At 37.5% G+C, this 288,358-nt stretch overlaps 1 protein-coding gene and 2 long non-coding RNA genes across 4 annotated transcripts; 2 read left to right on the forward strand and 1 right to left on the reverse strand.

Annotated features, from left to right (window-relative positions):
- Positions 1-22,071: 22,071 nt before the first annotated feature.
- On the reverse strand, positions 22,072-75,089 carry EMC2 (ER membrane protein complex subunit 2). The gene is made up of 12 exons (XM_027561313.1): positions 74,984-75,089; positions 68,017-68,130; positions 67,437-67,501; positions 63,207-63,292; positions 55,598-55,655; positions 43,763-43,848; positions 43,553-43,612; positions 37,605-37,686; positions 36,712-36,822; positions 34,581-34,685; positions 25,144-25,231; positions 22,072-22,243 (listed from the first exon to the last, which is right to left on the reverse strand). Exons 1-11 carry the CDS (start codon positions 75,021-75,023, stop codon positions 25,145-25,147), a joined length of 894 nt encoding a protein of 297 aa, XP_027417114.1. The 5' UTR covers positions 75,024-75,089; the 3' UTR covers positions 22,072-22,243; position 25,144.
- A 100-nt stretch (positions 75,090-75,189) lies between these two features.
- Positions 75,190-204,972, forward strand: LOC113904330. Of its 2 annotated transcripts, XR_003514487.1 has the most exons (4): positions 75,190-75,276; positions 88,135-88,367; positions 198,274-198,351; positions 204,935-204,972. It is a non-coding gene; the product is annotated as an uncharacterized LOC113904330 (long non-coding RNA). The 2 variants fall into 2 exon arrangements; XR_003514486.1 differs by lacking the exon at positions 204,935-204,972 and having other exon boundaries at positions 198,274-198,929.
- Positions 204,973-205,080: 108 nt separating this feature from the next.
- LOC113904331 lies at positions 205,081-205,728 on the forward strand. The gene is made up of 2 exons (XR_003514488.1): positions 205,081-205,121; positions 205,591-205,728. It is a non-coding gene; the product is annotated as an uncharacterized LOC113904331 (long non-coding RNA).
- The last annotated feature ends 82,630 nt before the right edge of the window (positions 205,729-288,358 follow it).

Below are 288,358 nucleotides of genomic sequence, written 5' to 3' on the forward strand. Positions count from 1 at the left end.
ACTCCCGGAGTTTACTCAAACTCATGTCCATCAAGTCGGTGATGCCATCCAGCCATCTCATCCTCTGTCGTCCCCTTCTCCTCCTGCCCCCAATTCCTCTCAGCATCAGGGTCTTTTCCAATGAGTCAACTCTTCACATGAGGTGGCCAAAGTACTGGAGTTTCAGCTTTAGCATCAGTCCTTCCAATGAACACCCGGGACTGACCTTTACGATGGACTGGTTGGATCTCCTTGCAGTCCAAAGGGCTCGCAAGAGTCTTCTCCAACACCACAGTTCAAAAGCAGCAATTCTTCAGTGCTCCACTTTCTTCACAGTCCAACTTTCACATACATACATGACCACTGGAAAAACCAGTCTTGACTATTTGGACCTTTATTGGCAAAGTAATGTCTCTGCTTTTGAATATGCTATCTAGGTTGGTCATAACTTTCCTTCCAAGGAGTAAGCATCTTTTAATTTCATGGCTGCAGTCACCATCTGCAGTGATTTTGGAGCACAAAAAATTAAAGTCTGACACTGTCTCCACTGTTTCCCCATCTATTTCCCATGAAGTGATGGGACTGGATGCCATGATCTTCATTTTCTGAATGTTGAGCTTTAAGCCAACTTTTTCACTCTCCTCTTTCACGTTCATCAAGAGGCTCTTTAGTTCCTCTTCACTTTCTGCCATAAGGGTGGTGTCATCTGCATATCTGAGGTTATTGACATTTCTCCTGGAAATCTTGATTCCGGTTTGTGCTTCATCCAGTCCAGCGTTTCTCATGATGTAGTCTGCATATAAGTTATATAAGCAGGGTGACAATATACAGCCTTGACGTACTCCTTTTCCTATTGGGAACCAGTCTGTTGTTCCATGTCCAGTTCTAACTGTTGCTTCCTGACCTGCATATAGGTTTCTCAAGAGGCAGATCAGGTTGTCTGGTATTCCCATCTCTTTCAGAACTTTCCACAGTTTATTGTGATCCACACAGTCAAAGGCTTTGGCATAGTCAAGAAAGCAGAAATAGATGTTTTTCTGGAACTCTCTTCTTTTTCCATGATCCAGCGGATGTTGGCAATTTGGTCTCTGGTTCCTCTGCCTTTTCTAAAACCAGCTTCAACATCTAGAAGTTCACGGTTCACATATTGCTGAAGCCTGGCTTGGAGAATTTTGAGTAATACTTTACTAGCATGTGAGATGAGTGCAATTGTGTGGTAGTTTGAGCATTCTTTGGCATTGCCTTTCTTTGGGATGGAATGAAAACTGACCTTTTCCCGTCCTGTGGCCACTGCTGAGTTTTCCAGATTTGTTGTTATGTTGAATGCAGCACTTTCACAACATCATCTTTCAGGATTTGAAATAGCTCAACTGGAATTCCATGACCTCCACTAGCTTTGTTCGTAGTGATGCTTTCTAAGGCCTACTTGATTTCGCATTCCAGGATGTCTGGCTCTAGGTGAGTGATCACACCATCGTGATTATCTGGGTTGTGAAGATATTTTTTGTACAGTTCTTCTGTGTATTCTTGCCATCTCTTCTTAATATCTTCTGCTTCTGTTAGGTCCATACCATTTGTCCTTTATCAAACCCATCTTTGCATGAAATGTTCCCTTGGTATCTCTAATTTTCTTGAAGAGATCTCTAGTCTTTCCCATTCTGTTGTTTTCCTCTATTTCTTTGCACTGATCACTGAGGAAGCTTTCTTATCTCTCCTTGCTATTCTATGGAACTCTGCATTCCGGTGCTTATATCTTTCTGTTTCTCCTTTGCTTTTCACTTCTCTTTTCACAGCTATTTGTAAGGCCTCCTCAGACAGCCATTTTGCTTTTTTGCATTTCTTTTTCTTGGGGATGGTCTTGATCCCTGTCTCCTGTACAATGTCAGGAACCTCTGTCCATAGTTCATCAGGCACTCTATCAGATCTAGTCCCTTAAATCAATTTCTCACTTCCACTGTATAATCATAAGGGATTTGATTTAGGTCATACCTGAATGGTCTAGTGGTTTTCCCTACTTTCTTCAATTTAAGTCTGAATTTGGCAATAAGGAGTTCATGATCTGAGCCACAATCAGCTCCTGGTCTTGTTTTTGCTGACTGTACAGAGCTTCTCCACCTTTGGCTGCAAAGAATACAATAAATCTGATTTTGGTGTTGACCATCTGGTGATGTCCATGTGGAGTCTTCTCTTGTGCTCTTGGAAAAGGGTGTTTGCTATGACCTGTGTGTTCTCTTGGCAAAACTCTATTAGCCTTTGCCCTGCTTCATTCTGTACTCCAAGGCCAAATTTGCCTATTACTCTAGGTGTTTCTTGAATTCCTACTTTTGCATTCCAGTCCCCTATAATGAAAAGGACATCTTTTTTGGGTGTTAGTTCTAAAAGGCCTTGTAGGTCTTCATAGAACTGTTCAACTTCAGCTTCTTCAGTGTTAGTGGTTGGGGCATAGGCTTGGATTACCTGAGGAGATATCCCTCGTCCAAGGTAATGAGCAGTGGCTGCGCTTTGCTGGAGCAGCCCATGAAAAGATACCCCACATCCAAGGTAAGAGAAACCCAAGTAAGATGGTAGGGGTTGCAAGAGGGCAGACACACTGAAACCATAATCACAGAAAACTAGCCAATCTGATCACATGGACTACAGCCTTGTCTAACTCAATGAAACTAAGCCATGCCATGTGGGGCCACCCCAGACAGACAGGTCATGTTGGATAGGTCTGACAGAATGTGCTCCACTGGAGAAGGGAATGGCAAACTACTTCAGTATTCTTGCCTCGAGAACCCCATGAACAGTATGAAAAGGCAAAACGATAGGATACTGAAAGAGGAACTCCCCAGATCGGTAAGTGCCCAATATGCTACTGGAGATCAGTGGAGAAATAACTCCAAAAAGAAGGAAGGGATGGAGCCAAAGCAAAAACAATACACAGTTGTGGATGTGACTGGTGATAGAAGCATGGTATGATGCTGTAAAGAGCAATACTGCATAGGAACCTGGAATGTTAGGTCCATGAATCAAGGCAAATTGGAAGTGGTCAAACAAGAGATGGCAAGAGTGAACGTCGACATTCTAGGAATCAGCGAACTAAAATGGACTGGAATGGGTGAATTTAACTCAGATGACCATTATATCTACTACTCTGGGCAGGAATCCCTTAGAAGAAATTGAGTAGCCATCATGGTCAACAAAAGAGTCTGAAATGCAGTACTTGGATGCAATCTCAAAAATGACAGAATGATCTCTGTTTATTTCCAAGGCAAACCATTCTCATCCCTTTAATCCTTACCATAGTTTCATTTTTTCTTACTTGAGCTAATCTGGCTACCTCCTTTTTCCACCAGCTCAAGGCTGTTTCAAGTACAACTACAGTGCCAATAAATAATGTTACTTCAATGTGGACAGTACTCTAGTAGACTCCCACCATTTACAATGGAATGGTGAAACAATTTTCCAGTGGGGAAACAATGGAATGGAAAAACAATTTTCCAATGCAGAAACAATGGAAACAGTGACAGACTATTTTCTTGGGCTCCAAAATCACAGTGGATGATGACCACAGCCATGAAATTAAAAGATGCTTCTTCCTTGGAAGGAAGCTATGACAAACCTAGACAGAGTATTAAAAAGCAGAGAAATTACTTCGTCAAAAAAGGTCTGTATAGTCAAAGATATGGTTTCTCCAGTAGTCATGTATGGATATGAGAGCTGGACAATAAAGCAAGGCCAAGTGCTGAAGAATTGATGCCTTTGAACTGTGGTGCTGGAGAAGACTCTTGAGAGTCCCTTGGACAGCAAGGAGATCAAACCAGTCAATCCTAAAGGAAATCAACTCTGAATATTCACTAGAAGGACTGATGCTGAAGCTAAAGCTCCAATATTTTGGCCACCTGATGCGAAGAGCCTACTCTTTGGAAAAGATCCTGATGCTGGGAAAGACTGAAGGCAGGAGGAGATGGGCATGACAGAGGATGAGATGGTTGGATGTCATCACTGACTCAATGGACATGAGTTTGAGCAAACTCCTGGAGATAGTGAAGGACAGGGAAGACTGCTGTGCTGCAGTTCATGAGGTCACAGTGTCGGATATGACTTAGTGACTGAACAACACCATCACCTTCTACATTTACTTCCATGCTCCAAAGTATGACATACAAAGCTCTCGTTAATCAAGGTACTTGCTGTTTCTCCTTCTTATGGTGGAAAGCTAATTCTACCACAGTCTACTTTTTATTCAGTAAGTATCTGTTGAATTTTATTTTTCCAAGTATCTCCTTTAAATTACCTGTTGTGTAATTTGCCCAATTTTCACTGATTTTTTAAATTCATAAATGTGTATTAATAAATGTTTTTTCTTCACCTATTGAAAAACACTTATCAGCATTAGTACATTTTTATATAATAAATTCTTTAAAATTTAAGTCATCATCAATTTAAAATAAGCTAGAATTTCTGTGATCCCCCAATTTTATCTAAACTTGTGGGTTTTGCTGGTAATACTGACTCACAATGGCTACCATAGGAAGAGACAGAGTAAAGGAGAGATACAGTCTTCTCATATTCCAGAAGTGGGCTCCATTGATTCATATACCTTATCACCTATTTTTGCTTTTCAACATTCATATTATGTTTATTTACCACCATCTTTAAATCATCAGTCTTTTTGCGGATCACTCTTTGGAGTGCCATCACCCTTTGGATCTTCAGTATCCACCAGACTGTTTTTGACCTATAATCCACATCAGTCATGCATTGCAAGATCTTAGCCTGGTGCCTACTGTAGGCAAAATTCTACGCTAAGCCTAAGGGATGTGCTGTATGCCGTGCTAAGTTACTTCTGTCATGTCCGACTCTGTGACCCCATGGACTGTAGCCTGCCAGGTTCCTCTGTCCAAGGGATTCTTCAGGTTAGAATACTGGAGTGGTTGCCAAGCCCTCCTCCAGGGGATCTTCCCAACCCAAGGATTGAATCCACGTCTCTTACATCTCCTGCATTGGCAGACAGGTTCTTTACCACTTGCACCATCTGGTAAGCCCAAGCCTAAGGGATACCAGGAAAAAGAAAGATATCACACTAATAGCATAAATAAGTCTTGTGTTGACACAGAAAACAAGTTCCCTCAATTCCACAGAATGTGCCTCTTCTGGATGTAGACCCAGGCCTTCAAGGCCTCTGCCAAGTCCAGTCACTTTTCTGAGATCTCTTTTTGGCTGACCTCTCTGCCACATCTAGTGCAGAGCAATTTCTTATTAAAACCCTTCTTTCAATTTTTATTATACCATTCTCTTCTGATTCTCTTCTGACATCTCTGAACTAGAGAGATGGAATGCAGAAGAGGAAAAAGCATGAGCTTTATTACCGATCTTGCTTTGAATCATCATTGCTCTACCATTTACTGGTTAACTGTGGGCAAATTATTTATCTTTCTGAATTGTAACTTTCTCATTTAAATTAGGTTAGGATTACTGTGAGTATGAAATGAGATAGTATGTAATATCATTCTTTCAATGGTTATTCCTCTGTAATTGTTGTATTTCCTTAGTTCTCCATCTTTTACTAGTTTTTCTTCTCCATACCCCAAATTTTAGTAAGCTTTAAACTTCAGTCCCTAACCTTCTCTTCTTTCTAAATTCTCTCTTTTCCTTAAGAATTACATAGAAGCCTATGCCTATATCAATTTCTGTTTGGTCATTCCCAAATAGTAATCTTCATGGGTTCATAAAGGACTTTTAAGGAATCATGATATTAAAGTTAACAATGTTATCTGTTTCAGTATCTACTTTTTAATATGCTAATAACTTTTTAAAAATATCCATCAAAAATGAAATCTGGAGAGCCTGGGAGTGCAAGTGCTGTAAAAATGTACAGGGATTATCAGAAATCAGAGAAAGGGCCTCTATATAGACACTATCAGTTTACAACTCAGTAGAGCACTGTGGTCATCATGAAGGCATTAATCATTACTTAGTTTTAAATCATCAATTTTTGCTCCCTTATTACCTAATTTATACCCATAATCAGTCACTGGTTGAAGAAAAATAACATAAGAAATACTAAAATACACATTAATGAGATCAAATAATAATATATGTGTAAATTTGCCTCAAAATGATCTTCAGATCCATTAGTTCAATCCATCTGATCAAAATTCTTTAAAAGTGTATTCGTGGGACTTCCCTGGTGGTCCAGTGGTTGGGAATCTGCCTGCCAAAGCAGGGGACATGGACTCCATCCCTGGTCCAGGAGGATTCCTCATGCCATGGAGCAACCAGGCCCATGTACCACAACTACTGAGCCCATGCTCTAGAGCCCGTGAGCTGCAACTTACAGAGCCTACATGCTGGAGCCTACATGCTGCAACAACTGAAGCTCGCGCACTCCAAGGCCTGCCTGCTGCAACTGCTAAAGCCTGTGCACCTAGAGCTCATCCTCGCAACAAAAGAAGCCACTGCAATGAGAAGCCCCCACACGGCAAAGAGAATAGCCCCTGCTCCTCACAACTAGAGAAAGCCCATGCACAGCAATGAAGACCCAGCACAGCCAAAAAACAAATAATTTTTTTAAAAGTACATTCATTTCTTATACATGAAAAAGCACTGCTAGTAAAATTAATTATGGCGATGATTATATCCAATTTGGCTTTAATTTAACTGGGAATAAAAACAATTGACATATGCTACATTTGTGGAGATATACTAATAGGTCAACCTTTTCTCAAGTAATCTCAAGAATAAAATAATTATGAAAACTTTTCACAAAATCACTTTGTTACATGCCATAGGAAGTTTTTCAATTCTTGAGTTTGCAAAATCATATACTATTGTGAAAGAGATCATTCGTCTGAAAAGGTTAGGAAATAATTATCTATATCAGTATCAGTGGCCCCAAAGTGTATTCCTCAAAGAACTTGCATAGAATTTTTAAAATTTAAGAATAATGCCTTTAATGTTTTAGAAAAAAAAAATGATGCACATTTGGTTCAGGAAGAACACTGAAAATGACAAGAAGAAACTAGAACATCTACCTATATTCCAGCACCCAAAAATAATCATTGCCAACTTTGATTGAATATTCGTATAGGCAACCCACTCCAGTACCCTTGCCTGGAAAATCCCATGGATGGAGAAGCCTCGTAGGCTACAGTCCATGGGGTCGCAAAAAGTCGGACACAACTGAGCGGCTTCATTTCACTTCACTTCATAGATATGTACAATTTGCAAAAGAATACTTCAGATGAGCAAATATAAATAATTTCAGGAAAAAATGGGATAATCATGATTTAAAATTAAATTTAACATTTTTTTAAATGGAAGGCAATACTGAAATTCATTAAAGTTTCACCTTCACAGAAGATATGGTTACTAAATAAAAGATCTCTCTAAAGGTAAGAAAAAAAATATAAAAATCTTTGATGTCACTTTCAAAACTATGTGTTTTGCCTTTATACGGTCTCTTTACAATGAAAGATTAAATACATTATCACATTTTTCCTTGCACCTAGTCTCCACCCTACACTAATTTTTGTTGATTTTTCTCTTTAGACCATCAAAGCTTATGTTTATATTTTGTTTGTTTTTATTTTGTAACAATAAGTTGCCTTAGCTCTATATTTATTTTTAAGTAGAAGTAATGAAGATATTGCATCATAGATATTAAAAGATCAACTGAGGATTACATAGCAATTCCTTATAAATTGCAAACAGCTAGAGAAATATTGGTTCTAATATATTAATACTTCCCACCGTTCTTTCTGTATACTCACCTCTCTAAAACCTCATCGCAGCAAAAAAGACCTACTCAATGTGTCTCTAGAAGGTGGTTTCTCCTCTCTAACACTGATATATAAATTATTACCCCTATTATCCAATCGGAGAAAGCAATGGCACCCCACTCCAGTACTCTTGCCTGGAAAATCCTATGGACGGAGGAGCCTGGTAGGCTGCAGTCCATGGGGTCGCTAAGAGTCGGATACGACTGAGCAAATTCACTTTCACTTTTCACTTTCATGCACTGGAGAAGGAAATGGCAACCCACTCCAGTGTTCTTTCCTGGAGAATCCCAGGGACGGGGGAGCCTGGTGGGCTGCCCTCTATGGGGTCACACAGAGTCGGACATGACTGAAGCGACTTAGCAGTAGCAGCAGCAGCAGCATTACCCAATGCTCCATCTAAAACTATCCATTTTTCAGTATCAAGACCAAGTCTTTCTCTTGGCCTGAAGTTTTTACAGAATCTTCCAATCTGCAGTAACATCTTCATCTGAAGCTGTAGGGCACTAACATACTAAGTCATTAGGCAATAAGAATTACTCGCACATTGTTCTATTGGACAGTTATTTGCTGTTTACATGATAACATTTTCATTCTTATTCATTGGCTTTCAAATTGAGTTATAAATTCCTTGAAGGCAAGATCTAAATATTAGATTATTGTCTCCATTTTCCCTTTTGTTCTATATATACTGGTACCACAAATGAATCCATTTTATAAGCTTCCAGAAACCAGGGAATATAATTGTGTAACATAGCTGGGGTAAACATAAAGGTAAAAGTTAACTTAGTAGACATTTAACTAAACTATGCCTCAGGGACTGCCAGTGCTCAAAAAAAAAAAAAAAGAATTACTTAAAATGAACAAAATCTACAAATCTATAAATTATAATGAATACAATTACATATGTCAATACTAAGGAGTTAATTCTTGGTTCTTTATATTAAGAATCAATATTAAGAAGGTGTTTCTATGTTCTTAATATTAAAAAGGAACTTCTTGGGACATCTGAAGATAATCTTTATGAACTTCAAATATTACAGGCTCATGTGGTAGATATTTGGCTTCGGATAAATATATACTGACTTTAAAATGCAGTAGTTTTTTTTTTAAAAAGAAACCTTAGATATTAATGTTTACTTTTATTTTCTACTGTTTCTCTCATAAAAGTTGAGGGAAAATGTTTTTTAATTCCCTGATTTAAATTTTCACTTGTGTTAAGAAAAAGAAAGTTTACAAAATGATACTGATGATAATTTTCTTTGACCAGAAGAAAATAAGCATCATTCTTATAGCTGATTTCCCATATTAAAATTCTAATTGAAAAGTACATGTCAACAGATAAGACATAATATTTTGTTTTTTAACTTTTTGGTTTTACCATTATTATTCAAGTTTATTACAATGCAAATACAGTCAATTATAGGTAGAGTAACTATGGCACATAACTGCTGTTAAATTTGGTGTTCTTGGAATATATGGGTCCAAGTAACAAGAAGCTACGACTTCATTGCCAAGAAGTCAAGTTTAATTTGCTTTCTTTTTCCCTCCCTCTTCAACTGGCTGAAATACAAGTTCCACTGCAAATGCAACAACCAGCAAACATAGATGCCATCATAAATACATAATGCTGCCAAGTAGGAAACCCTACATTGACGAATAACAGAACTCCCCATAGCAACTGGAAGATATTCTGGGCAGCATATTTAAAGTCTTGAAGCTATATTATAAATAAGATACATGCGTCTCTTGTAACTAAAAAATGTTAGTTTAAAAAAAAAAAACCTGACATTTACGATAACTCAATGAGTAATTTTTCTGTCTGGTTCATTTTTTAGTGGGTTAAGAAATTTTATTAATATAAATCTTTCATTCTGAACTTCTGTAACCATAACTGCTATCAAGGAGACCCTGTGATGCCTTAAATAAAATTTGCCATACTCAATTAAAAAAAAAAAACAACAAAACCATGAAGAGTTTTCAAACTTTGCTAATCCAATTCTTAGTCTGATAACCTAATCAGACTGCTAAAGTTTAGCAACTGAATAGCTCTCCTCACTGATTTCAGTTAGCTTGGAGACAAAATGTGATAACAAAAACTGTTTATAAGAATCCACTGTGGCAATAATATGTGTCAGAAATACATAGGGAAATGATATTGAAAGTAAGACCTCTATTCTGCAGGAATTTTTCCTCTGGATAAGGGTAGAAATCACCTGTACAAGGACGCTAATAAATCAAAGCAATATTTCACTAGAAAATCAGATCCCTTGTGAGAAGTTACAAGAAACATCATTTGCCTACAACTGCTTCAAATTCTAAACTCCCTAAAGCAAAAATTCCAAGCACTATCTACCAACAGACACAAAAGTTAGAAGAGAAAATGATCTTTTAAAGTAGAAATAAGATGGAGTCTCAAGACCTCTCAAAATAGCTTTGGTTTCAAATCCAAAATACTTTGTACTCAATTTCATGAAATCTTCCCCCATCACATTCACTATGAAATGTCAGTGCTGAGGAGTGACATCATCAAGATAACAAATAAGACCTCAGAATCCATCTCCTCACAAAGATCAGCAATCAAACAGCTATCTGAATCATGGCTGAAGAACCAATAACCTTTGCAGCTGTAGAACATCCCCCACATTGCTCACCAAAGACCATATAATGACTGATATTATACTCCAGTTGTCCAAGTCACTGAGACAGTATTCCCTTCCCCAGGACCCAGAGCCACCACGTGCGTGCATACTTGGTGCCCTGAACCACTAGTCCTAGGGTCACAGAATAAAGTTAACTCTGGGAGAATTCAGAAGTGCACTAAAGAAATTTTAGCAACACGGTGGAACAAAACCCTGAGTACAGCCACACAAAAAGGAAAGGAAGAATAGCTCCATTTTGCCTCCCTCATTCCCCTGGGCTAGCACTGCTCCTTGCCAGGAAGGAATTCCCCAGCCAGAAAGAATTCCCCTCACTGGGAAAGACAGAACATCATCAGTTTCCCCAGCCTTTCAAGGCACTGCATGAAGAATCCACTTTGGTTTCAGCCCACCCAGAGACCGACAAAGCTGAGAATACAGATATGGCTAGGAATAAGGAAGAGGGCCAAGGCGACCAGCAGCAGCCACACAGGGCAAGTGACCATGGTTCCCAGTAATCTCCTCTAGAAGACCCTAGCAGATTTGGCCACTGAGGAAACAAGCACAAGCATAACAAAACCTCTTCGGATTTCACTTGGGTTAGCCCTACAGGTTTTCATGTTTACAGATGCCAAATGCCTGAGTATCTCTCCTCTGCCTTTCTTTCCTCCCTATCAGAGCCTGGGATCTGCACTGATACCCTGTCTCTGTGGCTGCATGAGTACAAACACCAGCCTAGACCTCTATGGCTAACCCCCATTGTCACGTGCATGCTTGGGGTTAGCTTCTGTGCACTTGCACCTTCTAGCCTGATTCTCGTCACCAACCTTTACTGCCATGCATGCACCCATGGCAAGACCCACAGTCACAGGAGTACATGCTGACAGCCAGGGTTCCACAACTGCCAGTTTGCCCAGTTGGCCGTGGCACTTGCTGCTTGCCCTGGCCCCACCACTACATGTGTGTCTGCAAGCAGCCCCTGTCATTATACAGGAACCTGCAGCTGGCCCCCAGACCCACATATCCTTGACTTCAGCCACCATCACTGTATGCCTTGGTCCCTAGTCACTTGACTTGGAAGCATGGCTGAAGAACCAATAATGTTTCCAGCTGTAGAACATTCCCCACATTGCTCACCAAAGACCACATAATGACTGATATTATAATCCAGCTCTTCAACTCATTGAGACAGTATTCCCTTCCCCAGAACCCACAGTCACCACATGCATGCATACTTGGTGTTCTGAACCCCTAGACCTAGGGTCACATCCTGTGCCAACATGCCCCATCACACAAGTGAAGGTCTTTTCTTGCTGAAGTCAGTCCATAAAGTCTGGAAGAGGTGACTTTTTCCTCAAATGTACAGACACCTATGCAAGGCTAGTGGCCTCATTAAGAATCAGCTAAACATGATACCACCAAAGAACACAATAATTTTCATTCAGTTCAATTCAGTCATTCAGTCGTGTCCAACTCTTTGAGACCCCATGAATCACAGCATGCCAGGCCTCCCTGTCCATCACCAACTCCTGGATTTTCATTAAATGATGCCAAAGAAATAGAGATCTAAGAATGACCTGATAAAAAATTCAAAATAATTATTATAAAGAATTTTCAGGCAGCTATTAGAGAACACAGATTAACAATTATTGAAGTCAGGGAAATAATATAAGAACAAAACAAGAAGTTCAACAAAGAGATAGAAAACATGAACAAAAAAGCAAAAGGGAAATTTTGGAACTGGAGAGTACAGTGACCACATTGAAAAAGCCAATAAAAGCTTCACAAACAGACTGCACAAAATAAGAAGAAAGAAACAGTGCGTCCAAAGACAGATCATTTGAAATGATCTAGTGAAAAAAGAAAAAAGAATGAAAAGGAATGAAGTAATCCTATGGGACTAATGACACACAATTAAGAGAAACAATCTATGTATAATTGAAGCCCCAGAAAGAGAAAAGAGGGAGAAAGGGGTAGAAAGTTCATTTAAAGAAACAATGTCTGAGAATTTTCTAAACCTGAAGAGAGATTTAGACATCCAAATTCATTAAGTTAACAGGTCACCCCAAAATTTCAATCCAAAACAACCTTCTCTAAAGCACACTATAATAAAACTGTCTAAAATCAAAGAGAGAATTTTTAAAGCAACCAGAAGAAAAAAAATTATTCCCATAAAAGGGAACCCTGATAAGGTTATCAGTGGACTTCTCAAAAGAAACCTTGGAGGATGGTAGAGAGTAAGATGACAAATGCAAAGTGCTGAAAGAAAAAAAACTGCCAACCACAAATACTTTACCTGGCAAAACTGTCCAGAAATGGAGCAACGTAGGCAACATAATAAAGGTGAGATAAACACTTTCCCAAAAAACAAAAGCTGAGGGAGTTGATCATCACTAGACATGCCTTACAAGAAATGCTGAAAGGAGTTCTTCAACCTGAAATGAAAAGATCCTAATTAGCAAGACAAAAACATGAAAATATATAACATATTGGTGATGCATATAGTATAGATTCAGAATACTCTAATACTATGATATGGTGTTGTGCCAACCATTTAACTCTACAATGAAAGTTAAAGGGAAAAATAGTAAACATAGCTATAGCTATTCCAATTTGTTAACAGATACACAATATAAAAAGATATAAATTGTGACATCAAAAAATAAAAATGTGGGGCAAGCAAAAAAAGGGTAGAGTTTTGTATACACTCCAAATTAAGTTGTTATCTACTTAAAATAGACTGCTATATCCATTACAAGGTTTTATGTAAGCCTCAGGATAAACGCAAAACAAAAAACAATGAGGGATACACACAACATAAAGAGAAAGGGATCAAAGTATTGCTGCTGTTCAATTGCTCAGTCATGTCCAACTCTTTGGGGCCCCATGGAATGCAGCATGCCAGGCTTCCATGTACTTCACCATCTCCCAGAGCTTGTCCATTATTGAGTCAGTGATGCCATCCAACCATCTTGTCCTCTGTCATCCCCTTCTCCTGCCTGAAGTCTTTCCTAGGATCAGGGTCTTTTCAGATGAGTCAGCTCTTTGCATCAGGTGACCAAAGTATTAGAGTTTCAGATTCAGCACCAGTCCTTCCAATGAATATTCAGGACTTATCTCCTTTAGGATTGACTGGTTGGATCTTCTCACAGTCCAAGTGACTCTCAAGAGTCTTCTCCAACACCACAGTTCTAAAGCATCAATTCTTTGGCACTCAGCTTTCTTTATAGTCCAACTCTCACATCCATACATGACCACTGGAAAACCCACAGCTTTGTCTAGATGGACCTTTGTCGGCAAAATAATGTCTCTGCTTTTTAATATGCTGTCTAGGTTGGTCATAGCTTTTCTTCTAAGGAGCAAGCGTCTGTTAATTTCATGGCGGCAATCACCATCTACACTGATTTTGGAGCCCCAAAAAATAAAGTCTCTCACTGTTTCCATTGCTTCTCCATCTATTTGCCATGAAATGATGGGACTGGTTGCCATATTCTTTGTTTTTTGAATGCTGAATTTTAAGCCAACTTTTTACTTTCCTCTTTCACTTTCATCAAGAGGCTCTTTAGTTCTTCTTCACTTTCTGCCATAAGGGTGGTGTCATCTGCACATCTGAAGTTATTGATATTTCTTCCAGCAATCTTGATTCCAACTTGTGCTTCATCCAGCCTGGAATTTTGCATGATGTACTCTGCATATAAGTTAAATAAGCAGGGTGACAATATACAGACTTGACACACTCCCTTCCCGATTTGGAACCTGTCTGTTGTTCCATGTCCGTTCTAACTGTTGCTTCTTAACCTGCATACAGGTTTCTCAGGAGACTAGTACTCCCATCTCTAAGAATTTTCCACCATTTGTAGTGATCCACACAGTCAAAGGCTTTGGCATAGTCAATAAAGCAGATGTTTTTCTGGAACTCTTTAGCTTTTTTGATGATCCAACGGATATTGGCAATTTGATCTCTGGTTCCTCTGCCTTTTCTAAATCCAGCTTCAACATCTGGAAGTTCACAGTTCATGTACTGTTGAAGCTTGGCTTGAAGAATTTTGAGCATTACTTTGCTAGCATGTGAGATAAGTGCAATTGTGTGATAATTTGAGCATTCTTTGGCATTGCCTTTCTTTGGGATTGGAATGAAAACTGACCTTTTCCAGTCCTGTGGCCACTGCTGAGTTTTCCAAATTTGCCGGCACATTGAGTGCAGCACTTTCAGTTTCATCTTTTAGGATTCGAAATAGCTCAACTGGAATTCCATTACTTCCACTAGCTTTGTTTGTAGTTATGCTTCCTAAGGCCCACTTGACTTTGCATTCCAAGATGTCTGGCTCTAGGTGAGTGACCACAACGTTGTGGTTATCTGGGCCATGAAGACCTTTTTTGCATAGTTCTTTTGTGTATTCTTGCCATCTCAACATCTTCTGCTTCTGTTAGGTCCATACCTTTTCTGGCCTTTATTGTGCCCATCTTTGCCTGAAATGTTCCCTTGGTATCTCTAATTTTCTTGAAGAGAGCTCTATTCTTTCCCATTCTATTGTTTTCCTTTATTTCTTTGTATTGATCATAGAGGAAGGCTTTCTTATCTCTCCTTGCTATTCTTTGGAACTCTGCATTCAGACAAGTACTTTTCTCTACTGCATACTTGTATAATGCTGTGAGAGTAAATCTTAAATGTTCTCACCACAACAAAAAAATACTAATTATAAGAGGTTAAGGATGTGTTATTTAACCTTATTGTGTTAAACAGTTTGTAATATATACATGTATCTAATTATTACATTGTATATCTTAAATTTACACAATGTTATATGTCAGTTATATTTTAACAAAGTTGGGGGGGCAGGAAGCAAAAAAAGAAATGTCAATGCTTTTTAACACTGCCTAGTTAAAAGAACCTACAGGCCTCTATATCTTATACAGTGTTTCCTCAATAAGATATTTAGATCTATGGATAAATCTAAAAAATGCTTTCATATTTTTTTCACCAAGAAAAAAAAGCATGTTTCATGTCTACCTGAAAAAACACAAGAGGCCAAATAAAATGCTCTTTTCTTTCACATTTTATCAGCATTTGAAAAATTTTACCTACGTGTATGTTTAAATCTCTAGCATCAGTCCTTACTCAATGTCTTCCACAATTATACTTAAAAATTCATTGAACACAAGATTAATGCTTATACTTATGTATATACCCAAACTCATTATTTATATTATTTCTCAAATACTTCCATAATTATTTCTGTTGGTAGTAGCATGTTAAGATTACCTAATGTAATTGGATCAGGTTTTAAAAACTGTAACTCCTAAACTTGATTTGTTAACCATCTCAACAGGGCACATTATGTAAACTGCTTAATATGGAACTACTGAAAAATAGTCAATTTTACAGAAAGCAATATTAAGACAGTTACATATCAAAACAGAGTATATGAAAAATTCCACAATTATAATATTTAGCTTGATTTTGATAAAAATGTGCCTACATTTTATTGTTTAAAATAATAAAACCAGTCTAGATGTTTTTACACTTTAAAAGTTATAAAATTTACTCTAGGTGGCGTACTTCTATAAGCGTGCAGCAAGAAAAGAATACAATTGAAAATCATTTTTTGGTATTTCTAATCAGTGACTGCTAAATTCAAAAACTAGTCTAGTGATATTTGATATTTGTTAGTAGAAAATTAAGTTTAAAGTTGCTTAGCTAAATTGGGATATAATTCATGACAGAAAATTTTGTATTATGATTCTCTTTAAACTGGTAAATATTTCCCTGTGTGAAAACTTTGGAGAAATCATATGCAGAAAAATGAAATATTTAGCAGTAAACACCTACATGGAAAAACAAACAATATTGTATTGAACTATTTTTTATGTATTTAAAACTTATTTTTTAAAACTTTCTCTCATTCTAATATTCATTATGATTGCATTTGTGCAAGCAGCAGAGTGCTGACTCTTGGGTGCCATTCGTGATGCAGCCACTTGTGATGTAAACATTTAGACTATATCTATTTCCCAACTGCCATTCGTTTTTATAAATCAGTGTATCTATCCTGTTACTTAAAGCTCATTAGCAAGATCATTTTCTTCATTTTTATCTGGAACCACAAAACTTTGACTTCCCTCACGAGAACTGTAGTCATAATTCCAGTATTTTTAATAAAGTCAGACTAGGGGAGGGACACTGGGGAATTATCAACCAATGGAGCTGTGTTGTCTCCAGTTCTCTCTGTCATACTGAGTATGACACATAGGCCAGTTTAGTGAAACTGGATCCAAAATCAGGTGTCATTTGAGGCCAACTCTTGAAATCACTCTATAGTTACCACTCTGGAGAGCTTCAAATCGATTTTAAATTGATGTGATATTTTGGTACACATTGTTATTACCTAGAGTTTTTAAAGCACATGCTTTTTGAGAAACCTCAACTCTCTTAGTCATTTATCTGACAAATCGTATTTTTACATAATTCTTATCCATGTCATGCAATATTTACGTTGCCTAAAAAGGAATTGAAATTGCAATTAAAGGAGATTCTTAGTAGTTTCTCTCTCCTTTGCTAGTCATAAACTCAGATTTCCTCAGTTATTATCTCTTTTCTATTTGGAAATGTTCATTACTATTTGGACATCTGCAAGTATGTATTTTCTTATTAAAGACTTATTCATCAAATTAGTCCAAGTTTGTTTTGGTGGCAGCATTTTGTTGAGGTAGAAGAATTTTTCCAGGGCTTAGACTTGAAAATGGTTTGTACATTCTTATTATGTTTGTATTTTTATATTAAATAGTAGAGATGCAAATTACCTTATTGGAATTCCATCATTTGTGGCTTAAATGGTTTGTTACAGTATGCTTCTAATTTAACTTGGGGCATCAAGATCTTTCTAATTAACTGTATTTTTACATTAAGAAACAATGAGTATAGAAGACTTGATTTATTCTTGCTTTCTACTGTGTCTACTGCAATGCAAAGCCCATACCTTCTACATCTCATTGTGATTATTACAATTGTGTGCAAAAAAAAATACAAATATATAAATGGAGAGAGATGTATACATGAACATCTGTGTCTATGTGTAGATTTCATGCTAAAAACTGTAATGCCAATAGTGGGCCAAAACAGATAAGAGTCTCAGATCTCATATAATTAAAGAACTACTGGGGGAGAAAATCACCTGAAAATATAATTAAAGTGACAAATGCTCCAAATATAAGGTATGTGATAATATAAAAGTATGACAAACCATTTTCTAGAAAGGCTCAACACTTGACATTTTAAAGTTGTTCAGCATAATCATCAGCACATAGAGTTATCAGTCCTATTTTAGCCAGTCTAATAGGTATTCTTTACAGCTGCAATTTGGACTTCCTTATTAATAGCTAATTACATTGAACATGAACATCTTTTCACCTACCACCATTACAGTAGTCTCTTCGTTGAGGTGTCTGTTCTTCTACCCATTTTCTAATTGGGATTCTTTTCTTACTATGAACTTCTGCTTTATTGACTATGCCAAAGCCTTTGATTGTGTGGACCACATCAAATTTTCCACCAATCTGGAAAATTCTTATAGACGGTAACACCAGACCACTTGACCTGCCTCTTGAGAAATCTGTATGCAGGTCAGGAAGCAACAGTTAGAACTGGACATGGAACAACAGACTGGTTCCAAATAGGAAAAGGAGTACATCAAGGCTGTATATTGTCACCCTGCTTATTTAACTTATATGCAGAGTACCTCATGAGAAACGCTGGGCTGGAAGAAGCACAAGCAGGAATCAAGATTGCCGGGAGAAATATCAATAACCTCAGATATGCAGATGACACTACCCTTATGGCAGAAAGCGAAGAAGAACTAAAGATCCTCTTGATGAAAGTGAAAGAGGAGAGTGAAAAACTCAACAATGGCTCAAAACTCAACATTCAGAAAACTGAGATCATGGCATCTGGTCCCATCATTTCATGGGAAATAGATGGGGAAACAGTGCAAACAGTGACAGACTCTATTTTCTTGGGCTCCAAAAATCACCGAAGATGGTGACTGCAGCCATGAAATTAAAAGACACTTGCTCCTTGGAAGAAAAGTAATAACCAACCTACACAGCATATTAAAAAGCAGAGACATTACTTTGCCGACAACCGTCCATCTAGTCAATGCTATGGGTTTTCCAGTAGTCATGTATGGATGTGAGACTTGGACATAAAGAAAGCTGAGTGCTGAAGAATTGATGCTTTTGAACTGTGGTGCTGGAGAAGACTCTTGAGAGTCCCTTGGACTGCAAGGAGATCCAATCAGTCCATCCTAAAGGAGATCAGTCCTGAATATTCATTGGAAGGACTGATGTTGAAGCTGAAACTCCAGTACTCTGGCCACCTGATGTGAAGAACTGACTCATCTGAAAAGCCCCTGATGCTAGGAAAGATTGAAGGCAGGAGAAGGGGACAACAGAGGATAAGATGGTTGAATGACATCACCAACTCAATGGAGAAGTTTGAGTAAACTCTGTGAGTTGGCTATGGACAGGGAGGCCTGGCATGCTGCAGTCCATGGAGTTGCAAGGAGTCGGACATAACTGAGCAACTGAACTGAACTGATTGAATTTTGAAAGTTCTTTAGATATTCTGGACACAAGTCATTTACTGAATATATCTACAAACATTTTCTGTCTGTGGCTTGTCTTTCCACTTAACAGGGTTCCTCTCAGAACAAAACATTTTTACTTTTTACAAGATCAATTTATTCATATTTTTCAAAAAGGATTATATCTAGCCACTTGAAGAATTCTGGCCTAACCTTGGGAGATCTAAGTTGAGGGATTTTTTTTTTTTTTTTTGCTATAAACTTCCAATTGTTCCAACACTATTTAAATTTTCCCAGCATAATTCCTCCTTAATTTGCCATACTGGTGTGTGTTTATTCTGGACTCCACATTTTCTTTCACTGCTGTGTGTGTCTATCCCTCTGGCTTTGCACACAATCAGTATCAATACTATACTCTTCTGATGGTGTGGTAGCTATATAATAAACCTTGATATTTTGCAGTCTGATTCCTTCATCTTAAAAATTGTGTAGGCTGTTCTTGTTTCTCTGCCTTTTCAAATAAATTTTAGAAAGTCTATCTATCTACAAAGAATTCTGGGATTTTGATCAGATCAGTCGCTCAGTTGTGTCCAACTCTTTGCGACCCCATGAATCGCAGCACGCCAGGCCTCCCTGTCCATCACCAACTCCCGGAGTTCACTCAGACTCATGTCCATCGAGTCAGTGATGCCATCCAGCCATCTCATCCTCTGTCGTCCCCTTCTCCTCTTGCCCCCAATCCCTCCCAGCATCAGAGTCTTTTCCCACAGATCATTTGAGGGACAGCTGACATCTTCACTATGTTGGAATATGGTACATCTCTCCATTTATTTAGCTCTTCTTTCATTAGCATTTATAGTTTTCAACAAACATATCTCATTTTCTTAAATTTATACTTAATATTGTATGTTTTTAGCAACTGTAAATGATGTCATTTATAGCATATAAAAATAAAAGTTTCATTGGCCTTGTATTATTTGGTGATCTTATTAAACTCATTTATTAGTTCCAGGATGTTCTTGGAGAGTTCCAGGGATTTTACATGTAGACCACTAGGTTATCTGTAAATCTGAGTTTTACTTCTTCCTTTCCAGGCTGTATACTTTTTATGCCCTTCTCTTACTGCACCAGCTAAGTCATCAAGTACTGTATCAAACAGACATGGTAAGTGCATATCCTTCTTATTTCCAAATTAATGTTTAGATTTCATTACATACCATGCTACATGCAAATTTTATACCTTTTTCATCATAAATGGGTATTTAATTCTGTCAAATGGTTTTTTTGTATCAATATAATCACATGGCTTTTATTTTCTTCTTAGTATGATAAATTACGTTAACAAATTTTCAAATAGTAAAGCAAGAGCCTTGCATATCTGGGATAAACCCCACTTTGTTGTGTTAAAAACTCAAATGTCTTTTCATGGTAAATGGATTACCAGACTGCGATGCATCTATACAATGAAATATTACTTAAAAATAAAAACTACTGAGACATACAGCACTGATAGAGCTAAGGGAAACATACCCAGTGAAAGAAGCCAGACTCAATATGTTACAAATTGTATGACTCCACTGACAAAACATTTTTACAGTGAGAAAATTATAGCAACAGAGAAAAACAATCAGTGGATAGTAGCTATTAGTGATAGATGAGGGTGTAGTATGTAACTATTAACAAGTAGCAAGGAGTTCCTTTGAGATATATATTCTATATCCTGATTGTGGTGATGGTAACATAAATCTACATATGAAACTACATAAAGAGGAAAAAAAAAAAGGTAAGCATGTAAAAATTATGAGATCTGAATAAAATCTGTACCTGAGTTAACAGCAGTGCTGCAATGTCAATTTCTGGGTTTGACAATCTACTAAGGTTACATAAGATAATAGGAAGAAGCTTACCGGTACACAGGAACTCTGTATTGTTTTTGCAACTTGCTGTGAGTTTTTTAAAGTATTTTAAAAGACATTATTTAAAAATATACAGTAAGAAAAAAAAAAAAGAGGGACATGACCTCTGAAAGATGAGTTCAGGGAAGGCTTTATTTCATACAGAGGGAACAAGTACCAAGTTTATGGAAGAAAGACGTGTAACAAGGCCATGGAATTTAAGTGTAACTAAATCCAGAAATAAAGGGGAAGAGGAAAGTAGTTTACAATTAAGAAAATCTGAATCTTCCTTCTTGGTTCTGATTTCACATAGAACGTCAAAGGTCACGTTTAAGGCATCAAATGGGAAATAACTGACGAGTTTTAAAGAGAGGAAGGGTAAAAAGTTATTATTAGTGATGTTTTGTCACATTTTAATTGTAGTGATGAACTGACTGGGGAAAGTGATGATGATATCTAGCTACTGTTGCAGTCCAGGAGTCAGATAATGGTAGCTTGGTCTAGGGTGCTCGTGGCAATAGAAATGGAGCAGAATGTATACACTTGAGATGAATCATAGAACATAAGAGGAATGGAACATGGCTATGATTTAAAAGACTGAAAATGTCCATTAGATTGGTGACATGGAACTAAACTATTTCAAAGGAACGATGTGGGGTGAAGGGGGGGAGTTGGGGGTGCCAGACTGGAGCAACTTAAGAATGGGAAAATAGACATGAGTTCAACAAGTGAGGAAATCTGGCAGAAAAAAAAAAAAAGAGAGAGAGAAAGGAGTAGTAGCTGCAAGTGAATTGTGGAAATGAAGGAAGATGTTTTAAAAAGTGGTAGAAAATTAAACATATTTTAGTGTTAATAGGAAAGAAACTAGCTGAAATAAAAAGAAAAAAGGTATAGTGAAGAAAAGAAAATAGTTAAAGGACAAATGTGAAGAAAAGAAATGAAGTTTTGGAGAAGTCAGGATGCTCTTGCAGCAAAAGAAAGGGTGGCAAATTCATGAAATTAAAGTATGGCTGAAATATAAAAAATGAGGAAGACAGTGGTGGGAAACAGCTCAAAAATGAGTAGGGCTACTTTCTTCTACTCTAGGAGGAAAAGAGGTGAAGTTGCACACAAGAATATCTGATACAGTTTATGATCTCTCTTTTTCTCTGTGAAATAGTAAGAGAGCTATGATAGCTAACTAGGGATACCTTAATAAAGTACACAGAGGACTGAGTGTCTTAAAAAAACAGAAATTTATTTCATCACAGTTCTAAAGGCCAGAAATCCAAGATCAGGGTATCAGCAGAGCTGGTTTCTTCTGAGGAAACACTCTTTGGCTTGTAGATGGACATCTTCTCTTCGTCTTTCCATGGTGCCTCCTCTGTATGTTTGTGTCCTAATCTCTCCTTATAAAGATATCAATCATATTGGATTAGGGCTCAGCAATATGACTCAATTTTACTTCATGACCACTTTAAAGACTCAATTTCCAAATAAAGTCACATTCAGAGGCACCAGGGATTAGAACTTCAAATATTAAATTGGGGTAGGGTGGGGAGAGACACAATTCAGCCTATAACAAGAGGTTACTTGCCAAGAATGAGAAGGGAGATAGGAGAAATTAGAAGTTCAAAGTGAGGAGGTTTGAAATAATTCTAAAACAGTTTAAAATACTTCTCACATTGACTATAAATGAATTATCTTTATTGGGTAATTTCCTTTACATTCAATTTTATCAAAAATGAAAGTCTGGCTTAATTATTCCATTAAAAAATTATTTCACAAGTCAGAAAATCTGAATTCTAGTCCTTTCTCAGCCACCAAGCAATGCCCCTTGGATACATCTGGCTCTCATCTTTATCAAAGAACAACCTATCACAGGCTAGACATATGCCTTGGAATATACTAGAAAGAGGATTGATTTGGGAACCCCTGACATCCTAATCCTATTTCCTGTTCTTTCACAGAAGAGCTTAATTTCTCAGAACCTTACTTCTTCATCCTAAAATCAAATACAACTAAATCTCTCTAATGTCCCTTCTAAATTCTACTACAGTTCTTTGAATGTAAGTGACGTTGCTTTGAGAATCAAGAGATTCTATAATTAAATGAAAAAAAATCTTTGAAATATGTGATTAAAAAATTGTATGCTTCTGGCATATTGAAACATTAATTCTCCATTTCAATTTTTTCTATATCTTCTTCTGTTCCCAAGTCAACGTTATTCTCATGATTAAAGATGTTCTAAATATGCCTTTTTCTCACCTCTGTTGGCTTAAATACTGGGTGTTGAGTTGGAACAAGATAGTACTTCTTTTGTTATATGTAATTATCTACCTAACTTTAAATCATTGAATTCTGAAATAGCATCCCTCACATGTCTAAAATAACAGTTCTGCATTTTAAAAAGAGCTTAATGGTGGATCATTAGTCAGAAATATATATGACTGAAGTAACAAAAAATACAAACAATGGCTTAATAATCAAGTTTATTTTTCTCATGTACTTAGCGCAGAAGCTGGCAATTACTCTTGTTGGTTCAGGTGTTCATCAATGCCATCAGGGACCCAGGGTCCCCATAATCTTTCTGTGGAACCATTTTTAGCTTTAATATTTCATATTTAATTAATTCTCATACTTGCGATTTCATGCTTGTAAGATTTGAAGTCTATAAATTATTACGTATTAACAATATACTTAACAAATTAAAAATTTCTGGAAAGAAGGTGTTAAAATTAGGAAAAAAGTGAAACTAAAGGCTGACAGTTATAAGGGGCACTAAATTATTTATTACACAAATACTGCTGAAGTATACAGTACTCTAGTGACTCACAGAAGGACATTAAAAGGAAAAAGGTAGTGGAATAATATGTGGGCACTATTTTCTTTATCTGAAATGGCTGATTATGTTGAAAATGGTGAATAAATTCATGGGCAAAATCAGTTTATCCTGTGATAACAAATATTAGTTAATAGAAAGTATCTTCATAAGGGAAGAGTTATTTCACATCTGCCCATTATCTATGGCAGAACAAAATGAAAAAAATACAAAATGAAAGAATTAGACTAGATGTGGAGAACAATTTGCTAACAGCTCAAAAAATTAAAATGCTGATACTGACAATAGTTCTCTTCCTTCAGACTTCTACTTTATCAATTCTTCTATGATCTCTATTTGCCCTACTGAGCACAATAGCAAGCATACCAGAGTTTCTGTATTACATTGGCAAGTGATTAAAAATTAAGTGTACTTATATATGTAATATTTTGCCTATTTTAAAAACTGATTTATATTAAGTGTTTGAACTTAAAAGTCTGAATAAAGTGTTTTAACTTTCAAGTTCTATTTTATTGCAAAACACACCAAATACTACTAACAGTAGTGTAATGATTGTTCAAAAAAGAAAAAAGAAAGAAATTGTAATTATAACTAAGGAGGTAATGAGACATAAGAATTATAAAATATTTGCTTCTACAAATAGTTTAGATTTTCTTATTTTTCCCTAAAGGAAAATAATTAAGTCACTGAAACTCCTTTCATCCCTATTATCTATGCTTTCTAAATAGCCCTCTAAATACTTTAGTGTTGAAAGTTGGATAAATATAACTTTCATAAGGGTTAAATTTGACTATCATAGCATACATGAACCTTAAACCATTTTATAGGTAAAAAATCTCAATTATGTCCCATAGCAAAATAAAATTTCATAAAATGATAATGCTGAACTTTGGAGAATGATATATTTTAACCAAGATCTATCAGAATAACATTATAGCATATAAAATAATAGCACACCGGAATGTAGAGCAAAATTCAACCTGACACTGTAAGAGAATGAAATAATTTACCAGAATTTTGCTTCTGTCAACTACATATGCTATGTATTTCCTACCACACACAAAAAAAGGAGTTAACTAGAAATTAAGCTTTAAAACAATAAATTCACTATTTGAATACAACAAAAAGAATCTAGAATTTTCATATGCAAGTTTAATAAATCATCAGTTTATTTAACAAGGTTATTTATATATCAGATTGTGGTTTAAGAGCAGTTATATATGTGTGATATGAAAAGAATGATGTCTGATCTGTATGAATCTTATTAAATCCCTTTTCCATGGGCTGTCCCCTTCTACCTGCTTAGTACTAAATGCCATTTCTAGGTTTATATAAACGCGATCTTTACAACTGCCTTCTTAACAGAAAGTCAATATACAAATAGCACTGGGCATCTAGCAAATAAGTCACAAACTAGTGAGCTCAATTTTGCAGTTGTGAAATGTAATGTGAAAGACTTTTTGAAACCTTAAGACTGGGTGATCTGCAGTGTTTCCAACATGTCTTCAACTGCCTTGAGAGAGTATTTGGTTTCCTTCTTACTTCGACCTGCAAACTAATTTTAAAAAAATGCAATTAGGCTTAATTACAGTGGCAGGTACAAAATCACAATCTTACTTTCAAATTGTTAATGAGAGTTAACATTATTTTTATCACTAGCACAAAATCAAGTATGTTCTTTTTCTTCAGTAAAAAATAAACCTGGGGTTTTAAGAACATTTTCATTAAGGAGTCATCTTCAACTGAACTACAAAAATTTCCCTGTAAAATTGACCAGTTTAAATGTTTAAGTAGTATGATAATCTATAAAAACATATATTTGATTTTCAAACTATCCTACCTTTTCAGACCAAAAAACCTTTATGAAAGAAAAAGCATAATTTAGAAACAAAATTGTATTTGTGCAGGAGTGTGGACCATTTCTACTTGTGTGACCTCTAATCAAATTTTTAATTTCAAATAAAGATAAAATATAAATGTAAAGTACTGTTATTTAACATTTTAAAGTTGTAAGATTTCTCTAAAATTTTTTACAGTTGGTTTCAATTTTTAAAAAATTTTCCAGTTTTATTAGTTGACTAGATAACGTCACATTTCTATAGTGAAAAGCTATCAAATAAAACTCTATGCTATATGTTGAAGTAATATAAACATGTTTTAAAGAATGCATTTCTAGCTTATTAAGTCTAATTTATTTCATAATACCAAACTGGGAATGGATTTTACAATGAGAACAAAACATAGGGTATTAAATACTATCTTTGAATATTCAAAAAAATTCATGACTTACTAAAATTCAATAAATACGTAATCAGTGGGGAAAATACAGTTGAATACCCCATGCTGATTTCAAAATGTGTTTTCTAACTACACTGACAATTCCCATCATTTATCATTTGACTTAACACTATACATTTACTAGATAAGCATGTTTCCTTGGAAAGGTAGGGGAAGATTTATTATATCTATATTACCTATTTTTCCTCTGGTTAAAGTACTGATCAACATTTTCTACTAGCAACGTATAATATTTTCAAGTTAACATCCAAGCACTCAGTATACTTTCAAGTGACTGATCTTTCCTTCAGATATCAATGCTGTCTTAAGTACTTAGTGCTTGATTTATGATGTGTTCCTTCTCTTTTGTAATTAACTTAATTTGGCAAACTTCATGTGACCTGTTGAGAAAGATTAAGTGATCAAGCACAGGTAACATCATAGAGGAAATAGGCTTCAGGAATTGCTAACCTGCCTCTGACCTCCTCGACTGCAGTTTAACATGATCATTCTCCTAGTTCCTAAACCACTAGTGTCTGTGGTTGAATACTGATTTGACAGAGTAACTATTAATAAAAGAGATTTCTAGAGGAAATGCCAGGGAAAGAAAAAAACTTCTCATAAGAGTCAAGATCACTTTGCCTTTTATAAGACATTACTAATTTAAGGAATTCAAATGCTGAATATACAGGTCATAATTAGAAACTATGGCAATACCACATTTAAAACTTTGCCCTTTCATAATTTCCCCTGGTGAGTAAAGGATGTGGAGTGTGCTTATTATTTCTATTACCCAGTTGATAGAGTCACTTTCACGAGGACTTACCAAGAACAGAAAGCCTTTTCTTTTACCACTGCCTACCCAAAGTAAACAAGAATGGTCCTAATCAGATATATAAAGGTCTAATTCTAAGAAAAAGCATTCTGGGGGAGGTACAAAATAGGACACTAATTTTTTAAAGGAAAATAAAAATGAAAAAATTATGTAGTGCTGAAGTCATACCAAGTACTTTAACATATAGCATTTTTTTTGGTTTGTACTTAAATGTAATAAAAATAATAATAAACACAAATTTGTGATTTTTAAAATTAGCTTATTTTAGAAAACCACCTACAAAGATTGTCTATCAATGCTACTGACTACTGCAATTCAGAATAAGCCAAACTGACTTATCTGTGTCAGAACAAATAAAAAGAAAGTTGGAAATATAAATCTATCACTTCAAATTTTACCTGACATGCAATTATTTTGTCTATTCTAGAATTATATGGCAATTTAACTGATTAAGCTGGAATCCTATTTTTCCCTCAAATCATGATTTAATTTTCTATTTCCCAAAAGGATAGTAACAGGATCACCTCAGTAATCATAAACTACATACGCACAGACAAATTTAACAGAGTACCAAAGAAGCATTTATCTGGAAAATTATTTTGAGTAGGTTAACATTAAAGTTTTTCATGAGCATTAATCAAACTTGCCTGCCCCTACTGAACATGCTAAACCAATTACCTAATTAAAGAACAAGTAGCAGCCATATTCTGTTTCATTAAGTAAAAACAAAGACAGAAAGGAGTTCTTAAGATCTCATTTTCTCTAATTTTTAAATGCCTAGAAAAACATTACAATAAGGAATACTTATTATATACTTTATACTTGTTTATATGCCTAGACACATCATAAAGTTCTCAATTAGATCCCAGAGATTTATATTACTAAAACATCAATCTCTGAAAGTCATATTGTAGTTTTCCACATTAATCACAAATTTTGCATTTTTTTCAGAGATTTTTAAATAAACTCTTTTTTTCATTGTTTCCTGATGGGTCTTAAAGAAAACTCACCAGAAAGGTCACTCAAATAATAAAAACTTATCAAATTCAAAGGTAAATGATTTCTCCATTGTGATAACTAGGATAAGCTGGGCTAACATTCACAAATTCACATAATTTGTGGAAAATAATATGGGTGAACAAAGTAGTAAGATAAATAAAATGGAGTAGTGGACAGATGAATCTCCAAAACATGGTGAGTGAAAAAAGCCAGGCATGAAATACATAACCAATGATCTCATTTATATATAAAGTTCTGTCAAATCAGTGCTATTCTGCAGTGTGGAATGGGGCTGACTGCAAGGTGGCAGAGGGGTACTTTCTTGGGTGATGGAAACTGTACACCTTGAATGGGGCAGTGGTGAGAGAGAAGTATAATTTGTCAAAACTCATCTGTACACTTAAAATGTCTTATTGTCTATAAATTATACCTCAATAAAGTAGCTAAAAAGAAAAAGGCAAAATAAAACAGAAAGATGGAACTATGAGTCATACAAAAGTGTAATAAATTTCCAAATGACCACATATTTTTCTTCTCATTGAGAGGTGAAATATTATATCCCCTGAATCTGGGTTGACCATGTGACTTCTTTTGCTCAAAGGAATATTAGCAATATGTGACACAGGCAGATTTCAAAATGCCCTTGTGCACTGGAGTTCACCTGTTCACTGCTCCAGGAACCCTGAAACTTATTCATGTGAGTAAGTCCAAGTTAGCTTGCAAAGTGAGAAATATTTAATACAAGGCCCAGCATTCCCAGCTGACAGAGACCAGCCACCAGATATTTAACTGAGGCCATCAACCAACCACTGGCATGGGGCAGGAAAAAAATAAAGCCCACTGGAGACTAGCAGAATTACTCAACTGAGCCCAAGCCTACATGACACCTACAGATATAAGCAAATAAGTCATTATTTTAAAACAATATGATAGCAAAGGGCAATGGATACAAATAGTTATGAAATCTGATTCACAGAAAGAAAACCAAAACCTACTGTAGAAAAAGCACAGAGATGAAAGCTTAAAAAGCACTGAAATATTTTACTCAAAACTCACTACTAGTATCTAGGGGCAAAATAAATTTTATACAGTAGGTGGTTCCTGCTGCTGCTGCTTAAGTTGCTTCAGTCGTGTCCGACTCTGTGCGACACCACAGACAGCAGCCCACCAGGCTCTGCCGTCCCTGGGATTCTCCAGGCAAGAACACTGGAGTGGGTTGCCATTTCCTTCTCCATTGCGTGAAAGTGAAAAGTGAAAGTGAAGTCGCTCAGTCGCGACCGACTAGTGGCGACCCCATGGACTGTAGCCCACCAGGCTCCTCCATCCATGGGATTTTCTAGGCAAGAGTACTGGAGTGGCTTGCCATTGTTGAGGGGTATTTTAGGCTGCTACACAGAAATCTGAGATTATCAACCGAGAGATGTTATCTTCCTGGAGTGGTATCCGAGATGACAGAAACTGATAAACAGTCTTTATACTATCCTTTCCTTAGACAAGAAAAAGCAATTTGGAAAGGAAAGATGTGTAAAACACCACTGGATATCATGGAGTTTAGTGCAAAAGTCAAAGACACGGAGAAAGACGGCGGAAAAATAAAACCCAAACAAAATGAAACTGTAAATTCGGTTACTATGGAGAGCTCTGGGCTTGAAACAGAAAACCAAGTGAAGGCAGGATGTCATCTTGCTCACATGAGAAAATAAACCAAAAGGGAATGGAAACAATAACTGCAGCTTCAGAAACATTTACACCTGATACTTCTCTATAAAGGCAGTAGTACATCGTGGCCATTATGAACATCAAATTTGGAGTCAGATTGTCTCAGTTTGCCTTAATTTCCTCATTTGTAAAATAGGAAAAGTACCTATCTTACAATAAACTTTCTGTTTACTGTTATGGTTGTTACTGTTAATGTAACTGAGATAAAGTGAACTTAGAGCATGCAATTAGTAAGCACAATACAGTGTGTGTAACTGTGATATGGTGAAACATATGTTTCAAATCCTTTAATACTTCGAAAACTTTTATCATGCCCATCTTGCAGATGAAAAGCTAGGCCCTGAGATGGCATGTAATTTGTCCAAGGCCACATAACTAATAAATGTCAGAGAAAAACTCTGAAGCCAGAAGATACAGATCTAGCATCTGTGTTCTCTCTCAACTATTATAAGGTACTAGCTTCAACAGAATGGGACTCAATGACAGAAAACAGAGATAAAAATACTGGAAAGCTGCATAGGAGGAAACTGACCCCAATTTTTACATCATATGTAAAAATCAATTCCAAAATGACTGTGGATCTTAATGTGAAAAGTAGGAGAAAAAAAACTCCAAAAACACACAGGATTATCTTTATGATCATTAGCAAATAATTTCTTAAACAGAATACAAAAAGCACAAACCATAAAGGAAATGATTATGTAGAAGATAATCTTCAGAACTTTTTTCATCAAAATCATTTGAGACTGACTGCAACAAAACAGTTAAAAAGATATGCTACATTTTCCAGTGGTCATGTATGGATGTGAGAGTTGGACTGTGAAGAAAGCAGAGCACCCAAGAATTGATGCTTTTGAACTGTGGTGTTGGAGAAGACTCTTGAGAGTCTCTTGGACTGCAAGGAGATCCAACCAGTCCTAAAGGAGATCAGTCCTGGGTGTTCTTTGGAAGGAATGATGCTAAAGCTGAAACTCCAGTACTTTGGCCACCTCATGCGAAGAGCTGATTCATTGGAAAAGATTCTGATGCTGGGAGGGATTGGGGGCAGGAGGAGAAGGGGACGACAGAGGATGAGATGGCTGGATGGCATCACCGATTCAACGCACATGAGTTTGGGTGAACTCCGGGAGTTGGTGATGGACAGGGAGGTCTGGCAAACTGCGATTCATAGGGTTGCAAAGAGTCGGACACAACCGCGTGACTGAACTGAACTGTTTGACACATATAAGGAACAAAAGGCCCATAAATCAAAACGCTAAAAAAAAACAAGATAAAAAATCATAACCCAATGGAAAACATAGACTTCATAAAAGAAGATATCCAAACAACCATAAAAATATGAAAAAGTATTCAACCTCACTGGTCATCAGGGAGATATGAAATAAGATCAAGATACCACTACACATACATCATAATGACTAATTACAAAACCTAACAGAAGGAAGTGTTGGTGAGAATGTGCAACTATGAGAACTCTCAAACACTGCTGATGGGACTATAAACAAGTAACCTGGAAAACAAGCTTTATCTACTTCATTTAGATATATGTACATCCTATGACCCAGTATTTCACTCAAAGGTATACACCCATCAGAAATACTTGTACATATACTCCAAGAGATTTGCACAGCAGTATCAGTGCAGTGTCATTCATAATAGCCCCAAACAAGAAATAATCCAAATGTCTATCAACAGCTGACTAAATACAGTATGGTCATACAATAAACTACAATGAAAATGAATGAACTACACACTTAAAATAAATCTCATAAATAGTGAAATAGGCCAGACAAAATACGTACACAGTGTCTGATTCCACAAAGTTCAAAAAAAGCCAAGACTATGGGATTAAAAATTCATACTTTTGAGAGGGACAGAAGTAGAATTTGAAAAAAGCTATCATAAAGGTTTGGGGTGATATAATGTTTCTATTTATTGTCTGGATACATTGACTTGTGTAATTCATCGGAATGTACCTTTGTGACTTGGGTTTTTTTTCCTACGTATGTTATAATTTAATAAAAATTTATTTTAGAAATATAGTCATACCATGTAAAAAAAAAAAGCACTGAGCAGCTAGTTGTTTCCCAAAAATATCTTAAAAACAATGATGTAGTTCGCATACTATTATTTTCATTTTATCCAAGTCTTATTTTTAAATCACAAACTACCCCTCCCTCCCTGCCTCATACTCCCCTGCCTAAGCCTACTCTGTGTGGAACCCCATTACAGATCTGAGCTATCTCAACCTCCATTTGAAGAAGCACAGCCTAGCTAATACTTATAAATATTCTGACTTGCAATATGCCAACAGTTTTATTATATATAATAAAACTATACAAAGGTGACTAAATAGTGTTATTGCAGGGCAATACATTGTTTTAAATTTAAATTTGTTTTTCCTGTGGTTATGTATGGATGTGAGAGTTAGACTGTGAAGAAGGCTGAGCACCGAAGAATCGATGCTTTTGAACTGTGGTGTTGGAGAAGACTCTTGAGAGTCCCTTGGACTGCAAGGAGATCCAACCAGTCCATTCTGAAGGAGATCAGCCCTGGGATTTCTTTGGAAGGAATGATGCTGAAGCTGAAACTCCAGTACTTTGGCCACCTCATGCGAAGAGTTGACTCATTGGAAAAGACTCTGATGCTGGGAGGGATTGGGGGCAGGAGGAGAAGGGGACGGCAGAGGATGAGATGGCTGGATGGCATCACTGACTCAATGGACGTGAGTCTGAGTGAACTCCGGGAGTTGGTGATGGACATGGAGGCCTGGCGTGCTGTGATTCACGGGGTCGCGAAGAGTCGGACATGACTGAGCGACTGAACTGAAATTGTTTTAAGTCTCCCCAATCAAGAGTACAAAAACAAAGAACACCAAAACTAAACCAAAATAACAAGAAACAATTCCAAAAAAGACATCTTTAAAAAAAAAAACATATATATATACACATATATATGTGTGTATATATATATAGCAATTCTTCAAAACCCTAAAAGGTTGTTATTAATATATTAATATTACTGATAGTAGTGGGACCTACAAAAGCTCAACAGCTATGTGGGAGGCACAAGAGGATGCAAAAGAGGACACCTTAGTATTCTATAAGCCACAGAAATGAAAAGAATATGAACTGCTGCTGCTGCTAAGTCACTTCAGTTATGTCCAATTCTGTGCAACCCCATAGACGGTAGCCCCCCAGGCTCCCCCATCCCTGGGATTCTCCAGGCAAGAACACTGGAGTGGGCTGCCATTTCCTTCTCCAATGCGTGAAAGTGAAGTTGCTCAGTCGTGTCCGACTCTTAGTGACCCCATGGACTGCAGTCCACCAGGCTCCTTGGTTCATGGGATTTTTCCAGGCAAGAGTACTGGAGTGGGTTGCCATTGCCTTCTCCAGAATATGAACTGATGAATCAGCAAATGGTTTGTAAAATCAGGACAGTCTCAAAGCCTCCAAATCAAAGTATAAAAAAACTGCATGCAAATATGACACTAAACAAATCTATCAATAATGGCCTAAGACCTCAAAGTCCCTGAAATATCCAGCAAACACCTTCTTCCGGAAGGTAAAAAACTTCATACTGAAGGAAAACTTCTGAAACTGAAACCAAATTGAACAGGTCAGAAACACTGAAGTTAAGAGGGAGAGATGATCCAGATAAGGGGAGAAGGGGAAGCTGGGAGGTAGTAACACTCAGGGGGAGCAAATCCCAGGAGAAACAACAACAAAATGTAACATTCAAAACTGAGAACAACACCTCAAAATTCAAGACCTGAAGACCAACAGGGGTAGAGAAAGGCTGAAGCCAGAAATATCATTATGAACCAGACCTAGTTCTAAGAAAGACTGGATGTATACAAAGGTCATATGTGAGTTCTCTGTTTCAAAGAGAAAGTATATAAAGACCAAGCTGGGAAAATTATCCTGTCCTATCTCCAACTCCCCTTACACCATATAAACAATCTCTTAATAGCCCAGAAAAACTATCTTATTTAAATGTAGAAAACAAAAAGAATATGAACTCTATAAAAAATTACTATGAAGAAAAAGAAGAGAATAAAACACGGGAAATGACAGAAATATTAAAAAAAAAAAAAAAAAAGAGGAATAATATAGGAAGTGGGAAAGGAGATCCAGTAAACTTATAATTGGAAACCTGAAAAAGAAAACTTAAGCAATCAAGCAAAATAATTCAAAATAATTATTCTAGAAAAGCAACTTTTCTCAAATTAAGAGGAATGAATCCAAATATTAAAAAGGTTTACAGTATATTTGGGGAAACTGACTCAAGAATAACCAACCAAACGTTATTACAGTAAAATTACTGGATTTTAAAGATAAAAAATTCCCTTCAAAAATCAGACGATAGGTTCAAGTCATCAGGATGGCATCAAACTTGCTTTGACAGCAATATTTTACCCTAAATAAATAAATAAAAACAGAACAACATGTTTAATACTTAGGTAAATGTATTTAATAGCCAAAGGATGTAAAGAAGTCAAACTGGCCTTCAAATATAGACTATAGATGGATAAAATATGAATATGCAAGATATAAGTACAAGTGTTTTTCCATGAATCCTTCCTGAAGAATCTCCTAGGGATGAGCTTCAGAAAACTAAGAAACGTGTGGAGACATTTCAGGTAAGATCTGACTGGAAGCAGAGTACATAAATTTTGTTATGTAGTCTTGTTAGTTTACTTTTAGGCTTTCCTTCCTCCGTTTTTATTATTTGAGTTATCTCTGATTATAAATTCACATACCCAATCTGCCTCTGAAATGCATCATGCAATTTATTTATCCTTTCTGGATTTTTTGAATTACTTTTTATCTGCCAAATGCAGAATTGCTGAGATGATAAGGCTCTTTATGGGATCATAACAGTAACAAACTCCTTTTGAGGAAAAAAATATGTGATCCTACCAGTTAATTTACATAGTTAAAACACATTTGCTAAAGACCCAAAAGTATAAAAGTTCAATGATAGATACCTGGCTTTATAGCTTATGGAAAAATAAACAACTAAGAAATACATTAACTGACCTATGGGATAATATAAAATTATTAGTACTAACCTGATAAGCTTTGTTTATTTGACTGGCTGCCCAACTAGCATATTTCATGTTGTCTTTTTTTGTTTTTGCACTTGCTTTTGGATTAGAAGCAATATGACTTGCAGACTAAAAGCAAACAAAAAAACATTAAAAACAATTTTATTCCTTTTATGTAGCCAAGACAATCAAAAGGTTGCAATGGGCTAATAATTAAGAGTTTTTTAAATTGTGTAGTTTTTAATGCAAAGTTGAATAAATTAGTGTTTACAAATGAAAACATATTTTCAAACAGAATAATCCAATGAACTGATAGCTTAAATAACATCTAAAATTATTTTATTAGTTATCTACCACCACTCTGGAAGGTAAAATTTCATTATCACTTAAATACTACAGGATTTTACTGTTATAATTTCTTATTACTGAATTACTTCAGTTTTTCTATTTCAGAATTATAGAATTACTATTAACATAAGGAACCTCAAAAACAATTTAATCCAACTTCCTACATTAACATGTGAAAAACAATGAAGTCCAAAAGGAGTAAACTGACTTAAAGTAAGTTAATAAAAGTCTTAGAAACAAAGAGATCATCACTTCCAACCTATTTCTGTTTTCACTATACCAACAGTTTCCAAACTGTGTTCCATAACCAATTAAACTCACCCTTTCCTTTTTAAAAACTGTATTTAAACAAAGGACTGGTACTTTGGGATCCATGAAAGAATCTGTAAAACCTCATAATCATATTCTAATTTTTAATTGTATGTATTTCTGGTAAGAGAAAGATTTAACTTTTATCTTATGCTTAAATATATCTTATGTCTTAAGAGGATCTGTTCATTGTGGTTTCTTTTAGACCTAGCCTATGCTATAAGCTTTTTCCTCCTGTCTTCTTCTCTGTCACTAAGGAATTTATATGCCAAAATCTGATTTTTAAACTTTTATGTCTTTAATGTTACCTTTTCGGTATGAATGTAAGCAAATGCAGTAGTTAAGAAAATGTCTCTGGAGTCAACTGCCTGAACTGGAATCCCAGCTCAATCTTTTAGTAGCTTGTGTTCAACCTTGGGCAAATTAATCAGAATGCTCTGTGTCTTAATTTCACTTTCCATGAAATGGTAATATTAATAATAATGTACCTTCTCAAATAGTTGATGTGAGAATTTAATAATTTACAATAAAAAACAGAGCTCATAACAGAGCCTGACACATAAAGTACTATGTACTTTTACTATTTAATAATTCATTACCTATTTTTTTAAATTAGCATTTAATGTATTTGGTAAAAATAGACATTGCTACCATATTGTATCTGCAAGCTACTATAACTGGCACTGGTAGCATCCAGAAGTAGTTTTTTTGAAAGTCCTTTTAACTGTTTTATAATTCTATTTTGCCATTTCTTTGCTGAAAATTATTTCATTTATGTTTCTTCCTGCCTCCATTTCTACAATCAATTCTTTTTCACTAGGCTTCAACAAAACATTCATCCAAAAGTCCATGAAAAGACTAAAATAAATTAAAATTTCAAAGAACTGGCCTATTAATGAAGTTTATTTTTATAGTCTTTCTGACTGTAGAAAGGAGCTCATTTTATTTAATTTTGAAGTTCAGTAAATTCTTCCTCTATTTCCCATAGCTATTGTTAATTGACTTTTTCTAAGCTCATCATTTGGCATACATAAACATAAGAAATGTTTAATTACATGCCTGCCATAAATAATTTCCAAACTGTTTGTCTATACCATAAAAAAAGTTTTAATTTGGCACTAGAAATTTTACTTCTAATATATCTTTTATTTAAAAATATATCAAACAATTATAATTTAAGAAAATTAATACAATGTTGGGCATAAACCCAAGAATAACAAAACAAGAAATACATAACACAGCTTTGTATCTGCTACTATTTAATTTTACAAAGGCAGATTTAAATTCTGATAAAAGACAATTTACAATGAAATGTCAAATAGCTAGGCTCTATTAACATTCAAAAATATAACTGCCTTATAACCTGTTGCTCATAATTAACAAGAGGAAAAACATATCAATTAAATACCAAAAAAAAAGGAGAAGTGATAAACTTGGACAGGTAATGGACTTAAAATGACATTTCATAAAATAACATTAAACATGTACCTCAACTCACCATGTAAAGTCCAAACAAAGCTCTCATATTTCTGTTGTTCAGTTTCAATGCCTGTGCAAAATACTTTCTTGAAAGTTCGAGATTTTCAAGTCCACCTTGGGTATATTTAACCTGTTAAAAATTACAGAGTGCTGAAATCTGTTTATTTTACTACTTTGAAATGTAGCATGCTTCATCATACCATAGACATTAGTAACTGAAACAGATATTTCTGTAAACAAATGCAAGCTGTTAAAAGAATTCATCTTAAAGTTGTAGAGCTAATCTAAATTTTAAGTAAAACCTACCTCCCAAAACCATTCTACGAACATCAAGATCACTGAGTAGTTTATAAAATTAAAAACTGTTGCCAATATAAAAAAGCCAGCCTTGCAAATGCTTTACAACTTTATATTTTCTATTACTATACTAGCATTATTAACCTAGCATTCATACTAACTTGTCCTTTCCTAGTTCCACTGACATTCCTTAACAATGAAGTCCTTTTAACCTTATAGGAGTCAACTGTATTGCTATTCTTAACAGTTAAGTTCCCAAAATAATGACTGTAATATAAATTTCCTAAAATATGGATGTAAAAGTCATAATCATTGTAAATGCCTTAAAAGCCATTAAATGGTGATAACTGTGACATAATTTGTAATTTGAAAAGAATATACTACACAATTAAAAAAGAATTTCACTATTTTAAATAAGGGCATTTAATTGAAAAAATCAGTATTTCCATTACAATATTAACAATTTAAAACTTTTACTTTCACAAATCAATTTTCATAATATGTCTTAAATATTTATATACTTGCTTGACATTAAGGACATATTCTTAGTTCCATAATAATATACAACACCAACAAAAATAAAATCACATACAACTAGGTTTTGGAAACACTTACTTCGGCATACTGCTGACAGTATAAGTGGTTGTAAGGATTAGTCATCATAAGCTCCTCTAAACAAAAGGCTGCTTTAGCATAGCTGAAAAACACCAATTTTAAAAGTCATAAATAGTATGTCAGTTTCACCTTAAAATGATTTTAAAACAATTTTAGTGATATTATCCAAATTAAGTTTTATTAATAAAGTACTTATCTTGAACTTGTAAATACAAATAATATCACTTTTTAAATTTTTTTAATATCACTTTTTTTTTTAATGAAATGGATAAACAGAAGCTTAAATCCTGAAGCAGTCTATGATCAAAAGACATTACATTTTAAAAACTGGGTCACTACAATGACATTCAAACATTATTAACAACATAGTCTTCAAGATCCTGGATCAGTTTATACATAAAATAAGTTTCAGACATCCACTGATAATTTAATATTCAAATAGCTAAAGTATGGTGAGGAAATAAACATTTTATTAGATATTCTCTATTCATTAAAAATCTTTCACAGACATTACCAACCTATTCAAGTCAGTGGTTTTGATATGCACTCTACTACTACTTAATCATGTGGCAGAGAAACAAAATCTTTACTAAAACACCTAAAGAAAAAATTGCCACAAAGAGCTCTGGAAAAATAGCTTTATCCTGGTGCTGCTGCTGCTGCTAAGTCGCTTCAGTCGTGTCTGACTCTGTGCAACCCCATAGATGGCAGCCCTCCAGGCTCCCCTGTCCCTGGGATTCTGCAGGCAAGAACACTGGAGTGGGTTGCTTTATCCTACATGACTATAATTTACCCTTTAATGTATTTTATATGTTTAGGTCATGTAAATATCCTTATTATTTAAAGGAAATGCTAAAGAACACAGGTATTATAAGATTTAGTCCCAGTGAGGAAGTGATGACATTGTAACAGATAAAAGGATACTAAAATTAATTTTGACATTTGTCAATATAAAAAGGTACCTATTTTACACTAATGTCTGATATACTCACTTTTCAAAATATGTAGGCTGTTTTTTCACATGTGCAAAACTAATAATAGCTAACTGTTTTTATGTGTTTATTATGTATCATGTACTTCTCTGGCTGTTACAAATATTAACTCATTTAATTCCACCAATACCTTAGGAAATAAGCAGAAAACCTATACTCTCAACTACTAAGCATACTGCCTATATGCACTACACACTACAATGAAAAATTGTGGTGGTAATGGTAGTTAAGAATATGTCAATGGTAACATAAAAAGGGATATAGCAATCAAACCCAAAGGGATAAAGGAACCAAAAACACCCTCCCCAAATGATCTCCCCAAATAATAGCATTTTAGATTTATTAAAGATCTTATTCAAAGATAATTCTCATGAAAGATCACATTGCTATTTAACCCTTTTCATTTTTATGCCCCAAATCTAGTATTAGTTCTTAATGTATGATAGCTATACAATCACTGAACAAACAACTGAATAAGCATCTAGAACAAAAGTATTGTGACTATCAATCTGATATTTATTCATCACTGTATAGAAGAGGAAGTCTACCTTAAACACTCAAGTTCATCAAAAAGATAATTCCCTTCTAAATGTGTTCCTTTAACTAGGGTACACCAAAAATTCATATTAACGCTAAGAACAAATGTTCTCAGAGACTTAAATGGTTGAGCAAAATTGTGACTCTTGATTCTTACATAGCATTAAGTAACATAAAATGGGTATACAGGAGTTTTTAATTAAAAAGTAATGCCAATATATTTTTGTTAAAAATTATTTAGTATTAACATCACATACAAGGAGGGGATACCTTCCCCCAGTTTTACAAAATGTAAAATCAAATAAATTTTGCAGATAAAGTATAGAATGAAATAAACTTAGAGCTGGAAGGAGCAAGAAATGGCCTAATCCAGTTTTTCTCAGGCAGCAGTGCCCAAGAGTACTAAGCCATAAGAAAGTGATTTAAGTGATGACTATTTTCAAAATTCTCCCAAGGATGGTATGTATCATCCAGATGGTATTGACCATCCCAAATACTTATATTAATTTATTATATACAACAATTCAATGAAATTAAGATTTAGAGAAGTAAAATAATGAGAATCCATTTAAAATAGAATAACCACTGTTATTACTACATTAGAGTCAGTAACTAAAGTGTTTGTGAAGTTCTATTCCACACAAAAGCATATGTATAGGCTACAGTATTTGCTCCTAGACTGCTTTATCAGTATTATGATTTTTTCCTTACAAGATCTTGATAATTCCCTTTGTTATAGAATCTTACAGTAAAGCTGGAGCTACAATAATGACATTCATAATTAACTTTTAAAAACTGCTCCTTGCTGATAGCCAGTTTTAACAACAAATCACATTAAAAAAAATTCAGTATCTTTGTTCAAAATACACAATTATGTTTATAATGTACTGTTGGGATTAAGGCAAAAATTATAACTAATTTTTTATATTTAGAAAAGTGTCTCAATATGATCAACCAGTGTGATATATACCAGTGGAATAACTGTATCTAGAATTTATAAATCAGAAGCAAATTTAAATAAAAGCAACTTAAAGATATTAAAAATGTACGTGGCAGAAATTTATATCCCCTTTTCTCTATAAAAACACTGAACAGACTGAGATTAACATCCTACTGTGGAAATCTTTTTTGAGTAAAAAAGTCTAGATCTAGATTAGCAATCTGCCTGTGATTTACTATAACTATTAATATGCAGAAAAGAATGTCAAAATGTTAAATGTATCAAGCAATTCCTAATTTGCTACATTTTTGCCACTGTGTGCACAAAACTGTGGTAAACTGATATCTGACAATAACTTACCACTTCTACCAAAAACATCCTACCTACCACAATGACTTGCTGAAACAAATTAAATGAATTAAGTGAACATTCTAATTTTCAAATAGCTTCAAAACATATTAACATATTTATTTTCACTCACCCTAAATCTAAAATTTTCCTTCTAAATGTTCAACTGGAAAAAATAAACAATCATTTTGTAAGTAACTAGCTTCAAGATCAAAAGGAGCTTTGTAACACAAGACAAAAGGATATGCAGAACATAATTATCATTTCCCATAAAAAGAAATTACTTTTCAGATGTTGTTCTGTCTTTGTATCTCTTGACTTCTGGTGATTCTTCCAAGATTCTATCCAACAATATCTCAATAAACTCTTTAGAGACCCAAAACAAAGCAAAACTGAATGTGGCTATTATAAGATGAAGCAAATAATAAATTTAGTGATAGGTTAAAAATACAGTATAACCTATTTAAGAACTATCAAAATATTTCAAATACATCCAAAAAAGTAAAACTGATAAAGAAGTAGAAAAAAAAAGAGAATATATTTATATGGTTCTTAGAGGATAGAAAACCTGAAAGCAATATAAATTGATGTATCTAGCCATCTAAAAATATAAAGTTTCTATAAGTTAAAAAAATTAGTATTAGCTCATATCATTTATATAAAGAGCTCCTAAAAAAAGTGTAACCAATTTTCAGCTATTAAAATCTGCAAAGATTAAAAAGAACAACAGTACCCACTGTTGTTATGGGGACACTCTAATAACTCTGCTGTGAGAGTAAATTAATACTACCTTTCTAGTGAACACCTAGGAACAATTTATCAAAATCACTAAAAAACGCATATATCATTTAATCAAGTAATTCTACTTTGAGGAATTTAGCCCAAGGAAACAACTAAAAATAAAGACAACCATTACATGTATGTATAACTGAATCACTATGCTATATAGCTGAAACTAACACTGTAAATCAACTACACTTCAATTAAAAACAAAACAATGCTGAGTTTCCAATTTATGAATTTGGTATTATTTATGTGCTCTTTAATTTTTTTAATTAATGTTTTGTAGTTTTCAGCACACAATTTACATTAAAAAAATATATATGTTTCAAAGTGTTTTATGCTATTATGAATGCTTTCTTTTAATTTAAAACTACAACTGTTTGTTGCCAGTATTTACAAATATGATTTTTATATAAGTGATATCTTATCTGCAGGTTTACTATACTCATTAGTTCTAGTGACTTTTTTGTAGACTCTGTAGAATTTTCTAAATTGCCAATCATGTAATCTATAAATAACATTTTACTTCTTAAAAACAAATAGAATAAAATGAAGATAGTACAGCATTACTATATTTTACTAGGAAATTAGGAATACCAGGGTTAATTAATAAGATGGAATAATATTAAAATCACATTGTAGAATATTTTCTCTGATAAGGAATTTTTGATAATATATAACTAAGTGAAAATTGTAAGCTACAAAAGATAATTGTTTCTATTTCAAGGGATATTGAAGGGAAAATATCAAATATAAACTGTAGTTAATTTAGGATGATGCAATTACACATGATTTTTGTCTTTGTCTTTATTCTTTATTGGGTTTTCCAAATTTTCTGTATTAGGTACTTCTTTAAAGAAAAAATTTCCTTGATGCTTTGAAATTTCTGTAAATGGTTTTAATCACAAAATCTTCAAAAGGCACAAAAATATAAATAACTACCATCTGCTTTAGGAACAGATTAAAACCACTGTTAATTTTTTTTTTTACTGCACTCCAAAAATTCAGTTCATGTTATTTAAATGGTTATATATCACCACTGACTCAATGGACATGAATTTGAGCAAACTCTGGGAAATAGTGGAGGACAGAGGAGCCTGGCATGATGCAGTCCATGGGGTCTCAAAAGAGTCAGACGTGACTTACCAACTGAACTTATCAACAATATAAATGTTGACGTTAAAACAATGAAAAGTAGAAACATGACCATTTAACCAAATACACTACCACTCTTATATATATAAGAGAAATCTAAGTACATTTACATGAATGATCATATAAACATCCCCATATGTATACTTAACATGATTCAGGAAATAACTTCCTATTAAAAAACAAAGAACATCTGATAGCTAGCATGTATAACAGAAATGAAAAATGGTTCCCAGAATACAGTACACATTCATTAAATGACAGCTATTACTTTTATTTTGGCTCCCACTTTTATTAGAATTATACGTATAACTACCTTAACTCTTCCTTTTATATACACATATAGCTCTGAACAAAGGCAACAGACAAGTGTCTTCATTTGATTTTATTTCCTGTGTCAGCTATTTTGTACTATGAGAATGAGGTTAAGTATTCTAAGTATTCATGCACAATAAGAATATGCGCATGAGAATCTGATTCTATTCTCTCAAAAGGGATGAAAGAAACAATCTGATATACTTCAGACTCAGAACTAAGGGGGGAAAAAAAAAAACCTGCCTCCAGATAGAGGTTAGCATTAATGCTGTGATATTAGAAAACTTGCACTAAGACTGGGCTAATCCTCTCACACTGGGATTTCCTCCTGTCACTGCAGCAATAAAAAAAAAGCTAACAAAAACATTAAATATCCAATAAGCAAGTTCCTACAACATTCAACATTCTTGATTATTCTTGGTTTTTTACCCAGGCAACAGAACGCTTCTACTTTGGAAGAGTTGATTCTCTTCATGCTAAGGCTAATAAATGCATACAATTGACAGAATTTTTAAACAGCAGGGAGTATAATACTCTTTGTATATAAGAACAATTTAAATTCTAAAAATTCACAATTTTCATTCACTATAAATAACCTTAGCTCAGCAAATACATGCCTTTCTAATTTCAAAGAATGCCATCTGGATTTAAAAGAAAACTTACTTCCCAAATAAAAATAATTTAGCAAAACACAACTGACCTACTTAAAACAATTCACATATTATAACCAACAAACTGTCAATTTGTTTTTTTATTTATTTTGTTAATTTGACACAATTCACATCTTCTCACCGATCCTTCGGAAACTACTATAACTCCTGAACTTACACAGTGATGAAAATTGCATTTCCTAGCAAAATTTTATGTGTTTAATGACTTACTCATGTTCATTGATATAAAGTTCTGCAAGTTCATGCCAGGCTTCTTGGTCTCCAACAAATCTGGTGAGAGTAAAGGGAAAAAAAAATAAATGTGTAGATATTCGGTAAATGAACAGCATGGAAGCAAAAAGGAAATCAAATGCAAATTCCATTTTAATTAAAAAAGATTTATCAGAATAACAAAACACAATCCTCTTGTAAGACACTCACTGTTCCAGATACTCATTCAGTTCCCGAATGGCCTCCACATTTTTCCCCTGGGCTTTTCGAATGGCAATCTTACGCTTTCTTGCAGCCTGTGGGTTGACATTAATAAAGGATTAGGCCTTCATGATTCCCTGGGTTTTTGTAAAGAAGGTAATTTGACTGTGCAAATTATTATCTCAATGCCAATGAAATTCCATTGTAGAACTACTGCTTAGTGGGAGTTTATAAACATACCCCATGACATCCCACTGGTGAGTTCAAACATTCCTCTAACAATCACATGTGCTTTACTTTTGATGTATACAATATATGCATCATTTCATTCAAATAAATAACCTTCCAGATTCTGATAATTACAAGCCAGCAGGGAATCTTAATCTTTATCCAGCCTAAAGTCCTTTACTCTGTCTCATTCATAAGATCTGTATCTTAAGAGATAGAGGGATAGTGGAGATTAGAAAATAATCTTACTGTGGCCACTTGAATGTCATTATACAAATATGGCCTCTAATAACTTTTTTCACAATTTTAAGAGAAAAATCTAGCTAAAAGTCTTTCAAAAAATAAAATGGGTTCTGAAAGAAATATTTTTTATAATACACCAAACATTTAAAACTTGCACCTTAAAGCTTTTCAAATATAAATAGAAAAATAAATGCCATTTATTTACACATTAATCAAACACATAATGAACATCTGTTGTTTGCCAGGTACTGTGCTAGACAGTGAAAATAAGAATAAAAAAAGGAACAGATAATTCCTTTTGGGAGTTAAGTCTGATAACAGAAAGATACATCAAATAAAAAGACAATGATAGAGGTACCTAGGATGTTGTGACAACATAGAAGAGATCCTAATATAGCCTGAGGGGAAGAGGTGGAAAGACACCAAAGAGGGTTCCAGATGTGATACCTGAACTGAAATACAAAATGCAAGTAGACATAAAGAAAGCAGAAGAGAAAACTATATGGAGGGAGGACATTGAATATTAGGAAGAACTCAGGAGCAAAGGCAGCATTGTGTATAATCAAGACTTTATGTTTGGGGCCACAGTGAACAATCAGAGACTGGAGGGTACTGTGTGAATTATTAAATTTACATCCCCTTTATCTCTGTTTAATGCAGAAGGCTAAAGAATAAAACACACTATAATTAGGGCTAAATTAGGCTTATTAATTATGAACATGACTGTCATTCTTTTAAATAACACACACTCCACAAGATACAGACAAGGAAAGTAAAATGAATGAAGCCTCCTTAGATCAAAAGAGCTATCTGTCCTGGGGTGGAAAGGTGGACTTTCTGAAAAACTGAAAGTAAAAAAACATCAGATAAAATTAATAAGAGACTTCCAATAAATAAAACCAAGAGCCATATTTATAATAATAGTGATAATAATATTTTGGTAATTAAAAAAACACATCTGTTAAAAATATATATCCTTGATTACACAGCTCATATTGAAGGCCTACCACAATGCCTGCCGCACAGTAAGCAATATTTTTTTAAATAATTTTACTATTTACAACAATGAAAGGACCATAATAAATACACTCAATTCATAAAGAATACAGAAGGAAAGTAAAAGTGAAGCTCTAAAAGTAACTTGCCCCAGTCCTTGGATCTTTGCCAATTAAAATGATTTTGAACAGACGCAGTGAAACCTGTTGAAAATACTGCATTCAAATTCCGTAAATAAGAGACAAAAAGTCAAACTACAAACATGAATAGGAACCAGTACTTCTATAGTCATAGTAAGAGATGTGGTATGAACTCTGTAATGGATACCATTATTCACAAATGAGTTTCATTTTTTAAAAAATACATCTAATACTAACTTTTTCTCAGTGATTTGACAACAGAATCATGTCTCTCCTGTTGAACACACACCAAAGTTTTAGGACAGCAGCATTTTGTCGAATACTGTTTACAAAGCATTACTAGTGTTTCATAGATAATTAATATTTTTAAATGCCTTTAAAACAAAATAAAAAACCCTTTCATAAACGGAAAACAGAGGTTTAAACAACCTAAATGCATCAAGAGAGGAAAGATGAGAAGTAGGGATCTCAAATTTCTCATTACCATTCTAGATTCATTGATTAGAGTTCCTGAAAAAAACTGAGATATTACAAATTAATTTGTTACTATTATTTTGAACAGATATTGGTAGTAGGTGGAATAATACAATTTTAAAATAATGTAAGACAAAAAAAATTGGTATTAACTTTTTAATAGTCTATTTTAAAAACTAAAGAGTTTTCCACCTTATAAACACCTCAGTGAAGTACAAGCAAAGATTTAAAATATAAGGTTTTATTAATCAATTTGGGAAACATGCTCCCAAATCTCTACTATATAAGCAATATATTGCTAAACCACTCTAAACCTAAAATACAGTATTCTATCTCCTAGTATTCTAAGGTTAAAAGCAAACTTTTAAGTAGTAACTATTCAACTATGTAAAATCAGTCTTCTTAAATGAAACTACACATGACAGTTTAAAGAAAAACCTACATGGCAATCAGCATCATACAGGCAACAATATATCATTAATTCACACACAATAGTCCTTCTACAGAAAAATAATATAACATTTTGGAAAACAAAAAACTTCACTTATCAAGATCATTTAAAAAGACTACTAAGCAGGGATTTCACTTCCAGCCAAGATGGAGTAACAGGGAGCAGTTTTATCCTCTTGCCTGAAAATGCCAACTGTAACTATATATAAATATATATGTAACAACTATTTTTAAGGCAGAGGACAAAAGGCAAAAAAAAAAAGAGAGAGAGATTCCTGACAGGCAGAAACGAACAAGGTGAGCCTTATTTTTATTGCCCTGGTTCAACTGCTTTGAGAGTTTCAAGGGTGCTGTGCAAGAAAAGAAAACCAGGTTGAGCCCAGACGAATCCATGAGTTCAGAAAGCACTCAAGAGTCCAAGAAGATCAACACGCTCGAGTTCATGGGGCAGAGTACAAGAAAAGAAAGAAAAATATATAAGACTCTAAAGAGATTTCCTTTGAATCTCAAGGGTTCCCCTTAAGTACTCAGTACTTATGTACTGATGGGCGCATGTTTACGAGAATACTGATCCCCTGGAGTAGTGATTAGTACTGATCAGTACTGATCAGTGCATGTGTACGAGGAAACTTCAAATGCCAAGAAAATATCTAAGAGAAACATTTAGTGGGAAAAGTGCCCCAGAGCTCACACAAGGCTGGGAACAGTGTCTTTCTACCAGCCAGACTGGAAAATGCCATGATTCCTGCTGCTGCTGCTGCTGTCACTTCAGTCGTGTCCGACTCTGTGTGACCCCACAGACGTCAGCCCATCAGGCTCTCCTGCCCCTGGGATTCTCCAGGCAAGAACACTGGAGTGGGTTGCCATTTCCTTCTCCAATGCATGAAAGTGAAAAAGTGAAAGTGAAGTCGCTCAGTCGTGTCCGACTCTTAGCGACCCCATGGACTGCAGCCTACCAGGCTCCTCCATCCATGGGATTTTCCAGGCAAGAGTACTGGAGTGGGGTGCCATTGCCTTCTCCGCCATGATTCCTAGGACAGTGGATAGAGTACTAAGATAGACCTATTGGGGAATAATTAGTCCCAGGATAAACAATGTTCTGGGCCTGTCTCACAAAGACCCAAAAGGATAAAATTGTTTGTAATTTAATTATGTACTACAAGAAACAATATTTACATATATTCATATATATATGAATATAAAAATCAGAAGGGGCAAAGAAAACTTTAGACGATGATTCTGTTCACTATCTTAATTGTGGTAATGGTTTCACAGGTGTATATAATTGTCAAAATTTATTAAATTATACACTTTAAATATGTGCAGTCTACTCTACATAAATTATATGCCAAAATAGTTTAAATAATAGCATTAGACTAAACACTGAGTCTTAAGTGCTTATCAATTTCCATTTATATTTCTTTCTCACATCTTATGAAATATGCCAATGTTTTGAATTCTTCTGAATTTCTTCTTTAGATCGATCTTTAAGTCAAAAATGAAAAGTGCTCCACATTTTACAAGATATTTTAATAATGGAGCCAGGATTTCTATTATAAAATATGAAACGCCAAAAAGTTCTTATGATCATAAATTTGTTACATACCTCTGTACCATTATCTACTATGCTGCTGCTGCTAAGTCTCTTCAGTTGTGTCCGACTCTGTGTGACCCCATGGACGGCAGCCCACCAGGCTCCCCCATCCCTGGGATTCTCCAGGAAAGAACACTGGAGTGGGTTGCCATTTCCTTCTCCAATGTATGAAAGTGAAAAGTGAAAGTGAAGTCGCTCAGTCGTGTCCGACTCTTCGCGACCCCATGTACTGAAGCCTACCAGGCTCCTCCGCCCATGGGATTTTCCAGGCAAGAGTACTGGACTGGGGTGCCATTGCCTTCTCCAATTATCTACTATAGTTAGCTATCAATTTTTTCCTGAAAGACATGTTACATCTTCAAAAAAAAAAAAAAATAGGCCACACAGGATGAGAACCTAGAAAAGGATTAAAGGACTAAGGTCTACCAGTAAGTACAATGCAGAGCAACCCCTTCCCCAGATGCTGAGACCCAGAAAGACCACTGGCTAACAGAGGGAAAGGAGAATTCCAGGTTCTTTTGCTTCCAAGGCTTATGCCATGACCCTGGGAAATATGGCCTTCTAAAAGCATCTTCAAGCTTGGCACAGAGGCAATTATATCTAATTCCAAAATAAGGGGCATGGCATAAGCCTTAGAGGCAGTGGTCTTTCTGGATCTCAACATCTGGGGTAGAGGGAGTTCTAGTTTGTAATTTACCAGTAAGCCACCTTAGATCCCCATAATCTCTAGCCTAAGACAGAACCGTCTCCAAATTACATAATTCATCTCTTTTAACCCCTTTCAAACCATCTCCCACATTACTGGCAGTTATCTTTAAAACAAAAAATCTGGTGGTACTTTGCCAATCAAATTTGACTTCACTCCCCATTTTCTAAGAATTAAAATTCTGTTATACTCAATATCATGTAATAACCTATAAAGGAATAATCTACAAAAAAACTCAACTTACTATTCTGATACCTGAAACAAAAAGAACATTGCAAATCAACCACAATTAAAACAAGAAGAAATCAAAAAGAGAAATAAAAACTTAATTGATAATGCAGAAAAAAAAATTCTTAAGTGTAACACCAGGTTGTTCACAAATGTTGAACTTCTTGTACTGCCAATCACTCAGGACAATGAGCCAACTAAAAGGTATAAAATATTGCCCCTTAAAGCCCTAGTCTTCCTCAGTGGTGAATCAGTGGTGAAGAAGGGGTAGGTTAAACTTATGCAGAGTGCTAGAACCATGCTGTCTTCAATAAGACTAGAAATGAAATTTCATGAAATAACTGCATTAAAGAAGGCAGTTCAAAAAGAGAAATAAAAATGGCCTTTTAAGCATATTAAAAGATACTCAGAATCTCTCATATGCAAATTATATATTTAACTAATTACACTGAAAGTGAAAGTGAAGACGCTCAGTCGTGTCCGATTCTTTGCGACCCCACAGACTGTAGCCCACCAGGCTCCCCAGTCCATGGAATTTTCCAGGCAAGAGTACTGAAGTGGGTTGCCATTTCCTTCTCCAGGGGATCTTCCCAACCCAGGATCGAACCCGGGTCTCCCGCACTGCAGGTAGACACTTTACTGTCTGAGCCACCATTGGCAAAAATTAAAAATGAAAAAAGGTGATAATACACCATGTGGGAGGATACTGGGAAAGAAGCACTCTCATATACCATGTAAGTGAGTATAGATAACTAAAAAGCTTTTGTGGAGGGAAATTAGGCAGTATCTGTTAACTTTTAAGATACATGGACCTCCTGACTCAGATTTCACTTCTAGGAATCTATTCTACAAATGACACGCACTTCAACACTGCTTCTGGGAGGAATGCATCAGATATCAAAGGGACTTAATTAGTTCAAGAAAGTTTTTCATCAAAATAAGGATTATACATCCTTATACTACAATGCTATGCAGCAACTTAAAGGATGAGATAAAGGATGTGCTAACATAGATGACTTAGGTAGAGTTTGGGGCTTCCCAGGGAGCTCGAGGATAAAGAATCCACCTACCAATGCAGGAGACCCAAGAGACACAGTTTAGCAGGGGTGGGAGGGAGGGAAGGGAAGGATTAAAAAAAAAAAAAAGAAGAAGAGACACAGGTTCAATCCCGGGTTGGGAAGATCCCCTGGAAAAGCAAAGGGCAACCCACTCTAATATTCTTGCCTGAAAAATGCTATGGACAGAGGAGTTGGACACAACTGAACACTTTTACGTAAAAGGTAGAGTATGTCACCATCTGCATTTCCAACCATTCTCCCTATTAAAAGGGACACACACACATACACACACATGCATACAGACCTATTTGTGTGTGCATGAGAAAAAATTTCTGGAAAAATTCTTAAGAAACATTTGCCTAAGTGAAGGAGGGCATGAGATCTGGGATCGGAGGACTTATTTTTCAACATATATGCTAGTATTGTTTGTAATTTTTAATATGCATACATATGACTTTTTTCAAAAGAGCGTTTCACAATTTTTAAAAAATAGATGAGATGACCCATTTTAGCAACCTCCCTAAATCTGAAACTTCCACTTCAATCACTTTTTTCTTTTCTCCCAAGGTAAGTCTTGTACTTTAATAACCCTAAGGCTTACTTGTTACATAATGGAATATGATGTCTTTCCCCAGCCCGTCATCTGTCTTAATTAAGCCATGCTCAACCATCAAGGCCTACAAGGCTCAGAAATACTGCAGCAAATCACCAAAGAATCAGGATTTAGTAAGTCTATTTCAAGGTCTATTATCTGTTAAGTATATCATGCTATCTCTCTAAACCAAAGTCAAGGATAATGTCTAAATCATCCTTCTGGTCTCTATACCAAGCACAAAGCAAGCACTCAACAAATATTTTTTGAAATAATAGTGAATGCATATGAGAGGGAAAGAGAGCTCCTTAAAACTTTAATGAATAACCTCATTTTTATACTGGATATCCAGGAATGCAGGAGCACAAGATCGATGAAAGAGTCATAAAGTCAGTGTTAAACAATCCAAAACCCTGCAGTATAAAAGCTTGAATTTTAACTATGGATATAACCATGAAACTTCTACACAGTAACATTACTGTTTCAGTTCAGTTTAGTCACTCAGTCGGATCTGACTCTTTGTGACCCCATGGACTGCAGCATGTTAGGCCTCCCTGTCCATAGTCAACTCCCGGATTTTACTCAAACTCATGTCCATTGAGTCGGTGATGTCATTCAGCCATCTCATCCTCTGTCGTCCCCTTCTCCTCCTACCTTCAATCTTTCCCAACATCAGGATCTTTTCAAATGAGTCAGTTCTTTGTATCAGGGGTCCAAAGTATTAGAGTTTCAGCTTCAGCATCAATCCTTCCAATGAATACTGGAATACTGGAATAAAGGAAATCAGTCCTGATTTTCAGGAAAAATCAGGAAAATCACCCTGATTTTCCTCGGATGGACTAGTTGGATCTCATTGCAGTCCAAGGGACTCTCAAGAGTCTTCTCCAATACCACAGTTCAAAAGCATCAATTCTGTAGGAGTTGCTTGTATATTTTTGAGATTAGTTGTCTTTCAGTTGCTTCATTTGCTATTATTTTCTCCCATTCTGAAGGCTGTCTTTTCACCTTGCTAATAGTTTCCTTTGATGTGCAGAAGCTTTTAAAGTTAATCAGGTCCCATTTGTTTATTTTTGATTTTATTTCCAATATTCTGGGAGGTGGGTCATAGAGGATCCTGCTGTGATGTATGTCAGAGAGTGTTTTGCCTATGTTCTCCTCTAGGAGTTTTATAGTTTCTGGTCTTATGTTTAGATCTTTAATCCATTTTGAGTTTATTTTTGTGTACGGTGTTAGAAAGTGGTCTAGTTTCATTCTTTTACAAGTGGTTGACCAGATTTCCCAGCACCACTTGTTAAAGAGATTGTCTTTAATCCATTGTATATTCTTGCCTCCTTTGTCAAAGATAAGGTGTCCATATGTGCGTGGATTTACCTCTGGGCTTTCTATTTTATTCCATTGATCTATATTTCTGTCTTTGTGCCAGTACCATACTGTCTTGATAACTGTGGCTTTGTAGTAGAGCCTGATTCATCGCAGCACTGTTTATAATAGCCAGGACATGGAAGCAACCTAGATGTCCATCAGCAGATGAATGGATAAAAAAGCTATGGTACATATACACAATGGAGTATTACTCAGCCATTAAAAAGAATACATTTGAATCAGTTCTAATGAGGTGGATGAAACTGGAGCCTATTATACACAGTGAAGTAAGCCAGAAGGAAAAACATAAATACAGTATACTAATGCATATATATGGAATTTAGAAAGATGGTAACAATAACCCGGTGTACGAGACAGCAAAAGAGACACTGATGTATATAACAGTCTTATGGACTCTGTGGGAGAGGGAGAGGGTAGGAAGATTTGGGAGAATGATATTGAAACATGTAAAATATCATGTAAGAAACGAGTTGCCAGTCCAGGTTCGATACACGATACTGGATGCTTGGGGCTAGTGCACTGGGACGACCCAGAGGGATGGTATGGGGAGGGAGGAGGGAGGAGGGTTCAGGATGGGGAACACATGTATACCTGTGGCAGATTCATTTTGATATTTGGCAAAACTAATACAATTATGTAAAGTTTAAAAATAAAATAAAATTAAAAAAAAAAAAAGCATCAATTCTTCGGCGCTCAGCTTTCTTTATAGTCCAACTCTCACATCCATACCTGACTACTGGAAAAACCAGAGCTTTGACTATACGGACCTTTGTCAGCAAAGTAATGTATCTGTGTTTTAATATGCTTTTTAGGTTGTTCATAACCTTTTTTCCAAGGAGCAAGAGTCTTTTAATTTCATGGCTGCAATCACCATCTGCAGTGATTTTGGAGCCCAAGAACATAAAGTCTGTCACTGTTTCCACTGTTTCCCCATCTATTTGTCATAAAGTGATGGAACCGGATACCATGATCTTAGTTTCCTAAATGCTGAGCTTTAAGCCAACTTTTTCACTCTCCACTTTCACTTTCATCAAGAGGATCTTTATTTCCTCTTCACTTTCTGCCATAAGGGTGGTGTCATCTGCATATCTGAGGTTACCGATATTTCTCCCAGCGTTGATTCCAGCTTGTGCTTCATCCAGCCCAGCTTTTCTCATGATGTACTTTGCGTATAAGTCAAATAAGCAGGGTGACAATATACAGCCTTGAAGTTTTCCTTTCCTTATCTTGAACCAGTCTGTTGTTCCATGTCCAGTTCTAACTGTTGCTTCCTGACCAGCATACAGGTTTCTCAAGAGGCAGGTCAGGTGGTCTGGTAGTCCCCTCTCCTTAAAAATTTTCCAGAGTTTGTTGTGATTCACACAGTCAAAGGCTTTGGCATAGTCAATAAAGCAGAAGTTGACGTTTTTCTGGAACTCTCTTGCTTTTTTGATGATCCAAGGGATGTTGGCAATTTGATCTCTGCTTCCTCTGCCTTTTCTAAATCCAGCTTCAACATCTGGAAGTTCACGGTTCACATACTGCTGAAGCCTGGCTTCAGAGAATTTTGAAGAGAATTTTGGAGAATTTTGAGCATTACTTTACTAGAGTGTGAGATGAGTGCAATTGTGTGGTAGTTTGAGCATTCTTTGGCATTGCCTTTCTTTAGGATTGGAATGAAAACGGACCTTTTCCATTCCTGTGGTCAATGCTGAGTTTTCCCAATTTGCTGGCATATTGAGTGCTGCACTTTCAGAGCTTCATCTTTTAGGATCTAAAATAGCTCCACTGGAATTCCATCACCTCCACTAGCTTTGTTTATAGTGATGCTTCCTAAGGCCCATTTGATTTCACATTCCAGGATGTCTGGCTCTAGGTGAGTGATCACACCATTGTGATTATCTGGGTTGTGAAGATCTTTTTTGTATAATTCTTCTGTGTATTCTTGCCACCTATTCTTAATATCTTCTGCTTCTGTTAGGTCCATACCGTTTCTGTCCTTTATTGTGCCAATCTTTGCATAAAAAAGTTCCCTTGGTATCTCTAATTTTCTTGAAGAGATCTCTAGTCTTTCCCATTCTGTTGTTTTCCTCTATTTCTTTGCATTGATCACTCAGGAAGGCTTTCTTATCTCTCCTTGCTATTCCTTGGAACTCTGCACTCAAATGGGTATATCTTTCCTTTTTTCCTTTGCCTTTTGCTTCTCTTCTATTCACAGATATTTGTAAGGCCTCCTCAGACAACCATTTTGCCTTTTTGCATTTCTTTTCCTTGGGGATGGTCTTGATCCCTGCCTCCTGTACAATGTCATGAACCTCCATCCATAGTTCTTCAGGCACTCTGTCTGTACTGTTTAATGTAAGTAAAGTCTTCCCCTACCAGACTTTATTAGTTCTAGGTCTTATATGGCTTTGTTTTTCTCCCTTAATGTCTACCACAGTGCTTTCTATGGATATGGTAACAGAAATACTGTCTTTATTTTTAGTAACACCAACCCTTTGGTGGCTCCTGACAGATATTCAAATAAATATTTCTAGAAGGACAGAAGGGACTGAGAGAAGATTAGATAAAAATAACATTTGATGAAAGAATAATACATCTAACAAAGCTGAATTCAGTCACTTTGTTCTAAAATGTTTACCTAACAACCAAATGATTTAGTTACTACCCCCTCAGATAATCTATGAGGGGAGCCAAGTCATAAAACATGGTAAGTACTACAAAGACAGGATAATATTTAGTTACATATTGTCTTAGACCCTGTAGTGAAGTAATTTCTTTAAAATATGTCCAACTTAAACTGACACAGAAATATTTGACTTCTAATTCTAAAAAATACATTACAAACTACCGATTTTTAAACTAGCATGAGAAAATTACATGAAACAAGTTTTTCAGAAATCTGGTATCATATTTTCAATATATGCCTGCAAAAAAAAAAATGAATACCTTTAAAACTGGTGAAATCTTACAGCTCAAATAAGTACATGAGAAAATCTTCAGGGAATGAAAAATGGTGCTTTTTATAAGGGATTATTTTATTAAAACAGAGAGCAACGTATTAGGATAAATAAAATTAAAAGATTATTAAATTTTTTCAATTTCAACTTTTTAGATATTTGGAATATCTAAATTAACTGCTTTTTAATAACACATAGGCTTGCAGCTGTCAAAACTTCTCTCTGAATTTCTATATTCTGAGAATCCTTACCATTTAAATATCTACATAACACCTAGGAAGTTACCAGAGAAAATTTCCCTAGGGTGGGATTATATTAAAAGAAATAATCTAAGCCATTATACCAATAAACTAAAATGTTCTCAATATTAAAAAAAAATTTTTTTCACCAGGATATTTTTATAACAGGTCATACTACCAAAAAGCCTTTCATTAATTAATTCCATACATTAATTACTGAGATGACATCTTTCATTCTTCAATAAGAGAACTAAAATATAACTACCCAAACAAGACAAGTTAGTATTTAATAAACTTGAAAATATTACAGAAACTATAAGTTCTGACAAGTGTTTGTTCTTATAAGCACATAAAATTTATTCTATCTAAATTTCAACTAGCTGCTTTCTAATAAGAGATCTTGTAAGTCAGATTTAACTGAAGAGTTAAAACCTACTTTTTTTCAAGTGACCCATCATGAGATATTTCAAATAACAAAATAAAATGTTTCCATGTGTATTTTTCCATTATTTCTAAAATAATTTCACTTCTTAACACAGAATTAACTGATCTTTAGGACAACCAGCTAACTTACAGTGTTAGTTGGGTCTTCTTGTAAAATTCGATCATATAGCTGAATAGCATCATCGTATCTATTTAAAAAGAAAAAGAAATATTAAGAATCATTACCTTAAAATTTAATGACAAATAGTAAATACAGAAAAGATTAACCTGGGAAGACTTTATATGTATTTACAATTACTACTAAGCATCTTCTGATCTTCACATAACAGTAAGTTTGATACAATGTCATTTTCTAAGCAAAAAAAAAAAAATCGTAAATAAAATATTTATAGAAAAACTTACTTCAAAAACATACTGATTCGACTTGGTCTAAATACAAAGGTAAAAACTACAGCTCAAAGAGATACCTCTGTGGTCCTAGTTACACCTAGAATTACAGCAAATAAATTATTTTTTAAGTTTAATTTTAACAAATATTTTCACAAGGAAATGATCTAAGTATTTTCTAAGTCATGTCTGATTCTTTCGTGACCCCATGGACTGTAGACTGCCAGGCTCCTCTGTCCATGGGATTTCCCAGTCAAGAATATTGGAGTGGGTTGCCATTTCCTTCTGCAGGGGATCTTCCCAACCCAAGGATCACACTAATGCTTCACAGGGGGATTCTTTACTACTGAGCCACCTGAGAAGCCCCAATCTAAGTGTTAATTCTCCTCTAATAAATATTTATGAGAGTTTTTCTTAGTTGAGCTGGTAAAGTTCAATTCATTAAGCACCTATTAAGGAATTCCCTGGTGGCTCAGTCGGTAAAGAATCTGCCTGCTGTGCAGAAGACCTGGGTTGGATCCCTGGGTGGGGAAGATCCCCTGGAGAAGGAAATGGCAACCCACTCTGGTCTTGCCTGGAAAATCCCACACACATGGACAGAGGAGCCCGGTGGGCTATAGCCAATGGGATCGCAAGATTGGACATGATTTAGTGACTAAACCAAGTATGTACACATAATATACTCTGCTGGGTTACAACCTCATATCAGTTCAGTTCAGTTCAGTCATTCAGTCATTTCCAACTCTTTGCGACCCCATGGGCTGCAGCATGCCAGACTTCCCTGTCCATCACCAACTCCTGAAGATTGATCAAACTCATGCCCATCAAGTCACTGATGCCATCCAACCATCTCATCCTCTGTTGTCCCCTTCTCCTGCCTTCAGTCTTTCCCAGGATCAGGGTCTTTTCCAATGAGTCAGTTCTTCACATTAGGTGGCCTAAGTATTGGAGCTTCAGCTTCAGCATCAGTCTTTCCAATGAATATTTAGGACTGATATCTTTTAAGATTGACTGGTTTGATCTCCTTGCAGTCTAGGGACTCTCAAGAGTCTTTTCCAACACCATAGTTCACAATCTCACATGGGAAACAAATTTATCAAATGAAAAAATAATCAAATATGACAGGATAAAACTAAGAAGCCAAGATTAACATTGTATGATAGTGAATGAAAAGGAGTGATACATCATATACCACATAAAGCACTTTATCTAACAATACACTCCTATATATGGTAATCTTATTTGGAGTACAAGGATATAGCTAAGTGATTCTGAAATTCCTTCTTAATCATATCCATAATCCCCAACTCCCTTCCAATCAATTTCTTCACTTCCAAATAGAGATCTTTAGAGAAAGCAAAAATCTATGTTTAAAAATTTTATAGCAGTGTTTATAAAACTAGGGACAGAAGATATACTCTTGTGATCTATTCTTAAGGTCTCTATGATAATTTTTTAAGTTTTTCTCTTAATGATACTCAAGACATAGAATATTCTATATCATCACATGACACGTCCTTTAATCGAACATTGCCCCACAATTTTAATGATCAAGCCTGTATTTGTCATTACAGTCATGCCAACAGATAAGAATATTTTAACTAATGGTAGCAGACTACTGAGAAAATTAAAAGCAGACTTAATTTGTAAATATGATTATACCATGCAAAGGCCAAACAGCATCACTACATCCTAAGTTAATCAGAGTTAGCAATAGCTTAGAAAAAGAATATCACTTTGGAAATCAAATACATGATAATATTTGATAATAGGTATGCTAGCCTCACAAGAATCTGCAACTACAGAAACAGAAAATAAAATCATTAAATAATAATAAAACAAAACAATAAAGTATATAAACAAGGGCAAAAATTAATGCTAAAAAGCACTGGTTCTCACAAGACAAAGTACATGAGAATCACCTGGGGATCTTTTCCCAGGTATATAACCTTTGGGAAACATACTGGAAATGACAGAGGAAAATAGGAAACCATTCATTTCATTAATACAATGATACTAATAATCTGAATTCTTAGGATTTTCTAGTCTTTTTGGTATTTTATTAGAAAACTTACATTGTCTTTACAGTTTGAAAACTATATACATAAGGCATTAAGATGTTCAAGCTGGTTTTAGAAAAGGCAGAGGAACCAGAGATCAAATTGCCAACAACTGCTGGATCATCGAAAAGCAAAAGAGTTCCAGAAAAACATCTATTTCTGCTTTCTTAACTATGCCAAAGCCTTTGACTGTGTGGATCACAAAAAACTGTGGAAAATTCTGAAAGAGATGGGAATACCAGACCACCTGACCTGCCTCTTGAGAAACCTGTATGCAGGTCAGCAAGCAACAGTTAGAACTGGACATGGAACAACAGACTGGTTCCAAACAGGAAAAGGAGTGCGTCAAGGCTGTATATTGTCACCCTGCTTATTTAACTTATATGCAGAGTGCATCATGAGAAACGCTGGACTGGATGAAGCACAAGCTGGAATCAAGATTGCCGGAAGAAATATCAATAACCTCAGATATGCAGATGACACCACCCTTATGGCAGAAAGTGAAGAGGAACTCAAAAGCCTCTTGATGAAAGTGAAAGAGGAGAGTGAAAAAGTTGGCTTAAAGCTCAACATTCAGAAAACGAAGATCATGGCATCTGGTCCCATCACTTCATGGGAAATAGATAGGGAAACAGTGGAAACAGTGTCAGACTTTATTTTTTTGGGCCCCAAAATCACTGCAGATGGTGACTGCAGCCATGAAATTAAAAGACACTTACTCCTTGGAAGAAAAGTTATGACCAACCTAGATAGCATATTCAAAAGCAGAGACATTACTTTGCCAACAAAGGTCCATCTAGTCAAGGATATGGTTTTTCCAGTGGTCACGTATGGATGTGAGAGTTGGACTGTGAAGAAGGCTGAGCGCCAAAGAATTGATGCTTTTGAACTGTGGTGTTGGAAAAGACTCTTGAGAGTCCCTTGGACTGCAAGGAGATCCAACCAGTCCATTCTGAAGGAGATCAGCCCTGGGATTTCTTTGGAGGGAATGATGCTAAAGCTGAAACTCCAGTACTTTGGCCACCTCATGTGAAGAGTTGACTCATTGGAAAAGACTTTGATGCTGGGAGGGATTGGGGGCAGGAGGAAAACGGGACGACAGAGGATGAGATGGCTGGATGGCACCACTGACTCGATGGGCATGAGTCTGAGTGAACTCCAGGAGTTGGTGATGGACAGGGAGGCCTGGCGTGCTGTGATTCATGGTGTTGCAAAGAGTTGGACATGACTGAGCGACTGAACTGAACTGAACCTGCAATACTATTTTATTTGATTCATCCATGCCCTTTGCTTAGAAGATCCAAAGATAGTAAAATACACATAGATAAAACAGATAAGCCAAAAGCAAAGGAATAAAAGGGTTAAGAAAAACTGTATCAATAAATCTTGCAAGAAAAAAATACAAGTGAAATACAAGTAAACCCTGTCTCACCTAAAGCACCAAGTTATAAAGGTAAGAAACAACAATCTGACTATAAAATGAATATAAAAACTTAAGAGACTCAGAACAGACAAAATAAGCTTTAAAAAAAAAAGGACAAAGTTGAAGGACACACTTTCCAATTTTAGAACTACTACAAAGCTACAATATAATTATTGGATTCAATACAGTGTGGTATATAATAAACATATATATTGATGGAACAGAACTCAAAGCCCAGAAATAAACAATCACATAATTAACACTCAACTGATGTAATTGCCCAAGACAATTCAATGGGGAATGTAGTTTTTTCTGGTGCTAGGACAACCAGATATCTACAAAAGAAAGAATAAAGTTGGCATCTGCTTCATATCATAAAAAATATTAACTCAAAATGTGTCAATGATCACAACGTAAAAACCCAAACTATAAAACACTTAGAAGAAAATAGGTATAATTTTTGTGACCTTGAATTAGACAATGGTTTCTAGAAATAACACCCAAATGATAAGCAACAAAAGAAAAAGTGAACTTAACTTTTAAAAAATCAAAACATTTTGTAATCAAAGGACATCACTGAACAAGTGACAGACAAGCCATGTAATGCAAGAAAATTTTTGCAAATCAAATATATGTGATAAAAGACCTGTATCTAGACTATATATAAAGAACTCTTACAACTAAATAATAAAAAGACATAAATTAATCCAATTTAAAAACAGAAAATGTGAACAGACATTTCTCCAAAGAACATATATAAATGTCCAACAACTGCATGAAAAGATACTCAGATTTCTGGTTCCTGGTCTGGCACATAAAGACTGGAAATCATCACTCCTATACTCACAAGAAAAAGCTAAACATAATAAACCAACTACTCTTAGATCCATCAGACAACTAAACTTACAGGGAAAGCCACTGCATCCACAACTGCCAGACAGGTGAAGACAATTAACGCTTATGCCATCAAAAGCTGTTACAACTAACAAATTCAGTGAAATTGCAGGATACAAAATCAATATACAAAAATCTGTTGTTTCAATACACTAATAATCTTATCGGAAAGAGAAATTAAGAAAACAATCCCATTTATAACTGCATAAAAATGAATAAAATACCTAGAAATAATTTAATCAGAATTGAAAGCCCTATATATTGCAAATTTAAGATACTGATGAAAGAAACTGATGCAAATAAATGAGGCACAAATAAATGAGATGATATCTCATGCTCAAGAATTGGAAAAATTAATATTGGTAAAATATCCACAGTACCCAAAGAAATCTATAGATTCTGTGCAATTCTTAAGATTCCAATGGCATTTCACAAAGAAATAGAACAAAACAATCCTAAAATTTGTATAGAATCACAAAAGATCTCAAATAGCCAAAGCAATCATGAGGAAGAAAAACAAAGATGAAGGGATCAAGCTCTCTGATTTCAGACTACATTACAAAACTATAGTAATCAAAACAATATGGTACTGACAAACAGACACATAGATCAATGGGACAGAACAGAGAGCCCACACATATATGGTCAATTAGTTTACAACAAAGGAGCTAAGAATATAAAATAGGAAAAAAACACTCTCTTCAATAAATGATGTTGGAAAACTAGACAGCTGAGTGAAACTGGATCTCTGTCTTTATACCACATAGAAAAACTCAAACTGGATTAAAGAGCTGAACAGAAGATCCAAAACCATAAACCCCCAGAAGAAAACATAAATAGTAAGCTCCCTGACATCAGTATTGGTGATTTTTTGAATTTTACACAAAAAGCAAAGTCAACAAAAGCAAAAATAAACAAGTGGGACTACATCAAACTAAAAAGCTTCTGCACAGCAAAGGAAAACATCGACACAATGAAAAGGCAACCTATGGAATGGGAGAAAACATTTGCAAATCATATCTAATAAGAGGTTAATCGCCAAAATATTATAAGAACTTATATAATTCAACAGCAAAAAAAAAACAAGCAATCTAAGTAAAAAGGAGCACAGGAATTGAATATACATTTTCCTAAAGAAGACACACAAATACATGAAAAGGTACTCAACATCAGTAATCAGGGAAGTGAAAATTAAAATCACAATGTTATATCATCTCATACCTGTTAGAATGACTATTATCAAAAAGACAAAACATACCAAGTCTTGGCAAGGATGTGGAAAAAAGGGAACTGGACTGTAGACGGAATGTAAATTGACACAGTCACTATGGAAAACAATATAAAGGTTCCTCAAAAAATTAACATAGAACTACCATTTGATAAAGTCAATTCCAATTTAGGGTATTCACTCAAAGGAAATAAAATCACTAACTTGAAAAGATATCTGAAGCCCCATGTTCACTGAAGCATTATTTACACTAGCCAAGGCATGGAAATAACAGAAGTGTTTATCAACAGATAAATAGATAAAGAAGTTTGACCCCTGAACAATACAGAGATCAGGAAAGCCTACATCACAGTTGAAATTCCATAAGTAATACATAATAACTTAAACGTAGGTTTAAAAACCAAATCTCCATCAGGTTGAAATTCCGTATATATATATAACTTAGAATAGGCCCTCCATATACTTGGTCCTTCCTTATTCAAGATTCTACATACAGATTCAACAACTACAGACTGTGCAGCACTGTAATATTTACTATCAATAAAAAATTATGTGTTAAGTGGATCCACATGATTCAAACCCATGCTGTTCAAAGATTAACTGTATATATTAATACAATATAATATTAGCCATAAAAAGGAAAGAAATTCTGCCATTTATGACAACCTGGATGAACCTTAAGGGCGTTATGCTAAGTGTAGTAAGTCAAACCAAGAAAGATACTGTGTGATCTCACCTACATATAGAATCAAAGAGAACATGAACTCATAGATACATAGAACAGATTAGTGGTTGTCAGAGGAGGGGATGGGGAGTGGGAGAAATGGGTGAAGGTGGTCAAAAGGTACAAACTTCCAGTTATAAAATAAATTAAGTCTGGGACATAATACAACATGGTTTATTATAGCTAACAATACTGTGTTGTATAATTAAAAGTTGCTAACAGAGTAAATCTTAAACATTCTTATAAGAAAATAAAAATTTATAACTATGATGATGGATGTTCAACTTATTATGGTAATCATTTCACAATATACATATACATTTATCAAATAATGATGCTATACACCTGAAACTAATATAATGTTATATATCAATTACGGGCTTCCCTGGTGACTCAGCAGGTAAAGAATCTGCCTGCAATGCGGGAGACCTGTGTTCCATCCCTGGGTTGGGAAGATCCCCTGGAGGAGGGCATGGCAACCCACTCCAGATTCAAACATGACTGAGCATATTTTCCCCTTAGTCTTAGTCCCTATATAAATTATATCTCAATTAAAAAAAAAAAAAAATATATATATATATATAATAGCTTCTATATTTTGAGTGCCTGTGAGGGTACTATACATATATCATTACTAATTCTCAAAACAACCCTGAAAAGCTGGTAATATTCTTGTTTTATAGAAGAATAAGACTGAAAAAACTTAAAGAAGTTAAATAATTTTCCAGGTCAATAGACAATAAATCCTTAGAAATAGGATATGAAGCCAGTTCTTACTCCAAAGCATGATCCCATTCCACAAGGCCAAAGATGATAAATGGATTCAAGTCATATGTCAAATTCTATCTAAGAGTAATAACTTGGAGGATTGATGCTGAGAAGTACTCTGACACTGTTCTGAAGCTGAGTAGCAAAAGATCTTGCATAATTAATGATGCTGCCACTGGTGCAGGAGGACCTAAATTTAAGACCCCATGTTTGCCATTTGAAAACAGGATCACACTATTTGTAAGATTCAGTTACCTCTCCATGGCTTCAAATCTCATGCCCGTTAGTCTCTTGACTCTGTGACTTCCAGGGAACTGTCTTCTCAACTCCTGAAGACAAAACTAAAAAAGAAAAAAATTATAAAAAGACTTGACGGACAGTAATTACACTACATATACTAAATGATCTACAAGGAATGCCTTTCATAGTCTTCAGTGTATCTTCTTAAATAATTTCATTACTGAGATCTAATGACATAAATGAAATTAATCAGTAATGAAAAATGGAGTGAAAGAACAACTGTGAATTTATAGTGAGGACAATAGTGAGTTCTCAGAAACTAGTCAAACTCTTAACTAAGAAAATGAGATTATGGGATCCACTAATAACTCTTTGAATACTATCATATCACTCCTCCTTAAAAACTGCTTCCATAATGAATCAAGCCCATCTTAACTAACTACAACAGTTTACTGGCCTTTTCTTCCTAACAACTGCATAAGCAGTCTCTAGATAAAGATTAAGCTCTTTGGTAGTACACTGAAGTCTCGATCAAATATTATTAACACTTTAATTTTGCCTTGTTCAAATAATATATTAATCAATCACCTTGTCACAATACTTGTCCTGATTTAAGGCCATAAAATACAGACACAGTATCAATGGAGTACCAATCTTCTTTTGGCAGATATTCATAATTCACCCATCAACTCAACTAAACAAATAATCAAATATTTATTGAGCATGAGGGATTATAAGAGTTTTAGAAATGTTAAGGATGATAAAAATGATCCTTTCTAGTGCCCCAAAACATGTGATTAAAAATGCATTTAACTAATGAACAGATTATTAATCATAAGAAAATAAGTTTTAATATTATTTGGCATATAGCTTCAAAGTCTGTGTCTGTAAACTCTATAATAAAAATATTCAAGTTAATTAAAACTGAAAATGATGTTCAATTAGTTCTCTAATATCATGCAAAACTCATAGTACTAGTTCAGTCAAGCTAACTGTGCTGAAATTCTGAACCATTAAAAAAATACTGTTACAAAAAAAGTTATCTACTCACTTGATCTCCTACTTTATCAAATGGCATTTTGCTATACAAAAAATAATTTCAAAATCTTCTGCAAAAAATAAGCTGCCACCTCTTTGGTATTCAAAAGACTATGCCTCATAGGTTTTAAAGGTAATACAAAGCTTTTGTGGAATATTTTTTATCATGGGCAACTCCACCAGAATAAATGTACTGCTAACATAAATTACAATGAAAAGGACAATGCCCATTAGACTTGTATATGTTATCCAGGTATTTCTACTCTCTGGTACTGTTTTTTTGTATTTCTTCTTGGCTTATGAGGAAGCAGCATGAAGGAGCACTAAAGAGGTCAGGATTACAAAACAGAAACCACTGCTTCCTGATTTATACAATCAATATAGTGATACTATGAAACAAGTCAAATTAAGAAATAATTATATAGATCAAATAAAGCATGCAAAATAAAAATAAAAATGATGTAAATCATTTAGAATAATGCCTAGCATATGAGTGTTTAAAAATATAGCTATTATTTTTCTTTAAAATTGATTAAAATTAAATTACAACTTACTTTCATAATGCATCAGGCCTCACTTAAATACCCCATGGAAAAGAAATGCAAAAAAGCAAAATGGCTGTCTGGGGAGGACTTACAAATAGCTGTGAAAAGAAGAGAAGCGAAAACCAAAGGAGAAAAGGAAAGATATAAACATCTGAATGCAGAGTTCCAAAGAATATCAAGAAGAGATAAGAAAGCCTTCTTCAGCGATCAATGCAAAGAAATAGAGGAAAACAACAGAATGGGAAAGACTAGAGAGCTCTTCAAGAAAATCAGAGATACCAAAGGAACATTTCATGCAAAGATGGGCTCGATAAAGGAGAGAAACGGTATGGACCTAACAGAAGCAGAAGATATTAAGAAGAGATGGCAAGAATACACAGAAGAATTGTACAAAAAAGATCTTCATGACCCAGATGATCACGATGGTGTGATCACTCACCTAGAGCCAGACATCCTGGAATGTGAAGTCAAGTGAGCCTTAGAAAGCATCACTACGAACAAAGCTAGTGGAGGTGAGAGAATTCCAGTTGAGCTATTCCAAATCCTGACAGATGATGCTGTGAAAGTGCTGCACACAATATGCCAGCAAATTTGGAAAACTCAGCAGTGGCCACAGGACTGGTAAAGGTCAGTTTTCATTCCAATCCCAAAGAAAGGTAATGCCAAAGAATGCTCAAACTACCGCACAATTGCACTCATCTCACACACTAGTAAAGTAATGCTCAAAATTCTCCAAGCCAGGCTTCAGCAATATGTGAACTGTGAACTTCCTGATGTTCAAGCTGGTTTTAGAAAAGGCAGAGGAACCAGAGATCAAACAGCCAACATCTGCTGGATCATGGAAAAAGCCAGAGAGTTCCAGAAAAGCATCTATTTCTGCTTTATTGCGTATGCCAAAGCCTTTGACTGTGTGGATCACAAAAAACTGTGGAAAATTCTGAAAGAGACGGGAATACCAGACCACCTGACCTGCGTCTTGAGAAATCTGTATGCAGGTCAGGAAGCAACAGTAAGAACTGGACATGGAACAGACTGGTTCCAAATAGGAAAAGGAGTACATCAAGGCTGTATATTGTCACTCTACTTATTTAACTTATATGCAGAGTACATCATGAGAAATGCTGGACTGGAATAAGCACAAGCTGAAATCAAGATTGCCGGGAGAAATATCAATCACCTCAGATATGCAGATGATACCACCCTTATGGCAGAAAGTGAAGAGGAACTAAAAAGCCTCTTGATGAAAGTGAAAGTGGAGAGTGAAAAAGTTGGCTTAAAGCTCAACGTTCAGAAAATGAAGATCATGGCATCCGGTCCCATCACTTCATGGGAAATAGATGGGGAAACAGTGGAAACAGTGTCAGACTTTATTTTTCTGGGCTCCAAAATCACTGCAGATGGTGACTGTAGCCATGAAATTAAAGACGCTTACTCCTTGGAAGGAAAGTTATGACCAACCTAGATAGCATATTCAAAAGCAGAGACTACTTTGCCAACAAAGGTTCATCTAGTCAAGGCTATGGTTTTTCTGTGGTCATGTATGGATGTGAGAGTTGGACTGTGAAGAAGGCTGAGCGCCAAAGAATTGATGCTTTTGAACTGTGGTGTTGGAGAATACTCTTGAGAATCCCTTGGACTGCAAGGAGATCCAACCAGTCCATTCTGAAGATCAGCCCTGGGATTTCTTTGGAAGGAATGATGCTAAAGCTGAAACTCCAGTACTTTGGCCACCGCATGTGAAGAGTTGACTCATTGGAAAAGACTCTGATGCTGGGAGGGATTGGGGGCAGGAGGAGAAGGGGATGACAGAGGATGAGATGGCTGGATGGCATCACTGACTCGATGGACGTGAGCCTGAGTGAACTCCGGGAGTTGGTGAAGGACAGGGAGGCCTGGCGTGCTGCGATTCATGGGGTCGCAAAGAGTCGGACACGACTGGTCGACTGATCTGATCTGATCTGATGAGTATTTTAAGTCATGTTCTGTACATGTTGCTGCTGCTGCTACTAAGTCGCTTCAGTCGTGTCTGACTCTGTGGACCCATAGATGGCAGCCCACCAGGCTTCCCGTCCTTGGGATTCTCCAGGCAAGAACATTGGAGTAGGTTGCCATATCCTTTTCCAATGCATGAAAGTGAAAAGTGTAAGTGAAGTCGCTCAGTTGTGTCCGACTCTAGTGACCCCATGGACTGCAGCCTACCAGGCTCCTCCATCCATGGGATTTTCAAGGCAAGAGTACTGGAGTGGGGTGCCATTGCCTTCTCCGTCTGTACATGTTAGGATTTTCTAATAATTTTAAGATATACATTTAAAATATCTCAAAACAACATTTAACGTTATATACAACATAAGCCATTTAACAACCCAAAAGACAAATCTGTTTTAAACTATATGTTTAACTCTATAATATAGTATAAACCACCTATTAAGTAAACTACCTTCACCAACTAATTTAACCTCTTCAGTGAAACTGGGATACTAAATATCTACTTTTCAGGATTGCTAAAAAGATATAAAAACATAATGTGTCCCAAAGTACCTAGTCCGTCCTACCAACTCAAGACTAGCACTAAAAAGCAGCTACAGAAAGCATTCACTACAAGCCACATACTGCTTATACATACTTTGTGAAGGAAATTAAATATAACATAAAATATACTCACCAATGCCAAGTCATCCCGACCATAGTCGAGGGCTGCAATCATCACCTGTTCATATATGATCCAAACTAAATACACAAACAGGAAAAAACTGAATTTAATATAAAAATCTCACAACAGAAATTAGATAATGAATTTTTCTTGCTTCTGATATTTTAAAGAACATTATTTACAACTGAAAAGTGATTTATTATATTACATCTGGAATTAAGGAAAAAGCATCCTGAAATTTTTAGCAATGCATAATATTTTAATATCTTACCAGGTTAAAAAAAAGTCATTATTTAATAACTTTCCTGTTTTAAAAGATTCATTGTGAAATACATTTTTGATCTGCCCAGGACTACAGCCTTGTGAGCTTTAAAACAAAAATGTCTATTTGATAGCTTCACTACTACCAATAATTATAAGTCCCTCTAAAAATAAAAGTTATCATTCAGACTTCCTGAGAAGTATTTTAAACATTAATAAATCATGGATTGATATTAAGGGCAGAAAAATCATAATGGCAGGATTAAAAAAAAAAACTAAACTGTAAATGAAACATGTGCTGAGCATGAACATAATAGATTTAAAAACTTACTATCATCTCCAAGCTTAGAAGCATATTCACTAATTAATTCCTCTCCAACTTCCACAATTTGCTCACTATTTCGTGAGTTTTCTTCTCTCCATTTTCTCATTTTATCTCGCATTTCTGAAAAAAATAAGCTTGCAATTATATATACAAATATTTGATTAATGTCAAACAAATTGACAAGATGAAATCAACTTTCACCTTGTGTAAAGAAAATACACTCACACTAATGTAAAATCTGTGGTGTCTCAAATTTCATAAAGTGGAAAATCAATTTAACAAGAGCAACAGATCCTTTAGAAGACTGAAAATGCAACTGATATTACAGCTATCTTTACTATATGGCATTGATCTGCTACAAAGATCCTCTATCCTTTCAGGCAACTATGGATCATGATTTTTTGAGGTTACAATGTTTGGAATTTGACAAAAGCTAAGGATTATTTTTTCAGAAAACTGAATAATATTACACACTGAACTCTCAAAAAATTCAAAGTGCTCCACTGACTCAAGAATATAAAATTTTCATAATAAGGGTATCATATTAGGCTATCAGCACTGAAGGAACATTTATCACAAAACTCCCTTAAAACATTACTACAACAGTCCATATAACATACAAAATACAAGTACATAAGGAAATCAACACAGAAAAATTAAGACAAAGGAAATTTTTGCTTATATATAAAGAATAAAACGAATAATAATAAAAATAAAAATATTTTTTTATAAAATATTTTTTTATAAAATTTTATAAAATTTTATAAAATTTTATAAAATTTTATAAAATTTTATAAAAAAATTTTTTATAAAATATTTTTATAAAAATAAAAAATTTTATAAAATTTTATAAAATTTTTTATATTTTTTTTTATATTTTTTTATATTTTTTTTATTTTATTTTTTATTTTATATTTTTTATATTTTTTTTATTTTATTTTTTTATATATTTATATATTTATATATATAAATTATATATTATATTTTTTATATATTATTATATTATATATAATTATATTATATTATATTATAATTATATTATTATTATTATATATTATTATATATTATATATTATTATATATTATTATATTATATATATATATAATATATATATATATTATAATATATATATATATTATTATAATATATATATATTATAATAATATATATATATATAATATATATATATATTATATATATATATAATATAATATATTATATATAATATATAATAATAATATTATATATATATAATTATATTATATTATAATTATATTATATTATAATTATATTATATATAATTATATTAATTATAAATTATATATTTATATTTTTTTTATTTTTTTATTTTATATTTTTTATATTTTTTTATAAAATTTTATAAAATTTTATAAAATTTTATAAAATTTTATAAAAAATTTTTTTATAAAATATTTTTATAAAAATAAAAAATTTTATAAATTTTTATAAATTTTATAAAATTTTATAAAATTTTATAAAATTTTATAAAATTTTATAAAATTTTATAAAAAATTTTTTTATAAAATATTTTTATAAAAATAAAAAAAAAATAAAAATAAAAATAAAAATAAAAAGAATAAATAATAAAACGAAAATGTAAAGTAAGGTCAAAGGCACTAGCAAACAATGAAAGTTGAGAGAACAACTTTGCATGTTATAATACGATAGGGAACTCTGGAATTTCAAAGAACAGCATTTTGATAAAAGCAAAATTATAACTGGGGGTGGGAGAGTACCTAATCAGAAAAAAAGATCCCTTTTTTATATAGTTAAGGTAGAATGAACTGTCCAATTCACCAGGTACATACATACTTTCTACTCTTACCTCTGAAAAATCTTACATATTCATATAAAGTTACCTTCTTCCTTCTACTGACACACATGTTGTATAGATTTAAATAGCTGATTTGAGTTGTTATTGAATGTTACTGAATACATGAGTTAAATTATCAATAACAATATGCTATTCTTCTAGAGAATAAATTAAAGAGAAACACGTGGGATTTTCACTACTTTTATATGTACAGTTCAAAGTCTACAAAAGAAAACACAAATAATCATAAGATGATAATAGACCCTACCTGAATTTACAAAAAAATGGTCTTATTAACAAGTGGAGACATTACTTTGCCAACAAAGGTCCCTCTAGTCAAAGCTATGGTTTTTCCAGTAGTCATGTATGGATGTGAGAGTTGGACTATAAAGAAAGCTGAGTGCCAAAGAATTGATGCTTTTGAACTGTGGTTTTGGAGAAGACTCTTGAGAGTCCCTTGCACTGCAAGGAGATCCAACCAGTCCATTCTAAAGGAAATCAGTCCTGTATATTCATTGGAAGGACTGATGCTGAAGCTAAAACTCCAATACTTTGGCCACCTGACGCAAAGAACCCATTCATTTGAAAAGACACTGATGCTGCGAAAGATTGAAGGCAGGAGGAAATGGGGACAACAGGAGATAGTTGGATGGCATCACCGACACGATGGACATGAGTTTGAGTGAACTCCGGGAGTTTGTGATGGACAGGGAGGCCTGGTGTGCTGCGATTCATGGGGTCGCAAAGAGTCGGACATGACTGAGCGACTGAACTGAACTGACTGAATGTGCTAAGGGACTGGGAAATTGCCCAACACACCTAGATTAGGGGGAGAGGGCAAAGGAAAGGAAAGCAGTTTCTACTGGACATTGCAAAATGGAGCTCAGGTTAATTCTTCATTTATATAACCCATTACAGGGGTGGGGAACATGTTTCTCTGTCAAAGACTTCTCCTAGAGACCCTGAGAAAAAAAAATCTGAAGCTTCAGTCACCAGAAGAGGAAAAATTAAGAGAGCAGGGTAAAATAGGGAAGAACAAACCTGACTCCATATTTGATCTGTTCCGTTTAGTTTAACCTTTGTATTCTATTGCTTTTTTTACAAGTTAAGAATGCTGCATAATGGGAACAGTGCCTGGCGCAAAGTACTGAAATATATGTTTAATATGTCATTTAGCATATAGACTAATACAGTAATTAGAGCTAGGTGTAGATGATTACCCACAGAAGACATTAAATCTTTTTCAAGCTCTTTGAAGCTGATGAAACCTCTGAACCAACTTTTTCCAGAAATATGTACATGTTTAAAAACATTCTTAGGAAAAAAAAAGAAAAAAAAAAAAAACATTCTTAGGGATGTTCAAGTGGGAGGGGCCATGGGTAAACCTATGGCTGTTTCATGTTGATATTTGGTAGAAACCAACCCTTCAATTAAAAACAAATACATTTAAAAAAATAAATAAAGAGAAAACACACACACACATTCAATTTTGCATATGATTTCAGGACATTCACAGACCACATAACATCTATGTCTGCATCAGTCAGGAGTCTATTGAACTCAGGATTCATCATCACCAATAACAAATTAATAAGAGGGCTAAGGAAAGGACTACTGAGGACATCAAAAATTAAGGAGCAAACGGATGTAGAGAATGCAGCAAAGTTCTGAAAAATAATAAGAGAGCCTAATGCTATTAAGAAACCAACAAAAGAATTGTTCAGAGGGAATGATCTGCAATGACAAATGTAATAGATGTACAAAACAGATACATTAGACTGGGCATTAGATCTCTCTAGAAATTTTACTGAACTAATAGAGTACTGAAACCAATTTGTGGTTGTTTGACTGAATAAAGAGAAGTAGAGACAGTGAGAATATACAACTAAAATCCCCTCATTTTCAATAAATTATTTTTTCAAATACTCATTCAATGCCAATTATAGGCCAGGCTTTGTGCTAGGCATCCTACCCATACTCTGCCCAAACCCCCTATTCTCAAGAGACCTGACTTGACTATACCCTCCTTCAACTCTCTTTCCCACCTGCAAATTCCTCTATATATTTAATAATAAACATCAGTAACTTTCAACTGGCTGAATAAATAAACCATATACCTACTTTTTTTTACAGAGCCCAATAAAGACTAAGAGTTTTAGTATATGTCTTTTATAAATATGTGATAAATTTTCCTATTACAAGAATCACACGAGTCTTTGAACTAACAATTTCCATTACTTAAATTAATGATGGTATTCAATGGAATTCTTAAAAGACACAGGTCAACTGACACTCCCTCCTGCAAAAAATTGAAACAAAAAACTATCCCTGAGGGTCCTCCCATCACCCTCTTGTTACCCTAAGTCTCTGAAAGAAAAATCTATAATATTCTTTTCCTATAAGTGCCCTAAAATACAATTTTAATTCTACTCATTAATTATAAATGAGCAAATGGTATACTGTTAAGTATACCATCTAAGATACTAAAAAAATCATTCCAACACTAAAAAAATTACTTTAGTCTTTCTTTGTGATGATTTGTTAACATTCTTATATATATGTATGTGTATATGTATAATTTAGCCACACCAGGTTAGTTGCATCATGCAGAATCTTCTTTTTTTTTAAGTTGAGTATGCAGGATCTTTGGGGCTTTTTTTTTTTTCTTTTGGTTGTGGCTTGTGGAATCTTTAGATGCAGCATGCTCACCCTTAGATGAGGCTCATCAATAGTTCCCTGATCAGAGATCAAATCTGGATCCATGGCATTGGGATCACAGAGTCTTAGCCACCAGACCACCAGGGAAGTCCCTAATGTTCATTTTTAATCCTACTAATAATTCATTTAGTCAACAGATTACTGAATTCCTCCAGTATGTCACCCTCTAGAACAAGAAAGGCCTGGGCCTTCTCTTCATTCTAGGAGAGACAAAATTTTTAAATGTAACACAATTGGTAAGTATTTCAATAGTATGAGGATACATAGTTAAAAGACCAAGGGTAAATTTTGTTGCTTTTTTGTTGTCTTTTTCTTTTAAACTTTGGTATGGGGATAGGAATGGGAGGGGATGGGGAGTGGGGGCGGGAAGGGGGGCGGGAAGGCTCTCTGAAGTATGAATGTGACTTTTGAGCAGAATTCTAAGAAATCAGATAGAGTATAATAGGTAGAGTATAAGACTAGAAGAAGGAGGTAAGAACACTTTGATCAGAAGGAATAGCTTATGTCCAGTCTTAAGACAAGAGGAGCATGGCACATAGGGAATTCAACAAAAGCCAGCATGGCCAGATCAAAGAGTAATGGGGGAGAATGGAGTGAAGTGAAGTGAAGTCGCTCAGTCGTGTCCGACTCTTTGCGACCCCATGCACTGTAGCCCACCAGGCTCCTCAGTCCATGGGATTTTCCAGGAATGAATACTGGAGTGGGTTGCCATTTCCTTCTGCAGGGGATCTTCCTGACCCAGGGATCAAACCTGGGTCTCCTGCACTGTAGGCAGACACTTTACCATCCGAGCTACCAGGGAACTGGGAGAGTAGCTTAAGATAAAGCTGGAGACACAGGCAGGAGCCAGATCATTTTTTTTTTATGTTATTTAATAGTTTAAAAGCACTTCAACATATTTTTTCCCTTTTGTTCCTCAACAAACCTGTGAAGTAATTATTTACTCATCTAAGTAATTATGTCACTCATCTTTACAATATCCAGAGTGTAAGGTCTAAGCTACTCAGTTAAATCACCTCGACTGCATCTACTCGTTTCCTATGTGTCTACACATGATATTATCATCTAGGAAATTTATGTTGAACATACCTTCAAAATAGCACTTTCAAAAAAACCATGAACTATTTGAAACATTTTTTAAAAGCATTAAAAATAATAGCCACATAGCTACTGAAAAGAATATATCCTGACACAGCCTTTTAAAACTACGTTTTTACAAGTCTATCTTTCTCCACCAGATTATGAGCTCCCTAAAGGTAGGGACTGTGTGTTACTTAATTTGGTATCGTCAAGATCTAGCACTAAGAACATAATACTTCAATAGATTGCCCAGTACAGGTAGGAACACAGTGGTTCACAGTATGCTAGAGGCCACAAAACCAATAATAAATCACTTAATTAGTTGCAGAATAAAGGAATTTTGCCATTTAACATTATTGTTCACAACTTTCAATATTCGAGAGATTTACTAGACACTGAACAACCAATACAACTCTCAGTCCACATGTCATTAGGCGTTAATAAAATATTTTAAATAAATAACATCATTGAAATATCCCAACAAACAAGCTACTGAAGTCTACTGTGAAACGCTGGATATATAAACTTCAATTACACAAATTCCATGCCTTAGAGAAACTCAAGGTTCTTTTCTTAAGCATGCACTCCTCCCACTCAAGATTTTAAGGGAAAATCTCTTTCAGAATTGGTTCAAAGTTTGACTGCTTCAAAATTTAAAGCCAACTCCACCTCATTAAACGAGAACTTATTTCACCTTCAGAAAAGGAATTACTGGCAGGGAATAAGAAGCAAGTTGGGTCGTGTGTGTAAATTCGTCTTGAGGGGAGTGGGACAGGGGATCATTTTAAAAGGGGGGAAATCAGAAACCCAGTTTTGAAGAGAGAAGGGAATGTAAACTGGCAGGGGAAATAATCAGATATGTTTACGGGTTTTCCAAACACTTTACTACACAGAGTTGTTACCCCTTACAGAGTATTTGAAGGACCTTTACAGGCCCTGGATTTCTCGGCTGTAAAGACGCTTCAGCGGGCAGCTATCCCGCCTCCTCCGCGCCGCCCAGCAGCCACAGGAAAAGTGTGACAGCCGCAGATCCCGGTTGCCTTATAGATGAAGCTGCCCTTGGCCGCTGGGTGGGCGCAGTGGTAGGCCGGTTGGTCAGTCAGTCAGTCTACCGACCCAAGCGGTGAGGACCACTGCAGACTCCAGTCAGAGGCCGAACCAAGGAAGGGGTCAGCCTCCACCTCCACCTCCACCTCAGCCAACTACCTCAGCTATCACCCCAGCTCGGCCGGACTAGAGCCGAAGAGAGAACGGAGAATCCAGGTCTCCGAGGGCAGCAGGTACTCCCGAACCGCCTCCTGCGGCTTTCGGTCTCTCCGCGGCCACCCCGCCCGCAGTTACCTTCCCAAGTGACGTCGTACAGCTCTGACACCTTCGCCATCTTCTCAGAACCTGGAGGTGGCTGGGTGAGGGGGCGGGGAGACGTGGTCACGCGACACGATACCAAGCAGTGGCGAATTACGACACCAGTTCTCATTGGCCGAGGGAGCGAAGGGGGCGGGATCCGTTGCGCACGTGCACGCGGCTCTAACTTAGGGCAGTCGGGGAACTGGGCGGAGCGAGCTGGGCGGCGCGCGGCGCGCTGGGACTGTGAGGACACCTCGGCGGAGCCGCTGGAGCCGGCTTGGCTTGAGGTGTGTGTTTTACCATGACTTAACAAAAGCTGGGTTGTTTTCTTGGTTTTTGTTTTTGTTTTGTTTTTTTTTATGTATGCCATCCCCGGTTTTTCATTTTTTTCTACATGGGTGCTTCATTCTCTGCTCACTCCCTAATCAGTACCTTATTCTCTTCATGACCTGCTGCAGTGCAGCATTCTGCTCGAATCTCTCATCTGTGCCCAACTTTACTCCTTCAGTGAAGGGATTTGCCTTCGATTTCTTTTTTAATGTTCGGCAAAACTGATCCACTTCAAAAAATGTTCTTTAAATCTGTTTGAGGAACTAAGCAGGGTTCTGTGTTTGTACATTATGCCCCTGTGGCCGAGGACTTAATGTTTACACGAAGGGCATCGTGCCGCGCTAAACCCTTAGTTAACGCTCCCCGTGCTTCACTGTCTGCTTGCCACTCTAGTTTTGAAACTCCATAGAAGCAGTCGATATAATGATTATAAGGAAATATGAATGAATATACAAATCAAATGAGACCTTCACAGCCCCTGCACTTCGCTCCTCCTCTTTAATCGCATGGGGGAACCTCCAGGCTAATTGATTTCAGGAAACCTTTGAACCTGGAGCCGGGGGCGGGGGGGGAGGGGGTGGGAAATGTCTGCATTGGAAGCAAAATAATTGAGGGTCATAAGCGTATATTTGGGCTTCCCTGGTGACTCAGACCGTTAAAGAGTTTGCGTGCAATGCAAGAGACCCGGGTTGCAACCCTGGGTCAGGAAGATCCCCTGGAGAAGGGAATAGCAACCCACTCCAGTATTCTCGCCTGGAGAAGCCCATGGACAGAGGAGACTGGCAGGCAACAGCAACCCACTCCAATATTCTCGCCTGGAGAAGCCCATGGACAGAGGAGACTGGCAGGCAACAGTCCGTGGGTTCGAAAAGAGTCAGACACGACTAAGTGACTAACACTTATGAGATAAGCATATGTTTAGTATTTGAACCAATGAAAACATAAAAATGTAAAGGGGAAATATGTAAAGAGAAGAAAGAAGGCTAGAAATCTCTGCATGAAAGATATAGTTGAAGGCCAGTGAAGAAGAAAGTCAAGATATGAGAAAAAAGGAAAACAGAGTCCTATCCCATATGCCAAAGGAATAGAGTTAAAAAAAAAAAAAAAAAAAACCAAAAAACTTGTCACTGGCACCTGCTCAAGGGAAGTTGCAAAAGGATAGAAAAGACTACTAAATTTATAAACTTGGTTTAAATTCTGAATGAGATTCACTCTCTGCAGACCAGATCTTTTAAAAAAGGCTTCATTCGAAAAATTAAGAAATTCCAGGCTCCATCATTTAGTAGCTGCTTGACTTTCAATGTATGTATTTTTGAATATGAGAGTTGCTCAGATATAAAGAGAGGCTACTCATCAATATAAAAAGAAAATATCTACTTGAGTTGTTATCAAAATTAAGAGATACTGCATGACACTCAGGGAAGTAACAGTCCTGTGGCTATAAATAGTATCTATATACTGATGCCCAAATGTACAAATCCAGCAGTCCTTACTTCTGCCCCGAAACCCAATTCTACTTTTTTGACATATCCACTTAGATAACTAGTATGTATCTCAAATTTAACATCTCCCAAACAGAAGTCTGTATTCCTGCCATCATGGGCCCCATCAGAATTGGTGAAACATCCACCTGGTGTGACAAACTAAAATTCTAGCAACCCCTTTATATCAAATCTGTTAGCAGATCCTGTATTGTATTTTTCCAAATCCATCTATTTTTTGTTTTTTGTCTCCACTGCTACTACCTTAATTGATGCTAAGATCATCTCTCACCTGAATGAGTGTCATAGTCTCCTAACCTCCTTAGCTTCATTCTTGCTGTATAAATCTATTTTCTATGCAGTAGTCCTCCTGGTCTTTTAAAAGAAAAACAAACAAACAAACAAAAACACAAAAAGTCCTTTGCTTACAGTTTTCAAATTGCTCCCCGCCAGCAACAAAAATATACTCTATAAACACTTTACCATGGTTTACAGGGTTTTACTCAATGCAGCTCCCTCCTACATCTCTTCCTTCATATCTTACTATTCTCTTTTCACTAGATCCCAACCATTTTCATCTATTTCTATTTCTCAAACATGTCAAATTCCTATCTGCTTTGGGTCTGGCATTTACCCAGAGGGCATGAAAGCCCAAGGAGTTGTCTTTGAATGACATACAGTGGGTATAACAAGACCCTGATGCTGGGAAAGATTGAAGGCAGGAGGAGAAGGGGATGACTGAGGATGAAATGGTTGGATGGCATCACCGACTTGATGGACATGAGTTTGAACAAGCTCCGGGAGTTGGTGATGGCCAGGGAAGCCTGGTGTGTTGCAGTCCATGCAAGTCACAAAGAGTCGAACATGACTGAGCAACTGAACTGATAAGTACATCTAATTGAGGGATAAATATTTTCCACTCCCTTTAACTAAATGCCCTTGTAGCCAGCTACTGATGTCTATCAGTCAATAAACTATGTGACATGAGGTTAAAAGAAATCAGTAGAGTTTTTGAGCTGTAAACTAGAATAATTTCATTTTAGATTTATAAGGAACGTGTGATTCTTTTGGAAACCATATGTCAAACATTTTTGCCTGGATCTTACATTAAGGAATACATTTTACATCACACAATATGCATATAGATATTTAAAACTGAAACAGCATTTGCACACTAGCTTTTTAATGTGTCTTGTCATATATTGGGGCTTCCCAGGTGGCTCAGTGGTTAAGAACCCGCCTGCCAATGCAGGAGACAAAAGAGACACTGGTTTGATACCTAGGTCGGGAAGATCCCCTGAAGGAGAGCATGACAATCCACTCCAGTATTCCTGCCTGGAGAATCCCATGGACAGAGGAGCTTGGCAGGCCACAGTCCATAGGGTCACAATGAGTTGGACACAGCTGAAGTAACTTCGTCTAGTCAGGGCTATGGTTTTTCCTGTGGTCATGTATAGATGTGAGAGTTGGACTGTGAAGAAGGCTGAGCGCCAAAGAATTGATGGTTTTGAACTGTGGTGTTGGAGAAGACTCTTGAGAGCCCCTTGGACTGCAAGGAGATCCAACCAGTCCATTCTGAAGGAGATCAGCCCTGGGATTTCTTTGGAAGGAATGATGCTAAAGCTGAAACTCCAGTACTTTGGGCACCTGATGCGAAGAGTTGACTCATTGGAAAAGACTCTGATGCTGGGAGGGATTGGGGGCAGGAGGAGAAGGGGATGACAGAGGATGAGATGTCTGGATGGTATCACTGACTCGATGGACGTGAGTCTGAGTGAACTCCGGGAGTTGGTGATGGACAGGGAGGCCTGGCGTGCTGCGATTCATGGGGTCGCAAAGAGTCAGACACTACTGAGCAACTGAACTGAACTGAACTGAAGAAACTTAGCACGAATGCAAGTCCTCTATATTTTCTATTCAAATTGAATAAATTCCATTTTATTTTGTAAAAATATTTGTTACGACCCAGTAATACGGTAAGGACCCATATTTTGAAAATCACTAATGGACATTGTTCATGTCTCTTAATCTGAGGTCCTGAAATTAAATTATTTGCTCAAGTTCTTGCTACTGCTGCTGCTGCTGCTAAGTCACTTCAGTGTGACCCCATAGACGGCAGCCCACCAGGCTCCACCATCCCTGGGATTCTCCAGGCAAGAACACTGGAGTGGGTTGCCATTTCCTTCTCCAAAGCATGAAAGTGAAAAGTGAAAGTGAAGTCGCTCAGTCGTGTCCGCTCTGTACCAGGCTCCTCCATCCACGGGATTCTCCAGGCAAGAGTACTGGAGTGGGGTGCCATTGCCTTCTCCCTAGTAAATAACAAAGATGAGAAATTCATAGGGAGGAGATGAGTTGTTTGGTTCATAGATGAAAGGTGAAATATTTACAGGAAAAAATGTTTGTCACCAGTAGTACTCTCTGAAGTGAAGAAAGTGACTTTTTATACTTTAGGACATCTCAGATGTCCAATAAAACTTGCTTTCCTCAGACATACTTGGGAGAGCACTGGCATGTCAGTAACAAAACTTCCATATTCTTTTTTAACATTTTATAGTGTAATTATAAAATAAATAAAAAGAAATATCTTCTATAGATAAAACCATAATCTTGGAAACATGAACATTAAGCATACTTTCTATACATCTACCTTTACAAATGTTTTCCAAGTTGTACTTTTCATCTTCCCATTCCTTTGAAAAAGTTTTCATTCATGCATATTAAAAATTTTAATCCAGTTTATCTGATTGAACAGCTGCCCTGTATTGGTAACAAATATCAGGAAACTATCCAAGCAGAAAAATATTAGATTATGCCATGTCCAACACCATATGAAGTACTGTTTCATTTAATGATTTCAACAGCAGAATAAAAAGGGACATGGATGTGATCTATTACATGCTTTTTAAGATATGAACCTATATATGATTTTCATTTTTTTCCTGCAAAATCATGTTTGAATAGTTAGAATATCAACACAATAGAATGAGTTAGGGTTAGAAAGGAATAACTTTGAATAAGCTCACATTTTCTTTGAGATAGGATAAGCTTTGATTATTTATCAAGCCAAATTGCCCCACAGAGTGCTTTAGAGGGCTTCTTTTTTATGGTCATGGTTTGCTTAATTAATGTTTTCAGACATTATGAAAGACTAAAGCAACTTCTTAAATTTAATAAGTTTTGTGACATTTATAAAATGTACATTAACAGGACAAAGCATAATACCATTGTAATTCATTTTTGCAGTATTCAACATAGTCATCAAATCTTTTATTTAGAATCTATTATCTGCTTTGTTCTGTCTTAATCAAAGTGAATTCAAATATTCTACATCATTTTGAAGCATAGTTTATAACCTCGATTTACTACTCTGACAGTTATCTATCAAAGTAAATTAGTCTTAATGCAACTCTCATATAAAATTTATTGTAGCTTTTAAATTCTGTTATTGTTTCTAATTAGTGAATAATAACCACAATCCCTTTATATTTAAGGAAAAATACTGCTTGTTTCATCTTGACACTAGATTCTTACTGTAACATGTTCATAGCTGGAAGAAAGTTTTCCGTAGAGTTTTATTTACCAAATCCAGATTACTATAGAGTTGTTTTAGGAACCTTCTGAACCTTGTTTTTTATTACATTTTTTGAAAGTTATGTAATTTAATACATTCCCACAAAACCCAAGAGCCTATGCCTTCTTTATTGGCACAACCACAGCATTTAGGCACCCCTGGTTTTTCCAAGTTTGCCATCATTTACAATATATATGCTTTAAAATTTTCCAGCCATTCATTTCACATATAATTACATTATTAAAACAAACAAACAAACAAACAAAGGAGAATCTCTGGGAAACATTTCCAGTGAAATCACTTTGGTCCTTTCACAGTAGAATTCACAGACTGATAATTACCCCTTTGTGCCGTGGTTGTAAGAATGAAGAGCAAAGCACATGCAGAAAGAGTACACACAGAATTTCTCCCACATGGGCAATAAATTAGAGCTATTTCTTTTTGAGATGTATAACTATACTTAAAAGTCCACTTTTTCAAACAATATTTATTTAATTTCCCCAAAGTGCATTTTCAGTTCTGCTATACACGTACATCTGTGCATATGTAACAGTTCTTTTGCAAAAATGTGTTTTTGTAAATATTCCTTTGGGTATCAAACATCTGGGAGTCTCTATGTACTATCACTGTGACCTGGGGGTCTCTGGAGCCCATCTAGACTCCACTTTCTACAATAGAACTATAACTGAATTCTTTACTTGAAAAATATTCTTGAGAGTATTTTTCACTAAACAAAAGTCACACAAAAATATACTGAATATTAACTTACACATTTTTATAGTAACATATCTTGTTGCAGATGTAATTTTCATTTTTCACCCTTCCCTCTCTTTGGTGGTTTGGTAGCATCACTTTAGCCACAAGTGGCTAAGTTATTTGCTCAAACCTGTATCTTACCCTTGCCACTAAGCCACAAGGTCATCTTTACTGGCCATCTTTTGCTTTTTAAGATCATGCTGACCAGTCTTGGCTAAAGTTGGCTTTTAACCACATTGGACATATTGTGGCCCTATTTCAGATCATAAATCATGTGCTTTTTTTTTTTTTCATATAGGAGGGTTTATTTAGTCAAATTCATGGATTTATGTAAGAAAGAGACTGGTTTCCTGGCAGAACATCTCTAAGAAAAATGACCACTCTAAATCCATTCCTCCAACCTGTCCAGTACCACCTCATTCCTGAGGAAACAGCATAATGTCAACTTTTTAAAACTTTATGTAACATAATTTTCTAAATTATACTTAAAATTTTTTATCTTAAAACTGTGAAGTAAGGAACAATATAGGTATGCTCCCAAAGCTGCCATTTAGTTCAGATTGTTCCCACCTGACTAGAAATTCTCTCAGCATTGTAATATTTAGCTTCCTCTGTTCCTCATGTTTCTATCATTATTTCTTTTGCATCTTTTAATAATCGGCTTGAACATTTGTCATGTGGGTGGGGTGGGAGCAGGGACAGGCAAAGCAGGAATGATTTCATCTGATGCAATTTTTCTAGCAATAGCAAGATTATGGAATATTAAATATAACCTCAATCTAATCATGAGAAAACATCAATCAAACCCAAACTGAGAGCCATTCTATAAAAATCACAGATAGTGCTCATCAGGGATTGGCAGTGGCATTACATATAGCTCTTCTGAACTTTTAGACAAATTATTGATTTTAAGCACTCACTGTTAGATTCTAATGTCATATACTTAGTGGAATTAAGGGTATAGATTTAGGTTTATGTAAGAGTACCCAAAGTAGTTTTATTTTTAGTTATAAATTGTATATACCATGCCATATAGGATGTGGAGCTCCTTTACATTCTAGGTAATAGCAGCAGATTCTTTGCTAACATACATGTACATCGCTCTTTTCTACAGAACTTGCTGAGTTTTTATCCCAGGTGGAGGTATATAAATTAAGTAATTTGAACAAGTTATTTTAACTTCATTGAACACTAGTTTCCTCATATGTTAAATGAGCATAATAATATTTGATAATGAATGAGGATTTTCCCTGATGGCTCAGTGATAAAGGAACCTCCTGCAGTGCAGGAGACCTGGCTTCAATCCCTGGGTTGGGAGGAAAAGGGAATGGCTACCTACTCCAATATTCTTGCCTGGAGAATCCCATGACAGAGGAGTGTGGAAGGCTGCAGTCCATGGGGTCGCAGAGTCAGACACTACTGAGTGACTAACACACACACAAGTAATAAAAAATTCTCATGCAACTCTAGCATATAATAATAGCCTAATAATACTCTTAGTGTTATATACAAGTCATTGAGTACTTATATATGAGGCACTATACATTTGTAGGTTGCTCTTTGTAGATTATTACATTTAATTCTTACAACAACCCCACATTACAGATGAAAGAACAGTCAGGGTAGGTTGAATAACTTCCCCAAACACTTCCTCCTTCACACAATAGGTTCTTAGTTATTAGTAGTTCTGTCATTTGGGGCCTCTGAGAAGCAGATGATGGCATGGGAATGCAAGAGATTTACTAGGGGAAACTGTGTAAAAGATAAAAGGGGGAGAAAACAAGATTGGGTATGGAATACTTTCAGATCATGATGCATATCTGATACCTGCCAAAGGAGAGTAGGAAGCAGAATTGGACAGAAAGTCTCAAAGAGTCTCATGATTTATGTCTGACTAAGTATCAGCCAACTCAATGAGAAAAGCTCCTGAGCAAAGATTACCCATTACAATAGTCTTATGGGGCTTCCCAGTGGTGCTAGTGGTAAAGAATCTGCCTACCAATGCAAGAGACACCCTGTATGCAAGACAGCAAAAGAAACACAGATGTATAGAACAGTCTTTTGGACTCTGTGGGAAGGGGATGGTTTGGGAGAATGGCATTGAAACATGTATATTATCATATGTGGAATGAATCGCCAGTCCAGGTTCAATGCATGAGACAGGGTGCTCGGGACTGGTGCACTGAGATGACCCTGAGGGATGGGATGGGGAGGGAGGTGGGATGAGATGGGGAGGGAGGTGGGATGAGATGGGGAGGGAGGTGGAAGGGGGGTTCAGGATGGGAACACATGTACACCCTTGGTGGATTCATGTCAATGTATGGCAAAACCAATACAATATTGTAAAGTAAAAAAAATAAATAATAAAAACAATAATTAAAAAAAAAATAAACTGATGAGATACCTTTGAAGAGATGCAGGTCAGTCCCTGGGTCAGGAAAATCCCCTGGAGGAGGGCATGGTAACCCACTCCAGTATTCTTGCCTGGAGAATCCCATGGACAGAGGAGCCTGGCAGACTACAGTCCATAGGGTTGTAAAGAGCTGGACATGACTAAAGCAACTTAGCACACATTAATTTACAGTGGGCAAAATAGCCAGGCCTTGGGACCCCTAAATGTTCAGTCATTGGCTGGAGGCTGCCTGGAAGGGCATTGCCTCAACTCAGAAGCTGAGATAAATCCTGAAGCCTTTGATAGCTAGAGGCTGCCAGCTCCCTACCCTCCTTGCAGCTGAATAGCAAGTTCTTTCTTGAAAATTCTAACTGCACCTCCATAACTGCCACAGTAACCATTATTATCCTTCTTCTTCCATTCTGGATGGAGCTTCCATTTTTGGTGAGAGGTAGGGGTGTGTGTTCACCTGTAGTAATCGCTAGACTCAGAAGCTACTTGACATACATAGCTCAGAAGCTGTTAAAAAGCTATTTGACATATGAAAATTTTATTTCAAGTCCACGAAATGTCTTTTACTAGTAATTTATTAATGGCTCAGCAATGGTTACCTTATGTTGAAGAAAAGACATGGTGAAATATATCCAACCCACAGAGGCTTGAAATTTTACTTGTTTTTTTTTATGATATGCAAATCAGGAATTATTCACTTTTTTATTGGGTTGGGAATTATTAATGCTGCTACCTTTGAGAAATTATCTAGAATTTCATATTTCTTTTTACTAAGATTCCAAATATATCCAAGTAACTCAGAATTTTTAAACATCTTCCCAAGAATAATAGTATAACTCTCAAAACTGGCAGCATTTCTAAAATTCTATAATTCAAGATCTCCATGAAATACTAGAAAATTCCAAAGACATTGACTGAAATCCTTTTTGATAATTCACTGGGTAACTGCCATACTATATCATTGATGATTGTTTGTTAATAAACTTAAGCAAGACTATAATTTCTCAGTACTTGTCCCCCAAACAGATAATTGATTACAGGTCTGAAATATGAATAGGGCATGATTCCAACAACCCTCACTGTCATGCCACTCTTCCTTCTGAATGCTGAGGCAGCCCTAGTTAGGATCTGCCTGGCTGCACAGGTGCCCTTCTAGGTAGAACATTACATGTGTTTCACATTCCAGGCTGCCAGAAGGACTGATAAAGTGAAATCACTACCTAATGGGAAGAGGCAGATTGCTTCCCAGATTCACATTCTGAATAGCAAAATTATTGAAGGATTTTACATTTTAAAGAAAGAAAGCAATAAAGGAGTGGTGAACAAAGGAGACTTTGTTAGTTATTTTCAGGGAACAGTTACATGGGACACAGTAGCCATAAATCTCAGTACAAAAATTCATGTGTGCAAGGACAAAATACCCATTCTTATAAAACTCAGTTTTTACTCTTGGAAAAAGAAAGAAATTTAATCTCAGGTTGGAGTTTGTCCTGCACTTCTCTGACTCTGACTCTGTCACTCAGTTAGGTCTGACTCTTCGCCACCCTTTGGACTGTAGCCCACCAGGTTCCTCTGTCCATGGTATTTTTCAGGAGAGGATACTGGAATGAATTGCCATTTCCTTCTGCAAGGGATCTTCCCTACCCCGGGATTGAACCTTCATTTCCTATGTCTCTTGCATTGCAGGCAGATTCTTTACCCGCTGAGCCATTGGAGAAGCCCTGCACTTTTGCCTCCTCCTTTTTCAAGGTTACTCTGACTCATATGAAAGTGATTTGCAAAATATTTAACAACCCATACAGCAAGGTCACCAACTGTGGTTCAGTTCAGTTCAGTTCAGTCGCTCAGTTATGTCCGACTCGTTGTGACCCCATGGACTGCAGCACACCAGGCCTCCCTGTCCATCACCAACTCCCAGAGTTCACTCAAACTCATGTCTGTCGTGTCGGCGATGCCATCCAACCATCTCATCCTCTGTTGTCCCCTTCTCCTCCCAACTTCAATCTTTCCTAGCATCAGGGTCTTTTCAAATGAGTCAGTTCTTCGCATCAGGTGGCCAAAGTATTGGAGTTTCAGCTTCAGCAGCAGTCCTTCCAATGAATATTCAGGACTGATTTCCTTTAGGATGGACTGGTTGATCTCCTTGCAGTCCAAGGGACTCTCAAGAGTCTTCTGCAACACCACAGTTCATAAGCATCAATTCTTCAGCCTTCAGCTTTCTTTATAGTCCAACTCTCATATCCATACACGACTACTAAAAAAACCATAGCCTTGACTAGATGGACCTTTGCTGACAAAGTAATGTCTCTGCTTTTTAATATGCTGTCTAGGTTGGTCATAACTTTCCAACTGTGGTAGGAGCCTTCAAGATGGCCCCCAATTATTTTTACTCCTGGTTAGTATACCCTGTGTAGTCTCTTCCGCAGTGATAGGGATGACCTGTGTCATCAGTTGGTTATTTCAGAGATGATAGAGTGTGACTTTGCAGGCTAAGTCATAAAAGACCTTGTAGCTTCTGCCTTGCTCTCTCTTAGGTCACTCATTATGGGTAAGGTGTATGCTGTGTCGCTGCAGACATTCGAGCAGCTTCACAGAGAGGTCCACATGGTAAGGAACCGAGGCCCCCTGCAACTTGCCAACCATATGAGTGACATACCTTAGGACTGGTCCTCCTGCCCCAGTCAAGACTGTAGACCCAGCTGACATAATAACTACAAACTCATGATATACTGTGAGCTAGAGCAGCTCAGCTAAGCTGCTTCCTAATTCCTGGCTCACAGAAACTCTAAGATAACAAATCATTATTATTGCTGTAAGCTGCCAATTTTTGGAGTACAGTGTGCTATGACGTGAGATAACTAATACATCAACCAGTTAGAAAGGATGCAGATGCCAGGTTTAGTGCTTATGAAGCATCCTGGAGGTTCCTCGGCCATCCCAGGCGAGTCCTTAGGGAGAATAAGTGATTCTGGGTGAACGACTATGAACAAAAACAAAGTACTTTGATAATTTATCAACCATTACAGCCATACAAGTTATATATGAGTCACGCTTATGTAGTCTCAAGGCATAGGGAAGTCTGCCTGGTTTTCCAGTTAGCAATACAGCCCTTGTTTCTCTCCACAAATGCCTGTGGTTCTCCTGACTACTTTTGGATCCCATGGCTAGATATATGGCTTCCTCCCCTGGAACCACCAAACTCTGCTTTAATCAGCTCCCCTCGAGTATTTTCTTCCTATCTACCACTCCTGCCCCAGCCCTGCAAGAGCAATATTTTAGTCTCAGGGGAAGTTCCCCCCACATCCCTAGTGCTCTGTTCCCTAAGGACTATCTTACTTGTGGTTTATCCAGAAGCACCTATATATATCCTCTTCAATGGGTTTTGAAAACCAAAGCCAGAAACTGAGGTTCCTGCTGTCCCAGTTTTCTCCCCAGACACTTTCTCCTTCTGAGAGAGGTTCAGGACCTATAGGAGAGTGAGAAAAGTTTCACTCTCAGAGACACAAACTCACAAACTCTCAGTGACAGAAACTGAGAAAAGAATAGCACTTCTTACCTCAAAAATGTCCCACTACCTTACCTCCAGAGAAGTTAATATCTGGCTGCTGAGGAACTGTGGTACTGACTTGGACATGATTATTTCAGCAAAGTTCAACAGATTCTAATTATAGCCATTTGCTTTAATTCCCTGGTGATAAAACAGCTCCTTGGTTTGCTTTTCCAGGTACCTAGATACCTTGAAGGAGATACTTTGCTCACAAAGTCAGTATGCACTATTCAGATTTTATATCTCTTTCCTAGAGAAATCCTTGCCTGACTTCTCCAGATCGGGAGTAGGTGCCCTGCTCATAGGCTCCGATATTCCTGGCACTTCTGTCTCCCTGAAAGCACTTATCGCACTCCCCTACAATCATTGCTTGTGTCTAAGCTCTGTTTGACATCTGTGTGTCATGTTCATGATCTGTCCCCAGAGACTCAATAAATATTTATGGAAAATAAGCTCTATTTAAAAAGTGCTCACCAATCTGGGGCTTTATAAACCAGTAAAATTTCAAGAGAAAACATAAGGGGACCAAAATATGTTTGACAACTTTTTATTTTACTGAGCACATTAAAAGTAACAACCATAATTTAGCTTCACATCAGTTCATCTTAAAATTGCTATTTTATTACTTAGGGAATATTAAGGATTCACTGAAGTAGTGTTGGAGAAGATTCTTTAGAGTCCCTTGGACTGCAAGGAGGTCCAACCAGTCCATTCTAAAGGAGATCAGTCTGGATGTTCTTTGGAAAGAATGATGCTGAAGCTGAAACTCCAGTACTTTGGCCACCTCATGTGAAGAGTTGACTCGTTGGAAAAGACTCTGATGCTGGGAGGGATTGGGGGCAGGAGGAGAAGGGGACGACAGAGGATGAGATGGCTGGATGGCATCACTGACTCGATGGATGTGAGTCTGAGTGAACTCCGGGAGTTGGTGATGGACAGGGAAGCCTGGCATGCTTCGATTCATGGGGTTGCAAAGAGTCAGACACGACTGAGCTGAACTGAACTGAACTGAAGAACAATTCTTGAAAAGGAGTAAACTTAATTTTTTTTTATCAGTGACAACTTCTATCTGAATGATATATACATCTGAGAACTGCTGCTGACTTCTTGAAGATCCCCTGGAGGAGGAAATAGCAACCCACTCCAGTATTCTTGCCTGGAAAATCCCGTGAACAGAGGAGCCTGGCGGGCTACAGTCCATAGGGTTGTGAAGAGTCAGACATGACTGAGCACTTTCACACACAGCACAGCTGGCTGACTTCTTAAATCTCTTCTCACTCTTAGATAAGGTAAGGCAGTTCAAAATGATAATTCCCCTGTTTTCAAAGTAACAACTTCTAGTTTTGTTTTTATTAAGAAGCACTCCCTAATGGCTGAAATTGTTTCTTATCCTTATTACCTATATCTTTGAAGGGGAAAAAAGTCATTGAGCATCTTGGCACATGATTCTCAGGTGGTACTCATTTCCGTCTTCAAGACTTTTTTACTCTTTCCCCATAATTCTCTGAAGAAGTGAACATATTAGCAAGTAAAAACTACTGTAATTTTGTTTATTTAAAAAAAAATATGTTTGGGGAAGGGTTGCTCCAGTCTGATCTAAGAAGAAAAAAAATATTATAGTTGAAGTATCACATGACACAAAACCTTTCTGGCAAATTTATTTTGGTTATAGCTCTTGCCTCATCAATTCAGCAAAATGCATTTTAGTTAAATTTTACAGTAAAGCAGAGCAAATGTATTACTAGTGTCTTATTTCACAAATCACAAAATTTCTTCATCTAATTGACAAAATAGTGAATATATAAAGAGCATTTTTATTGGAACAGGAGCAGAAGGTACTATTAGCTGTGTAAATAGATATGATAGCAACAGAAGGCAAAGACAATAAAGACAACACAGAAGCAGTGTTCCTATTTTAAGTTTCACTTATTTTGAGAACCCATGGGATAAACTACAGCAGGCTTTGGGAAAGCAGAGCCATTAAAATTAGGAGATGGAAAAGATTAAATCAATGATGATGTAATCTAGACCCTTGATGACACAGGAGACTCCCTTAAAGATCTCTCCTGCATGCTGTCTGTTGTAATGCTTCAAGCCAAGAGAAATTCCTGAGTCTGAATTCTGTGTTCACAAATCTGTGCTTTCTCTTTATTTTTATTTTAGTTTGTATCATAATTTCCTTGTTGTCCTTAGAAGAAAAAGAAAGGGGGACTTGATAATCTAGCTTTAGTCCATTTTTTTCTTACAATCTAAACTGAAAGCAAAAGCATGTTATTTTCTATTATAAAACAATTTTACAGATAAATTTTGCAGCTAAACTCCAGCCTCTCAATAAAATAGTAGATCAAACAATATCCATATGTAGTAATTAAAATTAGTAAACTCATGAATTATAGATCTCTGAACTCAGTAAACTCTCAAGAGGAATTATGATTTTTGTTTGTGTTTTCTGCCTCATTGGAATTCTTTGAAAATAAAAGACTCTAGTACATTTAACTCTGGCTTGAAATGTATAACATATTAAATGAAACTTGTGAAAGCTAATCTGTTTTAATGTATTGGTTGCCCCAGTTGTAATAGCACTACAATAATTTAAAGAATAAATTCCTTTTATAGCTAGAAATGGAATTTATGATTTTTACCCTTAATCTAGCCTGATTCAATATGAGTAGAGGACATAAGATGGATTTGCACTATACATTTAAAACAATGGAAAATACTCTTACAGGTGTTCATTTTGTTCATAGATAGCCAGTAAAAACTTAAACAATTAATTTTGAACAAGTTTCCCATTCAAAAAATGCTAGAAAATGAAAAACAAAATGATGTTGATATATTTTGAGAAGTGTTAATGATAACAGTTAAATATTTTTGAAATATCAGGAGCTAAGTTTGGCTTATCACTTATAAAGCTAGTTATAACTGGCAGCATAATATCAATGAGTAGATACTTCAGTGTCAACACAGACAAGATTATCAACCTGAGCTGCATGCTAAGCGCAATTAACTGAAAAACAAAAGTTCAACCAGAGTACACTGGTGTGATTTTAAGAGTTCTTTTCCAAAGTTTCAAATTACAGTCATGTAAGAGCAGTTATATGAAGTTAAGTTAGATAAGCAATTTTTTCTCATGTCAAAAGATTAAGAATGTTTTAATTTAAGGAAGAAAATTGTGTATTACTCAATAAAATATAAAACTCTTTTCTGGAATATTTAGGTGCTATAGCTTCTGAAACATATCTGAGTAGCAGTGTTTTTTATTTGTTTGCTTTTTATGAGTAATGGACATGTTTATTATTTTTATTGTGGTGATTTCACAAGTGTGAATGTCAAAACTATTCAAATGTTGCATTTTACCTGCATTCAGTTTATTGTATTACAAATGAATATCTCAATTAGGCTGGCTAAAAATGGAATAATCTAAGAACTACATGAAATTATTTTTATTCTCCTTGAGGACACATAGGTTTTTGAATAAATTATCACTAAAGAATAGACAGCCAAGTGAAATTGTAACCATACAAATAAAGATCTGAATATATATATATGACACAAATATAAGGACATGCCATGTTTCACAAGTACTTCCTCTCCAAAAAGAACTTTACTAAATAGTTTTTTTTTTTTTTTTTTGTAGTCAATCTACTAAAACACTAATATTCCTTGGAATCCTATAACTTTGACTTGATTTCTGTCTTTACCAATTATTAATAATATGACTTTGTGTAAGTCTTGATATCTCATTTGATAGAAAATAATAATACCTTAGAGATTATTTTAAAAATTAAGTGTGAAAATTGCTGTGAAAGCATAACACAATACCTGACACATGAGCAAAATAAATTTTAAGTGCTTAAAAATAATCACTGTAATGAAGTCATCATTTCATGGACTATTTCTGTTTTTTCCATTCATCATTCAGCTCTAGTACAGAATGATGTAGCAAGCTGTGTAATATTTCCTTAGTAACAGTTAAATAGAAGCCTGATGTAGACTTGAAAATAGTATCTTGGAAGAAGCTAAGGTAATTTGTATTTGTTACATTTTTATCTACACTTTACTAATCCATCCAGTTTAAATTTGTAAAATCATTAGACAGTTGTCTTGAATTTTTACTGAGATAGCCAAGAAGCCCAAATGGTTTCTTAAATTTATAAAATAAGCAACCACCTACTTGAAATCACCTTATCTAGGAAGATGTGGAAGGCAATGAGATTATAATGACATCGGTCTCACATCTCTTCCCACCATAGCCTAAAACTGCACCTCTTTAACCCATAAAAACACTGCTGATAAACCCTACTAACATACAGAATTTTTTCTGTCTCTCTTCTCTTTGGAATTTCTCCTTGATGTCCTTAGGGAAAAAAAGCTAAGACAGTACGATTTAACATAATTTTAATTTTGTTTTATTTTCTCCAGCTTTAAAAGGAAATGAAACCAATGATCAAGAAATGAACATATGAGATATTTTTATGGGGGCTCATATAATGCTGGGGGAAAGCAATGGCACCCCACTGCAGTACTCTTGCTTGGAAAATCCCATGGATGGAGGAGCCTGGTAGGCTGCTGTCCATGGGGTCGCTAAACAACTGAGCGACTTCGCCTTCACTTTTCACTTTCATGCTTTGGAGGAGGAAATGGCAACCCACTCCAGTGTTCTTGCCTGGAGAATCCCAGGGACAGCGGGGCCTGGTGGGCTGCCATCTATGGGGTCGCACAGAGTCGGACACGACTGAAGCAACTTAGCAGCAGCAGTAGCAGCATATAATGCTAATTCAAATAGCTTATGTTTTAAAACCCAATGTATTCCTTCTTGCCCATCACTCATCATCTTAACTCTGTTCCTTTTAACTTACCTACATAGAAATAAAATAGATGGGCATATAAGAATTAGTTTCCCCTAGTTAGAAACAAAATGTAATTTTTAATCCTTTGATAATAAACAAAGCAACAATAGACTGGACAGTAACTTTTGGAAAACTTTTCCTGTGACACAGAGTATATTCTCATACCACAGTCATAATGAAAATCCTCAAGTAACAACTGACATTGTAAGATAATCACATTAGCCTAAAATACTGGTCAATTGTGGGAATGTCTCTAAGACATTAGAGAAAATAGGAAAGATGTCTCTAAGAAAATAGGACTAAGAAGGTTTCCTTTAACTCCCCTAATTTAGAATTCTGATGTGCACGTGTGAAAAAAAAAAATTCAAGAATGAGACAAGAGACATATGTTTCTCTTTGCACCTTTCACACTTCACCATGTCATTCGGGATCCCTGTCAATCACTCCAGCTTACTGAATGTTTTATTTGGAGGAACTGGGCTCGGATGGAAAGAAGCCTTTTGAGTTCTTATCAAGAGAGCTGAACATCTACAAAGGACTAGGCAGGAGATAAGAGCTTAGAAGTCACTGTTTTTGAAAAATAAGGTAGTTTCTTGTTTCTATTTAAGACATGAATTTTTTAAACAAGATGGTAGTCCTGATATATTCATTATTTATAACATTTAGTTTATTATTTATTGATAAGTCAACAAAAGTATTTGTAACATCTAAATAATTTACTAATATCATCTTATTTGCTCCAGTTTATGAATCATAGGAAAGAGTACACACGTGTATTTTATTTAGCCTAAATAAAACAAATGCCAAATATTGTCTCCTTTAATACTGAAATATAAATTTCCTTTCATATTCTTTACCTCAGGGTGTTACCAGAGTCAGGATCCTAGAGTAAAGAATACTCAGGGAGATTATATCTTATATAAAAAACATAAAAGGAGTAAAAAGGATATTATCCTAGTTTTTTTTCTTGATTAAGAAAAACAGTAAAGAGGCTTGGAATATGCATCTGAGTTATTTCTGTCATTTGGATGGTACTGCAGCACACTGGAACTGCTTGAACTGCAGGCAAGATTTTTGGACTGAAAGGAGATATTCTAAAATCTAGAAAGTACTGTTTAATATGTATAGAAATAAAATATGTACAAAAAACAAAAAGGAGTTAACTTGCTTTTAAAATAATGAACTCATAAGTCAAATATAAAATATGAATCTAAGAAAAGTAATAGTAATAAATGGGCAAAAGCTTTTTTCTGTAAACAGTATATATTTTTACTTCTCTCTTGTTCCTATTTGTTGTTCCTATGAGTTGTTTGTATTCCTAAGGGCAACGCCTGCACTTGGTCAGTAGATTCCATGCCCTTTCTTCAACTCAGCCTATGATTCCAGCAATTCTTCCTTCTTCATCATTACTTCTCTATTTTTTTACGGCTATAAGTACAAAACATGTTGTAATTTCTCATGAGACTTTTGTAAACCTCTTTCCCTCTAATATCTGTTAATCAAGGATGCAAGTGACCTTCACCTTTCTAAGGTCAGTGGTTCATTTTCAGTCCGCATTTTACTTGAGCAGCATTTTAAACCATGGCTTCTGAAACTCACTCTTGGTTTTTCTCCTTCCCTACTGGCTTCTTCTTCTCAAATTCCTTTATTTGATCCTTCATATCTGTTTGACCTAGCAATGTTTGAATGCACCAAAGCTGAGTTATTGAACATTTTCTCTGTAATCTCATCCACATACATAGCTTTAGATGCCGTGTATCTGTTGGTGGCTTCTGTTTGTATCTCCCCTCCTGTATCTCCTCTCTGACTTCAGAGTCATATATCTAACTACCTACTTGACATCTTTAATAGCATGTCTGAAAATCATCTCATACTTGACATAATTAAAATTGAACTCCTGTTATTACTTTCTTCAATCTCCATCCAAGATAACATCTCCCATTATCTGTCCTTTCTCTAATAGCAACTTCATCCTTTCAGGTGTTCAAACCAAAAATTCTTATAGTCTTTCTTTAGTACCCCACATCCAACCTGTCAACAAATCTTGTTGGCTTTGCCTTTGAAATATATCTAGACTTTAACCATTTCTCACTACATCTATCTCTTACCTGGATTATTGCAACTTGCTCCTCACTGGTTCCTGCTTAACCCCCTGCTCTCTTGTAGTCAATATAAAATTTCAAATGGGCCTTTTAAAAGATAAATTGATCACATCATTTCTTTGCTCAAGCATCCTCCAACAGCTTCTGTATGATTATAAAGAGAAGGCCTTATAGCAAGCTGTTCTTCTAACACCTTTCTATTCTAATTGCTTAGTAATCTTCCATCCCTCTCCTCTAGCCCCAAAGGCCTTCTTAGTCTGGTCTCTTGTTCATGAAACCTGCTAGAAAATGATACCCCCTCAAGCTTTTGTACTTGCTTTTCATTCTGCCTAAAAAGATCTTCTCCCTGCATCCCCCCACCTTCCCACCATGTCTATATCCCCTTCACCCCTGCTTTTCCCAACCACTGTGTGGCTTGTCCCTTCAGTTTCAGGTCTTTGCTTCAATGTCACCTTCCTAGTGAGACCTTCCCCATGACCCTGTTATACAGAATACTGTACCTCTCCCTCCACCCGGCTCTAGATAATTAGTATACTTCTGCTCTTTATTCCATAGCACTTCTAATCATCCACTGTGGTGAATAGTTTTTCTTATTTAGTTCTGTATTCTCCGACACCCTTCACTAGAATATAAGCCCAGAAAGGAGGGATTATTGTCTATTTTGTTCATGCTTGTGTCCTCACATCTTGAAGAGTTCCTGGTAGGCCCTTAGTAGTTTTAAAATAAATCAATATACTCTTTATTTTTTCCTGTTCATGGCTAGATTTTAAATAACCATAATAGATGGGGAAACAGTGGAAACAGTGTCAGACTTTATTTTTGGGGGCTCCAAAATCACTGCAGATGGTGATTGCAGCCACGAAATTAAAAGACACTTACTCCTTGGAAGGAAAGTTATGACCAACCTAGGTAGCATATCCAAAAGAAGAGACATTACTTTGCCAACAAAGGTCCGTCTAGTCAAGGCTATGGTTTTTTCAGTGGTCATGAATGAATGTGAGAGTTGGACTATAAAGAAAGCTGAGCGCTGAAGAATTGATGCTTTTGAACTGTGGTGTTGGAGAAGACTCTTGAGAGTCCCTTGGACTGCAAGGAGATCCAACCAGTCCATTCTGAAGGAGATCAGTCCTGGGTGTTATTTGGAAGGAGTGATGCTAAAGCTGAAACTCCAGTACTTTGGCCACCTCATGTGAAGAGTTGACTCATTGGGAAAGACTCTGATACTGGGAGGGATTGGGGGTAGGAGGAGAAGGGGACAACAGAGGATGAGATGGCTGGATGGCATCACCGACTTGATGGACATGAGTTTGGGTGAACTCCAGGAGTTGGTGATGGACAGGGAGGCCTGGCGTGCTGCAATTCATGGGGTTGCAGAGTTGACATGACTGAGCAACTGAACTGAACTGAACTGAAGTGTACTTTTATTTTGATAAAATTATTTATTTGTATTTTTCTTTCTATTAGCCATAATCTAGTCATAGATTTTCTTTTTAATCTTAATAGATTTTCTTAAGGAGAACAAAATCATTTGGTCACTGTGGATGGTTATTGAAGCTCTTTGGACCTTAGTTTCTTTATCTATGATTGAATAAGTCAAAGTCAGGTTGTAAATCCAGCTTTCTTAAAAAATCAATATTCGATTTGTATATATCACAGCACTTGGAAGGTTCATATTTAGTTTTTTGTGCAATATACCTGAAAATCAGTCACTTTCACTAGGAATCGTTTTCCACAAAAGAAAAATTCCTTCAGTAGTTTGGAAGGGACAGAGGAGACTGAGGGAGTTCAGGCTGGATGTCTTTGTTTTGCTGGTAAACTAGGAGGTGAGATCTTCAACTGAAGATAAGAAGGGCAAGAATAGGAATGTGCATTTGGAAACAATGGAAAATATTTAAAATAATGAGTTGAACAGTAAGGTGGATAATTTACTGAGTTACTTCATTAAATGTATACAAATCCTTTTCAAGGGAAAATCTACTAAAATAGCAATATAAAATTATAGTAGTTCTTTATAAGAAAAAATACAAGTAAAATATTTTTAAAGATTTAATGAAATTGTACGTCTAAGTAACTTCGATAATACTAAAAAGTTTCATTTTTTTATTATTAAATATCTTCAAATTTTTGACATAGTTAGGTATCCAAAAATACAGATACTGAGATTTTAATCTTACAGAATCTTTCATATGTTTTGACCATTACAACTTTAGAAGGCATTTTACTTTCTGGTCTTTGGAAATGATTATAGTTTCTTGAAATTCTATTAAAAGAATTCTCTCATCTGCCTATTCCCCAAATCTGAAATTATGAACATTTAATTCTCTAGTATTCTAATTATTTCATTTGCTAAGCAGTTTTTGAGACTCTCTTGTCTTTTGCATACTGCAGGGAATTGTAGTAAGTAATAATGTGTAAATATTGTTTTGTGGATCATGCTAGTAATTTGAAAAGGATCTTTATTTGAGACTAAAATATTTTGTTAACAAAACCCCGAAAGAATCACTCCTTCAACTTCACTCTCAACATCCGCTGTCTTCAAATAATATCAAATCTATCAAATCTATCTTCTGGATACTTCTGTCTTGTCTTTTTGCCATGTCCATTACCATTAGCAAGTTCACTTCCCAGCTGTTTCCCACCTAAGATACCAAAAGGGCCTCCTAACTGGTTTCTCTGTTTTAGTCTTAACTTTCCAATCACCTGCACAGATGACTTGCCTATCTCCCACATTTATTTCTGAGCAACCTATGGGCAAGAATATGTCTTTGAACTCTGTATTCTCAACAGCTCTTGCAGTATCTAATAGCAAACATCATTTAAATCCAAAACACTTTTCTTCTGGGAACTATTCTATTTCATGTCTCTGAGGGTAGTACTCAAACACAGGAAGGTTTGAGTCTCTATTAGGATTTGAATCCTATTAGTCTCTCTAATGGAGAAGGCAATGGCACCCCCCTCCAGTGTTCTTGCCTGGAGAATCCCAGGGACAGGGGAGCCTGATGGGCTGCCGTCTATGGGGTCGCACAGAGTCGGACACGACTGAAGTGACTTAGCAGCAGCAGCAGCGGTGGCAGTCTCTTTAATAGAATGAAAGTAAAGTGAAAGTGAAAGTTGCTCAGTTATGTCCGACTCTTTGCAACCTCATGGACTATAGTATAGCCCATGGGTGGAGTGTACAGTCCATGGAATTCTCCAGCCCAGAATACTGGAGTGGGTAGCCTTTCCCTTCTCTGAGGCATCTTCCCAACCCAGGGATTGAACCCAGGTCTCCCACATTGCAGTCAGATATTTTACTAGCTGAGTCACAAAGGAAGCCACTCCAAGAATCTTCTCCAGGGGATCTTCCCAACCTAGGAATCGAACCGGGGTCTCCTGCATTGCAGAAGGATTCTTTACCAACTAAGCTGTGATGTTTTGTCTCTATTATGGCTATAGTCCTCAAAATTTCTTTTAAGAAAGTTTCCTTCATTTCTATAACTATAAAAATATATATTTATAAAACATAAGTATATTTAGACTATATAAATATATATCTCATATATACATTGTAGAACATAATAACAACTTCTATAGGATGAAAAAAGAAATGTTGCAAAATATTTTCAGTAAAAAATAATCTTAGAAAACTTAAAAGTTAAAAAATATGTAAACCAATTTCTTACTAAAGTAGGTCTGAGAGAGTTTTTGCTTGAGTTAAATTCATTAAGTTTTAATGTACTTGCAGTAAAATTTACCCTTTTTTAATGTATAATTCTGGAGAAGGCGATGGCACCCCACTCCAGTACTCTTGCCTGGAAAATCCCATGGATGGAGGAGCCTGGCAGGCTGCAGTCCATGGGGTCGCTAAGAGTCGGACACGACTGAGCGACTTCACTTTCCCTTTTCACTTTCATGCATTGGAGAAGGAAATGGCAACCCACTCCATTATTCTTGCCTGGAGAATCCCAGGGACAGGGGAGCCTGGTGGGCTGCCATCTATGGGGTTGCACAGAGTCGGACATGACTGAAGCGACTTAGCAGCAGCAGTAGCAATGTATAATTCTACAAGTTTTGACAAATGTATGCAGTTTCTAACCACTCTGTGGCAAGATATAGGAAATTTTCCAGGATACCTATCATCAAAGAGACCACAAATAACAAATGTTGCTGAGAAGAGGGAACCCTAGTACACAGTTTGTGGGACTGTAAATCGGTATAGCCATTATGGAAAATAGTATAGAGATTCCTCAAAAACTAAAACTAGAGCTACCATGTGATTCAGCAATTCCATTCTTAAGTATATATTCGAAGAAAATGAGAACAGTAACCTAAAAAGTACGTTGGCCAAAAAATTTGGGTTGGCCAAAAAGTTTGTTCAGGTTGGCCAGAAAGGTTTTTTTCATGTTGGAAAAACCCAAACAAACTTTTTGCCAACCCAATGCATGCACCCCAATATCCATAGCAGCATTATTTATAATACCCAAGATATAGAAAAACCTAAGTCTCCATTAACAGATGAATGGGTAAAGAAGATATGTGATACGTATACACACATACATATACACACATGGGAATATTACTCAACCATAATAAGGAATGAAGTTTACCATTTGCAACATTGATGGATCTGGGGAGTATTATGCTTAGTGAAATAAGTCAGGGAAAGACAAACGCTGTATGATATTGCTTAAATGTGACTTATAAAAAATAAACAGATGTAACAAAACAAATGAGCTTACACATACAGAGAACAAACTAGTAGCTACCAGTGGAAAGATGGAAAGGGGATTAAGAGGCACAAACTACCATGTATAAACTAAATAAGCTACAAGGATACATTGTATAGCACAAGGAATATAGCTGATATTTTATAACAGTTTTAAATGAAGTATAATCTATAAAAAATTTGTATCACTATGGTGTATACCTGAAGCTAATTTAGTATTGTAAATTAACTATACTTCAATTTAAAATTTTTTAAAGTTTTAGGGCATTTTTATAACTCCAAAAAGTTCTTCCATCTGTTTTTGCAGTCATTACCTTTCCCCCCAGCCCCAGCCCTTGGCAAACACTGCTCTGATTTCTGTCCCTAATTTTTCCCTTTTCAGAAAAGAACTTCTTATAACCAGACAGTTTGTAACTTTTTGTACCTGATTTCTTTTACCTAACTTAACTTTTTGAGATTCATCTTGATGTTGCATGTATCATTCATGTATTTAATTCTTTTTTACTGTTGAGTTAATTTAAATTGCATAAATTTATTTATTTATTATTATTATTTATAAACTTATTTATCCTTTCAGTGAGTGTGGCTTGTTTACAATTTTTATAGCATTAGGAATAACACTGCTCTGAATATTTGTGAATAGTCTTTGAGAGACATTGCTCTGTGATATGTTAACTGTTTGAAAGACTATATAGCCTTTTCAAGCAATTGAAAACAATTGAAAATTCAATTTCCCCACTGGATTTCCTTGGCACATTTGTCAAAATTCGACTATTCTGGAATTTGTTTATATGTTTATCTTAGGCCAGTGCAATACTGATTACTATTGTTTTATAGCTTTATAATCTTGAAATCAACTCATTTGAGTCCCAGGTTTTATTCTTTTCCAGAATGATTTTGGATATTCTGGATCCTTTGCATTTTTCATAACAATTTTTACATCAGCCTGTTAATTCTAAAGAAAAGTCTGTTGAGATTTGGTTCGAATTTTGTTTCATCTAGAAATAAACTTTGGGAAAACAGACATCTTAACAATATTGAGCTTCCAATCCATGAATTCTGGGTGTTCTTTAGCTTTTTAAATTAATGTCTTGTGGTTTATGTTTTTAAAAAATATATCCCAAAGTGTTTTATGTTTTTATGCTATTGTAAATGGTTTCTTTGAATTTAGAGTTGCAATTGCTTGTGGTTAGTATTTAGAAATATAGTATGGTATCTGCAGGTCTACTATACTTACTTATTAATTCTAGTGATGTTTTTGTAGACTTTGTAGGATTTTTCTAAGTTGGCAATCATGTCATCTATGAATAAAGAGTTTTACTTCTTTCTGATCTGTATTAATTATATTTATTTTTTGTTTTGTTTTGTTTCATTGGCTGGAATCTTGAGGAGAGTGTTGAACGGAAATAGTGAAGGGAACATCGTTACCTTGATGAATCATAATCTTAGAGAACATTCACTCTTTCACCATTAAATGTAATAGATAACTCTAGGTTTTTTGTAAATTCCCCTTATCAGTTTGAAGCAGTCTCCTTCCGTTCTTAGTTTGCTGAGAGATCTTATCATGACTGGATGTTGAATTTTGCCAAATTATTTTTCCATAGCTATTGAAAAGATCATATTGGTTTATTTTTTAGCCCATTAATCTTGTTAATTCTCATATCCTTTATAAGGTATGTTAAATCTACAAGAGGATCAACAATACGGATTTTGACCACAGAGCCTTCGTTTTCATTGAATACTTTTAAGAACTAATGATCTATAGAACATACTGGGAAATGCTCATATAGAAACTATATGTATAGCATGAACATAATCCTTTTTAGACCCATAGGATTATTAATAATAGGTAACCAAGATAATGTAGAGAATACACTTAGCTTAATGCCGAGCACATAAGTGCTCTAGAGATATTCAAACGTTAAAAACTAATTCAAATATTAAATTGAACATGAATTCTACATTTATTATATGCTTACTTTTTCGGAGTCACTGTTAGTGATATTACAAATATTAACATAAAAACTAGGATGACTTATTTAAAACATGACTAAGTTACTTTGACTTTCTCTTACCCAATAAGGAAAATGGTATATATTCTGTCAAAATTATAAAGAACAGTTGTTTTCACAGCTTAGATTCACCAGATTTTAACCTTACCCTGCAGAGAAGCCTGACTGAATTTAAAGGTATTCCTGAACACCAACACAGGTTGAAAATAGCTTTTATGAAATTCCTCCCATGTGTCTATCATTCACTTAAGAAGGTTTCAACTATATGGGAAGTCACAGAGAACAATACGAATTTTAAGGGTGACTTGTTCCAAAGAGAATGCAAACATTTCTATGGACTCATGGAAAGCAGGTTATAATTGTTGAAAACACATATACACACAAAAGTCAATGCGTATATCTTATTTTTGACTTGGAGAGTCCCAAACGTATTGTCTGTGCTAATGTTATATAATTTATTGATCAATCACAGACTGAGTTTTAATTTGCCTAGTGTGATAGGGCCTGTTCCTTTTAGTATAAAAATTCTCAGGAAAGGAGAACCAGACAATCGCAAGTCACAACTGTCCAATTGTCTTTCCTGTTACAAGTTTTGCTTTATAACTTGAATAATTATAAGGATTAGATGATTTGCTATCCCTGGGCTAATAGTTTCCTCACATTTCAGAACAGCAGTTTATAATGATGCTTATATGTTAGTTTGATATTGCGTGTTGTTAAAAGAGTCTGCAGGTCTAGACTGGAGTTTATTTTTTAAGTGAGTGGTAGTGATGTTCTGCAGAAAAGGCAATGGCACCCCACTCCAGTACTCTTGCCTGGAAAATCCCATGGATGGAGGAGCCTGGTAGGCTGCAGTCCATGGAGTCGCTGAGTCGGACACAACTGAGCGACTTCCCTTTCACTTTTCACTTTCATGCTTTGGAGAAGGAAATAGCAACCCACTCCATTATTCTTGCCTGGAGAATCCCAGGGACAGGGGAGCCTGGTGGGCTGCTGTCTATGGGGTTGCACAGAGTCGGACATGACTGAAGCGACGCAGCAGCAGCAGCAGCAGCAGTAATGTTCTGTATCCCAAACAGAAGGGCATGTGTTTCTATCTCTGAGCAGGAGTAATTGGGTACCAGGAAGGAGTCATACAGCCTTTGCTATTTGGAAGGGAGGGAGGAGAGTGTTTAGGAGGAAGATTCATCAGGCTTTCACCCCCTAGTCTGGGAATGCATAAGGAAAAGTTCATCTTGATTGCTAAACAGCCATGTAGTTGGTAGAATTCTGCCTCGGAGTGATCATAAAGGCCTGGAGACTAGCCTTAAAATTATGAAATCTAGGTTCAAGTCCTACTAATGCTACTTATTTTAGAAATTTTACTAATTTCTATGAGCTTTATCATTTGTAAAATTCTCATCTTCATCAATCTCAACTCATAGTTTTATGGTAAAACAATAATAGTGACCTGCAAAATATTTTATAAACTATAACTCACTATAATATTGCTACCTCTTGCTCAAATGCAAGAACTTTGAAATAATTGCTATGGTAATTTTTAATATTCAAAGAAAGGAAAAGGGGCAAATTGTTTTGTTTTTTTTTTTTAGTTTTTTTTAATCCATGATCTGTAACTGACTATAACCCTATTTCTTTGAAATATGTGTCAGTATTTTCTGAGTTACATAGTTGATGTTATGAATCTATAACTTCTAACATTGTTATTTTTATCCTTGTGGTTATTAACACTTATAACCTACCTCATATGTGCTGCTGCTGCTAAGTTGCTTCAGTCCTGTCCAACTCTGTGCAACCCCATAGATAGCAGCCCATCAGGCTCCCCCGTCCCTGGGATTCTCCAGGCAAGAACACTGGAGTGGGTTGCCATTTCCTTCTCCAATGCATGAAAGTGAAAAGTGAAAGGGAAGTCGCTCAGTCGTGTCCAACTCTTAGCGACCCCATGGACTGCAGCCCAACAAGCTCCTCTGTCCATGGGATTTTCCAGGCAAGAGTACTGGAGTGGGGTGCCATTGCCTTCTCCGAGCTCATATGTAAGTCTCCCCAATTCTTGAAAATATTTATTTAATGGCTTGTGATCATGATTTCAGTTAATTCTTTAAAAAACACAAGAAGAAAGAATTGGAATTGGTACATTAGAAACCTCTCATTTAGAAAAATATCTATTTTCTCATATATTTCAATGTCATCTTTGGTCTTTCATTCATTTGTAGCCACCTAAATGCAGGTCACAAATGAGTTTATCTAAAACAAATATTAAAAGTAATTATTAACACTTCAACCTAATCACAGCTATAGTTGTGATACTCTTTTTTATTTCTCACACAATATATTCAGTAAACATCTTTTTAAGTCTTTTATTTTTCTGTGTAATTATAGTGTATTTCTTCTGGCATCTTATTTGAATCCTAAGTATATCCTAATATACATTCAGCAATCTTTCAAAACATTATTCCCTATGGACGTCTTAGAGATAGAGCTTTTTGACTTGTTTTTAAATGTTAGTTTCCAAGTGCCAATATACTACTCTATGCCTGATTTCATTTATGAATATAAAATTCATAATTCTGTATTCATATGATTTCTAGGTAAATTCTTTTATAGTATTGCTATGTTTTTAAAGGTATGGTCATCAGAACATTTCCATTGACTTCATGAGCATTGATCCTTTTTACTAAATCAAGAACTCTTTAAGTAGGGTTCTCCTGTATTTGTAAATATTATCTTAAGCAGATACATTGCCAATCTCTTAAAATAGAGCACTACTTTTTGACTATCATGTTATAGTTATATATAGAATATAGTTATATATAGTATATATAGTATGCAGTTATATATAGTATATCATTATATACTGGCATACAAAATTTCATATTTTTATCGCATAGTCATGTGGATTTTAAAATTTAATTAATAAAATTTAATTAAATGAGAGTACTGATGTATATTAATGTTTTCGATAATTCATCTAATCAGTGAGATATTCTTAGACAAATGTTTTTGCTTTTATTATGCCTTATTAAAATGGTTAATGGTTACTATAAGACATATGCCAAAGGTTTCATCAACATTAATAAATATCTCACATAATTTCATTTCCTTTTGGTAAATGTGGCCACTCTTCTTTCACTCTATATAAGCTTTAAGTTCTTTTTCCTATTTCATCAACATTATGATCATAGTCAATTTCAGGATTCTTACATTTTTCCTCCATTCTTTCATTCTCCAAATAGAAATTCCAAGGTACAGAAAGTAGGTTTACTCTTAACTTTGTGCACTCAGAAAGAGACATTGGTCACAAATATTAAGCAATTTAATCAAAATCACTTCCCTGGTGGGTCAGACAGTTAAAAGCATCTGCCTGCAATGATGGAGACCTGGGTTCGATGCCTTGGTCAGGAAGATCCCCTGGAAAAGGCAATGGCACCCCACTCCAGTACTCTTGCCTGGAAAATCCCATGGACGAGGAGCCTGGTAGGCTACAGTCTGTGGGGTCACAAGAGTTGGACATGACTGAGCAACTTCACTTAATCAAAATCACCATGCATCACCAGTATAAGACATGTTATAGGTATTATACAGGCTTAGAAATTTTAAGTAATGACTAATATAGCTAATAAATAGCAGAATTGGTACCCAAATCCAGGTCATTAGACTCCTAGACCTAGGTTTGAAGTGTCCCCTTAACCTCTCGAAAAAGAACCTTTATTCTTTTTTCATCACTTATGTAATAATGTTCATTTGTAAATGTCAGAAATTAAAAAGGCAAGAAAAAGAAAATAAATAACAGTAAATCATAAGGATTGTTAATATCACAGTATAAAAAAGTGTGAAAGTGTTAGTCGTGTCCAAGTCTTAGCAACTCCATGGACTATAGACTGCCAGACTCCTTTGTCCATGGGATTTCCCAGGCAAGAATACTGGCATGGGTAGCCATTCCCTTCTCCAGGGGATCTTCCCAGTCCAGGGATTGAACCCAGGTAAAGCAGATTCTTTCCCATCTGGAAGTATATATCATGGTATATACTCTTCCTGATCTGAGCTGCCCAGCATGGTACCAACTATCCATTTGTGGTATTTAAAATTAAATAAAGTTAAAAATTCAATTCCTCGATTTGACTGGTTACACTTCAAGTTCTCATCAGTCACAAGCAGCCAGAGACTATTGTATTGGTCAGCAGAAATTCAAAACATTTTCTTCACCGTGGACCATTCATACACAGTGCTGTAAATGTAGACTTTTCTCATGCTTGACAAAGTACATGTACACACATGTACACAGAGGTATATGTTCACAAAGAAACTCCTGTTTTTAAAATGCAAATGGATCATACTATATATAATGTTTACAATCTGACTTTTTTCATCTAACACATATAAATATTTCCCATGTTAATACATGTAATATGCATAATAATTTTGAAGTATGAATTGTTTACTATAGCTATATGCCATAATTTTTTTAATCAAGTTCTTCTATTTTGTACTTTTAGATGATTAGCATGTTTTAATATGATATACGGTCTACAATGAACATTCATGTATATGCAGATTTATTGTTGTCACTCAGTTGCTAAGTCATGTCTGACTTGTTACAACCCCATGGACTACAGCTGGCCAGACTTCCCTGTTCTTCACTATCTCCTGGAGTTTGCTCAGCTTCATGTCCATTGAATCGATGATGCTATCTAACCATCTCATCCTCTACTGCCCCTTCTCCTCCTGCCTTGAATCTTTCCCAGAATCAAGGTCTTTTCTAATGAGCCGCCTCTTTACATCAGGTAGCCAAAGTATTGGAGCTTCAGCTTCAGCATGAGTCCTTCCAATGAATATTCAGAGTTGATTTTCTTTAGGATTGACTGGTTTGATCTGCTTGCTGTCCAAGGGATTCTCAAGAGTTTTCTCCAGCACCACAGTTCAAAGGCATCAATTCTTCAGCATTCAGCCTTCTTTATGGTCCAAGTCTAACATCCATACATGACTACTGGAAGAACCATAGCCTTGACTATACAGACCTTTGTCAGCAAAGTAATGTCTCTGCTTTTTAATACGCTGTCTAGGTTTGTCATAACTTCCCTTCCAAGGAGCAAGCGTTTTTTAATTTCATGACTGTAGTCACCATCAGCAGTGATTTTGGAACCCAAGTAAATTAAGTCTGTCACTTTTTCCACTTTTTCCCCTCTATTTGCCATGAGGTGATAAGACCAGATGCCATGATCTTAGTTTTTTGAACGTTGAGTTTTAAGCCAGCTTTTTCACTTTCCTCTTTCACCCTCATCAAGAGGCTCTTTAGTTCCTCTTCACTTTCTGCCATTAGAGTGGTATCATCTGTATATCTTAGGTTGTTGATATTTCTCCCAGCAATCTTGATTCCAGCTTGTGATTCTTCCAGTCCAGCATTTCACATGATGTACTCTGCATATACGTTAAATAAACAGGGTGACAATATACAGCCTTGTCATACTCCTTTCCCAGTTTTGAACCAGTCAGTTGTTCCATGTAAAGTTCTACTGTTGCTTCTTGACCCACGTATAGATTTCTCAGGAAACAGGTCAGGTGTCTGTATTCCCATCTGTTTAAGAATTTTCCACAGTTTGTTGTGATCCACACAGTCAAAGGCTTTAGCATAGTCAATGAAGCAGATGTTTTTCTAGAGTTGCCTTGCTTCTCCATGATCCAAGAAATGTTGGCAATTTGATCTCTGGTTCCTCTGCCTTTTCTAAACCCAGCTTGTATATCTGGAAGTTCTCGGTTCATGTACTGCTAAAGCCTAGCTTGAAGGAGTTTGAGCCTAACTTTATGCAACTTTACTCTTTTATATAATTATTTCTTTAGGATAAATATCTAGAAGGGGGAATTTTTAGATAGAAAAAATATGTAAAATTTAAAGCATTTGCTATGAAGACCAAAGTGACCTCCAGGGGGGAAAAAAATGTAGCTATATAAGTATTCCCTAGTAGTGTGAGAAGTCACCTGTTACTCCCTAGCCTTACTAACATAGCTTCTAGTTTGTTTTTTAAGTTCATGAAGACTTCATTTACCTCTTTTTGACCCATCAGTCTCCTCATAAGTTTTATATGTAAGAAGGAGGACACCACCTAAATAAGTTGCATGGAGAAAAGAGTATGAACTAATCTGGAAAAAGTTGAAATGAGTTTTTAAATATATATATATATATATATATATATATAATTATATAATCATGTGAATTAATAAAGTATATTAAATTATATATATATATAAATCCCCACACATGTTAACATTTGTAATTAGCAAAACTTTCACTTAATACTTTTTAATAGGCATGTTATTATTTTCTGCAAAACATCTTAATTATGACAAATTTGCCACTACACAAACAATTTTAAAACCACAATAATACATTCCAGGGTGTGTTATGCTGGGAAATTGCCATTCTGGGAAGAATGAAGTCACTTGGCCTTTAGGTTGGTGCGTCAGAATATGCTCAAGGAAAGTAATATTTAATGAGAAAGCATGTATTACAATAGTCACTTCACTGTAATTAATTAAATTTTAGCTCCAATAACACCTACTTATGGGGGATTTTACTAGTCATTAAATTTATTTTCTTTTAAAGTACCAAAACTTAAAAAAAAAAAAAATACCATAAGCTATAAAACAAACCAGAAACAAAGTTTTTTTTCCCCTAATTGTGGTAGAATCTGACCAGCTGGTTCCAGTTCCCATGCCTGGCAACTGATGATCTCTGCCCTCTGAGCTCATACATTCTCAGATTCTGTGTTTTATATCCATCCTATCATATGACCATAAGCAATACGACTTCAGTACATTACATTAGCTCAAATTAGTTTCTCAGATGATCTAATCATCACTCTAAAGCCCTGAGGGAATGGAATGCAAGACAGGTAAAGGTTGATGAGAAAATAGAGACGAAGGGCCATTAAAGGACAGACCTCTATAGCAGGAGTGGAGGTTATTGGGATGGAGAAGGAGGGGGGGGGTGGGTATCAAAAAACAAATAAACATTTCTACATTAAACTGGCCCACTTTGTGAAGATTCAGTTGAAAGCATTATAGTTTTGTTGACATTTAGTTTGGGAAGTTTTGGGGAGAAGGTAAGATTTAGGGGAGCTTTGATGCAGAAAAGAAACACCAAGGTGAGAAATAGAAAGTGTTTTATAAAGAAAGGAAAAAGATCCTAATTGATAAAATTACTTCGTTTGTTGATATGTTACTTTCTAGGACCAAAGGTGAAATTCAGCATTTTACCAAAATAGATTTGTTGTTCAGAGATTTAAGCTGAATCACTCTCCTTGGTGATTAGAAACTTAATCTCCAGAGTTGGTTTCTGATATATATATCAATAGCAATGTTAGACAAATTATAAAGGATTCCAGAAATGGTAGTTATTGATTCAACATGTATTTTTAAAAGCCTCTGTACAATAAATGATTAGTAGCTGTCTTGTAAGGTAGAAGGTATACATTACGCTTTAGGACACAGGTTTAAAATTTATCATTTCTTTGACTTATGGTGTATATTATTGGTCTCGTTCCATTTGTGCTAATCTGTTATCTAAGTATAACACATAAAGCAACCCTGGAAGGCTAACTAATTTTTCCATGTGCACTTAATTAGTGTGATTTGTAGAAGTTCCCACAGTGTATGTGATGTACTTTTAAGTCATGCAATCTCTCAGAGGGAAGGAGTCATGACAACATGCAATTGAGAATAATTGGAATATGATTTTGTGTTCTTATAATAATAACACCATTAAGTATATGATGAGGACATTAACATTAGATTCAGAATGTAAGAAGGGTATATTACCCTTCTCAGTAATAAATCACTTAGAGAAATTTTTAGTTTATAAAGTTTAATGCTTGAGAATAGCATATGAATTCTCCTCTTGAGCTCTTTTTCAAACATTTAAGGTAACAGTGTGCCTGATAAAGTTCTTTTGGGAAAATAAATTTTACCTATAATTTAAAATTCTACAAATCCATAATTTTATCTCAATATGTTTATGAAAAATTGCCCCTACAGAAACCTTTGTTTCTTTAGAAGGAATTGAAAGTAATTGAGAAAAATTTAACCCATCTTTATCTCCTTAACCAGTTTTGAATTGGCAGTTGATTTCCTCATGAGACTGAGTAATTTAAGTAGTTTTAAAGAACAAAAGTACAAGTACTTTTGTATGTATTATAGGAGAAGGGGTTAGAAATGGGATAGCCTTAAAATCTTCAGAGAGGGGAAGAGGCCTAAATAATTTTAAACAAAGAATGAGAGGTTGTTACCTAGATATTAATGAAAACAAGTGAATACTGAGTTTATTATGTGTTAGACACTGTTTTAAGTGCTGTATATGTTTTAACTGCGTTACTCCTCAAGAGTGAAATATTATCTTTATTTTACAGCAGAGAAACTAGGGCATGTGGCTCAAAGGCTCTCAACTGGTAGACAGGGAAGATAAAAGTCAATCCCAGAAAGTCTCTGAGTCTCTATTAGAGGTGGTGGTGGGGGGTTGGCCCCCACTTAATTCTGATTTATACTTTCCACAATTCTTCTTTTTCTACAGCAACAAATATTTTTCAATCTATAATATTTTACTTTAAAACTGTCATATATGGGTAAATTAAAACTCCTTCAAAACTTTAGGAAAATAAATTTTTCTCCTCAAAAACCTATTTTTTCTTATTTTTATTTTGAATTTTTAAAAATTTTACACAGTTTTAAAGGTAACTTTCCACTTACAGTTATTACAAAATATTGGCTATTTCCTGTGTTGCACAGTAGTACCTCCTTGAGCCTGTCTCACACCTAACAGTTTGTTCCTCCCACTTCCCACTTCTATGTCGTCCCTCCCCCACAATAAAAGAAAAAGTGAATGTGTTAGTCATGTCTGACCCTTTGCAACCTCATGGACTGTAGCCTGCCAGGTTCCTCTTTCCATGGGGTTTCCCAAGAAAGAATACTGGAGTGGGTAGCCATTCACCTCTCCAAGGGATCTTCCTGACCCAGGGATCAAACTCAGGTCTCTTGCATTCCAGGCAGATTCTTTATCATCTGAGGAACTACTAATTTGTTTTATGTATCTGCGAGTCTGCTTCCCTTTTGTTATATTCCTGTTTGTTGTACCTTTTTTCAATTCCAAATGTGGTATCATACAGTATTTGTTTTTCTCTGTCTGACTTATTTCACTTAGCATAATCCCCTCCAACTCCATCCATGTTGCTGCAAATGCCAAAATTTCATTCTTTTTTATGACTGAGTGTATTCCTCTGTGTGTGTATGTGTGTGTGTGTGTACACATATCTCTGTTCATCTTTTTTTTTTATATTATTTATATATTTTTGGCTTCACCGGGTCTTTGTTGTTATGAGGGCTTTCCTCTGTTGTGGCAAGTGGGGGCTGAACTCTAGCTGCAGTGCGCTGGCTTCTCAGCGCAGTGGCCTTTCTTGTTGCAGAGTATGGGCCCTGGGGCACATGGGCCTCAGTAGCTGCAGCATGTGCGCTTGATAGTTGCGGTCCCAGACTCTGTAGAGCACAGGCTCAATAGTTGTGGCGCACAGACTTTGTTGCTCAGTGGCATGTTGGATTGTCCCAGATCAGGGATTGAATGCATGTCTCCTGCTTTGGCAGGTTAATTCTTTATCAATGAGTCACCAGGGAAGCTTCTATCCATTCATCTTTTGATGGACACTTAGGTTGCTTCCATATCTTGGCTATTGTAAATAATACTGCTGTTAATATTGAGATGAATGTTATCTGTTTGAATTTTTGTTTTGTTCTGCTTTTTTTTTCAGCTATACACCCAGAAATGGAATTGCCAGATCATATAGTAGTTCCATTTTTAGTTTTTTGAGAAACTGTCATACTGCTTTCTACAGTGGCTGTACCAATTTACATTCCTACCAACAGTATAGGAGGGAGGGTTACCTTTTCTCCACATCCTGGCCAACATTTGTTATTTGTGTCCTTTTTGATAGCCATTTTGATAGATATGAGGTTTAATCTTATTGTGATTTTTATTTGCATTTTTCTCATGCTTAGTGATGTTGAGCATCTTTTCATATACCTGTTGGCCATCTGCATTTCCTCTTTGGAAAAATGTCTACTCAGTTCTTCTTCTCATTTTTTAATCAGATTGTTATTTTGATGCTGAGTTGTATGAGCTATTTATATATGTTGAATATTAGTCACTTATCAGTCACATAGTGAAAGTGTTAGTCATTCAGGCATGTCCAACTCTTTGCAATCCTATGGACTATAGCCCACCAGCTCCTCTGTCTATGGAATTCTTCAGGCAAGAATACTGAAGAATAGTGAAGTGAAGTTCAGTTCAGTTCAGTCGCTCAGTCATGTCTGACTCTTTGCAAACCCATGGACTGCAGCATGCCAGGCCTTCCTGTCCATCACCAACTCCCGGAGTTTACCCATACTCATGTCCATTGAGTTGGTGATGCCATCCAACCAGCTCATCTTCTGCCATACCCTTCTCCTCCTGCCTTCAATCTTTCCTACTGCAGATCTTTCCCACTCCAGTGGGTATCCATTCCCTTCTCCAGGGAATCTACCCGACCCAGAGATTGAACCTGGATCTCCTGCATTGCAGACAGATTCTTTACTGTCTGAGCCACCAGGGAAGCCCAAAAGTGTACCTGTCTTCTATATCATTTGCAAATATTCTCTCCCAATCAATAAGTTGTCTTTTTTAAAAACCCCTTTCTTTTAAAATCAAAAGGCTTTAGGACTTCCCTGGTAGTCCAGTGGTTGAGAATCTGCCTTCCAATGCAGGGCATGCAGGTTTGATCCCTAGTCAAGGAACTAGGATCCCACATACCTTGGGGAAACTAAGCCCACATGCCCCAGTGAATATCCCTAGTGATTCAACTAAGACCCCTCACAGCCAAATAAATAAATACCAAATGGCTTCATGTTTCCTAGCTGCTGTTGTTGAAGTCAGCAGAACCCTGACTCTATCTTTTTCTTACATTCACACAGTAGCAACCCTAATCCTTCCTTAGAGAATGGAGGACTCTGGCTGAAAAGGGAGTAGGACACAACTAGGAATGGTGGGAGAACAGAAGCATGTTTATAGAATTCAAAATATTTAAAAATGAAGATAGTTTCAGATGGTCATTAGCACTAAGATGAAAAAAAGGTAGGCAAGGAGAAAAGCAAATGGGAAAAGAGAAGGTTAGGAAGGTGGTCAAAGAAAGCCTCTAAGAGGGTGGTCTTTGCTCCTAGACCCAAGGTTGAAGGTAAGCAGCACAGGTGAAGAGCTACCGGAAAAGCAAAGCAGTCCAGGAGCTAGTGTAAAGGCCTATAAAGAGCTAAAGATTTAGTTCCTGCAAGGAAGAAAAAGAAAACCAGAATAACTATGAGTGATGAGAGAGGACATGAAGAATTAGAAATAAATCATCAGGCCTTTTAGACCATGGTAAAGAATTTGAATTTTAATCTAAAGAGAAATGAAAGCCACTGAAGAAATTTAGCCAGAAAATAAGTATGATCTCATTCACATTTTTTAAATGTAATCTGGTGGAGAATAGGTTCTAAAAATGGGCATGTAACATCTAAGTGGAGATGTAAAAGGTGGTTGGAGAGTGGGTGAGTGGTATGTGATTACGGAGGTAGGATTATCTAGGGGTAGAGCCTAGACTGAAAAGAAGACAATCCTGGACCAATTTCTGGAGCTATCTGAACTCAAGAGTTTGGGTAGAAAAGCAGAAGCTAGGGAGATCAAGCAAAACTTAGACTCTTTCTGGCCAGCCAAGACTTAATTGTCATAGAGCATGGAGTGTAGATGCCTATAACTTTTGAACTTTCATGCTCTTCTCGTCTGTTATTATTAAATGTGACTTTGCCAGTATTAGATTTTTGAGTTTGTGTTTTTTCTTATGAAAAACTGAACAAACGTGGATTGAATTGAATTAATGGTATTAGCAAGCAGATTTTGGCCAGTACGAATCAGTATATATTAAGGAATGCAATTATTAAGGATGTAGGGCTACAGTAAATATTCAGTGCCTTTTTCAGTGTCCAAATCTTGAACATGATGATTCTAACATTAAAGGCATACATTATATCAGGCAGAAGTTAATGAATTCAGTTATTCTTGGTGTCAAGTAATAATATTTTGTATCTTAGAAGATATAGACTATCCACAATATAACCACAGTCTTTCTAAAAAGACTGGGTAGTAAGCCTAGTTGTCCAATTAGCCCAGTCCACCCAAACTTTAACTTTTTCCTTCAAGCTATATTTTATTACTTTGAAAAAGTTTATTGTTTTAAAGTTAGTCTTAATGTGGGATAAACTGTATCACAGAAAACACAAGGACACAAATAGAAAAAGTAGTTTCGTTTGATACATTAATATCAGCATAGAAAAAGCAATATCCTGCCTCATTTTTTGAATTTCATTATCAAATTAAGCTGAATAAAAAGTTCCAAATTTTCTTCAGGCAACATTTTTTTGTTTTCTGAAGCAGCAGTTTTCACTTAATACAAAATAACTCTGTGGCAAATGCCCAGATTTTGTATTAGGACATGTAATTTTCCAGAAGACATGTCAAATCCTATTGCTGTCCCTTTAATATGGATTGATTGGATTCAGTGTCAGAGTTCTATTAAGAACATCTGAAATGAAGAATGCCTTGAAAAGTGGGTGCATCAGTGGTAACATTAATATTTTGTTTCAGGGAAGGGAGCGATTTTTGCTAAAGCTGCACATTTCTCTGGGCTTGAATGAATTAGATAGAATTTCAGACTGAGTGATGAAGTACAAACACTTGCATTCAGATTCTTTGTTATTTTACACATATATACATGGCTGTCAAGGGAGTTTCTGGTTCCTTGTGATATTCATTAGCTTTGGGGTCTCTTAAATCATCTAGCTGTAACCTAGAGCAATAGATGTATACATCCAATTCCAACACCTCCAGGTCATCCTACATCTCCCTTGGGTCACATCTGTCAGAGTTAGTCTGTGAGCCTTGTGAACCTGGAATCTTGTCTTCTTCAGGGCTGAATTAACAACTGTATTGTTTTTACTGTTCCTGATTACATTTTCATTTTATACTGGAAGATTCTTTCTCCTTTTTGTGTAAAGTTTTTCAAGACTAGATCCTAAATCTAAAACAACCCATAATATTTACCTTTTTAAGTCATAAACTAAATAAAATGACCACTGTATTTTGCCATAAGTTAAACTTGAATCAGATTTCTAGCTGCTGTGGTCACAGTTTATAACTATACTCATCTACAACTTAAAATTTCTTTATCTCTTCTCTTTTTCATTAGGATCAGATGAAGAAGTTGGTTTTCCATTTTTTAGACATGAAACATTGAGCCTAAAAAAAAATGTATCTGCCTCTGTGTTGCACTGCCTCTTTTTTTTTTTTTTTTCACCTACCAAATTTCTTATAAATACCATATCTTCCATAAGGAGATACAGTGTTTTCTATGGTGCTAGATTAATTATTTATTTAATATCAAGTATTTATTGAGCCTCTACTCTGCCAAACACTGCACTAGACCTTGGGGATTGTAAAGAGAACTGTTGACAGGTTAGATTGATCTCCTCTTGAATATTGTTAATTCATGAGGGAAACAGACAGATGGTCAATTACATTCTAGGTTGGTAAATGCTATGATAGTGGAAGTATAGGTTCTAGGCGAATATATGGAGTGAATTTTCTCTTTAACAATCTCTTCTCTCCTGTGGGATCATATTCCATCTGAATAATTCTGCTTAATTTTTTAAGGAACTTTCGATAGCTCTACTACATCATTTGCTAAATACCCACCATTTCTTTTCTATAATAACTTTGCTTTTATACATAAGTTTGCTTTCATTAGACCCCAACTTAGCATATCAGTCTTTTAAAGTCTCTTCTGTAAGCATACTGAGTTTTTCCATGTACAGATTCATTAATGTGGAACACTTTGCTCTGCACCAACTGCCAAGTGACTCAATGCTATTATTTTTCAAATGTCTTCATAAGGAGCTGATACTTTGATGAGTTTTTCTTTTGACTCTGAGCAGCCTTTTCCAAAATGCCATGAGAAAGCAGTGTTCCAGAGGTAAATGTAAATATCAGGCTCACCAAGGAATTACTCCACAGTTCTGAACCATTATGTCTGATGTTCCTCATTATGTACCATCAGTATATCCCAATTTGTAGCCCAGTAAGCAGAGGCACAATACTCATATTTATCCCTATGATCTCTTTATCTCAGAGCACTTGGGAAATGAATAGGTATTTAGGGTTATATTAAACTCCTTCAGGGTAACACCTGATATAGGTTCCAGACTATTTTTGCTAACGACATCATTACTTTTTCATATCATTACTTTCCTTTTTTAAGCTGCCATTTAACAAATCATTGTCTGTATCAAGTACTTTTATAAACATTGTCCTAGCAACCATGCTATTTAGGTATATTTGTATCCATATATTTTAGAAAAAGAAAGTGAGGTTAGATTGATTTATAACTTGTCATTCAGCTAGTAAGTGGCAGAGAGAAACCAAGCTGTGATTCCAGGTCCCTGGACTCTTTTGCAGTAGACCATACCACCTCCCTGCATTAAGTAATTTCAGATTTGCCCAGACCCTGAGACCACTGGAACCAAGGCTTGCAATAAATGTGTTATGTGTCCTCTTTCCCCAATGGCTGGGGTATTTAATTAACATTTTACCTACTTGAAGTCAGAATACCCAAAATGCAATCTGGGATACTTGTCCTGAGTATATTCTTTAACCTCCATCATGGATTTTAATGAATGACCCAGCCTGCCAGTCTTCTTTCTGGTCTTCTTCCCTTCATTGCCACCCACTTAGAACTACATATCTGTCTCTCACAATACTGACTACTGATTATATCAGCACATCCATGACACCAGCCACCATACCCCACCTTCAATATTAGGCTCACTGAATACCACTGAATCATACCCAAGCCCAAGTTGCCATGTTTAAGCTTAATTTAGTTCCATCAAATCTGCCTCTGTTAATGGGATTGAAATCTTGATTGCAATATGTTTCTTCTTGCACTGTGTCCAGAATTTGCAGAACGTAATCATAGTATTTGAGCCACACACATCTCAGAGTTTATTCTGTCTCACTCTTGATGCAGCCTCACCCTCTCCCCCCTCTCCCATTGCCCTTGTTTACTGCAGTCAACTACATGCCAGCTGGATATCAGTTTGAGAAACGAACTTCACCAAGACAGCTGTCAATACACTTGTACTAAATCAATGATGTCAGTAGTTAGGTTGGCATTGCTCTAATTTCAAATTGGCCTGAAAAATCTCATTCTTTCTCAAATTTTGCTCAAAGTGTCAAGTTTTCTATTTTTTTTCCTTCTTTTAACTATTACTCTCCATCAGAAATTGTCATATATTTTATTGACAATGTAGCTGTTTTTTTTTCCTCATAGAACTTGAATTTCTAAAGAGGAAGGGGAAGACAATACATAGCAACCACTATAATATCCATGTGATTTCATTTCCTAGCTACTCTCAGTTCTTGAAGAAAGTTTCAGTTTTACTGATGAGGCAATAAAGTTAAGGGAAAAAATGGGACTATACTAAATATGTCACTAAGAATTAGAGTTTCTCATATAAAATTCCCTTGCAGCCGCAGAAGGGCAGCCCCCTGCCCTGCTGCCCATGTTTTAGACCAGTGAATTATTGGTTTTCATAGTGAGCTGGAGTTCAGTGGGTCTGGACAGACTCTGCCAGCTGTGAGACAATGTTTAAGTTAAAATATCTGTCTTGGAGATTGGGAATGCTGAAACATAGGTAAAGAAAATAAATGTCTTGAGAGACATTCACTTATAGAGAGCATATTTGTCCCAGATGAATACCTTGCTAGCCTAGAGAAATCCAGAGATTAAACCTCTGAGGCAGCAGCTGAAGAATAGAGTAATGGAAGCGATGAAAGCAAAAGGGAGAAGGGAGAGGCATAATTGGGACACACAAGGCGTTGTGTGGGGTTTTGAGAGGAATCCCTAGGTAAGAAACCGCATAGTGGGCTCTGTTCATGTATTCAACATGTAATCATACCTATTACGTGCCAGGCACCTATGCTCAACAATAGGAACGTATGGAGAAGGCAATGGCACCCCACTCCAGTACTCTTGCCTGGAGAATCCCGTGGACGGAGGAGCCTGGTAGGCTGCAGTCCATGGGGTCGGAAAGAGTCGGATACAACTGAGCAACTTCACTTTCACTTTTCACTTTCATGCACTGGAGAAGGAAATGGCAACCCACTCCAGGGTTCTTGCCTGGAGAATACCAGGGATGGCGGAGCCTGGTGGGCTTCCATCTATGGGGTCACACAGAGTTGGACACGACTGAAGTGACTTAGCAGCAGCAGCAGCAGCAATAACTAGGACAGGAACATATGATATAGAAGGAAATAACACACTTTAAAGCGTATAGTATTTAGGGGTTATACAGTACAGTGGTCTTGCAAAGGAATAAGTGACTTTTTATTGGGGACATCACAGAAGAACATCTCCTGTGCTGACAGGTGACATTGTTGACTTCTGATCTGGTTGAATATCAACATATAAAAGATGGCAGAGGGGAAAGAAGGAAAAAATCCCAGGTCTGTGACAATTGCTTTGAGCTGCTAAATTTATAACTTTGGAACAACCTACCTCAAGAAATCTTAAAAACTGAAATAATAAGGCTGAGTTTACTGCCTAAATGAAGGACATATGGCAAAGAAAGGGGTTGAGGCTTAGTTATTGAACTGGTTGATGTATATGGTGGTGGTGGTTTAGTCACTAAGTCATGTCCAACTCTTGTGACCCCATGGACTGTAGCCTGACAGGCTCCTCTGTCCATGGGATTCTTCAGGCAAAAATACTGGAGTGCATTGCCATTTCCTTCTCCAGGGGATCTTCCTGACCCAGGAATTGAACCCAGGTCTCCTGCATTGCAGGTGGATTCTTTACTGATTGAGCTATGAGGAAGACTGATGTGCATGATAGATGATAACTTCTCAACTGTTTTATTACCTGTTCTCTTGATGATATTAATTAATGAATTCTACATGAATAGCACTTTGCCAACAAAGATCCTTAAAATCAAAGGCATGGTTTTTCCAGTAGGGATGTAAGAGTTGGTCCATAAAGAAGGCTATGTGCTGAAGAATTGATGATTTTAAATTGTGATGCTGGAGAAAATTCTTGAGAGTCCCTTGGACTGCAAGGAGCTCAAACCAGTCAGTCTTAAAGGAAATCAATACTGAATATTCATTGGAAGGACTGTTGTTGAAGCTAAAGCTCCAATACTTTGGCCACCTGATGTAAAGAGCCAACTCATTGGAAAAGACCCTGATGCTGGGAAAGATTGAAGGCAAATGGAAAAGGGGGTGGCAGATGGTGAGATGGTTAGATAGCATCACTGACTAAGTGGACATGAATCTGAGCAAACTCCAGGAGATAGTGAAGTACAGGGGAGCCTGGTGTGATATAATCCTTGGGGTTGCAAAGAGTTAAACACCACCTAGTTAGTGAACAACAACAAAAACATAAATAGACATAATAGAAATTTTTGCCTGACTTCAAATATTGATTGTCTTCTGATACTGCCCTCTCCCCATTTCTAGAGTTGTAACACAGGACAGAATGGCTTCCTAGATCACAATGAACTTAATATGTTGTTTGCACCTCTCTGTTGGCTTGGATTCTCTGGTTTCAGCCTCCACCCCAATCCTAGCTTCTTCTCCCATGCTAGTTTACATAGTTGAAGTCATAGCATAATTTACTCCAACTCTTACCCTGTGGAGATAAGTATGGATTTGGAGTAGGATGTGAAGTCTCCAGGGAGAGAATGTCACAATATTTTTAAAGTCTAGACTTTCTGAGTTCTGAAGGTAGAGTGTACAAGTTTTAGATTGTAAAGGGCTGGGATTCTAAACTTACTATCTTTTTTGACAACCATTATTTTTAGAAGTGAAATAAACTTGAATATTTGTGAGAAGAAGCCTGTAGATTGTAGAGGAATTTCTTGAAAGAAGACACTGAGAGGAAGGAGTCAACAGAACATGAAAGAAAGAGTCCCAAGAGTCATAAAGCAGGGACCCATATCCCTGCTTTATCAAGTCAAGAAAAGACCTAGACTTATGGGACAGTGGTAGAACCACTGTGAGGGGCATAGTTCTACTGCCAGGAAGCCATGTTATCCCCCAGAGAGCCTAGATTAGACTAGAACCTGAGGAACAGCTCACCTGGAAAGGCTGCCCATCCAGTAGAAATGCATTTGCTTAGCTTCCTAAATTCGGGGAATACACATTTTCAAACATGAACTGTGAACTTCCAGATGTTCAAGCTGGATTTAGAAAAAGCAGAGGAAGCAGAGATCAAATTGCCAACATCCACTGGATCATCAAAAAAGCAAGAGAGTTCCAGAAAAACATCTACTTCTGCTTTATTGACTATGCCAAAGCCTTTGACTGTGTGTATCACAACAAACTGTGGAAAATTCTGAAAGAGATAGGAAGATCAGACTACCTTACCTGCCTCCTGAGAAATACATATGCAGATCAAGAAACAACAGTTAGAACCGGACATGGAACAACAGACTGGTTCCAAATTGGGAAAGGAGTATGTCAAGGCTGTATATTGTCACCCTGCTTATGAAACTTATATGCAGAGTACATTATGTGAAATGCAGGGCTGGATGAAGCACAAGCTGGAATCAAGATTGCTGGGAGAAATATCAATTATCTCAGATATGCAGAGACATTAATTTACCAACAAAGGTCCATCTAGTCAAAGCTATGATTTTTCCAGTAGTCGTGTATGGATGTGAGAGTTGGACTATAAAGAAAGCTGAGCACCAAATAATTGATGCTTTTGAACTGTGGTGTTGAAGAAGACTCTTGAGAGTCCCTTGGACTGCAAGGAGATCAGACCAGTCAATCCTAAAGGAAATCAGTCCTGAATATTCATTGGAAGGACTGATGCTAAAGCTGAAACTCCAATACTTTGGCCACCTGATGCAAAGAACTGACTCATTTGAAAAGACCCTGATGCTGGGAAAGATTGAAGGCAGAAGATGGGGACAACAGAGGATAAGATGGTTGTATGACATCAGCGACATGATGGACATGAGTTTGAGGAAGCTCCGGGAGTTGGTGATGGACAGGGAAGCCTGGTGTGCTGCAGTCCATGGAGTCACAAAGAGTTGGACATGACTGAGTGACTGAACTGACTAACTGAGAAGTACACCTCAAGGCTCAGCAGTTCCTTGTTAGGTATATCATAAAGAAACTCTTTAATATGTACACAAGAGTGTTGCACAGGAATGTTCACAGCAAGATTGTCTGAAACAGAGGAAAATTGCAAATTACATAAATTTGAGCAATAGAAAAATGGATAAACTGAACTATACAGGCAGCCCTTTGTGTCCACAGAAGATTGAATATATTTGGGAAACTTTTTTTAGAAAGTTTCAAAAAGCAAAACTTGAATTTCTGGTGTGCTTGGGTTTTCCAGCTGGCTCAGTGGTAAAAAATCCACCTGCCAATGCAGGAGACATGGGTTCGATCCCTGGGTCAGAAAGATCCCTTAGAGAAATAAATGGCAACCCACTCTTGTATTCTTGCCTGGGAAATCCAATGGACAGAGGAGCCTGGCACGTTACAGTCTATGAGGTCACAAAAGTGTTGGACATGATTTTGCAACTAAACAATAGTAAGCAACCATTTACATTGTATTTACAGCTATTTACATGTATTTACATTGTATTAGCTATGACGAGCAATCTAGACTTGTCATGTTAGGTATGACAAGCAATCTAGACTCCCATAAAAGTACATGGGAGCGTGTAGTCTCAGGTTATATGCAAATATTATGACATTTTATATAAAGCACTTGAATATATTCAAATAGTGGCTATATACATAGTTGGATAAAGAGGATTGAAATTTGGAAGGATAAACAGAAAGCTTGAACTTATAATGTTTTACTTCTTTAAAAAAACTTAAGCAAAATAGGAAAATATTGCTTAAGCAAGCTAAGAGGTGGTTGTGTTCGGTGTAATATTTGTGAATGAAAAATGTTGCCTGCCTTATCAGTAAACAAATGATGTTGCAGTCATCAAGCTCATTATTGCCGCCCCCAACAGTGAGCCCTGAGGGAACGCATGTTGGAAACCAACAGGCTGCCCACTACCAAGCTCTCAGCCACTCAGCTACTCACAGTGGTACACCCTGATGGGCCTCAGTATACTGACTCTAGATACCTAAAGTGAAAGTGTGAAAGTCGCTCGGTTGTGTCCGATTCTTTGTGACCCCATGTACGATACAGTCCATGGAATTTTCTAGGCCAGAATACTGGAGTGGGAAGCCTTTCGCTTCTCCAGGGCATCTTCCCAAGCCAGGGATGAAACCCAAATCTTCTGCATTGCAGACAGATTCTTTACCAGCTGAGCCACAAGGGAAGCCCCTAGATACCTAAAGTTCATATCAAAGGAATAATTTCAATGAGCCCAGACTATTGCATCTTCCTGTACATGGAAAAGTGCTAAATTCATTAACTTGAGATACCTGGTTTTCTTTAATGGCTTTTTTTTTTTTTTTTTTTTTTTAGATGTTCCAACTACCTGGTCTTTGTTGCAAAAACCTCTGTATATCCTAACTCCTCCTTTACCTCTTTGGAGATGTCCCCAGCTGTCCTTCTTATATCTAAGAAGCTGCTTCCTGGGCTTGAAGTCCTCAGAAAGTCTGTCAAATGAAACATAATTCTCAATTTGTTGACATATTCCTAATTGTTCTTTATGCTTGTAATCTGTGTTTTAAAGGCATGTTCTTTATAGAAGTGGTTGATAATTCTAGTGGCAGTCAGGAGGTATGAATGCTAGAGGCCTTTCAGAGGGGCTCTGGCACTTAAGACTCATGACCCCTTCAAAGTGGGTGGCTGCTATCCAGCCCCAGTTATCTGTTGCCGAGTGGTAACTCAGACTTTGTGTTGCCATATCTAATTTTTCCAGAGACATCAATAATCTGAATTTTTTAATGTGAAATGTCTTGATATTTAAAAGTTGGCAACTAAATTCAAATTAACTAAACAAAGTAAAATGAAACACTATGAGGGTCCAAACCAAAGGGGAAAAATTGCCTGTGTATTGGATTCAGCCCCACAGGTTACTAGTCTGCCACCACCTCTGCTGTGGGCTCTTATATTGTAATCTATTTGTTTGGCAAACGTAGGCAAAATATTGTAAAATCTTTTATTGTGAAATATGTTATTCATGTGAGGAAGGTGAAAATGTTCCAGGGCTCTGTAGAAAATGTGTACTAACCAGACTCCCTGGATCCCTGCAGAGAGGACCTTTGGCTGTGCTAAGGGTGATTCTTAGCTTCTTGTACACTTTATAGTCTGCAAATCCTTCACTATGAGGACCTCAAAAGAGAAGCAAGATTTTTCCATTGATTCCAAGACTGTGTCAGCAAATGCCAGACCCAGCAGGCCCTTTCTATTGTATGTTAAGTCTCCAAACAGCTGTAAATAGTTTGTGCCAAGATCTCTAGGAGTATGACAAACAAATAGTATTTTACATACCCCAGGAGGCCAATTAAAGCTAGGAGACCAAAGATCACAATCTCTGAATAGTCACCACACCTCTCAGGGCTGATGGCCATGTTGCTGTTTTTTTTTTTTTTCCCTGATCTCTCCTCATCATATCCATAGGTTTTGGTTTAATTTTTAGCAGAGTGTTTTGAACTGGATATCATTTTAAAAGAAACTATTGCCTAGATGTCTAGTCCGTACATTTTCTTACCAACATGTTCTCATGTGAGTGAGTTATGTACCTTCTTCTTATAGATTACCCAGTCCATTGAAGAGTTGGATCAGTGTATTCTTTGGACGGAGGCTGCAGTTATTGAAACCTCCTCAAAAGTGCTGAAAAAACTTTGTTATAGAAAACATTTGTGAAGCCATTTATGGAGATAAATCATGCAACTTAATCCACCAGATAATCATTCCCTCTTAAAGGAACTTGATTCTGTTTCTGTATTGACAAGTCTCTAATATTTTTAAACTCTATCACAGTATTCTTGTCTTTAGATTCATATAGTAACATTTTGTAATGTAGTATTAGCTATATGGAGTTGCAACAGCCAAGTGAGTATAAAATGAACTAATGATTATATGATATTCTCATGCACATTTATATCACTGACAGATGCTATGGTACCTTAGAGACAATTGTTGTAAAGGGACATCCACGACAAATTGGGAGTGTGTTATACTAAAAGCAGGAGCGGGTAAAAGAAAATGAAGAATATTGATGTAGAATCCTGCCAAATGGAAAGTAATTACAAAACTAAGGATGAACCTAACAATGTTTAGTCTGTGAATAAAAGTTTTTATTTTTGGCTATTATACACAATGAAAGGTAATCAAATTCTTTGAATTTTTTAAAGAACTAAGTTCTCAAATTGACTACTTGCATTATTTCCAAATCAGTATAGTTTTTCATTCCTTTGTTTTATACACAATTTTTACCTACATTTTTATCAATTTAAACATTTTTTGCTGAGTAAGTCTCTTGGAGATCAGCTGGATGTAGAACTTCAAAAATGACAGAGTTGGAAGATATCTTACAGGATAAGAAAATTTTTTTCTCTCACATATATATGTTGTTAACTTAAAAAATCATCACAACCTAAGAGTTGAAAGTTATGTTTTATTTGGTGGGAATTTTTAGGACACCAGGCTAAGAGACAGCATCTCAAGTAGCCCTGAGTGAACTTTTCTGAAGAGATGGGGAAAGGAGTGAGGTTACATAGAAATTTACAACAAAAGGCAGGTAGTCTGAACATCAGTATGGGAAGATGCACGAGTCTAGGCTCACCGAAATCATTCCTTTTATATGCATCTCAGCTGTCTGGGGCCAGTATCATGTGTTTTTCACATCCTCCCCCACCTCCCCCTAGCTCCTCAGTGCTCACCATAGGGAGTGGCTTCAGCCTCATGGCTGCCAGATAGCAGGTATTGTTCTTCCTGGGCACCATCAGGGCTCAGAAATTCACATTTGAGGGGCTGGAATTGCTGGTGACTGTGACATCTTTGTTTACTGATATGACAGGATATACTCCATTTCTCAATGTAATTCATACTAGACAGGATTGTTGGCCAATCTATTTTTTAAAAACACAAACATAACAAACAAAAAATATCTGTATGTATGTTGAGAGACTGTGGAAAAAACATGGAATATAGTTAGGAGTGGAAACACTAACCTAGATCATTCAGGGAAAATAAACAAACCACCACTGAGGAAAAGGACCTATCAACACACATTAAATTCCCTTTATTCAGTTTTATAGACCTGTTCTTTGTTCTGTTGTTTAGAAGAAAAAACAATAAGTCCTCACCTCCTTTTGCTATTTTTTGAAATGATGAAGATTTATCAGACCGGTAATAATTCAGCTCTGTGTTGTTCAGTTCAGTTCAGTTCAGTTGCTCAGTCGTGTCTGACTCTTTGTGACCTCATGAATTGCAGCACGCCAGGCCTCCCTGTCCATCACCATCTCCCGGAGTTCACTCAAACTCACATCCATCGAGTCAGTGATGCCATCCAGCCATCTCATCCTCTGTCGTCCCCTTTTCCTCCTGCCCCCAATCCCTCCCAGCATCAGATTCTTTTCCAATGAGTCAACTCTTCACATGAGGTGGCCAAAGTACTGGAGTTTCAGCTTTAGCATCATTCCTTCCAAAGAACACCCAGGGCTGATCTCCTTTAGAATGGACTGTTTGGATCTCCTTGCAGTCCAAGGGACTCTCAGGAGTCTTCTCCAACACCACAGTTCAAAAGCTATGTTGTTAGTCAGGCCTTATCACAAAGGAGCCTTAAAAGGAAACTCAGCCACCCTCTTTTGCCTTGTTAATGCCTTTCACTCTTCTTCCTTGCAAACAGAACTACAATTTTGAGTAGCAGTCCCCTAGCACCAGGCCCAGGGGATAATTTCTTATTAGTCTCTACAAGGAATCTTATTCTTTATTGGCCTACAAGTGAGCATTGCAACCAGTTCAGGAAAATGAGACATAAAGAGAATCTCCTTGGGCAAAAATGAGTCTCTTTTCTGCCTGTCTTCTTCCTTGCTGCTTTAAATACTCTCATGTAATGCTATAGCCATGTGATTGTGGACAGAGTTGAGGGCACAGCAACCAAAAGAATTCCAGAAACATTGACTAGCATCCTGATATTGTTGAGCATCTGAGGGAACTGCCTAATCTCCAGATTTCTTATTAAGTGAGAAAACAAACTTCTGTGTGTTAGACCACTCTAACTTGGCATAAAACTTACAGCTAAAAGCATTTTAACTAATGCGTTCAGCATGAATAATTATGCTAAAAAAAAACAAAAAACCCAGAAACAATAAATAACAAATGTTGATTGAGTCATTATGTACTGAGCCCTATTTTTTCCATTCATATTTTCATTTATGCCTCACAATAATCCTATGAGGTTTACTGTCATTATCTTCATTTATCAATAGGGATGGTGAGATATGAAAAAATTCAAGATATGACTGGTAAGTGGTAGAATTAGGTGCTTATACTCCAGCAGTTTTGTTTTATGGGATTGCCATTTTGAGATTTTTATAGATCAGCTTTTTAAAAATTACCTGTATTTGAACTCAGGTAAAGAAAATGATTGTAGATGAAATTTGTCAAAAAAGAATGATCTCAGGTAATGAAATCTAGTGGAAGCATCACAATGTGTTCGGTAGTTGTTGCTCATTCCAGTCTGTGTTTGTTTTGAATTATTGCTGAAACGATGCTGTGATTGTACAGGTTTGGGACTTCATTGTTAATTTTTGGTATAATATTTAAGGCAATGGCACCCCACTCCAGTACTCTTGCCTGGAAAATCCCATGGACGGAGAAGCCTGGTAGGCTGCAGTCCATGGGGTCGCTGAGGGTCGGACACGACTGAGCGACTTCACTTTCACTTTTCATTTTCCTGCATTGGAGAAGAAAATGGCAACCCACTCCAGTGTTCTTCCCTGGAGAATCCCAGGGACCTGGGGAGCCTGATGGGCTGCCGTCTATGGGGTCGCACAGAGTCGGACACGACTGAAGTGACTTAGCAGCAGCAGCAGCCTTATATTCAGTAGCACTGTTAGGGGAAGCACAATGACTGAAACCGCCCACCCTGGCCAGGCACCATAGTAACCATTTGTATGAGTTGTTTTACGACAGGAGGTCCTGGTAAGGAACACAGAACTAATAAGCCACCACCAACCAGAAGAGTTCAAGAAAGGTAAAAGGAGATACCACATGTCCAACCACCTCCCAGAATCCTTCTCACTGGCATCCATATTGGCTGAACAAGGTGTGTACCACCAGGAAGGACTCTGTCATAATGATTGGCTAAAGACAACCTGGAAACTAATCCCATCACCATAAAACCCAAGACTGTGAGACGTGGCAGAGCAGTTCTCCTGGGTCCCCTTACCCTACTGCTGTCTGCCCGGGTGTCCTTTCCCAATAAAATCTCTTGCTTTGTCAGCACATGTGTCTCCTCGGACAATTCATTTCTGAGTGTTAGACAAGAGCCCAGTTTCAGACCCTGGAAGGGGTCCCCCTTCCTGCAACAACACTAAATCTTAGTAAAGCACAGATACATGGAAATCTTTCACACATTCAACATGTAAGCAAAAACAACTATTATTTTAACAAAAAATGATACCAGATTATCTCAAATACAAGTTAACGGGAGGACTGACAAAACAGACAAAACACTAAGTTAACTAACACTGATGTCCAATCAATGGATTTTTCTTTTGCTTGTAGCTAGCAAGCAGGAAGCAAGGAAACGTTGGTTTTTTCAATACCAAGCATATGAATAGCAGCCACCACCAATGGGGGCCACCACCAATGGGGAGTGGAGGGTGGAAATTGCATACTTGGGGAATAGAATTTAGTACCCAAACTGATTCTCTGTGTGCTTCCAATGGGTCTTATAAGAAACCCAAAATTTAAAGACATGATGCAAAACCACATATTGGGCAATCATTCATGCATAGTCTTTTGAATGCATCAGCAAATATATTTCTATCAGGAACATAAAATTTATAAACTGTAGTTTTCTTTTTTCTTTAATGGTTCATTTACTAAGTTCAATTTATTTTGGCTTTCCCTAGAGTATCTGCTTTTAAAATTCATAAAATTCCTGCCCCATTCTTGTGTTTAGACCTCATCAGTACTTTGATAATAAGATGGTGTATTTCCAGACTAGGTTTTATTTCATTTTGGCTTAAATATTTCCTCTTTATAGAACTGAGTTTATTAAAAATAATTTTTCTTTTATTAAAAGATCATGGGGAAAAAGAGAGAGAGGAAACAGTTTGAAGGGGATGTGTCCTTTTATAAAAATATTGATAAAACAGTCAAGCTCGAGCTTAACATTGACTGGAAAAAAAAACATACAATGTAAAAGCTGTGAGTTGAGTTTTATTCAGTGTCTTACTCAGGACCATATCACAGGAGATAGCTTCTCAGATTGTTCTGAAGAACTTGTCCAAAACGGTGCAGAAGAAGCCAGGATATTTATGTGATTTTGACTAAGGAGTGCATATAATCCAACATACATCTTTGTAGAAAGTTAGTGCTGGCCATGAGGAACAGATATCTCAGTTACTAATTTTACTGCTTTTCTGAGTATGGGAAGATGCAAGAATCTGAGTTCATAAAAAGTTTCCTGAAATATATATAATTATCCAGGGGCCTGTTTGTCTGTTTTGCCAAAGCTCAGAGGGGCCTTATCCTGTTCTTTGTCCTGAATTCAGTGAGTACAGTAGCCAGTACTGCTGCTGCTAAATCGCTTCAGTCATGTCCGACTCTAGTGTGACCCTATAGGTGACAGCCCACCAGGCTCTGCCGTCCCTAGGATTCTCCAGGCAAGAACACTGGAGTGGGCTGGCCAGTGACTTAATCCTTATAGAATAGGATGGTGAGTGACGTTCTCTGTTTTACATTAACTTCTTTTGGAATGTATATGAATTTTTTGAAAAATTTTAAAAACATCTTGGAGTACCAAAGCCACACTCATTAATATCTTAAAATGGAAGCTGTAATAATTCTAAGTATATGATCCAGTTTTTAAGTGAATTTATCTATTCAGAAGGGATATTGGCAATATTTGAAATAGGTCAGATTTGTCTTCTCTTTCCCTCTAAGGTTTGGATTTGTTGTAGTAAAATGGAAAGCCTATGGTTCTTTGGACAAGGTCCTTAACATATCTGAGTCTACTTTTCTCATTGAAAATAAAAAGGGGTCCTATAGTCTCAGAGATTTTGTGATAATTGTTTGAGATAATGTCATGAAGCAACGTTCTAAACTTTTTTTTTAATCCAATTACCCTATGTCATTAAAGCTTAGTTATCTTGTGTCCTTGTTAAAGGAGTCACTGTGACTAGTTATCTGTCATAGTTATTTGTATATTAAGTTATTCTAGCAAAAGGAAAGAAGAGCAGCTGATTTAAACCTGAAAAGCCCAAATTTTTGCCAGCCTTCTAGGGTAATCATAAATATTCTCAGCTCCCTCCTGTGTAGACACGAAATTGAGGCCCCTCCTCAATGTCCAGGTATTTCTAAGATGGTGTAGGCATGGGAGAGGCTTGTAGGATCTGATCATCTCTCACTCCCGGGCCCAATCTTTACTCACTGCCTTGCCTCTGTCACCTTCTTTTTTGGCCTGTGTATCCTCAGGCCCCTGTTCATTTCCCAAAGCTCAACTAACAAAGGACTTAGGTAAATAGCAGTTTGCTTAATTAAACAGAACATTTTGGGGAGGAGAAATATGCCCAACATAGAAAAGGAAAAATAAAAGTAATCATTAGACAACTGTTTTCAACTGTGCTGTCTCTCATCTTAGACTATTTCTCACTCTTTCTTCTCTTCTACTATACTCTTCTACTCCCGGTCCAGAATCCCCAAAACCTCCGGTCTGTACTCCTGTGCCCAACAGTTGAAAGTTTCTGTTAATACATTATGCAGAGCAATTTTTCTTCTTTTTATCCCCCTTTAATTTTCTCCTTCCAGACTATGCCTAAGGACCCTGCCTTCACTTTAAAATATTAAGATATTTTCCTAAATAGAAGAACAGTATAGAGAACTAAGCAGAAGCATTGAAATTAGAGTTTACCTTCAAAATGGCATAAAGCACTATGCAGATTGCTTCCATGGCTTATTACATTTAACCTTCACAACAGCCTGTGAGATGGGTACTATTATCCTAATTTTACAGAAGAGGAACCTGAGGTCAATTTTATATTTACTCACTTGTTTCTATTCTCTTAATATTTTTCCAAGGAAGAGAATTTTCTTACACAGGACATTTAATTTTTTTTAATTTAAGTGTAAATGATTGTGGGCACTCGGTTGCTTCACTTGTTGTCTCTTTGCGACCCCATGGACTGTAGTCCACCAGGTTCCTCTGTCCACAGGATTTTCCCAGCAAGAATCCTGGAGTAGATTGCCATACCCTCCTCCAAGGAATCTTTCCAGTGCAGGGATCAAACCCAGGTCTCCTGTGTCTCCTGAATTTACAGGCAGATTCTTTACTGCTGAGCCACGGGGAGGGCTTTTTGATCTAAAAACTTGAGCTGAGGTCCCAGCTAATAAAAAACAGAAAGAATCAGTCCCATTAATGGGAAATAATTGGAATAAAATTTTGGTGTGTGTACGTGTTTGGACTTTTTTGTATGTGTTTAGCTTTCTCTACTCTTCAATGATTTCACAGATATACTGTAGCCTTGGATAATATTTATCCCCCTTATATACTTGATCTTATCCCTCATTCTGCTTATTATTTTTATTCATTATAGTTTTTATTCAACTGTGGATTGCCACAGCTTTGGAGGAAATTTACTTCTCTGTTTTTGTATCTGACAAGGAATTCATGAGTCTTTGTCAAATATGCATAATTAGTTTATAATGGTACCAGCATTGTTACTTCTTTCTTGCTTTTTGGCATTCTCAAATTATTTGGGTTTTTGTTTATTATTTTTAAAATATTTGGGAAAATTCAACATAATTTTGTGGCATGATGACAAAGAACTGGGAATGTTGTGTTCCGATCTTGTTACTCTCCTCAAATTCCTATGGGACCTTAGACAATTTGAAAAATTTTTCTCAGTCTGAGACTTCATTTTCAATTGGGGAAGCTGCCTAGCTCCATAAGGATACAGAATACATTAAATAAGAGATGATTTTAAAGGGATTTTAAAGATAATTTAACAAACATTTTACTATATACAAAATTAAAAGATATATATAGCAGTAGTATGTGTTCTGCTTATGAATTGCTGCATGTGAATGCTCTTAATTAAACAATGTAAGAGGACTCTCCAAGTAATCTTAGTCACAAGAAAACTCTAATCATCAAAAAATGAAGGAATCTTTTTCCTTTCATCAGTTATTTTGTTGTTGTTGTTTAGTTGCTCATGTCCGGCTCCTTGCAACCTCATGAACTGCAGCACGCCAGGTTTCTTTGTCCTTCACAATCTCCCGGAGTTTGCTCAAACTCATGTTCATTAAGTCAGTGATGCCATCCAACTGTCTCATCCTCTATTGCTTCCTTCTCCTCCTGCCCTCAATCTTTCCTGGCATCAGTTATTCATACACATAATAAAAGAGCTAAATTGTTCTGCAGTGACAATGGAAAATTTATTATGAAAAACAGTACTTTTAGAGACTATATTTGTTATTTACCTCCATATCTTTGAAAATATATGATTGATATGCTGGGCCTGAGGTTGCAGCTCTCTTTCCTCTACCCATCCCATCATACACACACTTGCTTCCCATCCCCTATCCTTCCACTACAGTTGAAGCACAATGTTAGTTAGATTCAGTGTTCACATCAGTATAACTTTCTAAGTGCTATACAAATCTGTGCCATTGAAAAGACTAGAATCACTTCAACTTTAACTAATCTTTACATTTTTCCTGGAGGTTAATATTGCCTCATTTTTTTAAATTTTAGTTTTTAACATATTTATAATAAATTTAAATTCAAACCTTGAGCTGCTTGCCAATTGTCTGAATCTCTACTTAAGAACACAGGTATGGCCTTCACTGGTGGTCTGGAAGGTTAAGAATCTGCCTTCCAGTACAGGGGATGTAGGTTCAATCCCTAGTTAGAAGACTAAGATATCACAGTTGAAAGGTAACTAAGCCCACTCAACACAACTACTGAGCCATTGCCCTCTGGAGCCCATGAACTGCAACAGAGAAGCCTGTGCACCACAACAAAGAACCCACGTGCCACAACAAAGACCTAAACTGCAGTCAATAAATAAATAATAAAAAATAAAAAATATTTTTAAAAAAGAGTGTAGATACATCAGTTATTCTATTAATCTTGTCTTCTTGAAAAAAATCACTCCTGGAGCCCCTGGGCTACTCTTAACTGGGCTGTTTACATCCCTGCAGGTGATTTCCTTCACCTCACCTCTTTCCAAATCCCCTCTTTTTCCTTCACTCTCATAAAGCTTTTCTCCAGTAGCTTCCTGACTAAGGGAAAAGGAAGTGACAACCCACTTCAATATTCCTACCTGGAAAATTCCATGGACAGGGGAGCCTGGCAGACTGCAGTCCATGAGGTTCCAAAGAGTCAGACATGACTGAGCATGCACACAGGTACATGAACGGAAATTTTTTGAGAATTGGCATGTCTTTAAATGTCTTTATTTCATTCTCACTGTAGTAATAGTTTGTATAATAATTCTCCAGTTGAAGTCATTTTGCTTCAGAGTATTACAGACATTATTCCATTATCTATATCCCAGTGTTTATGTTGAGAATTCCAGTGCCTTTCTGATTTCCGCTCTTTTGTTTGTGACCTGTTCTTCTGGCTTTGGAGGTTGTTGGATCTTTCCCTTATCTCTAGGTTTCTGAATTTCACTGAAATTTGTCTTTGTGTGGGTGTCTTTCCATTTGTTGTGCTGGATGATTTTTAAGCTTTTTTTTTTCAGAATGATTTTTTCTTCCTCTGTGTTCCTGTTCTTTCTTTTAGAACTTTGGAAAGACTAAGTGGTAAAATCACTAGGATCTAAAGTCAGACTGCCTGGGATTGAACCCTAGACTTTCTACTTGTTAGCAGTGTGACTATTTGGGGGCTCAATCTTCCAACTAAGATAACTTATTTTTGATCTGTTGGACTGTAGTTTCATTCTTTTTCTCTTCACCTGCCAATTCTTTGTCATTTTGCTACACTTCGTAGGAGATTTTCTCAACAGTATCTTCCACCTATTTTTTTTTTTTTTTACCTACCATCATATTTTTAATTTTCAGGAACTTTTGCATATCTTACCCCCTCAGGATATTAATGATTTTTTGTCAAGTTTTCTTCATATTGTATAACCTCTGTTTCCTCCAAAATGTTGTTTTCCTTCTCTTTTATCTTTCTATTTCATGTTCTATGTTAAAGCCTTTCCTTAAATGTCCAATATTTATGATTAACTGTTCATAGGTAAGGATAGAGGACTGAGACACTTATTTGAAGATAATGATCAAACATGGACTCCACAGAAAGATAATTTGGCTAGGACATTAATTGATTCTCTCCCAATTTCAGAATCTTTATATATGTATATGCATTTTGGAACAACCATTTCCCCTGAAGAGACTCCTACAGTATCCTCTCTGGAAGATAAAGGCATTCCAGGAGTCAAATGGGCAGAAAGGACTAGACATCTCAGAATCCTACTTTCAGTAAAGTACCCCTTAATCAACGGTCCAGCGTCTGCCAGTCCTGTTGTATTATCCCTTCCAAGCAGTAAACCCCCAGTTATGTGTTGGAATGAAGAAGGGCAAGTTGGCAGCTACATAGAGAAAATGCACTGCTGCTGCTAAGTCGCGTCAGTCCTATCCGACTCTGTGCGACCCCATAGATGGCAGTCCACCAGGCTCCCCCATCCCTGGGATTCTCCAGGCAAGAACACGGGAGTGGGTTGCCATTTCCTCCAATGCATGAAAGTGAAAAGTGAAAGTGAAAGTGAAGTCGTGTCCGACTCTTAGCGACCCCAGGGACTGCAGCCTACCAGGCTCCTCGTCCATGGGATTTTCCAGGCAAGAGTACTGGAGTGGGGTGCCATTGCCTTCTCCGAGAGGATTCTGTGAAGTAAACTAAATTCTTTCTTTACTGCTCCCACTGCAGGCTTAGGATATAACTTACTCAAGTATCCTAAATCATTATCATTTTTCCATATGCTTTCCAACTGTCCTAAATTTCTGTGTATTTTTCCTCTTCTGTTTCCCCACACCCTTTTGGGTTTATTTCTTTTCAGTCAGTTCAGTTCAGTTGCTCAGTTGTGTCCGACTGTTTGCGACCCCATGAATCACAGCACGCCAGGCCTCCCTGTCCGTCACCAAATCCCGGAGTTCACTCAAACTCATGTGCATTGAGTCAGTGATGCCATCCAGCCATCTCATCCTCTGTCGTCCCCTTCTCCTCCTGCCCCCAATCCCTCCCAGCATCAGTCTTTTCCAATGAGTCCATGAGGTGGCCAAAGTATTGGAGTTTCAGCTTCAGCATCAGTTATTTCCTTTAAAAATCCATTTTCTACACTAAATTCAAAAGGGTACATGAATCTCAATATTCATACAGCATTAATTACAATTGCCAAGATATATGGAGGCTATCTATGTCCATCAATAGACGAAAGGATGGAAAAAATGGGATATATATAATGAAATACTTGTTTAATTGCTAAGTTGTGTCCAACTCTCTGTGACTCCATGGACTGTAGCCTTCCAGCCTTCTCTGTCCATGGGATTTCCCAGGCAAGAATACTGGAGTGGGTTGCCATTTCCTTCTTTAGGGGATCTTCACAACTCAGGGATCAAATCTGCATCTCTTGCATCTTCTTCATTGGCAGGAAGATTCTTTGCCACTGAGCCACCTGGGAAGCTCTATAATGGAATACTACTCAGCCATAAAAATAATGAAAATTTGCCATTTACAGCAACATGGATGGACTTGGAGGACATTAGGCCCTGCAAGTGAAATAACTGAAATAAGTCAGACAGAGAAAGACAGATGCTGAATCGTATCACTTATACGTGAAATCTAAAAAATATGACAAACTAATCAATATAACAGAAAAGAAGTAGACTCACAGATATAGAGAACAGCCTACTGGTTGCCAGTTTCAGGGGTGATATAGGGGTGGGTACAAGGGGTACAAGGGGTGGGTGATATAGGGAGGTACAAGCTATTAGGTGTAAAATAGGCTCAAGGATGTACTTTACAACATGGTGAATATTGGTAATATTTTGTAATAGATGTAAATAGAAAGTAACTTTTAAAATGGAATAAAACTTAAATGAAAAAAATTGAGACACTAAAAATAAAATTTTTAAAAATCCATTTTCTGATTTTTTCTTGTTGGGGCTTGGGGAGGGAGTAAAATTGGATATGTGTTCAATTATCCATTTTTACCTAGAAGTTGCAAAGCAGAGATTTCACTGGGTACCAATCTATCTAGACCAACTCGAGAGAGAGATTATTTCTCAATTCCTCAGAAAAATCTCATGAAAATTAAGGATTTTTTTTTAAATTAAGGAATTTGATAGAGGTTTGTCCCCCTCCCAACCATGGTACTGCTGTCTACAGAAGTCATCAAATTGAAAAATTCCTGTGACTCTTCAGACTTAGAAAATTATTTCTTGATACTTAAGCATTTTATACTGCAAAAGTTTATACATTTAGTGAATGGGAGGAAAGAAGGTGAAACTTAATCATTGTCCCATCTTCTCTACTTCTTACGAACCTTTTGTTTTGCAACAAGACAAATGAGAGAATGGAGATTCTGGTTGTGGGAAATGGAAAAAAAAAAAAAAAAAGCTCAATTAAGCATGGACAAGTCGAGAGATGAACAGAATCCTTATGGTAGTGAGTTCCATCTCCAGTTCAGTTCTTCTTTGAGTTCTTGATTTATCTTTATATCCTTTCTAGTTACATATATCAATAAATTATTATTTGTTTCCTTAAAATCATTTGTTTATGATTCCATGTCTTACTACTGAAAAAGCCCTGACTTAATTCATTAAAGAATCGACAAATTTACCAGTATTAGGAACATAGAAACGATTTTCATCAACATAACTAGCATAGAATTTTTTTAATTGCATAAGGAATTATAGAGGAATTTTATTTCTACTTCTAGAAAAGAAAATAAACCCTAAATACAATCGTAAGGTTCAGGGCATGTCTAAGTAGAAAAATACACACGAAGAAAGATATTTTCTATCTTAACTTTTTTCCCTTATTCAACTCCCAGTGAATTTAATTTAGTGAATGGAGTTTCTCAAGATTAAATTTTTCTAGAACACTTTTCTTAAAGTTTGGTGCCTGCTTCTCCTTACTGTTCAGCAGATATCAACATAATTTGATACAAAATAATTAAATTCATAATTATTACTCCAGTAAAGCTTATCCTTCATATTATATGGGTGACTATGATAGATAATATCTATCCTTCTAAATACATAATTTTAAAATACATTTTATGTACTATTACTTTTAAGATTCAGAAAGTCTTATACCTAAAATACAGTCCCCATTTCTAATAATAAAATTATTCCTAGTTATATAATGCCGTAAATGTGTAAAAGGACAGAGTCCCAAGGGTTATGGCTACTTGATTAGCTGAACAAATTGAAAATCACTGTCTTAAAAACTCTATTTTCAATTTTTTAGAACTTAGCACTCAATTGTAGCTTAATAGCTGCAACACACATAACTACCTATCCAGCAACATCTCAGACTACATCATTGCTTGTCTTACCTTATCTTTACCTTTTCAACACTCAAAATATAAACTTATTACTTTGTCCTTTCTCACCTTTGTCCCCTTTCTCTTCTTATGCTCCTGGTTCTTATGAAAAGCTTTCTATTTATAACTGATTTCAAGATCCCTTAAAGCTGGATAGTGATCATTTACAGTTTCATCAAAATTAGTCATTAAAATTTTTTGTAAGTTATTTAGTTTAGAACCCTCTAAGAGTACTAAATCTTCATTAGAAATCAAATTAAAATATGACCAAATCATCAATTTAATACTTCCCTTAAAGTAGGAAAATACAGTTTCACAATAAGTGTAAGAACTACTTGCGTTCACCTTTTGAAGATTAGGGAGGTTCGTGACATTGCACAGGAGACAGGGATCAAGACCATCCCCATGGGAAAGAAATGCAAAAAAGCAAAATGGCTGTCTGGGGAGCCCTTACAAATAGCTGTGAAAAGAAGAGAAGCAAAAAGCAAAGGAGAAAAGAAAAGATATAAGCATCTGATGCAGAGTTCCAAAGAATAGCAAGAAGAGCTAAGAAAGCCTTCCTCAGCGATCAATGCAAAGAAATAGAGGAAAACAACAGAATGGGAAAGACTAGAGATCTCTTCAGGAAAATTAGAGATACCAAGGGAACATTTCATGCAAAGATGGGCTCGATAAAGGACAGAAATGGTATGGACCTAACAGAAGGAGAAGATATTAAGAAGAGATGGCAAGAATACACAGAAGAACTGTACAAAAAAGATCTTCATGACCCAAATAATCACGATGGTGTGATCACTCATCTAGAACCAGACATCCTGGAATGTGAAGTCAAGTGGACCTTAGGAAGCATCACTACAAACAAAGCTAGTGGAGATGATGGAATTCCAGTGGAGCTATTTCAAATCCTGACAAATGATGCTGTGAAAGTGCTGCACTCAAATTTTCAAATTTGGAAAACTCAGCAGTGGCCACAGGACTGGAAAAGGTCAGTTTTCATTCCAATCCCAAAGAAAGGCAATGTCAAAGAATGCTCAAACTACTGCACAATTACACTCATCTCACATGTTAGTAAAATAATGCTTAAAATTCTCCAAGCCAGGCTTCAGCAATACATGAACCGTGAAATTCCTGATGTTCAAGCTGGTTTTAGAAAAGGCAGAGGAACCAGAGATCAAATTGCCAACATCCGCTGGATCATGGAAAAAGCAAGAGAGTTCCAGAAAAACATCTATTTCTGCTTTATTGACTATGCCAAAGTCTTTGACTGAGTAGATGACAATAAACTGTGGAAAATTCTGAAAGAGATGGGAATAACAGACCACCTGACCTGCCTCTTGAGAAATCTGTATGCAGGTCAGGAAGCACCAGTTAGAACTGGACATGGAACAACAGACTGGTTCCAAATAGGAAAAGGAGTACATCAAGGCTGTATATTGTCACCCTGCTTATTTAACTTATATGCAGAGTACATCATGAGAAATGCTGGACTGGAAGAAACACAAGCTGGAGTCAAGATTGCCGGGAGAAATATCAATAACCTCAGATATGCAGATGACACCATCCTTATGGCAGAAAGTGAAGAGGAACTAAAAAGCCTCTTGATGAAAGTGAAAGAGGAGAATGAAAAAGTTGGCTTAGAGCTCAACATTCAGAAAACGAAGATCATGGCATCTGGTCCCATCACTTCATGGGAAATAGATGGGGAAACAGTGGAAACAGTGTCAGACTTTATTTTTCTGGGCTCCAAAATCACTGCAGATGGTGACTTCAGCCATGAAATTAAAAGACGCTTACTCCTTGGAAGGAAAGTTATGACCAACCTAGATAGCATATTCAAAAGCAGAGACATTACTTTGCCAACAAAGGTCCGTCTAGTCAAGGCTATGGTTTTTCCTGTGGTCATGTATGGATGTGAGAGTTGGTCTGTGAAGAAGGCTGAGCGCCGAAGAATTGATGCTTTTGAACTCTGGTGTTGGAGAAGACTCTTGAGAATCCCTTGGACTGCAAGGAGATCCAACCAGTCCATTCTGAAAGTCAGCCCTGGGATTTCTTTGGAAGGAATGATGCTAAAGCTGAAACTGCAGTACTTTGGCCACCTCATGTGAAGAGTTGACTCATTGGAAAAGACTCTGATGCTGGGAGGGATTGGGGGCAGGAGGAGAAGAGGATGACAGAGGATGAGATGGCTGGATGGCATCACTGACTCGATGGACGTGAGTCTGAATGAACCCTGGGAGATGGTGATGGACAGGGAGACCTGGCGTGCTGCGATTCATGGGGTCGCAAAGAGTCAGACACGACTGAGCGACTGAACTGAACTGAATCTTCAAGCAGTCATTATTTGGTTTTATTTAACCTCCAACATGCATCACTTTTATCCTCTTAACCTATCTCTCTGCTTATGCTAGAGGCCCCAGTATTCGATATAGAGGGAAAGGGCCATGATATACGTAAGCACACCAGAGGGGTTACTTTTTATCTCATGCAAAAGAGAAGAGAATGTTCAATTTGAATCTGGGTATACTTTCACTTCCTCTCCCCTCACTATTGCAGAAGGGAGGGCGGGGGAAACGGTTTAAGTAATTCGTTTCTGTGTATTACTCCTATTCATGTCTTGTTCCTATAGCTGCCCTACAGCATCTTAGCTGAGAAACCTGAGTTAGTATTTTATAGATGGAATGAAGCTCAGTTTTTGGTTTCTCAAGTTGATCTTCAAGGAATTGGAACATCTGGAAGTCCATCAAAGTCTTCAACTTCATGCTTCAAAAATTTGTCAACTTCATAACCAAGTGGTGTTCACTAGGCACCACTATACCATTGACCCTTCAGCTTCTGGAACAGGAGCAAAGGGAATAGGAGTGGATATATGGCAGCCTGTCCAGCAAAGCTACTGTTGTATAAACATGATTTAACACAGGCAAAAAAAAAAAACCCTCCTAGATTATTAAGGTACACGTTTTTTCACTTTACACTGATTGTAACAACTGGCTTTTCTGTCTCTGAAAAGAAATAAACTGGTAAGAACTTGTCAAATGCTATCATTTATTGTGCATGCCACTTGTAGAATGTGTTTGTGCAGGAGAATTTGCTCTTTCCATATGGTTTAAATTATTGGCAAAGTAAAGCTAAACAAGTGCATTTTGAAAGTATGGTGTGAATGACTTCCATTTTGGTTATTTATAGCTGTCCACAGCTATCAGTGTTTTTATTTTAAAATTATTAGAGCAATTATAGGACAGGTGGTGTGTATTGAGCTCGAAAATATGACTAAAAATGATTCCCATAGTAAAGACTATATACAAAAGTAGCTTCGTTATTCTTAGTATTTCATTTTATCCAAGGATCTTGATATAGTCTTTGTCCCTGGAGAAATTCCCATTTCTTTCTTATTACTTGAATGTTTTTTCTATTTAAAAAAATGAAATTAGATGAGAATATTAAATATATTGTAAATATATATGTAAAAATATTGTAAGAGAGGAGGCAGTATTTGCAAGTAGGGTACTGGTTGTTTATCTAGAAAACCCAGTAAAAGCAAGTTAAAATAATGAGAAGCAATTAAAATTCCCTAAATGTACTAGTTAATAAAACAAAGAAATCATTAACTTTCCTAGCACACCAAAAATTAGCCTGAGATTGTATAGAAAGAAAAGATATAATTTCAATAGAAATTAATAATAAAAAATCTAACAATAAGTTTTATTAAAAAGACAAAGAAAAATTAAAGTTCTATTGAAGATGTCAATGTATAAGAAGACATAACATTTTCTTTCACAGAAAGGCTCATTATTGTAATTATATCAAATATCTAAGTTAATTTATGAATACACTCTGATTCCAATTATAGGATGATTTTGTGAAATGTAAAGAAGTAATTCAAAAATTTTCATGGCAGATGATTGATTGGATGCATCAAATTATTGAGAAAAATTTGACAGAAAAGAGTAACGAAGTGAGACATCCCTGTTACATATTAAAACATAAACTTAAAGTAATTAAAATAGTATGATACTAGAATAGGAATGAAAAGATCAGTGGAACAGATCAGACACTAAAGATGGATGCAAGTACATTTGAGAATTTAGCATAATTGGTAGAAGAAAGACTAATTAGTCAATAAATGGTGTCGGGATGACTGGCTAGCCATTTGGAAAATAATTAAGCTAGATTCCTACCTCACTCATTACACTAAAATAAATTCCAGATGGATCAAAAATATTTAAACTAAAACCATAAAAGAAAAAAAAACTCAGATGACTGTTTTTAATAAAATTGGAATAGGAAAGGCTTTTAAAAAGTGACATGAGACCCAGAATTCAGAAGGAAAAGACTGATAATTTTGACTACATAGAAATGAGAGTTTTCTTTGTATTTAAATACATCCGTAAAGCCAAAAGATACAAACTGGAAAAAATAAGCATGACAAATATAGTTGAAAAAGGACTAATTTATTTAATATATATATATTTTAAATTCATAATTTGAAGGTTCATAAAAAACAAATAAAAACTAAATAGAAAAAGACTCAAAGTGGCTGGCTTAAGAAAATAAAACACTAATCATATAAACCTATGAGAAGACACTGAACCTCACCTATAATTTTTAAAACTGCAAAATAAAGGAGAGTGGTACAAATATCTATAAATAGATAATAAGCAATGATTACAGTTTGATAATACTAAGTATTAAAACTTCCATGTGCACACAGACAAAGATGAAAAAATGATATTGTTGATGAAGTTTTTTTAGACAGAGAATGTTCCAGTACTTTTTTTGAAAGGCAGTTGGCATTATTTATCTGAACATAAATTTCCATTGATCTAGCAATTGCATTTTAGCAATTTAGACAACAGATAGACTTATGTGCATGTAAAAATTTATGTGTAAGCAAAATTTACATTCAACCGGTGGACAATGTTATAGCTATGTTAGTTGTTACAACACAAAAACTCTTCTGTAAATGATTGCCACACTAAGATCCTAGAGTTCCTCACCCAATACGTTAGCCAGCTTCAGTGGAGTTCTTTGTGATCCAGCAACAAGGATCAGTGCCTAGTCTAGCAGGGGACCACTACAGTCTCCATCCACATTCAAGTTCAGATCCATTTTTGTTGGTCAATGTCCATGACATAAAGAGTATTAAATATTTTCAACACCACCTCTGTGAGTAGGGTGTTCATTGTAATTTGTTTGAAAATATCTAAATACTCATTAAGATCACTGTCTTTTAAATAGAACCCTTAATATGATACTTTATATAAAGTTACCTCAACTTTTCAAAACACATCTACAATATTTCATTTCTCTCTGTTTTCCTATTCCCTTCATGCTCTATGTGGACACTGACTTTTTTTCTTCCTCTTTCCTTCACACTAGCTGTTCCCTTTCAATTGCTCTGTTCTCTAGTCTTTCCACATTTTTAGATTGTCTTTTAGCTTGTTTCAATTCCAGCTCTTGATCTTGGTTTCAATGGTGGTTTTAATTAACTCCTTATAAATCAAGGTGTTAACCCTTACCCACTATAGGTCATGCCACTTGAAATAGTATTTCAGTAACAGAGGTGGATTTGCATTGATCCATTCACACTACAACAGAGTCCTCACTGTGACTAATGATACAAAGGGTCAAGGTGACTGGGGTTAGTGGTTATAGCATCAGTGGTTAAAGAACAGATCAAATTTAACAATCCTATATAGAGACATTGGAGTGACCCTGTATTTTGACATAATGCTTTCTAATCTGATACTTTAAAGATATTGCTATCAAAAATTACTTTTTTCTGAAATTATACCAGATTTAGTTCTACTTTTCCTTGTCAGATGAGTTTAAATGGTTAGCATGTTTGCATGAGTGTGTGTGCATGTATTGGATGTGATTACAAAGGTGGATGTGACTGCTCAAGATATATACATTTTGCATTTTGTATTTTGATTTCAGAAAATACATGTTCTAAAATCAAAGAATTGAGAAACAGAGAAGTAATGGTCACATGAAGTGTAGCTGAGTCATGTTAATAGTGAAATACAAGAATGTAGTATTACTGGGTTCCCACAACCGTAGAGTTCTATAGTAACAATTCAATATCTCTTGCTGCTGAGTTCCCACTCATTCAGAGGCTTGGTTGTGTAGCTTTTTCTTATATACTATAACATCTATCGTTATAATATGAGCACTTTACTTGAGCTAGTTTTTGTTGCTTGCTACAAAATATATCTGGAAAATGTAATTGTTTCCAGAAAAATTCCTAAATACAGGTTTGTTTTGTGATGATTCTGTTTTGGATTCTTAGTAGTTTTATTCAGTTTGTCAGGATATGTATGTAGTCGGTACATAAAGGGCTATGGTGAGATGTCCCCAAAAATTGAACATAAAGTTTTCTTTGAAGGAAAGAATAATAATACATAACCGTTGAAGTATAGATGTAGGCCACTCTACAGAGAAACAATTAGATGAAAAGTAGGGTAAATATGTGACTGAGGACATTTTTCAAACCTTTCAAAAAAGGTAAACCCACAGACATACTCCAGTTATAGAAAGGATGACTTAAGAGAGTGACAATTGAATGAAGATAATATATTGAATAATAATGCTAACATATCTTCCCCACTATCGTAGGTGGGGTGGGAGTTCCCCAAAAGGCTCTCTTTAATATACTGGACTGACCAAGAAGTTCATTTGAGCATTTCATATTGTGAATGAACTTTTCAGCCAAGCCAATATTATATCCTGACAGTGGATATGGGTTTGTTGGCCATCATAGAATATTTTCCTTCACTTTGACTCATAATTTCAAAACAACAACTTTATTATTATGATTATGTTTCTTATGTAGATTTTTCCATTAGGCAAAAAATACAATGGTCAGATGATATATAGTATTCCAGGGCACTTGATCATTATGTGCTGTGCGCTAAGTTGCTTCAGTCATGTCTGCACTTTGTGACCCTATGGACATTACACTTATCATTAAAAATTATGAAATGGATTTCTGGGTTGTACGTCATTCTCTTGTAGCCTGGTTAGCAGGAGGTTTGCTGAGCCTTATCTTTTTATTCTTAATTAGCTCTCTTGTTTTCTGGAAATTATTCAAGAGTAATTTCCTGGAAAGAGTGTACTGAAAATTTTTACCTTGAATATTTAAACATGTCTTTATTATGTGATCATAGTTGTTTGAAATATTGGTCAGATACAAAATTCTTGATTGAAAATAATTTTACTCTTTATTTTGCATGCCTATTATATTGTCTTTATGCCTATTATATTATATTATATTAGCTTTCAGTATGGCTACTGGGAAGCCTGACACCATTCTGATTCCTGATTCTTAGATGAGACCTGTTTTGTTTGATGTTTTTTTCAGTGGTAGCTTTTGGATCTTTCTAGGCACTGCATAGTCATTCTATAGCTTTTCAAGAGAGGTGTTTTGAGACACATCCTATCCGTAAACAAACTAAGACTCAAGGAAATTAAATAAGTTTCTCAATCACAGAAAAACTAGAAAATGCCAGAAGCATATTCAAACACAGTCTAATCCAAGAGTGTATGTATTTTATGTGCTTTACATTACACTCTAACCGTTAATTTGCAGAGTTCCAAATAGCAAGGAGAGATTTTTAAAAACTTTCATATGTGATCAATGCAAAGAAATAGAGGAAAACAATAGAATGGGAAAGAGTAGGAATCTCTTCAAGAAAATCAGAGATACCAAGGGAACATTCCATGCAAAATGGGCTCGATAAGGACAGAAATGGTAGGAACCTAACAGAAGCAGAAGATATTAAGAAGAGGTGGCAAGAATACACAGAAGAACTGTACAAAAAAGATCTTTATGATCCAGATAATCACCATGGTGTGATCACACACATAGAGTCAGATATCCTGGAATGTGAAGTCAAGTAGGCCTTAGGAAGTATCACTACAAACAAAGGTGGTGGAGGTGATGGAATTCCAGTTGAGCTATTTCAAATCCTGAAAGATGATGCTGTGAAACTGTTGCACTCAATATGTCAGCAAATTTGGAAGACTCAGCAGTGGCCACAGGACTGGAAAAGGTCAGTTTTCATTTCAATCCCCAAAAAAGGCAATGCCAAGGAATACTCAAACTCCTGCACAATTGCACTCATCTCACATGCTAGTAAAGTAATGCTCAAAATTCTCCAAGCCAGGCTTCAGCAATATGTGAACCATGAACTTCCAGATGTTTAAGCTGGTTTTAGAAAAGGCAGAGGAACCAGAGATCAAATTGCCAACATCCGCTGGATCATGGAAAAAGCAAGAGAGTTCCAGAAAAACATCTATTTCTGCTTTCTTGACTATGTCAAAGTCTTTGACTGAGTAGATCACAATAAACCGTGGAAAATTCTGAAACAGATGGGAATACTAGACCACCTGACTTGCCTCTTGAGAAACCTATATGCAGGTCAGGAAGCACCAGTTAGAACTGGACATGGAACAACAGACTGGTTCCAGATAGGAAAAGGAGTTTGTCAAGGCTGTATATTGTCACCCTGCTTATTTAACTTATATGCAGAGTACATCATGAGAAATGCTGCACTGGATGAAGCACAACCTAGAATCAAGATTGCCAGGAGAAATATCAATAACCTCAGATATGCAGATGACACCACCCTTATGGCAGAAAGTGAAGAAGAACTAAAGAGCCTCTTGATGAAAGTGAAAGAGGAGAGTGAAAAAGTTGGCTTAGAGCTCAACATTCAGAAAACTGAGATCATGGCATCTGGTCTCATCACTTCATGGCAAATAGATGGGGAAACAGTGGAAACAGTGTCAGACTTTATTTTTCTGGGCTCCAAAATCACTGCAGATGGTGATTGAAGCCATGAAATTAAAAGATGCTTACTCCTTGGAAGGAAAGTTATGACCAACCTAGACAGCATATTAAAAAGCAGAGATATTACTTTGCCAACAAAGGTCCATCTAGTCAAGGCTATGGTTTTTCCAGTGGTCATGTATGAATTGTGAGAGTTGGACTGTGAAGACAGCTGAGCACCAAAGAATTGGTGCTTTTGAACTGTGGTGTTGGAAAAGACTCTTGAGAGTCCCTTGGACTGCAAGGAGATCCAACCAGTCCATCCTAAAGGAGATCAGTCCTGGGTGTTCATTGGAAGGACTGATGTTGAAGCTGAAACTCCAATACTTTGGCCACCTGATGCGAAGAGCGGACTCATTGGAAAAGACCCTGATGCTGAGAAAGATTGAGGGCAGGAGGAGAAGGGGACGACAGAGGATGAGATAGTTGGATGGCATCACCGACTCAATGGACATGAGTTTGGGCAAGCTCTGGGAGATGGATGAAGGACCGTGAAGCCTGGCGTGCTGTAGTCCATGGGGTCCCAAAGAGTCCCCATGACTCAGACGTGACTGAGCGACAATAACTGTTAATACTTTAAGGTTTATGGAAAGTGGGAATTCAGTTAGACTTTTCTTTTTTTTTCTAATTGTTTTTCTGAAGAATTACAGTGATTCACAGTATGACTACTAAAATACCCTTTTTTATTCTTGTGGAAGATGAAGGATAAATCCAAATTATTATAGATAAAATAATTTTATTAGTTACTTAAGGATTGTTGTCACATTAAAATATATAGGACTGTGTACATCAAGATAAATAATCCAATTTCAAATTTCTTACATATTTCAAAATCACAGTCAATACACATTTAATGCATCTATTCCAGTTTGATTCTCTTCAACACATGTTCTAATTTCTTCTCACACAAGACAGCTTTCTTATTTTAATGTGCTCCAGGATGATTAACATCTTGATATCAGTTGTCTGTCTCCTAAAGTGTTGCAAATGTGACTTGTCTTTTATAAGGTGTGCTAAATGTGTCTTCCATTTCTTTGGGTTGTTTTTGTTAAATCTATGATAACTTCTCTAAAGGCCTCATTCCAAAAAGCAACCGGTTCAGTGACTATTACATTTATACATAAAGAAGTTTTATTATAGCAAGATGTAATGCGATACTTTTATAGATGTCAAAGCACAGAGGTTGAATTTTATTTGCAACAAGTATGCTTAAATAACATGCCGGTTACATTTTACTGGAGGCTGTTCTTATCACCAAATTATATATATTAGGCTCTTATGTACTATGCAAAATAAATAGGAAATGAAATCCCCTTCCTCTATAATTCTTAGGCCAGAAAAAGTAAAATATAAACAAAAGATATATAATATGTAAAATATGATGTTCAAGGCAAATATAAATCAGTATGCGAATCCAAACCTAGCAGGTGGTATCCACTCATCTTTTACCACCATAGTTTCACAACATTCACTTAATCTTTTTATATTTGATTCAGTATACACAACGTATACTTTACACTAGAAAAAGGAGAATTGGGACTTCTATATTACCCATTATAGATGTCTCAATCTTGCCAACCTCCCCCAGAATGTGTCATGCAACACACATACACATGCAAATAAAGAAGTGTAAAGAGTTCATTAGTTCTGCTCTATTAGCCCTGATTTTCAGAAAAAGAAATTCAAAATTGGTTTCTTAGGGGAGAAAGTGCTTTAATATATCCTATGCCAAAGGATGTTTTATGGGATGGTAACAGCCATCAGAAGAAACCAATAAATTGGGGAAGGGTTCCAAACGGGTTAAAATCTCATTTTTTTTTTCTTTTTCTGCTACATAATATTTAAGACTTTAATATGCTGTGATATACTCATTATAATCTCTATAATGAGAATGACACATTTTACTAAAAGTTCCAAGATTAATTTGACTGGAGAAACTTTTTAATTTATTTTTGCCTGTGCTGGGTCTCCTGTGGAGGTACGGATCAGTAGTGGTCTGCCACAGGGACAGGAGCTCTGGGTGCAGCAGACTTGGATTTGGCATAAGCCCTCTTGTAAGAGGTCATCACTAACCCCACTATAGAGCTGCCAGAACTTACACAGGACTGGGAAATAGACTCTTGGAGGGCACAAACAGAACCTTGTGCCTAGGACCCAGGAGAAAGGAGCAGTGACTCCACAAGAAACTGACCAGACTTGCCTGTGAGTGTCCAGGAGTCTCCAGTGGAGGTGTGGGTCGGTGCTGGCCTCCTTCAGGGTTTGGGGCACTGAGTGTAGCAGTACATGCATGGGATCTTTTGAAGGAGGTCACCATGATCTTCGTTACCTCCACCATAGTTTAAAAGTGAAAGTGAAGTCTCTCAGTCCTGTCCAACCCTTTTCGACCCCATGGACTGTAGCCTATCAGGCTCCTCTGTCCGTGGGATTTTCCAGGCAAGAGTGCTGGAGTGGATTGCCATTTCCTTCTTCAGGGGATCTTCCCAACCCAGGAATTGAACCCGGGTCTCCTGCATTGCAGGCAGATGCTTTACCATCTGCGCCACCCGGGAAGCCCAATAGTTTGGCCACCATAGTTTGTGAATTCGCTCAGTCGTGTCCAACCCTTTGCGACCCCATGGACTGTAGCCTACCAGGCTCCTCTGTCCATGGGATTTTCCAGGCAATAGTACTGGAGTGGATTGCCATTTCCTTCTCCAGGGGAATCTTCCCGATCCAGGGATCGAACCCCAGTCTCCCTCATTGTAGACAGATGCTTTACCGCCTGAGCCACCATAGTCTGGCCCCAGGTAAATTACAGGGAAGGAACACAGCACCACCCATCAACAGAAAAATGGATTAAAGATTTACTGAGAATGGCCCTTCAGAATAAGACCCAGTTTCCCCCTCAGTCAGTCTCTCCCATAAAGAAGCTTCAATAAGCCTCTTATCCTTCTGCATCAGAGGACAGACAGACTGAAAACCACAATCACAGAAAACTAACCAATCTGATCACATGGACCATAGCCTTGACTAACTCAATGAAACTATGAGCCATGCCATGTAGGGCCACCCAAGATGGATGGATCATGATGGAGAGTTCTGACTAAATGTGGTCCACTGGAGAAGGGAATGGCAAACCACTTCAATATTCTTTCCTTGAGAACCCCATGAACAGTATGAAAAGACAAAAAGATAGGACACAGAAAGATGAACTTCCCAGGTCAGTAGGTGCCCAATATGCTACTGGAGATCAGTGGAGAAATAACTCCAGAAAGAATGAAGAGATGGAGCTAAAGCAAAAACAACACCCAGCTGTGGATATGACTGGTGATGGAAGCAAGGTCTGATGCTGTAAAGAGCAATACTGCATAGGAACCTGGAATCTTAGGTCTATGAATCAAGACAAATTGGAAGGGATCAAACAGGAGATGGCAAGAGTGAACATTGACATTTTAGGAATCAGCTAACTAAAATGGACTGGAATGGGTGAATTTAACTCAGATGACCATTATATCTACTATTGTGGGCAGGAATCTCTTAGAAGAAATGGAGTAGCCATCATAGTCAACAAAAGAATCTGAAATGCAGTACCTGGATGCAATCTCAAAAATGACAGAATGATATCTGTTCATTTCCAAGGCAAACCATTCAATATCACAGTAATCCAAGTCTATGCCCCAACCAGTAACACTGAAGAAGCTGCAGTTGAACAATTCTATGAAGATCTACAAGACCTTCTAGAACAAAGACCCCCAAAAAATATCCTTTTCATTATAGGGGACTTGAATGCAAAAGTAGGAAGTCAAGAAACTCCTGAGTAACAGGCAAATTTGGCCATGGAGTACAGAATGAAGCCAGGCAAAGGCTAATAGAGTTTTGCCAAGAGAACACACTGGACACAGCAAACACCCTCTTCCTAAAACACAAGAGAAGACTCTACACATGGACATCACCATATGGTCAACACTGAAATCGGGTTGATTATATTCTTTGCAGCCAAAGATGGAGAAGCTCTATACAGTCAGCAAAAACAAGACTAGGAGCTAACTGTGGCTCAGATCATGACCTCCTTGTTGTCAAATTCAGACTTAAATTGAAGAAAGTAGGGAAAACCACTCGACCATTCAGGTATGAGCTAAATCAAATCCCTTATCATTATACAGTGGAAGTGGGAAACAGATTTAAGGGATTAGAGATGATAGAGTGCCTGATGAACTATGGACTGTGGTTCCTGACATTGTACAGGAGACAGGGATCAAGACCATCCCCAAGAAAAAGAAATGCAAAAAGGCAAAATGGCTGTCTGAGGAGGCCTTACAAATAGCTGTGAAAAGAATAGAAGTGAAAAGCAAAGAAGAAAAGGAAAGATATAACCATTTGAATGCAGCGTTCCAAAGAATAGCAAGAGAGATTAAAAAAAAAAAAAAAAGTCTTCCTCAGTGATTAGTGTAAAGAAATAGAGGAAAACAACAGAATGGGAAAGACTAGAGATCTCGTCCAGAAAACTAGAGATACCAAAGGAACATTTCATGCAAAAATGGGCTCGATAAAGGACAGAAATGGTATGGACCAAACAGAAGCAGAAGATATTAAGAAGTGGCAAGAATATGTTCGTCTAATCAAGGCTATGGTTTTTCCTGTGGTCATGTATGAATGTGAGAATTGGACTGTGAAGAAGGCTGAGCACCAAAGAATTGATGCTTTTGAACTGTGGTGTTGGAGGAGACTCTTGAGAGTCCCTTGGACTGCAAGGAGATCCAACCAGTCCATTCTGAAGGAGATCAGCACTGGGATTTCTTTGGAAGGAATGATGCTAAAGCTGAAACTCCAGTACTTTGGCCACCTCATGTGAAGAGTTGACTCATTGGAAAAGACTCTGATGCTGGGAGGGATTGGGGGCAGAAGGAGAAGGGGACGACAGAGGATGAGATGGCTGGATGCCATCGAGTCTGAGTGAATTCCGGGAGTTGGTGATGGACAGGGAGGCCTGGCATGCTGCGATTCATGGGGTCGCAAGGAGTCGGACATGACTGAGTGACTAATCTGATCTGATCTGATCTGATACAAAAAAGATCTTCATGACCGAGATAACCACAATGGTGTGATCACTCACGTAGAGCCAGACATCCTGGAATGTGAAGTTGAGTGGGCCTTAGGAAGCATCACTACAAACAAAGCTAGTGGAGGTGATGGAATTCCAGTTGAGCTATTTCAAATCCTGAAAGATGATGCTGTGAAAGTGCTGCACTCAATATGTCAGCAAATTTGAAAACTCAGTAGTGGACACAGGACTAGAAAGGTGAGTTTTCATTTCAATCCCAAAGAAAGGCAATGCCAAGGAATACTTAAAATACTGCACAATTGCACTCATCTCATACCCTAGTAAAATAATGCTCAAAATTCTCCAAGCAAGGCTTCAGCAACACGTGAACTGGAAGCTTCTAGATGTTCAAACTGGTTTTAGAAAAGGCAGAGGAACCAGAGATCAAATTGTCAACATCTGCTGGATCATGGAAAAAGCAAGAAAGTTCCAGAAAAACATCTATTTCTGCTTTATTGACTATGCCAAAGCCTTTGACTGTGTGGATCACAATAAACTGTGGAAAATTCTGAAAGAGATGGGAATACCAGACCACCTGACCTGCCTCTTGAGAAACCTATATGCAGGTCAGGAAGCAACAGTTAGAACTGGACATGGAACAACAGACTGGTTTCAAACTGGTAAACGAGTCCATCAAGGCTGTATATTATCACTCTGCTTATTTAACTTCTGTGCAGAGTACATCATCAGAAACGCTGGACTGGATGAAGCACAAGCTGAAATCAAGATTGCCAGGAGAAATATCAATAACCTCAGATATGCAGATGACACCACCCTTATGGCAGAAAGTAAAGAAAAACTAAAGAGCCTCTTGATGAAAATGAAAGAGGAGAGTGAAAAAGTTGGCTTAGAGCTCAACATTCGGAAAACGAAGATCATGGCATCTGGTCCCATCACTTCATGGGAAATAGATGGGGAAACAGTGGAAACAGTGTAAGACTTTATTTTTTGGGGCTCCAAAATCACTGCAGATGGAGATTGCAGCCAAGAAATTAAAAGATGCTTACTCCTTGGAAAGAAAGTTATGACCAACCTAGATAGCATATTCAAAAGCAGAGACATTACTTTGCCAACAAAGGTCCGCCTAGTCAAGGCTATGGTTTTTCCAGTAGTCATGTATGGATGTGAATTCAGTTCAGTTCAGTTCAGTCGCTCAGTCGTGTCCAACTCTTTGCAACCCTATGAATTGCAGCACGCCAGGCCTCCCTGTCCATCACCAACTTCCTGGAATTCACTCAAACTCATGTGCATCGAGTCGGTGATACCATCTAGCCATCTCATCCTCTGTTGTCCCCTTCTCCTCCTGCTCCCAATCCCTCCCAGCATCAGAGTCTTTTCCAATGAGTCAGTTCTTCACATGAGGTGGCCAAAGTACTGGAATTTTGCTTCAGCATCATTCCTTCCAAAGAAATCCCAGGGCTGATCACCTTAGAATGGACTGTTTGGATCTCCTTGCAGTCCAAGGGACTCTCAAGAGTCTCCTCCAACTCCACAGTTCAAAAGCATCAATTCTTCGGTGCTCAGCCTTCTTCACAGTCTAAATTTCACATCCATACATGACCACTGCCATAAGGGTGGTGTCATCTGCATATCTGAGACTATTGATATTTCTCCTGGCAATCTTGATTCCAGCTTGTGCTTCATCCAGTCCAGTGTTTCTCATGATGTACTGCATATAAGTTAAATAAGTAGAGTGACAATATACAGCCTTGACAAACTCCTTTTCCTGTTTGGAACCAGTCTGTTGTTCCATGTCCAGTTCTAACTGTTGCTTCCTGACCTGCATATAGGTTTCTCAAGAGGCAGATCAGGTGGTCTGGTATTCCCATCTCTTTCAGAATTTTCCACAGTTTATTGTGATCCACACAGTCAAAGGCTTTGGCATAGTCAATAAAGCAGAAATAGATGTTTTTCTGGAACTTTCTTGCTTTCTCCATGATCCAGCAGATGTTGACAATTTGATCTCTGGTTCCTCTGCCTTTTCTAAAACCAGCTTCAACATCTGGAAGTTCCCAATTCATGTATTTCTAAAGCCTGGCTTGGAGAATTTTGAACATTACTTTACTAGCATGTGAGATGAGTGCAATTATGCAGTAATTTGAGTATTCTTTGGCATTGCCTTTCCTTGGGATTGGAATGAAAACTGACCTTTTCCAGTCCTGTGTCCACTGCTGAGTTTTCCAAATTTGCTGGCATGTTGAGTGCAGCACTTTCACAGCATCATCTTTCAGGATTTGATGTACAATACATAGATTAGATTTTAGTGCAATGCAGCTGTTATGTAACACTGCAATGGTGAATATTAATATTATGCATTTTTCAAAACCCACAGAAAAAAACACAAAGAATGAAGCCTAATGTAAATCATACTTTTCATTAGTAATAATGTATTGGTTCATGAATTATAACAAATGTATTGCTGTTGTGAAAGCTGTTAATAATAGGGAAAACTGTATACAGAGTAGGAGGCAGGGAGAGAAGGTAGATGCAAACTCTGACTTTTTGCTCAAGTTTTCTCTAAACCAAAACTGCTCTAAAAAGTAGAATCAATTCTAGTTTGAAGACCACTAATTTGGGGGGATTGCATTTTAATAAGGACTAGCCATTTCTGGGCCATTTGTTTAAAAAAATAGTGAACATAGCTTGAGTTAGGGGCATACATCTCTGAGAGACAATAATAGTTTATGTTATAGATGTCATTTATAATAAACTATTTATTTTCCATATCACTCATTTTCTAAACAGAAGACTCTTCTTGAATGGACTATGAATATAACTTTGAGACCCCCTTTATGTTAGTACTAACTATACAACTTCTTTAAAATTGCCTTTTCTTCTCACAGTTTCTCTTAAATCACTTCAAATATATAATGGGAAATGCTTTCAGGTTTTTTGTCAAAATTAACGCACCCTTTGCCCTCCCTTTATGAGGCTTGTGACGGTACTTTAAGGGAATGCACCCACCAATTCTGGGATGTATGCCCTGGGAGGTTAGCTGGTGGTAGACTCCTTATTCAGAGAAGGCAATGGCACCCCACTCCAGTACTCTTGCCTGGAAAATCCCATGGACGGAGGAGCCTGGTAGGCTGCAGTCCATGGGGTCGCGAAGGGTCGGACACGACTAAGCGACTTCACTTTGACTTTTCACTTTCATGCACTGAGAAGAAAATGGCAACCCACTCCAGCGTTCTTGCCTGGAGAATCCCAGGGATGGGGGAGCCTGGTGGGCTGCCGTCTATGGAGTCGCACAGAGTCGGACACGACTGAAGCGACTTAGCAGCAGCAGCAGCAGCAGCAGCAGACTCCTTATTATACATACTCAAGTAGCCTATGATTGGCCTGAAATTTTTGCATTATTTTTTACCACTTGAATGCAAAAGGGGAGAGGAAAATCCCTCAAACTCCTGAAATTGCTATTTCCAAGTGTTCTAATGAAATTTCAACAACTGAGTTTGACCAGCTTATTGAAACCCTGCAGCTCAAGCTGACTCTAAACCTGTCTTCAATCAAGTTGACCACAACCTGCAGTCAGGAAAGAAGTAGGCATTTGCTGTTATGTCCCTTCTTATCAGTACAAAATGCTATTCTATTTTATAACTCCCCACAACTCTCACCAGCCCCAACTTCCTCTTTCACACCTCCCAACCCGTTGCCAACCAAAATATTGTGATCCTATATTTTTCAGGAAGATAAATCACGGGAATGAAATTTTTCAATGAGGACTTTTATCGGAACAACATTGGCAGGCAGGTTCTTTACCCTGAGCCACCAGAGACGTGAGTTCAATCCCTGATCAGGATGATCCCCTAGAGAAGGACATGGCAACCCACTCCAGTACTCTTGCCTGGAGAATCCCATGGACAGAGGAGGCTGACAGGCTACAGTCCAAATTACAGTGGCAATGTTTTTTTTAGCATATTCACAGCATTGTTCACCCATAACCACAATCTAGTTTTAGAATATTTTAATCATGACTAAAAGAAACCCTGTACTCACTAGCATTCTCCTCTATACCACCCACCTCCACATTCAGTTCACATAAACTGAACTGAACCACCAGTCAACTTTCTGTCTCTATATATTTGCCTATTCTGAACATTTTATATGAATGTAATCATGCAATATATGAGCTTTTGTGATTGCTTTTCATCACTTAGCATATTGTAGCATGTGTCAGTAGTTAATTTCATTTTATTGATTAAGAAATTGCATGTTATGAAATATCAAATTTTATTTATCATTTCATCAGTTGAGGGACATTTAGGTTATGAACTTTTTGGCTATTAAAAGAAATGCTGCTTTGAACATTTGTATACAAGTTTTTGTCAGAGTATTTGTTAATTTTGGGGGGTAAATACTTAGTAGAATCACTGCATCATATGGTAATTCTTTGTTTATTTTAGGAAATGCCAAATTTTTTCCCAAAGAGGCAGTACCATTTTACATTTCCACCAGCAAAGTAGGAAGGCTCCACTGTCTCCACATTCAATCTTTTTTATACATTCAGTTCAGTTCAGTCACTCAGTCGTGTCCGACTATTTGCGACCCCATGAATTGCAGCACGCCAGGCCTCCCTGTCCATCACCAACTCCCGGAGTTCACTCAAACTCACGTCCATCGAGTCAGTGATGCCATCCAGCCATTTCATCCTCTGTTGTCCCCTTCTCCTCCTGCCCCCAATCCCTCCCAGCTTCAAAGTCTTCTCCAATGAGTCAACTCTTCGCATGAGGTGGCCAAAGTAATGGAGTTTCAGCTTCAGCATCATTCCTTCCAAAGAACACCCAGGACTGATCTCCTTTAGGATGGACTGGTTGGATCTCCTTGCAATCCAAGGGACTCTCAAGAGTCTTCTCCAACACCACAGTTCAAAAGCATCAATTCTTCAGTGCCCAGCTTTCTTCACAGTCCAACTCTCACATCCATACATGACCACTGGAAAAACCATAGCCTTAACTAGACGGACCTTTGTTGGCAAAGTAATGTCTCTGCTTTTGAATATGCCATTTAGTTTAGTCATAACTTTCCTTCCAAGGAGTAAGCATGTTTTAATTTCATGGCTGCAATCACCATCTGCAGTGATTTTGGAGCCCAAAAAAATAAAGTCTGACACTGTTTCCACTGTTTCCGCATCTATTTCCCATGAAGTGATACAACTTTCTCAAAAACAAAAAGACATGAGGAACGAAGGAAGAGAGAGGGGAAGGGAAGGAGAAAAGGAAGGAAGGAAAGAAGGAAGGAGGGAGGACTTCCCTGGAGGGTCCAGTGGTTAAGACTGTGCTTCTAATGCACAGGGCCCAGATTCAATCCTGGTTCAGGAACAAAGATGCCACATGCCCCACGATATGGCCAACAGTTTAAAAAAGAAAAAACAACAACCTTAAAAAAAAAGAAGGGTGGGAAGAAAGGAGGAAGGGAGGGAGAGGGAAGGAGAGACAGAGGAAATAAGTCAGCTAATGCTTTCCTGCTGATAAGGTCATTCTAATGATGGACTAGACCTTTGGAGTTAGGTATTATGAAAATAAAGTCTAAACTGCACTGACGTTTTCTTCCCTACATTATCAGCCATTTGCCTCTGAAATCATGATTCTAAATATTTTTATAATATATGACAAAATATAAAAATGCAAGAAACAAAACAGTGTTTATGTATTCACACATATTTTCATACAGGCATGCAAAGTAAAGATTATGGAAAAAAATACACTAGGGTTGTAATAAGTGCCATCTCTAGAAATCAAAATTGCACATCAATTTTTTTCCTCCTCATTTTGCTTATCTATAACTATCTTTGTAAAAACAGTACGCATGTGGAGCTTTTTTGCTTTGAGAAGAAAATATGATCCTTCTGTCAGTGGGCCCCATAGCCCACTGGTTCTCAACCTGGCTGAACATTAGAATCACAAAAGGAGCTTTTAAGAAAAATACCAATGTCCTGACCTGCTTCCTGAGAAATTCATACTCAGGTCATCTGGGATGATTCCAATGTATAAACAGAGTAAGGACTACACCCTGTACCTTCAGTTCTCTGCTATCTCATTTGTTGAGTTTTGCTGGAGGGAAAAAAAGCTTTTCTACAGGCTGACAGTCTCCTGGTGTGAGCTTAGCTGAGGCTATTTTATTTATGGTTTTCAAGGTATTATATTTACTGAGTTACATCTGGAGAAGCTTCCTTAGTATCAAGAGGCTACTTCAAGAAACATGTGAAGAGGTGTCCCAAACTTTCTTCTGGCAAGTGTCATGGGGAAGATCAGCAACTTAAACACTGAAATGAAACCATCTGGCACTTAAGGAGTTTTATACACATAGTAAGGTGCAATTTTTAAGCCACTCTTCAAAATAAAGCTGTCTTTGGCTTAATGAATAGTAATATTTAGACAGTGATTTGTCATGCAGTCCTCTGCTGTGTGGTAACGAGAGATGCATTGAAGTGGTCTGGGGATGGGAGAGAGAAGATGAAAGTAAACACCTAAGGCTTCAGTAAGAATATGCATCACTGAATATTCTGTATATGTTGCCTTTTGCTTTTTATGTACAGTAGGCAGTTGGAGAGAAATTCTGTCCATTAAAATTCTTGATACTGATATCTATCATAAACTAACATACTTTTTGAATGAAGAACAAAGTAGTAAGGTTTCTGGATGAATAATGGGGCAGTGTGACTATATGTGTCTGATACGTTCAAAAACTAGGGATATTTGATGTTCCTGTCAGAAGGATCTACTCCTAAAGCATCTAAAGCCTTTTAGGTTAAAAAAATTGAAAGCATACATTCCTTGATAAATCTTACTCTTAGCTCCTGTCTGGTTTCTGTTTGGTGGGAGAAACCAGGTGTAAGAAACCAGTGTAAGAAAACAGGTAAAGAGAATGGTTGTCTTTCTCTGTGACAAGGGGAGACAGTGCTACTGAATTTAAACAGCTCTTTCATGAATGAGAATGAAAATTATTTTTGACTTTTCATCCACAAATCTATTTTAATGTTTCAAGGTACATAGTAGTTATGTGGGGAAAACAGCGACAAACGACATTATTCAGGCCTTCAAATTCTATGATCCAGAAGAAAAAATACAAATCCTTAAAAAATTATTAGGCAAAGTAGAATTTTTTTTAAAAAAATCATGAAAATGATCTACAGTTCTGTAAAATTTCTAAGAATAAAGAGAGCACTTTGGATGTTGAAGATGTTTAATGTTTTTCTTGCATGATATCAAAGCTGAATTTTCTCCCACCTTTTAGAAAGTGGTACCAGCTTTCAAATGAACCTGTGATCCTTTCAAATTAAATTGCAAGAGTTTTGTTTATCCTTTTCCTTCACTGCATTGTTTACAATTATTATTTCTATATGATAAATGTCAGCAGTGTTTCAGTATTTTGATGTTTTGGCTCCTCCTAAAAATAGCCAAATTACCTGTAAATTTAGAATGTTAATTTGTAATCACATTGGACATTCATATCAGAGAAGATGCAAGATCTCTCTCTTCATCTGCATATCTCAGGTTGTTGCTGTTTCTTCTCCTTTGGAAGAGAACTTCTTTTGGGAAGTTTAAACTTCTTTTTTTTAATGCCATATTAATAACTATCAATCATATTTCATCCATAGTTTACTTTTATTAAACAATATAACTTATAATACTATATTAGCTTCAGGTGTATAGCATAGTGATTCAATATTTTTATACATTATGAAAGAAAGTGAAAGTGAAGTCGCTCAGTCGTGTCCGACTCTTTGCGACCCCACGGACGGTAGCCTACCGGGCTCCGCCGTCCATGGGATTTTCCAGGCAAGAATACTGGAGTGGGCTGCCATTTCCTTCTCCAGCGGACCTTCCCAACCCAGGGATCGAACCCAGGTCTCCTGCATTGCAGACAGACGCTTTACCATCTGAGCCACCAGGGAAGCCCTACATTATGAAATGATCACAATGTGATCATTTAAATGATCACAATAGTTTCCATATGTCACCATACAAAGTTATTTCAATATTATTAACTATATTTCCTATGCCGTATATTACTGAAATTTAAATTTTTAATGTTTAAACATAATAATTATGATGTTTATCATTTATTAAGCTCTTTCACTTTGCTCCTTCTTCTGTGTTTATATTGCTGTAAGTGTATTACTTTATTTAATATTTAAAAAAATCCTGTGTATAATTTTTCTTGTACTTCCCAGATGGCTCATTGGTAAAGATTCCACCCCCCAATGCAAGAGACACAGGAGATGCAGGTTTGATCCCTGGGTCAGAAATCCTCTGGAAGAGGAAATGGCAACTCATTCCAATATTCTTGACTGGAAAAAATCCCATGGACAGAGGAGCCTGGTGAGCTACAGGCCCGCAAAGAGTCAGACACAACTAAGCCACTTAGCACACATGCATGTACACTTCATAGTTACTATAATTCCTGAAAATGCACATAATACCTTGTTTTTATTGACTTAAACTACAACAAGCAGTGAAAAGACCCAGACCTGAGAGTGGTTGTTTCCTCTATTGCAATGATTGAGTTTATTCTCATCCTCACCTCATTCTTTGAAAGATATCTCTCGGCTAAGTTTGTGAGCTATACATTCTGTTTCTATTCGTCTAGTGTTGTTGTTCAGTCATTAAGTCATGTCCAACTCCTTGTGGCCCTGTGCACTGCAGCACGTCAGGCTTCCCTGTCCTTTACTGTCTCCTGGAGTTTGCTCAGATTCATGTCCATTGAGTTAGTGATGCTATATAACCATCTCATCCTCTGCCGCCCTCTTCTTTTGCCTTCAGTCTTTGCCAAGATCAGGGTCTTTTCCAGGAGTCAGCTCTTTGCATCAGGTGGCCAAAGTATTGGAGCTTCAGCTTCAACATCAGCCCTTTGCTGAATGAATATTTAGAGTCGATTTCCTTTAGGATTGATGGTTTGATCTCCTTGCTGTCCAAGAGGGTCTTCTCCAGCACCACAATTCAAAAGCATCAATTCCCCACATTCAGTCTTCTTTATAGTCCATTGTTATGATCTTTATGGTCCAGCTCTGTACATGAGTACTGGAAAAACCATAGCTTTAACTATGTGGACCTTTATCAGCAAATACACTGCCTAGGTTTCTCTTTCCAAGGAGAAAGAATCTTTTAATTTTATGGCTGCAGTCACCCTCTGCAGTGATTTTGGGGCCCAAGAAAATAAAATCTGTCACTGCTTCCACTTTTTCCCCTTTATTTGCCATGAAGGGATGGAACTGGATGCCATAATCTTAGTTTTTTTGTTTGTTTTTAATTTATTTATTTTTAAATTGAAGGATAATTGCTTTGCAGGATTTTGTTGTTTTCTGTCAAACCTCAACATGAATCAGCCATAGGTATACATATATCCCCTCCCTTTTGAACCACTCACCCATCTCTCTCCCCATCCCACCCCTCTAGGTTTATACAGAGCCCCTGTTTGAGTTTCCTGAGCCATACAGCAAATTCTGTTGAGTTTTTTTTTTTTTCAAGAAGCAACTTAAATTTACTGCACACTGACGGCTATTTACATAGCATTTGCATTGCATTTACAGCTATTTACATAGCATTTATGTTGTATTAGGTGTTATATGTAATCTAGACATGATTTACAGTATACAGGATGATGTGCATTGGTTACATGCAAATAGTATGCTTTTTGTATACGGGACTCGAGCATTCCTAGATTTTGTTATCCACATGGTTCCTGGAACCAATCCCATGTGGATGTCAAGGGACTACTGTACATACAAAGGTGCCCCCTGCTTTTCAAAAGTTTGCTGTATACCACATTGCTTTTATGAAAGACCTCCATTAGTACCTGTTTTCTTCTTTTTTTTTTTTTTAGAATTTTATTTTATTTATTTTTTTAATTTTATTTTATTTTTAAACTTTACATAATTGTATTAGTTTTGCCAAATATCAAAATGAATCCGCCACAGGTATACATGTGTTCCCCATTCTGAACCCTCCTCCCTCCTCCCTCCCCATACCATCCCTCTGGATCATCCCAGTGCACTAGCCCCAAGCATCTAGTATCGTGCATCGAACCTGGACTGGCAGCTCGTTTCTTACATGATATTTTACATGTTTCAATGCCATTCTCCCAAATCTTCCCACCCTCTCCCTCTCCCAAGCCAGCTTTTTCACTCTCTTCTTTCACCTTCATCAAGAGACTCTTTAGTTCCTCTTCACTTTCTGCCATTATGGTGGTATCATCTGCATATGTCAGGTTGTTGATTTTTCTCCCAGCAGTCTTGACTCCAGCTTGTGATTCATCCAGCCCAGCATTTCATGTGATGTTCTCTGAATATAAATTAAATTTTTGGAACCAACCCGTTGTTCCATGTCCAATTCTAACGATTGCTACTTGACCTGCATACAGGTTTCTCAGGAGACAGATAAAGGTGTCTTGTACTCCCATCTCTTTAAGAATTTTCCAGTTTGTTGTGATCCACACAATCAAAGACTTTAACATTGTTAATGAAGTAGAAGTAGATTTTTTTTTTCTGGAACTCCCTTGCTTTCTCAGTGACCCAATAAATGTTGGCAATCTGATTTCTGGTTCCTCTGCCTTTTCTAAACCCAGTTTGTACCATCTGAAAGTTCTCAATTCATATACTGCTGAAGCCTAGCTTGAAGGATTTTGAGCATAACCTTACTAGCATGTAAAACGAGCATTACTCTTAAGTAATAGCATATACATAATCTAGTAAGTTTTGAGATGAATTGATAATTCTATCCTCTTAAAATAAGGCAAGAACCTTATTCTTTTATATTAATACATTATTTTTTAGTCTATTTTAAACAAACTAGTTTTCACATGGTTCTATTAGTTTTAAACATTGCAACCTAGAATTATCAAAAAGCATTTGACTTTTTTTTTTTGTTTGTCTATTTTTGTTTGTCTACACCCTTTCCTTTTATATTCAGTTTCCTTCTTGCCAAAGTATATTTTTTGGTACCATTTTAGTAACGATCTGTAAATATCACTTGTCTCAATCTTTGTACAACTTAAAACTTTTTTAATTTTTAAAATTTAATTATTGATATTCTAAATTTTCATCATGGTTATTTAAGTGTGGATTTTTTTCAAGGTACGTTACTCAGAAATGTCTACTTTTTGAGTATGAACATTCATGGTTTCATTCATTTTCAGAGTATTGCATCACTCCCAATCTCTCATTCTGATGGGATTTATTAGGTTTATCATACATATATCAGAAATTCTCATTCTATCATCCATTCATCTTTTATTTTTGTAATAAATGTATTTATTTACTAATGAATTTGTAGTTAACTAATTGAGAAATACAGTACCATATAACATATATATATACATTGTTTCCTTCCTTTCCTTATATATATTTATATATGTATTCATTATATACATACATATATAATACACATATGTATTATATTCCTTATATGTGTGAGTATGTGTGTATATATATATGTATGTATGTATGTATGTCTTACTGTATTTTAAGTGAATTTCTTAAATTTCTTTCTAGATCATTTTCAAATTTCCTAATTACCTCTTTATGTTTCATATACTGGATTGTTCACATGTTGAGCTTTTCCTTTCAATTGCAGTATTTTTCATTTCTGGGATTTCTACTTTAGTCTTTTTCAAAACTGCATCTTCCTTTTTAGGAGATGCTGTCCTTGTAATTTTTACTTTTTCCTTATTTATTTCTTTGAACATTTAAAACAAACTTGTTTTTATATGGTTCTATTAGTTTTAACTTGTGGGTTCCCCTGTTTATTGACATTCCTGGCTCTCAGGAAGTCTTCTCTCAAAGTGCTTCAAATCTTGACTGAATCTAACTTCAGATTGTTTTCAAAGGATGTGTCATGGTTCAGGATTGTGAAGTCATTATTGTGGGTGGTTTTACATCTACCTCTGCCAATCCATGGGATTGGCAGTTTAAACTGCCAACCAGTTTTAACAATGATTTCTTGACTTCAAATTCTTTTGCCAAACATAATATGTGAATTCAACCCCTACTCCCATATAGTATCAGTTTTGATTTCTCCCTGATGATTAATTTTCAACCATGAACCAGGACAAGCAATCCATTTTTCTTACCAAATTCCCAGTCCAGTGGAAGAACTTTCTCTAATCCCTTCAAGGCTCCTGCTTTAATGCTGAGCATGCACCTATAGCTCCCCACACCCACAGGCCTGGAAGCCCCTGCTTTTCCCCAAACTCTCTTCTCTTGGGTGAAAACCTCAGTGACTTAGAATATCCAGGTCCCATAGCTGAATGGCCCATTTGGCTTTAGCTCCCATTCATTGCTCTGGCTTCAGACTGACTGTTCGTTTCATGTGGTTTTCTTTTTTGTTTTCAAGCATAAATATAGATATATATGTTTTCATGGTTGTTATGTTCCATTCAACAGTGCTAGATTTGAAGCAAAGGGGAGGGAGAAGTTAATCAGCCATAATGACTGAGCCAGAGACTCCGGTTTCGTCTAATTTGACTTTTTCTGTATCTTCAGTTTGCTTACTTTTTTTTCCCCCCTATTAAATAAACCAACAGGTCACATAGTCTGTCTTGAATATGTAGCCTTATATCCTGTTGCTCTGTCTTCACGTGTCATGGGTGTCAGAGATGGTAAACTCCTAGAGGACAAGCGCTGCAGTCCGTGCCGACATGCATTAGCACCACTGGAAGATGAAAATAAATGTAGTATCCACAGTAGTTCCGAGGATTCCATTTGCAGGGAAATTATCTAAGTTGGCAACTTTCTTTTTGGCAACTCTGTCTCGTAGATTCAGACTCAAAGTGCAGCTTTCTTTTTGGTTTGGCAGAGGTCATTAGTGTCTTCATATTATTTCTCTGCTTCTTAAGAATAAACACAACGTTTTGCTCCCACTTTTGCTTACTGTGGCCAAATCTCATGAAACTGGAGGGCCCTTGGGCACTAGCCACAGTCATTTGCTGCAGTTGCTTGACTTAATTCTTCGTCAAATGTCACTCTCAAACCTGAAATATAATAATGAGAATTTTTGTGTGTATGTAGAGAAGAGGGGTAAAATTATGAACTATAAAACCAGAGTGACAGGAAGGTGCTAGGAGAAATGTTCAAAACACTGATGTGATTTATGAACATGTGGCAAACAGATGTGGTGGAGTAATAGGGACCCCCATCTCCTTTTATAAATTTGGATCATATTTGTGTCTCTCCTGAATCCCCCCATCCCTAGGTTCATAATATGCTTTATTAAAATTCTCTCCAGGGCATATTGATGATTAATAATTGTTGATGACAGAAATTTGGTTTTGGTAAGCTGCACAGTGAAAGATAAATACAACGGGGCTATTTTAACCTCTGTATATTAAGCTTATTAGAGTGACGCTTCTCTGTAAGATGGCCTGTGTTGAGATTGTGTGTGATTTATGGAAATGTCACCAATGACCCTGGTTCTGGAAAAACTCTTAAAATCTCTTTTGTTGTAATCATCACTTGAGTTTCAGTTGTCACCAGGGAAAATCATTTTGGGAAAAAAACATAATCAAGAGCAGCTAAAATATGCTTCAAATAACATAAATATTGGGTAGCTATCTAGGAATAAAAATACAAAGAAAGCTCTGAGATGGATGTTGGAAATAGAAATCTGTTTGTAACTAATTCTGAATGTGGTGTGGAAGAGAAGCAAATGGATAGGGAAACAATGGAATATTGGCCTTTGAGTCTTTTCCCAAATCTGACAGGTCTGAAACCTTTAGACAAGCCTTTTAATTCTTTCTAGCTTTGTTAAGAGAGCAAGGACTCTGCACTTAGTGTCTGTAATACAGTTTTAAATACTTTCAATAAAACAACAAATTTTAGTAGATGTTGCATCTACATGGCAAGAAACTCAAGCAGTACAAATGTGTTTATAGTGAAGAATTAGTGTTTCTTTCATCCTTCTCAAGTCCTCAGTTTTGCGTGTCCAGAAGCAACTCTTATTGTTTGAAGTTATTTAATAAAAGTCCTAATGTTATAAGCCAGTCTTTCAAAAAGGAATATTGAAATTTACCACAAATTGAATTTAGCATCCTGTACTACTCACAGTGAATTATTAGTTATTTGTAAAGCTGGTATTTATAGCAAGATCATATAATTCTCACCTCACTCAAGTGATATGTTGAAGAAACAACATAGATAAAATAGAAAGTTTCAAAATAAAGCAAATAATGTTAGAGACCTGATGATTACTGATTTGGTGAATTTTTGTTTTGAGCTAGGCCTTTGTCAGGGGGAACTAAAAGATCAGACAGCTGAAACTCCTGGTTTACAACTTCCAAAAGCCCTCTGTTTCTCCCATCCAAGAACATGGCTAGCAGTTGTCTGGAAGTTACAAAGAATGATGGCTAGATCAGGGCCTCCTACAAAGTGTTACAAGAATCAGCATGGGGTAAATCTGTGCTTAACTTGTCGGGCTAAAGGAGAAAAAGAATCAAGAACCCCCATGCTTTACTTCATGCCCTCATTTTTCATTCAATTAGGGTAAATTATAAAAACAGTAACAAAAACTAAAACACACATGGTAGCAATATCCTAATGTGTTTGAGAAATAATGCAGAAGATGGGCTTAACCACCTCAAAAAAATTGGGAACTATTCAGGGATCTAAATGGAAGTCTGGTATTTTGATTACCTAGACAAGTTTCCTTCAGCTCTGTTCACATCATCAGTTTCCCTCTCACTTCTATCAGTAATGACTAGTAACTCAGTTTTATACCTGTTTCTTAGAGAATGCATAAGAAAGATTCTGCCAAAAAAGAAAAAGAAAAAATGAGTGCTGTTGCATTTTTTGTGTCTTTAGAGGGTTTTATCCTCAGTCTGAAACTGGGTTAAGACATTTAGACTTGAATAACTGGAAAGAGTCTTGGTTCTTTTCTAAACTGAAGTGCCTTGGTAGTTGACAATTGAAGAATGATTTATAATTCCTGGAGCACTTTGTGGGTTTGCTTTTAAAACCAGTTCTTAATATTCAAGCTATTTGGAAGTTAGAACTTGAATAATAACTGGTTATTTCTAAATGTGGAATTTGTCCAGTTTTGAGTAAATATCCAAACTGACATGTTTTCAAAAATGTAAATTACCATATGCAATTGTCCTGGGAACCAATGGAAAAGCAGTAGGGTTTTTCCCTCTAAATTATAAAATAATTCACAATCGTTAGAAAAGTAAAAGCTAAAGAGAGCAGATTCCCTGTGCAGATGTTTTAGCCCTGACACAGCCCCATTCCCTGCAGTGTGGCCTTACAGTGACACCATATGCCGCTACATTTTACCAGCACGCATCTTGAGAATGAAGGAGGGAGCCGCAGCGTCTTGTGTATCTGTTCAGAACAAAAGCTAGTGTTCTGTTAATCCAGATTTTCAAAAATGAACTCAAATATCCTCGTATTCCATCAGTATAACAAATTTTAATTACCCTAGCAATAACACCAGCTCAACCTGTGACTCCTCTTAGTTAACTTAAGCAAAACAGTGCATGTCTCTTTTTTATCTTTCTTCAAATTAGTAAGTGTTGAAGATATGTGTAAGTTGAAATAGCATTTTAATTAGTGAGCAGAAACAACCAGATAATTGAGAACTTGAAAACTGGGTTTATATATCATCTAATGTTCTAATCTTGTTACCTACAACACTGCTAAGTTAAAACCTCTATTCATTCTATTGTTTGAGCAAATGGTTATTTATACCTGCTATGTGTTAAACATCTTGGTAGGAGCTGAATGTTCAATGATTTAAAACCAAGTAGATACAGAAAATGAAATAATAACAACAACGACAACAACAAAACCCACTATCCTTGACTTTTAGTAGTTCATACTGTGGAAACAAAAATAAAACTGCCTAGTATAAACCCTATACATTATGATGCTATAATAGAGCTATGTACAAAATTGTATGTAAATACAGGGAAGGAAGCACTTGGTATCTCTAAAGAAGCTAGAAAGAACTCATGACTGTGTTTCATGTTGATGTTTTCAAGTGTGAGAAAATGACGCTCACAATGAGGGATGTTAGCAAGAATACAGAACTGGGAACTGAAATATGTGGGAACAGATATTGATAAGGAGGCTTGGGTTCATATTACAGAATGTTCTTAATATTATGTTAAGAAATTTACTTATATTCACTCTAAATAATGAAGTCTTTTAAGATTTAAGTCTTTTAAGAGGAACTGACAAAACCAGATTTGGATTTGTACAATCCACTCAGAAGTGTAAACAATAAATTCTGGGGAACAAGACTCTAACAAGGAAAACAAACAGGAGGCTATTGAAAACATGAAAGCCTGAACCAAGAAAACCACATGGGGATGAAGAAGAAGGGGATGGAGATTAAATTCCTCAACCCCGAGACATGACTTTTATATGTTCATCCCTGTGTCCATCAATGCCCCTCCCTCAAGCTTTCCTCTGCATTGTTCCCATATTCTACAAATTTACCATTTAAATCCTTTAAAAATTATGATATGTTACAGGCATACAGAGGCTATAAGGACTAATGTACAAACACCTGTGAAACCACTACCCTATTTAGGAAATAAAGCATTAAAGCTGGTGAAGACTTCTGAGTGACTCTCCATGTTGACATATGTAGCTTTAGTTCTTTGATTTTTATTGCTTAGTGGTGCTTTACTGTATAAATCTACCAAGATTTATTCATTCATCTCTTGTAAATAGACCTCAAGAATGTTTCCAGTTTTTGCTGTTACATGCAATGCTGCTATAAAAATTATTGTTTTGTCACCTTCTATACATGTGTGAGGTTTTCTAGGTATGAACTCAGGAGCATAATTCCTGTCAGTGTGCCTTTTCAACTTCATTGGGTATTAACACTTTGTTCTCCAAAGTGATTATACCCATTGTACTCTCACCAGCAAATTTTAGCATTAAAAAAAAAAAAAATCCTTTTGGTGTTTCACAACTTCACCAATATTCAGTATTGTCAGACTTTCAAATTGTTGCCAGATTGTGTCAGGCCATTTAAGCCATTGAGGATTCTTTGACTTTTGCTGTAAGTGAGATGGGAAGCCACTGGAGGATTTTGAGTGGAAGGATGAAATGATCTGACTAAGTTGGATCATTCTGGCCACTGGGTTGAGAAGTGATTATAAGGAGGTAAAGGGATGGAACCTATCAGCAGACTGGTTAGGTGGCTGTTGCAATAATCTATTCAAAATATGATGGAGGATTAAACTAAGGTACTGGCAGTGGAACAGTGAGAACAGAAAGCGTATCTAAAGTCTAGATGTGTTTAGAAAGTGGCAACATTTTGAAAGTAAAGACAATGGATTTACTGTTAGTCTATGAGAGACTCTAAGGTTTTTGGTTTTGAAAGTAAAGACAATGGATTTACTGTTAGTCTATGAGAAAATCTAAGGTTTTAGACTGAAAGGATCTAGTTGCTGTTTACTAAGATGGGGAGAAATGCTGGAAGAACAGGTTTAGAGGAAAAATCAGAAATCAGCTTTGGGCTTTGTATATTTGAGAAGACTATTAGATATCCAGTTGAAGATAGGAAAGTCTAGCATTAATACAGTAGTTCAAAACTAGAGTATAAATTTTGAAGCCTTTATCATACAAATAGTATTTAAAGTCCTGAGGCTCGAAGAGGTCACCAAAAGAGTAATTAATCAGAAAGGAAAAAAGCTCCATGGACTGAGCCCCATATTTAATGGGAGATAAGGAGAAATCAGCAAAAAAAGCAGGAAACAGAGGAGGAAAGCCAAGAGGAGGAAAGCCAAGAGAAGGGCTGGGCCAGAAATCTAGTAAAATGTATCCCCTGTTGTGGATAGATCAAGTAGGTTGAGAACTGAGATCTAGTCATAAATTTAGCAATGTGAAAGTCATTGCTGACTTCTCAACAGAAGTTTCAGTGGAGGGGTGTGGATGACAGCTCAACTAGAATATGTTATGAGAGGACAAAGGAGAGGAATTAATTATTCTTTGTATTATTTTTGCTATAAAGGGGATTAGGGAAATAGGGCTTTACCTAAATGATGGAGTGGGGCCAAAAAAGGGGCTTTTTTAATATTGGGACATTAATTAGCATATTTATGTGCTTGTGGGAATGATCCCAAAAAGAAGTAAAAAATGATGATGTAATAGCCAGAAGAGACATTCTGGAGCGATATCCTTGAGTAGGTGGAAGAAGATAGAACTAGTGGACAAGTAAAAGGAGTATGGATAGTTATTTCATCAGTTGTGGCCAAGGGGAAGACAAAATAAATGGGCATGGATGTGGATTGAGGGATAGAAGTGGTGGTGAGAGTGCGTAGAATTGATGGTTCTCAGTGAAATAGGAAATAAGTATCAGCTGAGAGTGTAGAAGTGGGAAAGGTGATAGATGTTTTAGTAAAGAGGGTAAAGGATGGAATAGTGATCTGGGAGAAACAGACTTGAAATTATTCTTTCTGATTTTTAATATGTCTTTGAATATTTCACTAAACTGATCTTAAACAAGATCATGTCACTCTACTCGGAACTTTCCAATAGGTACATGTCTTGCTCAGGGTCAAGGTTCCTCATGCTTCCTACAAGGCTGTACACTATCTGTACCCAAATTGCCTCTCTAAACTCACCTACAACTGATTTCTCCCTCACTCACACCATCAAGGCAAGAAATTATGTCTATTTTGCTCACTACTATATCCTCAACACTTAGAATACTACCTAGCGCATAATAGATACTCTAAAATCAGTTCAGTATATGAAGTAGCAGCATTTTAGTGGTAAACCAAGAAGAATATAAGCAAAGTCATCCAAATTACAGTCTTTTTCTAAACTTGTTGGCTTTGTTGGGATATATGGGTAATCGTGTGTTTTGTTGTTGTTATTAACTGGGACAATTTGGGGCCTGACAAATGTTGTACTATTTAAATTCCAGTGAAACATACATATTATCTTTCACTCAAAAAATTTGAAAGTTATCAGTTCAGGACAGTTTTATCCTATAATGTCTGCATTTCATGTAGTTTATATTTAGGCATGAGTTCAGTTCAGTTCAGTCACTCAGTCGTGTCTGACTCTTTGCGACCCCATGAGTCACAGCACACCAGGCCTCCCTGTCCATCACCAACTCCCAGAGTTCACTCAGACTCACGTCCATCGAGTCAGTGATGCCATCCAGCCATCTCATCCTCTGTCATCCCCTTCTCCTCACACCTTCAATCTTTACCAGCATCAGGGTCTTTTCCAATGAGTCAGTTCTTCGAATCAGGTGGCCAAAGTATTGGAGTTTCAGCTTTAGCATCATTCCCTCCAAAGAAATCCCAGGGCCGATCTCCTTCAGAATGGACTGGTTGGATCTCCTTGCAGTCCAAGGGACTCTCAAGAGTCTTCTCCAACACCACAGTTCAAAAGCATCAATTCTTCAGCGCTCAGCCTTCTTCATAGTCCAACTCTCACATCTATACATGACCACTGGAAAAACCATAGCCTTGACTAGACAGACCTTCGTTGGCAAAATAATGTCTCTGCTTTTGAATATGCTATCTAGGTTGATCATAACTTTCCTTCCAAGGAGCAAGCATCTTTTAATTTCATGGCTGCAGTCACCATCTGCAGTGATTTTGGAGCCCAAGAAAAAGTCTCTCACTGTTTCCATTGTTTCCCCATCTATTTGCCATGAAGTGATGGAACCAGATGCCATGATCTTCATTTTCTGAATGTTGAGCTTTAAGCCAACTTTTTCACTCTCCTCTTTCACCTTCATCAAGAGGCTTTTGAGTTCCTCTTCACTTTCTGCCATAAGGGTGGTATCATCTGCATATCTGAGGTTATTGATATTTCTCCTGGCAATCTTGATTCCAGCTTGTGCTTCTTCCAGCCCAGCATTTCTCAGGATGTACTCTGCATATAAGTTAAATAAGCAGGGTGACAATATACAGCTTTGACATACTCCTTTTCCTATTTGGAACCAGTCTGTTGTTCCATGTCCAGTTCTAACTGTTGCTTCCTGAGCTGCATAGGCAAACATAATCTAACCCCATTCAATGCAACAAATGCAGCCAAAGTAGATAAAAGTATGAAATTTGCTATTAGGGATATCGTTGAATCGGGTTTTTTTGTTGTTATTTTCACATTTCATGATCCTCCCATTATGAGACTACTAGGAGAAAATTCTTAGTCCTAGACTGAGGAATAGTGCTTTCATCGTTATTTTATGAATATTGCAAATCGTGTTACTGATTTTGTTCCTTTCTTTTCCTTGGCTATTAGGACACTTAGAGTCAAACATATGCATTGTTTTCTCTATTTTTTATTTTTTTAACTTTTAATTTTATATTGGAGTATATCTAATTAACAGTGTTGTGATAGTTCAGGTGACAGCAAAGGGACTCATCCATACATATGCAGGTATCCATTCCTCTCCAAACTCCCCTCCCATCCAGACTTGTATGCCTTGTTTTTGTCAAGTGCTTGTGAGTGGTGGGCTCATGTCTTCTCTTTCTATAATTAAATATAACTGCATAAATAACCAGATACTCAAAAAGTGGATCATGTGTGCTCAGTGATCCAATTCTGCATACCTGATATCTAAAAGAGAAAACAAAGTTATTGTTTAAAAGATGATCCAGCAATCCCACTGCTGGGCATACACACTGAGGAAACCAGAATTGAAAGAGACACGTGTACCCCAATGTTCATCGCAGTACTGTTTATAATAGCCAGGACATGGAAGCAACCTAGATGTCCATCAGCAGATGAATGGATAAGAAAGCTATGGTACATATACACAATGGAGTATTACTCAGCCATTAAAAAGAATACATTTGGATCAGTTCTAATGAGGTGGATGAAACTGGAGTCTATTATACAGAGTGAAGTAAGCCAGAAAGAAAAACACTAATACAGTATACTAATGCATATATATGGAATTTAGAAAGATGGTAACAATAACCCTGTATACGAGACAGCAAAAGAGACACAGATGTATAGAACAGTCTTTTGGACTCTGTGGGAGAGGCAGAGGGTGGGATTATTTGGGAGAATGGCATTGAAATATGTATAATATCATATATGAAACGAGTCACCAGTCCAGATTTGATGCACGGTACTGGATGCTTGGGGCTGGTGCACTGGGACGACCCAGAGGGATGGTATGGGGAGGGAGGAGGGAGGAGGGTTCAGGATGGGGAACACATGTATGCCTGTGGCAGATTCATTTCGATATATGGCAGAACCAATACAATATTGTAAAGTTTAAAAATAAAATAAAAGTTTTAAAAAATAATAATAAATAAATAAAAGATGTGTTTCTTCTGCAGAAATGTGCACAACTTCTAAAATGCATCCGGAGTGCTAACCTTGGTAACGTTAAGTTTGTCTTCTATATCTGTGTCTCTTTTTCTGTTTTTGTAAATATATACATTTCTACCATTTTTTTTAGATTCCACATATAAGAGATATCACATGATTCTTGTCTTTCCCTGTCTGACCTACTTCTCTAAGTTGTAGAGTTTTTGTTTTGTTTTGTTTAATTGTGTTAATAGGATACTTCAGGCATTAGGCAAGCTTTTTTCTTTTTAAACACCCCTAGATGATATTCTATTTGGAGATCCAGTAAAGCTAGGGAAGTCCAAGTGGCAGAAGAAATTTTTTGTTCCCAAACTATCTGTACTACTCTAACAAATAACCCCAAATAAAAAAAATGTTTGCCATAACCTATAAGAACATTGCCTTCACACATGGTTATCAATGTGTGCTGTTAGCTCCACTAGATGTATGACTCAGTGATCCAAGTCTGTGTACCTGATGTCTAAAAGAAAAGCCCTAAGTAATAATTTTTTTAAAAATGCATCTCTTCTACAGGAAATGTGCACTGCTTCTAAAATGCATTCTGAGTGCTAACCTCAGTTGTTGCTCCATCTTATTTGTACCATTACCTTATTCTCTTAAAACCAATTTGATTCCCTTATTTAATTTTTGTATTGAGTTATAGTTGATTTACAAAATTATATTAGTTTCAGGTATACAACATAATTCAAAAGTTGTATAGATTATACTCCATTTAAAGTTATAAAATATTGGCTATATCCCTTGTGCTGTATAATATATCCCTGAAGCTTACTTATACAGAGAAGCCTGGCAGGTTACAGTCCATGGGTCACAAAAGAGCTGGACAAGACTTAGTGACTAAAGGACAATGACTTCTTAAGCTCCTCTTGCCCCTCCTTTCCTCCCACTCACATTACCAAATTGCCTTAGAGGCTCTCCACAAATGTTTTAGCTCAGCCTCTGACATAAATTTTATCTGTGTCATGCCACTAAGCTGCAGAATGTGATTTGTCTGGAAAGGATTCTCTAAGTCGATATTTTAATCATATTCACCTCCTATTTCACCAAGGTTCTTCTTAGGAACAAGGACTACAGTCAGGTGTATTCTCTGTCATTTTAGAACTGAAACTCATTTTAGGAGAACTTTAAGGTGAATATATTTGTTAAAAAAAAAAAGTAATGTCTGTCCTTAGAGGAAGACTTAAATTGATCGAGCATAGAGACTATAATAACAAAAACACTAATAAAGTGTTTACTTGTGTCAGGTGCTGCTCTCAGCATTTTATAGGTACTAATTAATTCAATCTTTACAACGATCCTGTAAGGCAAGTACTATTACTATCCCCCATTTAGCAATGAGGAAATTATGACATGCTCAAAGTCCCATAACCTGTAACTGAAATACCTAGGACTCATACTAAGGGAGTCTGACTCTACAGTCTGGGGTTCTTAACTATTCCATTGTTGTTGAGTTGCTTGGTCATGTCCAACTCTTTGTGACCCCATGGACTGCAGCATGCCAGGTTTCCCTGTTCTTCACTATCTCCTGGAGTTTGCTCAAACTCATGTCTATTGAGTCAATGATGCCACCCAACCATCTCATCCTCTGTCACCCCCTTCTCCTCCTGCCTTCAATCTTTCCCAGCATCAGGGTCTTTTCCAGTGAGTCAGTTCTTTGAATAAGGTGGCCAAAGTATTGGAGCTTCAGCTTCAGCATCAGTCCTTCCAATGAGTATATAGGGTTGATCTCCTTTATCATTGACTGATTAGGTCTCCTTGCTGTCCAAGGGACTCTCAAGAGTCTTCTTCTGCACCGCAGTTCGAAGCATTGATTTTTTGGCACTCAGTCTTTAAGCTCCAGGTTTCACATCTGTATACGACTACTGCAAAGACCATAGCTTTTTACTATATAGACCTTTGTCAGCAAAGTGATGTCTTTGCTTTAATGTGATGTCTAGCTTTGTCATAGCTTTCCTTCCAAGAAGCACACGTCTTCTAATTTCATGGCTGCAGTTTAGACTCAAGTAAACTTTTGTTGGATGGATGGATAGGTGAATTAAAGAATGAAATGGATGGTTAAATTTAGTGGGTTTATTTTTTAGATGTTTCTTTTTCTTTTAAAGTGTTTATTTATTTATTTAGCTGTGCCGGGTCTTAGTAGTATCATGTGGGATCTTCAGTCTTTGTTCTTGCAGCACACAAACTCTTAGGGATGTAGTTTCCTGACTAGTGCTGGAACCCAGGACCCCTACACTGAGAGGGTGGAATCTTAGCCAGTGAACCACTGGAGGATTTGTTTTTTGATACATTGTTTCGTTGAACTGGAAACATTTGTGTAGGTGAGTTTTAAATTAATGTCTAGAGATCCAGATAGACACACAAAAAATCTCTGTACCTGCATGAGTGAATGTGCATATTTATGCATATGGTCTTGTTTAATATTGGAAGGTTTGCACACTTGAGTTTTTGAGGTAATTTGAATTTGAAACAATTAACAGCATCTTTTCAGGACTCTTTTGGGGAATTGGAACTAAAGTTGGGCCTAGCAATCATATAACAACTAAGAAGGAAATTGGGGGAAACAATTTAAAAGCCTCCAGAGAGTAAACAGAGAATGTGGATTGAAAATAAATTATTTCACTTTGCTAAGTAATTGAATATTTTTGGAAATAAGACTTAAATTCTGGTGAAGTCGTGCCCTGATAGAAGACTTTGTGAATAGGGATGCTCTATCAGAGTTCATAGACCTATTTGCCAAAGGTATCTAGTAGTACACGGCATGGCACACAGGCTCAGGAGCTGTGGCTTGGGGACCCTAGAGTAAGCAAGCCTCAGTAGGTGCGGCTCCCTGGCTCTAACGCACATGCTCAATAGTTGCAGCACACAAGCTGAGTTGCTCTGTAGCATGTGGAATCTTCCCAGACCAGGGATTGAACCCATGCCCTCTGCATTGACAGGCAAATTTCTATCCACTGAATCCCATGGACGGAGGAGCCTGGTAGGCTGCAGTCCATGGAGTCGCTAAGAGTCGGACACGACTGCACGACTTCACTTACACTTTTCACTTTCATGCTTTGGAGAAAGAAATGGCAACCCACTCCAGTGTTCTTGCCTGGAGAATCACAGGGACGGGTGGACTGCCGTCTCTAGGGTCGCACAGAGTTGGACATGACTGAAGCAATTTAGCAGCAGCACCACCACCACCAGGGAAGTCCTCAAATCCATCACTTTTATTTTTCAAAGACAGACTATTATAAAGCAGCAACACTGTTGTAATAGTATGTCTTTGAAAAATAGAAGTGATGGATTTGAGGACTTCCCTGGTGGTGCAGTGGATAGGAATTTGCCTGTCAATGCAGAGGGCATGGGTTCAATCCCTGGTCTGGGAAGATTCCACATGCTACAGAGCAACTCAGCTTGTGTGCTACAACTATTGAGCATGTGCGTTAGAGCCAGGGAGCCGCACCTACTGAAGCTTGCTTACTCTAGGGTCCCCAAGCCACAGCTCCTGAGCCTGTGTGCTACAATCACAGAAGCCTGCTCGCCCTACAGCCTGTACACCGCCACTACTGAGCTCGAGTGCGGCAGTTAATGAAGCCCACACGCCTAGAGCCTGTACTTGACAATAAGAGAAGTCATGGCAATCTCTTCACAAGATGGCCTGCTCATAACAATAAAGAGTAGCCCTCACTCACTGCCACTAGAGAAAGCCCTCACAAAGAAATGAAGACCCAGGGCAGCCAAAAAAAATAAATAGATAAATAAGTAAATATACAAATTTTTTTTAGTTGATGAACTTGATATTTTGAAAAGCTGAGAAATCAGTTGGGCTCTTTTGTTTCTAACTAATAGTGCTTTCCAAGTTGAGGGAGCAGTAGATTTTTTAAAAATACATGATGTATGTGTTTCCTTAAAACCCATTATCTACATTATCATTGTACAATGTCTTTGTACCCTTGCAGGGCAGCACAAGTTAGACATTCAGTTCAGTTCAGTTCAGTCACCCAGTCGTGTCTGACTCTCTGCGACCCCATGGACTGCAGCACTCCAGGCCTCCCTGTTCATCACCAACTCCCGGAATTTACCCAAACTCATGTCCAATGAGTCAGTGATACCATCCAGCCATCTCATCCTCTGTCGTCCCCTTCTCCTCCTGCCCTCAATCTTGCCCAGCATCAGGGTCTTTTCAAATGAGTCAGCTCTTTGCATCAGGTAGCCAAAGCATTGGAGTTTCAGCTTCAACATCAGTCCTACCAATGAACACCCAGGACTGATCTCCTTTAAGATGGATTGGTTGGATCTCCTTGCAGTCCAAGGGACTCTCAAGAGTCTTCTCCAACACCACAGTTCAAAAGCATCAATTCCTTGGTGCTCAGTTTTCTTTATAGTCCAACTCTGACATCCATACATGACTACTGGAAAAACCGTAGCCTTGACTAGATGGATCTTTGTTGACAAAGTAATGTCTCTATTTTTTAATATGCTGTCTAGGTTGGTCATAACTTTCCTTCCAAGGAGTAAGTGTCTTTTAATTTCATGGCTGCAATCACCATCTGCAGTGAATTTGGAGCCCCAAAAAATAAAGTCAGCCACTGTTTCCACTGTTTCTCCATCTATTTGCTGTGAAGTGATGGGACCGGATACCATGATCTTAGTTTTCTGACTATTGAGCTTTAAGCCAACGTTTTCACTCTCCTCTTTCACTTTCATCAAGAGGCTCTTTAGTTCTTCATCACTTTCTGCCATAGGGTGGTGTCATCTGCATATCTGAGGTTATTGATATTTCTCCTGGCAATCTTGATTCCAGCTTGTGCTTCTTCCAGCCCTGCATTTCTCATGATGTACTCTGCATATAAGTTAAATAAACAGGGTGACAATATACAGCCTTAACATACTCCTTTTCCTATTTGGAACCAGTCTGTTGTTCCATGTCCAGTTCTAACTGTTGCTTCCTGACCTGCATACAGGTTTCTCAAGAGGCAGGTCAGGTGGCCTGGTATTCCCATCTCTTTCAGAATTTTCCACAGTTTATTGTGATGCACACAGTCAAAGGCTTTGGCATAGTCAATAAAGCAGAAATAGATGTTTTTCTGGAACTCTCTCACTTTTTCGATGATCCAGTGGATGTTGACAATTTGATCTCTGGTTCCTCTGCCTTTTCTAAAACCAGCTTGAACATCTGGAAGTTCACAGTTCACATATTGTTGAAGCCTGGCTTGCAGAATTTTGAGCATGACTTGACTAGCGTGTGAGATGAGCGCAATTGTGCGGTAGTTTCAACATTCTTTGACATTTCCTTTCTTTTCGATTAGAGTGAAAAGTGATCTTTTCCAGTCCTGTGGCCACTGCTGAGTTTTCCAAATTTGCTGGCATATTGAGTGCAGCACTTTCACAGCATCATCTTTCAGGATTTGAAATAGCTCAACTGGAATTCCATCACCTCCACTAGCTTTGTTTATAGTGATGCTTCCTAAGGCCCACTTGACTTCACATTCCAGGATGTCTGGCTCTAGGTGAGTGATCACACCATCATGATTATCTGGGGCATGAAGATCTTTTTTGTACAGTTCTTCTGTGTATTCTTGCCACCTCTTCTTGATATCTTCTGCGTCTGTTAGGTCCCCACCATTTCTGTCCTTATTGAGTCTATCTTTGCAGTGAGAAATAGATTTAAGGGACTAGATCTGATAGACAGAGTGCCTGATGAAGTATGGATGGAGGTTCGTAACATTGTACAGGAGACAGGAATCAAGACCATCCCCAAGAAAAAGAAATGCAAAAAAGCAAATTGGCTGTCTGGGGAGGCCTTAAAATAGCTATGAAAAGAAGAGAAGCAAAAAGCAAAGGAGAAATGGAAAGATATACCCATATGAATGCAGAGTTCCAAAGAATAGCAAGGAGAGATAAGAAAGCCTTCCTTAGCAATCAGTGCAAAGAAATAGAGGAAAACAAGTTAGACATCATAAGTTTCAATTTAGTCGCCACAAACTGTAAACTTGCTAGGGTGGACATCCGGAGATTTTTAACCCAGATATTGCTGCTAAATATCATCTTAGTCTTCTGCTGGTGTGGTTATTTTCTTAGGACCTAGAAACATGATTCATCCCCATTGGTTCCATCTTGTTAGATATGACACTTGCCCCAAAACTTTCCTGATTATGACATCAGATAGATTGTTTTCTTTTCAGCTTTGTGTCATCTATAAATCTAACGATTTTGCCTTGTCTAAGTTATAGACATACATCAAATAAGAAAGAGAGAGTTACAGGCAGAATCCTAAAGTTCATTAGCAATAACATTAAAAAAGAAAAAAAAAAATATAGAAGGACAGAAGCCACAGCTCATGAAAATCAATCCTACTGACGATAAAGCCATACTGAAATCATGATGCAATTCTGTAGACAAAGTTTATATAATCTCTACAAATGGTTTGTTCACAGTGTCTCAGGGAGCAAATTTGTAGCTGTGCCTGGAAGAAAGAGATAGCCATCAAAAGATGATGGCAGTATGTATGGGACACCCGGTCCAGTTGGCATTGGCCCTGTTGTCACTATCAATACGGCAGGAGGCTCTTCAGCACACTCCTACTATACCAGAACCATCCCTGTTTACAAAGATAGTGGCTGCTTACTTGGGCAAGATTTTCAATGTGGGCTGTTAATAGTAATCAGGGAAAAATACCCACTTAAATAGCAGCATAATATTGCAGCTATTCAAACAGACAAAAATAAACAGTCTTTAGTGTTGGAGAGGATGTAGGGAAAATGCACTTGTATACACTGCTGGTGGGAATGCAAATAGGTACAACCCTTTGGAAGACGGTTTTGTGGTTTCTCTAAAATATTGAAATGGGTCTTTACATCAGCTGAGCAATTCTGCTTCTATGTATATATCCCAGAGAAATATCCCCATATGTATTTGGAGACATGATCAAAGGATGGTTATTGTAGATTTACTTGTAATACCCTGACTGCTCATCTGTGGAAAATGGTTAAACATTATGGCACATTCGCATGATCAAATATTATGCAGCCATTTAAAAATGATGTGTATTGGATGCAAGAATATGGAAGTATCATTGATTCATTGTTGAAATTTAAAAGTAAGTTTCAGTACAGTGTTTACAGCATAATATCAAAGTAATTTTGTAAAATTTTAGAGGTGGTATGTACCTAGATTTATATAGGAAAATATCTGGAAAGATAAGAGTTGCCCCTGGGTAGTTGGGATGAGAGTGCTGTTGGTTGAGCGGAGTCTTGAAATGTTACTTTCCCTGTTTATTTGTTAGATGTCTGCATTGTTTGAAATTCTTTAGATGAACGTGTTGCAGTCTTTTAAATAAATCATGAAATAATAAAACAAATATATGTGAAAAAAAAAAACAAGCAAAAGCTACAGTTTATCAAGAAATTGATAAGCTAAACAACTGATTTTTATACTGACCTAATCATCTTAAATATGGTCATTATTTTTAATACTAGCTAAGTGGTTAATAAAGGACATCTTAGAGCCAGTTGAAGGAATTAAGATATGTTATTGTTGTGTGAGATGAAAGTCTAGCATTTTGAAAGAAAACAAAACTTCAAAGTTGAATTTTAATGCATCTAAAAAAATTACATTAAATCATCATTGCAAATTATCTCATCTTTTACATTGTATAAATAACAAGAAGAGGTACTCAATAGGCATTGGTTGACTGAGTAAAAATAATAAAATGAAGGCTACCTTCCTAAAAATTAGCTTGTTAGTAAAATAGGCATTCTTTATAAAGTACCTATATGGTTGTATATTTTTGCATAATGCTTTCATTTTAAAACTGCTCTTATTATGTCACTCTCATACAATCTTTCAGTGGCTTTCTGCTCTCTCTCTACCCAATTATTTGCATGGATTCTAAGGCATTCTATAAGTCTATATTAAGTCTATATTTTATAAGACAAATATATAAGTCTATATGTGACTTCAACCTACATACCCTATCTCCATGTCCACTAATTTGCTTCTTCCTTTATAATTAAGATAGTTTCCTCACTGTACCCAAACACATCACATACCCATTCTTGTGGCTTGGTTCAAGTCCTCCAGGCCTAATGCTTTTTGCTTTCCTATAAACTTACCCAAATCTTGTCACTCTTCAAAGCCCAGCTTAATTCTCACCCTCCCCCTAGCAAGTTTTCAGCTATAGCTCTCGTCTTCATCTGTCTCCCTCTTCTCTGACATCATTGAGTTATTTTTTCAATGACTGTTTAGATGCTAAGTGCCCAACATTGTGCCAGCATCAGGTATAAAAGACACTGCCTGCGTTTGTAGTCAGTCCGTCTGGATTTGAATTCTTATGATTCAACAAAATGTATACTGATGCTTGTTGTTTTATTTTACCAGAGATAGAATAATAGTAAATAAGCAATTGCAATTGAGAGCAATGAGTGCACTGATAGAGTTGATCACAAGGTTCTCTGAAACCACAGGAGGGGTATGTAGCCTAATCTTAGATATCTAAGTTTTCTGGAGGAATTGATTCCTAAACTGAGATCTGAAGCATCGGTAAAAACACCTACAGCACTCCATTGTCTGTACCACTCATCAACTGCACGCTCAACTTTATATGTAACAGCCTGCCTTCATAAGTTTCCAAGGAATGTTTCTCATGGAATTGGTCCTAGTGAACCCATTCTTTATTCATAATGCTAAACACACAGTTCTTTCTGCAAAACAGAGCCCACACCTCCCATCCACACCCAGCATTCTTGGGGAAATTTAAACATAAGATAGATGCTTTCACCATGAAATTATGAATTAGCTATGTGATTTTAAAACAGGAATCAAGTGTAATTTCAAGTCAGTAATTTCACATTGAAACTGAAATTTTCCTGATCGCTGAAACCCAATCTCATCAAATGACTGAAGATCATATTCTTTTCTTGGCTCATTTTTAAATTTTCACCAGGGCCTTAATTAGTAGAGTTACTAATCTCCAGGCTTCTCTATCCTCAGAGGCCCACTCTATTATACAGAGCATTTCTTTTGGTGGTATGCTCGGTTACCCAAGTTATTTTAGAATCTGTTGATTATTACCTTATGAGGGAAAAAGAAACAAACTGCATCCCATGTCTTTCACATATGCCATCTTAATTTTTGTCTCCCTTCTTTCCCATCATATTGTTACCCTTACTCAGATAGACTGTAAACTAGTTGAGGACAGGAACCATGAACTGCTGCTACATCCAACCCTGAAGGCTGAACGTGCCCTCTTAATTCCAGGGTCCCATCCTCACAAAGCAGATCTCAACATCCCCCTGGAACTGAGCAATGTGGCAGCCCTGGAACTCTATGCAAGAGTTCTTTTGTATTTTCCCAGTGTTTCCAAGGTAGTCGATCAATAAATATAGATTAAAAAATATAAATATAAATGATTATTGATTGTTTAAAGTTACAAGCTCATGTTTTACATTTCTATAATCAGTAAGCATTTAAAATTTTCTATGAGCTTTTCATCTCCAGTATTTTAAAAAGTTTTCTAATAATCTATGATCCATTTTAAACAACCAGAATAAATGTTAGCCCAGTACTAAAACATTTAAACAAATCTGTTTGTAAGGACCTAGATATTTATGCCACTGTAAAATTTCTATTTTTAATTAATAAATGTATTTGTATCTGTCTCAGTAATAAATCCATTAGATTAAGTAAGATTTGGATATTAAGAGCACAAATTTACCAGATTTTTATTTTTACCTATAATACCTCATAAAATATTCTTTGGGTATTTATAAAGCAGTAATGAAGACAAAACCCTTCTCTGAATATATATCTCATTTAAAAACAATTTAACGAGTATATTTTGGACCAACACCAAAATAGATAATTCTGGAAATAACCACAGCAGGATAAAATGTGCTACTCCTTGGTGGTCTCTCTTTTCTGAATAATTTCATGATTTACTATATTTTCTCCAAAACTGAACAAATGGAGATTTTTCTCTGAGTTTTAAAGAGGAAACAGAGCGACTTTCCTGGTGGTCCAGTGGTTAAGACTCTGCCTTTCCACTACAGGGGGCGCAGGTTCAATTCCTGGTCAGGAAACAAAGATCCTGCATGCTATGATGTGGGACCAAAACAATAATTAAATAAAATTAAATAAATAAAATATATATTTTAAAAAGAACACAAATGATCTAGGTGTATCAACACATGATTAATAAAAAAAGAAGCATAATACGACGATCAAAAAATTCAGAACTTAAACATTTTGACTAATTGACCTCAGAGTTTACAGACCCACTTATAAAGGATGCACACTATAAATTATTTCATAAGGAAGCAAATACTATAATGACCCAACATTTGGAATCAATTGAAATGCACAAGTGCCTTTAGGCTGACTTTTGAACTCCTCTGATTTGTGACACAGATAAGAGTAAATGATGGACTGATTAATTTGTGCAGCTTCTTGGCAAGTTAATGAATACAGTAAAGTAAGTAGCTGACAATTTCAGGCTACTGTAAATGGATATGAAGGCCTGTCACTGGTACTTGAGGAATGTTTTCAACTTCCTCATCTTCCTTAAGCTGGCATCCCTAGTCAGGGCCTCTTTGGTTGTCAATCTTGATAAAAAAAAACTCTGCCTCTTGTTTATGTCCCCTAACCTTGACTGCAAGGCTGTGGCCTTGTCTTAATTGCTGCTACCTATAAGTGAATGTTGTTTCCCATTCTGATCAAGAGATCAATTTGCTTACCCTAGAGCTGTTCCACCTTAGACTTACTGTCAAATGTGTGTATATGCATATATGATTTTGTGTGCTTGTTGTCACAAATAATAGAGAAAAGAATAAAATGCATTATCTGCTTCCTATACATACTTCCTATAAGGTGCTTCCTTACTTTATTTTCTTTAAACTTCACGATTTATCAACAGAAAGTGTACTCACCCAGTTGAAGTATACTTAAGAAATATACATAAGGAAACAAATGAGACAGTGGCCACATGTGTTAAAGTTATACAAATAAAAATTGTGGAGCCAGAATTTATACATTGGACTCTATACCCTTTCTGAAGAGTGTTTCTCAAAGTCTATTTGCAGCAGAATCTACTCAGGCACTTGTTTAAATGCACATTTATGGTTCCCACTCCACCCTGCCTCGTGGAAACCTAGGGATAGATCCCAGAAACACTGTCCTAATGTGTCCAGAAAACTCAAGGAACAAGAGACTTTTAAATGATTAAGAAATACAGGAATAAAGGACCTGAAAACTCAAATGACTTTTCCACTTGAAAAGCTTTTTATGGAAAGTGTCAGGCACCTGAAAATAAGGGTTTATAGTGACAAATGTCTTTTCAGGGATGATTATGGCCTTATGCAAAGTTGATGCCAATAAATCTTTTCTGCAAAGCTCAAGTCTCAGTCCAGGCTGGCAGTAAATCATTTCACCTGGCACCACAATTCCAAAAGGAAAGGCAATGAGGACAATATTATGAATGTTGCTTTCCTGGCACTAGCTAGCTGAAGATTAGTTGCATTGGCATAGCTTTTTTCTCATGACCTATTTTTAAATGGAGAATAGAAAAATATAGTCATTCATCTACGTAGAAAATTATGAAGACTGGAAACAAGGAAATAAACCAGAGTATAAGACATCCAAAGGGAAATCATCATTCTGTGCATTAAATTAGCAGGGTTTTTTTTAATGAATAAAATGAAGATATATCACATTAGCATTCAATGAGACACCAAAAGTAAAGAATGTTAATTTACAAAAGGGACCTTATTAACTTACTAAGATTATCAAGAACTTCTAAAGCATTTTTTTTCAAAGGGAGATGATCCGATCTTCATTTTTCTCACTGTTTCACCTTAAGCCTGTTTTTAAATAAGACCTATCATTTTTTAAAAGTCTTCTATTGCCAGAATCTCAATATATTCTAAGTTTCTGAACTAAATTCATCATTAAGGAAATAGTCAGGAATTCCCTGGAGGTCCGGTGGTTAGGACTCCGCACTTTGAATGCCAGGGCTCAGATTCAGTCCCTGGTTGCAGAACTAAGATCCCACAAGCTGTGTGGAATGGCCAAAAAAATTAAGAAGAAAGTGGGGCATCATGGCATCTTCCATAGGACCTGAGGATGTGGCGATGATGATCTCTGCCGGACTGGCAGTAGTCAAAACTCAACACAGGGGTACGACGTCCCAGGCAGGAAGCCACACTTGTCAAGGGACTAGCCACTAATGATTAATCCAGATTTGCTCTTGGCACCACAAGATTCCTCTCTGGTCTTGTTTTGTATGTAGCACAACCCAGAGAAGCCTGATATTTTCTGTGGAAAATCTAGTGATCACATTTTCCTCAAGGCTAATTGGTAATTGATTAATTTCCTTTCCTTCATTCAGGCATTTGTTCTTCATCACTAAGAAGTTTCCTGCTGAATTGATGTGCCTACTTTAATATTTAGAATCAGTACCTGTTCACTAGGTTTACCATCTTGAAAATTATATTTTATAATCTTAACACAGTAAATTATCATTTATGAATCCTAAACAAAACTGACAAGTCTGTGATTGATTAAACCCATCTTGTGGATTGACTGAGTGATCCACACTTTCAACTTTTTGAAAGATGTTACTGATCTAATATCTGGTTTTCAAAAATGGAGTTAAATAGGATAATATGATTGACATATTTTTCAACTTAATATTTTTTTAAAAGTTGGGGCAAGATAGGGAGAGACCATTTTAGATTTATTTATTTTAGGCTGCACTGGATCTTTGCTTCTGCATGGGGGCTTTCTCTAGTTGTAGTAGCTTCTCTTGTCATAGAACATAATCTCGCTCTAGGGCTCATGGGCTTCAGTAATTTCAGTGCATTTAGTTGCCCCACCACATTTGGAGTCTTCTTGGACCGGGGATTGAACCCACACCCCTGCACTGGCAGACAGATTCTTAATCACTGGACCACCAGGGTAGTCCAGCTTACTTAATATTTTAAGCAATTATTTTTATGACTATTCATCTGATAATGACTCAATATGGTTGCCCTGATACTATATGAATTCCTAAATAAGAACCAGTCATAATAAATCATATTAAATATTCAGTTCAGTATAGTCGCTCAGTCATGTCCGACTTTTTGCAACCCTATGAATCGCAGCACGCCAGCCCTCCCTGTCCATTACCATATCCCAGAGTTCACTCAAACTCATGTCCATCGAGTCAGTGATGCCATCCAGCCATCTCATCCTCTGTCGTCCCCTTTTCCTCCTGCCCCCAATCCCTCCCAGCATCAGACTCTTTTCCAATGAGTCAACTCTTCGCATGAGGTGGCCAAAGTACTGGAGTTTCAGCTTTAGCATCATTCCGTCCAAAGAAATTCCAGGGCTGATCTCCTTTAGAATGGACTGGTTGGATCTCCTTGCAGTCCAAGGGACTCTCAAGAGTCTTCTCCAACACCAAAGTTCAAAAACATCAATTCTTCGGCACTCAGCCTTCTTCACAATCCAACTCTCACATCCATACCTGACCATTGGAAAAACCATAGCCTTGACAAGATGGACCTTTGTTGAAAAGTAATGTCTCTGCTTTTCAATATGCTATCTAGGTTGGTCATAACTTTTCTTCCAAGGAGTAAGCGTCTTTTAATTTCATGGCTGCAGTCCCATCTGCAGTGATTTTGGAGCCCAAAAAAATAAAGTCTTACACTGTTTCCAATGTTTCCCCATCTATTTTCCATGAAGTGATGGAACCAGATGCCATGATCTTCGTTTTCTGAATGTTGAGCTTTAAGCCAACTTTTTCACTCTCCTCTTTCACTTTCATCAAGAGGTTTTTTAGTTCCTCTTCACTTTCTGCCATAAGGGTGGTGTCTTCTGCATATCTGAGGTTATTGATATTTCTCCCAGCAATCTTGATTCCAGCTTGTGCTTCTTCCAGCCCAGCATTTCTCATGATGTACTCTGCATATAAGTTAAATAAGCAGGGTGATAATATACAGCCTTGACGTACTCCTTTTCCTATTTGGAACCAGTCTGTTGTTCCATGTCCAGTTGTAACTGTTGCTTCCTGACCTGCATATAGGTTTCTCAAGAGGCAGGTCAGGTGGTCTGGCATTCCCATCTCTTTCAGAATTTCCCACAGTTCATTGTGATCTACTCAGTCAAAGGCTTTGGCATAGTCAAGAAAGCAGAAATAGATGTTTTTCTGGAACTCTCTTGCTTTTTCAATGATCCAGTGGATGTTGGCAATTTGATCTCTGGTTCCTCTGCCTTTTCTAAAACCAGCTTGAACATCAGGAAGTTCACGGTTCACATATTGCTGAAGCCTGGCTTGGAGAATTTTGAGCATTACTTTACTAGCATGTGAGATAAGTGCAATTGTACCATAGTTTGAGCATTCTTTGGCATTGCCTTTCTTTGGGATTGGAATGAAAACTGACCTTTTCCAGTCCTGTGGCCACTGCTGAGTTTTCCAAATTTGCTGGCATATTGAGTGCAGCAGTTTCACAGCATCATCTTTCAGGATTTGAAATAGCTCAACTGGAATTCCATCACCTCCACTAGCTTTGTTCATAGTGATGCTTTCTAAGGCCCACTTGACTTCACATTCCAGGATGTCTGACTCTAGGTGAGTGATCACACCATCGTGATTATCTGGGGCATGAAGATCTGTTTTGTACAGTTCTTCTGTGTATTCTTGCCACCTCTTCTTGATATCTTCTGCTTCTGTTAGGTCCATACCATTTCTGTCCTTTATCGAGCCCATCTTTGCAAGAAATGTTCCCTTAGTATCTCTGATTTTCTTGAAGAGATCTCTAGTCTTTCCCATTCTGTTGTTTTCCTCTATTTCTTTGTATAGATCGCTGAGGAAGGCTCTCTTATCTCTTCTTGCTATTCTTTGGAACTCTGCATTCAGATGCTTATATCTTTTCTTTTCTCCTTTGCTTTTCACTTCTCTTCTTTTCACAGCTATTTGTAAGGCCTCCCCACACAGCCATTTTGCTTTTTTTGCATTTCTTTTCCATGGGGATGGTCTTGATCCCTATCTCCTGTACCATGTCACAAACCTCTGTCCATAGTTCATCAGGCACTCTATCTATCAGATCTAGGCCCTTAAATCTATTTTTCACTCCCACTGTATAATCATAAGGGATTTGATTTAGGTCATACTTGAATGGTCTAATGGTTTTCCCTACTCTCTTCAATTTAAGTCTGAATTTGGCAATAAGGAGCTCATGATCTGAGCCACAGTCAGCTCCTGGTCTTGTTTTTGCTGACTGTATAGAGCTTCTCCATCTTTGGCTGCAAAGAATATATATAATCAATCTGATTTTGGTGTTGACCATCTGGTGATGTCCATGTGTAGTCTTCTCTTGTGTTGTTAGAAGAGGGTGTTGGCTATGACCAGTGCATTCTTGGCAAAATTCTGTTAGCCTTTGCCCTGCTTCATTCCATATTCCAAGGCCAAATTTGCCTGTTACTCCAGATGTTTCTTGAGTTCCTACTTTTGCATTCCAGTCCCCTATGATGAAAAGGACATCTTTTTTGAGTGCTAGTTCTAAAAGATCTTGTAGGTCTTCATAGAACCGTTCAACTTCAGCTTCTTCAGCGTTACTGGTTAGGGCTAGGCTTGGATTACTGTGATATTGAATGGTTTGCCTTGGAAACAAACAGAGATCATTCTGTCATTTTTGAGATTGCATCCAAGTACTGCATTTCAGACTCTTTTGTTGACCATGATGGCTAGTCCATTTCTTCTGAGGGATTCCTGCCTGCAGTAGTAGATATAATGGTCATCTGAGTTAAATTCACCCATTCCAGTCCATTTTAGTTCGCTGATTCCTAGAATGTCGATGTTCACTCTTGCCATTTCCTGTTTGACCACTTCCAATTTGCCTTGATTCATGGACCTAAAATTCCAGGTTCCTATGCAATATTGCTCTTTACAGCACTGGACCTTGCTTCTATCACCAGTCACATCCACAACTGGGTATTGTTTTTGCTTTGGCTCCATCCCTTCATTCTTTCTGGAGTTATTTCTGTACTGATCTCCAATAGCATATTGGGCACCTACTGACCTGAGGAGTTCCTCTTTCAGTGTCCTATCATTTTGCCTTTTCATACTGTTCATGGGGTTCTCAAGGCAAGAATACTGAAGTGGCTTGCCATTCCCTTCTCCAGTGGACCTCATTCTGTCAGACCTCTCTACCGTGACCCTCCCGTCTTTGGTGGCCCCACAGGCATGGCTTAGTTTCATTGAGTTAGACAAGGCTGCAGTCCTGGTGTGACTAGATTGACTAGTTTTCTGTGATTATGGTTTCAGTGTGTCTGCCCTCTGATGCCCTCTTGCATTAGGTATGCTTAATTAAATATTTACTTCTATTTAGTATGAACCTGAATTAAAATATGCTAACAAAAGGTAAAAGATGAAGAAAAACTAGAAATTTTTATGAATATATACATAAAAATCAACATTACCTTTTTTCCAAAAGAAACAAATACATAAAATATAATTCCTTTAGCATAGCATCAAACCAGTCTCACAAGCTGGGCTTCCCAGATGGTGCTAGTGGTAAAGAACCTGCCTACCAATGCAGGAGACCTAAGAGACATGGGTTCTATCCCAGAATCAGGAAGATCCCCTGGAGGAGGGGAGGCAAACCACTCCAGAATTCTTCCCTGGAGAATCCCATGGACACCACTGGGTTGCAAAGATTTGGAGATGATTGAAGTGACTGAGAACACACACACAATCCCACTAACTGTTATGAGTACAGACTGTGTCCCCAGGCCCTTTTAAATTCTCAATTGTTCTTATCTGGAAAATAGGAGGAAATAATAGTGTTTGTGGGGACTGGATGACATTTGTAAAGCAGTTAGCACAGTGTTCAACATAGAATGATAACAACAATAAGTAACTACTAAACAGTATGTTGATACTTACATTTTCATTTTTCAAAATAGTAGATAATTTCAAAGTATTCCATGTACTGTTGAAAGTTATTGCTTAATCGCTCAGTTGTGTCTGATTCTTTTGTGACCCCCATGGACCATTCCACCAGGCTCCTCTGTCCATGGGATTTCCAAGGCAAGAATACTGGAGTGGATTCCCATTTCCTTCTCCAGGGGATCTTCCTGACCTAGGAATCGAACTCACATCTCCTGCATTGGCAGGATTCTTTACCACTGAGCCACCTGGGAAGCCAACTTGAACTTATAAAAGCCAAATTATTAATTAAGAGCAAAATCTCTTCTTTGTGTTTGAGTTGAGGAATATTATACCCTGGAAACTGAGAGACTTAATCAAAATAAGTTTGTGAGAAAATAATCAAACTGCTTAAGATAGTAGAATCAAACTTCAAACAGCTCATATACCCAAGCAAACACCTCTTCTTCCACGCCATACTGGTTCGTTCCATGGTTTTTCCCATTTGAATCCATGGTAAATTCATCCTTCTAGATACTTAAACTAAAAACATCAAGAGTTATCCTTGACTTCTCTTTTTCCTTTTCTTGCCACATCCAATCCATCTACAAATCCTGATGGTTTTCCCTTCAAAATACTTGACTACTTATCTCCACATATTCTGCTATTCAACCCTGATCTAATCTGAAGTATAAAAAAATTAAATCCTATCTTGATTTGTATTTCTGTAAATATACATAAGGGCTTCCCTGGTGACTCAGATGGTAAAGAATCTGCCTGCAATGAAGGAGACCCAGATTTGATCCCTAGGTCTGGAAGATTCCCTGGAGAAGGCAATGGCTATCCACTCCAATATTCTTGCCTAGAGAATCCCATGGACCAAGAAGCCTGGTGGGCTACAGTCCATGGGGTCACAGAGTGGGACACAACAGAGCAATTTCCACTACTACTACTAAATATACATAAGTATTAAAATATGTATTTCTTTTTCCATTTATATTTTGAAAATAATCTTCAAAAAATTATCTACCCATATTTTAAAATAAAAACCTCAAAGAATTCAAGAATACTAATTATTTTGTGGCATAGCCCTTGCTCTTTATAAATAATGCAGTTAAAACATATCATAAAACTTTTCTTCAAATAAGTTGAGGTGTAAAAATGTAGTAATTGCAAACTTCTAAATTACCTTTTAATGACCAGTATTTAATTGTCAGTACAAGCTTTATTGCATCAAACTAGCTTTTTTTCAGTTGTTATCTATGGGATGACTCATTACTTAGTATCATTTCTATGATCTTGTTTGCTTCATGCTTGCTTTTCTTCTGTTGAGAAATTATTAATGCAAACTACATAGTGGCATAGTACAGCCACTATGGAGAACAGTGTGGAGATTCCTTAAAAAACTGGAAATAGAACTGCCTTGTGACCCAGCAATCCCACTGCTGGGCATACACACTAAGGAAACCAGAATTGAAAGAGACACATGTACCCCAATGTTCATCGCAGCACTGTTTATAATAGCCAGGACATGGAAGCAACCTAGATGCCCATCAGCAGATGAATGGATAAGAAAGCTATGGTACATATACACAATAGAGTATTACTCAGCCATTAAAAAGAATACATTTGAATCAGTTCTAATGAGGTAGATGAAACTGGAGCCTATTATACACAGTGAAGTAAGCCAGAGGGAAAAACACCAATACAGTATACTAACGCATATATATGGAATTTAGAAAGATGGTAACAATAACCCTGTATACGAGACAGCAAAAGAGACACAGATGTATAGAACAGTCTTTTGGACTCTGTGGGAGAGGGTGAGGGTGGGAAGATTTGGGAGAATGGCATTGAAACATGTATAATATCATATATGAAATGAGTCACCAGTCCAGGTTCGATGCACGGTACTGGATGCTTGGGGCTGGTGCACTGGGATGACCCAGAGGGATGGTATGGGGAGGGAGGAGGGAGGAGGGTTCAGGATGAGGAACACATGTATACCTGTGGCGGATTCATTTTGATATATGGCAAAACCAATACAATATTGTAAAGTTAAAAAATAAAAAAAATATTAAAAAAAGAAAGAAATTATTAGGGCCATGATAATGAAGAGCCAAAGATGAGGAAGAAGACGTGTTGCTTGGCCTTTCACACTGATCTTCACTCACCCATGTTTTCATGAACACCAGATTCACCAAGTTTTCAAAGAGGAATAGCAAGTGTTTGATGATGAAGGAAGTTTGGATTTAATTTTCACTTTGAGACACATGGTTACTATTCCCTGAAAAAATATTGGCATTCTGAAGATGTTCAAGCACTCTTACTCCAGCAGCTACCAATAGGCCCAATTGCATGTGAGGCTCTGGTGGCTCTGAGAGCTGTCAAAGCAGAGATGTTAGAAACCAGCTGCTGCCTTCACTTATCCTTTGAGATCAGCACAAGTGGGGGTAGACTTTCCTATCATCAAATCCTTAGAGCAGCAACTTACACACAGAATGTGCTCTTACAGAAAAATGATTCAAATAATATAAGCAATAATAATTCAAATAATAACAGCAGTAATAAGAAAGGTAATTTGTCGTGCAGTTTATTGAGCACTTTTCACGTATCCAGGACTATTTCAATCACATCTCATACATTACTTCACTTCATCTTGAGAACATAAATAAGCCTACAGTTGTGGGTCATCCCCAGGGGAATAGCTTCAGGTGGAGTTATGAAGAACCCTCTAAATCTTCAGAGAAGTTCAAAGCCATCTTACAGACAATTATTTTACAAGGTTAAGATAGGACATTTATAAGTACAGTGAATTCTATATGGGAAATCCTTCATTGATATACCATAGCAGTCGTTTGAACAAACATTAAATCAAAGACCCAGTCTATAGGTATGACCCAAAAGTAGTAATGATCTTGTCCTCAGAATTACAAAAATTGTTTCTTAATCATCCTAAAGTATGTATCATGCATCAGAAATTTCAGATGTAAGGAATTTTTTTCAGAATTCATATATTATTTAACATTTGTCCTTCTTCAGTTCTTACATATATTTTTCAATATTTTTAGTCAAGAAAATATTTTCTGGGTAGCTCTTCCTCCACTATCATGACTAACATTTTACTATTTTTCTCCCCTAGAACTAGAACAATGACTGATGTACCAGCAGATGTTTCCAATTTAAAATGTCTCATATTCTTTACAAGGGAGGAAAAAGTTTAAACTTAAGTAGCTGATGTTTGTCAGCAGATCAGGTAGTGGAAGAAAACTGTCACCTTTTACAAAGTGTCTCTTCTTCATCTTTTCTTCTTTATTCTGGGAATTTTCTCAGTTTAGTCTTTAAGGTGGAATCTGCTAATAGTTCAGATCATGGCTGTTGCCTAATCCTTCTTTCAAAGATCAAAGTAGACTAAACCACAAACTTGAACTTAAATAAGAAATCTAAAATTTAGGCAGATATTCTGTTTTGAACATCTGCTGATTGTGGCAGATTTTTATCACTTTATTTTGGTTCTAGCACCCTGACTGTATTTTAGATAATCACCATCACCTCTAAGCAGCTCATGTGCTTCAGAGGAGTATCTCCATGAACAGCTCAGGCCTAAACTAATTAGCATTATCTGGGTCCATAATGGGTTCAGAGTAGTAACATCTAATTAATAATTTAGTGCAACTAGAATGAAGCCTAAGACTTTAAATCAAAGGTTGAGGGAATATGACAAATGCATTACATTAATGAAGAACCATACAGCCTGATAAATGCTGAAGAAAATTTTGGAACAACTGAGGAGAATCTTCCTAAGACTGAAGCTGAGATTTGGGGGGTTGTTTGTTACACAGCATTATCACAGTAAAAACCTAGCTATACACCAAAGAAGGTAGTAGGTCAAGTTCTAGATATCTGAGGTGTACCCTTCTGACTTACCCTCATATGAGAATATTACCATCAGAAGGTAAGATAAAATAAACCAAAGCAGGATGATACTATTTTAAACGCCAGAAGAAACATGTTCACTTTCTGGTAAGGTTGCTAAGCTTGGAAATTTTGAACCTGGCACCAGTGGCCTGTCTTCCCTGATACAATGAGGAGTCTGTTGTGGGATGAAGCTAATCAGAGACAAATAGTGATGAAAAGCAGGTATAGAGCTAGAGAAATAAAGAGGGCAAAAAAGGCGAAAAAGGGAAGGCAAAAGAGAGAATGAGTGCAAGAGAAAGGAAGAGTTAGTGAGCAAATAAAAAGAGGAAGAGGAATGAATTAGAAGAACCAGTTCTATATAGATAAAGTTTAAAGTTCTGCAGAAACACTCTTTGGTTACATTGATCCAGTGACTGGCATTTTTCAAATATGAAATACAGATACAGAAAATATGTGTTTATTTAGACGCTCTCACTAAAAATCTAGGGGCTTCCCCATTTGTACAGTGGTTAAAACTCAGCGCTCCCACTGCAGGGGGCAAGGGGTGGGTCCCAGATCAGGGAACTAGGATCCTTTGTGCTGCACAGTGCTTCCAGAAACAACAACAACAGCAACAACAAATATAAGTCAGCGTGTGTGTGTGTTAGTCACTCAGTCGTTCCAACCCTTTGTAATGCCATGAACTGAAACTTCGGTCCCTGGGATTCTCCAGGAAAGAATGCCAGAGCGGGTTGCCATTTTCTTCTCCAGAAGATCTTCCCGATCCCAGGAATCAAACTTGGGTCTCCCTCAGTACAGGCAGATTCTTTACTGTCTGGGCCATCAGGGTAGCCCCTCAGAAATTCTTAAAGTGAAAAAAGCTTAACATGTAAAAAAAATTACAATCTGTTGTGTAGGAGCTGTCACATAGAGAAAGATAATAAGTGCTTAGGGAACACAAAAGAAGGGGAGATTAAACCTGTAAGTAAATGAAGATGGGAAAGATATGGGAAAAGAGTTCACAGATGTGTGTGTGTGCTCAGATGCTCAGTCATGTCCAGCTCTTTATGACCCCATGTGCTGTAGCCCGCCAGACTCCATGACCTGGAAAATGGGATTTTCCAGGCAGGAATACTGGAGTGGATTGGCATTTCCTACTCCAAGACATCTTCCCAACCTAGGGATCGAACCCATGTCTCTTATGTCTTCTGCATTATCAGGCAAGTTCTTTACCACTAGTGCCACACGGAAAGCAGTGAAAAGCCAAAGGAGAAAAAGAAGTTGCCTGGTAAATAAATAAATTGTAAATGAGGACAAATGGAAAGCTTGCGTTTGTACCAGAGACTTAAAATTCTGGTAAACTGGATCAGTCTACTAGCCTCAATTACCAGTACCTGAGCGCTCAAACAGGGAAATAAAAATCTGCATTCAGCTGTCTACCATCAATAGACCTCACTGATTTCTTCAATCTTTTCTTTTTAGTTGAAGCATTAAATTATGGTAAATATTTTATCCAAAGAGGTGAGCAAAGCTGACTTGATTATGAGTCTGTAATATTAGACCTGCTTCAAAAGAAATCATCAGCCAAGAGATTCCACTGCCAACTAAACGGAATGACTCAAATCACACCTGAATGGCTCCTGCTCCTCTTTCCTATTTCCAAATACTTCCTCAGTTTGTCTAAAATATTTCATTTTCCTTTTATTATCTTGCATTAAATCAATCCAGTTGAATATTCAGTCAACTTGAATGATAAAGTTCACTTTTCAAAGTGAAAAAAAGATAAATGATATGGGAGTGTGGGTAAGGAGGATGGGCTGTAGTTATTCACATGTTAGGATTAGTTTGCTTCCTTCCCTCAGCCACAGCTTCCAGTGTGGAAGAAACCAGTCCAAACGCAGATGGCAGTGTTGTGGTTGGAATTATGAATGTGCTTATAGTCAGAGAGATCTGGTTTGAATCTTACCTCTACCATTTTACTATCTTTATGAGCTTGAGAAAATTATTAACGTTTGGGGTACCTCAGTTTTCTTATCTCTAAGATGAAAGAAACAAGGTTACCACTATTGTTATATTACGTACATACTTGATTAGCACAGTGTCCAGGGCTTGGTTAAGCAGCCAGGAAGGGCAGTTACAGACACTAGAGTGGAGAAAAGGAGATCGTTTTGTAGCAAAAGTGAGATCCTGGGGGAATGGAAGACAACACAGGCATACTTTGCCTTCTCAGTACTTTTGCCTGTGACAAGATCACAGGTGTAAACTCAACAGCAACATGACAATCAATGGTTGGAGTTGATACAAATACATTATCATGTGTTCAGGATTTTGGTGATAAAAAGATCATGTATCTTTTTATGATACTGTATCATCATTTGATCTCATATTTGATGATTCTGGATTTTTGTTTTCACTCTGACTTTTCTTCTTATGACTGGTCCTTACAGATTTAGGGCCGCAGAACTACACAGGTGCTTAAGGGAAGTGCAAAGAGTCTCTTAAAGGTGAATATTTAAAGTGTCCATTTCCTGGACTGCTTTGCAAAGGCATCCCTTACCAGAACTTGTTTTGAAAGCAGTTTATGGCTGACACTTAAAAGATTCCTCCTTTTAAAATACATGCACATTGAGTACAAACTGAGCCAGAAGTGTTATTTTTTGTATATGCTTGTCATCAGCATGTTAACATTCTCCAGCTGCCCATTTTAAAAGGACAGGAGAGCCTCTCCATGTTGTGAGCTTGCTGGACTCTTCCTCAGAGCAGTCGCTGTGAAGGAATCCTCTTCAGATTCCTTCACACTGCTTAGACCAAACTCAAAGCCACGCCCTTGAAACGTGATGGATTAAAACTGCATTTTCATTTCTGTTTTTCTAAAACCTGGTTAAAGTAGTTAATTGACAGAAGCAATTGTATTTTCTGATCAGCGGCATAGACTATAAACCTCAAGGCAATTCTTTTCTTGCCAGTAGTTGCCCTTGATAATAAAATAATTACCACATTAACAGCATTCACTGTATTTCAGCACTGAGGATTTCTCCCACAAAGCATGCTGGAGAAAAGTGCCAGGCCACAAAACAGTTTAATCCTATTATTTCTGCATTTCATCCTGGCTTGGTTTAAGTATAAATGCCCATGCTCTCTGGGTTTTTCCACCTCTGAAAGGCACAGGGATTTTTTTTTTTTTTTCAGTGAATAACAGTATACTAATGTGAAATTGTTTTTGGGACTTGTGACTCCACAGCTTTAAAGCCAGCATTAATGTTCTTAATATGAAGTATTCAGCCATTGTTTTGTGTATTTGAGGACTGATCTCTGTCCTCAAACCATACTCACATATTTTTGGTTCTCTATGTTTCCTTGTGGCCTCAGGCTTTGCTCATCCTGAGCTGCTGAGAACTCTCTCCCTGTCCACTGCTCCTCAACTCCTTTCACCATCTAACTCCTGTTCATCATCCAGGTGTTGGTTCAGTTACCATTTCTTCCCTAATGCCTTAATTCTAGGCTAAGTGACATGAATCCCTATACACTTCTCACATTACATTTTGATTGCCTCTTTACTTGCAGAATTCTCCACTAGACTGAGTTATCTGAGATCAGAGACACTACTTTATTTATAGAATATCTTTAGCACTTGCAAGGAACACGGTTCATTGTGTAGTAAATATTTCCTGAAGTAGATTTTTTTTTTTTATTCTTTTCTTTCCTGCCCTATGGTCAGCATTTGTTCCCCTCACCCATTAGCCTTTGTTAACTTTGGGCTGTGTGGTTTGCTTTAATCAATGGCATGTGAGCAGATATAACACATCTGGACAGAAACTTTAAATGCACTTGTGTGGTTGACACTCTTATTCCTGCCGTCCATTGTCAGAAAGACATCTTTCAGACAGTGGCTCCTCCTCAGACTTGATTCAAAGAGAGAACTCACAGCAATGAAAGCTGCCCGAAAAGAGCCCAGCAGAACCCAGTAATACGAATGATATGTCACTGTTGTTGCAAGTTGCCAGAATTGGGGTTATTTGTCACCACAAATAATCAACAAAAATTGATTAATAAGTTTATACCTAGAAGCATAACATTACTATAACAACAACAACAATAAACTCAAAGCTAGTGGAGGTGATGGAATTCCAGTTGAGCTATTTCAAATCCTGAAAGATGATGCTGTGAAACTGCTGCACTCAATATGCCAGCAAATTTGGAAAACTCAGCAGTGGCCACAGGACTGGAAAAGATCAGTTTTCATCCCAATCCCAAAGAAAGGCAATGCCAAAGAATGCTCAAACTACCGCACAATTGCACTCATCTCACACACTAGTAAAGTAATGCTCAAAATTCTCCAAGCCAGGCTTCAGCAATACGTGAACCGTGAACTTCCAGATATTCAAGCTGGTTTTGGAAAAGGCAGAGAAACCAGAGATCAAATTACCAATATCCTCTGGATCATGGAAAAAGGAAGAGAGTTCTAGAAAAACATCTATTTCTGTTTTATTGACTATGCTAAAGCCTTTGACTGTATGGATCACAATACACTGGAAAATTCCGAAAGAGATGGGAATACTAGAGCATCTGACCTGCCTCTTGAGAAACCTGTATGCAGGTCAAGAAGCAACAGTCAGAACTGGACATGGAAAAACAGACTGGTTCCAAATAGGAAAAGGAGTACGTCAAGGCTGTATATTGTCACCCTGGTTAAACTTATATGCAGAGTACATCCTGAGAAACACTGGGCTGGAAGAAGCACAAGCTGGAATCAAGATTGCCAGGAGAAATATCAATAACCTCAGATATGCAGATGACACCACCCTTATGGCAGAAAGTGAAGAGGAACTGAAGAGCCTCCTGATGAAAGTGAAAGAGGAGAGTGAAAAAGTTGGCTTAAAGCTCAACATTCAGAAAACGAAGATCATGGCATCTGGTCCCATCACTTCATGGCAAATAGATGGGGAAATAGTGGAAACAATGGCTGACTTTATTTTTCTGGGCTCCAAAATCACTGCAGATGGTGATTTCAGCCATGAAATTAAAAGACTCTTACTTCTTGGAAGGAAAGTTATATCCAACCTAGACAGCATATTGAAAAGTAGAGACATTACTTTGTCAACAAAGGTCCGTCTAGTCAAGACTATGGTTTTTCCAGTGGTCATGTATGGATGCAAGAGTTGGACTATAAAGAAAGCTGAGCACCGAAGAATTGATGCTTTTGAACTGTGGTGTTGGAGAAGACTCTTGAGAGTCCCTTGGACTGCAAGGTGATCCAACCAGTCCATCCTAAAGATCAGTCCCGGTTGTTCATTGGTAGGACTGATGTTGAAGCTGAAACTCCAATACTTCGGCCACCTGATACAAAGACTTGACTCATTTGAAAAGACCCTGATGCTGGGAAAGATTGAGGGCAGGAGGAGAAGGGGACGACAGAAGATGAGATAGTTGGATGGCATCACCGACTCAATGGATATGGGTTTGTGTGGACTCTGGGAGTTGGTAATAGACAGGGAGGCCTGGCGTGGTACAGTTCATGGGGTCACAAAGAGTCGGACACAACTGAGTGACTGAACTGAACTGAACTGAATAAACTCAAATATGAGGTTATTTGTACTGTGCCTGTTATGGAAGCCCCTGATGTTAAAGGAGGCTGGAAAAATGACCTATTCTATGCAACAATGAAAGTTTTGGTAATACTGCTACCTGTGATAACTTGAAAGTCAGAAAATATACCTTTAAACTTTCAAAGAATTTTCAAGACAGAATGTTGGTAGCCAGAATTGCTTATTAGGCTTTGTAAGGAAGAATAAACTCAGAAAATAATTGGAATTTTTTCAAATGAGAATGGAAGGAAAAAGAAGGATGCAGAAATCCAGAGGCAGAGTTGAAAGATATTACTGTTTCTCATCTCCAGCCAATAAATCATTTGCAGATTAAGACAAAGACTCAATGCAAAGACCAAGTCAAGGGCATGGATAGTCATTTTCTAATTCTGTGTACATTCTATTACATGGAATAATTTAAATTATTTGTGGTGAATTAAAGCACATCAGCAATTTAGCAAGTTGAGCAAATGCTGAATATGAAATTACCATATTTTCATATAGTAACATGTATTTTCAAGATAGTAGGTGATTTTCAGTATACCATCAAAGAGATTTTTAAGTGGATAAATAGGAAAATGAGCAATTTATATTATCTATTATCCTGGAGAAGCCTATTATAAAGATAGAAGATAAGAACAGTCTTCAAAAAGCAATATGATAAAGTGCCTATAAAGAGTTTTTGTCATCCTTCATGAATATGAAAAGTTAATATTTTCATCCTTTTAAGTAAAAGTAAGCCCAGTTAATAATAATATGATGATGATGATTGTGGTGATTCAGGCTGGGGAGCAAAGACCAAATCAAGACTGTTGTCACCACATTATTTGTTAAGACCTCTGATTCCTTTAAAATAATCCCCAGTAAGTCATTTCACTTGTACAGAATGGCTCCTGGTAAAGAAACCACAGATTGGCTTAATGGAAGCCTAAAAAGTACAAATTATCTGTAATTAAGCCTAAAAGAATGTCTTCTAATTATGAATCTGGCTGTTGGCAGGAAGCACTAATAGGAAACAAAGATATAAAAAAAAAACCAATGTTTTTTTTTTTTTTAATTTGTAGTATGCCAAAATTACTACTACCAGCCTGAATTCAAAGAGTTTGTGATTGTTTGAGCAATAAAACTACCCTTGAGCTCTCAACTTTTTTGACAGGATGAAGAAGCTTTTTGGCAGTCAAAGATGGACATTTCTCCTAAAGAGGATATTGGAAAAGGAAGAACTCCTCAGAAGGTGAAGTCAAGAGTCAAGAAGTACAATAGACTGTGAAGCTACTCCTAGGAAACAAAACCAAAGATTGATTAAGCAAAGTTCCTTACACAGAGATTAGTAGACTTTGTAACAATTCCTTCATGGGATTTCAGAACTTCTGTGAACCAGTGATTTCTGGGTTCCCCCCTTTTTCCCTCTTTCTAAATGAAAGCGTTTGTTGTGGTTACACTAGTTTATTATGGGTGTGAAGGTATGCATTTTATCACAGGTAGGTACAAGTAACAAGTATTTTATTTCATAGGACTTGGCTCAATAGAGCTACATTTGGGCATGATATAAACTCAAGATCCTGAATTTCAAGCTAGAGTTTAGATCAGACCTTGGAGTATCTTTAAGATCTGGTGATTACATATTGTTTACCGGGAAGGAAGTGAATATGAGAGCAGGCCGGGATAGGTTACATTATTTCACAAATATTTATTCCCTCCATACCCTTGCCATGCTTCTCTGTGAGACAGTCTATTTTCCTTTCCACTGACTTTGGCCTGTGTGATATTACTTTTCTTTGGCAAATAAATTGCCTCAGTAGAAGTTTTAAATGTGCTTGCAAATGTGCCATACCTTGTGCATGGTTTGGTACCCAGTTCTGATGTTTCCCTCCAAAATAATAATAGCATGTCCAAGATACTAGCTTACTCCTTTGAAAAGATACTTTTCATGGAGCCAAGGTTTAGCTCAACCAAACTCGGCAGAGCCTCCACCCTCATGAACTTAGACAATCAATACACATTTGTTATAACCCACAGAGTTACTGGGATTGTTTGTTATAGCAAAAACTGGCTAACAAATTTTGTTGCTGAAAATAAGGAAGAATTATATTGTCTATAAAAGTGCTTGGTTTATATAGGAAAACCATGTTAAGAGTCTGAATGTACATAGATACATGAACTCAATCGGAATTATTTGTAGGTGGAACTAAGAGATACCAGTTAAGTTGCTTTGTTATTTGCTACTTGGACAGTACTTTTTAAGTCAAAATAGTGACCCTAGATTGAGAGACCAAGAGGGGAGTTTTAATAGGTTTTTCAGGTATTTTCCTTTTAAAAAATTAATCAATAAGTATTTATAGACCCAAAAAATCCAAAAGAAATTCCAGTATAGATTAGAAGATAGATCAGTGTTTCCAAAGATGTTGATACTTAAGGAAGAACTTGCAGATTTAAAAAAGGAAATACCTATGTTGAATGTTTGAAACATTGATTGTCTAATGTTATATACACATGTCAACTTGAGGAATGAGATTCTGTACCTGGTGGTACAGAATGGTTTAGTTGCTAAGACATGTCTGACTCTTGTGGCCCCATGGACTGTAGCTTGCCAGGTTCCTCTATCCATGGGATTTCCCAGGTAAGAATACTGAAATGGGTTGCCATTTCCTTCTCCAGGGGATCTTCCCAGCTCTTTATACCTGGAATACAACTCAATTATATATTTTTTATTCTTTGAATTTTCATCATCCTATAGTAGAGAATACTTTTTAGATGGAAAAACAAAAATGACAAGGGAGTTTTACTTAGAAGTATGTTTTGAATGGCATTTATGTGTGACTGAGAAAGCTGAATTGATGAATGTTGTAGCAAAACCCCAGGGAATTATGAGTTCATAACTTAATTAGAAGCTCCACATGCAGGAGGAAGTATCTAAATAGGCTTACTTAAAAAGGTCTGTCATCTGACTAGAGGGCTGACTAACCCCCTTATTCATCTTTTTAAATATCCTTGCGATTGTGAGGGTTAGCATCATCAGTATAATTTTTAAACTCTAGAAAGACATTTTTATAAGAACAGGTCTCATATCATGGATTTCTAGTTTTCTGAACTTTAGAATAACTAATGCATATATATGGAATTTAGAAAGATGGTAACAATAACCCTGTATGCGAGACAGCAAAAGAGACACAGATGTATAGAACAGTCTTTTGGACTCTGTGGGAGAGGGAAGAGGGGATGATTTGGGAACATGTATAATATTGAAACATGTATAATTGAAACATGTATAATATCATATAAGAAACGAATCGCCAGTCCAGGTTTGATGCAAGATACAGGAAGCTTGGGGCTGGTGCACTGGGATGAACCAGAGGGATGGTACGGGGAGGGAGGTGGGAGGGGGGTTCAGGATTGGGAACATGTGTACACCCATGGCGGTTTCATGTTGATGCATAGCAAAACCAATACAATATTGTAAAGTAATTAGCCTCCAATTAAAATAAATTTAAAAAAATTTTTAATAACATTGTATTCATAAAAATAACATAAATGAAGATATATATCTATATATACCCACAACTATCTTTCTTAAAGGAGAATTGGTGTATTGAGTCACTCATGAATCCATTCACTGAAAAAATATTTGAGTACCTGCTGCATGCCAATCTCTCTATTTTTTAGTTGAAGTAGAGTTAGTTTCTGGTGTATAGCAAAGTGATTCAGTTATATATATATATATATTTTTTAATATTCTCTTTCCATTATGGTTTATTATAGGATATTGAATATAGTTCCCTATGCTATATAGCAGGATCTTGCCTTTTATCTATTTTATCTATAGTAGTTTGTATCCCGGAGAAGGCAATGGCATCCCACTCCAGTACTTTTGCCTGGAAAATCCCATGGACAGAGGAGCCTGATGGGCTACAGTCCATGGGGTTGCTAGAGTCAGACACGACTGAGCGACTTCACTTTCACTTTTCACTTTCATGCATTGGAGAAGGAAATGGCAACCCACTGCAGTGTTCTTGCCTGGAGAATCCCAGGGACAGGGAAGCCTGGTGGGCTGCCGTCTCTGGGGTCGCACAGAGTCGGACACAACTGAAGCGACTTAGCAGCAGCAGCAGCAGCAGCAGTTTGTATCTGTTAATCTCATACTCCTAATGTATCTCTCCCCCACCTCTTTCCCCTTTGGTAACCATAAATTTGTTTTCTATGTCTGTTTCTGTTTTCTAAATAGGTCCATTTGTGGCATATTTTAGACTCAATATATAAATGATATCATACAGTATCTGACTTACATCACTTGGTCTGATAATCTCTAGGTCCATCCAAGTTGCTGCAATTGAAATTATTTCATTCTTTTTTATGGCTGAGTAGTATTTCATTGTGTATCTGTACCACATGTTCTTTATCCATTCATCTGTCAGTGGACATTTTAGTTCAGTTCAGTCGCTCATTCGTGTTGTGTCCAACATTTGCAACCCCATGAACTGCAGTACACCAGGCCTCCCTATCCATCATCAGCTCCTGCAGTTTAATCAAATTCATGTCCATTGAGTCAGTGATGCCATCCATCGATCTCATCCTCTGTCATCCCCTTCTTCTCTCGCCTTCAATCTTTCCCAGCATTGGGGTCTTTTCAAATGAGTCAGCTCTTCGCATCAGGTGGACAAAGTACTGGAGTTTCAGCTTCAAATTCAGTCCTTTCAATTAATATTCAGGACTGATTTCCTTTAGGATTGACTGCCTGGATCTCCTTGCAGTCCAAAGGATTCTCAAGAGTCTTCTCAAATGCCACAGTTCAAAAGTATCAATTCTTTGGCGCTCAGGTTTCTTTATAGTCCAACACTCACATCCATACATGACTACTGGAAAAACCATAGCCTTGACTAGACAGACCTTTGTTGCTAAAGCAATGTCTCACCTTTTTAATATGCTGTCTAGGTTGGCCATAACTTTCCTTCAAAGGAGTAAGCGTCTTTTATTTTCATGGCTATAGTCACCATCTGCAGTGATTTTGGAGGCCATAAAAGAATAAACCTGCCACTTTTTCCACTGTTTCCCCATCTAATTGCCATGAAGTGATGGGACCAGATGCTGAGATCTTAGTTTTCTGAATGTTGAGCTTTAAGCCAACTTTTTCACTTTTCCCTTTCACTTTCATCAAGAGGTTCTTTAGTTCTTCTTCACTTTCTGCCATAAGAGTGGTGTCATCTGCATATCTGAGGTTATTGATATTTCTCCTGGCAATCTTGATTCCAGCTTGTGCTTCTTCCAGCCCAGCGTTTCTCATGATGTACTCTGCATAGAAGTTAAATAATCAGGGTGACAATGTACAGCTTTGACATACTCCTTTTCCTATTTGGAACCAGTCTGTTGTTCCATGTCCAGTTCTAACTGTTGCTTCCTGACCTGCATACAGATTTCTCAAGAGGCAGGTCAGGTGGTCTAGTATTCCCATCTCTTTCAGAATTTTCCACAGTGTATTATGATCCACACAGTCAAAGGCTTTGGCATAGTCAATAAAGCAGAAATGGATATTTTTCTGGAACTCTCTTGCTTTTTTAATGTTCCAGCAGATATTGCAAATTTGATCTCTTGTTCCTCTGCCTGTTCTAAACCCAGCTTGAACTTCTGGTAGTTCAGGGTTCACGTATTGTTGAAGCCTGGCTTGAAGAAGTTTGAGCATTACTTGACTAGCGTGTGAGGTGAGTGCAATTGTGTGGTAGTTTGAGCATTCTTTGGCATTGCCTTTCTTTGGGATTGGAATGAAAACTGACCTTATCCAGTCCTGTGGCCACTGCTGAGTTTTCCAAATTTGCTGGCATATTGAGTGCAGCACTTTCACAGCATCATCTGTTAGGATTTGAAAAGGCTCAACTGGAATTCCATCACCTCCACTAATTTTGTTCGTAATGATGCTTCCTAAGGCCCACTTGACTTCACATTCCAGGGTGTCTGGCTTTAGGTGAGTTATCATACCATCATGATTATCGCGGTCATGAAGATCTTTTTTGTATAGTACTTCTGTGTATTCTTGCCACCTCTTCTTAATATCTTCTGCTTCTGTTAGGTCCATACAATTTCTGTCCTTTATCGAGCCCATCTTTGCATGAAATGTTCCTTTGGTATCTCTAATTTTCTTGAGGAGATCTCTAGTCTTTCCCATTCTGTTGTTTTCTTCTATTTCTTTGCATTGATCACTGAGGAAGGCTTTCTTATCTCTCCTTGCTATTCTTTGAAACTCTGCATTCAGATGCTTATATCTTTCCTTTTCTCCTTTGCTTTTCGCTTCTCTTCATTTCACAGCTATTTATAAGGCCTCCTCAGACAGCCATTTTGCTTTTTTGCATTTCTTTTCCATGGGGATGGTCTTGATCCTTGTCTCCTGTGCAATGTCACAAACCTCTGTCCATAGTTCATCAGATACTCTTTCCATCATAACTAATTCTTTAAATCTGTATCTCACTTCCACTGTATAATCGTAAGGGATTTGATTAGTTGATACCCGAATGGTTGAATGGTTTTCCCTACTTTCTTCAATTTAAGTCTGAATTTGACAATAAAGAGTTCATGATCTGAGCCACAGCCAGATTCTGGTCTTGTTTTTCCTGACTATATAGAGCTTCTCCATCTTTGACTGCAAACAATATAATCAATCTGATTTCAGTGTTGATCATCTGGTGATGTCCATGTGGAGAGTCTCCTCTTGTGTTGTTGGAAGAGGGGGTTTGCTATGACCAGTGCATTCTCAGCAAAACTCTGTTAGCTTTTGCCCTGCTTCATTCCGTACTCCAAGGCCAAATTTGCCTGTTACTCCAGGTGTTTCTTGACTTCCTACTTTTGCATTCCAGTCCCCTATAATGAAAAAGATATCTTTTTGGGGTGTTAGTTCTAAAAGATCTTGTATGTCTTTACAGAACCGTTCAACTTCAGCTTCTTCAGCGTTACTGGTCAGGGCATAGACTTGGATTACCATGATATGCAATGGTTTACCTTGGAAATGAACAAAGATCATTCTGTTGTTTTTGAGATTGCATCCAAGTACTCATTTTGGACTCTTTTGATGACTATGATGGCTGCTGTATTTCTTTAAAGGGATCTTGCCCACAATAATAGATATAATGGTCATCTGAGTTAAATTCACACATTCCAGTCCATTTTAGTTCGCTGATTCCTAAAATGTCGATGTTCATTTTTGCCATCTCCTGTTTGACCACTTCCAATTTGCCTTGATTCATGGCAAATTGAATTCAAATCAAATTCCTTGATTCATGGACCTAACATTCCAGGTTCCTATACAATATTGCTCTTTACAGCATCAGACCTTCCTTCCATCACCAGTCACATCCACAACTGGGGGTTGTTTTTGCTCTGGCTCTGTCTCTTCATTCTTTATGGAGTTATTTCTCCACTGATCTCCAGTAGCATATTGGGCACCTACCAACCTGGGAAGTTCATCTTTCAGTGTCCTATCTTTTTGCCTTTTCATACTGTTCATGGGGCTCTCAAGGAAAGAATACTGAAGTGGTTTGCCATTCCCTTCTCCAGTGGACCACGTTTAGTCAGAACTCTCCACCATGACCCATCCGTCTCCGGTGGCCCTACACAGCATGGCTCATAGTTTCATTGAGTTAGACACGGCTGTGGTGCATGTGACTAGATTGGTTAGTTTTCTATGATTGTGGTTTTCAGTCTGTCTGCACTCTGAAGGAGAAGGATAAGAGGCTTATGGAAGCTTCCTGATGGGAGAGATTGACTGAGGGGGAAGCTGGGTCTTGTTTTGATTGGGCCATGCTCAGTAAATCTTTAAACCAATTCTCTGTTGATAGGTGGAGCTGTGTTCCCTCCCTGCAGTTTACCTGGGGCCAAACTATGGTGGAGGTAATGAACATAATGGTGACCTCCTTCAAAAGATCCCATGCATGTACTGCTACACTCAGTGCCCCCAACTCTGCAGCAGGCCACCACCAACCCGCGCCTCTGCTGGAGACTCCTGGACACTCACGGGCAAATCTGGTCAGTTTCTTGTGGAGTCACTGCTCCTTTCTCCTGGTACGCAAGGTTCTGTTTGTGCCCTCCAAGAATCTATTTCTCAGTCCTGTGTAAGTTCTGGCAGCTCTGTGGTGGGGTTAATGGCGACCTCCTCTAAGAGGGCTTATGCCATACTCAAGTCTACTGTACCCAGAGCCCCTGTCCCTGTGTCAGGCCACTGCTGACCCATACCCCCACAGGAGATGCTCAAACACAGTTCTGTCTCTGTCTCTGTGGGGTCCCTGGGTCCTGGTGCACACAAGGTTTGTTTGAGCCCTCTGAGCATCTCTGGAGGGAATGGGGTTTGATTCTAAATGCAAATTCGCCCCTCCTACCATCTTTCTGGGGCTTCTCCTTTGCCCTTGGACAGGGGTATCTCCTCACAGCTGCTCCAGGGCCTACCGTCTTACTGGGGTTTCTCTGACCTTGGATGTGGGGTATCTTCTTACGGCAGGTCCGGCGAAGCGCAGCCGCAGCTCCTGACCTTGGACGTGGGGTATCTCCTCTCCGCAGCTCACCGCTCCAGCAAGTGGGCATTTAGGTTGCTTCTATGTCTTGGCTGTTGTAAATATTGCTGCAACAAACATTGGGGTACATGTATCCTTTTGAATTATGGTTTTCTCCAGATATATGCCCAGGAGTGAGATTGTTAGATCATATGGCATCTCTGTTTTTAGTTTTTAAAGGAAGCTCCATATTGTTTTCTATAGTGACTGCAACAATTTACATTCCCAACAATAATGTAAGTGGATTCTCTTTTCTCCACACCATCCAGCATTTGTTATTTGAAGACTTTTAATTTTTTATTTTATTTATTTATTTTTGGCTGTGCTGGGTTTTCATTGCTTTTGCATGGGCTTTCTCTAGTTGCCACAAGTGGGGGCTGCTCTCAGGTTGCAGTGCTCAGGCTTCTCACTGGGGTGGCTTCTCTTGTGGAGCACAGGACCTAGGCTCTAGGCAAGCGTGCTTCAGCAGTTGCAGCATGCAGAAGGAGTGGTTGTGGTGTGTGGTCTAGGGCACATGGACTTCAGTAGATGTGGCACACAGGCCCCAGAGCGCAGGCCTAGTAGTTGTGGTACATGAGCTTAGCTTCTCTGCAGCACGTGAAATCTTCCTGGACTAGGGATCGAACCTGTGTCCTCTGCATTGGCAGGCAGATTCCCATCCACTGCACCACCAGAGAAGTCCTATTTGAAAACTTTCAAATGATGGGCATTCTTATCAGCATGAGATGGAGCAAACCCATCTTTGATCAACTGAGATGGCATATAAAAGAAATGACTGTCTACTCCAGGAACTTATAATTTAACAAGTATGTCAAGATTCATATGTATGAAATAGTTAAGTAATAAACCGATGGTGATAAGTGATTTTTGTGTTAAAAATAATGGTTCAGGAAATAAATTATTTGGACTCTTGGAGACAAAGATAAATAAAAGGAGGGCCAAGACAGTTTCATAGACACATGAGACTTACAGATCAAAGAGAAATTTGATCTTTCAATTGGGTGAGATTTGTTTAGGTGAGTTCTAAGAGCAAGAATTCATGGGGTCACAAAGAGTCGGACACGACTGAGCGATTGATCTGATCTGATCTGAAGAGCAAGAATAAAGGTGTAAATACAGGAAGAAGTAAAGAGAGCACAGTAGTATCTTAAAAAGACTAAATTACTGAGCAGCTTAGTACTGAAGGAAAGATGTTGTGTGCCATTAATTTTACTTGAAAACCTCTGCTGGTGTCACAGACAACAATGTTGCAATTGGGAAGTGTGGCTAACACAAGTAAGATGAGGGTAGCAGAGCTTTTTTGGCATCTTTTGGTATTACAAGTAGCTAAGAGAGAAGCACTGCTAGGACACAGGACTTTTCCTGACTTCGAGAGCTAAAGTTAGTTCTAGTTAAGAAGTGCCAGTTTGTCCATGTCTTCACTGAGCTATTGTTGCATGAAGTGTGAGAAACTATTATACTTGAATGGGGAATAAATGCATAGATACTAGTATTATTTGGTTCTGTAGAGAACAATCAAGAGACTCCTTATGCCAAACGGTTTCAGCTTTTTTCACTGTGGTCCCCAGTAAGAAACTCATTTTAAATAACAATTGAATATACATGTTTATAACTATGTCTATATTGATTAAGACATTATATACTTCATGTTCATGTGGGTAAGAGTAGACAATGTTTACTGCTTACTGTATTTGTGCTGTCAGAAGCTATAAAGTTCCTTTAGTGTCATGCTTTTGTCTCCCCTTTAGTTTTTGGGTTTTCACAGAGACTTCTGAAATAGGATCTGAGGTTTGTAGTTCTTAGGCAGTAATCTCCTGATATGACACAGGAACCCTGTGATGTTGGGGTAAAGTTTAGGGGGAGGGAAAGTATCCTGTGGCCCCATGATGAGGTCTTAAGTCTTTTAGTGAGCCTGAGTTGGGTATTTCCCTTCCTGCAGGTAGTTAGACTTATGTAAAAATCCCAGTCATTCAGGCTCTGGTAAAGTAGTTTCCCTTAAGGGTAAATCCTTGTTAAGAACAGAAAGCTCTGGGCATATTGCAAAATGGTTACTTTCCCCCTCCTCCTGCTGGAAGCACTCCCATCTACACAGTGAGAACCTGATAGGGCTCCTTGAGGTAAAGCTCAGAAGAGCCAGAGAGACCCCTTAAAATTGGGCCCCATGGAGTTTTTAACTCTCAAGTTTGGGGAGTTTTAATTTTCAAACATCGAGGCACTGAACAGTTCATAAATTACAGTTGAAAGTATTCCTATCAGTACTGGCTCCTGCTACTGGGCTTCTGCTGCTGGTAAACTGTGATTCTCTGTATCTTCCTGTCTCTCAAATTTTGGGAATAACAATTTATCCTTAGGCCTCAGTCCTTTGACAAATCTAAGAATTGATGACTTTCATTTTGTCCAGCTTTTTTCTTGTTGTGTACATGAGAATGATACCTTTCAAACTATCAAAATTTTATTCAGATCAGTTCAGTTCAGTTCAGCCACTCAGTCGTGTCTGAATCTTTGTGACCCCATGAATTGCAGCATGCCAGGCCTCCCTGTCCATCACCAACTCCTGGAGTTCACTCAAACTCACGTCCATCGAGTCAGTGATGCCATCCAGCCATCTCATCCTCTGTCGTCCCCTTCTCCTCCTGCCCCCAAACCCTCCCAGCATTAGAGTCTTTTCCAATGAGTCAGCTCTTCGCATGAGGTGGCCAAAGTACTGGAGTTTCAGCTTTAGCATCATACCTTCCAAAGAACACCCAGGACTGATCCCCTTTAGAATGGACGACCTGGATCACCTTGCAGTCCAAGGGACTCTCAAAAGTCTTCTCCAACACCACAGTTCAAAAGCATCAATTCTTTGTCGCTCAGTTTTCTTCACAGTCCAACTCTCACATCCATACATGACCACTGGAAAAACCATAGCCTTGACTAGATGGACCTTTGTTGGCAAAGTAATGTCTCTGCTTTTGAATATTCTATCTAGGTTGGTCATAACTTTTCTTCCAAGGAGTAAGCGTCTTTTAATTTCATGGCTGCCTAGCCAGACTCATCAAGAAACAAAGGGAGAAAAATCAAATCAATAAAATTAGAAACGAAAATGGAGAGATCACAACAGACAACACAGAAATACAAAGGATCATAAGAGACTATTATCAACAATTATATGCCAATAAAATGGACAACAAGGAAGAAATGGACAAATTCTTAGAAAAGTACAACTTTCCAAAACTCGACCAGGAAGAAAGAGAAAACCTTAACAGACCCATCACAAGCACGGAAATTGAAACTGTAATCAAAAATCTTCCAGCAAACAAAAGCCCAGGTCCAGATGGCTTCACAGCTGAATTCTACCAAAAATTTAGAAAAGAGCTAACACCTGTCCTGCTCAAGCTCTTCCAGAAAATTGCAGAGGAAGGTAAACTTCCAAACTCATTCTATGAGGCCACCATCACCCTAATACCAAAACCTGACAAAGATCCCACAAAAAAAGAAAACTACAGGCCAATATCACTGATGAACATAGATGCAAAAATCCTAAACAAAATTCTAGCAATCAGAATCCAACAACACATTAAAAAGATCATACACCATGACCAAGTGGGCTTTATCCTAGGGATGCAAGGATTCTTCAATATCCACAAATCAATCAATGTAATACAACACATTAACAAATTGAAAAACAAAAACCATATGATTATCTCAATAGATGCAGAGAAAGCCTTTGACAAAATTCAACACCCATTTATGATAAAAACTCTCCAGAAAGCAGGAATAGAAGGAACATACCTCAACATAATAAAAGCTATATATGACAAACCCACAGCAAACATTATCCTCAATGGTGAAAAATTGAAAGCATTTCCTCTAAAGTCAGGAACAAGACAAGGGTGCCCACTTTCACCATTACTATTCAACATAGTTTTGGAAGTTTTGGCCACAGCAATCAGAGCAGAAAAAGAAATAAAAGGAATCCAAATTGGAAAAGAAGAAGTAAAACTCTCACTATTTGCAGATGACATGATCCTCTACATAGAAAACCCTAAAGACTCCACCAGAAAATTACTAGAACTAATCAATGATTATAGTAAAGTTGCAGGATATAAAATCAACACACAGAAATCCCTTGCATTCCTATACACTAATAATGAGAAAACAGAAAGAGAAATTAAGGAAACAATTCCATTCACCATTGCAACGAAAAGAATAAAATACTTAGGAATATATCTACCTAAAGAAACGAAAGACCTATATATAGAAAACTATAAAACACTGGTGAAAGAAATCAAAGAGGACACTAATAGATGGAGAAATATACCATGTTCATGGATTGGAAGAATCAATATAGTGAAAATGAGTATACTACCCAAAGCAATTTATAGATTCAATGCAATCCCTATCAAGCTACCAACAGTATTCTTCACAGAGCTAGAACAAATAATTTCACAATTTGTATGGAAATACAAAAAACCTCGAATAGCCAAAGCGATCTTGAGAAAGAAAAATGGAACTGGAGGAATCAACCTACCTGACTTCAGGCTCTACTACAAAGCCACAGTTATCAAGACAGTATGGTACTGGCACAAAGACAGAAATATAGATCAATGGAACAAAATAGAAAGCCCAGAGATAAATCCACGCACATATGGACACCTTATCTTTGACAAAGGAGGCAAGAATATACAATGGATTAAAGACAATCTCTTTAACAAGTGGTGCTGGGAAATCTGGTCAACCACTTGTAAAAGAATGAAACTAGAACACTTTCTAACACCATATACAAAAATAAACTCAAAATGGATTAAAGATCTAAACGTAAGACCAGAAACTATAAAACTCCTAGAGGAGAACATAGGCAAAACACTCTCTGACATACATCACAGCAGGATCCTCTATGATCCACCTCCCAGAATATTGGAAATAAAAGTAAAAATAAACAAATGGGACCTATTTAAACTTAAAAGCTTCTGCACATCAAAGGAAACTATTAGCAAGGTGAAAAGACAGCCTTCAGAATGGGAGAAAATAATAGCAAATGAAGCAACCAACAAACAACTAATCTCAAAAATATACAAGCAACTCCTACAGCTCAACTCCAGAAAAATAAATGACCCAATCAAAAAATGGGCCAAAGATCTAAATAGACATTTCTCCAAAGAAGACATACAGATGACTAACAAACACATGAAAAGATGCTCAACATCACTCATTATCAGAGAAATGCAAATCAAAACCACTATGAGGTACCATTTTACACCAGTCAGAATGGCTGCAATCCAAAAGTCTACAAATAATAAATGCTGGAGAGGGTGTGGAGAAAAGGGAACCCTCTTACACTGTTGGTGGGAATGCAAACTAGTACAGCCACTATGGAGAACAGTGTGGAGATTCCTTAAAAAACTGGAAATAGAACTGCCTTATGATCCAGCAATCCCACTGCTGGGCATACACACTGAGGAAACCAGAAGGGAAAGAGACACGTGTCCCCCAATGTTCATCGCAGCACTGTTTATAATAGCCAGGACATGGAAGCAACCTAGATGTCCATCAGCAGATGAATGGATAAGAAAGCAATGGTACATATACACAATGGAGTATTACTCAGCCATTAAAAAGAATACATTTGAATCAGTTCTAATGAGGTGGATGAAACTGGAGCCTATTATACAGAGTGAAGTAAGCCAGAAGGAAAAACACCAATACAGTATACTAATGCATATATATGGAATTTAGAAAGATGGTAACAATAACCCTGTATACGAGACAGCAAAAGAGACACAGATGTATAGAACAGTCTTATGGACTCTGTGGGAGAGGGAGAGGGTGGGAAGATTTGGGAGAATGGCATTGAAACATGTGAAACGTCATGTATGAAACGAGATGCCAGTCCAGGTTCAATGCACGATGCTGGATGCTTGGGGCTGGTGCACTGGGACGACCCAGAGGGATGGTGTGGGGAGGGAGGAGGGAGGAGGGTTCAGGATGGGGAACACATGTATACTAATTAAATAATTTTCTATTAAAGAAAAAAAAAAGGAAAAAAAATAATTTCATGGCTGCAATCACCATCTGCAGTGATTTTGGAGCCCCAAAAAATAAAGTCTGACACTGTTTCCACTGTTTCCCCATCTATTTCCCATGAAGTGATGGGACCAGATGCCATGATCTTCGTTTTCTGAATGTTGAGCTTTAAGCCAACTTTTTCACTCTCCTCTTTCACTTCCATCAAGAGGCTTTTTAGTTCCTCTTCACTTTCTGCCATAAGGGTGGTGTCATCTGCATATCTGAGATTATTGATATTTCTCCCAGCAATCTTGATTCCAGCTTGTGCTTCATCCAGCCCAGCATTTCTCATGATGTACTCTGCATGTAAGTTAAATAAGCAAGGTGACAATATACATCCTTGATGTACTCCTTTCCCAATTTGGAACCAGTCTGTTGTTCCATGTCCAGTTCTAACTGTTGCTTCCTGACCTGCATATAGGTTTCTCAAGAGGCAGGTCACGTGCTCTGGTATTCCCATCTCTTTCAGAATTTTCCACAGTATATTGTGATCCACACAGTCAAAGGCTTTGGCATAGTCAATAAAGCAGAAATAGATGTTTTTTGGAACTCTCTTGCTTTTTCGATGATCCAACGGATGTTGGCAATTTGATCTCTGGTTCCTCTGCCTTTTCCAAAACCAGCTTGAACATCTGGAAGTTCCCGGTTCATGTATTGCTGAAGCCTGGCTTGGAGAATTTTGAGCATTACTTTACTAGCGTATGAGATGAGTGCAATTGTGCGGTAGTTTGAGCATTCCTTGGCATTGCCTTCCTTTGGGATTGGAATGAAAACTGACCTTTTCCAGTCCTGTGGCCACTGCTGAGTTTTCCAAATTTGCTGGCATATTGTGTGCAGCACTTTCACAGCATCATCTTTCAGGATTTGAAATAGCTCAACTGGAATTCCATCATCTCCACTAGCTTTGTTCATAGTGATGCTTCCTAAGGCCCACTTGACTTCACATTCCAGGATGTCTGGCTCTAGGTGAATGATCACACCATCGTGATTATTTTGGTCATGAAGATCTTTTTTGTGCAGTGAATACTATGTTTTTTCTATTTTATTTAATTCTATCTCATTTTAAAAACTGCAGTTACAGCCCTCTAAACTGGATTGCCTTTATGGTTATATATGTGTTAGAGGAAACACTAACGAATTCTTCCATAACCTGAAAGTAGGAAAACTGTGACTCCAGAAACACTAAAAATGATGAATTTGATCAGATAAAAATTTAAGACATGATTATAAAAAGACAGATTTAAACATCTTAAATGATTCACTGGGAAAATTATATGTTTCAAGGGGTTAATATTACTAATACATATTTAAGCTTCTAAAATGAAAGGAAAAAGACAACCCTATAATAAGATGAGCTAAAAATATGAGTAAAGTTCATAGGAAAAAGAAATGCACATGGAACTTTAAAAAAGTTTTTAACCATGTTCATAACAATGAAAGTGTAATTTAGAACCTCATTGAGTTGTCATTTCTTTTTTATCAGATTGGGAGAAGTCCAAAAGTTTGACAACATACTCTTGATGAGGCTGTGAAAATATAGGCACCCTAATACATTGTTATGGAAATACAAGATGTGGGAATTCTCTAATACATTGTTTTGGAAATACAAGATGTGGGAATTCCCTGGTGGGCCAGTGGTTAGCACTCTGCAGTTCCATTGCATGGGGCACGGGTTGGACCTCTGGTTAGGGAACTAAGATTCCACAAGGATTTCAGTGCAGAAAATAAAGAAAAAAACTTAACTTCTACAGAGAAAGGAATTTTTCAACACATATCAGAATTATGCAAGTACATACCCTTTGACCTAACAATCTATTTCTAGGAATCAACTATAAAGATACATTGGGAAAAGAAGAAAAAAAGAGCTTGACAAGGAATTTATTAAAGTACTATTTGTAATAACAAGGACTGGAAACAACCCAAATGTCCTTTAATAGGGGATGGGTCAAATAAAACCATGCTATATCAATACAATGACATACTTTGCACCTGTAAAAAAGAAATAAATGATATTTAACTGTGGCATGATCTTTATGATATACTCTACAGTTTTAAAAGGAATAATTATGGTATGCTGTCATTTGTCTATAAAAATAGGAAATAACATTTCCTCATATTAAAAATAAGGGCTTCTCTGGTGGCTCAGACAGTAAAGAATCTGCCTGTAATACAGGAGATCTGGGTTTGATCCCTGGGTGGGAAAGATCCCCTGGAGAAGGGAATGGCTATCCACTCCAGCATTCTGGCCTGAGAATTCCATGGACAGAGCTACAGTCCATGGGATTACAAAGAGTCAAACATGACTGAGCGACTAACACTTTCACACACTGAAAATAAAAGAAACAACAACAAATGTTGGAGAGAATATAAAATAGCAGGAACTCTCATTCATTGCTGGTGAGAACATAAAATGGTATAGCCACATTGGAAGATAGTTTGGTAGTTTCTTACAAAACTAAACATACTCTTACCATATGATCCAACAGTTACACTCCTTGCTATTTACTCAAATAAGTTGAAAACTTATGTCTATGCCAAAACCTGCACACAAATGTCTATACCAACTTTATCGTGATTGGCAAAACTTAGAAGCAACCAAGATGTCTTGCAGCAAATACAATGGTTTGAATATGTCTTTCCTCAATTTATGTGTTGAAACCTACCCACCAAGCTGATCATATTAGGCAGAAGAGCCTTTGGGGAGTGATTAGGTTATAAGGGCAGAGTCATCATGAATGGAATCAGTGCCTTTACAAAAGAGGCCTGAGAAAACTCCCTTGCTCCTTCCACCATGTGAGATTACATTGAGAAGTTAGCAATCTGCAAGAGGGTCTTCATCAGAACACAACCATGCTGCCACTCAATCTTGGATTTCCAGCCTCCAAAACTGAAAAATAAATTTCTCTCATTTATAAGCCACCCAGTCTCTGGTATTTCGTTATAGTGCCAAGGAATTGATGCTTTGAATCTGTGCTACTGGAGAATACTCTTGAGAGTCCCTTGGACAGCAAGGAGATCAAACTAGTCAATCCTAAAGAAAGTCAACCCTGAATATTCATTTGGAAGGACTGACACTGAAGCTGAGGCTCCAATACTTTGGCCACCTGATTCAAAGAGCCGACTCATTGGAAAAGACCCTGATGCTGGGAAAGATTGAGGACAGGAGGAAAAGAGGGTGACAGAGGAGGAGATGGTTGGATGACATCATCAACTCAATGGACATGAGTTTGAGCAAACTCTGGGAGATAGTGAAGGATGGGGGAGCCTGACATGCTGCAATTCATGGGGTCACAAACAGTCGGACATGACTGAGGGACTGAACAACATTATGTGTTATATATGTATATATATAATATGTTTAAATTTTTCTTTAAAATTTTTAAATTTAAAAACAAACTAGAAAGAACATTAGACAGTGTCAACAAGCTGTTTTTCCAAAGAAAGCTGCAATAACACCACCCATTTCACATATTCTTTAACAATGTGGCCTTGCTACTCTCCTATCACAAGGTGGAGTCTATCCCCTACCACTGAATTTGCCCAGCTTTGGTACCTGTTATGACCATTGGGAGATGGAAGCTTTGACTTCTGAGCCTGGGCCTTAAAAGGTATATATCTTCTATCCTTGCTTCTTATAATGCACCTTCTGGGGATTCAACCATTATGCTGTGAGCAGGCCCAAGCTGCTGCATGGAAAGACCTATGTAGAGAAAAATCATAGTCCCTAATAACAACCCCAGCTGAATCCCCAATCAGGAACCAGAAATAACTTGCTAGCCATGTGAGTGAGACCATTTTAGACCTCTAGCTGTCTTAGCACTCACACTGACACTATGACCCCTGACAAAGGAGAAAAACTAGCCAGTCACTGACAGCATAGTGAAGTGAAGTGGAGTGAAAGTCCCTCAGTCATGTCCGACTCTGTGACCCCGTGGACTATGCAGTCCGTGGAATTGTCCAGGCCAGAATACTGGAGGGGGTAGCCTTTCCCTTCTCCAGGGGATCTTCCCAACTCAGGGATCGAACCCAGGTCTCCTGCACTACAGGCAGATTCTTTACAACTGAGCTATAAGGGAAGCCCCCTGACCCATAGAATCATGAACAAATAAACTGCTTTTTTTTGTTTTAAATAATTGAGCTTGAGGTACTATGTTACATAGCATTGAATAACTGATTTAAAAATGTAAGAACATCTTGCAGAGATCATTACTTCCTAATGAGAAGAAAATATAGAACTATAACATAGATATGATCTTTAAGCAAACAACTAAAAATAAAGATGAATTTAATTTAAACACCAAAATAATTGATTTCACGATCCATGAAATTAAAAAAATACTGCCTGAAGTAATGCAAGGCAGATGGTCAATAAGTGGTTCAGAGCTGGAAATATCTTTACATTTTTAGAACAATGAGGTCTACTTAGCTCAAATAAATAGCAAAAGTAGAGAAGTAGCAAGGAACTAAATGAGGGAAGGCTAATAGAGACATTAACCTTAAACGTACCAGTTAACACTGCAAACTTTATTCAAGAGGCAACAGGAAGTTGGCTGAAGATCCTAAACAGGACAATAACATGATTTAATTTGTATTTTAACAAAAGTAGTTGCTGTAGAAGGGATTAGTTTAAGAAAAAACTTGATACAGCCAGGCCAGTTAGGATGATTTCCAGATATGGTTATGAGAATTTAAACTAGATAGATAACAAGTACATACAAATTCAAGAGGCAATTTAATAAATAAATAAGAGATAGCTGAATGGTTAAGGGAAATGAAGAAGGAAAATTCAAATGTGATGCTGAGATTTTGAGCTGGAATAAATGAGAAAACTCTGGTAGATGCTGATAAAAAAAAAAAAATTGAGAAGAGATAGTGGCTTGAAAGATGATGAAGATGTGGTTCTAGACCTACTGAGTTAGTAAAATGTCCAAGTAAAAATATCCCATACCCAATTTCTGGCACAAAACTAAATTAAGGTGAGACATTATCAATCACAATATTAAGCAGTATTTCCCAAAATGTGTCTCTCAAGCAATACTGATATGAGATGCCCCATTCAAAGAATCTGAGACCAAATACATTTGGAACATGCTTGCTCCTTCTTGGATATCCATAATGCACATTATAATAATGAACATTCAAAATGATCCTTCCTTGGAAGTCTATATAATTTTGCTAAAGCAAAGCATTTCAAACTATGGTCAACCTTTGTCATACTTTATATCATGATACACTTGGAAAATGCAAGATGAGACTCATCAAGAATAAACTTAATAGCTAATGTCAGAGTCAGTGAAAAGTAGAAAAGAAGATTGAGAGCAAAGGTCAAGGTGTTAAGAGCTAAACTATGACAGATTGTGTAGAAGGGATTGTCTGACAAATGGAAGATGATCATGGAAATTCAGTGCCAGAGAAGATCACGGACACCAACCTTTAAGTGGGTTTCAGAAGGACAAGATGGTATGGAAAATCATCATAAGATAATGACTATTATAAGCATGAAGTAAGATCAGTATGCTGTTTAAAAAGGAAAGGGGAGCATTCATAATTTTTCTTAAAGAGATTTTAGAATTTAGAAAAGATGCTAGCAGAAATTTTAAAAATTCATTAGACAGGCTGGAAAATAAAAATACAGAAACTTTTCAGATAACAGAGTAAAAAGACAAAAATAGGAAAGAAAAGATAAGCCATTTAAGAAGTCCAATAGACTGTTCAATACTGTTCAATACTGTTCAGTGTCTCTTTTGCTGTCTCATATACAGCAAAACCAATACAATATTGTAAAGTTAAAAAAAAAATTAAAAAAAAAAAAAAATAAAGCCTATTTCCTACAAACAAGGAACGGGGACATAGAAAGGATTTGTATCCAGGAACTTTACAGGGGCCTACTCAGTTTCACCCGCCAAATATGGCCCCCTGCTTGTTGTTATAAATGAAGTTTTATTGGAACACATACACACACACAAAAGAAGTCCAATACCCAAATTTAAAAATTCCAAAGAAAATGCAATCAAAGACATCAACAAACAATAATCCAAAATAATTTGCAGAGGACCTGCTTAATGTATAATGCCTTAACATGCTAGAAAAAAAAATAGATCCATACTAATGTCTATTATTATGTATTTTCTGAACACTGGGAGCAAAGAAAAAGTTCCACTCATTTTCAAAGAGAATGTACGTAGAAGGGTCAAGTATCAGAAAGGCTTTGGAGTTCTTAACAACAGCTCTGGAATGTAGAACACACTGAGGAAATGACTTTAAAATCCTGAAATTTCTAATCTACAATTCTATACCCTGACAAACTACTAATCAACTCTGAGGGAAACTAAGCCTTTGAAACTGAGTTATATGATTATGCATATATTAGGTTGGTGTGAACATAATTGTGATTTCAGGCAGTGAATTTTGAATCATTATAACTAGGCTCAAGGACATCTTTATTAATCAAAATAGGAACCATTACCATCAACACATTTTTGCCAACAAGAAATAAGTTTGTTTATTCCTGTAGCATAAAAATCCATGCCTTGGGATTTGATGAACACGTGGAAAGTATTTTCTGCCTCTTGCTGATTGTGGAAGCATTTTCCCTGCAAAAAGTTGTCGAGATGCTTGATGAAAGTGGTTGGTGAGAGGTCATGAATATGGCAGATAAGGCAAAACTCTGTAGCCCAATTCGTTCAACTTTTGAAGCACCGGTCATGTGACATGCGGTTGGGTGAAGTGGGTCCTTTCTGTTGACCAATGCTGGCTTGAGGCATTGCAGTTTTCAGTGCATTCCATTAATTTGCTAAGCACACTTTTTGGATGTAATAGTTTCCCCAGGATTCAGAAAGCTGTAGTGGATCAGATGAGCAGCAGACTACCAAACAGTGACCATGACCTTTTTTTGGTGCAAGTTTGGCTTTGGGAAGTGCTTTGGAGCTTCTGGGTCCAGCCACTGAGCTGGTTGTCTCCGGTTGTCATATAAATCCACTTTTCATCACACATCACAATCTGATCAAGAAATGGTTCATCATTGTTGCATAGAATAAGACGACACTTCAAAGTGACGATTTTTTTTTTTGCAGCCAGCTCATGAAGCACCCACTTATTGAGCTTTTTCACCTTTCCAACTTACTTCCAATGCCAAGTAACTATAGAATGATCAACGTTGAGTTCTTTGGCAACTTCTTGTGTAGTTGGAAGAGGATCAGCTCAGTGATGGCTCTCAGTTGGTCATTGTCAACTTCTGACGGCTGGACACTACACTCCTCAACTTCAAGGCTCTCATCTCCTTTGCAAAACTTCTTGAACCACCACTACACTGTATGTTCATTAGCAATTCCTAGACCAAATGCGTTGTTGTGTTGTGAGTTGTCTCTGCTGCTTTACGACCCATTTTGAACTCAAATAAGAAAATACCTTGAATTTGCTTTTTGTCTAACATCATTTCCCTAGTCTAAGTTACGTATAAAATAAACAGCAAGTAATGTCATTAGCAAAAAAAAAAAAAAAAAAAGCAAGAAATGTGCATTAAAATGATACATAACATAATCACATTTATTTTTAAATGTATTCCAATATCAAACAGCAAAGTTCAACAATGCAAAACCTCAATTACTTCTGCACCAAATTAATATATTAACTGAAGAATTAAATATATAAAATCACTGACCAAAGGAAAAATAATAAGACTATGAGATCTAATGGAAGGAAAGTAAAATTAATACTATATTTTATGTGGCTCAGCAGGAAATGTTGTTTACCTAGTTATGACTGCAAATCTTGGATGTTGCTCTAACTGAACATCATGTAACTATCTTGGGAGAGAGAGTACAGGGAACAAATATATTGGTAGGGGAATAGAGATGCAGGCAGTATGTGAATGGTTTTAAACAAAAACATAGTCTAACTGTTCATCTGGAGGGGGATGACATGAAATAAAATCTACATGATATAGCAATAAAACTATGTTATTTAGAACTATTCAGGTAAATTTTGGGCTTCCCAGCTGGTGCTAGTGGTAAAGAACTTGCTTGCAAATTCAAGAGACATAAGAAACTCAGATTCAATCCCTGGTTGGGAAAGATCCCCTGGAGGAGAGCATGGCAACCCACTCCAGTATTCTTGCCTAGAGAATCACATGGACAGAGGAGCCTAGAGGGCCACAATCCATAGGGTCACAAAGAGTCAGACACAACTGAAGCAATTTAGCACGCATGATCTAGCACACAGTATAGGTCAATTTTAAATAATGAAAATAAATGGTTGCTTCTGGGAATTAGAAAACAGAGGAGCTGTAAGGGAGAGGGAAATGTTGCTTTAAAGAGTATTTAACTCTTAACTATTTTGTGTGCATATCTTGGATAAAAATTTTAAGTATAAAGAAATTAAGAATGGAAAAGAAAACATCTAGCTGGCTAGCTTAAGATCCCTCATAGGAATAGTTTTGATGTTATCCTTTTCTCTGATGAAAACCAAGAGGAAGGCAGTTGGCTTTTACAAATAGGAGATCATTTTGAATAAATGATGTCGATGGTACTCTAAAATGAAGTGAAGAATGGAAGTATAGATGCATTGAAATTGTCTGCATCTGTGCGTGGAGAAGGAGGGCAATAACCTTAGGGACACAGCCTGTCTAACTACACATATAATAGCCCTCTAAATAGTTCCTGATGAAATAGATTTAAAAGGTAGACAAAAAGTGAGGTAACTTTTAGTCATATGCAGGGTTCCTAGAAACATTGTTCAATATTAATTTTCGAATGTACACTGCCACATATTTCTTTGATATTTAGATCAAATTGTGTTGAATCCAGTGAAATGTCAAACAAACTTGTGAGTCCGTTATTTTGTTTGGTCACACATAAAAGACAATATTTAAGAAGCAAAACCTTGTTTACAAGTTTTGTGATATTATTATGATTTTCTTTTAAAATCAAGTAATTTGTAAAGAATGATTTATAGATATTTATAAGAGCTTCATACTAAAGACAGTTCTTGGCTTTTATGGCATATCTTTCAAAACTTTAATGATTACATATATCTTAAAATGAAGAATATATATATGATATACTCAATTCTCAATAAGAAAGTAGAAAATATTTCATTTTTAGAAACTATATATATGATTTTATGCATATAATCATTTTACTATATGATTTTATATATATAATTATTTTAAGAAGTTATCAAACACCATTCATCTTTACCGTTTAAAAAGCATGATTATTTTGCATCAGCTGATATTCTGCATACTCTAGCCTAAAAATATCCAATAGGAAAATACAAAAAGTATTCTTATATTTTGGCAATTTTTTTATCGCAGCTGTTATTTTGGTGACATGATTTATTTATTAATAAGATACTAAAATTTTTTAATCAAAACTTAAATAGAGTTTATTTGAAATTTAGAGAATTTCAAAGTAATTTGTCTATATATATATATGTGTGTGTGTGTGTGTATAGACTCTGATTAGAATTATCTAATTCTACATTAGTTAGTTAGTTAGTTAGTTAGACATTAGTTAGTTCATTTTTAGCTTTTGTCCAAATAGGAAATTGAAGAACAGAATGGTTTAATGGTTCCCTAATTCTAATATGACACAGCTGATTGGTGAAAAAGAGCAGTGATAAAGCACTGGTGTCCTGATCCTCAATCTCATTCTACTTCTATGACACCAGTGGTAATGGAAATCCAGTTTTGACAATTATGAATATAACTGAAAAATTTTAAGGAGTATGATCAAGTTATGATGAAAGTGGAAAGGAAAAATAAGCCTTACAAATTATTCAGTCAGAGTTAGGAGAGAAAATCTTCATCGAGGAAATGGGAAAAGTTTAGTAAAACTTTGTAAAGTTTGGATCAGATTTCTTACGTATATGTTTGATTCTAAATAGAGTAATTAGAGTTCTAAATAGAGCTATAAAAATAGCCCTCCTCACTCTTCAGTCTGTGTTGCATGGAAGGACAGAACTCTAAAAGAAAGCCACAATCCTAGTGGTCAAAGAATTTAGAGACCCAAGTTTGGGATTGCCCGAATAACTGAAAATCTAGGGGTAAATCTCCAAAAGGAAGGAGCTTCTGGGTAAGACGACACAAAATCTGTATGTAAGCTCCCCTCAAAATGTTGGGTTATGCCTCAGCTGTGAATGTGCCGTTGAGAATCTAAGGAGCCTAGCTGAAAGTAACATCTGAGGAAGACTCCAAGAACTAAGATTTTACCTGCCACAGGTAAGACACACTTTGCAGTTGAAATCCAACTAAGTTATTGAGTTGACCAAAAAGTTGATTCAGGTTTTTCTGTAAGGTGTTATGAAAAGACTCCAACTTTTTGCCAGCCCAATAGAAGGGTTTGGCAAACACCTTGGACTTTCCATAAATTTAGGAATAAAAGCTACATCACCAAAACTAAAGCATAGAGCTGCGCTAACAAAAACCCAGCCTCTCCAGACTGAAGGTGAACTGTCTGTAATTTACCTACTTGCTGGAACAAAACTCAGCACTTTTCAGAGGAAGATCCAGAGATTTTGCAATGTATTATCCACAGCATAGCAATAAAAAATTATTAGAAATGGGAAAATGTGACTTACATACAATAGAAAGAGACCAACAGAGGACATAGGGGTTAGATTTGGCAGAAAAAGACTTTAAAATAACTTTGATACATATATTTAAAAATCTATAAGAAAAGATGGATATAACATATAAAGAAATGAGTAATTGGGAATAAATAATGGAAAAAGCAAAAATGAAACTGTCTTTATTCACAAACAACATGATTCTAGATGATTGTCCAAAAAAACTATTAGGGCCAATAAGTGAATTCAGCAAAGTTGGAGGATATAAAGTCAGTATTTCTATAATGTTTCAACAGAAAATTGGAAAATAACAATTAAAAATAAATATTTTTATAATAGTATCAAAAAAACATTAAATCCCTAAGAATGAATTTAAGGAAAGGTATAAAATATCTCTACTTTGAAAATCACAAAACTGCAGAAAGAATTTAAGCAGCTCATTTAGAGTTGCTTAATGAGTAAGATACATCATAAACATTATTGCAAGACAATATTATCAAAATGCCATTTCAGCCCAAATTGATCCATAGATTCAGTGTGCTCACAACTCAGAATGCTTTGTTGTTATTTTTGTTGTTGGAAATTGATAGTGTCACATGAAGTGTTTTATGAATATACAAAGGACTATACAATGATCAAAAAATCTCAAAAAAGAAAATGATTCAGAAGACTTAGATTAACTGATTTTAAGACTTAGTATAATGAAAGTGAAGTCGCTCAGTCATGTCCGACTCTTTGCGACCCCATGGGCTGTAGCCTACCAGGCTTCTCTGTCCATGGGATTTTTCAGGCAAGAATACTGGAGTGGGTTGCCATTTCCTTCTCCAAGAGATCTTCCTGACCCAGAGACTGAACCCAGGTCTCCCACATTGTAGGCAGATGTTTTACCATCTGAGCCACTTAAGGGAAGTCCTTAAAATACCTTAGTATAAAGCTACAGTAATTAAGACAGTGCATTACTGGCATAAGAAAAGACAAATAGATTGAACAAAATAGAAAATCTGAAATAGACACCATATATCCTCAGCTAATTGACAGAAATGCCAGAAATTCAATGGGAAAAAGAAAATGTTTTCAACAAATGGTGCTAGAATAACTGGATAGCTATGTATCCTGACATGTACATCACAATGTATTTAAAAATTAACGTAAGTTGCATTGAAAACCTAAAAATTAAAGCCAAAACTATAAAATCCCTAGAAAGAAGCATAAAGAATATCTTTGCAATCATGCAGTAGGCAAAGATTTTTTTGGTATATAAAAAGCAGTAATCATTAAAGAAAAATATGATATATTGGAATTTATCAAAATTAGAAACATGTTCATCAAAAGACATCTAATTTAAGCATAATGAAAAAGTCACAAACTTGCTGCTGAGGCCTAGTAGAATTATATTATATACCTTATATACATTGAAAATGTGATTTTAACCCAGATCTCTTGATTTTGAATCCTTGCAGAACAAAATATAAATATGATAAATCTTGACATTGCAGAAATACAGAAGTTGAGACTTTAAAAATGGGCAGGAGAGGTAGATGTTTGAATAATAATGTTAGTGTCTTTAACACAAAAAGTGAAAGAGAGTGGCAGTCAATGGAATAGGCAATAGAAATTTCAGTATAACATTTAAGGTCAGTAGGTAATCATTAATAAGAGGGGGAGGGATAACTTGGGAGACTGGGATTGACGTATGCAAAATACCATCTATAATATAAATAATAAGAACCTACTCTATAGCACAGGGAACTCTACAGAAACTTTGTAATGGCTTATATGGAAAAATAATCTAAAAAAGAGTGCATATATATATATATATATATATATATATATATAACCGATTCATTTTGATATATACCTGAAACTAACACAACATTGTAAATCAACTACATGCCAATAAAATTCTGCCCCCACAAAAAAGATAGCACATACTTTTTCCACCTTGGGAATGATGGTTCTTTTTGCTTGTATTGTCCTCAGAATAGGCTGACAGCCTCATCCTCCTGCAATAGTACCACAATATTATAGCTCTATTAAGATACATTTCATAGAGAAGAACACCGTTTGTAGTTTATGACTTTTTTCACCAATTTGAAATAGTTGATATTTATCATGAATATGATGTCTATGCATTTTTGTTCAACTAGGAGCAAAGTGGCTTCCTAGGTGGCTCAGCAGGTAAAGAATCCACGTGAAATATTGGAGATGGAGGAGATGCAGGTTCAATCCCTGGGTTGGGAAGATCCCCTGAAGGAGGACATGGCAACCCACTCCAGTATTCTTGTGTGGAGAATTCCATTGACAGAGGAGCCTGGTGGGATATAGTCCCTAGGATCGCAAAGAGTTAGACACTACTGAAGCAACTGTGAAGAAAGCTGAGTGCCGAAGAATTGATGCTTTTGAACTGTGGTGTTGGAGAAGACTCTTGAGAGTCCCTTGGACTGCAAGGAGATCCAACCAGTCCATTCTGAGGGAGATCAGCCCTGGGATTTCTTTGGAAGGAATGATGCTAAAGCTGAAACTCTAGTACTTTGGCCACCTCATTTGAAGAGTTGACTCATTGGAAAAGACTCTGATGCTGGGAGGGATTGGGGGCAGAAGGAGAAGGGGACAATAGAGGATGAGATGGCTGGATGGCATTACCGACTCGATGGACATGAGTTTGAGTGAACTCTGGGAGTTGGTGATGGACAGGGAAGCCTGGCGTGCTGTGATTCATGGGGTCACAAAGACTTGGACACGACTGAGCGACTGAACTGAACTGAACTGAACTGAAGCAGCTTAGCATTCACACACAGGAACAAAGTACTTTGTCAACAGTTTTAAGATGATGAATGTCATAATTAACTAGATGGGGAAAATCTTTTCACAATATATATGTATGTCAAATCATCAAGATGTACACTTTAAATATATTACAATTATGTATTTGTCAATTACACCTCAAAGCTGAAAAAAACAAAAAATTTTTTAAAAAGTCAGTAAACAATAGAAATCAAAGTAATAATATGATTATTAAAACTGGTAGGAAGAAAAGACAAGTAGCAAATAAGTTGATAAATCAAAATTGCAGTAAAACAGAAACATTTAACCTCTGTAAAACTGATTTAATGATGAGAAAAAATGAAGGAGAGAATTCTGCTTTTCATTTTATGTCCGTTCTCTAATATTTGATTTTTCCATACAAATGTATTTATTGCATTTTTAGAGAGAGAAATAAGTCAAAAGATGATAGAAAAGGAGGGAAGGAGGGAAACCTACATACCTAGAGGTTATCATTGCATAGTGAGATTTCAGATGACTTCTTTCTTCACTACACCAACCAGTATGGCTAACAATATTTTTATAACTGTAAAAAGAAAATAAAGTCATTTGCCCTTTGAAAAACAGAAAATCTCAAATTAAAAAAAAAGAAATCAACCTTGTTGAGGTACTTTAATGCCTACTGGAAAATAAAGGTACTTTATTCCAACACTACTGGTAGTGTTGGAACTATCTAGTGGGAAAACACTTTTCAGAATGTCAAAGTGTTATTAACTTCTTGGTTGGCATCACGATATTACACTGAATACAATCCATTATTGTTTCAGTTGATGCAGTCTGGAGAGTCCTTAGCCTCAAAGTGCCAGGTAGACTGAAGAATAGTTGCCTACTAGTCAAGCAGAAAGTTCTCAAAATAATAGAATTACTGTCAAATGACACTGAGTTCTTTGCAGTTACTGTGGGAGCAAATAAATCCTAAAAATATCCCTATGGCAGTGTCTTTACAATTTATACTGACATAAGCTCTTTAGAGATTCTTCCATAAGATTAAGTCTACGCCCACAATTATGTCATCATGTATGCAGAAGTGTCATTTTTGCTCAGTTTTTGTAATTTGTTTACAGGCCTGGAAGAGCAATAGCAAATGGTGATGTCCAGAACCATCAGTCACTTAAGATACTAAAACCTATTGTAGTGCTCCCACTAGAGCTGTGATGCTGGTTTATCGATGTCCTAAATTAAGTGTGTGTAGAGAAAAAAAAAATTACATGCCATAGGAATGTGTTTTATAGCAAACAGGATATTGTTCCAGAAACTAGTCATCAAGTTATGTTGGCCATTGTACATGAAGCACATCTGGGAATTATTCTCAGCAAAGCATTGGGTAGAAGCTCTCTTTCTAATGGCTTGGACTTTATCTAACTACTGCAAAGACTGAAAAGAAATAAAGCATATGTCAAGATCCAGTGTATTATTTACCAGAGTTGATTCCATGATATGTAATGGTAAAACCTTAATCAAGAATCCCTTATTGATTTTTTAAGGTTATATTAATAACTTAAATAGGCTTCCCTGCTGGTTCATATGGTAAGGAATGTGTCTACAGTGCAGGAGACCTGGGTTTGATCCCTGGTCAGAAAGATCCCCTGGAGAAGGGAATGGCAACCCACTCCAGTATTCTTGCCTGAAGAATTCTATGGATGGAGGAGCCTGGTCGGCTACAGTCCATGGGGTCACAAAGAGTTGGACACAACTGAGTGACTAACACTTCACTTCATAGGTTATAGTAGGCTTTTTCACAAATGACAACAAAATGTTCCAATTTCCCTACTACTTGGTTCATAACTTTGGGTCAGATAATTTCAATAAATTTTCTGCTGTGTGTGTGCAATTTTTTCAGAAGGTAGAGAATCCACCTGCAATGCAGGAGACTCAGGTTCAATCCCTGGGTCGGAGATCCCCTGGAAAAGGAAATGGCAACCCACTCCAGTATTCTTGCCTGGAGAATTCCATGGACAGAGGAGTCTGGCAGGCTACAAGTCTATGGGGTCGCCAAGAGTCAGACACTACTGAAGGACTAACACTTACATTTAGGATTATCTAAGGACCTTGCTTGTGCTTTCCAGGGGACACTAGTAGTAAAGAACATGCCTGCCAATGCAGGAGAGAAATGAGATGCGAGTTCAATCCCTGGATCAGGAAGATCCTACTGTCTGGATGGTCCCTATGTCCAATCCCAAGAGATTGAGATTTAATTGGTCAGGGGTGTGGCCTGAACTTTGAAATTTTTTAAAAGTCTCTAGGTGATGCTAATATGCAGACAAGTTAGAAACCACTGACTCAGAGCATAACAATGCCTACATAAGGTGCAGATGGCCTAAGCATTTTATAAACATTCCATGCATGCGTGCTCAGTTGTGTCTGATTCTTTGCGACCCCAGAAGAAGGGGTTGAGGCTTGTTTATCGAGCTGGTTGATGTATATGGTGGTGGTGGTTTAGTTGCTAAGTCGTATCTGACTCTTATGACCCCATGGACTGTAGCCTGCCAGGCTCCTCTGTCCGTGGAATTTTCCAGGTAAGAATACTGGGGTGGGTTGCCATTTCCTTATCCAGGCAATCTTCCCAAGGCAGGGATCAAAACTTCATCTCTTGCATTGGCAACTGGATTCTTTTACCACTGAGCCACCCGGGAGTAATGTTTGAGAACATAAGGCCAGATTGTTACAAAACAAAATCAATATATAAACCCCATTTGCCTAAATTCAACGTCTAAGCTGTCAGTTATAACACAGCCTAGCCCCAAGCAAGATTCCTATTCATAAATTTCCCAACCCAAGTGAGGTGTAGCATATTGACAATCTCAGTTTTGGGGAAAAGGGGAAAGAAAAGAAAAAAAAAAAAAAAATCCCCCTCAGAGTTGTGTTAGTAAGTTCCAAATAAATCATAGAAACCACTGTTTTACCATATCTTGCAATGGTCTCAAGCAAATGGTCAGGCTGAAAAGATGGTAAAGACCACTGAAAATTCTTGCAGGAAACTGGAGTGTAAGATTAGACATATTTCTCATCCTTCCAGGTTAGATAGTAGTTTTTAGTTCTGCAGAATTTTTAATAAAAATTTGCATGAAAAGTCACTCCAAGTGCCTTCTGAATTCATCAGCATTTCAAAATACAAAGATGTCTTCTGGAAGTTATACTCAGCACTTAATTTTCACTTATCTATACAACAATAGTTAATATTTGTAAAGAACTAAACAAATGTAGCTTTCAGCCATTGAAACAGTCCGTATTCAACAAAGCTGAGATATAACTGAAGTGATAAAACACCAATGTATTAACTGGGAACATATCCTTCATGTAACAATTTACAACTGGAGATTTTGCTCCATCTTCTCAGACCAGAATTAGTTAAAAGCACCTTTTTAAAAAATTGTTATTTTTTGCCAAACCACATGGCATGTGAGATCTTAATTCCCCAATCAGGAATTGAACCCACACCCCCTGTATTGGGAGCATGGAGTCTTAACCCCTGAACCACCAGGTAAATCCCTAAAAAGCATCTTGAAACACAACTACTCTCTGTTGTAACACATTGCTTGTCTGAGTAACAGCTGAAGAAGAGGAACAAAGTTAGAAGACAAATACTATCTGACTTCAAAATTCGACATAAAACTATAATAATTAAGACAGCGCAGCATTGTCATGGACAGGCAAATAGATCAATGGAAAAGAATACAGAGACCAGAAACACAACCAAACATGAATAGAAACTGCTTTTTGACAAAGGTGTATAAGGCAATTCAGTGGACAAAATCTTTTCAATAAAGAGTCCTGAAGCATTTGAAAATACATACACAAAAACAAGAACTTCTATCCATACCCCTTACAATTCACAAAAACTAACTTAAAATGAATCTTAGATATAACATAAAGATCTATAACTATAGAACTTCTTAACAAACAACATAGGAGGAAATCTTTGAGACCTTGGGTTTAGACAAATATTTCTTAACTACAGCACCAAAAGGATAACCCATAAGAGAAAAAAATAATAAATTGGACAAAATCAAAATTTTAAAGTTCTGTTCTTCAAAAGATACTGTTAAGAATAGAAAGGTAATCCAAGGACTAGGAAAAAATACTTGCAAATCACATATAGAATACGGTGCTTATATCCAGAATATTCAGTGAACTCTTTAAACTCAATAGTTTAAAGGAAGTTAATAGGAAAACAATACCATTTTTTATAAAGGGAGCAAAGTGTTTCATCAAAGAGCTATAGGAATAACAAACAAGAAAATGAAAAGATTCTCATTATCATTAGTCATTGCTGCTGCTGCTGCGGCTAAGTCGTTTCAGTCGTGTCCAACTCTGTGCGACCCCATAGACGGCAGCCCACCAGGCTCTCCTGACACCAGGATTCTTAAGGCAAGAACATTGGAGTGGGTTGCCATTTCCTTCTCCAATGCATGAAAGTTAAAGTGAAAGTGAAGTCCCTCACTCGTTTCTGACTCTTAGAGACCCCATGCACTGCAGCCTACCAGGCTCCTCTGTCCATGGGATTTTCCAGGCAAGAGTACTGGAGTGGGGTGCCATTGCCTTCTCCATCATTAGGTACATGCAAATTAAAGCCACCAGGGGATACCATTACACACCGAACACAATGGTTAAAATAACTGACCATACCGAGTATTGGTGAAGATATGAAACAACTGAAATTCTCATTCATTGCTAGTAGAAATTTTAAGTGGTTCAACCATTCTGGAAAAAAGCTGGACAGCTTCTTAAAGAGTTAAGCACACATCTACTATGTGATCCAGCCATTCCACTTCTACATGTTTATCCAAGAGAAATGAAAACACGGGTCCATACAGAGATTTGCATACAAATATTTATAGCAGTTTTACTAGCCAAAATCTGGAAACAATCCAAATGCCCTTCAATCCGTAAATGGATAAACAAATTGGGTTACTGTGTCCATGTGTGCTAACTCGCTTCATCTATGTCTGACTCTTTGCAACCCCATGGACTGTAGCCCACTAGGCTCCTGTCCATGAGATTCTCCAGACAAGAGTACTGGAGTGGGTTGCCCTGCCCTCCTCCAGGGGATCTTCCTGACCCAGGGATCGAACCTGTGTCTCTTACATCTACCTGCACTGGCAGGCAGGTTTTTTACCACAAGTGCCACCTGGGAACCCCACTGTATCCATACTACCAGAATAAAAAATAATGAACTATTATACATGCAGAAACATGGATGAATCTGGGAATAATTATGCTGAGAAAGAAGCCAATATATATGCTGTGTAATTCCATATATGTAAAATTCTAGAAAATGCAACCTAATATCTCGAGTGGTCATCTCAGCTGGAATAGAAGTAGGAAGGGTTATAAAAAAGGCACAAAAATACTTTTGAGGGTGATAGGTATGTTTATTATCTTGCTTGTGGTGGTGGCTTCACAGGGTATGCAAGTGTCAAAACATATATTTTTTAGTACAATTCAAATATGTGCAGTTTAGTTTAAGTCAACTACGTCTCAACAAGTTGTTGAAAACAAATTTTAAAGCTCTTCTTTTTTATTTAAAGACTGTGTTAGCATTATCTATGGTGGTGTCATTTTTATTTTGTATTTACTTTGATTATATGCTGCAGTGATTTCTAATATGGCTAGACTTTTCATTTTTAGAATACCTTGTTAAAAGCCTGTTTTATCACTTAAAGACAGCACAAATATTTTAATCAGTTGTCTGGGAGAAAACAAAAACTCCATCTCCCTCAAAAATAAATTAGGAGTCCCACAGATTAGAAGGTTGCATAAACTTTTATAATGCTGTATGTTTTGAAATTCAATAATTGGCAAGTTTATGCAGCAGTCTACGGATTTATCTCATGTATTCTGACCCATCTGTTAAAACAGGCAATTACCAGAGAGCACTGCTGGTGAGAATATACATTCTCAAGGCTAAAAATATACCCACACACTTAAGTACATTTACTCTGTAAGCATCAATTTGCGGAAGCTTTTGTTTGTCCTTTTTGCCTTTCTCCAAAGGTAAATGGCACCGCAGATTCTTAAAAGACAAAGTCGCATTTTAACAAGCTGGTTTTAGGATTTGTTCATGTTCTGTGCTTACAGTTATTTATTGCTTTTTTAAAGGTTATATAGGTAGGTAAATATGACTAAAGGTTGATAAAATAGAACAGTTTTTACAGAACACCTCACTGGTTTAACAGAGTAAAACTTCTGGCCTTTAAAATCATTTTAAATAGTGAATATCTTCAGAATTATTAGACTTGAAGTGTTTATGACATATAGATAAGAATAGATGGTTTTAAATACCTACAGAGAAATGTCCATATCTTGCTTTTATAATCTACTTTATAGTAATTTACCTTAAAGTAAGGATTAAAAGTAAATTCTTATTCAGGACTTTGATGAATGAGATGTTAATAATTCATATTCTTGTTAATAGGGATGCCATAGATAGTATGCCCAGATTTCTAATTTTTCAAAGGAAAAGTATTATTAAGGACATTAAAAAGAGGCCTTAGAATACCTAAAACAATCTTGAAATAGAAGAATAAAGTGTGAAGAATCACTTTTCCCCATATTGGGGCCCACTATATAACTACCATGGTCAAAACTATATGATACTGATGGAGGAAAAGATGGATGAATCAGTGGAACAGAAGAGAGAACACAGAAATAGACCCACACTCCATCAGTGTCAGCGTCCTGGTTGTTAAATTTAACTGTGGTTTTGCAAGACGTTACCACTGAGAGGAACTGGGAAAGAGTACAAGAGATTTCTCTGTACTAACTCTTACACATGCATCCGAATCTACAGTTACCTCAAATAAAATTGGACTTTAAAAAATACACTAAAATAGTAGCAAATGAAATCGAATTTTTCTGGTTTGCTTTTAAATTAAATATAGTATTTCACAGTTCTTTGTGGCTTTTATTATAAAGATGAGTTATCACGTATAAGAAATAACTCATTATTTGAAATTTCTAGTTAAGTGAATTGTCAATGAGTAAGCCTGGACTGTACATAAGAATTGCAGTAACAAGACCTCAGATAGTTCTGGAAATAACCCAGTAACCCTTTCCAGGGTTCAGAAAGGTGAGACTTAGCAATTTGTCAACCTTGATAGCTGTTGATGCCTCCATGCATTACCTATGTCTCGGTCATCTGACTGTTTCTTACATAATGCAATAAGGAAAGTATGTTCTTCATCAGGATACTACAATACTTACATTTTTGTCATAGAGAATTGCTTGGAATGGAGGAAAGCCATGGTGACCAGAGTGACGTGTTCTCTTTGAGTATGAGAAGAGATACACGGGGAAGAAACACATGTTAGAGAAGAACTGGATTCTTCCCTATGCTGAAAGGAAAAAACTGAATTTTCCCAACACGTCATCGTTTGTTTCTGCCCCTTCATCCTGCTGGAATCATCTGATTCATGCTTACATGACTTGCCTGAACAATTTAAGTAGTCTACAGATGGTCCCCAGCTTATGATGGTTAGACTTTAAATGATTTTTTTTTTTTTACCTTACAATGGTGTGAAAGGGATACACAATCAGTAGAAGCCATACTTTGAATTTTGATCTTTTCCTGGGCTAGTTCTATGCAGTGGAATGCTCTCTGGTGATGCTGGGCAATGGCAGTGAGCCATGCTCCCAGTCAGCTAGACCATCACGGGATAAACCACAGCTACACTTAAAACCATCAGGACCCATACCACCATTCTGTTTTTCACTTTCAGTACAGTAGTCAGCAAATTACATGAGCTGTTCAACACTTTATTACATAACAGGTTTTGTGTTAGACAATTTTGCCCAACTGTAGGCTAATGTAAGTATTCTGAGCATGTATAAGTTAAGTTAGGATAAACTATGATGTTCGATAGGTTAGGTGTATTAAATGCATTTTCAACTTACAGTATTTTTAACTCATAGTGGCTTTATTGGAATGTCAAGGAAGATCTGTAGTGATTTCTTTGCTCTGACCTGTTTCTCAACTCCTACCCGTAAGTCCATCTTCCAAACTGTCCCCAGAGTGACCTTTCTAATAAGCTTGCTCACCAACTCTCTGTTTGAAATCCAGTCATTGCTTCTGATTGTCTAAAATATAGAGTCTAAATTTTGCTGGCCATTCAAAGCTACCCAAAATCTAGGCCCAATACCTGCCACTCCTAAGTACACATCCCACAATCTGTATGGGCCACTTCATCGTCTCAGAACACACCATGCTTTTTCTCATATGGGTCCTTTAATTTTTAATCTATAGTGCCCATCTTAGTCTTTGCCTGGTTAATGATCTCACTTTCTCCCTGAAGCTGTCCTCAATATCTTGAGACAGCTCATCACTCCTCCTTTTTGCTCTCACGGGATTTTACATGGAAGAATAGTTACTATTTATTGAGCGCTTACTAGGTACCAGGCACTGTGCCTAACTAAGCATTTTACAGACATGATCTCATTTAATCTTCCCAGCAGCCCTATGAGGTCATGTGGCACTTTTCTCACTGTCTTCTCATTCATTGTTTTCATGTCCATATCCTCAGTAGAAGAGCTTGGTCTTGTTCATCTTATCTGAACGACCTTCTCCTACGGTGTCTGATCACATCTGGTGTTCGATAAATGTTTGTCAAATGAGTGGACAATGGAATGAACAAAGTGAAATAAATTAACAATAGGGTGCTTTTAAAAATATCCTTTTAGAAAGGACTGGCTTTACCATATTGTACATGGCCAGAGCACTGGAAATGTGCTGCCTAATCCAAATATCGCTCTTCTTGCTCCTGGCATGATGCCTGAAATCCCCATGGTTCTCAAGAATGTCCTGCCTTTATTTTTTATTCTTATTGCCAATAGCCCAGACTAGACCCTGTCTTGCTTCTTAGTTGATCTACTCATCTACTTTCAGGTCTTCTCCTCCTTAATTATTACTAGCCACCTTGGAAAAGATCAATTTTCTTAAAATACTAGTCTGATTATAAATTTTCCCTGCTCAAAAACCTTAAAATTTTTAAAAAGGAATCCTCTCTCCCTAGCTTGACTTTCAAAATCCTCCACAATCTGGTCTCAAATATTTCTCATTACACTTTAAATCCTATGGTTCAATCAATCTGAAATAATTGTCATTCTCACTTCCATGCCTTTGTTCACTGTAATTCCTCTGACTCTCTGGGCTGGCTTCTTTCCCTGCATTGTCTATGAAAATTTAATCCTCTCCATGATGCTAGAATACACCAGTCAGAAATGACCTCTTATTTTTCTTAAATGCTTATCCACTGATAGGCTTATAAATGGCATTCACATTTTAGACTTTTCACCTGTATTAAAAAGTTAGCTCTGGAACTTCCCTGGCAGTCCAGTGTTTAAGATTTCATGCGTCCAGTGCAGAAGGTATGGGTTTGACCCCTGGTTAGGGAATTAAGGGGCTTCCCTGGTAGCTCAGATGGTAAAGCATCTGCCTACAATGCGGGAGACTTGGGTTTGATCCCTGGGTCGGGAAGATCCCCTGGAGCAGGAAATGGCAACCCATTCTAGGAGTCATGCTTGGAAAATCCCATGGACCGATGAGCCTGGTGGGCTACAGCCCATGGGGTCGCAAAGAGTCAGACACAACTGAGGGACTTCACTTCACTTCACTTCACTAGGGAATTAAGATCCACATACTGCAGGGTTTGGCCAAAAAAAAAAAAAAAAGCTAGCTCTTTGAGAGGGGGCAAGTAACTTTTTCAGTTAACTGCTCACCTCATAGACAATTCCCTTTTAAAATGTGCCCCCTTCCCTATGTGAGAGTGAGTCCCCCACATCTGCACTTCTGCCATATTAGTCTGCTTCTGAGTAGATTAGGGATGGGACCTAACCATGCTTGGCCAGCTAGGTTCTCCTCTTGGAGACCATGTACTTTTATCAGATAAATAAATAAAACAAAAGACCTTTTAGCCTAGATATGTCTCCTAAATGGAGGAGCTGGAAACTAGAGAACTGTGAAGCATCACCAGTGCACCTGTAAGGCTGTGTCCCTCCAATGGGGACCATTTTTCACATAAGAGATGAGCATCCCTCTAGGTAGATGCAGCTTCAGATGCAGGACACAAATATATGTGATGACCTTGGGGGGCCATAGTCTTTTTCTTCATAGTTTGGGAGGCAAAAAGAGTTGGGTTTCAGAAAGAGGAAAATGAACCCTAAATGAGAGTGCCACTGCCTGGTTGCTCTCAGGTTTCCAGACACTGGGTATAGTCCCAATTGAGATACCATTGCCTATGCCTGAGAAAATCCAGTATTCTTTCCAAAAGTTCCTTTTTCACTCAAGGGTAAAATGAGTTGTGCATTAGCCATCTGATCCCACAAGGCTGAGAGTAGCTTTTCAGAGTAACTTACAGCATCACGCTATGCATGCTAAGTTGCTTCAGTCGTGTCCAACTCATTGCAACCCTTTGAATTGTAGCCCAAGAGGCTCCTCTGTTCATGGGATTCTCCAGGCAAGAATACTGGAGTGGGTTGCCATGCCCTCCTCCAGGTGATCTTCCTGACCCAGGGATTGAACCCACATCTCTTATGTCTCCTGCATTGGCAGACAGGTTCTTTACCAGTAGCACCACCTGGGAAGCCCACACGCTAAGTCGCTTCAGTTCAGTTCAGTCGCTCAGTCGTGTCCAACTCTTTGCGACCCCATGAAACGCAGCATGCCAGGCCTCCCTGTCATCACCAACTCCCGGAGTTCACTCAGACTCATGTCCATCGAGTCAGTGATGCCATCCAGCCGTCTCATCCTCTGTCTTCCCCTTCTCCTCCTGCCCCCAATCCCTCCCAGCATCAGAGTCTTTTCCAGTGAGTCAAGTCTTCACATGAGCTGGCCAAAGTACTGGAGTTTCAGCTGTAGCATCAGTCCTTCCAAAGAAATCCCAGGGCTGATCTCCTTTAGAATGGACTGGTTGGATCTCCTTGCAGTCCAAGGGACTCTCAAGAGTCTTCTCCAACACCACAGTTCAAAAGCATCAATTCTTTGGCACTCAGCCTTCTTCACAGTCCAACTTGCACATCCATACATGACCCCAGGAAAAACCATAGCCTTGACTAGACGAACCTTTGTTGGCAAAGTAACGTCTCTGCTTTTGAACATGCTATCTAGGTCGGTCATAACTTTCCTTCCAAGGAGTAAGCGTCTTTTAATTTCATGGCTGCAGTCACCATCTGCAGTGATTTTGGAGCCCCCAAAAATAAAGTCTGACACTGTTTCCACTGTTTCCCCATCTATCTCCCATGAAGTGATGGGACCGGATGCCATGATCTTCGTTTTCTGAATGTTGAGCTTTAAGCCAACTTTTTCACTCTCCTCTTTCATTTTCATCAAGAGGCTTTTTAGTTCCTCTTCACTTTCTGCCATAAGGGCGGTGTCATCTGCATATCTGAGGTTATTGATATTTCTCCCAGCAATCTTGATTCCAGCTTGTGTTTCTTCCAGTCCAGTGTTTCTCATGATGTACTCTGCATATAAGTTAAATAAACAGAGTGACAATATACAGCCTTGACGTACTCCTTTTCCTATTTGGAACCAGTCTGTTGTTCCATGTCCAGTTCTAACTGTTGCTTCCTGACCTGCATACAACATGCCCAATTCTGCGACCATGTGGACTGTAGTGTGCCAGGCTCCTCTGTCCATGGGATTCTCGTCAGTCACCTGGTAAATATATGTTGAATGTGGGTAACACTTCTGGTTCTTAATGTTGGCTGTACATTAGAAACACCTGAGATGCTTTTAAACCTACCAATGCCCACATCTCACTGCAGACTAATTAAATTCAAACTGTCTTGGATGGGACGGCACTATTTTTGTATTTAGACCTTTCCTGATGATTTTAAAATGTAATCAGGAATTATCACTGCATTAGATGTTATGAAAATAAATACAAATACTGAGAAAGGGCTGGTAGCACATTAAGCCATTTTTATTTGTTAGCTCATCTGTGTTGAATTACTTAACAGATTGTACAGTTTGGGAAAAGATTTACACCCAAGGTTAGGGTCAGGGTAGCATCAGAAGCAGTAAAGAAAAATGTATAAAAAAATGAAGGACAGGCATTGAGTTTAGTTCATTTTTTCTTTTTTTTAAATACAGCAAATTAATGGGGCACTGGGAGTAGTTATATAAGCCATTAACTGATCGAGCCAGAAGGAAATGGGTAACAGTAGTCATTTTCATTCCAAAAATATGGAATTCTTCCTAGAGGATATCTTTAAAACAGTTCTGATGAAATTTTAGTTTAAAAATCAAGCTAAAACAATGTAACATAATCTCTAGATCAGCATAATTAAGCAAGGGATTATAGCTTAATGTCTAATTATTAGTTCTGTATTAATGATTTAGTTATTACTAATGTAAGTATTAGGAGGCAGCATAAACTAAGAATACTAAAATGTACTTTTAAAAGGCTGTACTCCTGGTTTCTCCACACTGCTCCCTGAACTCAAGTATGACTTCATTCTGCTTAAGACATTGTTGGTACTGTGTTTCTTTCTTTCTCTTTTTAACATTTATTTATTTGGCTGTGTCAGGTCTTAGCTGAGGCATGCAGGATCTTTGTTGCATTGTGAGGGTCTTTCATTGAGGTGCTCAGACTCTAGTTGTGCCCATAGGCTTGGTAGTTTCGGGCTAAGGAGTAGCAACATGCAGGCTTAGTTGCCCCAAGGCATGTGGGATCTTAGTTCCCCAGACCGGGGATCTAAGGCCCCTGGGATTAATAATGGCCAGGGATTAATGGCCCCTGCATTGCAAAGATGATTCTTAACCACTTGACCAGCAGGGAAGTCCCTGTACTTCTTAATACATTCTCTCTGGTATTGTGGCTACTTTAGTGCTTGTCTTTTGCCTTTTACTTAACAAGAAGCCCCTTGAAAGAAGTGATCATAGTATTCATTTTTGTATTCCTCCCACAGAACCTTCTTCTACTAGAGCATGTTAGTTTTATTTGTTGTGTTAGGCTTTATAAATTAGGCATAAATTCTACTGCAAATAAGGTAAACCATACTACGATGGCTTAAACCACGGGTTTATTTTTCTTATGTAGCAAGAAATTGAAATATAGGCAGTCCAAGGTTGAAACGGATTCTCAAGAAAGCAGTTAGGGACGCATTATTTCCATCTCTCTGCTTCTCTTGTCCTTACTCTTTAGCATGTCACCTCATAGTCATAAGACGGCTGCTACACCTGTAGGCATTGCTTTTTTTTTTTTTTACAAGCAAAAAGGGACAGGCTCAAAAGGTCCAAAGGAACATTCCAGCGCAATCTATCCTTTTTATGTATTTGTTTCTGGCTGTGCTGAGTCTTGGTTGGGGGCTTTCTCTAGTTGCGGGAGCTGGGGCTGCCCTCTAGTTGAGGTGTGTGGGTTTCTCACCGCCGTGGTTTATCATTGCAGAGCACAGGCTCCAGGGCACACAGGCTGGGTAATTGTGGTGCAGGGGCTTAGTTGCCCCCACAGCCTGTGGAATCTTCCTAGACCAGGGACTGAACCAGTGTCCCCTGCATAGGCACCGGTCTCCCCTGCATGGCAGGCTGACTCTTAATAACTGGATCGCCAGGTGAAGCCCCCAATCTATCCTTTTTAAAAGCTTTCCTGAAATTTTATCCAGCAACTGTTTGTTGGATAGAATTGGACACATGGTTACTCCTGGACTAATACTGAAAGATGGTTAAGGAGAAAGGACTTAGGCATTGGGGTTGAGCCAGCCAGAAACATTGTACCATAAGGTTTTCTTCTAATTAGACTTGAAATGATTATTGCAGATTGTTTGGCACCCCCTCCCATGATCTGACAGCCAAGAAAATCGTGGGCCAGAAATGTCTGAGATCCATAGCCAGGTAATGGCAGAACAGAGACTAGAGTAAGATCCAGCTATTACCATTCTTAAGCCATTGAACATTACATACATCTGCACAGAGACTATTAGAAGGTCCTACTTTAGAAGCTATGAGTCATTTCTAAAGACAGAATTTAGGTTGCTGGAACTTTGTTTTAGCCATCTCCCAAAGAACCTTCCCCTTCCTATAAATCATCAGAGCAGCAAATAGGAAAACAGACCTTTCGGTCCTCCTTTGATGTAAAAGATGGCAAAATAAAAACTGTCCAAAATTTCCGTGGGACATGTCCTCCATAAGTTGTCCTCTTGCTTTGTGTAACTGAGAAGGTTGTTTTTTAAAGTCTCTAATGTAAAATAAATTAATTAAACAGTGAAAATCCAAAAGTGTTTAAGTGCAATCCCAATCTTTGTTCCTCTCCTTTACTATACACTACCATTATTTTTGCTAGGAATTTTTTTGAAATTATTGTTGCTGTCAAATTACTTTAATTCTGACCTTTCACCCCCCCAATAAGGTTTTGCTAAATGTATGCCTCCTAAATAATTATCCTATCAAAATTTTTGTTTCCCCAAATGACTAATTTTAGCTTTCTAGGTATGATATTCACATTTAAGGGAAAAAAAAAAAAAAAAAACAGTATATCTATTTCAACCAGCCAGTACTCTACAAGAGTGCTGATTATTCTCCACATCTATGATTTTTATCATTATGAATAAATGCTGAGTAAATGGTGGCTATTATTATGCTTGTGCTTAGTCATTCAGTCATGTCAACTGAGACCCCATGGACTGTATAGCCCACCAGGCTCCTTGTCCATGGGATTCTCCAGGCAAGAATACTGGAGTGGGTTGCCCAGTCCTCTTCCAGGGGAATCTTCCCAATCCAAGGATTGAACCCAAGTCTCCCACACTGCAGGCAGATTCTTTACCAGCTGAGCTACCAGGGAAGCCCCTGTGACTATTATTAAGTTGTTATAAGTGCAACATGACAGTAGATACACATTTTTTAATGTTAAAATAGAAATCAATTGTATTCTTATCATGTTCAAACACGTTTGCACCTGAATTTCCAAGACTCTAATGGTGTTTCATAACTAAATCATTACCCCATGCATGCATGCTTAGCACAAACGTAATTAAACCATTCAGTCACCTGCTGTCGTTTGTTTTCTTTAACTACCTTAAAGATTGTGTGTGCTAAGTCGCTTCAGTCGTGTCTGACTCTGCGAGCCTATGGACTGTAGCCTGCCAGGCTCCTCTGTCCATGGGATTCTCCAGGCAAGAGTACTAGAGTGGATTGTCATTTCCTCCTCCAAGGAATCTTCTCAACCCAGGGACTGAACCCATGTCTCTTACATCTCCTGCATTGGCAGGAGGGTTCTTTACCACTAGCGATTATTCAGCAATAATCTTGCTACCACTGCAAACTCTGTTAGGAGGAATAATTTCTATGAAAATTAAACTTAATAAGCTATCATTTTTAAAAGAGAAGCATAGTATTGTTTTATACACATTTTGTAATAACCCTCTATAGTCTTTCTAAGTCCATTTTAATCTGTTTGGGGTGTGTAGTTTATCGGTTATATTTCAGTTTCTATGGCAACAGATGCAATCATTGCATACACATTCTGCAGCTGGGTAGACAAGCAGTCTCCTCTGAGACTTTCACTTGCAAATAAAGTAGTGTGTGAGTAAGAGGCAAGCATTCTTCTCCTCCAGGAGACTGAGTACACTACACTTTCAGGATACCAGGCTAAGGCGATAGCCAAAAAAACGCTTCCAAACACAACCCGTTCTCCAGGTTTCACATGGAACAATTGAGACGTCTTTACTCAAGGCGTAAAGATACTTCCACTGCTGCTTTTAGAATTTGGGACACAATGGAAAACTGTACACTAAGTACCTGGTTCTCATCCATTTCTTAAGACTTCCTGCGTTTCTGAAGTGGAAATTTATAAAAGCGCAGTTCAGATGTTCTGAAATAAAATTCAGATGATGATGAAAATAAAGTAATAGAAGTCACTGCAAAAAAAAAAAATAGGAACCAAAGAAATCTCTGTAACAGAAATTGCTTAAAAGTCTTTCACGATGTTCTGAAACTGAGATTGTGCATTAATTTGAGCTACTTCTTCTGAGCAAGTGAATGTCTTATAGATAATTGACTCAATTAAAGAAAAAATATTTTCACTTTTTTGTTATAGAAAATTTAAAACACACCACACAATCCACCTGGCTGAGTCCTTTTTCTCAGGTGAAATACAGGGCATTAGACTAGTACTTCGGAGAAGGCAATGGCACCCTACTCCAGTGTTCTTGCCTGAAGAATCCCAGGGACTGGCTGCCGTCTATGGGGTCGCACAGAGTCGGACACGACTGAAGCGACTTGGGAGAAGCAGCAGCAGCAGAATACAATGAACTTTTATGTACCTACCTCCCAGGTTGCTATCGTTAATACTTGACATGTTTTATCTATAAACTCTCACACTCTTCTTTTAACAAATTATATTAAACTATTTCTTTCACTCATATATATCTGTGCTGTGTTGTGCTTAGTCACTCAGTCATGTCCAACTCTTTGTGACCCCATGGACTGTCATCTGCTCGGCTTCTTTGTCCATGGAATTCTTGAGGCAAGAATACTGGAGTGGGTTGCTATGCCCTTCTCCAGGGGATCTTCCTGACCCAGGAATCAAACTGGGGTCTCCTGCATTGCAGGCGGATTCTTTACCAGCTGAGCTACCAGGGAAGCCCCATATACATCTACTACATATTTAATTGATAAGGATTTTGACATGTAACAATTACACTGTTAGCTATAACACTTAAAATGAACAGTTAAGTCATTAATATCGAAATATTCTATTTTAACTTAATAATATGGAAAGTGATTGATGTTAACAATTGTTATACTTTATCTAAAAGGCTTATAAATAAATCATTTCCATAAAAGTGTATGTGATTTATTATACCCATGGAAAACAAAATACATTTTAAAAATCACTTTTTGTTTTGTCCTACAAGTTTCCTTTTCTTTTTCTAGAGGGGGTATCAGTATGTAGTTATTTCCTATCATTTTTACAATAGTGTAGGGAATACCCATTGGAGAATTTAATTTTCATCAATTGAAATAATATTGGCGTATCTCTGATTTAGTCCTCAATTTCCCTTCAGTTGGCCCAGAAGTAAATACCAAGAGGTTTTCATTCCCCATATACCCATCCTGCTTGATACTAATATGTTTATGAAATATGTCTCATTAAGTGCTATTGATTTAGCTCTTTCTCCATGAAAACACTTTCTCTTGGAATGACTCATGTTTCACTGTTGAGTGTCTGTCTCGTTGCTTTTCCACTTAACTTCTGTGAAAGTCTTTCTAATTTTGTCTCTTTGTTCTTATCTCTGTGAATATCTTTATCTTTTCTCATATTCTTTTTCTCCTTGTTCACCTTTCATTTCCTCTAATCTCTGACTCTCCTTCATGGTTATTATATTTATTGGTCGTACGGCAATATTTTCTGTCCTTTATTTTTAAAATAGATGAAAGAAACATTTGGGGCTTCTGTAAAAGAAAATAAAATGGTTTTTCACCTGATTTGTTTTCTTCTTTCAAAGTATTAACTGTCTTAGTATGTTCTTTTAGAATACATATTTAGCCATTCTAAGAGGGATATGGCAATCCACTCCAGTGTTCTTGCCTGGAGAATCCCAGGGACGGCGGAGCCTGGTGTGCTGCCGTCTATGGGGTCACACAGAGTCGGACACGACTGAAGCGACTTAGCAGCAGCAGCAGCAGCAGCAGCAGCAAGAGGTATTGAACATTTACTGAAGAAGATTTCCAAGGAATTTTTTTCAAAGAACCATTCAATTTATTTAAACAAAAACAGTTCACCCATTCCTCCCACCTCCCCACTGCCCCCTTCCCCCTACCCCGCACCTCTGATAGCCACCAATGCATTCTCTACATCTATGAGCTTGGGTTGACTGATTCCTGTTTCCTTCCTTCGTTCCTGTCCCTTTCTCTCTTTCTTGCTCTCTCTTCCTTCCTTCATTCATTCCTTCTTTCTTTCCTTCTTTCCCTTCTGATTCCACACATTAACAGAGATTGGGGCTTTCCTGGTAGCTCATCAGTAAAGGAGACTCGGGAGACATGGGTTTGATCCCTGGCTCAGGAAGATCCCCTGGAGGAGGGCATGGCAAGCCACTCCAGTATTCCTGCCTGGAGAATCCCATGGACAGAGGAGAGTCAGACATGACTGAAGCAACTGAACATGCACACATAACAGAGATTATACAGCATCTGTCTTTCTCTGACTTATTTCACTTAGCATAATGGCCTTAGGTCCATCTTTGTTGTGGCAAATAGCAAGATTTCATTCTTTTCATGGCTGAATAATATTGCACTGTATTTATATACCACAGTTTCTTTATCCATCCATCCATCAATAAGCATTTAGGTTATTTCCATATCTTGGATATTATAAATAATGCTTTGATGAATATGGGTGTGCATACATCTTTATTTGGGGATTAATTTTTGTTTTCTTTGGATAAATAACCAGAAGTAGAATTCTGAATCATACCATAGTTCTATTTTTAATTTTTTAAGGAACTGCCATAGTTTTTTCCATATTGGCTATACCAACTTACATTCCTACCAACAATGCACAAGTGTTCCCTTTTCTCCACATCCTTGCTAATACTTGTTATTTCTTGTCTTTTTGATAATAGCCATTCTAACAGGCAAGAGGTGATACATGATTGTAGTTTTAATTTGCATTTACCTGATGATTAGTGATATTGAACACCTTTTCATGTACCTATTGGCCATCTCTATGTCTTCTTTGGAAAAATATCTATTCAGATTTTTTTTAAGTTCATTGACTTTTATTTATACATGATAAATGATTAAAAATTCTTATGTATCATCTGCTAAAACAATAGATGCCATATTTAATTAATTTATTTTAAAATTAATTTATTTATTTTAATTGGAGGCCAATTACTTTACAATATTGTGTGTTTTTTTTCCATGTAGACATGGAAAAATGTCTATTCAGATTTTCTGCTTAATTTTTGAATTGAATTGAGTTTTGTATGAGTCTTTTTATGTATTTTTCATATTAACCCCTTATTATGTATTTTGGGTATTAACCCCTGAACAGATATACCATTTGCGAACTTTTCTCCCATTTGATCACTTGTGTTTTCATATCAGCTTCCTTTGCTGTGCAGCTAATGGTAACTTATTAAAAATAAGTCAAAATGCTATTGCCTGGGAGTTTCAAAAGGGTAAACTCCCCCTCCTAACAAAGAAAAAATTGGAAAAATTTTATAAAACAGTACTCCAGTTTTTTATCTATGAAAGAGAAAGCATATCATTCTTTTCTCCACCTTCAATAATCCAATGTATTTGTTGGGTTAATAAAATAGTTCCTACCATTTTTGTTCTGTTTTATTATTAAGTTCCCAACAAGCATGTTACTTGCTTTACTTATATGACAAGCATAAATGGGTACACATGCCACATTCTTGTTGTGAATAAAGTGCCTTGATAACAATAATAGTGGGGAAGATAATAACACACATGCCATAAATACTCATTTAAGTGATTTAAACCCAATGCCTATTGCTCTCCAAAAGCCACTTCAGGAAATGTGTTTCAACCCTTAATGAATGAAACATTATATTTTAAGACATTATGAACTTTATTTAATATTAGCTATTTCTCTCATGTATTTTTAAAATTATTAGGTTTATTTCTATTATGTTTAAAATAACTCCCTTTTATGACACACAGTTTTATTTTAAGGATATGTTATCAACAATTCACTATGTTTTTCAGTAGGTTTAGAACCACGGCTGGAAAAAAAAGAAAAAAAAACACTATCCTTCACTCTGTGTTTCCAGTGAGAAAATAAATAAGTAAATATTAGAAATGTCACTTTGGTGAGGTTATTAACAACCTTAAATTACAGGGAGGTTCCCCTAAAGGGAAAAAAGGATGATAAAACACGTCTACTTGAAATGGCTTCATAGTTTAAGCAAACAACATGGTAAAAAAAAAAAAAAGTCCCACCCAGCAGGAAATGGTAAGAACAGCCTTAAAATATTCCAGAGAAATAGACTATTTCAACAAAAAATTAGGGGGAAAAAAGTCAGCCCTCAACATCAATTGCATTTTGATGGAGACTGTCAAAGACTTGGACTGGAAAAACATGCTAGAGAATCTCAGATTTTTAAACAGCACTGGAAAACACAGTTCCTAGGAAAACTAATGCAGATTAATGCATGAAAAGAAGGTATAGATACTGATCATATTTTAAGTATAAAATTAAACATTGTCACAACATAGCTAATTAATTTATTCTAGTGTTATTAAAATGCACTCACTAAAAACATACTTCCAGATCTCTATACTTCACATCTAACTCATGCTGGGTACTATTCAAATTATCTCTACAGAAATTTCCCCTGATATCTCAGAAAAAGTTCTTAACTTGTAGTACCTTTTCCCTAATTTTAGTATTAAGTAATAATCAAGAAATATAAATAGGATATAGTCATAGGAGTTGATATAATGGAAAAAACTGGTAAACTCCCCTAATGGAAAAACAAAAAATTGAAATAATTGGGGCCTGTAAATTTAGTTTAAATGTTTACATTCTAGTTTCTAGTCAATGACCTTAGATAGGTTATTTAACTCCTCTGAACCTCTCTTTATATATAAAGTGGGATTAATGATATTCACTTTATTGGTTTTTAACCAAGATTTAAGCAAGATTACGTATGTCTTGCTTACAGCATGGTAGATGCTCAATTAATACTTTCTTCCATTTTTTTGTTAAGAGAGAGCTTTAATTAAAACTTGGATATCTTAAAATGCAGGCCAGTGCTCTTTTCCTGTAGCTAGAGGGCCATCCTGAGAAGGAGGCTGGAGAACATAGATTTGTCTAAAGAAAAAATTTTAAGAAAAAATTTTAAATAACATTTATTTATTTAGACTTCCCAAGTGACTCAGCGGCAAAGAATCCACCTGTCAATTCAGGAGATGTGGGTTCGATCCCTGGGTTGATAAGATCCCCTGGAGTAGGGAATGGCAACACACTCCAGTATTCTTGCCTGGGAAATCCCACGGGCAGAGGAGCCTGGCAGGCTATGGTCCATTGGGTCACAAGAGAGTCAAACACAACTTAGGGCACACATTTATTTCCTTATTTATTTTTGGCTGTGCTGAGTCTTTGTCGCTGTGTGGGCCTTCTCACTGCAGCGAGCAGGGGCTCCTCTTCCTGCAGTGCGCAGGCTTCTCATTGCAGGGGCATCTCTTCTGGAGCACTGGGCTTCAGTAGCTGCAGCACGTGGACTCGGTAGTTTCCACTTGCAGGCTCTCGAGCATAGGCTTAGTATTTGTGGGGCAACAACTTAGTTGCCCCAAGGCATGTGGGATCTTCCCCAGACCAGGGATCAAACCCACATCCTCTGCATTGGCAGGCACATTCTTATCCTCTGTACCACCAGGGAAGTCCTGAAAAAAGAAATTTTAATCAAGTTTAGAGTGTTCAGATAGACAATATGATAAGCAAGGAGAAGACCCCATATGAATCAAATGTAGAAACAATGCTTCAGGTTTCTGTACTCCAACATCTAGTGCAGCATAGGAATCTTTATTGACATACAAGTACCCTGACACACTGTTGTGTTGTCTTGCATTTTAATCATTTATAAGATGACTTCTTATAAATTTCAAATTTTCTTAATAAAGCCTGGTATCTTGTTTTTCTGATTCTTATATGCAGTTGAGACACTTTATTTTACAAATTATACAGGTAATAGTTAAGGGATTGGTGAACATTTGTATAGAACATTGCCACCTTTTGCTTAGATTTTTTTTTAATGAAAATATATATGTTTTAAGCAAACTGTTTGGAAATATATGTTTGCAAAATTCAGAAAGGGCTAGGCAAGAGCTATCACAAATATATTTACTTTTATTTAACAATTCTGTTAGTAGTTGTATAAGCTGATAGGGTAAGGGGTCCCAGAAGAAAGAGAACCAGGCATGGCTTTCTTGACAATAGAAAAGCAATTTTTGGTCAAAGCCTTTTTGTGATCTGAATCTGGCCCTGTTCAATGCTTGCCCTTGAATAGGTGTCAGTAATTAATGATCTTAAAGGAACAAAAAGCTGTTTGTCAGGCAAGAGAAGGAACAGTAGTAAAGGTAATATATCGATTGTAAAGACTCCCAGTTCTGTTTCAGTGGAAAGATTAGCCTACAGGGCTCAACCACCAGAACAACCAACCTAAGGGATGATGATGTTGACCTTTTCTGACCCTCATGATTTCAGTCAGCTAAAGCCTGGACTCTGTCTACAACCCAAGCCCCTTCATGAATATGTGTATACCCTTAACATTGCTGTTCAGGAAGACACTATTTTGGAAAAGACCCCTGTGTTCTTCTTACTTACTGCAAGTAATAAATTCTGCCTTATCCCAGTCTTTGGCTTGGTTGTGTTTTTTGGCTAGATGCCCACCATCTAGAGTTGAACCCAGTTTTAGGTAATAGTTGGACATAGTATGATCTGATCAACTCAAAAAGGTTTCCCCTCCTATCTCTGAAACTGTGCAGCTCAGATTGGGACTGGGTCAGGATTTGAACTCAGCCAAAACCTGGACTGGGTTGAACACACTTTAACTGAGACCTAGCATACCTGGTCTCAGGACTTAATGAAACTCAGGATCTTGATGATTCAACACAGAAAGAATTCAGAGAGAGAGAAAGTAGTAGGTAAGAAGTAGATTTATTTGGAGAGAAATACTCTCCACAGACAGAGTTGAGCTACCTGAGAAGGCAAGAGCAGCCCAGGGTATGCAATTGTCAGTTTTTATAGGGGTGGATAGCTGGCACTAACGGTAAAGAATCCATCTGCCAATGCAGAAGAAATAAGAGATGCAGGTTTGATCCCAGGATCAGGAAGATCCCCTGGAGAAGGGCATAGCTACCCACTCCAGTATTCTTGCCTGGAGAATCCTGTGGATTCAGGAGCCTGGCAGGTTATGGTCCATTGGATCACTAAGAGTCAGAAATGATTGAAGCCACTTAGCATGCATGCATGCAACCAGTGGGTAGGGTAGTCTAGTTATTTTAGGAAGTGGTGGGGATTTCTAGGAATTGGGCTACCAGCCACTTTTGAACCTTTATGGTCAGCCTTGGAACTGTCATGGCACCTGTTGGTGTGTCATTTAGCTTACTGATGTATTCAGTTCAGTTCAGTTCAGTCGCTCAGTCGTGTCCGACTCTTTGCGACCCCATGAATCGCAGCACGCCAGGCCTCCCTGTCCATCACCAACTCCCGGAGTTCACCCAGACTCACGTCCATTGAGTCAGTGATGCCATCCAGCCATCTCATCCTCTGTCGTCCCCATCTCCTCCTGCCCCCAATCCCTCCCAGCATCAGAGTCTTTTCCAATGAGTCAACTCTTCACATGAGGTGGCCAAAGTACTGGAGTTTCAGCTTCAGCATCATTCCTTCCAAAGAAATCCCAGGGCTGATCTCCTTCAGAATGGACTGGTTGGATCTCCTTGCAGTCCAAGGGACTCTCAAGAGTCTTCTCCAACACCACAGGTCAAAAGCAGCAATTCTTCAGTGCTCAGCTTTCTTCACAGTCCAACTCTCACATCCATACATGACCACTGGAAAAACCATAGCCTTGACTAGACAGACCTTTGTTGGCAAAGTAATGTCTCTGCTTTTGAATATGCTATCTAGGTTGGTCATAATTTTCCTTCCAAGTAGTAAGCATCTTTTAATTTCATGGCTGCAGTCACCATCTTCAGTGAGTTTGGAGCCCCCCAGAAAATAAAGTCTGACACTGTTTCCACTGTTTCCCCATCTATTTCCCATGAAGTGATGGGACCAGATGCCATGATCTTCATTTTCTGAATGTTGAGCTTTAAGCCAACTTTTTCACTCTCCACTTTCACCTTCATCAAGAGGCTTTTTAGTGCCTCTTCACTTTCTGCCATAAGGGTGGTATCATCTGCATATCTGAGATTATTGATATTTCTCCTGGCAATCTTGATTCCAGCTTGTGTGTCTTCAAGCCCAGCATTTCTCATGATGTACTCTGCATATAAGTTAAATAAGCAGGGTGACAATATACAGCCTTGACATACTCCTTTTCCTATTTGGAACCAGTCTGTTGTTCCACGTCCAGTTCTAACTGTTGCTTCCTGACCTGCATACAAATTTCTCAAGAGGCAGATCAAGTGGTCTGGTATTCCCATCTCTTTCAGAATTTTCCACAGTGTATTGTGATCCACACAGTCAAAGGCTTTGGCATAGTCAATAAAGCAGAAATAGATGTTTTTCTGGAACTCTCTTGCTTTTTTGATGATCCAGGGGATGTTGGCAATTTGGTCTCTGGTTCCTCTGCCTTTTCTAAAACCAGCTTGAACATCAGGAAGTTCATGGTTCACATATTGCTGAAGCCTGGCTTAGAGAATTTTGAGCATTATTTTACTAGCATGTGATATGAGTGCAATTGTGTGGTAGTTTGAGCATTCTTTGGCATTGCCTTTCTTTGGGATTGGAATGAAAACTGCCCTTTTCCAGTCCTGTGGCCACTGTTGAGTTTTCCAAATTTGCTGGCATATTGAGTGCAGCAGTTTCACAGCATCATCTTTCAGGATTTGAAATAGCTCAACTGGAATTCCATCACCTCCACTAGCTTTGTTCATAGTGATGCTTTCTAAGGCCCACTTGACTTGACATTCCAGGATATCTGGCTCTAGGTGAGTGATCACACCATCGTGATTATCTTGGTCGTGAAGATCTTTTTTGTACAGTTCTTCTGTGTATTCTTGCCACTTCTTCTTAATATCTTCTGCTTCTGTTAGGTCCATACCATTTCCGTCCTTTATCGAGCCCATCTTTGCATGAAATGTTCCCTTGGTATCTCTAATTTTCCTGAAGAGATCTCTAGTCTTTCCCATTCTGTTGTTTTCCTCTATTTCTTTGTATTGATCGCTGAGGAAGGCTTTCTTATCTCTTCTTGCTATTCTTTGGAACTCTGCATTCAGATGCTTATATCTTTCCTTTTCTCCTTTGTTTTTTGCTTCTGTTCTTTTCACAGCTATTTGTAAGGCCTCCCCAGACAGCCATTTTGCTTTTTGCATTTCTTTTCCATGGGGGTGGTCTTGATCCCTGTCTCCTGTATAATGTCACGAACCTCATTCCATAGTTCATCAGGCACTCTATCTATCAGATCTAGGCCCTTAAATCTATTTCTCACTTCCACTGTATAATCATAAGGGATTTGATTTAGGTCATACCTGAATGGTCTAGTGGTTTTCCCTACTTTCTTCAATTTAAGTCTGAATTTGGCAATAAGGAGCTCATGATCTGAGCCACAGTCAGCTCCTGGTCTTCTTTTAACCATTTCAGGAATATAGCGTTGATCTTATTATAGCATGGATCTGGAGTCATTAGTTAGGGTTTCTAGTTCATCTCTGTTCATTGAACACTGATGTGTTACAATGATCATATTACTGAGGCTAAAGGTCTAGTGGAAGTCAACTCATCCACCATCTTGGACCTATTTGGATCTCATCAGTTTATGTTGTTTGCTATGTCATTCTTTCAAAGATTGTGCCCTGCCCCCTTCCTTCCTGTTTCATTTCTACTTACTTAGTTTCTGGAGAATGCTCTGAAAAGTGCCACTATTTTGGCATCAACTAGGTAAGTTTAAATTCTCAGTCTTTGTCCTATGATATGAAAAGCATAGTCGCTGATGATGATCATTCTCACTTAAGAGGTTATGCTTGATAAAACTGCTGCTGCTGCTGCTAAGTCGCTTCAGTTGTGTCCGACTCTGTGCGAACCCAGAGACGGCAGCCCACCAGGCTCCCCCCGTCCCTGGGATTCTCCAGGCAAGAACACTGGAGTGGGTTGCCATTTCCTTCTCCAATGCGTGAAAGTGAAAAGTGAAAGGGAAGTCGCTCAGTCGTGTCTGACTCTTAGCGACCCCATGGACTGCAGCCCACCAGGCTCCTCCATCCATGGGCTTTTCCAGGCAAGAGTACTGGAGTGGCGTGCCATTGCTTTCTCTGTGGCATCAACTAGGTAAGTTTAAATTCTCAGTCTTTGTCCTATGATATGAAAAGCATAGTCACTGATGATCATTCTTACTTAAGAGGTCATGCTTGATAAAACGAATGTATCCTAAACAACAGTCTAAAGCTTTACCATACTTACTGCATGTCAACACTCATTGATTCCCATGACATCTGTATTATAGTTTTCTTTATAGATACCTTTTAAGAATATGGCTCTTCTTCTATTATCTCCTTTTTACAGTTCAATAAATTTAACTTATTAATACATAAAAATTCACAGTTTGATTGGAACAGAGATGAACTAGAAACCCTAACTAATGATTCCAGATCCATGCTATAAGATCAACACTATATTCCTGAAATGGTTAATACATATTTTTTCCTCTAATGGCAACTTATCTTCTAGGGTTGTTGTTGTTGTTGTTCAGTAGCTAGGTTGTGTCTGACTCTTTGAGACCCCATGGATCGCAGCACACCAAGCTTCCCTATCCTTCACCACCTTACAGAAAGTTGGTGAAGTGTGTGAAAGTGTTAGTCGCTCAATCGTGTCCGACTCTTTGCGATCCCATGGACTGTAGTCCACCAGCATCTTCTGTCCATGGAATTCTCCAGGCAAGACTACTGGAGTAGGTTGCCATTCCCTACTCCAGGATATCTTCACAACCCAGGGATTGAACCCTGGTATCCTGCATTGCAGGCAGATTCTTTACCATCTAAGCCCCAGGGAAGCCTCACCATCTCCCAGAGTTAGCTCAAAAGAGTCAGACACTTCTGAGTGACTAAATCACTACCACTTCTCTCGGATGTTCTGTCATTACACAGACTCAACTTGATGAAACTGAATGCTTCTTTTTCTGAAATAACTTTCTCTTTCAAACTGTCCCCTAATCAGTCTGGAGTGGATTTTTCCTTCTTCCTCCTCTACTACATCCTGTCAGTCACGTAATTTTATTAATGAGTTAACTGATTCAGTCTTTACATAGGTCCTTGATATGTCCTGTGCCCCTAAGCACAGGTCTGGGAGCTAAGAATATCAAGGTAAGTCTGTTCCCTCTAGGCCCACAGTGAGTGGATTTCAAATTCTTATTTAATGTCTCACATCCAATACTTCTTTTTCATTTCCACTAACCATATTTTAATACAATTATAATCTTGTGAGGATCAGACCTTTGCAAGAGTTTTCCAGCTCATGGTCTGTCCTATTCTAGTCTCCCTGCTCTTCGCCAGTCTGAACCCCCATCCACTGTGCCCCATCTAACCATCCTATTCACTACCAGCAGAAGAATCTTCCTGAACCTTGCTTTGCAATGTTGCTTCTTTGCCCATATGCCTTTAAAGCCTGCTATTGCTGGAAGAATTATGTTCAAAGACATTAAACAGCTTCTTTTTACTTATTCATTTATTTTTGGCTGCACTGAGTCTTCATTGCTGTGCGCAGGCTTTCTCTAGTTGCGGTGCAAGGGCTTCTCATTGAGGTGGCTTCTCTTGTTGCAGAGTATAGGCTCTCGGCATGTGGGCTTCAGTAATTGCGGTTTGCTGGCTCTAGAGCACAGGCTCAGTAGTTGTGGTGCACGGGCTTAGTTGCTCTGATGCATATGGAATCTTCCAGAATTAGGGATTGAACGCGTGTCCCCTGCAATGGCAGGTGGACTCTTAACCACTGGACCACCAGGGAAGTCCAACTGTTGCTTCTTTACTGATTACAGTTCTAACATTGCTAGGTTCTTTTCATCTTCTAGGTAAAAATTTTTGAGATACACAAGAATTACCCTTGCTTCTCGACAGCATCTAATACAGAGCAAAGCCCTGCTTCTTTGGACCTTCCCCCAAATCACTAGCACAAACCTAAGTCCTTTTTAAAAACATTTTACTGAGTCATCCCTTGGTTCTCCATGGTGTGCAGTCTCCCTCTTTGCAATAAATTAATAAACGCAAACTCCTTCAACTGTAAGTGTGTTCCTGGTGGTCTTTGAATGGAGGGCATTGATAGATCACATGAATTCTCATTTTATTGAGCTTCTCAACTGAATTCAAAAGAAGTTGAGAATCATTGCTATTAATACAACCAAGCTATTCTTTATGTTTTCCTGTAAACAAGTTATATGCATTATTACCTAATCTAAATTCTTTCTATCTCTTGAAGCTCACTCACACTCCCCTTCATCACTCAGGGCCTCAGACCCTGCCATTGCACATCACTTCCTCCTTCCCTGAACTCAAACCAGTGCACCCATTTGGAACTAAGTGCAAACGTCTCATTGCTTTCTCATCCTTTAACATTACTTGGACCTCCTCTCCTTACAAATTGTGGCTATTTGATGTCAGACTCTTCAAAGAAGAATCAATTCTAACTGATATCAACAGAAGAATCTTCCTGAACCATGCTTTGCAATGCTGCTTCTTTTCTGGGATAACTTTGATGGTTGCTATTGCTGGGAAAATTAAGTTCCAATATCTCAGCCTGTGAAGAATGAACAAATTGGGCTGTTCAATATCCTATCTTTGAAAGCAAGAGATAGGAAAGAGAGCATGGACTGGGAAGATCAGGTCTCTGCCAGGGCCAAACCTAGGAAGAGACCCCCAAGAAGGCTCCAGGGGACAAACAGGAGAGGCAAAACCTGGCATTGTTTACTATTAAGGAGGAAGGAAGAAATGAAAAATAATTAACAAGTGCTTGTGCTCCTGGCAGGTTTATCATCAGACATACTTGAATAGCCTTAGATGTTGATTTCATGTCTTTCTGATGGTTTTCTTGATATTCTGTTTTGAAGAAAGCATGATTATAATAACTGGTCTTTTTTTTTAACCCTCTTTTACCCCCACTTATTTACTTATTTTTTTCACTACACTCACGTTTTGAGAGCAGTTTCCGTGTGTGAGACAGTGTGCTAAGGGCTGGAGGCACAAAATCCATCAAGAAAGACAGGCCTCTGTTCTCACTGAAAGCCCACAATATACTGTATAGAAACAGACAAATAAATATTAGATTGCTCTAAATTATGCTAATTATAGGACCAGGGACAACTGGACTACATATGAAGGATTTTTGGAAGAAACAACTTTAAATGGACACCTAACAGATTAGAAGGGGTTAGTCATTTTATAAAATTGTAGTGAATCATTTAATATATATGTTAAAGTGTCTTTAAAATACACTTTATATCTACTGGAAGGTGAAAGTGAAAGTCGCTCAGTAGTGTCCAGCTGTTTGTGACCCCATGGACTATACAGTCCATGGAATTCTCCAGGCCAGAATACTGGAGTGAGTAGCCTTTCCCTTCTCCAGGGGTTCTTCCCAACCCAGGTCTCCTGCTTTGCAGGCAGATTCTTTACCAGCTGAGCCACAAGGGAAGCCCTGATATCTACTACTTGCTCAAATACAAAGTTTTAAATACCAAGTTTTAAGAACTTATTTTCTAAGGACTTACCTCCTCCCTTCATTATGCTCTGACAGTTGCAGCCTGCCTACTTTTAAGATACAGCACTATTCTGTCTCTCCAACATTTGTGTTCTTTGCATCATGTTATGTGAGTGCATCTTGCTGTCCTGCAAAGCATTCTGTGTTGCAAGATCTTACAAAGGTTTCTTTGGTGGGAAATATCACTTATGGCATAGTGTCAGATTGAAAAATGTATCCTCCATTGGGGAATATCATGGCATATCACGAGTAATGCCTTCACATATCCCCAGAAGCTGCTGCAGTTTCTGTGTATTATTGATTAATTAATGTTTTACCCAATACTGTACAGACTACTTGGGTAGCAAAAAACAGGAAGGCAGGGTCCACGCGTATCCTTATCTATAGCAGTATGGCCTCCTAAGACCTAGTGCCATTTCTTACACTACATCACAATGCCCACAGTATAAAGAAAATGATAATACACTTATGCAAAAATTGGAGAGGATGTAACCAGTAGTATAGAGAAGCAGAAGAGGGGTAGAAACGTATAACCCAAGGGCATTGAATTTTACTAGAGATAAAACGGTGGCAACTTGAAATCATTCATGCATAATGATCCAAAATTCTTGTGGTTTCAGAGAAGGTATACAGAAATAAGTCCACATATGCTCATATTTCAAATGAGAAGAACTTGTGGCTAGAGGAGGATTACTGACTGAGACATGATCCTTTCCTTAAGCAGCCTCCAGTCTAGCTGAGAAGACAAGGCTCAAGAACAAGACACAAGCTGGTAGCAATTAAGTGCGAGGCATGAGGTGCTGAGAGCCTTAGCTATGACAGAGGCAGAGAGAACGAGGAGGAGAAAGGAGAACATGCGTTTCAGATTTAGTGCCACACCCTTTTATATGCAGGGGTCCCTGGTGGCCCAGATGGTAAAGAATCCACCTGTGATGCAGGAGATCAGGCTTGATTCCTGACTCAGGAAGATCCCCCTGGAGGAGGGCACAGCAATGCACTCCAGTATTCCTGACTGGAGAATACCATGGACAGAGGAGCCTGACGGGACTACAGTCCATAGGGTCACAAAGAGTCAGACATGACTGAAGCGACTTAGCACACACACCTTTTATATGCTTTGTAGCAACTGTATCTATTTAAATGACTAAACTCTGATAGCCAGGACAACTTTCACATCAAATGTCTTACAGGCTCCTGACCTATGAAGTAATTCTAGCTTCTCTATAACTTCCTCCTTTAGGTCACTCATCTACATCCTCTACTAACCTTTGAGGTTAAAACTCTTTGGTGCCAGCTTTACAAGAGTGTGCCAGTTTTGCTGGCTTCCAAACCTCTACCCCTGACACGGTGATGGTCGAGGCCTGTGGCATATATTCGCTTCTCTTAACCGACCTACTGAAACGTGATATATTCCTGTTTAGTCCTTCTGCTGAGATGAGTTACTGGCTTGTCTTTTCCAGGCTAGACTGTGTGTTATTATTCCTGCCCCCTTGTAGGAGTTACCTATTGTTGCATAACAAGTTACCCCAACACGTAGTGGCTTAAAGCAATGAACATTTATTATCGTACATAGTTTCTCAGGATCAGGAATCTGGGAGAAGCTTAGCGCGGTGGTTCTGATTCAGTCTCTCAAGAGGCTGCAAAGTGTCAGTTGGAGCTGCAGTCATCCAGTGGCTGGCATGGGGCTGGAGGATGCACTTCCCAGCTCACTCACATGGCTGTTGGCAAGAGGCCTCAGGTCCTTGCACCTGGGCTTCACTATAGAGTTGCTCACGGTATTAATACTGCAGCTGGGTTCCTATAAAGTTAATGATATGAGAGAGAAAGACAGACAGAGAGAGAAAAAGAGGCAGGGAAGGAGGGAAGCACTGCCTCTTAGGACATATGCCATTAGTTCCACCTTATTCTGTTCATTAAAAGTGAGTCACTCAGTCCAGCCAACACTCAATGGGAAGGGATTACACAAAGATGTGAATATCAAGAGGTATGAACCATATGTGGTAGTTTTATAAAGTCACCGCTTTATAAAGTGACCCCTCCATTCTTCATTTGAAGTAGTTACCTTAGTTTTCTCATATATGTATAATTTTATGATGAAATTAAAGTTATTCTAATCTGTTTGCCTGTGAAACTATATGAAGTCAGTATTTTATATAATAGCCTCAAAATAAGAGTTCCCTTTTCCTCCTACTTTTCAAGAGTGAAAACGTATGTATCTTTCCCCCTAATATTGTCTTCCAGTGAAAGCTGTAGGTTACAATTTTGTAAGTATGTCAGGATAACAGCACAAAACATTCCTTAAATTCACCACGTCAAGAAGCAAATGGAGAACTCTTTCTCCTTCTTGCTGCCAGCTGAAAATATTCATATCCAAATCCTTCACCACTCAGTCAGCAGGCCAAACCCAATTCACTGTAAAAGCGAGCATTTGCCAAACGTTTTCTTTGTTTACTTATATCAGGTAAATAAAGAACTGTATTAATGTGAACATTTGTTCATTTCATAAATAATTGAAATAATTTAGGGCTTGAGTCTTCAGTGTTTAGAGGAAGCAAGAATTCAGCAACTCAGATATAACCTACTGTTGCCATGGTTTGACGTGTGGCAAGATTCCTTTAAACCAGGTATAAATTGGAAATTGGAAGTCAAGGTCATGGCCTCTGTCATTCAGGAATTTACAGCTGGTAAACACTTTAGAACTTGGTTCCTGAAACCATACCTGTTGTCACTAAGAAAACAAAGACTGGTCTGATATCCCCTTCTTCTAAGGAAGCAGTAGAGATTTCACTTTCTTAAATGCATGCCAACTTGGACAGCAGTGAAAGGACTGTCTGATGAAGAAATAATGTTGAAATACCCACGATGGTTGCTCCACCAGAAGTCATCTGCATTCATGGATTTGGACATAGATCCCTGGTTGTGTGTATGAATAGAAAGAAGACAGAATTGTACTCCAGTCTCAGTTCCATCACAGCTGTGTTAACCTCAGCAGTATTTCTGACCTTAGTTTCCTTAAAAGGGAAAAGGGAAAAATGAATAAGTATACTTGTAGATTTGTTCTGAGGGCAAAATATGTTAAAATACTAGTAAAAGGGTTGACACGTAGACATTCAGGAAATGCTGATTCTTCTTCCCTTTGTGTCCCATTGAAGTGTTCTAGAAATACCCCTACCAGAGTGCTTTTTCATGGAACAGCTGTCTGATTTTGTGTCTGTGCTGGTGGATCTGGTGTGGAGGGAAGGTTTTCTGTCTTCTCCATGCAGGACATCAGATTTTAACTGTATTCTGGAGACTTAAGAGAGAATTGTGCTGAATATTTAAGTACTCCCTGAAGTCAGTGCATGATTTAGGAAATTATGTATATTAGAATGTTATGCTGCAACGTGATACATTAAGTCCCAACGAAGCTGTGGTTCCTGGTTCAGACTGTATTAAGTTTCTCTGCTTAAATTTTATTATAGTGTAGATCATCAATATCAAGTGAATCAAGCCAACTATGAAAGCATCACTCATAAGAGAAACACATTTTAATGTATCAAGAAACTACTCTGTGGAATTTTATACAAAATACACCACTTATTTCAGAGACATTTGCTGGAAAGTTGCTAGTGTTGACCTTTACATTAATTTATGTTTACCGAATGCTTTGCAGTCACCTTTATCTCCCATCTCCAAGGACTGCTGATAGTGGATCAAATCAAACCATCACTTTGGAGATAAGACTTTGCTGAGACGGAAGGTACCATCACACCACACACCAAGTGAAAATTCAGGATAATCTGGTCTACGGTATTTTGTAGAGCCCCTTCTACTGTCAAAATGGGCCAAGCTCTAGTCTTGAACCTTTTCTCAAATACTTTATCTTCTATTAATTGAGAACAGTTAGTTATTGTCTCCCAAACTTCCTTCACTTTGCCCGCAGAGCCAGGAAGAAGAATCAGCACACTCTTCGCACCTTTTACTCCTTCCAAGCCATTTATTTCCACTGGAAACTTTCTCTCAACTGCCTTTTCTTACTAGAACTTAATGTACTTAACTCTCTCCTTGTCATATCATCTTGATTTCCTTGTCATATTCTTGCTTGATACGCTCAGCCTTTACTATCTCACACCATTCAAATTCACAAAGGACTACTCTGTAAACCACAGCTCAGTTTTGAAATGTATAATGATAGATATGACAATGAAGAGAATGTAGTTATTCATGATGAAAATGTCTGTCTTACCCCTATAGACCAGGAATTTATGAGGAAGTCTGGGTAGAACCTGATGCTGTTTAGTGAACATGCAAGCAGAGTAGATAAAGTTAGGTGATATTTCTAGTTAATGTCTCTAATACCATGTCTCTAAGCAATGATTGCTTGATGCCCTTCTTCACCAGATACCATGCTGCTAAGAAGACTAGATACTTGACCAGTTCACAGGAGACAATATAGACAATAACTCTACTAAAGACATGCAGAGCTTCTATAGTACTTTTTGCCTTCCTCTTAATAGGTCCCATGCAGACTTGAAAACATGGGATATGTTCTTTAGCCTATCTTTCTTTACTTAAACACAATATAGTCATTTGGGCTTAGGCATTCTTACTTATGACTTCCTTGGTGGCTCAGATAGTTAAAAAAAAAAAAATCTGCCTTCAGTGCAGGAGACCTGAGTTTAACTTTTTGATCAGGAAGATCCCCTGGAGAAGGGAATGGCTACCCACTCCAGTACTCTTGCCTGGAGAATCCCATGGACAGAGGGGTCTGGTGGGGTACAATCAATGGGGTCGCAAAGAATCAGATATGGCTGAGCGACTAACACTTGGATTGGATTCTTATTTATAGTCACCTTGATAAATCTTGGGTATTTCTATATTACCTTCTATTTGAAAGTAACCACATCTATTGATGGTCATGCCATATTATTTTTCCAGAATTCATCATGAAAGGGTGTTCATCATCTAGCAGCCCACCTCACATTCTCTTAACATACTTCTAGCCTGAGTATTATTATAACAACCAGGCACACACAAGCATACCGTGACAGCACCTTACAACCACTGCAATTTGTTGCTTTCTACATCAGGAAATTTTTGCTGTAGCACCTGTAGGAAACTGTTCAGCTAAAGTTTGACTCATGTACAAATCTGGAACTGCAAGGGATTAACAAAACCCAGGACAAGAATCGGTAGAGAAGTAATACCCTCTTCCTCCCCTTGGGTGGACAGTTATGGCTGAGTTCCTCAGACCATTCCCACATGATAAGATCACACTGGTTGATTTGCCACGTTTCTTAAAAAGAATATTTTTTCCCCCTCAGTTGAAAAATGTAAGATTTAGGAGTATTTTAGTTATGCCCATTGTTATAATACATTGGCAAGTAGATATGCCATCATGACTTTAAGAAATATTTTATCAGTTCCCAAATCAATATGCATATTTTTCAGAATATTTAAACCAATCAAAATATTTGTACTATTAAATAAACACAGCATGAGAAAAATTTTAATGAGAAACGTTAAGTAAATCAAATGTAGAATTGCATGATTCTCTCTTTTCAGTGTTTTGGCATAAAAAAGCAAAAAATTGTGAAGTCCCTAATGGTCCAGTGGTTAGGACTCTGCTTTGGTCAGGGGATACCCCAAGTGGAGTGAAGTGGCAAAAAAAAAAAGAAAAAAAAGATGAAAATTGAAGATTTGCCCTTAGAAATGTATTATTTTTTTCTCTTTAAATAATGGAAACATGTTATAGAAAATAGTAACAAAGTAAAATTACTGCAGTAAAATATAAAAAGTATAAAAACTCTAGTACATGACATGGTCTTTGATTTTTGCCTCAAAATGATTTCCCATTTAATACCTTCCCTTAAATTTGATATAAAATCAGGAGTCAGCCAAACATCTTGGTAATGCTAAGAAATTGTACTTTAAATGAAATATGCAAACACTTATTTTCATTTTCTAATCTTAATTCAGAGAAGATAGAAAATACAAGTATTCAGTCCCCAAAGAAATATTAACTCATCAAACTGGGCTGCTTTGGAATAAAAAGACCTACATGTGTGCCCTGTGAACTCAGTTAATGTAACTACGAGTACTGTAATTTTTGCATTTCCTGATTTGTACTAAAATTGCAAGTATATTAGTTTAATATTTTATAGGGAGTTTGGAAGACTGCTCTTGAAATTTTCAAGGTATAGGGTTGTTTTTCTTCTGGAAGGAGAAACCCAGCATCTGACAATAATTCTCTGTAATCTTTTACTTGGCCAAAGGCTCTGATTGGTTATAGACATGGCTTTTCCTCACACACAAATTGAACAATTTCATAAGTAAAGAGGCTTCACTTTTTTTTTTGTTCAAAATAGCAAACTATGCATCAAACCCTCCTTTTGTGTCTGTCCTAGAGACCCTAAAGTATTTGATTTAACACCAGACACTCCAATTAGTTACCTAGTCATCATAGTTAGTCGTTTTTTTTGTTTTGTTTTGTTTTGTTTTTTCTTTTTTTAAATTTTTGTGGGATCTTAATTCCTCAGCCAGGGACTGAACCTGGCTCTGGCAGTAGAAGTGCAGAGTCTTGACCACTGGACCACTCAGGCATTCCCCATAGCTACTTTTTAAAAGGTACTGGGGGAAAGCTACTTTCTTTTTTTACTTTTATTTGCATTTATTTTTTGCAGCATGTATTCCCAAGCCATAACTTTTTGTTTCTTCAGTTTCTTATGGGATATCTTTTTCTTCTGTGCAGCCTCCTCTTCTGGTTTAGGAACAATCTGTTCTTTTTCAGTAATGATCATCTCAGTGTGGCAAGGAGAGCTCACGTAAGGGTTGATCCAGTCATGAGCTCTGTAGGTGCTGCACCGCATCTTGGGTGCTTTGTTCACCTGGATGTTCTCAATAACCGGAGAATCTACACCTAAGCCCTTAAGCTCAGCATTATTTTCTGAATTTTTGAACATGTGCAGTAAAAATTCAGCACTCTTTCTGGGCCGCCGACCCTGCGTCCAGCCCCACTGTTTGGCCTGTGCACACCTTCCCACTCCACCATTGTATCGATGGAATGTCACACGCTGCTTCTTTAAAGTGACATCCTTAAGATACTTGGTGGCTTTTCAGATATGCATACCCTTAACGGCCTGGGCAGTTTTACGAGTTTCATGCAGTTTCACATGTTCTTAAAGTGAACATGAAGGTTTGAACCTCTTGATTTGCATGATTTTGTGGTGTTTCCTGGCTCAAATGAATAGCATACTGTTTATAGCGGTCACCTCAAGCCACTTATCAGAAAAAAAAGGAAAAGCTACTTTTTAAAAAAACTTTTAATTTTATTTTGGAGTATAGCTGTTTAACAATGTTGTAATAGTTTCAGGTGGACAGCAAAGGGACTCAGCCACACATATACATGTACCATTCTCCCCCAAATTACCCTCCCATCAAGGCTTCCACATAGCCTAGAGCAGGGTTCCCTGTGCTATACAGTAGGTCTTAGTTGGTTATCCATTTTAAATATAGCAGAATTTACATGTCCACCCCAAACTCCTAAAAAGGGAGAGTTTGATCTGAATACCTAGAGTGTGTTTCATGCTTTGCAATAGTTCAATTGACATTATTCCTTGTTCTATGTGATGTTGTCTGTCTTTGTTTTTGTGACCTAGCACATCCACAGAGCACTCTGTTATTGACTATAGACAGAACTCAAATAATAAACATTATCATAATTGTAAATTATTTTGTGGAAATAACAGGTTTGTGTTCAGATGCATAGACTGCTTACATAAACCTCTTCCTCCCCAAAAATGTATGTAATTTTGTTTTCACATGGTCATAAGAAACAGTAAATTTCTTGTTTATTATTTTTCACAGCAACATTCATGGACCTTACATTTTGGCTATATTTATTAAATTACCTAGAAACTTCCTAGAAATCAAAAATTCAATTAAAAATTCAAGAAGGTATACAAATCATTTTTATAATTATCAAGGGCTGATTTTAAAAACAGTACAAAACAATCTGAGTAGCTAGCACTTCCTCTACACTTCTTTTTAGGCATCTGTGACAAAAATAATTCAGTTCAGTTCAGTTCAGTTCAGTCGCTCAGTCGTGTCCAACTCTTTGCGATCCCATGAATCGCAGCACGCCAGGCCTCCCTGTCCATCACCAACTCCCAGAGTTCACCCAGACTCACGTCCATCGAGTCAGTGATGCCATCCAGCCATCTCATCCTCTGTCGTCCCCTTCTCCTCCTGCCCCCAACCCCCCCACCCCAGCATCAGAGTCTTTTCCAATGAGTCAACTCTTCACATGAGGTAGCCAAAGTACTGGAGTTTCAGCTTCAGCATCATTCCCTCCAAAGAAATCCCAGGGCTGATCTCCTTCAGAATGGACTGACTGGATCTCCTTGCAGTCCAAGGGACTCTCAAGAGTCTTCTCCAACACCACAGTTCAAAAGCATCAATTCTTCGGCACTCAGCCTTCTTCACATCCAACTCTCACATCCATACATGACCACAGGAAAAACCATAGCCTTGACTATACGGATTTTTGTTGGCAAAGTAATGTCTCTGCTTTTGAATATGCTATCTAGATTGGACATGACTTTCCTTCCAAGGAGTAAGCATCTTTTAATTTCATGGCTGCAATCACCATCTGCAGTGATTTTGGAGCCCCAAAAAATAAAGTCTGACACTGTTTCCACTGTTTCCCCATGAAGCGATGGGACCAGATGCCATGATCTTTGTTTTCTGAATGTTGAGTTTTAAGCCAACTTTTTCACTCTCCTCTTTCACTTTCATCAAGAGGCTTTTTAGTTCCTCTTCACTTTCTGCCATAAGGGTGGTATCATCTGCCTATCTGAGGTTATTGATATTTTTCCCGGCAATCTTGATTCCAGCTTGTGTTTCTTCCAGTCATTCCCTCTATATTGGTCATTTTCATCACATATTATAATGTCTACATCCTTTAAATTATTTTAAATATTTTTAAATTTAAAAATTATTTTTAAATATTTTTAAATTTAAAAATTATTTTAAAATATTTTTAAATTTAAAAAATATTTTAAAATATTTTTAAATTTAAAAATTATTTTTAAATATTTTTTAAATTTAAAAATTATTTTTAAATATTTTTAAATTTAAAAATTATTTTAAATATTTTTAAATATTTAATTATATTTAAATATTATAATGTCTACATCCTTTGTGCCTTTTCCCTCAAGATATCAATACTGTCTTTTCCTTTACTTCCCTATAAACACCTTTTTAAAAAAATTTTTATTGGAATATAGTTGACTTACAATATTGTGTTAGTTTCAGATGCATAGAAAAGTGAATCAGCTATACATACACATATATCCACTCTTTTTCTGATTCTTTTCCCATATAGGTCATTACAGAGTATTGAGTAGAGTTCCTTGTGCTGTACAGTAAGTCGTTATTAGTTATCTATTTTATACATAGTGGTGTGTATATGTCAATCCCAATTTATCCGTTAAAAACATCTGCATACTCACCATCTTCACTTGCTGTCCTCATATTCCTATTTTCAAACCTGTGTTTAGCCCCTCTAGTCCAGCTTTTGGGCTTCCCAGGTGGTTCGAGTGTTAAAGAACCCGCCTTGATCCCCAGGTGGGGAAGATTCCTGAGAATGGCATGGCAACCCACTCCAGTATTCTTGCCTGGAGAATCCTATGGACAGAGGAGCCTGGCAGGCTGCAGTTCACAGGGTCGCAAAGAGTGGGACATGGCTGAAGAAAGTTAGCATGCACACAGTCAGGCTTTCATTCTTCCACTCCACTGAAATATACACTCTTTAAGGTCACTGTTCTTGCTGAATCCAGTGGTTTATCTTCAGTCTTCATATTATTGTACCTGTCTTAGAGCAGCATTTGACAATTGATCAAGCCTACCTTTTGAAAATTTTCTTCTTTTGGCTTCAGAGACATCATACATATGTTTTCCCTTCTATGAAATTGTGTTTTTTTTTTTCCCCTAGTTTTTCTTATTCTTCCTGGCCTCTAAATTTTTAAGAGTCCTAAAGTTGATCTTCACTCAGATTTTAAGGTTTCTTTGTTATTGTTTACATAGAGTTAAGGGCTCTGTGGGTATAGAGATCCTGATTCTCAGAGGGAAAACCAGGGGACATATCAAGAGTCCAGTTGAACAACTATGGCTGCTGTTTGGGCACTTCCAGCTCTTAGTGTCCAGGGACCAGTCTGCAAGATAAGGAGTCACCATTCTCTTGCAAGGGAAATTGACCCCGATCATCAGGAGGAGGTAGGACTGGTTAGAATATGTGAGGAGCTCAGGTAATTCACTTGGGCAGACCCTCAGTACTCCTTTGACCAATCATTTTTTTTCTAAGGTTTTTTTTTTTTTTTTTTTGATGTGGATCATTTTTAAAGTCTGTATTGAATTTGTTACAATATTGCTTCTGTTTTAGTTTTTTGGCTGCAAAGCATGTGAGATCTTAACTCCCCAACCAGGGATAGAACCTGCCCCCCCTTCATTGAAAGGCAAAGTTCTAACCACTGGACAGCCAGAAGAGTCCCCTCTCTTGAGGAATTCTGATGGTAAATTGAATTTGTTATTGTTGTTGAGTCATTAAGTCGTGTCCAACTCTGTGACCTCATGGATTGCAGCGCGCCAGGCTTCCCTGTCCTTCACTATCTCCCTGTTTGCTGAAACTCATGTCCATTGAGTCAGTGATGCCATCCAACCGTCTCATCATCTGTCACCCCCTTCTCCTCTTGCCCTCAATTTTTCCCAGGTGTAGTAACTCTGACCAGAGAAAGATATGGTAAGCAATGCGCAGATACCTGAAAAGAAAGGGTCTAGTCATGTCGGGTAAACCATCGAGACCAGCAGAGTTGCTAGCTGAGGGTGAGGGGATCTGGAATGTATAGGAGAGGGGGGATACAGCCAGTGTTAGCTGTGGCCCTGTGACCAGCTGCAGCAGTGAGAACTGTTGCTTGTCTCACTAACCTTCCCTTTCCAAATTTCCCTCAGGAAGAAAAGTTCATGAGGAGCTGCTTTGGAAGCTATGCAAAGAGTAAGAGATGCAAGGGATGGATTATGGTGACCCTGACTTATTTCCCCAGCTTCTGAGAATGCTGCTGGAAGATGATCCTCAGCTGTCAACCTTCTATAGGAATTTCCTCAGAAGAAAACTGCCTTGCCCAAGGTCATGACTCCTTTCCAGGATAGCTGGTATCCTGTGATCCATCAGAGTGGGAATATAAAGGTCTGACCCCATGTTCCAACTCAGGACAGTTGTGAAGGGCTGTCCCACCTGCACAGCTACATGTGGGGTCAGCTGAGGCTTCACTGGGACTGCATTACGGCTCAGCTTCTACCTCTGCCCGATCCTACTTCATTCTCTTCTCTTCCATGAGTATTGATCCTGAATGCACTCCTCAGTAAGCTTCACACACACTAATCTCCTCAAGCTCTGCTTCTGAGGAAATCCAACTGGAGACAATAGAATATTGTCTCCAGTACCTGAACTCACTACATGCTTGTAACCAGGCATATAACTAATTACAGTTCCTCAACATGCCAAAAGGATCTGTACATGTTCTCCCTGCCTCAGGTACCCAGGCCATTTTGGTCAGGCCAACTCACATTCATGCTCCAAGACTAAGCTCCAGACAGTTTTACCACCTCCTTGAAGCCTCCTCTAACCCCACTGCCATTCCCAACATGTGCTCTTCCAGAAGCCTGTGCCTCCTTTGAGCACATATTTCACTGTACCAATCTGGAATTATAGATTTACTTGTCTGTACAAGACTGAGACTTCCTTAAACTCAACATTTGTCTGGTCTTTCATTTTTGTATTCTAATGCTAATACAGGGCATCTGATAATGATGGGCATTCAATAAATGTTTTTTAAATGACTGAATGGAATAGAGACTTTTCTCTATGTCACAGGCAAATGTTTATGTAATATAGATTTGAAAATATAGATTTTGGAGCCAGCCTGTCTTGTAACGGAGACCTAACTCTATATTTAATTAGAGTTCTGTTGAAATAACCTTGGGCAAATTGCTTAACCACTCCAAGCCTCATTTCCCTTAGGTATAAAATGAAAATTATAATAACACCAATTTTATAAGGCTGTTATAAGAATTAAAACAATAATCATAATGGGTATGATATTATCAAATACCATTCTCATTTGTTGCAGCCTACCATACTGCAGACAGAATGCCAAGGCTTTTTGTTTTCTTTAAATTGAGGTACAGTTGCTTTACAATGTTGTGTTAGTTGTGTTGTGTACAATGTTGTTGTGTACAACAAAATGGATCCGCTATATGTATACATATATCCCCTCCTCTTGGACCTCCCCCCCAACCCCACCCTCTAGGTTATCACAGAGCACCGAGCTGATCTGCCTACACTACACAGTAGCTTCCCACTCGCTATCTACTTTACACGTGGCAGTACACATATGTCAATCCCAATCTCCCAATTCATTTCACCCCCCTGCGAACCCCACTCCTTGTCCACACATACATTCTCTACATCTGTGTATCTCTTCCTGCCCTGCAAATAGGTTGATCTATACCATTTTCCTAAATTCAACATATAGGTGTTAATATATGATATCTGTTTTTCTCTTTCTGACTTACTTCAGTCTGTATGACAGATTCATTTCACCTGTAACTCTCATTCAGTCTTCCAAACAAATCTACAGAGTTAATGGCAATTAACTTTTTAAAAATCTTAATCCATTAAGATTAAAAAAAAAAGAACAGCAAACTTAGACTCACAGATTATATTTAGTTTATCTAATATGCACAGTGTGTTCATGAGGATAGGCTATGCCAAGCTGCAGTAATAAATCAACCTTAAAATTTCAAGAGATGAACAGATAAAGGTTTACTTCTTCCACATACAATGTATACTGTGAATCCAGTGGTTCTCCTGGGTACCTTCATTCTGACTTTTCTTCAGGGATATAAGACTGTGTCTTGCATCTATGCCATCTTGATTATATGGCTTGCAGTTCACTGCAGCAGGAAAAGATTGACCTGTGGGAGGATGGTGGCTGCATGTAAGCCTTTAAGTACATCAATCAACTGACATACATTCTTCTAAAAACAGCACATTGGCCAGAATTAGTCACGCAGTTTTACCTGACTTCAAGGAATCTGTAAAATGTGATGAGGGAACATAAGGCTATTTAGTGAATAATAAATGTTTCTGCTATACCTGGCTTGTAGGCCAGATTCAAAATGGTGATATGTTTGCCTTATATGGGGGCTTCCCTGGTAGCTCAGTGGTAAAGAATCTGCCTGCAATGCAGGAGCTTCAGGAGACATGGGTCAGAAAGATCTCCTGGAGGAGGACATGGCAGCCCACTCCAGTGTTCTTGCCTGGAGAACCCCATGGACAGAGAAACCTGGCGGGCTACAGTCCATAGGGTCGCAAAGAGTCAGATACTACTGAAGCAACTTTGCACGCACACACACACACACATGCCTTATATACTCCAAAGCTAGGTTTGCTAGATAAAGTACAGGACACCCAGGTAACTCTGAATTCCAAATAAATTCATATTTTTAGTGTAAGTATACCCCATGCAATGTTTGGGACATTCTTGTAATAAAAAAATAGCCATTTTCTAATCTGAAATTTTGATTTTAATTTGCTAAATTTGGCAACTTATCCTAAGGCCGGAGGTTTCACACATGACTAAAACGTGGTGCTCATTTCAAGTAGAGAAGTACTTCTTCACCTAAAGTTATTCAAAAATGTTTAGCTAATGAGGACACATCTGCAGGTTGAACTTTGTTAGTTGCTCAGCCATGTCTGGTTCTTTGTGATCCCATGAACGGTAGCCTGCCAGGCTTCTCTGTCCATGGAATTCTCCAGGCAAGAATACTGGAGTGGGTAGCCCTTCCCTTAGCCATTTGCCTATTCACAACTTCAACTGCACCATATTAAGGTTTTAAAAAGAAGACGAGACAGCAAAAGAGACACCGATGTATAGATCAGTCTTATGGACTCTGTGGGAGAGGGAGAGGGTGGGGAGATTTGGGAGAATAGCATTGAAACATGTATAATACCATGTATGAAACGAGTCGCCAGCCCAGGTTCGATGCAGGGTACTGGATGCTTGGGGCTGGTGCACTGGGACGACCCAGAGGGAGGGTAGGGGAGGGAGGTGGGAGGAGGGTTCACGATGGGGAATGTGGGTATACCTGTGGTGGATTCATTTCGATATTTGGCAAAACTAATACAATATTGTAAAGTTTAAAAATAAAATAAAATTAAAAAAAATAAAAGAAAGTAAAAAAAAATTAAAAAAATAAAAAGAAGAGTTGAATTTTAAAACCTGGATCTATGTAAACTCCATAACCACCTAAGGATGTAGCTAACTTTCTGCAATTCCAGTTGCCCGAGTCTAACCTTTCCTTATTTATTAAAATTAAGAGGTTTGACTGGAAAATCTTGAGTGCCTTCTTCCTCTTAAAATCTAGAATCCTATAACTCTATCATGTTTCTTCTGTAGCAAGGTGTCAGGGTATTAATGAAAACATATCACAAATAGTACTTCTCTCACAAATAACATGTTATCTCTCAAAGTTCATTCCTCAGAAGGCCATATTCTTATTTTAATGATAGTGCTGTTGCTTAAATCATTTTTGGAGAACATAGCAACATATTGAGTATCCTCTCTGGTGGCAAATTACTTTTCCATGAAAGTGGATTTGATTTTTGTAACCAGACCAAAAATTATTCAAAGCCAAGTCCAATGGATGGTAAAACTGAAAAATACATAGAAATTGTAAACAAAATATGATATGAGTTTATCAAATATATGAAACTGATTTATTTTTGAGCATCTTAAGCCAGAGGTTTAAAGCAGTTAGGAGAACCGATACTGAGCAACAGTTACATCCGTGGAATAAGTGCCTGGCCTCCAACTTTAAGGGGCTCACACTCAATGGGATGTGTAAGTTCTGCCAGTTGGTTACAAAAAGTCACTCTCTATCAAGAAGCTAGTGATTCATGGCTCTTCATGATAAAGTATTGAAAATACAATCCACATGATTTATTACCCAAATGCTCTTTTATCCTGAGACATAGTTCCTTTCTGGTGAACTTTTCAACTATGTTAAGAAAAGAAATGCCAAGTCCTGATGGTTTTCCACCTCCCAGCAGAATACATACATACATATATACACATGAAACTTCCCTTCGCTTATTCATCAAATGATTTTAAAAGTACCAGGACCTATATTCTACCACGTAAAGATTCTATGACAATGGAAGAAAACAGAAAAAATGCTTCTTTCAAAAGGAAAATGTAACATGTTATCATTGAAGATGATTTTACATAAAAGGCAAAGATTTGAAAATAAAACATATTTCTAGACAGAAACAAAACAGGGATAATCAAATAAATAAAATCACACAAATTTGGCCGTATCTCTAGGCCTAGTCCAATAGCATGTGTTTTAGTGATACAGCCATGGACAGATAAAGGAGTAGAGCTGAAGGCCTTCTGCCTCCACATTTTTTCATTTTCTCCCCATCTCCAATTTTCTCTTCTCCTTTCTTTCCTTTTTTGATTTTTATGGATTACACATACATTTTTGCATGGTGTGTATAAAAGCACATACACATATGTAAAAGAACATTAAAAACACAATTCAGAGTCACGCTCAAGCATGATTTGGAAATATTTATCTAAAAACATTCAAATTTTTACATAACCTGAACTAATAATTCTAATTTTAGAAATTTACCTTAATAAAACTCTAGTGGGTTGAACGGTGCCCCCACAAAGTTCTGTGCGTGTTCTAGCCCAGCATTTGTTAATGTTACTATATGAGGGAAAAGAGTCCTGGAAGTTACAATTTAGTTAATGATCTTGTGATGATAAAATCATTCTGGGTAGGCCCTAAATCCAATGACAACTGTACTTGTAAGACTAAGGCAGAGGGAGATTACAGAGACAGAAGAGGACGAGGCGGTGTGAATGCAGAGGCAGGTATTGAAAGGATCCAGCCACAAGTCAAGCAACGCCAACCATAATGCAACGAACATTATCTTGCTTAAAAGCCTGGCATGTGGGAATTCCATGATGGTCCAGTGGTTAGGACCCTGTGCTCTCACTGCCCAGAGCCAGGCTATGACTCCCGGTTGGTAAACTAGGATCCCACAAGCCACAGGCATGGCTGGAAAAAAATAAAGAAGCCTGGGATCAGTGTAGCTCTGCCAGATATCTGATTTTTAACCCCTAGAATTAAAAGAGGATAATTTCTGTTGTTTATACTGACCAAGTTTGCAGTAATTTGTTATAGCAAACTCTGACAACTAATACAGAAACTACCATAAAATCAATAAATATGATAAGCATACTTTATAGTAGCAAGGTGAAAACAACATCTTATAATATACCATGTCTATAATAGAGAGACCATTATATCTACTACTGTGGGCAAGAATCCCTAAGAAGAAATGGAGTAGCTATCATAGTCAACAAAAGAGTCCAAAACGCAGTACTTGGATGCAGTCTCAAAAATGACAGAATGATCTATGTTCATTTCCAGCGCAAACCATTCAGTATCACAGTAATCCAAGTCTATGCCCCGACCAGTAATACTGAAGAAGCTGAAGTTGAATAGTTCTATGAAGACCTACAAGACCTTCTAAATCTAAGACCCCAAAAAAGATGTCCTCTTCATTATAGAGGACTGGAATGCAAAAGTAGGAAATCAAGAGCTACCTGGAGTAACAGGCAAATTTGGCCTGGAGTACAGAATGAAGCAGGGCAAAGGCTAACAGTGGAGAAGGAAATGGCAACCCACTCCAGTGTTCTTGCCTGGAGAATCCCAGGGATGGGGGAGCCTGGTGGGCTGCTGTCTATGGGGTTGCACAGAGTTGGACATGACTAAAGTGACTTAGCAGCAAAGGCTAACAGAGTTTTGTCAAGAGAACGCAAAGGTCATAGCAAACACCCTCTTCCAACAACATAAGAGGAGACTCTACACATGGACATCACAAGACGGTCAATACCAAATTCAGACTGATTCTATTCTTTGCAGCCAAAGATTGAGAAGTTCTATACAATCAGCAAAAACAAGACCGGGAGCTGACTGTGGCTCAGATCATGAATTCTTTATTGCCAAATTCAGACTTAAATTGAAGAAAGTAGGGAAAACCACTAGACCATACAGGTATGATCTAAACCAAATCCCTTATGATTATACAGTGGAAGTGACAAATAGATTCAAGGGATTAGATCTGATAAACAAGAGTGCCTGAAGAACTATGGATGGAGGTTCATGACATTGTACAGGAGGCAGAGACCAAGAGCATCCCCAAGAAAAAGAAATGCAAAAAGGCAAAATGGTTGTCTGAGGAGGCCTTACAAATAGCTGAGAAAAGAAGAGACACAAAAGGCAAAGGAGAAAAGGAAAGAGATACCCATTTGAATGCAGAGTTCCAAGGAATAGCAAGGAGAGATAAGAAAGCCTTCCTCAGCGATCAATGCAAAGAAACAATAGAATGGGAAAGACTAGAGATCTCTTTAGGAAAATTAGAGATACCAAAGGAACATTTCATACAAAGATGGGTACAATAAAGGACAGAAATGGTAGGCACCTAACAGAAGCAGAAGATATTAAGAAGAGGTGGCAAGAATACACAGAACTATACAAAAAAGATTTTCATGACCAAGATAATCACGATGGTGTGATCACTCACCTAGAGCCAGACATCCTGGAATGCGAAAAAGTCAAGTGGGCCTTAGGAAGCATCACTACGAACAAAACTAGTGGAGGTGATGGAATTACAGTTGAGCCTTTTCAGATTCTAGAAGATGATACTGTGAAGGTGCTGCATTCAACATAACAACAAATCTGGAAAACTCAGCAGTGGCCACAGGACTGGAAAAGGTCAGTTTTCATTCCAATCCCAAAGAAAGGCAATGCCAAAGAATGTTCAAACTACTGCACAATTGCACTCACATCACACGCTAGCAAAGTAATGCCAAAATTCTCTGAGCCAGGCTTCAACAGTACATGAATCATGAACTTCCAGATGCTCAAACTGGATTTAGAAAAGGCAGAGGAATCAGAGATCAAATTACCAGCATCCCCTGGATCATCGAAGAAGCAAGAGAGTTTCAGAAAAACCTCTATTTCTGCTTTATTGACTATGCCAAAGCCTTTGACTGTGTGGATCACAGCAAACTGTGGAAAATTCTAAAGAGATGGGAATACCAGACCACCTGACCTGCCTCCTGAGAAATCTGTATGCAGGTCAAGAAGCAACAGTTAGAACTTGACATGGAACAGCAGACTGTTCACAAATCAGGAATGGAGTATGTCAAGGCTGTATATTGTCACCCTGCTTATTTAACTTATATGCAGAGTATCTTGCGAAATGCCAGGCTGGATGAAGCACAAGCTGGAATCAACATTGTCAGGAGAAATATCAATAACCTCAGATATGCAGATGACACCACCCTTATGGCAGAAAGCGAAGAAGAGCTAAAGAGCCTCTTGATGAAAGCAAAAGAGCAGAGTGAAAAAGTTGGCTTAAAACTCAACATTCAGAAAACTAAGATCATGGCATCCAGGACAAAGAACTTGACATTTCCTCAAAGAGGATATACAAATGACCAAAAAAAATACCAAAAGATTCTCAACACCACTCATCCTTAGAGAAACGCAAATAAAAATCACAATGGGTTATCACCTCACACCCATTAGAATGCTGCTAAGTCACTTCAGTCGTGTCAGACTCTATGCGACCCCATAGATGGCAGCCCACCAGGCTCCCCCAACCATGGGATTTTCCAGGCAAGAGTACTGGAGTGGGTTGCCATTGCCTTCTCCAATTAGAATATCTCCTATCAAAAAACAGCCAACCAGAAAATAGTAATTGTTAGCAAGGACATGAAGAAATTGGAATCTTTGTGTACTGTTGGTGGGAATATAAAAGGGTTCAACTGCCATGGAAAACAATATGATAGTTCCTCAAGAAATTAAAAATAGAATGATCCAGCAATCTCACTTCTGGGTTTATATCTAAAAGAACTGAAAGCAGGATCTCAGAGATATTTGCACAGCCATGTTCATAGCATTATTCACCACAGCCAAGAGATGAAAGCAGGGGATATGTCACTGACAGATAAGTGGAAAACCAAAATTTGGTGCATTCATACAATGGAATAGTATTTAGGCTTAAAAAGGAAGGGAAGGAAGGAGTATTTGGTATATACTGTAACATCTATGAACCTTGAGGACATTATGCTAAATGAAATAAACTAGTCACAAAAAGACAAATACTATATGGTTCCATTCATGTAAGTTGCCTAAAGTGGTCAAATTCATAGAAACAGAAAGTAGGATGGTGGGTGCCAAAGACTGGGGAAAGGGGAAATGGGAGATGTTGTCTAATAGTTATAGAGTTTTGGTTTTGCCAGATAAAGAGTTCTGGAGATCTGTCATACAATGATGTGAATATACTGAACACATCTGAATTGTATACTTAGACATAGTTAAGATGGTTAACATAACATCAAAGTATATATTTTAAATATTTTCAGTTTATTGTACATATAAATAAGCTATTGGTAAGCAATTTTATCGAGTGACTAAGAATGCAGACTCCAAAGTCAGACTGCCTGGCCTCAAATCTCAACTTTGCCACCTACTAGTGATGTGATCTGGAAGAAGGCAATGGCACCCCACTCCAGTACTCTTGCCTGGAAAATCCCATGGACAGAGGAGCCTGGTAGGCTGCAGTCCATGGGGTCGCGGGGAGTCGGACACGACTGAGTGACTTCACTTTCACTTTTCACTTTCATGCATTGGAGAAGGAAATGGCAACCCACTCCAGTGTTCTTGCCTGGAGAACCCCAGGGATGGCAGGGCCTGGTGGGCTGCCATCTATGGGGTCGCACAGAGTCAGACACGACTGAAGCGACTTAGCAGCAGCAGCAGCAGCAGTGATGTGATCTTGGGCGAGTCATTTAATAACTCTGTTCCTCAGATTTCTCTGTAAATAGAGTTTAATCACAATAGTACCACTCTATTATTGTTGTTGCTTAGTTGCTAACCATGTTCGACTCTTTCATGACCCCATGGACTGAAGCCCGCCAGGCTTTTCAGTCCATGGGATTATCCTGGCAAGAGTACTGGAGTGGGTTGCCATTTCCTTCTCCAGGGAATCTTCATGACCCAGGGGTTGAACCCACATCTCTTGCATTAGCAGGCAAATTCTTTACCACTGAGTCACCAGGGAAGACCCAGTACCACCTTACAGAACTGTTTTTTGAATTAGATGAACTAATATTCGTAAAACAAGGTCTAGAACACTGTGTTAAATAAATGTAGTGACCTATCAGTCTCACTCCTGATGTATTTCTACATAGAAATATTAACAGAGTTTATTTCTAAGGGGATGGCCTACTAGAAATTTTAATCTATTTTTCTCAGCTTATATGCATTTTAAAATCTTTTTATTACATGTGTATCAGTTCCATAATAAAAGCAATAGAAGAGTATATGAATACAAAATAAGTCAGATGGTCCATCTAGTTTGGAAGTTTGTCTCTCTTGGTAATACTTAGGAAATAATTTCTGAGCCAACATGGATTATTTATTATATTTCAAAAAAGTAAAAACAAGTGTGAGTTGCTCAGTCACATCTGACTCTTTGAGACCACATAGCCCGCCAGGCTCCTCTGTCCATGGGATACCCCAGCCAAGAACACTGGAGTGGGTTGCCATTCCCTTCTCCACGGGATCGTCCCAACCCACGGGGCGAATCCAGGTGTCCTGCATTGCAGGCAGATTCTTTACTATCTGAGCCACCAGGGAAGCCCGATATTTCAAAAATCTTTCTAGTATTTTTAGCACTATTATTGAAAGAAAAAAAAGAGAAAGATACTATTATATGTGAGTGAGAATAACAAAGTCTACAATAACAGCCTGTAACTGTTGTTATAAAAATTATGGTCTATAATCCCCTAAATTTTTTTAGTTATTAACTATGAGTGTAATTTCCTCACTGTTTGTAGGCTGGGTGACAATAACAAATTAAATGCAAGACTGCAGAGGTATTCCATAAGGATGCCTTCCTGACCCATTATTTTTGCAACACTGGGAAAAGCCATGGTAGATTTGGTGTTGATCCTGCTTTTCCCCTGGACAGAGTCAGCTCTGGCCTGCTCTATCTCTCATTACTGTGATGACGGCCCTATCCAGATGCTAAATACTCAAGAGACACTCCAATACAGTATTAAACACTCTGAACACTTCATCCCCAAAGAATGTAGCATTCCAAGAGAAAACAGGCCTCCTTCTGACACCAGTAAAATTGTGAAGGTGTGTGATAAATCAGGCATCAAAATGAGAGGCCTCAAATTCTTAAATGTGCTCTGCCCCTTACAGTGAGTCCCTGCCCTTCTCTTTCCAAAACAGAAACAGTCATATATTTTAAATAATGATACTAAAGCTTGCAAATACACATCAGTAGAAACAACTGTAAAATATGTTCAACTATAAAGTGTTCCAATCACCTACTATGCAGTTAAGAAGGCTGTTCTAGATGGGAATCAGAATAAATAGAGATGTTCACTAACAAACTGTGTGAAATATCTTAAGCCCCTTGAGGTGATTTATTTTGAGAGGATATGCAGGAATGTTTTGTCTTAACCATTTGTCTTAATGGTTTCTTCCATTTTCTTTCTTTCGTTTCCTTTCTTTTCCTCCCTCCCTCTCTTCTTTTCTTCCTCCCTTCTTTCACACAAAAGTTTTTAATTCTTAGTGTACCATTTACTTGAAACATCAACTTTCTAAAGAAATACAAAATGTTTAAAATCTAAAATAATGACTTTTACCTATATCAAATAAAACAAAACAATGGCTTGTTTTTCAAACAAATAGATTTGGTTATAAGCTAGAATTATTTTTCCATTAAAAAATAAACCTATTTCAATCAGTAATATATAAAACATTGTTTCTAAAATGACCAGTGCTTAGTTTTCTAACAAAAATGCAAAATAATCTGCCTCAGAACAATGGAAATATATAAATTAGGATTACTAGTATTAACTACAATTTACTAAACATAAGATTTACTTATTTTGCTAAAGCAATATATAATTCCTAGTATTTTTATTCATCTTATTTTTTACTGAGATAATGTGAAGTAAAGAAGTGTATGCCTCAATGAATTTTTACATCCATGATCCACCAGCCAGATCAAGATAGAGAACACTTAAAAGATTATGTTTCCCTTCAATTTTGGGTGTATAAATCTCTCTCTGAAGATACAGACTAAAATGTAGATACATAGGCCACATTCCCAGAGATTCAATAATAATAATCTGGGATAGGGTCCCTAAGACTACATCTTAAATAAACTCCTCTACTTGGAGAATCTTTGCCCTTGAAGGAAGCCTAACTTGACTTATGACTCTAAAAGTTCCACTACTCTCAACTTCAAAGATAATTTTTCTAGGAAATCTAGGTGTTTTTTTTTTACTGAGGAAGAACATAGATAGGACATTTGGTATCCTTGTGTAATTTTTACTGTTATTTTCTCTTCTTTTGAGGCAGTCTCCCAAATGAAGTTTCTATCAATCCATGACAAAATGAATAATTTTAGTCCCTAGTGAATATACCCTAGTAACATATCCTTTCTGTAGAAAATTTTCAAAAAATGGGAAAACTTAAATCAAGACCACTAAGCCATTGTTTATATAGTTATTTATCTTTTTCAGTGCTTTTCTATGTATAGTTTTTTTTTAACAAGAATATGTGTGTATGTGTGTATATATATATATGTATATATATAAATTGAACCTGCCATTACCACCCAATACGGAAGACCTGGGTTTGATCCCTGGGTTGGGAAGTTCTCCTGGAGAAGGAAATGGCAACCCACTCCAGTATTCTAGCCTGGAAAATCCCATGGACAGGGGAGCCTCTTAGGCTGCAATCCATGGGGTCGCAAAGAGTCGGACATGACTGAGCGACTTCACTTTCACTTTACCACCTGACTTTTCTTCAGCACTTTGCAACATTATTAAAAATTATTTCAATGTAGTTTTATCTAATAGAATGTTCTAACTTTTGAAAGCATCATAATTTACTACTCTGTATTTAAAATTTTAAACATAGACATTGTTTCCACTTTTTAAAAATGTAAAGAACAGTGTGATGAATATTTTTGTACACATTTTAAAATTTCATTTAAAAATATTTCTTTAAGATAGATTGTTAAAGAAAGAAATTGATATGGAGGGTATAAGCATTTTTAGGGCTTCCCAGGTGGCACTAGTGGTAAAGAACCTGCCTGCCAATGCAGGAGCCACAGGAGATGCAGGTTCAATCCTTGAGTCGGGAAGACTCCCTGGAGGAGGATGTGGCAACCCACTCCAGTATTCTTGCCTGGAAAATCCTGTGGACAGAGGAGGCTGGCAGGCTGCAGTCCATAGAGTTGCCCAGAGTCAGACACAACTGAACTGACTCAGCACACATGCACACGGGCATTTTTAAGGCTTTTAATATATATTGTGATTCAGTTATCTATTGCTGCTGCTGCTAAGTCACTTCAGTAGTTTCCAACTCTGTGCGACCCCATAGATGGTAGCCCACCAGGCTCCGATTCTCCAGGCAAGAGTACTGGAGTAGGGTGCCATTGCCTTCTCCCCAGTTATCTACTGCTGTATAACAAAATCTCCAGAGCTTAGTGGCTTAAAATAAAGTCATTTATTATTTAGATAGATAGTATTGGCTGAGTTCACTCATGCAGCTGCATTGAGCTGAAAGCTTGACTGAGGCTAGAATGTCTAAAATGGCTTCACTTATGTATCTGGGACCTTAGCTGGGGTAGTTGGAATACCTGGGGACTGGTTTGACCTGTTTCTGCATAGTCTCTCATCATTAAGTAGTCTAGCTTGAACTTATTTATATCACAGCTGGATCCCCTAAGAGTAAAAGTGAAAACTGCCAGGCTTCTCAAGATCTGTACCTAGAAGCCAAAGCAAGTCATGGCACCCACCCAGATTTAAGGAGAAGAGAAACAGACTCTACTCTTTAATGGAAAACCTCCAAAATCATGTTGCAGAAGGGTATGTGGGGTTGAAGGTATTGCTGCGGTCATCTTTGGAAACAATGACCACCTATTGTCATATTATTACTTTATAAAGCACAGATTTATTATAAAAACTATATGTAAAACATACTTCCATCAGATTGGTAAAATTAAAAAGTGTCAGCAAGGATGTATAGCAATAATAACTTTCATATACTCCTGATATGGGGACAATCTTGATGCTCACTTTATAAAACAATTTGGCCTTAATTGCCAAAGGTCATAGGTATATACCCTAATGAAATAGGCATACAGGTAGGCCAGGGTATATGTATAATAAGGTTCATAGCATCATCATTCATAGATCATTACATCCCCAAACTGAAAACAACCTTAAAGTTCACGGAATCTAGAACAGATTTTAAGAAAATGTGGAATATTATAGAACAATGAAAATGAACAAACTATACTCACAGCAGTATAGATGAATCCTCCAAACATAATGTTGAATATAAAATACAAGTCATAAAGTGATTCATGTAATTTGATTTCATTTATGTAAAGTTCAAAAACAATCAAAAGTACACTATGTTGTTTAGGGATGCATACATAAATAATCAAGCTATAACGAGCAGAGAAATGTTTACTATATTAAAGTCAAAGGATGAGTTTGGTCTAGTAAGGGGGAAGGAGGATGGAGAGTAGCATCCAGGTAGAGGAAAAAGAATAACTGGGTGACAGACGAAGTTGACTGGATTTGAGGAATTTAAAGGAAGCCCATGAGTAACAGGAAGAACAAGAGCTCAGAGGCCAATGTAAGGATTTTCAGACTTCATGCTAAGAGAAACGAAAAGCCACTGATTGGCTGTAAGCAATATGATCAGGTTTTCATTTTCAAAGAGCTATTTTGTCTGTCATATATAAAACAGATTAGAGAAAATAAAAAATGCATACAGGAATAATATTAGGAATCTATTGTAAATGGCTTCAGGTGAGAGATAATAGGGCTGAAAGTGGTGCAGTGAGGGTGAATAAAAAAAGGATGGATCCAAAATGGGCTTGTTGAGTGGAATTAAGAAGACTTGATGATTAGGGGCACATCCCTGGCAGTCCAGTGGCTGAGACTTCACCTTCCAATGCTGGGGGTGCAGGGTCCATCCCTCATCAGGGAGCTGGGATCCCACATGCCTTGCAAAAAAAACCAAAACATAAAACAGAAGCAGTATTGTAAGAAGTTCAATAAAGAAGTTAAAAAAAAAAAAAAAAGAAGAAGAAAAAGAAAAAGACTTGATGATTAGGGAGTTCAGAAAACAGAATGAGTCATCCTATTTTCTGGCATGATCAGCAAGGTGCCATTGATCAACAAAGGGGACATTAATGGGGAGTTCGGTCCTGATTTGGATTCTTGAGAGACACACAAGTGCAGACGTTACCTAAGCAGGTAAATAAATTATCTGGAGCTCAGACTGAGCTAGAGAGAGAAATTTGATATTTTTTCTTTTAATGTACCATGGTAGTAAATGATATAGAGCATACCTGAAGTACCAAGAGCAGAGAAAATGACTCAGAAAGGACAGACGGAAGCAAAAAACAGTGAAAATGATAATATTATCTATGTGCAGGACACTACACATGATTGCAGGATCACAAAGGTAAGCTATGGTGCCTAGTTTACCATGAAGTGGAGGATACAGACACTTAGATTACACAAATCTTACCTGGTAAATGATAAGAACTACAAGATAACTCTGAGATCCCAGAGCAGGGCAGTTAAGTCTGGAAAGCTGAATGAGAATCAGCAATAAGGGGAAAGATGGAAAAGGCACTCCAAGCAGAAGCAATAGGATGTATAAAAGCATTGAGCAGCTTTTATGCAGAGGGCTTGAAGTTTATGCAACAGGAGGTCAGACAAAAGAGAGAGAAAAGCTCAATGATGGATGGTTTGCATGTCCTCCTAAGAAGTTTAGGGTTTATTGGGTAGGAAAGAGAGTGTATATTCCTGTGTTTGGGAGATTGCTTAGACCAAGCATGAAGGGTGAGGGCAAAGCTGAATACAGCAAAGCTGGTTAGGAAACAAATAAGCTGCTACATGTATGGAAAATGGCGATAGGGATAAAGAGGTGAGCAACGTATTTGATAACTATTTAAGGTTACTCTTTAACTCAAGGAGCCTGTGTGAGGTTGTACTTGCTTAGTTCCAGGTTTCTCCCAGCTTTAAACACAGTTGTCAGGTATATGGGAGAGATGGCAGAAGCCCAGGTTTTAGATTTTTGAATTTCTACAAAACAAAAAGGAAAAACAAGCAACCAGTAACAAGTAACCACTACGTAAGCACAGCAACCGCATGGAGTTGCTGTTGCCAAAGCACCTGGGTAACATTCACCACAAAGCTGTAGTGTTTCAGTCACTAAGTGTTCCACTCTTTTCCAACCCCACGGACTGTAGCCCACCAGGCTCCTTTGTCTGTGGGATTCTCCAGGCAAGAACGCTGGTTATTCAGTCTCTCAGTCATGTGCAACTCTGTGACCCCATGGACTGCAGCACACCAGGCTTCCCTGTCCTTCACCATCTCCCAGAGCTTGCTCAAACTTATGTCCATTGAGTCAGTGAGGCCATCCCATCCTCTGTCATCCCCTTCTCCTCCCGCCTTCTGTCTTTCCCAGCATCAGGGTCTTTTCCAATGAGTTGGCTCTTTGCATTAGGTGGCCAGAGTATGGGAGTTTCAGCATCAGTCCTTCCAATGAATATTCAGGGTTGATTTCCTTTACGATTGACTGGTTTGAGCTCCTTGCAGTCCAAGGGACTCTCAAGAGTTTTCTCCAACACCAAGTTCAAAAGCCATTAATTCTTTGGTGGTCCTTTATGGTCCAACTCTCACATCCATACATGACTACTGGAAAAACCATAGCTTTGACTATACAGACATTTGTCAGCCTAGTAATGTCTATGCTAAAAAGTGTATTAAAAAATACACTGTCTAGGTTGGTCATAGCTTTTCTTCCAAGGAGCAAATGTCTTTTAATTTCATGGCTGCAGTCACCATCTGCAGTGATTTTGGAGCCCAAGAAAATAACGTCTCTCACTGTTGCCATGTTTCCCTATCTATTTGCCATGAGCTGATGGGACCGGATGCCGTGATCTTAGTGTTTTGAATGTTGAGTTTTAAGACAGCTTTTTCACTCTCCTCTTTCATTTTCATCAAGAGTCTCTTTAGTTCCTCTTCACTTTCTGCCACAAGGATGGTGTCATCTGCATATCTTAGGTCATTGATATTTCTCCCAGCAATCTTGCTTCTAGCTTGTGCTTCATCCAGCCCAGCATTTCGCGTGATGTACTCTGCATCTAAGTTAAATAAACAAGGTGACAATATACAGCCTTGACGTACTCCCTTCCCAATTTTGAATAAAACGATTTCAAGATGGCGGAGTAGAAGGATGCATGCTCATTTTCTCCTGGGAGAACACCAAAATCACAACTAGCTGCTGAACAACCATCCACAAGATAATGTTGGATCCCATGAAAAAAAGATACACCGCGTCTAAGGGCAAAGGAGAAGCCACAACAAGATGGTAGAAGGGGCACAATTGCATTTAAAATTAAACCTCAAACCTGCCAGAGATGCAAACAAAGGGTGCAAACAAAACCTTGTGCACACCAAGGCCCAGGGAAAGGAGCAGTGACCTCCACAAAAGACTGAGCCAGATCTTCCTTTGAGTATTTGAGTGCCTCCTGTGGAGGTATGAGTCAGCAGTGGCCTGACGCAAAAACAGGGGCTCTGGCAGCAGCAGTCCTGGGAGGTGCAGTATGCTGGCATAAGTACTTTTGAAGGAGGGCTCCATTACTGCCATTACCCCTACCATAGTTTAGCCTCAGGCCAAACTACAGGGAGGGAACACAGTCCCACCCATCAGCAGAAAATTGGGTTAAAGATTTACTGAGCATGGCCCCTAAAGGAAATCAGTCCTGAATATTCATTGGAAGGACTGATGCTGAAGCTGAAGCTCCAATACTTTGGCTACCTGATGTGAAGAACTGACTTACTAGAAAAGACCCTGATGCTGGGAAAGATTGAAGGCAGGAGGAGAAGGTGACGACAGAGGATGAGCTGGTTGGATGGCATCACCGACTCGATGGACATGACTTTGAGCAAACTCTGGGAGTTGGTGATGGACAGGGAAGCCGGGCATGCTGCAGTCCATGGGATCGCAAAGAGTCAGACAGGACTGAGTGATTGGACTGAACTCAACTGAGCATGGTCTTTTCCACAAGAGCAAGACCCAGTTCTCCCCACAGCCAGTCCGTTCCATCAGGAAGCTTCCACAAGCCTCTTATCCTCATCCATCAGAGGGCAGACAGAATGAAAACCAAGCTAACCAAATTGACCACATGGATGGCAGCCTTGTCTAACTCAGTGAAACTATGAGCCATGCCATGCAGGGCCACCCAAGACAAACGGGTCATGGTGGAGAGTTCTGCAAAGTGTGGTCCACTGGAGAAGGGAATGGTAAACCAATTCAGCATTCTTGACTTGAGAACCCCATTAAAAGTATGAAAAAGCAAAAAGAATACCAGAGTAGTTTGCTATTTCCTCCTCCAGGGGATCTTCCCGACCCAGGGATCAAACCAGCAAATCCTGCGGCTCCTGCATTGGGAGCACATTCTTTACCACTGAACCACCTGGAAAGCCCCCAAAAATGGCCACAACAGTCACAGATTCTCAGAGTTCTGTGCTGGAGGAAGGAAGCTGGCGGGCTAAGGCTGCAAAGCAGTGGAATTCAGTTGCAGGCAGGTGTGCCTAGCCATCAGGAGTGCGTGGCTCCCAGCACAGCAGCAACAGGGCAGTGGGCAAGGGAGCTTGTGCTTTTTGGCTCCGCCCCCGCCGGCGCGCGCCTGCGCAGAGCTGCAGGGGTCAGAGCAACTGAGCCACTTAGTGACTCCAAAACCTGAGACTGGCTGGTGCTCAGATATGAGACACAGTAAGGAAGGAGAAGCCTCTGAGAGTAGAGTAAATCTCTGCAGCACCTGAACAAGTAGGACAAAGTAAAGGAAGTTCCAGGGGGTAGGAAATAGGGCCGGGAATTACAGAAAGCAAGACACCAAGGTCGGAGAGGGCAATGGCACCCCACTCCAGTACTTTTGCCTAGAAAATCCCATGGACGGAGGAGCCTGGTAGGCTGCAGTCCATGGGGTCGCTAGAGTCGGACACGACTGAGCGACTTCACTTTCACTTTTCACTTTCATGCATTGGAGAAGGAAATGGCAACCCACTCCAGTGTTCTTGCCTGGAGAATCCCAGGGACGGGAAGCCTGGTGGGCTGCAGTCTATGGGCCACACAGAGTCAGACACGACTGAAACGACTTAGCAGCAGTAGCAGCAGACACCAAGGTTTGGACCACTGCACAAAAGCAGCAGAAGAGGGAGCATGCTGGACTTGGAAACGCTTTTCTCCACCAGTCTCACTGTAAAAAGACGAGGAGGGGTAGTGGTGGGGACACACACACACACACACACACACACACACACACACACAAAAGCCACAAACCTCCCTGATTTCCCATAGAAATGAGCATGAGGAAAGTATCCAGGGAAAATCTCATACAACATTTATTATAAGAAAAAATAAGGAGCAAACTAGCATCTTTACAGGTGGGAAAAGCAGGCCAGGAAGATGTACCCACAAAAGAGACCAAACTATAACCTACCATTTCAAAACAAACCTAAGCGACATTAAGCAAATTATTCAAGATGTGAAAGAACATCATAAATCAGAATCAGAAAGGCTCAGCATTGAGGTGACAGAATTCAGAAAAGAATTAACTTATTAATTAAGAAGAATTAGGTTAATGAATGCCTTAAAAGTAACAGAAAATGAAAAGGGAAAGTTCTTCATTTTAAAAGAGAAATTAGAGAATTCTCTGGCAGTCCAGTGATTAGGAGCCAGTGCTTTCACGGCTGTGGCCCTGGTTCAATCCATGATCAGGGAACCAAGATTCTGAAAGCAGTATGGCTAAGCCAAAAAAAAAAAAAAAGAGAGAGAGAGAGAAAGAGAGAAAAATTATTTTAAAAATATAAACAAAATGGAGAAATAGATTAAAAAACTGAATCTAATACATAGATCTGTTCTGGCAGCTACAGACTGAGAGCCCTACTTTTTACCTGTTGCTCCATCTTTTTATATTGTGGCCCCACTCAGGTCTTGTTACATGGCAAGTATAGAATTATTGTTGTTTAGTTGATTAGTCATGTTGGACTCTTTTTGCAACCCCATGGACTATAGGCTGCCAAGCTCCTCTGTCCATGGAATTTTCCAGGCAAGAACACTGGAGTGGGTTGCCATGCCCTTCTCCCAGGTATCTTCCCGACCCAGGGATCAAGCCCCTGTCTCCTGCTTGGCAGGCAAATTCATTACCATCTGAGCCACCTGGGAAGCACCAAGAATAGAATACCTTTGTTAAATAAATGGTGCTTAACTCCTGTGACAACTCCCTTATTCCCCATCTCCAGGACTCAGAGGAGCCTTCAAAGGTAAGAATACCTCTTCCTCCATGGCGTTGAGTTAATTTTCTAAAGTCACCTAGGAGAATAAAAAAGGGGAGATCTCCCTTTCAGAGATGAAATACCAGGACTCAGGGCATTTTTTCATGTTTTTTCCTTTTTCAGTAGTTCTGCTTCTCCTGTATCCACTGTGTCCTGGTATGTAAGCAGACTCTTCTATCATGTAAGAAATGTTAAGGATAGAGACATATTCATTTGGCCTAAATCACACATATTAATTCATTCAAAACTTCATTCGGCAAATAGTTATTAAGCAACAAATAATTATTGGGCAGTAATGAACAGGACTGAAGATTAGTTTCCTGCTTTCATGGAATTACCATGAGCTGAGAAGGATGTGGCTTCCCAGCTGGTACTAGTGGTAAAGAAACTGCCTGCCAATGCAGGAGATGCAAGAGACACAGGTTTGATCCCTTGGTTGGGAAGATCCCCTGGAGTAGGGCATGGCAACCCACTCCAGCATTCTTGCCTGGAGACTCCCTTGGACAGAGGACCCTGATGGACTACAGGCCACAGGATCACACAGAGTTGGACACGACTGAAGCAACTTAGCACGTACACATGAGCATAATGTAAACCAATACTGAACAACAACATAGGCTGTGATGAGCATTGGGAGGGAAGTTAACAAGGTGAGGTAAGGTTGGAGGGAATTATTCCAAACAGGAAAATCAGGGAAGACCTCTCAAACCACATGCATAGTCTCAAATCATCTGGAAAGCTGGATAGTATTTTTCTTAAATATCTATTTATTTGGCTGCATGGGTCTTAGTTGCAGCACATGGGATCTTTCATTGCATCATGCAGGATCTTTCATTCCAGCGCAAGGAATCTCTAGTTGTGGCACGTGGGCTTCGTTGCTGCACTGCATGTGAGGCCTCATTTCCCTGACCAGGGAAAGGACCCACATCTTCTGCACTGAAAGGCAGATTCATAACTACTGGACCACCAGGGAAGTCCCAGTTGGTTAATATTAAGATATTTAAGTGCTTTCACATGAACCCCAGTTGCTCTTCTACTCTAAGGGCCTCCTTTCCATTACATCATTTTCTTCAAAAGGTACATGGGTCTAGACATAAATAGACATAGACATAAATGATCTTAAGACCATTCCTGATCTTAAGAACTCATAGTTTAGCAGAAGAAACAAACATGTAAACAGTTAAGAAAATACAACATGGCTAAGAGGAGACCACCAGCATGAGCAAGGTCCATTCCTTATTAACTCTTCTGCTTTAGCCTTCTGGTGTCCCTGAAAACTCTGTTTACCTGTTTGGGTTTTAGGCTGAAAATTCTGCCTGTCTCCCTATAGAATCTTAATATTTACTTCGACATTGTTGGCTATATCAAAAGTAACTTGACTTGCATGCTCTGCTAGCTTAATTCCCTCACTGGCGGTAGATTCTAGTGTTGGCTTGAGATATACATAACAAAGTACTGGGGAAAATATTTTTAAAACTTACTTTCTTAAAGAGACCATATTTTTCATGTCAGATTTTTCAAATAAGATGTCTGGCCAGATAATTGAAGCTGGCTGTTATCGCACAAGAGAATGTGTTCAAGTGATAATTGTCATGATTAGAAGCCTGTACTGCATTTCAGTATTACCATTTCCTGTCAGTAATCATGCTAGTCTGGAAAGCAGGCAGTGAACGTTTATTTGGACTGCAGGAATTTTTAAAGACAGATAACACAGGCACAGAATACTCTATGAAAGACACACAGAGTTAAAAGTATTTGAACAGATACATAGGTATTTGAATTATGTCCTGGAGTGGCTAGTGGTTTATATTAGCTTGTCAACTCTTAGATTCATCACAACTCTTTCAGATTCCTCTGAGATACTTCTGACTACTGGGAATTGCTACTTTCCCCCCAAGAATGGCGTCGCCACATTCCAGGTCCTAGCACTGGGGAAAGATAAAAAGAGCAGTGATGGTTCCCTTTGCCCAATATCCTTCACTTCACATATTACAACGGCTCCAAATAAGGTAGATTTAGCTGTCAATCCTAGCTTTATATGAGGTGGTAAGTGAAGAAAAAAGGGGATTTAAGTCCTCCAAAGGCACCTTCTCTCTGTATGATTCTTTAATGAGGATGACAGCAGAATTGAGGTTTCTGGAAATGCTCACAGGCATTAGGTGGAATCAGTACACAGTTCCAATAAGGCCCCCCAGAGAAAAGGAATAAGGTCAGGAAAAAGTCAGCTTCTGAAGATACACACTCCAAGAAGCAATAATTATTTGGGGGCAGGGGGAAACTTAGAAAACACATAGACGTAAGATGTGTCTGTGCTTATGATTTAATTAAACCACTATAGTAATGCTCCATGCACACCTTCATGATTGCACTTACCACACTAAAATATAAATTGTTTAGGCATTTGTCTCTTCTGCCTAATCATGAGTTCCTTCATGTTGTTGTTGTTTATTCACTAAGCCATGTCCAACTCTTTGCAGTCCCAAAGACTGTAGCCTGACAGGCTCCTCTGTCCATGGGATTTCCATGGAGTGGGTTACCATTTCCTTCTCCAGGGGATCTTCCCAACCCAGGGATCGAACCCGTGTCTCCTGCATTGGCAGGTGTGTTCTTTACCACTGAACCACCGTGGAAGCCCTCCTTCACGTAGAAACAGCATTTTAGTTATTTTCTCATTCTCGGGATCTAGTACTGTGTCAGGCATATTCAATGAGTGGGAAATATAAGTAAAAAAGGCAGACATTAAAATGCAATAGGTATCTGCATGCAGTATGTAAAAAGGGTAGCTGGATTAACATAATGTTATTTAGCATTATTTAGAAATATTGAAGAGAGCTATTGAATCAGAAGACATGAGAATTCTGAATATGTGTTCACTATAGTAGTGACAGGTATTCATTAGACTATTCCAAAATATGGATGAATTTCTGTCAAGCATATGTTGTCTGGATATCCAGGTTCTATGCATTTCTATAGCATTTGTTGAGTACTTGATATATGTGAGGTACTAAGACAGAAATTGGGACTACAAAGACATCTATTTCTGCTCTAAATCTTTACTATTTCCTTTCTTCTGCTAATTTTGGACTAAGTTCTTTTCTGTAGTTCTTTAAGGTGTAGAGTTAGGTTGCTTTGGGGGAATCTTTCTTGCTTCTTAATGTAGAGAAACAATAAACTTGGTGACTTACATGAGCAGAACTTAGCATGGAAGGAGTATATGGCTCCAGAGAGATAAAGTTCTAAAGAACTTTATAGAGTGCGAAGACATTTTTCTAATATACTCCATGAAATAGGAAGTGCAGAGTCTATTAAGTACCACAGATTGTGTGGCTTGAACAACA

This window comes from Bos indicus x Bos taurus, chromosome 14, assembly GCF_003369695.1.
Source record: "Bos indicus x Bos taurus breed Angus x Brahman F1 hybrid chromosome 14, Bos_hybrid_MaternalHap_v2.0, whole genome shotgun sequence".
In the NCBI taxonomy this organism is placed as follows: Eukaryota; Metazoa; Chordata; class Mammalia; order Artiodactyla; family Bovidae; genus Bos; species Bos indicus x Bos taurus.

Excerpts from the sequence above, each read along its gene's own strand:
- EMC2 (XM_027561313.1), bottom strand. The coding sequence starts at position 75,023 with ATGGCGAAGGTGTCAGAGCTGTACGACGTCACTTGGGAAG. Across the intron at positions 55,656-63,206 it reads AGATTTGAAGCCATGGAGAG|ATACGATGATGCTATTCAGC; the intron begins GTAACTGAATCT and ends CTTTTTAAATAG. Across the intron at positions 25,232-34,580 it reads AAATAAACAAAGCTTATCAG|TTTGCAGGTCGAAGTAAGAA; the intron begins GTTAGTACTAAT and ends TTTTAAAATTAG.